This window comes from Sciurus carolinensis, chromosome 2, assembly GCF_902686445.1.
Source record: "Sciurus carolinensis chromosome 2, mSciCar1.2, whole genome shotgun sequence".
Classification (NCBI taxonomy): domain Eukaryota; kingdom Metazoa; phylum Chordata; class Mammalia; order Rodentia; family Sciuridae; genus Sciurus; species Sciurus carolinensis.
The window spans coordinates 77,308,894-77,597,251 of NC_062214.1; the positions used below are offsets into that span (position 1 = coordinate 77,308,894).

The 288,358-nt window shown below is 39.7% G+C and overlaps 2 protein-coding genes and 1 non-coding gene across 7 annotated transcripts; 2 read left to right on the forward strand and 1 right to left on the reverse strand.

The window, feature by feature from the left end:
- Window positions 1–8,158: 8,158 nt before the first annotated feature.
- Window positions 8,159–125,228, forward strand: Mthfs (methenyltetrahydrofolate synthetase). Of its 5 annotated transcripts, none has more exons than XM_047540123.1 (3): window positions 8,159–8,376; window positions 13,926–14,187; window positions 124,632–125,228. In XM_047540123.1, exons 1-3 carry the CDS (start codon window positions 8,260–8,262, stop codon window positions 124,787–124,789), a joined length of 537 nt encoding a protein of 178 aa, XP_047396079.1. In that variant the 5' UTR covers window positions 8,159–8,259; the 3' UTR covers window positions 124,790–125,228. The 5 variants fall into 5 exon arrangements, with proteins under 5 accessions (XP_047396079.1, XP_047396077.1, XP_047396081.1 ...); XM_047540121.1 differs by lacking the exon at window positions 124,632–125,228 and adding an exon at window positions 62,254–62,706 and having other exon boundaries at window positions 8,167–8,376; XM_047540125.1 differs by lacking the exons at window positions 8,159–8,376; window positions 124,632–125,228 and adding exons at window positions 8,435–8,558; window positions 62,254–62,706.
- Window positions 27,296–28,111, reverse strand: LOC124973190 (histone H2A.Z-like). The gene is made up of 2 exons (XM_047537284.1): window positions 28,011–28,111; window positions 27,296–27,605 (listed from the first exon to the last, which is right to left on the reverse strand). Exons 1-2 carry the CDS (start codon window positions 28,109–28,111, stop codon window positions 27,296–27,298), a joined length of 411 nt encoding a protein of 136 aa, XP_047393240.1.
- Window positions 41,176–41,282, forward strand: LOC124978575 (U6 spliceosomal RNA). The gene has a single exon (XR_007107543.1). It is a non-coding gene; the product is annotated as a U6 spliceosomal RNA (small nuclear RNA).
- Window positions 125,229–288,358: the final 163,130 nt, after the last annotated feature.

The window sequence follows — 288,358 nt, forward strand, 5'->3', positions numbered from 1 at the left end:
TTCTCGGAGCAGGCCCTCCAGTGAGAGCCTTTCCGCACAGAGCCAGCTCCAAGCCCTGGAACCAGTAGCGGGCTAGTGGCAGCTTTCTTCGGAAGCACTGCATTATAAAGTTCCTCCAAGACTTCAGACTACTGTAGGCTGGGAGGTGATACACTGGAAATCTACAGGGACACTATAAGCCAATAGAGGAAATCTGCAATATCTCAGAGTCCCACTGACATCTGACCAATATAAGAAAACAAGGGAAGAAAATGTCCCAAACAAACCTAGATACTATATCAATAAAACCCAATGACAGCACAGCAGAAGAAATGTCAGAAAGGGAGTTCAGAATGTACATAATTAAAACAATCAGGGAAGCAAACGAGGAGATGAAAGAGCAAATGCAGGCATTGAAGGAGGAGAAGAAAGAGCAAATGCAGGCATTAAATGATTGCACCAATCAAGAGTTAAAAGAGCAAATACAGGAAGCAAGAGATCATCTCAACAAAGAGTTAGAGATACTGAAAAAAAAAAACCAGAAATCCTTGAAATGAAGGAAACAATAAACCAAGTTAAAAACTCCATAGAAAGCATAACCAATAGGATAGAACACCTGGAAGACAGAACCTCAGACATTGAAGACAAAATATTTAATCTTGAAAACAAAGTTGAACAAACAGAGAAGATGGTAAGAAATTATGAACAGAATCTACAAGAATTATGGGATATCATGATAAGGCCAAATTTCAGAATTATTGGGATTGAGGAAGGCTTAGAGAAATAAACCAAAGGAATGAACAATCTATTCAATGAAATAATATCAGAATATTTCCCAAATCTGAAGAATGAAATGGAAAACCAAGTACAAGAGGCTTATAGGACTCCAAATATACAAAATTACAACAGACCCACACCAAGTCACATTATTATGAAAATACCTAACATACAAAATAAAGACAGAATTTTAAAGACCGCGAGAGAAAAGAATCAAATTACATTCAGGGGGAAACCAATACGGATATCAGCAGATTTTTCAATCCAGACCCTAAAAGCTAGAAGAGCCTGGAACAACATTTTTCAAGCTCTGAAAAAAAATGGATGCCAACCAAGAATTTTATACCCAGCAAAACTCACTTTCAGATTTGATGATGAAATAAGATCCTTCCATGATAAACAAAAGCTAAAGGAATTTATGAAAAGAAAGCCGGCATTACAGAACATTCTCAGCAAAATATTCCATGAGGAAGAGATGAAAAACAATGATGCAAATCAGCAACGGGAGGAACTAGCCTAAAGGAATAGCCAAATAAAGGAGAAACCAAATCAAGTCAAAAAACAAAAATGAGTCAAATGACTGGGAATACAAATCATATCACAATAATAACCCTGAATGTTAATGGCCTGAACTCATCAATCAAAAGACACAGACTGGCAGATTGGATTAAAAAGAAAAATCCAACAATATGCTGCCTGCAAGAGACTCATCTCATAGAAAGAGATACCCATAGACTAAAAGTGAAAGGATGGGATAAAACATACCATGTACATGGACACAGCAAAAAAGCTGGAGTATCCATCCTCATTTCAGATAATGTGGACTTCAAGCCAAAACTAGTCAGAAGGGATAAAGAAGGACATTACATACTGCTTAAGGGAAGCATAAATCAGCAAGACATAACAATCATAAATATCTATGCCCTGAACATTGGCTCATCCATGTACGTCAAACAAATCCTTCTCAATTCCAGAAATCAAATAGACCACAACACAATAATACTAGGCGATTTTAACACACCTCTCTCACCACTGGATAGATCGTCCAAACAAAAATTGAATAAAGAAACCATAGATCTCAATAACACAATCAACAATTTAGACTTAACCAACATATATAGAATATACCATCCAACAAAGAACACTTTCTTCTCAGCAGCACATGAATCCTTCTCTAAAATAGACCATATTTTATGCCACAAAGCTACTGTTAGCAAATACAAGAAGACAGAGATACTACCTTGTACTCTATCAGATCATAATGGATTGAAATTAGAAATAAATTACAGAATAAAAAACAGAAACTTCTCCAATACCTGGAGATTAAATAATACACTATTATATGATAAATGGATAACAGAAGACACCAGGAGGGAAATAAAAAAATTCTTAGAAGTAAATGAGAACAAAGACACATCATATCAAAATCTCTGGGACACTATGAAAGCAGTACTTAGAGGAAGATTTACTTCATGGGGCGCATTCAAAAAAAGAAGTAGAAATCGACAAATAAACGACTTAACACTACAGCTCAAAGCCCTAGAAAAAGAAGAACAGACCAACACAAAAAGTAGTAAAAGACAGAAAATAGTTAAAATCAGAGCTGAAATCAACGAAATTGAAACAAAAGAAATAATCGGAAAAATTAACAAAATAAAGAGTTGGTTCTTTGAAAAAATAAACAAAATTGATAAACCCTTAGCCACACTAACAAAGAGAAAGAGGGAGAAAACTCAAATTACTAAAATTTGGAATGAACAAGGAAATATCACAACAGACATGAGTGAAATACAAAACATAATTAGAAACTATTTTGAAAATTTATACTCCAACAAAACAGAAAACCTCAGAGACATCAACAAATTTCTAGAGACATATGAACTACCTAAACTGAACGAGGAGGACATACACAACTTAAACAGTTCAATTTCAAGCAAAGAAATAAAAGAGGTCATCAAAAACCTACCAACAAAGAAAAGTCCAGGACCAGATGGGTTCTCAGCCAAGTTCTACAAAACCTTTAAAAAAGAGCTCATTCCAATACTCCTCAAAGTATTCCATGAAATAGAAGAGGAGGAAACCCTCCCAAACTCGTTCTATGAAGCCAATATCACCCTGATACCTAAACCAGACAGAGACACATCGAGGAAAGAAAATTTCAGACCAATATCCTTAATGAACATCGATGCAAAAATTCTCAACAAAATTTTAGCAAATCGCATACAAAAATATATTAAAAAGATAGTGCACCATGATCAAGTGGGTTTTATCCCAGGGATGCAAGGTTGGTTCAACATCCGGAAATCAATAAATGTCATTCACCATATCAACAGACTTAAAGTCAAGAATCACATGATTATTTCAATAGATGCAGAAAAAGCATTTGATAAAATACAGCATCCCTTCATGCTCAAAACACTAGAAAAAATTGGGGTAGTGGGAACATTCCTTAACATTGTGAAGGCCATCTACGCTAAGCCCATGGCTAATATCATTCTAAATGGTGAAAAACTGAAAGCGTTCCCCCTAAAAACTGGAACAAGGCAGGGATGCCCTCTTTCACCACTTCTATTCAACATCGTCCTTGAGACTCTAGCCAGAGCAATTATTAGATAAACCAAAGAAATTAAAGGAATACGAATTGGAAAAGAACTCAAACTATCCCTGTTCACTGATGACATGATTATATATTTAGAGGAACCTGGAAATTCCACCAGAAAACTTTTAGAACTCATAAGTGAATTCAGTAAAGTAGCAGGTTACAAGATCAATGCTCATAAATCCAATGCATTTTTATACATAAGTGATGAATCCTCAGAAAGAGAAATTAGGAAAACTACCCCATTCACAATAGCATTGAAAAAAATAAAATACTTGGGAATCAATCTAACAAAAGAGGTAGACCTCTATAATGAGAACTACAGAACACTAAAGAAAGAAATTAAAGAAAACCTTAGAAGATGGAAAGATCTCCCATGTTCTTGGATAGGCAGAATTAATATTGTCAAAATGGCCATACTACCTAAAGTGCTATACAGATTCAATGCAATTCCAATTAAAATCCCAATGATGTACCTTACAGAAATAGAGCAAGCAATTATGAAATTCATCTGGAAGAATAAAAGACCTAGAATAGCTAAAGCAATCCTCAGTAGAAAAAGCGAAGCACGGGGTATCACAATACCAGATCTTCAACTCTATTACAAAGCAATAGTAACAAAAATGGCATGGTATTGGTACCAAAATAGACAGGTAGATCAATGGTACAGAATAGAGGACATGGACACAAAACCAAATAAATACAATTTTCTCATACTAGACAAAGGGTCCAAAAATATGCAATGGAGAAAAGATAGCCTCTTCAACAAATGGTGCTGGGAAAACTGGAAAACCATATGCAACAGAATGAAATTAAACCCCTATCTCTCACCCTACACAAAACTCAACTCAAAATGGATCAAGGATCTCGGAATCAGACCAGAGACCTTGCATCTTATAGAAGAAAAAGTAGGTCTAAACCTTTAACTTGTTGGCTTAGGATCAGACTTCCTTAACAGGACTCCCATAGCACAAGAAATAAAAGCAAGAATCAACAACTGGGATAGATTCAAACTAAAAAGCTTTCTCTCAGCAAAGGAAACTATCAGTAATGTGAAGAGAGAGCCTACAGAGTGGGAGAATATCTTTGCCAACCATACTTCAGATAGAGCGCTAATTTCCAGAATCTATAAAGAACTCAAAAAACTCTACACGAAGAATACAAATAATCCAATCAACAAATGGGCTATGGAAATGAAGACACTTCACAGAAGAAGATGTACAAGCAATCAACAGATACATGAAAAAATGTTCAACATCTCTAGTAATAAGAGAAATGCAAATCAAAACTACCCTAAGATTTCATCTCGCTCCAATTAGAATGGCGATTATCAAGAACACAAGCAACAATAGGTGTTGGCGAGGATGTGGGGAAAAAGGTACACTCATACATTGCTGGTGGAGTTGCAAATTAGTGCAGCCACTCTGGAAAGTAGTATGGAGATTCCTCAGAAAATTTGGAATGGAACCACCATTTGACCCAGCTATCCCACTCCTTGGCCTATACCCAAAGGACTTAAAATCAGCATACTACAGAGATACAGCCACATCAGTGTTCATAGCTGCTCAATTCACCATATTGTGGAACCAACCTAGATGCCCTTCAGAAGATGAATGGATAAAGAAACTGTGGCATATATATACAATGGAATATTACTCTGCCATGAAGAATGATAAAATTATGGCATTTGCAGGCAAATGGATGAAATTTGAGAATATCATGCTACGTGAGATAAGCCAATCTCAAAAAACTAAAGGACGAATGATCTTGCTGATAAGCGGATGAGGACATATAATGGCGGGTGGGAGGGGTTAGCGTTAGGGTTAGGGTTAGGTTTAGGGTTAGGGATAAGGAGGGTGGTAAGAATGGAGGAAGGAAGGACTGTATAGAGGGAAAAGAGGGGTGGGAGGGGTGGGGGAAGGGAAAAAATAGCAGAATGAATCAAACAACATTGCCCTATGTAAATTTATGATTACACAAATGGTATGCCTTGACTCCATGTACAAATAGAGAAACGACATGTATCCCATTTGTTTACAATAAAAAAAAAAAAAGAGTCTCAGCATACCACCAGACATTTGGATTGCTTCCAGTTGTGGCTATTAAGAATAATTCTTTTATAAACATCAATGCCCGAGGGGGGGGGGGAGACAGGGTCGTGCTAAGTTGTTGAGACTGGCCTTGACATTGCAATCCTCCTCCCCTCAGACTATGGATAAGCTGGAATTAGAAGTGTGTTCCACTACACTCAGCTCCTTGCTATTTTTTTTGATACCAGGGAAGCTTTACCAGTGAGCTACACCCCCAGCCCTGTTTTATATTTTATTTAGAGACAGGGTCTTGGTAAGTTGCTCAGGGCCTCGTTGAGTTGCTAAGGCTGACTTGGAACTTGTGATTCTCTTGTTTCTGCCTCTCCAGGCCCTGGTATTACAGGCATACACCAACACACCTGGCTCCTAGCTATTCTTTTTTTTTGCGGTACTGGGGATCGAACTCAGGGCCTTGTGTTTGCGAGGCAAGCGCTCTACCAGCTGAGCTATCTCCCCAGCCCTCCTAGCTATTCTTGAATGCTTTTTTTTTTTTTTTTTAATATTTTTAGTTGTAAATGGACACAATACCTTTATTTATTTATTTTTATGTGGTCCTGAGGATTGAATCTAGTGCCTCATACATGCCAGGCAAATGCTCTACCACTGAGCTACAACCCCAGCCCTTGAATGCTTGTTTTTCCATATAAACTTTTTTAAAGTTCATCATTAATATAAAACTCACTAAAATTTCACATCGCTTTCAAAACTGGAAGTTATAGCCTAAAAGCATTTAAAAGGTTAATACTTTTTTTCAATGAAAAGTTGATCCTTCTAAAAATTAGTCATTGGATTACTAGATGTCAACATGCGATGGGGGTATAAATCTGACACAAGGGCTCTTGTCTATGTCCATTTATTCCATGGTTACCATATTATCTCCTCCTAACCCAGGTCAAATACCCAATTGGTGCCTCTATGTTCTCATAATCTGATTCTGAAGAACTCTTATAGTAGGAGCAAGTTCCTTTTTCTACAGTGCCAGTATTGTTGAAGTCTAAGACGACAGTAACAGGGCAATTTATTGTTTTCCAGAGGTGATGAGACATCCTGGTCTAAGAAGGGCAAGTCACTTACTGCATCAGTGACCTATCCAGTCCATAGCAACAAATCCACTGACTGAAAAAGAGAGGAAGACACTGCAAAGTGCCTTTAACCTCTTTTAACCAGTTGAAGTTAAGTTTCCGATAGGTACCATATATATTTCTCAATCTGGCCTGCTGTGAAAGCAGGCTGTGCTTTGCTCTGAGTTCCTCCATGGTGTATATAACAATAGTTTTCAGGTTGTGTCTAGCCCTTAGTTACTTCATTTTATAAAGCAGCAGATTGTCATGAGTTACTCCACGTTGAATACAAATGGTAAAGTAGAACGATTCTAAAACTTGTTTGTACAAGTAAACAACCACCATCTGCAAGCACAATCATAAAGCACAAAATGATAAGTAAATTGGGCTAATAAAAAAATGACCACCTGTGAATTTACTGACTACCTCAGAAGCACATGGACACATGGGCATATCAAACTTGTACCAGAGAAACCAGGTCTGTGAGCTTATCAGTCTCACCAGATGTAATTCCCTAACATAAAAGGAGAGGCACCTAAGACAGATCATCCACTGAACACATTAGGAGGTTGACAGGCACTGAAAACCCAACTCCACCCCCAGGACTTTGGCTTTGCTTGATCACTGTGCTTCATGTGGCCCACTTTGAAACTGCCTGCTGTCTGGCCCTGGGTGAAGAAAAAGTTCCACGCCCTGAAAGCTCTGCACCCAGAACAAGTTTTTTTTTGGGTGGTGGTAGTGGTGGGGGAATCCGGGATTGGACTCAGGGGCACTCAACCAGGAGCCACATCCCCAGCCCCATTTTGTATTTTATTTAGAGACATGGTCTCACCGAGTGTCTCAGCACCTTGCTTTTGCTTAGGCTGGCTTTGAACTTGGGATCCTCCTGCCTCAGCCTCCTGAGCTGCTGGGATTAGAGGATTACAGGCGGGATTATAGGATTAGAGACGTGCGCCAGGATGCTGGGCCAGAACAAGGTCTTAGGCTGGTTCATAAGCCTATCTAACCACCTGCAGTCATTCTTTTGCATTGGTATATGTTCTGCCTCTGCTCTTCAAAGGCCTCTTGAAACCCTGTGGCCACTTTCTTTCATAGCCTTTTAGTAATACACACACACACACACACACACAATTTGGTAAAATATGATGTGACTAAGATCGGAATGGAATAAGAGAATATGTGATTGTTTCACTCATAACATTAAGAGAATCAGGAGTATTTTTGGTGAATTAAAACCCATGAAAATGATGTGACTTTCGAATTTATTGTTATTCAAAAAACTCTGACGTTGTGGAAAGACACAAACGTGTCTGGTCTGTTTACCGCATAGCCTGATTTAGCCTTGTTTTTAAGCCCCTACAGTCCAGTACTGCACCACAAGACAACAGGCAAGTACCAAGTGGGGGTGTATTCTGAGCTGCCTGTGGAGCACCCCTCGCAGTTGTGTTACCAGCTCTGTAGCCTTGGTGAAGGGGTTAAAGGTGCTGGGCCGCGTTGGGGCTACAGACCACCAGCTCGGCAAGGCCACCCCAGCACACCGACATTCGATACCACGTGCCAGGAGAGGGGCGGGGTCTGCCCATCAGGCAGCCCCAAGGCGGGGAGCGCGCGGGGGGCGTGGTGCCGGCCCGCGATCAGCAGGCAGGGGGCGCGCCTCACAGAATCCAGCTCTCCCACAGGTCGGCGGATCCAGCTGGGCGAGGCCAGGGGCGGGAGTCGAACCCGAGGGCGCCAGCGGGCCGGCTTCGGCGGAATGGCGGCTGCAGCCGTGAGCGGTGCCAAACGGAGCCTACGGGCCGAGCTGAAGCAGCGTCTGCGGGCCATCAGCGCCGAAGAACGGCTGCGCCAGTCCCGCCTACTGACGCAGAAGGTGCGACGCCAAGGGTACCCCACGCCACGGCGGACTCACTCGCCGAATCGCGCGCGGCCCGGCTCGCGGATCCGCGCAGGCGCCGCCCCTTGAGCGCGCGCACGTTCCTCGGGTGCACGCACGCTCCCCCGCCACGCTCGCGCGTCTGGTGTTGTGGAGGCGCTGTGGGCACGATGGTTGCGGTGCGAGAGGAGGTTGTGGTGGTGCCGAGTCATGGAGCTCATGAGAAAAAGGGAGGGAGTGGAGTTCTTAGGATGGGTGGTTCCTGCGGTGTATGGGAACTTCTTAATGGGGATATTGGAGATAAGAGGTGAAGGAGATGGGTGGGAGAGCCCAGCGCTCAGGTTCTCTCAGTGAGTCTTAAGGATAATGAGCTGCGGCGTAAGAGGCCAGGTGTATCAGTAACGTGACCAGGGAGAGATGCGTTTAATCCAGTCAAAGGAACACCACAAGAGGGTGCAGAGGTGCGAAAGGACGGAGGACACGCTGACTGGCCTCTCAGGGCATGTGGACGGCTGGGGCTGTCTAGAGCCTCCGGGCCTACTGTTTTCCTGTTGCAGAAAGGGTGAACAGTAAATCCTTTTTTGAATTAATGAAGGAATGATTACCTTACACAGGCTTCCCAAGAAGGTAGGAAGCAGAAGAGAGGCATAGGAAAATGAGTTTCCCTGTTTGTTTAGAAGATCTCGGTTTTGTGACTTTGTCTAACTGACTTGCTGTACATTTTCAGTCTGCTATGTAAAGTCATTTTCTTAATAAAGTGGCATTCATTGTCGTGAAAGCATGTTCTAAAGATGTTGGGAGGCTAGTTTTTGTTGTACACGGGGCGGGGGACATTGATGCCCCATGGATAAGTATATATTAGTGATTCCAAGTTAAACTAATGATTTTGTTTTTCTCCAATACCCTGTCTTATCATCCGTTAATTTTTCAAATTCAAATTTCCTGTGGGGTAAAGCAGTAAAGCAAGTACACTCATTTCATCTCCTTAATTAATGTAGGTGAGCATGAGGGGGTCTGCAAATGTTAGCTTATTCATTCAAATGGAATAATTTTAGCTAATATTATGAAGGTATATATCTGGGTGCTTTGATAGAGGATACAGAATCTTGTCCTTACGTTAGTTGTTTAAAATTTAGCCAATTTGTTCACATATTGAGTACCTGCACACACTTGCTGCGTACTGGATTGTAGGAAAGAAAAAATTGTTGCTATAAAGCAGTAAAGAACGTAAGAGGAAACATGAATAAAAAAGTTGCAGTGCAGTTAGAATAAGTGAAAGGTAAACACCAGTGTTGTAGAAATAAGACTGGCCTGGGATTTGGAAACGAGATGAATTTTGCAGTATAAGATGAATTTTGTCAAGTGAAGGGAAAGATGGGTTGGGAAAACATTTGCAGGGATATGTAGGCAAGAGAGGGCGGGGATGTTTAACATAAGCTTTGGAACTTTACAGATCTGGATTTAATCTGGCTCCACTATAATTTTTTTTAACTGTTTATGTATTAGACAAGTCTCCTCTCTGAACTTCCTAAACAATGAGATGAAATCCTGTTGTGAAATTCAAGTGGTGTGTAAGGAATATATTCAATGCTTTACATAGTTTTGATAGACCCTTTAGGAGAAAATATTGGTAGTATTTGGATAATGGGTCGGGGAGAGAAGAAAGAAAAAAAATATGGAGACCAGTAAGGGGCTGTTGTGACAATTTAGGTGAGGGATAATAAAGATAAAATCCAGAGATGGGCGATGAAAATGGGGGGAAGGAGATAAGTGGGAGATTGTGTAGTGAGAATCAGCAGGATTTGGCAACTGGAAAGAGGTTAGAGAGTACTGGAAGGAGAGGGTCACTTAGGATTCCAAAGTTTATGGTTTGAGGTAATGGTATTTAACATTACTAAGTATAAGGAATGTAGGAGTTAGAGTAGGTTTTGGAGGGGCATAGAGAAAATAAATTCAGTTGACTATTTTTGTCCACAGAATTTTTTAAAAATAGGGTTTCTTTTTAAAAATATTTTTTTAGTTGTCAATGGACCTTTATTTTACTTATTTATATGTGGTGCTGAGAATCGAACCCAGTGCATTGCCCATGCCAGGCAAGTGCTCTCCCACTGAGCTACAACCCTAGCCCTTAAATAGGATTTTGCCGTGCTGCCTAGACTGGCCTCGAATTTCTGGGCATAGGCAATCTTCCCGCCTCAGCTTCCTGAGTAGTGTCTGTAGATTATAATTCATAAACTCCAGGTGGAAATAGTAGTTTTATAAAGGCAGAACCACTGTCAGTAAGTGACAACTAAGAATTGGCATCAAAGGAGGAGAGAGAAAAATTTAAAAACTTATGACCCTCAGTAATAATACATTTTGTCCCAAATAAGCATAGATACACATACTAGGACTTTGTTTCATGACTTACTATATGCAGTGAACTTTATTATTTTCCTTTAAATTTCATTTAAAAAACACTAATTGTAACTTACTGCTCACTTCATGACCAAACAATGGATCATGTCCTGAAACATTGGTGTGCTGTGACTAGAACAGTGTTTTACCTTAGGGAATCCTCAGTAAAGGTATTAAGTGATGTGTTTCTCCGAATCAAAACAACATTTTATGAGGAAAGTGATGTGTGTAAAGAAATTCAACTTTATCTTGACGTCCTAAGATGAGAAAACTAGTATTCCTTTATTCACTGTTTTTTATACCATTTGTCAATATCTGATACCTATTTGATATTGTCAAGTTTTATATGTAAACTATGTTCTGTAACTGTAATGAGTCTACCGAGTGGTAATTGTGGCTTGTTTTCAAACTTGGAATTTTGACAAACAGTACTTAGAGTATTTTTGTTTTATAGATTATATCACAGTAAAACCAGGTTATATAATTGAATATATAAAAAAAGGATATATAGTTTTAACTCACTGGATATGTGTGACTGAGAGGATTGTTTCAAATGTTAATACCAAGTATATTCTCTTTTCCTTTACCCTGTATCTACTCAAAATTGTCTCATTTTGCTTTGTTCCTATTTGGAACATCTATCTAATTTAGCTCTCCCCCCCCCCCAAGGATTTAAAAATTGCCTTTATTTTTACTTTTTTGACAAGAGTATGCCTTTATCTTATCCATAGATTCATTTTCATTTTGCCTGTTAGAATATATATCCACTTTCTTTTTCAAGGCATCCCACCTCCTGTTTCTGCTTACTTTGCTTCTGAGTTAGAGCTATTTAACAAGTTCAGATTTTTTTTCTTCCTTCCTATTACAGTAGATCCTAAACAAACAAACAAACAAACAAACAAACAAAAATCAATGGGAGTGGATAAATAATTTTTATTGTGTTTTACATTACAGTGTTTTACCTCATATTTGATAATCTGAATTTAAAATTTAAAATTATTTTCCTTGTGTTCAGTACCTATGACCTTCATTCAGTCTATAGATTGGTATCTTTATTCATCTATTATATCTTTGATTATTTCTTTTCTTTTTCACCTTTGTGGAATTCTTGTTAATCAGATAATAACCCTAGTTGTTTTTCTGTGTCTCTACACATTTTTCTCATTTTTCCTACTTTTGTCTTATATCCCCTTCTCCAGCACTTTCTCCTAAATTTTCATTTTGCTAATCAATTTTAATTTCCAGTGATTATTTCATAAATCTGATAGTTTTCTTCCCATTGCAGTCTCTTGATATTTTGTAAATGCAGTTATCTTTTTTAGTTTGTCTGAGTTAACTAATTAGAATTTAAAAGAACAACTCTCTTCTCTAACTTGTCTCAGTTTTCCATTGGGTTATCCTTGCTATTTATTCTTCTACTATGTATTTTGGCTTCCAAAAGATTTGTTGATCCTTTGTAGTGTGTACTTATTTATAAATGAAGTTGTGTTAGCTTATGGAGATTTCCTACGCCTTTAGTAGTCACTTTGGTGGGGATCTTAAGGGAGGAATATCTGACCTGTATCCATTTTCTCAGAGTGTTGTGTTCTGCTATTTTGTCTGTAAATACTGTCCACCCACTCTCTGTCTTACAGGAGTTAGTCAATTCTCTATTCTTATTCTCAGTTCTATAATGGATTTTTTTCATGCTTCTTTACAAGTATCATGTAAAGGGATTTGAGGAAGAAGATAAATATATATGCAAATTCTCACACTGCATTTTAACTGATCTTTTTTACTGCTTATTCAGCTCTTGCTTTTCTACATTCTGCATTTTAGAGAACAAGAAAGACAACTTCTGTTCATTCTTTCATTTGTTCTGTTCTTTTTTCTTTTTTTTTTTTCTGTGGTGGTATTTGGGAATGAACCCAGGACCTGCGTTATGCATGCTAGGAAAGAGGTCTACCACTATTTTTTTTCTTTTAAAAAATTAAATTGCCCAGGCTGGCCTTGAATCTGTGATCCTTCTGCCTCAGCCTCCTGCGTAGCTGAGACACTTAACTTTCTCATATAGCTCCTGGATTCCAAAAGCCCCAGGCTTGCCTATAGTCTGGGTTTCACATTTTCATTTTCTTTTCCTGTGTCAGGACTCATAACAACTGTGCAACTTTTCAGAAAGCATGAGTTAACTTACTTCCTCAGCAGTAGTTTGCTGTTCTGTATCTACTTAATTTATCTTTTTCTCTTTTTATTTGCAATAACTTGACTTTCTACGCTTGTATCTTTTTGCTAGTCATATTTATAAGAGGCTTCTGCAGTGTTTTTCTTCTTGGCTTGGAGGACAGGGGAAAACAGAAAAGGAAAGGAGAAAAAAAGAGAGGTAAGGGCCAATTTCTGAGTCCAAGTTCCTTAGATTGTTGACTTTTCTTTGATTAGCAAAGCTCAGTCCCCTTTTCCTGCTTAATGAATGATTCAGCTGAATATGGATTCTTTCACCATGATCCCCACCCCCATCTTAGCTGACAGTTTACCATTCTGTAGAATGGAATGGAGTGGGGGTTGAGGGGCTAAGGGAATTATAAGGCATGACCTTAGGGAGCCTATGAACTGATTCAAGCTACTACATTTGGGGCTAATAGATAATTAGTGATCAACTCATGACAATACAGAATTAAGTGTTAGGTTACCTGTCAACAGTAAATGCAGTAAGACTGCAGAAGTTAAGAAAAGTTTGGGCTTGAGCTATGCTTTAAATGGGTAGAATTTAGGAGAGAAGTTGACAGTACATGGAGTGAAGTTTATGGGAGCCAAGACTTAGAAATAGAATAAAGCGAAGACTCTAGGGGAAGCATGTGAAATGACTGGAGATCACTAAATGGGTAGGTGGGATCAAAACGAATTCTCAAGAAGTGGTGACTTTTTAATGAGTTTTCATTCTTACCAGAGTGGTGTGCCAGAAAGGGTAAAGGAATGAGAGAAGTCTTAGGTCTTGAACTAAAAGTCAGATTTCAGGGCTTACCATTGTCCAGCCTATGAGAACATTCTGCTTTCTTTTGGAAAGTTAAAAGAAGTTGGAAAAAGCTGAGAGAGAAGGGAGAAACTGTTGAAAGAGTCTCTAGTTTATAAAAGAATAATCTTAGAAATTATAGTTGCTGTCATTTCCCATTTAGGTGATGGCCCACAATCAGTATCGGAATTCCAAAAGAATTTCCATCTTTCTGAGCATGCAAGATGAAATTGAGACCGAAGAGATCATCAAGGACATTTTCCAACAAGGCAAAATCTGTTTTATCCCTCGGTACCAATTCCAGAGCAACCACATGGATATGGTAAAATTAGCCTCACCTGAAGAAATTTCTTTATTTCCCAAAACATCCTGGAATATTCATCAACCTAGTGAGGGTGATGATCGTGAGGAGGCTTTGTCAACAGGTGAGTGTTCTGGTGTTAGAATGGATGTCTTAGGATGTTGTCAGATGTGATGAGATTTTAGACCTCTGATCCACCTGCTATGTTTGGGTCAGGGGAAGTTGTTTTTCCTCTAGGGATGAGTTTGTATTTCACTTATAATTCAAAACACCCACATTACCTGACTTAGAGTATGGTATCTTTTCTAAGTTATGAAGTGTCAACTATACTAGTAAGGTATCAAGGTATTGTTTTCTCATAGGTGCTTGCCCTAGCCTTATGGGTTGAATTATACATTTTCTCTGAGTAATTTCACCTTTTCTAATGGTCCTTTTGTAGTCTGTGGGCTAGTAAATGTATTGTTATTAATGCTAGTGTGTTTATTTATCCAGGTTAGAACTATCTACTATCCTCTGGGCATTTCTACTTGTATATCACATGGGCATCTCAAATGCAGCCTGTTCCAAACTGAATCATGTTCCCTTCAACCTGACTACCACATACCTATCTTATTTCATGGCACCATCAGCCATCCAGTTGGCCATGCCAGATATCTCAGGGTCACCCTTGATTCTTCTTTCTTTCATGCCCCACATGCATTCTGTTGCTAAGTCTAAGCTGCCACATTCTCTTGCCTGGGATACTGTAAAACCCTCTAACTGTTCATGTCTGCTTCTTGCATCCTGTCCTCCCTCTCAATCCATTATCTACATAGTAATTTGTTGTTATTGTTGGTACTGGGGATTGAGCCTAGGGCTTTACACATGCTAGGCAAGCACCCTACCATTGAGCTACATCCCCAGCCCTCTACATAGTAATTGAAACAAGATTTCTAAAATACCGGTGTGACCACTTTTCTCACCGGTTCAAAGTCTTTTGGTGGCTTCCTGCGACCTTTAGGTTGAAATAAACCCTCCTTAACAAGGCTCTTCCTGATCTTGGCCCTCCTTTTCTTCCGTGTTCACATTTTCCTACTCTCCAACTTCATAGTGTTAATTCCACTCACTCTGAGTATATCTCAGTTTTTCAATCTAACTGTTTTCTCTACTGCTGTTTCTTTATTCATGCTGTTCTCTGGCCAGTGGCTGCTTAGGAGATTTTATCATTATTAAGCAGTCAAAGAGCTAAAAGCAAAATAAGCTAATGGTACCCTTTTGTAATATAAAACATCAAACTCATCATAGAAGTATATATTTTGACTAAGACTTAAATGGTTACAAAGAAATTCCAGCACAATTTTATGCAGTCTTATACTACTATCCGCCCCTTTCAGTATAGCATCATGCCTTATAAAATCAAAATGGTAGAGCTGGAGGGGACAGGGTCAAGGGCTTACTGATTTTGCTACATTAACTTTTCCTATATTTTCCAGTATTGGGGTTTGCTAGATGTTTAGGTATGAAAATCATATTCAGATCTACATCTTTCATGTCATATCAGTAGGCCAGATGAATTTCAGCATTATAAAACTTTTTCATATCTTCAAGGGGAAAGATTGTAAGCATTTTGATACAATGAGACAATAAGGGAATACAGCCTATCTTGGGGGGTGTAGCCCAAGTTTATAAGATAAGGAAATGGAGGAAGTTTTAGACCTTGACATTGCTCAAACTTAATGCAGTTACTTCTCTAGGCTCCCAGCCTCTAGGACAGAGGTCAGAGTATGTTCCCATCTGGTTGACTGTGTGAACTGCTCCTCTGGTGATTGCATTATTTCTGTAATGTATTTGCTAAGTGAAATTCTACTTGGTTTTCTCCAACAACCAGTTCCTCCAGAGGCAGCTCATTCCTTTTAGAATAGCTCTGCCCTTTCTAGACTGTCTTCATTGGGTTAAGCTAAAATATGTTCCTTTGAACCTTCATACATTTGTTCTATTTCTTTTAAGTCCAGCAGTGGGAAGAGCAGGAAGAGCATGATCTTTCCTCTTAATTGTTAAAAGGTTGGAATAAATTCAGTTCAAGTCAGTGAGCTAAATCATCCACGTGTGTATGGTTTTTAGCACATCACTTGGCATATAGGAGCTGTTCAGTAAATAGTACTATTTTTTAAGGAAAGCAGAATTGTTCATTATATGGTATAATCTTTGCTAGCCAAATATTTCATGTTTTAATAAATTTCCACCAGATATTTTCTGAGCCTTTGTTTTGTGTCAGATGCTATTTTAGATCTAAGGTTCTGGATCTCAGGGGTCTCACAGTCCAGCTGGGGAGACCTGGGGAGACAGGAATTGTATAGTAGAATAAGTATCTCAACCTGTAGTATATATCAAATATAAATGTCAAATGAAAACTCACTGAATATTAAAAACACAGAAGTTTGGAGATTGATCTTGAATTTAAAAAAGGCTATATCCAGAACTGGTTGTTCATTTTTTTTTCCTCCACAGTGTTTATCCATGCTGTATTTATGATATCCATGCTATATTTGTGAAATCAATGACTTTCTCTCCAGGTGCTTTTCATTATAGATACTTGCAATCTGGATTGCAGAGGGTGGGGATTATACCATAGTTTCTTGCCACTGCAGTCTGGGGGCCCAAGGTCTCTGATGTTGTTTATAGAAATGTTTGAGTAGGCAGTTCTTAGCTGTTTGTTATCTCCTAGCATCACACTCTGCACTGTAGATTTTTACTAGCATCAGCAGCTTAGAATGTGGCAACTTCAGTGCTAAAGCATAAATCTAGCTTCACAGTGTTTGGGACAAGCTGATCAGAGCTGATTGTCCTTAGTGTAGCCTTTGTAGTCTGTTTATCTTTTTCATTTGCTCACATTATCTCAGCTTAGAGAAGAGTAAGCTTGTGTTCTCAGTTGCAATTTTAAGTTCCTAAACAAAAATTTTATATAAGCTATTGTATATAGCAAAATAAGCTAATTAGTAAATTAAGTAGAGGAACTGTACTGATTTATCTTCAAAATGAGGACTGCTTGAGCAATTAGATTAGCCAGGTGTCTTTCCATTTAGAGTATATAATCTGATTCAACCTGGCCTAAGCAAAAATGGGATTTTATTGGTCTTGAAACTGGAGAATCCACAGAAGTACTAACTTTAGCTGTGGCTAATTGGTATCCTTAGAAGTCAGTCGTTCTCTTTTGACTCTGCTTTCAAGAATATTGACTTCATGTTCAAGGACCACATGGTGGTCCATGGCAACTCAGGTTTCTATAGCATCTTTATTGCTAGCAGTCCTAGCAGAAAAAAAGCAAGTCTGTTTTCTAATAGTTCTAATAAAATCCTCATTCTAATTCTGATTGATCCAAGTGACCATCCCCAAATTAATCACTTTTGGCCAAGGACATGGAATAGACTGGTGGGCTTAGTCCTGGGTCTTACATGCCCATTCCTGACCTATTCTCTGAGAATAGGGAGGAAGGGTGTGTTGATGGACTTGTACTGGGTTGTATGCCTCCACCTTCTGCCTACTCAAACCAGGGAGCTGAGGGTGGAGTGGGAGTGTTCCACCACTTGAAAAACACATATTGTTTCCAGATGGATACTGGAGAGTTAAAAATTAAGTTCACCTATGCTGTCATTCATTTCTGAAAGTCTATAGACTATAACAGATCCTTTATAGTCATAGCTTTGTCAGTACCGATTTTAAGTTTCTCATCTTTCTGGATTTTTTTCGAATTCATCTAAGTGTGGATATCTGAGATACAACTTAAATAGGTGATCATTATGTGAACTTTCTAGTCCTCCACCATAGCAGTTTAAAGTAATTAAATGGGACAGCATCAAGAGTAGGTTTTGAATATTCCCTTCTAGGTGATTAGGATCAGTACTTTCGGGAAGGTTAGGATTGGTTGGCTTCATTTCTTTCTTTACTAGGGCTCTGTGACATCTGCAAGAATATAATAAAGTTAGTGTGTATAGATTTCATGAAGCCCTTTGACAAGTCCTGATCTCCTTAAGGACAGGCAGAAGACATTTGGAGTGGGTCATAGTACTTTATTCAGAAAATATTTCCTGAGTATCTCATTTGTGAGAGGTATGATGGGGACCAGTAGGAAATGATGTGGACGTGTCTCCACTGTTGTGGAATTAACTAACTTGTCATCTTCATGGAGGCAGGGTTATACTGGTGACATAGGTCTCTCTCTTCATGCTGTCCTGTTCAGCTTCTGAGATGTTCCACTGTCTCTTAATTTCAATATGTCTGGATTCATTCTTACTATTCTCTTCATGTTTTTCACTTTTCTGTTACTGGTCAGTGTGTGAACATAGGATTATCTTCATCCCTTTTCTACCCATCCAGTTATCAAGTATTGCCAGATTTTTCTTTGTAGTGTTTTTATCACTGGTGTCCCTCTAATTCCAGCCATCCTTTTTCAATAGTTTTGATTCTTCATATCTGTTCCATTGGAATAAACTTCAGATTGGTTTCTGGGCTAAATTATTTTCACACAAATACCTTTCTGTGCAGGTTACCTACACTGTTCTGAAAATTGGGAATAATGACAGGCCCCCTCACTGTGTTGATGAGAGGATGAAGTATAAAGGTCTGTGTAAAGTGCCCAGTACAGTCTGACTTGTTGGGGATCAGTAAGTGGAATTGTTATTAATACTAAACTGTAAGTATCTTCCCTGGCTGCCACCAAGACACTAGGCCCATGCTTCTCTAATCCTTATGTACTTGGCACTTAACATATATCCTCATGCTTTATTAATTCTCCTTGGGAACATTTCCTTTTCTTTGTAGATAGACTTAATATCTTTAGGAGCAGAAACCTTCTTATAAGTCATTGTATCATAGGGGTCTAGCATTATGTGGTTTGCACTGTATACTTTTGGTAAAGTTTCTTGAGGTGAAGCTAACATTTATTATGAATTCCATGAATGCTTATACAAATGAAAAGATGATCAATACTTCATAGTTGTGAAAAAAACCAGGATTTAAAAAGTTTTAAGTACCTATATAGGGACACTTCAAAAAGTATATCAGAATTAGTGGATGCTGTGACATTTTTATTTAGTATCTGTGAGTAAAGCATTAACATCAGTCCTGGACTGAGCCAGGTTTGCCAGGGGAAATAGCCTTGGTATTTATCTTCCCCTAGTGTGGTTTTGGGGAAGCCTTAGAGTTAAGATGAATGTGGAGTGTTGTTGTACTTGGCTGTCTGCTGGTGTTGCCACACCTGTGTTGGGAGTTGGCATGTGTTGACTAGAGCTATATAAAAGATCAGTGTGAAACAGAGGCTGCAGCTTGTGTCAAGGTGACTTTGCCTTGGCTCTTGCTGCACAGTATGTGAGTGGATGGGGAACAAAAGATGCTTTGTACTCAGGTGGTTGCTGGACCCTGGGTGGGATGAAAATGGTGTACCTGCTGTACCTCCTACTTTGTGTTCTTCCATGAGTGCCTGTGGCACCGCCCAAGTCTGAGTGTCAAGTCAGACTGTTAGAACATTGGGTCAGTGCAGCATTCTCAGTCTGGTCTGTGGAGATTCAAACACTACTGCTACACAAAGGACTTGCTTGTCACATGTCCATGGAAAATTTTTTGTTCGTTTAATTTTTACTAAACCGAGAAGTCAGTAGGTATAGCTCTTACATGGTTTGATGTTTTGATATGATTACAGCTGCAGCTCATGTTCTTACTAGAACTGGTGTTTCTAAACCTTTAACTTGTATCTCTTTTGCTCATCAGAAATCCCCCTTATTGATTTTATTTGAACCTTTGGAATAAACTATCCTAGCTAAAAATAAAGCAGTTTAGAATGTGTTTTTGCATATTATATCTGCCATGGCAGTTTTGGGTGACTTCCCTCTCTGGACAACTGAGAAGAGTGCCTCCAGATTTAGGCACGGTGGGAGGCAGAACCTTACTGTCTGTGAAACATCTTCACTGTTCAGATGGGATAACTGCAGTACAGGGAGGTCAAGTGACTTCCCCAAGTTAATGAGAGTGTGAGGTCACTCATTTTTCCTGTTTTCCATTCCAGTGCCCTCTGAAGTGCTATCTCTTTTCTTAATACCTCATTCAGTAAGGTTGCTTTTCTACCTGAATTTTCCTTCTCTTTCCTGATAGCATACTGCATTAGAATCATCATTCATTAAATGGGTACCCTTGGTAGTTGTATGCATGGGAACATTGTTATATTTTCTCAAGGAAGAACATGTACTGAGTCAGATGTGTCTAAAAATACACTGATCATGAAGTTAAGTTTTTTTTTTTTCATTTTGTACTCAACTAAATACACAGGAAAAACAGTTATGTCTTTCATTTATAACAGGGCCTTTCATTTGAATGCTAAATGTACCCATGATAGGCTTCCTTGGACCTAATCCAAAATTGTGTATTTTATCTTTTGCAGTAGCAACTTAAGAATATATTCTCATTTCAGAGAGTGGTAATTTACTTCTTGTTAACTCCCAGCCCATTAAGATTAAAAGATACTTCCTTAGGGATTATGGCCTGTTATTCTTGGCAAGATGGGTTAGCCTGCTAAATGTTCTATTCAAGCATAATGATTCATTGACTGTGCTATTGAACCCTTAAATATCTTTAAAAGGACTAACCCAGGTGACTTTAACTCCCTTCATATAGAACTTCAGTCATTTAAGCTGCTTTTCCAATTCAGTTTTTATTTTATTACCTTTAATTGAAACATTAAGATATCTATTAGGTTTATGTATGTTTTTGTACACATTCAGTTCAGAGAAGTGGCAGAATTTTTAAGAGAAGTTTGAATTAGAAAAAAGAAAAGAATAAAATGAGTTATAATATTCTTTTTTTTTTCCAGAAAAGTGGGCTAGGGAATTTTCTCCATTGAAATGTCAATACAAGACATGATTTCAAGGATGCTGTCTCAGTAAATGAAATTTTACCTTTGCCTGCACTGACTTTTACAAACATTGGGGTTAAGTTCTTTGTCGTAGGTTATTGCAGTGACCTCCTAACTGGCCCCATTATTTCAAACATTCCTGCCAAAGTGACCTTAACTCAACTAGGTTGCATTACTTTACCATTTGAAAACTGCCTTCATTGCCTAGAAAATAAGCCAAGTTTTGTAGAAAGAGTCAAGGATGAGGAAAAGAGGTGTTTTTAAATTTTCCCTTCTGTGTTTGGGAAGGTCACTTTGCTTTTGCTCACCCATCTTTTTTCTCTGCCTGTTGTACTCTTCTTCATCCTCAAGGCTCACTGTGAGTGTTGCCTCTTTCAGAGGACTTCTTAGGTTCCTCTGTCATATTTAGGTACCTCTTCCATTGAGTTTTTCTCTGTGTTGTTCCCCAGAGTCCCACATGTTGGGGGCTTGGTCCTCAGCCCTTGGCACTGTTGGGAGGTGGTGGAGCCTTAAGGAGTTGGGACCGGGCTGGGGAGATAGCGCAGTTGGTAAAGTGCTTGCCCTACAAGCAAAGGACCCTGAGTTCGATCCCCAGCACTGCAAAAAAAAACAAAAACAAAAACACCATATAGGTATTGATTATTTATAAGTAAATGAGTAGAACAAGTAGAACAAGTACAGTAGTCCCCTCTTATCATTGGTTTTACTTACTCTTGTTTTATTTGCCCTTGGTCAGTTGTGGTCCAAAAGTATTAAATGGACAATTTCTAGAAGTAAACATTTCATGAATTTTAAAGTGTATATCATTTTGAGCAGCATAATGAAATATTGTGAAATACTTCTATGCTATTGTGAAGCAGCATAATGAAATATAGTCTCTGTCCCGCCTAGAATGTGAATCATCCCTTTGTATAGAATATCCATGTTGTATACACTGCTTGCCCATTAGTCACTTAGTAACCGATCAGATTGACTATTCAGTACTTATGTTCAAGTGACCTTTATTTTACTTAATAATGACCTAAATGAACAGGAGTGGTAATGCTTTAGCAATTCAGCTATGACAAAGATAAGCCATAAAGTGCTTTAAGAATGAAGGCAAAAGTTCTCAAGAAAAAGGAAAACAAAACAAAACAAAAAACCAACTTATTTTGAGGTTACAGAGATCTATAGTTCAATAAGATTTTGATAGCACATTTATATAACTTATATTATTAAATTATTATATCTTATTATTATTAATTTCTTGCTTTGTCTAAATTAATAGTTAAACTTTATTATAGGGTTTTATGTATAAGAAAAACCATAGTATATGTTTGGTTTGGTACTGAGATTTCAGATATCCACTAGGGTTCTTTCAATGTATCCCTCACTGATAAGGGGGACTGTTGTATTACTATTGGAGGATGTAAGCAGCAAACTGTGATATGGGAATTGAACAGAAACAAAAAGTATCTTTCTGACTGCCCATCTCTTTCCTTTGGGTTAAAGCAGTGAAATACCCTATAAAATTTTAAGTGTTTTTTGAGTATAGTGATACAGGAAGCCAGAATCATTCAGAAGTTCTTGGATGAAATAGTTTATCAGATTGTCTGAATGAATGTTTTCGGACTTTAAGCCATGACTCATTAATAGCTTTTAAAATTCAATTTAGTACCATTAAAACAAACAAACAAATAAAACATAAGATGAGAAAGAAATAGGAAGGAAACTTTTAGTTAGGGGAGAAGGTAGGGGGAGAGAAAGAATGAATGTATGTGTGTATGTATAAAACAGATTGTGGTGTTTTTCTTGTAGTAGGTTCCAAAATGTTTTAAAGCCATTGGTTTAGGCCACCTTGTCCAAAGAGCATGAATCTCTTAGGGACCCTGTCATTGGGCACATGAAGCAGTGATGGTACAATGATGGTACATTTTCAAGTATAGTTTTGGTGAAAACAAACCCAGAAAAACAAACACACAAACCAAGTTCCACATTATTTTTAAAGCAACATAATCACAAATGTAATATGTAGTAGAAGATAAATAAAATTCATGAATTTTTAAGGACTAAACATTTGAAGGTAAAGCACAAAATATTAAAACAAAACCAACTTGGGCTCTGTGGGTAGGGCTGCACAGACGCTCCAGAGATTTCAGCCTTCTCTGCAGTTATGTGAGCAGAAAAGTTTGGGAAGTATTGCTCATTTCAAGCAATATGCACTTGAGAGAGGAAATTTTTTGTGTTAAAAATTTTTAATACACTATTTTAATTCCCTTGTTGATTTTTAAGTTCTATTTATTTTTAGTGGTTTTTTATTTAGCACAGTCTGCTTCAGATTACACCTATTTTCAGTGAAATAGAGCAATTTTGCTCTTATATAATTCCATTCCCCTGCCTCTATTTGTGTTACTCTTTTGTAATGTGAATCACATGTACATACAGTATAAATTCAACTAGATAGTATTATAATTATTGCTTTGAAAAGATCATATGTGGTGTTGGGGCTGTGGCCCAGTGGTAGAGCACTTGTCTTGAATGCATGAGGCACGGGTTTCGATCCTCAGCACCACATAAATAAATAAAATTAAAGGTATGTGTCCGTCTACAACCAAAAACAAAAAATTAAAAAAAAAAAGACCTTATGTTTTGAAAAGAGAAAAAAATATGTATATATATATATTTTTTTTCTTACAGTGCTAGGGATCAAACCTAGGACATTACACATGCTAGGCAAGTGCTCTACTACTGAGCTAATATCTGGCTAAAACAATATTCGTTTTATCTTTATTTTTCCAGCTGGGAATGTAGCTCAGTAGTAGAACACTTGCCTAGCATGTGCGAGGCCCTGGGTTCCATCTCCAGCAAAACACACACACACACACACACACACACACACACACACACAGAGAAATCAACTGATCATTGTTTTTTTTGTTGTTGTTGTTTGTTATCCTGAGTGATTTTTCTCTTTATCTTTTAGCAGTTTGACTATGATGTATATAACTGTAGATTTCTTTCTTTTTTTTAATCCTACATGGGATTTATTGAGCATTTTAGTTCTATAAGTTTAATGTTTTTCATCAAATACGAGATGTTCTAGGCCTTCATTTCTTCCAAAAGTTTTGTTTTTGTCATGTTATAGAAAAAGATTTTTTTTCCTGGTCATTCTCTCTTTTCCTTCTAGAACACTTTTTTTCTATGTGTATTTGTATGCTTGATATTGGTCCATAAGTCTGTGAGGCTCTGTTCAGTTTTCTTCATTCTTGTTTGAGTCAGGGTCTTGCGGCATTTGTTGCCCAGGCTGGCCTTGCATTCCTGTTCTTGAGTAATCCTCCTGCCTCAGCCTACTGAGTATCTGGGACTACAAATATGTACTACTGCACACAGCTGTATCATTTTTTCTTTATATTTCTCAGAATGGGTTATCTTAACTTATCTATCTTCAAGTTTACTGATTCTTTACCTCCAGTGAACTCTTTATTATACTTTTCAATTCTAGAGCATCTATTTGGTGATTTTTCTTTCTCTTCTTCTATCTTCTCCCCCTTCATATCACCATAAAGAAATGTTCAAGAGAGGAACTTTTTGGTATTGCAAATGTGTGGTGTGTGGAAAATATGGATAATATAATAATAGTAATAGTGCAGTTGTTTCATTGCTTACTGCTTCCAGGAACAGTGCTAAGCAAGTTTTCTGCTTTGCTTTATTTAATTTTTCCTCAATCTGCAGAGGCATTGATGCTGTTAATTTGTACCTTCTCCATTTTGTAGATCAGAAAAAAGGTTCAGATAAAGTATTATCCTTGGCAGTCAACTCCTGAGTGGCAGAAAAGAAATTAAGACCCAGGTAATTTTGATGTAAGGCTGAGTTCTCAACCACCATATCATATACCTATAGCTGTACCAGAAGGTGCCACAAGAAGACTGAGAAAGGATGATGGGGACTGAAATTTGGAGAGTCCTAAAGCCTGGTCTTGTCTCTTTTGCTGTTTTTTTTTTTTTTTTTTTCTTTTTCCCCTTTTTGTTTCCTGGAGGGGGTACTGCATACCCTTCAATATTGACTGCAGGCTATTGCTCAACCAGCTCCGAGTTCACTGAGAAAATAAATGGGCTGGGTCTCTAAGGCTGGTTCTTCAGCAGTGCTCATTCCCCTGGTGAAAAGGCATCCTTCCCCACAGGAGATTTCCCTATTTAAATAAGCATGGTTCCTGAGCCCTACAATCCCAGAGGGCATAGCATTTTCTAGTTAAGGAATTAGATCAGAGAAAATGGAATTTCTTCCTTATAGAATTCTTAATGATCTCTGCAGAGAGTAAAGCATAAAAAAACTGTGTTTAATTCAGAAAATGATTTTTATTAAACTGCAGAATTTTCTGTTTAGAATACCTAGTTGTAATTTAAATATTTTTAAATTTTAAATTTAAAACATTTTAAATTTTATTTTATTTCATTTTATTTTTTGTGGTATTGAGGATTGAACCTGGGGTGCTCTACCACTGAGCTGCATCCCCAACCCTTTGTATTTTTTATTTTGAGACAGGGTCTTGCTAAATTACTAGGCTGACTTGAAATTGTGATCCTTCTGCCTCAGCCTCTCAAGTAGCTGGGATTGCAGGCATGCACCACCTTGCCTGGCTTAAATTTTAATTTTCAATAACATTTGAAGTCAAGATTTAATTTTCTGTGTGTGTGTATGTGTGTGTTTTGTGTGTTTGAACCAAGAATTTTAAACTGCACTTCAAACAATGTACAGAGTTTCCTGGAGCTTACTATTTTTGACCTTTTTTGTTTTTTTGGTCATCTTTAAGTGTGGCATTAATATTTGAGAATATCCATGTTAATTGTTATTCAGAAAGACTACAAATGAATGATTAATTACAAAAGAGGTAAAGAAAGAGAGGATAATATGGGAATTGCATAGAGTGATTTAATATTTATACTTTTTTGACTTTGAGAAGTGATTTTTTTGTGTGTGTATGTGCGTGAGGTATTGAACCAGTGTTTAACCCTTGAGCCACATCCCAGCCCTTTTTATTTTTATTTTTTATTATTATTTTTTAAAATATTTTTTAGTTGTAGATGATCTTTTATTTATTTAATTTTATGTGGTGCTGAGGATTGAACCCAGTGCCTCCCACATGCTAGGCAAGCGCTCTACCACTGAGCCATATCCCCAACCCCCCTTTTTATTTTTTATTATTTATTATTTTTTATTTTTTAACCATACTGTTCTCTTTATTTTTGTATATTTGTGAGAATTTCCATAATAAAATATTTTAAAAATTGAGTTTGTTTTGATAGTGTTATACTATAAAACATCAAAAAATTTCCTTTTTTAATGAAGATTTCCAGACAGAAAAATAGAATTTTCTGATGGACCATTAATTAGTACATTAACTTAAATCTTCTAACAGTTACTTAGAAACTGACAACAAAAAATAAATTTTAAAAGATTGTACAAACTAATGTGTGTTACTATATCAATAAAAGACCACCAAAAGTTGGAATTTTAAGCCAAAAGCAGAAAGGTTTGATAAATCTAACATTAATTCTAGGTAAGGGTGTAGGCTCTTGAGTCAGTAAGATCTAGGTATATATCCTAGCTCTGCTCCATTCTATTAGTTCTCAATGTTTTTTTGGCAGATCATTTAATTTTGGTGAACCTCAGGCTCCATGTCTATAAAGTGAGGATAATAAGAGTTCTTGATTAGTGAAGCACTGACCACAGGGCCTGGCACGTGGTGAAGTGCTCAGTAAAGGATTCCAGTAAATCTACTACCTCATTTCAGTCTTAAATGCACATTTTTCCATAATCTAACATCTCTGAAATTGAGATGTATCCTGTAATTGATGGCATTAATTCAAGGAGTTTTCCTTCCTTAGTGGTATATAATAAAATAATGGAGCATTACTACAAATTGATAGCATCTAACATTTAATATAACATGGCATATCAATCATGATAAAGCTATATTCCCAATCTCCATTTTAAGATTATTCGGAATAATGAATTTGAATTAAAATAATTTCAAAAGCTGAGCAAAATATTTCCAATGCATCATGAACAGAACAGTTTTGAGACAATTAATTTTATAAAAAATGGTTTATCAAAAAAATGGTTTTATCCATTTTTGTATAAAACATATGGGAGAAACCTAGCCAATCAACACACAACTGTCACCACATGAAAAGGTACTTTATCAAACTTCGAGTCTAAGAACATACAAATGTTTCTTTTTTTAGTATGTCTACAGTAATTGTCTATGCCTTTCCATTTAACTGTTTTTAAAAAATTCCACATATCCCCATTGTTATCTTCTGTCTCAGTTACAGTACAATGACGGGAAAAAGAGGGTTAGTTAAAACAACCTCTAAGCAGTTTTCTGCTGTCCCTTCTTTCCAATCAGAGATTTGTGGATATGAGGGATCACACCACCCCCAGCTATGGTAGCCTTGATAAGAGAGTCCAACTCTTCATCACCACGAATTGCAAGCTGCAGGGGTGTGGAGTGATACGCTTTAAGATCCTTGTAAGCATTACCTGCCAGCTCCAGCACCTGTAGTCCAGCTCTTTGTGAGCGAGACACTACCTTGTCCTTGGTCTTCCCACTATCCTTTCCAGCCTCCGCTCCCTGCACGACCACCCGCTGCCGCCCTGCGCCACCGCAGCCGCTCTCCCCCCTTTTTATTTTTCGAGACAAGGTCTTGCTAAGTTGTGTAGGGCTTCACTAAGTTGCTGGGGCTGGCCTCAAACTTGGGATCCTTCTGCCTCAGCCTCCTGAGTCACCATACCTGGCTAAGAAGTTTTTGTTTTCTAAAGCAAGTTGTTGTTATCATAAAGTACTAGACGAGTGTGATGTTTTTTGAGTCAGGAACTCGCTATGTTGCCCAGGCTGACCTCAAATTCTTAGGCTCATGCTGTTATTAAGTGGGGTCTGAGAAAGTTCCCCAGAATGGAGAAGGGGACCTCATCTCAGCCCTGGCAGGTTCTTGATTTATTCCACAGAAAGGAATTTCAGGATGCATCAAAAGAGACACAAGCAGAGATTTATTCGGGAAGGCAAAGCAACAGAGCAAGACACCCACTCAAAGGAGAGGGAGTGGGAGTGCTTGAGGGTGGGGGTGTACGTTTGGGCAAGCTTTGTAAATGGTGTGCATGAGGGGTACTTGGGGTCAATCAGCTTCATGAGCTCATTTCTCAATTCTTCTGATCATGGAGCACAGAGCCAGTCAGTGGTTTGGTTCTTTTTAGAATCTTTAGGTTGATGTTATCTAGTTAATAGATAGCACTTGGACTATACTCATATCATGGTCTAATAATATTTCTCTCTAGCCTTTGTTATACTGGTCTAAAAAATACATGTGTAAGCTAACAAGATGTGTAGGTGTTAATTAACTTAGTTCATGATTTGTTTATTTTTGGTCTATTTGAATTCAGGCCTAGAGGAAATCAGGCTTGGGGACCTAGAGTTGAAGGTGAGAGTGCTCATTGAGTCTTCAGATTAAAAACTACAGTCCTCTTTCCTTTCTGCTTATCTCCTTTCTGCCTATCCTTATTTATTCTGTCCTTTCTCAAAGGCATCCTCCCACCTAAGTCTCCTGAGTGCCTGGCTCCCTGTTTGCTGTTTCAGTGTTCTCCTCTTCCAGAATAGTTACAGTTGTATTATATTCCTAATGTTTTATGATTGGCAAGTAATCCAGCCTGGTGACTCCTAGCTTTAGAGTTCATTGAAACATTTGCAGATTTTTCAACTGACTTGTTTTCCTCCTAACTTCCAACTGAGGTTAGCTATACTAAGGGACTGGGAATTTTAAGGACTGTGAGTTCAGCCAAGTACAGCCAAGAACAGTTGGTGACAGAAGTTGCAGTGGGCTGTTGGTGTTGATAGAGTGATGGTGATGGAAGCAAGGACAGGTCAAGGCTGTGGGAGACATGTAGACCTTGAACATTTAGAGTAAGGGCCAGGAAGACAAGAAAGTGTGTGGAGAGGAATCTGGAAGGATGCAGAGATCAAGTCTTCCTCCTCTCCCTGATGACCTTGCTTTCCTTTCCCATTTTTCCTAACTGTCCCACTCTTTTTTTTTTTTTTTTTTTGTGCTAGGGATTGAACCCAGGCACTTAACTAGTAAGACACAGCCTCAGCCCTTTTTTTTTTTTTTTTGTATTTTCTTTAGAGACAGGCTCTCCATGAGTTGCCTAGGACCTCACTAAATTGTTGAGGCTGACTTTGAACTCACGATCCTCCTGCCTCAGCCTCCCAAGCTGCTGGGATTACAGGCATGTGCCACCTTGCCCAGCCCCACCACTCCATTCTTTGTCTTCCCTTCATCTCCTCTTTCTTTCCTTCCCTTTCTATCATCCCTTACCTAATATTTTATAACATTTAAGCAATTAATGTTTTTATCTTTGTTGGTTATTGCCTTCCTGCTGTGCTGTGATTTGTTATTTTTTCCCTGACTCCTACTCATTTATTTTCATTCTATTCTGTTTATTAATAGAAGCGTCATTATTTATTTTATATGTATATATTCATATACGTGTGTGTGTGTGTGTGTGTGTGTGTGTGTGTATCTCTTTTTTTTCCCCCCTCTTGTACTACTGGGGATTGAAGGGGATCAGTCCCAGGATGCTCTATCACGGCTATATCCCCACCACTTTGTATTTTTTATTTTGAGTCAGGGTCTTGCTTAGTTGTTGAGGCTGGAACTTTAGATTTTCCTGCCTCAGCCTCTGGGGTCACTGGGATTACAGGTGTGAGGCACTGTGTCCAATTCTTCTATTTTATATTAATAGTATTGGATGCTTTGTTGCCTCAAGAGATACTTACATAATTTAAAATTTTTGTTTTTACTGTCCTGGAATAAGAGATTATTGATACCTACAACTTATCACTTTTGGAAATGATTAAAATTTTCTTAATAGTTTTGGTTATTGCCATTCATTAGGAATTACATTGGACTGTAAGAAGCAGAAATCCTATGAAATAGAGGCTTATTGAACAAAGAAGGAGATTATTTATAATTTCTTTTCATGCAACAAGAATTTCAATGGCAGGTATTGGCATTGGTCTCTTTTTTTTTTTTTTTAATTTATTTTTTTACGTTTACATAGGGTAATGATGTTTCTTTTTTTTCCCTTCCCCCCCACCCCTCCCACCCTTTTCCCTTTATACAGTCCTTCTTTCCTTCATTCTTACCGCTCTCCTTAGCCTAACTCTAAACCTAACCCTAAACCTAATGCTAACCCCTCCCACCCCCATTATATGTCCTCATCCGCTTATCAGCGAGATCATTCGTCCTTTAGTTTTTTGAGATTGGCTTATCTCGCTTAGCATGATATTCTCCAATTTCGACCATTTGCCTACAAATGCCATAATTTTATCATTCTTCATTGCGGAGTAATATTCCATTGTATAAATATGCCACAGTTTCTTTATCCATTCATCAACTGAAGGGCATCTAGGTTGGTTCCACAATCTGGCTATGGTGAATTGAGCAGCAATGAACATTGATGTGGCTGTATCTCTGTAGTATGCTGATTTTAAGTCCTTTGGGTATAGGCCAAGGAGTGGGATAGCTGGGTCAAATGGTGTTTCCATTCCAAGCTTTCTGAGGAATCTCCACACTGCTTTCCAGAGTGGCTGCACTAATTTGCAACCCCACCAGCAATGTATGAGTGTTCCTTTTTCACCACATCCTCGCCAACACCTATTGTTGCTTGTGTTCTTGATAATCGCCATTCTAATTGGGGTGAGATGAAATCTTAGGGTAGTTTTGATTTGCATTTCCCTTATTACTAGGGATGTTGAACATTTTTTCATATATCTGTTGATTACTTGTACATCTTTTTCTGTGAAGTGTCTGTTCATTTCCTTAGCCCATTTGTTGATTGGATTATTTGTATTCTTCGTGTAGAGTTTTTTGAGTTCTTTATAGATTCTGGAAATTAGCGCTCTATCTGAGGTATGGTTGGCAAAAATATTCTCCCACTCTGTAGGCTCTCTCTTCACATTTCTGATAGTTTCCTTTGCTGAGAGAAAGCTTTTTAGTTTGAATCTATCCCAGTTGTTGATTCTTGCTTTTATTTCTTGTGCTATGGGAGTCCTGTTAAGGAAGTCTGATCCTAAGCCAACAAGTTGAAGGTTTAGACCTACTTTTTCTTCTATAAGATGCAGGGTCTCTGGTCTGATTCCAAGGTCCTTGATCCATTTTGAGTTGAGTTTTGTGTAGGGTGAGAGATAGGGGTTTAATTTCATTCTATTGCATATGGTTTTCCAGTTTTCCCAGCACCATTTGTTGAAGAGGCTATCTTTTCTCCATTGCATATTGTTGGAACCTTTGTCTAGTATGAGAAAATTGTATTTATTTGGGTTTGTGTCCATGTCCTCTATTCTGTACCATTGATCTACCTGTCTATTTTGGTACCAATACCATGCCGTTTTTGTTACTATTGCTTTGTAGTAGAGTTGAAGATCTGGTATTGCAATACCCCCTGCTTCGCTCTTGCTACTGAGGATTGCTTTAGCTATTCTAGGTTTTTTATTCTTCCAGATGAATTTCATAATTGCTTGCTCTATTTCTGCAAGGTACATCATTGGGATTTTAATTGGAATTGCATTGAATCTGTATAGCACTTTAGGTAGTATAGCCATTTTGACGATATTAATTCTGCCTATCCAGGAACATGGGAGATCTTTCCATCTTCTAAGGTTTTCTTGAATTTCTTTCTTTAGTGTTCTGTAGTTCTCATTGTAGAGGTCTTTCACCTCTTTTGTGAGATTGATTCCCAAGTATTTTATTTTTTTCGATGCTATTGTGAATGGGGAAGTTTTCCTAATTTCTCTTTCTGAAGATTCATCACTTATGTATAAAAAATGCATTGGATTTATGAGCATTGATCTTGTAACCTGCTACTTTACTGAATTCACTTATGAGTTCTGAAAGTTTTCTGGTGGAATTTCCAGGTTCCTCTAAATATATAATCATGTCATCAGCGAACAGGGATAGTTTGAGTTCTTCTTTTCCTATTCGTATCCCTTTAATTTCTTTGGTTTGTCTGATTGCTCTGGCTAGAGTCTCAAGGATGATGTTGAATAGAAGTGGTGAAAGAGGGCATCCCTGCCTTGTTCCAGTTTTTAGGGGGAACGCTTTCAGTTTTTCACCATTTAGAATGATATTAGCCATGGGCTTAGCGTAGATTGCCTTTATAATGTTTAGGAATGTTCCCACTACCCCAATTTTTTCTAGTGTTTTGAGCATGAAGGGATGCTGTATTTTATCGAATGCTTTTTCTGCATCTATTGAAATAATCATGTGATTCTTAACTTTAAGTCTGTTGATATGGTGAATGACATTTATTGATTTCCGAATGTTGAACCAACCTTGCATCCCTGGGATAAAACCCACTTGATCGTGGTGCACTATCTTTTTAATATATATTTGTATGCGATTTGCTAAAATTTTGTTGAGAATTTTTGCATCGATGTTCATTAAGGATATTGGTCTGAAATTTTCCTTCCTCGATGTGTCTCTGTCTGGTTTAGGTATCAGGGTGATATTGGCTTCATAGAACGAGTTTGGGAGGGTTCCCTCCTCTTCTATTTCATGGAATAGTTTGAGGTCTCTTAGCTCAAGTATGAGACCAGTTTTAGCTTTTCTTTCACAGTTGTTAAATGGCTGCTGCCTATCCAGTCATTACACCGGTAGTGGGCAAGGAGAAGGAAGAATGGAGCTGATGGCAGTGGTTGAATGTCTTGGCCCCACTTCAGGGAGCTTTCCTATAAACTCTTATATCTTATTAACTTGCACTGTGATAGAGCCTATCCATAAGGGAGGTTAGGAAGTTAGTTGTTTTTAAACAATCATAATTTTGTTAATAAGGAAGGGCAGATAGAGTGTGGGTATTGGATTAGTAATTAACAATTCCTGCCAGTCAGTGTTCTATAGACTTTGAAAGAATCTGTGTTTGTCTAGAGGACAAAGTAAGATCTGTAGCTATATTTTCAGGTCCATTTCATTTCCAGGCTTATAAATTTTGTAGTCTAAACTGACTCCTGAATAGCTTTAATTGTATTTATAGATACATGTAAAAATTTGGGGAGGCGTTACAATGTACTGTCTTTAAAATTTTGTTAACTTTATTAATTTCTCTAATTTCAAACATATAATGTTTTCTATTAAATGTTTCAGTACTATGTTTCTCAGTACAGAAGACTTCTTAATTATTATATTTAATTGTGGATTGATTGATTGATTATAGTACTGGGATCAAACCCAGGGCCTCATGCATGCTAGGCAAGTGCTCTACCACTCAGCTCCAGCCCCAACCTTAGTTGTGGATTTTGTATTGGTTAAAAGCCAACCTTCTTTTTCCAGTTAAAGCCCCTGTCTTGAATTCTGCCTTATCCTTTTGGACACATCTCTGTTTTTGTTTTGATATATCCTTGGCCCTATGCTTCTTATTAAACTTTGAATGTGATTTTCTGTGAGCTATGCTTCTTATAAATATCTTATAATTAGATTTTTGGTGTTTTGCACCCACATGAATCTTTTTTTTTTTTTTTTTAATTAGGGGAGTTTTGTGGTAACTGGTATGTTTGTCCTTCTGTTAATTTTACTATCTTACTTCGGGGAAATAATTTTTTTTTGTCATTTCTGTTTATATCCTTTTTTCCCCTGTAATACTAGATAGTTATACATTTATTTCTCCTGTTGGTTACATTACAATATTTTTTGAATCTCAAATTCTCACTAGCATTATCAATATAGTGTCTGTTGACATTATACCTCCTATGAAAGATAAGAAGTTGTGCTTTTTCTTTCAACTTTTTATCTACATGAACTGAGATTTTAAATTAGTAATAATAAAGATGTGTATCTATTCTTTAAGGAATGATTTTACTATATTAATAAAGAACAATTATTTTAACAGTTCAGATTTTCCTGGTTCATGATTGACTGCTTCTTTTATTATACTATGCCTTCCTCTTTCTTGATTTATGTTTTTTGATTAACTTCTTGGTCAGAGTTCCTTTAACTAATTTTTTCAGTATGGTCTATGTGTGGTATATTTTTAGAATATTTTTATTTTTGATGTCTTTATATACTTTACTGGATTCTTGAATGGGATAAATTCTTGCATCAGCCTTTTTTGTCTTTTCACTTAAATTATAGTTCTGGAATTGACAGATATTTTCTGTCAAGTGCCTGTGTAAGAGGTGAAGTGAGATGTTCCAGCTGAAGTAGTGAGGTAGCAGAGAAGGGACAAATTCCTCCTTCCTCCATGTTTTGTTCTGTGTAGGTCCTTGTATGGATTGGATGATGACCACCCATGTTGGGAGGGCTTTCGCTCAGTCCACCACTTCAAATGTTAATTTTATTCTAGAGATATCCAGAAATAATATTTAGTCTCGACACTCCATGGTGCAGTCAAGTTGTCACATAAAATTAACCATCACATCAAAAAAATTCCTCTCCTTTTCCAGAACTCTTTAAAATGCAAGTTATCATATTTCACTTTGACCCTGAGATTACCTTCTGTGAAGAAAATCATCTGTTCCACACAGAAACTTAAGAGTTCCTTCAATGATGACTCATTTTCAGTAGCATAAAATTTATGTGACGTTGCAAAAAATTGACTATTGTATGAATACTATATTGAAGTAGGAGCAGAAAGGTTGATATAAAACAAAAACAATTACGTTTTGCCCTTTTTTCTAATCTTCTTTAGTAGAAATTCTTATTTATACTTAGTCTGCTTAAAACAAGCTAGATACTTGATTCTTAGGTACAATGCCTTAGTTATTGCTTTTCCTGTCTCCTAGGTCTGCTACAAACTATAGAGCTTTTAGAAAACATCCAGGCCTCACTTGAATCATAAATCAAAAATACCAGAGTGGGCTATAGCAACCTTGGATTGTTACGTTCTCTCACTCCATCCTTCTCTCACCCACCCCGAAGCTTCAGTGTGTATTCCAAGTTACATATTTAAAAAAAATTATGTGGACTTTGAACTTTAGATCTTTAGTACTGATTCTTCATCTTCATATTTAGAAAGTTATACTTTTTAGATTGGAAAAATTACAGATTTATTTGTTCTGATAGCAACTTTCACTGGAAAAATTTCTTAGAACTTTAGAGATTTATGTCCCACATACACCAGCTCTAAGAATTCATTAGTGACTAAGGCATTGTTTTTGTCAGCTTTTCATTGCTGTGACTAAAATATTGTAGATGAGGAAAAGCTTATTTGGGGGCTCCCGGTTTCAGAAGTCTTAGTCCATAGATGGCCAACTCCATTCCTTGGGGCTTGAATGAGGCTGAACATCATGGCAGAAGAGTGTGGCAGAGGGAAGCAGCTCACACATTGATCAGGAAGCAGAGAGAGAAAGACTCCACTCTCCAGATACAAAATATAAACCCCAATTCCCACCTCTCCAGCCACACCCTACCACTTTAGTTACCACTGAGTTAATCCCATAGGGATTAACTCACTGATTGGTTTAAGACTCTCACAACCCAATCATTTTTCTTCTGAACCTTCTTGCATTGTCTCACGCTTGAGCTTTTGGGGGGAACCTCTCACATCCAAACCATAACAGGCATCTTTAATAAATGAAGTTGGGGGCTGGGGAGATAGCTCAGCTGGTAGAGTGCTTGCCTCACAAGCACAAAGCCCTGAGTTCGATCCCCAGTACCACAAAAAAAAAAAAAATAAATGAAGTTGGGAAACTTTTGTTGTTTTTTATGACCATCCTGGCATTTCCCCCTCTTTGTTTCACTTTTCATTTATTTACATTTAAAAAATATTTGGAAATGTTTCTGAATTTGATGGGTACAAGAAGTTATAAGATAAAAACAATCTAGTTAGATTATAAGAAAAATAGCTCCAAAAGGGTCACGATTTGGTTTTTGACTGCTTGCTACACCTAGACTCATCTTTATGTACCCCTTCTGGCTAGGAACTTGACTGAAAGTCTGAGGTAGTTTTCTGCCATTTGTTCCCAAGGCAGGCAGCCTTTTCTTCAACCTGAGATTCATTATTATTTTCCCTTTTCCTAAATTATATTTTGCATAAATACCTCAAAGTGTCTGATATAGTTGTAGTACCCTTCCCTGGTTTCTAACAGTATAATAGATACATTTTCCACATTCATTTTTTCACTGGTAAAATAGAAAGTCAAATATGTGTGCTGAGTTCCTTATATTGAATTTTAATGCATTTAAAATTTTTTTTATTTATTGTGGTACTGGGGATTGAACCGAGGGGTTCTCTTCCACTGAGCTATATCCTCAGTCCTTAATTTATTTTTTTATTTTTTAATTTTGAGACAGGATCTTGCTAAGTGGCAGAAACTGACCTTGAACTTGTGATCCTCCTGCATCAGCCCCCAGAGTCACTAGGATTGCAGATGTGTGCAATATTTGTTTATTAACAATGACAATTTTATACCTGAGGTATCTTTCTACTTTGTCTCCTCAGAATGAAAATTATGTCTCTTTTACAAATCAAGGTCTTCTTTGTGAACAATGGAAGTTATATGATTGATAACACTTTGGATTTATCTACATAAGATTACTGAATATTTCTTTCATTATGAAACCCCTTCCCCTGAAACAGAAAGCACATTACAATATTTGGAAATTTGCCTGGAGTTGTCAACCTTTTTGGATGATTTTTTTTTTTAACTTTAAGAAACTTAAATGCCAGCATAAAACCACCCTTGATTTCATTGGACTTAAGGCCAAAAAAAAAAAATTGGAATTAGGTAAATGAAAATTAGGAACTGAGCCCTATAATCAGTATGTACACGGTGTCTCTTTCTGTTTCTCCCTAAATTATTTTCTCTGTTCACTCATTGTGAGCCTTCCCATGTGTAACACTGTGCCAAACATGGAGGTAGTAAGTTAGCATAGACCCTGGGCCCAGCTTAGAAGAGTTGTTTCTTATCCTCTGTTGATGGAAGTACCATGAAGTGTGTAAAGGTCTGTGAGAACTGAGTTTCTGTTAATTTAATCTACTAGTGGGCAGAGAAAGTGAGGCAGTTGTCTCCTAAGGAACATTTTTTTTTTTAATTTTTTTTTTTTTTTTTTTTTGTGATGCTAGGGATTGAACCCAGGGCCTTGTGTATGCTAGGCAAGCACTCTTACCATCTGAACTATATTCCCAGCCCCTCTCTCTTAAGAACTTTTGTATAGAGGCAGTCATATGGATAAATTATTAGTACCTACCTTTTGAGTGTCAGGTTCTAAGGATTATGCTAAATGGTTCTACATACATAGTGGTGTAATAGCGTTGTTTATCACACTGTTACCCCAGTTTTGCAGATAAAGTAAGTCTTAGTGCAGTATTTATGAGTGTGCTGCAGCTCAAAGGCAGAGCCAGGGTTTTCTGACAGACCTGCTTTATCCAAAGACATGCTCTTTGGGGGATGGTACTCTGTGCCTTTTGATGCTGCCATTGTGTGCCCTGGATTTGGGTAAAGGGAGGACATGCCCAGTCTATCAGTTAGACTTAGACTTGGCTACATCTGTCATAAAATCCCATAAGTAACAGTGGGATACTTGGAAAGGAAGTATGGGAGTAGTAGTAATAGTCTATGGCTGTCTTGGAGATCTTGAAGTTATATGGGACAGATCTTGCCACATATACTGTATGTCCAGCATAGCATCTCAAGCTTTAGTTGTTGATTTTGATTCCCTGTAAAAGGAAGAAACAGAGGGTGACAGGGACAAAAAAGAGCATCCCTTATCTTGTAAATTCTGTTTCCCAGACCTTTGGTACAAGGCCATCTATATCTGTCAAGGAAGCTGAGAAATGTAGTTTTGCAGTCGGATTCATGGCCTTCTGACTGAAGTCCTGATTTACTACTGAGGAAAAAGGGAGAGTGCCACCAGCAGCTCTTATCACAATCAGCTCTGGGCAGTTTGTGATTCAGGGGATGATCCTGGGCTGAGACTGGAGACCCACATCATGAAAGGTTTTGTATGCCATACATGAGGGTTTGACTTTTATTATGAAAGTGCTTGAGAGTTATTGAAAGACTTAATCAGGGGAATGATGTGATCATTTCTGTGTTTGGGGAAACTTGTTTTGCTAGCACTGAGGAGGTCAGACTGGGTGAGTTGAAGGCTAAAGAGACTAGGAAATCTGATAGAATGGAATGGATTTTGATACATGCAGAATATAGTGTGTTTAGGCCATGGGGACTGACTATTTGAGACTATTGAGAGACATTCTGGCTTTGCCATCTGGGTGTGATGCTCTTCAATGAGGTTGAGAATGCTGAAGGGAGAGCGAGTTTGGTGGGTGTTGGGGAGCAGATCATGAATACTATTTCAGGTGGCTTGGGCCTCTGGAGATGCTGGTATGTAACTTGTTGGGTGTATAGATCTGGAGGTCAGGAAATAGTAAATACTGACTCAGGATTTTCTGAGAATGGTCAAGGGGTGAGCCCTGAAATTAAATAGGGAACCTGGGTAGCTAATATGACAAATACAGGGCAGACCAACTTTAATCTCATTTTCTAGATGAGGTTTTCTAGAGCATGAAATGTCTTTGAAATTATTTTCTAGACTAGTATAATTTATAAAAGTAGAGAAACTGTAAATATAAATATGGAAAAGGCAGTTAGCTAAAAGGAGAACGCAGCACAATCTTTAAGTATATGGAAATGAGTATAAGCAATGTGCAAGAATTAAGAGCCTACAAAGGTTTTTTTGTTTTGTTTTGTTTTTCTATTGCTGTAGAAAGTGAGAAGACACCATTTATTAGGGCTGATGTGATTGAGAGAGTGGGAAATGAGAAATAAGAACTGCCCTGACATTCACCCATCAGCTTTTCCACTGTTGTCTTCTGAGAGGAGTTACTAGCTTTGTACTTTTAGCTGCAGTTCAGTTTGTGACAAACAACAAGCAAAGCAGATTTTACCAATTGCTTCCAGATAAGATTTGCTTGTTTTGTATCCTCTGTAGATTTATCAGGTAAAATGAAAAAAATGGTGAGTGAAAGGATGATTTTATTTATATTGTATTTTATTTTTTGGTGGTGGTGTAAAGAACCTGCCAAATCTTTAAAATGAGAATATAGTCTTTGAATATCAAAACTGGATTTAAGGGTATTGATATACAGTTAGCCATTTTGGACAATCTTAAGTTAACTGAACTTCATTTCATTCTGTGTTGATGTTTAAAAAACAAACAATACCCAAACAAACAAAAAAGAAAAGTTCTTAACAGTAGGGTAGTCATTCATTCATTCATTCACTCATTCTTTCATTCATAAAAGAAATTATATACCCATGGTAAAGAGTTTAAATGACTTAGAAGGGTATGAAATGAGAAAGTCTCACCTTCCCTCTCTCTAGCCTATTCTTCAGAGTCATCCATTGTTAACATACTTGTGTATCCCTCTAGATCTATATGTATTGTTTAGATAAAACTTACACAGGTTAAGTCATGTCTATATTCTGTTCTGCATCTTGCTTTTACACTTGTTAATAAACCTTAGAATCTTCACAGCAGCACATATAGGTCTAGCATAGTGAGTTTTTCTTTTTTTTGTGTGGTGCTGGGGAATGAACCCAGGATCTTGCACATGCCGGTTGAGTGCTCTACCACTGAACTATACCCTCAACTCTAGCTTAGGGCTTTAAATGTTTGCATAGTATTGATGTGCTCAAAATTATTTAAGTAATCTTCTGTTGATAGACATTAAGATTGCCTCTGTTTTTAAAATGTTACAAATAATAGTAAATTAATTATATAATAACAATAATAACATCCAGATAGTTTTTTTGGCATACATATGCAAGTAAGACCATAGGACTGATTGCCATCACTGGAATGACTCTGGATTCTTAATTTTTTTTTTTTCTAGATATTTCCATTTTGTTTTTCAAAAAGGTTACTCTAGTTGACATACCTGTCACCAACACATGACTGTGCAGATTTTTTCTTGAATGAATGCACATTGAAATAACAAATAAAGGGCCACTAATGACTATTTACTGTGTGCCAGGCCCCTGTGATGACCAGGAAACAAAATGATGAATAAGAGACAGTGATCTCTGATCATACAGAGCTTAGTTTATTGGGCAAGAACAGCTGTATGGAGAGAGGATGAAGAGCAGGTAAGGTGCAGGTTTTGTTTTGGACAAAACTTGAGTTTACTTACTGATGCTGTTGCATGCTAGCTCAGTGGACACGAGTAAGTGCCTGACTCTAAGACTCTGGTCCTTCATTTGAAAATCAGGACAATATCTGCTTCACTGGATTGTTTTGGAAATTAAAAAAGAAATTTGTGTAAAGCTTTTAGTACAGTGTCTGTTTTACAATAAGTGCTTGATGGTGCTGCTGCTGCTAATGTTGGTGACTTAATACATTCACTAGTGATTTCAGTCCTGGTGCTTAGGAGTGAAATGCTGATGTGCCCAGAGTGCTCTGGGGACTCAGGATGGAGAATTCTTTTTGCCTAGAAGTACTTGGGAAGGCTTCAGAAGGGCAGTTATTTCTAAGCCAAGTCTAACTGTGGGTATATTTGGAATATCCCTTGTCTCAAGTTCTTGGGACCAGAAATGTTTTGAAAATTTTGAATTTTGGAATATTTGCATATTCATAATGAGATGTCTTGAGGGCAGGACCCAAGTCAAAACACAAAATTCATTGTGAATTCATATGTATCTTTTACACATAGAGTGAAAGTAATTTTATATAATATTTTAGTGTGTCTGTGATCCATATTTGAGGTCAAATGTGGAATATTTTCACATGCAGCAACCAAAAAGTTGCAGATTTTGGAGGATTTCAGATTTTAGGTTTTTGAGTTAGGGATATTCTACCTGTAGTAGTTTATCACGAGGTCTTATCAGGAAGAAGCATGCTTCTTTTAATAAAAATTTTTAAAAAAAGTATATCATAGCAGCAGGAAACTTCACTAATATATTGAAAAAGTTTGTTAACATTCTCAGAAGAAATTTATTTAGGGTGTTTTATGATCTCTGCTACTTGGATTTTCAACCCTAGAAGTAGCTTGGTTTTGTTGTGTTATTATTTCTGATTTTGTCTTGGAGAATTGATCAAAAGGATGATTATTAGGTTTTGTTTTAATTTCCTTTTCACTTCTTTTTAAAATTACAATGGTCATAATGTGATAATTATGGAAAAAGACAAAATATGAATAAGGGACAGTAACTTTTGTAGACTTTTGTTTGTTTTATAACCTTTCAATTTGTCTTTTTAAGAATGTTTAGTGGTGCTCGCTTTGGCAGCACATATACTAAAATTGGAACGATACAGAGAAGATTAGCATGGCCCCTGCGCAAGGATGACACGCAAATTCGAGAAGCGTTCCATATTTTTAGAATGAATCAAACAACATTACCCTATGTAAATTTATGATTACACAAATGGTATGCCTTTACGCCATGTACAAACAGAGAAACGACATGTATCCCATTTGTTTACAATAAAAAAAAATCATAAAAAAAGAATGTTTAGTGAATTATTGTTATACATAATAGTGGGTATTCATTTTGACATATTCATAGATGCATATAGCATAGTTTGCTCCATTTCAATCCCCAGTGTGTCTCCTTTCCCTCCCCTCCTCTTTCCCCCAACTCTCTTCCCTGCTCCATTGGTCTTCTTTCTATTTATTTATTTCTTAAATTGGTGCATTTTATAATTTTATATAAAATTAGAATACACTGTGATATATTCATAAATTTATAGGTCATAATTTGGTCAGCTTCATTCCTCAGTTCTTCCATTTCCCTTCCCTCCTCCTTCCCCTTTTCCTGTCTCTACTGCTTTTTCTCCCTTTGTTTTTGTGAGATTCCTTTTTTAAAATTCCCCTTTTCTCTCTTGCTTTCATATATGAGAGAAAATATTTAATCCTTGACTTTCTGAGTTTGGCTTATTTCTCTTAGCATGATGTTCTTCAGTTTCTTCCACTTATCTCCATTTCTTCTTCACTTCTTCAAATGACATAATTTAGTAAATGACATAATTCCATTTTTTTTTATGTGTTTGACTGAATAGAAATCCATTGTGTATATATGCCACATTTTTGTTATCCATTCATCTATTGATGGGCACTAGGCTGGTTCCACAAATTAGCTGTTGTGAATTGTGCTACTATAAACACTGATATATAGGTATCATTATAGTATGCTGATTTTAGTCCTTTTGGATAAATACCAAGGAATGGGATAGCTGGACCATATGGTGGTTCCGTTCCCGGTCTTTTAGGGAGTCTCCATATGGCTTCCCAAAGTGGTTGTCCTAATTCGTAGTCCACCAACAAGGTGTAAGTGTACCTTTTCCCCTGCATCCTCACCAGCAATTATTGTTATTTGTGTTCTTGATGATTGCCATTCCAACTGGGGTGGGTGAGATGAAATTCGAGTGTACTTTTGATTACATCTCCCTGATTGCTAATATTTTTTTTGCCATTTTAATTTTTTCTTTTGAGAAATATCTCTTTAGATCTTTCTCCCATTTATTGAGTAGGTTATTATTATTGTTATTTTTTGGTGTTAAATATTTTTTGTGTTTCTGGTTATTAATTCCATCATAAGAGAAGTTGGTAAAGATTTTCTCCCATTCTGTAGTCTCTCTTTTCATGTTTTTATTTTTCTTTGCTGTGCAGAAGCTTTTTAATTTAATGCCATCCCACTTATTGATTCTTGATTTTGTTTCTTGAGCTTTAGGATTCTTATTAAGGAAACTAGTACCTGTGCCAGTATGTTAGAATGTTGCCCCTATGTTTTCTTCTAGCAGTTTCACTATTTCTGGTCTAATTCCTAGAACTTTGATCCACTTTCAGTTGATTTTTGTGCAGGGTTAGAAGTAGGGATCTAGTTTAATTTTTCTCATATGGATATTCAGTTTCCCCAGCACCATTTGTTAAGAAAGTGCTGAGCAGGGAAGAAAGACTAAGAAAACTACTTACCCAGACATTACCAACAACCATGTCTCAAGAAGGTGGATAATTTTAAATTTTAATTTAATTTAATTAATTTTTAATTTTTAATTTTATGAGTAGTTTTCAGTTTTTCTCTATTTTTCAGATTTCCTTTAGTGCACATTTGTTATTTTACAAAGAAACCAATCCTGCAACACAGTAAAGGAAGTCGAGACAAAAAAAAAAAAAAGTGCTGCTGAGGCTATGGCTCAGTGGTAGAACACTTGTTTGGCATGCATGAGGTCCTGCCTTTGGTCCCGAGCATGGAGAGAAGGGGAAGGGAAGACTGTATCTTTTTTTCCAACATATGTTTTTGGCACCTTTGTCAAGAATCAGATGACTGTATCTTTTGGGTTTCTCTCTGTCTTCTAGTCTGTTCCATTGGTCTTCCCATCTGTTTTTATCTCAATACATGCTGTTTTTATTACTATAGCTCCATAGTATAATTTAATTTGAGATCAGGTATTGTGATGCCTCCAGTGCTGTTCTTGCTGTTCAGGATTGCTTTGGCTATTCTAGGCCTTTTATTATTCCATATAAATTTCAGAACTTTTTTTTTTCTAGTTCTGTGAAGAATGTCTTTGGTATTTTGCTGGAAGATTGAATGGATTATATAGGTTGCTTTTGGCAGTACAGCCATTTTGATAATATTAATTCTGTCTATCTATGAACATGGTAGGTCTTTCCATCATCTAAGGTCTCCTTCAGTTTCCTCATCGCTTTATAATTTTCACTGTAGGACCTTTCACCACCTTAGTTAGATTTATTCCTAATATTTTATTTTTAGGAGGCTATTGTGAATTAAGTAATTTCTTGATGTCTTTCTTGGCATTTTCATTATTAGAATATAAGAAAGCTATTGATTTTTTTTTTTTTACAGAATCTTTTTCTCTCTATTCCAGTTACCTAAAAGGTAAAGAAACAATGCTCATCATTTCCAACAAAAAGATCAATGCTCCAAGAAATCCCTGCCATTCCACAGGGTATCAAAATTTGATTTCCCACAAGTACACTTAGCTATTGATTTTTGTATGCTGATCTTTTTTAAAATTTATTTTTATTGTAAACAAGTGGGATACATCTTGTTTCTCTGTACATGAAGTAGAGGCATACCATTTGGAATAGTTTTACATAGGGGAATAGTTTTTGATTCATTCTGTTATTTTTTTTTCCTACCCCTACCCCTCCCACCCCTCTTTTCCCTCTATACGGTCCCTCCTTCCTCCATTCTTGCCCCCCCCATTATGTGTCATCATCTGCTTATCAGTGAGATCATTCATCCTTTGGTTTTTTGAGATTGGCTTATCTCACTTAGCATGATATTCTCCAATTTCATCCATTTGCCTGCAAATGCCCTGATTTCATTATTCTTTATGGCTGAGTAATATTCCATTGTATACATATACCACAGTTTCTTTATCAATTCATCCATTGAAGGGCATCTAGGTTAGTTCCACAATCTGGCTATTGTGAATTGAGCAGTTATGAACATGAATGTGGCTGTATCTCTATAGTATGCTGATTTTAATTCCTTTGGATATAGAGCATGGAGTGGGATAGCTGAGTCAAATGGTGGTTCCATTCCAAGTTTTCTAAGGAATCTCCACACTGCTTTCCAGAGTGGCTGTACTAATTTGCAACCCCACAAGCAATGTATGAGTGTACCTTTCTCCCCATATCCTCGCCAACACCTATTGTTGCTTGTATCCTTGATAATCACCATTCTAATTGGGGTAAGATGGAATCTTAGTGTAGTTTTGATTTGCATTTCTCTTATTACTAGAAATGCTGAACATTTTTTCATATATCTGTTGATTGCTTGTAGATCTTCTTCTGTGAAGTGTCTGTTCATTTCCTTAGCCCATTTGTTGATTGGATTATTTGTATTCTTGGTGTAGAGTTTTTTGAGTTCTTTATATATTCTGGAAATTAGTGCTCTATCTGAAGTATGAGTGGCAAAGATATTCTCCCACTCTGTAGGCTCTCTCTTCGCTTTGCTGATAGTTTCCTTTGCTGAGAGAAAGATTTTTAGTTTGAATCTATCTTAGTTATTGATTCTTGCTTTTATTTCTTGTGCTATGGGAGTCCTGTTAAGGAAGTCTGATCCTAAGCAGACATGTTGAAGATTTGGAAGATGCAGGATTCCAAGGTCCTTGATCCATTTTGAATTGAGTTTTGTACAGGGTGAGAGATAGGGGTTTAGTTTCATTCTGCTGCATGTGGATTTCCAGTTTTCCCAGCACCATTTGTTGAAGAGGCTATCTTTTCTCCATTGCATATTTTTGGCCCCTTTGTCTAATATGAGAAAATTGTATTTATTTGGGTTTGTGTCCGTGTCCTCTGTTCTGTACCATTGATCTACCTGTCTATTTTGGTACCAATACCATGCCGTTTTTGTTACTATTGCTTTGTAGTAGAGTTGAAGGTCTGGTATTGTGATACCCCTGCTTCACTCTTCCTGCTAAGGATTGCTTTAGCTATTCTGGGTTTCTTACTCTTCCAGATGAATTTCGTGATTGCTTGCTCTATTTCTGTAAGGTCCGTCATTGGGATTTTAATTGGAATTGCATTGAATCTGTATAGCACTTTTGGTAGTATGGCCATTTTGACAATATTAATTCTTCCTATCCAAGAACATGGGAGATCTTTCCATCTTCTAAGGTTTTCTTTAATTTCTTTCTTTAGTGTTCTGTAGTTCTCATTGTAGAGGTCTTTCACCTCTTTTGTGAGATTGATTCCCAAGTATTTTATTGTTTTTGAGGCTATTGTGAATGGGGTAGTTTTCCTAACTTCTCTTTCTGAAGATTCATCACTTATGTACAAAGATGCATTAGATTTATGAGCATTGATCTTGTAACCTGCTACTTTACTGAATTCACTTATGAGATCTAAAAGTTTTCTGGTGGAATTTCCAGGTTCCTCTAAATATATAATCATGTCATCAGCAAATAGGGTTAGTTTGAGTTCTTTTTTTCCTATTTGTATCCCTTTAATTTCCTTGGTCTGTCTAATTGCTTTGGCTAGAGTTTCAAGGACAATGTTGAATAGAAGTGGTGAAAGAGGACACCTCTGTCTTGTTCCAGTTTTTAGGGGGAATGCTTTCAGTTTTTCACCATTTAGAATGATATTGTCCTTGACTTAGCATAGATGCCTTTTACAATGTTAAGGAATGTTCCCACTATCCCTATTTTTTCTAGTGTTTTGAGTATGAAAGGATGCTGTATTTTATCGAATGCTTTTTCTGCATCTATTGAAATAATCACGTGATTCTTGACTTTTTTAAGTCTGTTGATGTGGTGAATGACATTTATTGATTTCCGGATGTTGAACCAACCTTGCGTCCCTGGGATAAAACCCACTTGATCGTGGTGCACTATCTGTTTAATATATTTTTGTATGCAATTTGCTAAAATTTTGTTGAAAATTTTTGTGTCGATGTTCATTAAGGATATTGGTCTGAAATTTTCTTTCCTCGATGTGTCTCTGTCTGGTTTAGGTATCGGGTGATATTGGCTTCATAAAATGAGTTTGGGAGGGTTTCCTCCTCTTCTATTTCATGGAATACTTTGAGGAGTATTGGAATGAGCTCTTCTTTAAATGTTTTGTAGAACTCGGCTGAGAACCCATCTGGTCCCGGACTTTTCCTTATTGGTAGGCTTTTGATGACTTCTTCTATTTCATTACTTGAAATTGAACTGTTTAAGTTGTGTATGTCCTCTTGGTTCAGTTTAGGTAATTCATATGTCTCTAGAAACCTGTTGATGTCTTCGAGGTTTTCTGTTTTGTTGGAGTATAGATTTTCAAAATAACTTCTAATTATGTTTTGTATTTCACTATGTCTGTAGTGTTATTTCCTTGTTCATTGTGAATTTTAGTAATTTTTCTCTCTCCTTCTCTTTGTTAGTGTGGGTAAGGGTTTATCAATTTTGTTTATTTTTTTCAAAGAACCAATTATTTATTTTGTCAATTTTTTCGATTATTTCTTTTGTTTGAATTTCATTGATTTCAGCTCTGAGTTTAACTATTTCCTGTCTTCTACTACTTTTTGTGTTGGTCTGCTCTTCTTTTTCTAGGACTTTGAGCTGTGGTGTTAGGTCGTTTATTTGTTGATTTTTTTTGTATGTTGATCTTGTCTCCTACTTTGCTGAGATTGTTTATCAGATCTAGATGTTGTCTGGTAGAGGTTTTTGGGTCCTCTACTTATAGAATTCTGCTATCAGCAAATAGACATAGTTTGATTTTTTTCTTTTCTCATATGTACCCCTTTAATTTCCTTCTCTTACCTGATTACTCTGGCTAGAGTTGAACTATATTGGATGGGAATGGTGAGAGTATTCCTGATTTTAGAGGAAATGTTTTCAGTTTTTTCACCCCTCAGTAAGATGTTAGCTTTGGGTTTGTCATATGTAGACTTTACAATATGGAGGTACGTTCCTTATGTCCCTAGTTTCTTCAGTGTTTTTAACATGGGTGCTGAATTTTTTTGAAGGCCTTTTCTGCATCTATTGAGATAATCATGTGATTTTTACCTTTCATTCTATTTATGTGATGAATTACATTTATTGGATTTACATATATTGAATCAACCTTGAATCCCTGGGATGCATCCAACTTGATCATTATGTACAGTTTTCTAGTTTGTCTTTTACAAAGCATTGTTTTTTCCTCCCATTTCTCTTGGGAATTTATTCTCTCTTTTTTGTATTCATCATTTTCTGATGAATGGTAACAATTTCTTAAGTATTAAAATATTAACTATTAGTCTGTCATGTAGTCAGTCATGCTGTGAACAGTTTCTATCCATTTAAAATATTTCTTCTTAATTTTATGTATGGTTTGTTTTGGAGGGATAGAAATGTTTACAATTTCATTAATAAAGTCCATTAATCTTTTTCTATAGGGTTTTTTGCCTTTTGTTTCATTTTAGGAGATCTTTCTTTCTTTACTTTTGAAATTAGGAAAGTCTCCACTATGTAGTATTTTATTTCTTTATTATTGAAATCTTAATTGTTTTTGAATTTAGGTTGATGTGTTCAGGGAGGGAATGTAACTTTAAAAAATTATAGCCAGGTGTTCCAGCACCATTTATTGAATTATCTGTCTTTTCTCTTTGGTTTGAAATGTTACCATTTTCATTTCATGTTCTAAATTCTTGTATATGTTGGGGTCTGGTTTGAAAAATCTAGCTAACTGTTCTTTTGTCTTGATGCTGGGTATTGACTCCAGGGCCTCCTGTATGTTAAGGAAGTACCCTACCACTGAGCTTCATCTCCAGCCCCATACCATTCTTACATACTCATTTAACAAATGAGCTTGAAAGTAATTTTGTTATTTCTCCCCCAAGATCTCCTGGAGATCTTGACTGGAGTAGTGTTAAATTTGTAGATTAATATGGGGAAAATGGATTTCTTTATAATATTCCCTCTTCTTTAGGAATATGATACATTTCTTCATTTTTTTCAAGACCTTTTCTGCATTTCTTTTTAAGTGTTTTTGCTTTTAGTCCTGTTGTTTCTGCTCATTTTCTTTAAGTGTATTGTTATTATTAAGTGTATTCTTATTCTTAATTTATATTTGTTATTATAAATGGAATTTTTCCATTATATTTTAAAGCTGGTTATTTGTGTTGTAAAGGAAAACAGGAACATAGACTCAAATTTCCAAATGGAACCTGAAGACTTTGAAGTAATTTGAAAGTTATTTTCCTCAAAATTTTCTTAAGCTTGATAAAATCAAATATTAAAAATTTGATTTCATAAGAAACATACATCCTTTATAACATGTTTTCAAAATGAGAGAAATGAGGTTTTTAAAGGCTGTTTCTTAGATGGGTTAAGTTGTGCTCAATTTCCAGCAGATGTCAGTGTTTCACAAATTTATTAGTCTGAGGTAGTGGTTTGCCTGCAGTCTCTAGCATTTATATATCCTTCAGGCATTTAATCAGCATTCTGGGGATCATTTGAACTGGAAGGCATTTTTGATCATTTAAGTCCATCTTTCATTCATAGGTAGGAGAACAGGTCTAGATGGGAAATGACTTGTCCAAAGTCACACAGTCAACAGTGAGGCTAAAACTTACCAGGTGTTTTTATTTCAAAGACTTTCTCTCTCTAAAACACTGGTTAAATATAGTCACCAAAATCATGGAGAACAAAAATGTATAGTCCGATGCAGAAATTATATTTTGGAGGAAGGGAAGAAGATGCTCTTCAATTTTTTGGGTAGGCATACTCTTTAGGAATAAGAGGCTAGATTCTTGGATTATAGTAATGATTGGGTGAAACTAACTGAAAACCGATGACTGAAAATAGTTACTTGAATGTAGAATTACTGAATATGAAAATGACCTTTGTTTTAATGTCCTGACCTTCATAATGACCATGGACTTGTGATGTGTGTGTGTGTGTGTGTCTACACATACATGTGTAACCTCAATAGGATAATTCCCACCCTCTCTCTCCTTATAGCCTCATTAGTTGTATTGGAGAAAAATAATATAAATCATTCAGTTCTATCTGTATTGAAAAATACTATCAAGGAATCTATAATCTTTTTCAATATATATATCAAGTAATGGGAAAAATTTATTTTAATGGTTATTAGACAAATCAGGACAAAGAAGCCAGGAGAGCACTTAGGGGAAACATTAAACAAAGTTATAAAGTAGACAGTATATCCATTTCAAACAAACATCCTTCTGATAGTTCAGGTAAATCATCTGACTCCACCCTATCAAAATCTGCTTGTGGAAAAGGATATAGAACATTTAATCGTTAGTGAGGAGAGGGAACCTGCCAGAGTGCATATAAGAAGTACCTACCACACAGCTCTGATGCCATTGCTTAGTGGAATTTAGAATAGCCAGAGCCTGTGGGGAGTGGTGGAAAGGTGAAGGAAATAACTGTGAGTGAGTGTGAAGGAAGGGCGGGATTACAAAAGCAGAGACTCCAAAGGTGGAACACATGTGGAAGGCTGGAAAGCACATTTATGGAGGCAAGCAGCAAATAGGTTATTATAATTAGAGTTTAAGGTCAAGATTATGGGGTTGGTTTGGTTTTAGACTTTTTCAGTTGGAGGTCAGAGTATGTTTTCCAATAGACTTTTAAAAGATTTTATTTTGAAATGATAAGTTACAAAAATAGTGCAGAGTGCCTTCTTCACCCAGTGTCCTTCAGTAATAACATCTTAAAAAAGTTTTGAACACTATTAAAACTAGGCAGTTGACCTGGGTACAGTCTCCAGACCTTATTCAGATTTGACCAGTTTTACATGTGTTCATTCATGCGTATGTTTTTATGTTCACATTTCTATGCAGTCTTATCACATGTGTAGATTCTTGTTATCACTACAACAATAAGATACAGAGCAATCCCATTTCTAGAAAGGGAACTCCTTTGTGCTATTCTTTCTAAAGACTTTAGAAGTCCTTAAGGGAAATCCAGTTGTCTTGTTGGATAAGTTGGGGTATAACCTCCTGGTATCTGGAGTCCAGGGGGCTTGTTTGCAGCCCTGAGACCTGGCTGTAAGGGCCTTCTCAGGAGACAAACTTACAAGTTTTTGGTAGAGTGTGGGAATGGTGGGCAGTTTTGTAACACATTTTATAATGACTGAAACTGTTTGGGAGTAGTCTATGTACAATTTTAAAATGGCAGAAAAGACCTAGTCCCTGTTCTTTCTAGCATCTCTAAGAAGCTGTTTACTCATCTTACGCCTCTCCCACAGGCCAGTGGATTTCTCTTTTCCTGGAGACCCAGCTTGGCTCCCTGTAGCCACTGGTGTCTACTTCATTTTCCTCTCAAGGACTCATCAAGAGATACATTGGTTCCACCTGCAGAATTGGATTTCTTACTCTGCCACTGGAAGCATTTCTCAGTACGGTTTAATGCATCCTTCTAGCCATCTTGCTTTTGTTTCAGTAAGTCCTTCCAAAGGGAACCAGTCACTGACTCTGAACACGTGCCATGCTTCCCCAGATCTATACTTTTGCTCATTCTGATTTTATGCCTGATGTACCATCCCTGCCTCTCATTCTGACTCTTCAAGGTCCTTCTCATCTTTTCATCATTCACATCACACAATAGCCACCTCCTTAGTGGCTATTACCCCTTCTTGGAAGAAATACAACTTTCTTCATTTTTACTTATTTCTTGATACTTAAATTATTCTACTCCTTATTACAGTTACTTAATTATATCTTTATATCAACTTATTAGGCAAATTTTTAGCCGAGCAAGTTGTTAGGTCTTTATTGGTAGTTACTTGTCTGCCTTCTCTGACTTTCTATGGCAGGGCCTTCCATGTATCAAGTTATTGGTCATGGCTATTAATTGACTTGATTCCATTGATTATTCCTCTTTTTAATTTAATTATACATAATAGTGGGATTTGTTGTTACATATTAATACATGCATATAACATAATTTGGTTAATTTCATTCCCTAGTACTCCCTTTTTTCTCCCATCCTCTCTCTTCCTTCCTGTACTCTATACTATACTCTTCCTGTACTCTGTACTGTATATCCTTCTATTTTCATGATCTATTTAATAAAAAAAGTATTTTTTAGTTGTAGGTGGACACAACACTGTTACTTTTATTTTTATGTGGTGTTGAGGATCAAATCCAGGGCCTCTCACATTCTAGGTGAACACTCTACCACTGAGCCACAATGCCAGGCCGATCTATGGAATATTGATTGAGGGACAAACCTTCAGAATTCTTTTTCTGCTTCCTCTTTGCTGTCATGCTGCTCTAGCAGGTTTTAGGGAGCATTAAGGGTTTCAAGAGCAAGTTTCTTAACTACCAAAAAAAGACTTATTGAAGCAGATAATAAGTCTAGCTAGAATGGAAAAAGCACTTGGAATTCATTGGAAAAGGACATTATATAAAATCCAGGTGCTATTATTTCAAAGCAATAGGTTATTTTATCTTAGACTTGCAGTAATAGAATTTGTTGTAGATGGCACAAGGCTCATATTAGCCGAGCTATGAGTCCTAGATGTGGAGGAAGAGAGCAAGCAGAAGAAATATAATGGACTATGTAATTTTGTTTTAGTTAAATGTTTGGAACCAGAGAGGTCGCAGGATTTTCAAGTGCCCGTTTAACATCTTGGTAAAACAAATGGTGGAAACCAGGGAGAAGTTTCCATTTTGCTAAGCTCCTAAGACAGAGAGAGTATATAGTGCTATAATTATTTATAATAATGACTTTGAGAACTCGTCTTCTAAAAAGTGAGAAAAATAGCAAGAGCTCCAAAAGCACCATTATATTTCTGTACCTGAAGAAATTGTTCTTCACTGCTCTAAAGAGTAAACCAGGCCTTTCTTTTCTTTCTTGGGTACAACCTCATGTACACCTTGCCACAGGATAGGCTGCCCTCCAGTCTTCCCCCAGTGCCTCATTCTTTTCCTTTCTTTATTTCTTTGTTTTATTATTGCAGTAAAGAAACACATAGCATAAAACTCACCGTCTTAATCATTTTTAAGTGCACAGTTCAGCAGTGGTAAGTACATTCATATTATTGTGCAACAGATCTAGACATTTTCATCTTGCAGACCTGAAACTCAACCCATTACCCGTTAGACAGCAGTTCCCGTTCCCCATCCCTCTAGTCCCTGGCAACAACCTTCACTTTCTGTTTCTGTGAATTTGACTACTTTAGATACCTCATGTAAATGAAACCTTTGTGACTGACTTATTTCTTGATTGTGTCACACATACAAGAGAGAAGTTATTCTTAAAATTTTTAGAATCATTAAGCTTTGAATTAAAGAGATCTGAGAAACTGAAGAGTTCTACCTGCCCATTTTTCCGTTGAAGAAAATCAGGCAGCATAGGTTAGCTAAGGTTAGTGAAAGATTATAGGAAGCGCTTTGATTTCTTCTCAGTTTTACTGTTCATTTTAGGTCTATTTTATTATTAATAATGGTGAAGGTATCCTAAACTCAGAGCCAAAAGAAATATAACATTTAGATACTGTTATTGCGATTAGACTGGTGCTGCCGAGGAACCTACTTGCTGCGTTTTTGCCCATTTACAGCACAGATAATTTAATTATTTTCTTTCAATAAGATTTATTTTGGTCAATATCCGTTAAGACAGGATAAACTGAAGTATTGATCCTTGCTCCGCACCCAAAACCTTATGGTAGATGCCCTAAAGCAGGGGTTGGCAAAGCCTTCTCTTTAAAGGGCCAGACAGTAAGTATTTGGGGCTTTGTGGCCCACACTGTGTCAGTTGCAATGATTCAACCCTGCTGTCATAGTGTGAAAGCACTATGCAGCAGTGTTCCAGGGAACCTTTATTTAGAGCCAGATTGCCTACCACGCTATAGTTTGCAATCCCTGTAGTTGAAGTATTATGACACCCTGTCCCACTTCTTTGGTCCTTAGCACCTATCTTGGTTTCTTTCCTATACAGTCGTAGTTGTTGTTTATGGTGATGATGATATGATGGTGATTAAGGTATCAGAAAGTACCAGTAGAGACCAGAGTGTGCCAGAGAGTGAGGTAGGTGTTAATCTTTCCCACCCCAGTGCATCATCCATACTGCTCTCTGGCAGCCCTTCTAATTGCAGCAGTTTTGGGTCCATAGCCATGTTCCCCAGCCCAATCCCTTGAACTTTCAGACCTAGGGAAGGTCAAGGCTTCCTAGACTCTTCCTAGACTCTTAAAGTCCTGCCCACCATTTAATAAAGTCATCCTTTTATTAAACTCCTCCCATATCCCCAGTTTGTGTGCCATCTGTCCCTCTTCTTGGCCCTGACCTGACTGGTATAGCTACTGTGATCAGTCTGAATGAGCATATCTCTAAGGCAGGTAAGTAGAGCTTTCCCTGTCTGTGTTACTCTCCAGGCAGGGAACAAGTTCCTATACTTCTGTAGCGCTGGAGTATCTGAGCTCCAATTCCAACTCTGACATTACCATCCTATGACTTGAGCACATTGCATCACCTCTTTGAGCCTTGATTTTCCTACTTGGAAAAAGTGGATCCTAATGTCTGCTTTAGGGGACTGCTGGACAGTTGAAATGAGGATGTGTCTGTGAAGTGCTTAGAGTAGTGTGTGGCACTTGGTTAAAGTGCTGAAAGGCAGTGTAAAAGAGCAATTCCATTGTTCTTGGTTTGTAAAAAGATACCCCTCAGAGGATCCTCTGTAAAGGAAAAGGCCATTTGTAACAGATGAGTGCTTTCCCATTTCACCTGTGTCAGAGTCTACATTTCAGGGAGCCATTATGGCTCCTGCTCTCAGGGCTTGAGTAGTCTCTTGTGGATGGCTCTAACTACAGAAGGTGGCAGTAGAGAGCCAGGCCTGCTGATGGAGGCGGTTTGGGCAGATAGAAAATCTACATAACTATTGAAAGGGTGTTATTATTCAAGAAGAAATAATTTTCAGAGTCAGCCAAAAGAGAATAGACATTACTCATGTACCTAAGTATAATATGTTAGCATTTATTGAACATTTACTAGAGTTTTTGCATACCTTATTTACTTAGTCACTCTGTAAAGCAGGTGATATTATCATTCCCATCTTAAGGAGAAGAAATCAGGTTTTAAGGAGAGATTCAGTACCTTGACTAAGATTTCTTAGCTAATAGTGGTACTTGAAAGATTTGGACCCAGGCAGACTCTCTGGAAGCCCACACACCCAATTTCTGTGCTAGACTGCTTCCAAGCCTCTTTTCTGTGACAGGCTAGAAGGTTGATATTTAAAAGGGTATTTAAAAGTGTTTTGTTCTATATTCACATGGTAAAAAGAAGTAGTGTGCAAGTGTAAAGTGCCCTTTTCATCCAGGTTTTTGCTCCATAGATGGCCATTCTTCTGTCGTGTCCTTCCTGAGATATCCTTATAGAAGTATACTGGCCATTATAGGGAGAAGGGTGATTGGTCCTCACGGTTCATCTCAGCTTAACTTCTGTGTTGACCTTGGTGTTTTTCTAGACTCTGTGCACTAGGGTGGAGGAGGATGCTGTTGGTATAGATACTCAGGAGTTAAATTACCACATGTCATTCAGACTTCACCCAGACTTTGCTTTCAGCTTTACCCAGAAGAGTCTAAATTCTAGTCACCTCCTACTTCCTTCATTTAAACACATAGTCAGTGTCCGTAGGGTCAAGTAAAAATCTCAGATTCATAATACTCTTTGTTTTAAATGTAAGGCGTACAAAGTTTGTCTTATATTCTGAATGCCTCATTAATAGATGAACAAAAGGACCTGTCATACTAGGAATATTAGGAGAAGGGTACCTAGTACATAGTGTTTGGTACTTGTCCCCAGTGCTCTTGTGACAGATGCAGTCCCTGTATTTTGAAGCAAACCTGGGTGCCTGTGCTAAAAGAAAGGATTTTTTAAAAAATATCTTTTTAGTTGTCATTGGATCTTTATTTAATTGATTTATTTATATAAGGTGCTGAGGATCAAACCCAGGGCCTCACCCCTCAGCCACAACCCCAACCCCTAGGATTTTTTTAGTAACAATAAGACATAATCAGTTGTGAAAAATCATATCTTTAATAGATGATTCTTGCTACAGCATTTTTGATTCTACATGGAGATTCCTAAATGATAAAAATATATTGTGACCAAAAATGGCAGAAAAAGTGAAGGTACATTTACAATGGAATTCAAAAAATTTGCCAGACAACATTAGGTGGTTTAATTGACTCTTCTTTAAGTGTATTATGGATTTACAGGGAAATATATTTTTTCAAAATCCAATTTTTTATACATAATTAGAGGTTAAATATGTTTTATTATTGTAGTCACCTAATGGTTTTGTTTATTGCCTTATATGCTGTGTACTGTTTTACTATGAAGAGTGAGTGATTCAAGGGGGTTGTGCTTCAGTCTGTTCTTTCTGAGCAACTAATGAGTTCAAAGCATATTGTATTGATTTTTGAGAGTTCTGCCACAAGAGCTATCATGAATTATTGGTCCTCTATTTTATTTTAGGATTTCAGCTTCCTCATGTTTTAGAAGCATGTTTGATGGAAGTGCCTGTGTCTAGCAGTCAGATGCATGGTCTAAGGAATAGGTATGCAGCAATTGATTAAGTTGACATGTGGTGTTAATAGTTCAGGGACTGTATCATAATATGCCTGTTGATTCTAGGTTTCGGTGAAGGCAGTTTTGACTGTTGTTTCATAGCGCTGAGAGTGAGACCCACCCCCTAACTTGAAGCCTGAAGACTCTACCCCTCCACTCTTCTGGCTCTTAAGGTGTTTGGACTTATTATGCTCCCTCCATCCCTTTGCTTAATCCCACCTGTATCTTTTGGCAGTAAGAACAGTGTGTATTGTTAAGTCATCACTCACCTGGGACAGCTTCATCTCTTAGGAGCTGAATAACCATCAGGAGAAATTTGACCTCTCTGAGCATCAGTTTCTACATCTGTGAAACGGAGATGATAATCTCTGCCTGCTGCCTTACTGGTAGATGTCCTGACCAGCTGGTTTTCATCCTTTGAAACCTACGGTTGCCTGTCACCTTGTAGGCTCTTCCAAAATGCTGATTTCTATGTTATTCTGTTCTAGAAGCAGCACTTTGGTTCAGAGTTAGATGTCTTGTGGGATAGTCTGAATAGGTTACTACTTGGGTACAGTCAGGACACTAAGATAAATATAGTGAAGTGACCAGTATTCCTTACTCTTATTCTTTCTTTCAACATTTCTTTGAGGGAAAGACAAAACCTTTGTTCCTGGCGTAAAGGGAAAAGGATTCCTACTTCTTTGTGGATCACAGGCATTCTGCAGTGTGGGATAAGAGCTGGTTACACAAGTGAGTTGAAAGGAAGACGTTGAGCGTTGAACTGAGATTAACATGATGATTGTTATGATAAGAAGAGTGGGAGGATCTCAGGAATGGAGAACAGCTTAGCAGGAGCAAAGGTACGTAGACAGGAAACCGTGAAGTGAGTTTGTGGGACAATGAGTCAGTCCATTTAATGGACATTACCAGAGTGCAATGAGAGATGGTATGGAAAGTTAATGGGAATGAGATTGCAGTGGGTTCTGCGTACCTGGTAAGAGGGATTTGGATGTTATCTTTAAGAGGTTTCTATTGGTTAAATTCCTTTTGAGCAAGGAAGAACCAGGATGAAGTCTGCATTTTAGGATGAACTTAGACCTCGAGTGACTAGAGGTGGGATAAGCAGATGAACTTTCAGGAGAACTGGCACGTTCAGTATTAAAAGAGGAGAGGAGAGAACTCTGGCTGTATTAGAGAGGGATAATTTTGGAGAAAGTACTGAATAATGAAGTTCCTAAGAGTTTGGGAGACATGGCCATGAAATGTAAGTTAAAAAAATCAGGAAGGAGAAAAAGCAGTATAAAAATAGTACCTGTTGTACCTATTGAAAGAAGAGTAGAAAGCTGTGCGCACATCCTGGGCTATAACACTTGTTATTTTCAGCTTTCTCTTAACTATTAGGGCAAAGATAGTCCACTGGCCAAACTGATTCCATTCTGAAGAGCTCAGGACAGGGAATCTGAGTTGAGGGCATCCTGGGAGGCATCAGTGGCCCAGCTGCTGCCTCACTGCCAGAGTTAACAGGAATGTTTTGTGAAAGTGAACTGCTTCATCAGAGCCTAGTGCTTTAGAACTAGGAATAAGTAAACACATTTATTAAACTCTTTTTCATTTCTTTAAATACCTATTTCCTATGAATTTTTTTTTTTTCAATGAAGACTCTGCAGCTTGGCATCTGTTCCCATCTTCCTAGATAAAGTATCCTTACCCCAGTGGTTTGCCAAATATGATACTTTTATGTCCTTAACTGACTTACCCATTCTGCTTGTGACACTATCTCAGCTTCTCTGTTTCTGAAACTCTCTTCCTTGAAATTCTATGATGGGGTTTAGCAAACTGCAGCCCCATAGGTCAGATCTGGCCCTCTACCTGTTTTTGTAAGTAAAATTTTATTGGAACACAGCTGCAGTTATTCCTTTATGTATTATCTATGACTGCTTTCATAGCACACAGCGGAGTTAAGAGGTTGTGACATAGACCTATGGCCTGCAAAGCCTACAAATTATTATTCTTGGACCTTTACATGAAAAAATTTGCTGATTCCTATTCTATAACCTCCCCTCTGGTTTTCTTGCTCCTCTAGGATTTGACTATGCTGAATCCTAGAGCTGGGAGCCAGTTCTTAGGTAAGATTATGAAAGCTCAGGTTAAAAATCGACTTGAAGTTCTGAAGGAGCACGGCTCTTTTCCTTGCCAGCTGTTTCAGGAAATAGTGCCTGGTATTTCTTCATATAAAAAAGAACTAGGTCTGGGGTTGTTGCTCAGCAGTGGGGCACTTGCCTAGCACATGTGAGGCACTTGTTTCCATCCTAGCACTGCATAAAAATAAATAAAATAAAGGTATTGTGTCCCAACTACAATTAAAAAAAATTTAAAAAAAAAAGAAAGAAAATTTATCATAATAAATATAAATATCATTAAAAGGCACCTTGCTGGGGAGATTCTTAGCATTATCTAATTTAATTTGTAGGACCAACTCTGTTTTGCAGATGAAAATATTAAAAGCGAAATTGGGCAGTGCTCTAAGATAGCCTTGCAGCCCTTGTTCCTAATCACCACACCAGACTGTCCAGAGGGCACCACTGTCTTAGAGCAAATACAGAGTGTGGGGCTGGGTCAGTTTTCCAAAGGTTAGTTTGCGGTTTTGGAGTAAAGTCACATTAGAAAACTAGAAATATCAGTAGAAAAAGAGTTTTTCTCCTTTCCTTTCCTGCGTTTAAACTTAGTGATAATTTATAGTGGGTCTAGAATCTTCCTTTATTAGTGGTTGTGACCCAGGGCAGACCTGCATGTGCACAGGAAGCTTGTTGAGCCAGGATGTTGGACCTGTACATCATCTTCATGCCACACTGAGTCTTCACCTTTGGGGGTGGGTGGCAGAAGCATTCCACATAGTGTTATTAATATGTGAAGAGCCCCAGGTGTGTATGGTGAGAGTGTGTGTGTGTGTGTGTGTGTGTGTGATGATGGTGCTGAGGCACAGGAAGAACTTCAAGGGTGACAACAAATGGATGAAATCAAGCAAAAAATGCTTTAGGTGCTTTAGGAAAATGCTTGAATTCACCAAATAGCAGAAGCAGGAGCAGCCCGGGAAGGGCATTCCAAGTAACTGAAGCCAGGGGCAACAACAGGTGGCCCCATGGTTGAGTGGAGAAATTAGCAATACTGTGGGCAGAGGGTCCAACAGTCAACATCCCAAATAGGATGTCAGGACCCCCATCCACCTATGAAGGGCCATTTCAGAGTCTTTGAGTTACAACCCAAGAATCCAAAGGCCATTCTTTTTCTTGCTTAACAGTTGTAGAGCTCACTTTGAACCAGCAGCCATGCAAGGATGTACTTTTATCATTTTTGTTGTCCCATAATGTTGCCTCCTTGATCTGAATCTGTATGCCTTGAAGTTATTAAAGTATGGGATGTCATGCCAGGATTGATCCATTTGCAGATAATATACTCATCTTTCAGGATTCCTTTGGCCTAGAATTCTATTAAAATTCAAGTATGAAGGATGAGTTGGAAAAAATTATGACCTGCAAGGAAATTTGCTGTCCAGTGGCATAGACAGAGACATACGTAGTCAGTTGTAGGACAAGGTAGACTTCAGTGAGAGCTGTAATCAAAGTACAGGGAGTAACAAGAATAGGGGGAACAAGATTAATTCTAACCTGAAGGAACTAGAATTTTGTTTTCTTACCTTTCTGTTTCTTTTCTTTATTCTCTCTCTCTCTCTCTTTATTTTTTTCCCCAGTAGCTTAAATGTGGATGCTCCAAAAATTTGCCTTTTTTTTCCCTTGCATTTTGAGTTGGCTGGAAATCCTGACCATTCTGTTGGCTTCCCTTTTGTTCTGCCCTTTTATTTTTTTACTGTGTTAAATAGCATATGAGATCTACCCTCCTAAAATTTTTAAGTGTATAATAAAGTTGTATTAGTTATAATGTTATAGAGCAGATTTCTAGAATGTTTTCTTTTTGTATGACTAAAACTCTGTACCCGTTGAACAATAACTCCCTCTTTCCATCTTCCTCCAGCCTCTGGCAACTGACATTCTACTTTCTGTTCCTAAAAGTTTGATTACTCTAAATACCTTATAGAAGTAGAATAATACTATATTTGCCATTTATTTATTTATTTATTTATTTATTTATTTATTTCAGTACTGGGGATCCAGACTGGGGCCTCATGTATGGTAGGCAAGCACTCTACCACTGAGCTACATCCCTAGCCCCAGTGTATGTCTTTTTGTGTCTTACTTCTCTCACTTATCATAATATCCTCAAAGTTCATTCATGTTGTCCCATATTGCAGAATTTCTGTCTTTACTGAATATATTTCACTGTATGTATGTACCACAGTTTGTTTATCCATTCATGTCGCAATGGATAAGTAGGCTATTTCTACTTACTAAATATTGTGAATAATGTTGCAGTGAGAATGGAAATACAGAAATCTCACTGAGACCCTGATTTCAGTTATTTGGACGAATACCCAGAAGTGGAATAAATGGATAATGTGGTAGTTCTGTTTTTAATTTTTTAAGGAACCTGCATACTGTTTTCCATAGCAGTTCTTCCATTTTATACTTCTTCTAACAGTGTACACTCATGTCTTCTGCTGCTCTTCAGCCTGGTCCTTCTGTCCTAGCAAATAAACTGCTCTCTACTCCCTTCTCGTCACTCTGCACCTGCCACCCTTCTTTTGATTTCTGAAACATATCAAGTCACAACTTTGACCTGTCCTTAAAAATCCAAGTCAGGTCAAAGTTCTCCATGAATCCTTCCCTGACTACCCAGCTAGAATTACTTTCTCACTGCTGGAGACCCATTGTCTGTTGCTTTTTGGGCAACTGGTAGATATTATTGCTGGAACGGATATTACATGTGTATGTTTTATGTTTACTGAACTATCATCTCCCGAAGAGCAGGGATTGTGTGTCCACCCTGCCCCCTACCCTGAGGATTTTGCAAAACACCTTTCCATACTGTAAAGAGGAAGTAATCTTAGAAAGGTGTGTAAATGTGCGTTCTAGGTTTAGAAGACAGCTGAACTTTAAGCCTGAGGATGCTCTGCCAACAGAAAAAGCATTGGTGGGAGTAAAGTCCAAGTGCACAGGTCAGTGTCAGTCCTAAGAGAAAATGAGCTGGACAGGAACACAGATCAGTGACCAGGACCCTTTAGTAAGCGGGGATTAGATTGGATAGTCAGGTTTACACAGGAAGGTCATGACTGTAACCTGAGATCTACTCTGCTGGATTTTGGCAGGCATATTTGACAGGTGTTTGCTGGGAGCCAGAGAGAAACTGAGTTAACCTCACAGTTCTGCAGGAAGTCAGAACAGCTGCTGGAAGCAGGGGCTGACCTAGCTGGCAGTCTGAACATTAATATTCTTGTTTTCTAACCCAGTGGAAGGCAACAATGCTGTCTGAGTGGTTAGTCCATGACTAATATGTAGTTCATCCAGAAGCTCCCAGGATAGCCTTTAGGAGGTCAAGGTCCAATACAGGAAGGCCTCTGGAAAGCACTGGGCTGGACACCTATCTTGGCTCTTGCCCTGGTCCTTGCCCTTGTCCTCCCTGCCAGAGGCTCATAATATCCACGGAGGTCTTCCACCTAGTGACCATTATTACCTTTTTCATAGAATCCCACTCTAGGACCATGCCTTTCACCCTGAGCTCTAGCAGCCTGCTCTGTCCTCATGATGCCATGCTAATTTCTGGTCCCTGTGTTACCTGGGAGGATTACAACTAGGTGACTGGTTATGGGATCCTATTTTGAACTTAAGGAATGGCTCAGAGTAGGTGAAACCCTGCCTCATGTGCATCTGGGGAAGCTTGACAACCTGGCCTCACCTCTCCAGGGGGAGAAGTGAAGAGGGATAGGTTGTCTGAACTACATGCTACCTCTCCTGCTCGCTGACTTTGAAAACAGCTCTGTCCTTTTCTGCTTCTCCCTCGCCCTCTCCCACTCCTCCAGTTGTCATTATCGTGGGGCAATGGTTCCTAAACCTGACAGATATGTAGAATCATCTGAATGCTGGAAAAAAGGAAGAAGCTCTTAGACTGTATCCTCAGAGTCTCTTTAGAATAGGGAATGGGAATGGCATTTTTACATAGATACACATGAAAGATCTGCTGAAGGATGGATGAAGAATTTACTGAGTTGCTGAGTAATTATTTCTTTCTTTGTCCAGCTCTTTTTTTTGGTAGACTTTCTACAGTGATCATATATTTCTTTAGAAATCAGAGAAAGAATAGATGTCTTTAAAAGTGAAAACCACATTTCATTCCAAAGTGATCTTGCAGAAACCATTAATCCTCTTACATTTATTCCTCTTTTCCACAGGGGGACTTGATCTCATCTTCATGCCAGGTCTTGGGTTTGACAAACATGGCAACCGGCTGGGGAGGGGCAAGGGCTACTATGACACCTACCTGAAGCGCTGTCTGCAGTGTCAGGAAGTGAAACCCTACACCTTGGCCTTGGCTTTCAAAGAACAGATTTGCCTGCAGGTCCCAGTGGATGAACATGACATGAAGGTAGATGAAGTTCTTTATGAAGATTCTTCACTGTCTTAAGACCAGATGACTACAGCCAAATAATCAGTGTTTTGTAACCAGCATAAAGAATATATGTATATTTTTTCTCTTGTCAAAAATTAATTGAAATTGCACATTAAGTTGAATATGGACTTGGATGATTTTTAGTGTAAGTATGAAATACCTAATAATAAATTGTCTTTTGAAGTCAATAAAAATGTGAATACTAGAATATTGATTAAAATGGAGGCTATCACCATATGATTTTCAACTAATTTCCTGGTGTTGTGTGATAAGTTGATCTCTCTACTTTTCTGTTTAAGTTAAATATTTATGAGGAACTGTGTTCTAATTTAGAGTGTGAGAGGAAGGTAAACACATTGGGGGTGGACACTGTATTTCATTTTGTCCTGTCTTGGGCCTGTCCAGACATACGGAGACTTGGAGCTTATTGATTGATTTGTCAGTGTTTGTTTTGGGTACCGAGTTTCCTGAGAATATTTTACCACTTCATCTTGACTTCATTTACTCACCCTGAGATCTGATGTTTGGCACTCTGTAGTTTTTGGTGGTTAATGAATGTATGGAAACCTTTTTGATTTAAAAATTTTTATTTAACTGGTTGGTTTCCCTCGCTGTTTTATGTGTCAGCCCCTTACGAGTTTAAGATCTGATATGAGTTAGGAATTGTTTCTGTTTGCTCGTGGGTTCTGTTTTGGAAAATGAAAGTTGCTGTGAACTGAAGTCTGGCAGATGGCCTCACAGCTAGAGAGTGGTGATTTTGTTGCGGGGAAGATTTGGTTATCACCAGAAACCCAGGAGTCTTCCTGGACTCCACTCGCTCTTGTCTCATCCCTACTCCAGCCTGTCACCAGCTCCTGTTGATCTTGCCTCCGAAGTGCATTTTACATCTGCTCTCCTCTCCATTGTCCTGCTACTGCTTTTGTCCAGCCCTTCAGCATTTCTAAGTGGAATTAGGCAAGTGTGTCATACCTGACCTCTTTTTGCCTCCAGTTTATTTCAGAGTGGTCTTATGAAACACATATCTGATCATGAAGCATTTCTGACTGGAGTGTTTTGGGTACTCCTCAGAGCCCCCTGGGTAACGGCCTGATGTGTCCTGTTGTGTACAATCTCCCTTATGAGAGGACACCACCTTTTTCCTAGCCTCTTGTCTCTACCCTCTCATGTTCTCCTTCTGTGCCACATGTTGAGCTTGCAGTCTGCTTCTGCCCTTTGCACTGTGTGAACACTTCTGTCTAAAATATTTATTTTGTTCATCTGGACAACTGCTGTGCATCCTCAGGACTGTGCTCCTGCTTTGCCTATTCTGTGAAGTCTTCCTCTGCTTTCCCAGGCAGGTTTATGATCCATTCCTTGTTTAAACAACCCAGGCTGTTCACCTCCTTGTCTTGCATATCAGTTATTAGTTTACTTGTCTGTCTGCTTCCGCAGTCTGTGAGCGCAAAAACTTCATACTTAGTAGACAGTGAGACATAGAGTGGGTGTTTGAAAATATTTTTAATGAGTTAATTGAATATATTTAGGAGCATTTCACTTAAAACATAGATCTACCTTTCTTTGGATTCATGATTCGTGATTTGGATTTGTATGTGATTCATTATTTCATGCATAAAAGTAGAAAACCCCCACAACTTTAAAATATCATTGGGCTAAAGGTGGATCTGTACAGTTCAAGATGTACAATGCAAAATGGGAGAGAAATGGAATTCCTACAAACTATTAAGTCACATTATTATACTGGTTAAAAATCTTAAGTGTTACTTCAACTCTAAGGTTAAGGTGAATGTTAATATAGCTGACATGACTGTTGGTCTGAAATTCCCAAGGTGTTGCAGGTCTGTTAAGAGTTTTGCCTAATCAATTCAATCTATGTTATTTTTCCACCAAAGGACAGCATTTAAAATCACTCAGCCAGCTTCTTAAGTGCAGGTAGAATGGGTAGTGAGCTGGCCAGAAGAAGCAGGGTGCTAAAATTCAGGAAAGCCAGGAGACTTCAGAGTTTCCCATCTGTGAAGAGAGCCATGTCCTAGTGATTAGTAATGCACAGTGGTCTTTGTGCAGAGATAAGGAAGGGAGAATCCCTTCCTCCCATCATGCAGGTAATGATGACACTGTCCCCTGATTAGGACATAAACAGGATGAGAACAAAACCTTTGACACTAGGAGGTGCAGGTCAACAAGAAGCAAGAATGATGAGGCTCTCAGGAAGGGATGATCCAGGTAGAAGGGAGAGAAACAGCAACTAGGACTGAACTAAGTAATTCTTAGTCTTTGGAGTTGGAAAACTCACAGCCCCAACATGAGTCTGTGGTGTATATTCTACAGAACTGTGCTTACCGAGAGTGAACTATATGAAATGTGGATAACAATACATGTTTAACCACGATTTCCTTCTAAGATATTGATAAATATGTCGTGGCATGGGTGACTTGTTGCAGAAGCTTAGTCCCTGGACTCACTTGTTTGTTTTGTTTTTCTTTTAGAGATCATTGAATTCAGTTACTCTCCTTTTTAATCTTTTTTTTTTTGGTACCAGGGATTGAAACCAGGGCACTTAACTGTTGAGCCACATTCCTAGCCCTTTCTTATGTTTTATTTAGAGATGGAGTCTTACTGAGTTGCTTAAGGCCTCACCAAGTTGCTGAGGCTGGCTTGGAACTTGTAATCCTCCTGCCTCAACCTCCCCTAGTGCTGGGATTACAGGTATGGGCCACTGCACCTGGCTTATCATATGTTTATATGCTTACTTCCTCCACTATTCTACAGCTTCTTAAAGACACCTTTCCTGGGCTGGGGAGATAGCTCAGCTGGTAGAGTGCTTGCCTTGCAAGCACAAGGCCCTGAGTTCGATCCCCAGTACCACACACACCCACACAAAAAAGACACCTTCCCTGCTAAATTTGTGTTTTTCTTCAGAACTTACCACAGACCTCAGCACAATGTAAATACCCAATAAGTTCTTCTTTTCTTTTGTTGTATTGAGCATTGAACCCCATAGCAGGGTGCATTACTACTTAGCTACATCTCAGACTTTGATTTTTTATTTTGATACAGGGACTTACTAAGTTCTAGAGGCTGACCTTGAACTTGTGATCCTCCTGTCTCAGCCTCTCATGTTGCTGAGCTTATAGGTGTGTGCCACCATACCTGGCCCCAGAAAATTCAGTGAAGGAATGAACCAGTTTGAATGTTACCCTCCATAAAAACCCAGACCCCCCGTACCCTGCCAATCTCTGTGGGCATCTGTTCCAAATATATTTTATTCTATGCTTAAAAATAAATAACAGATTTTTCTAAATAATAATATGCATGTTATAAAACACATAAGAAGGATGAGATAAAGTTGAAATAGAATATATTAGATATAATTTATATTCACTTTTAAAAGCAACATAATGATTTAAAAAATTCATTATTTTTTCCTTCCCTCCCTCCCCTCCCTCTTTCCCTTCCTTCCTACCTTCCTTCCCTCCATCCCCAGGACCTTGTGCATGCTAGGCAAGTGATCTACCACTGAGCCACGCATTCATTTCCCAGCCCTTTTTTATATTTTATTTAGAGACAGGGTCTCACTGAGTTGCTTATGGCTTCACTGAGTTGCTTAGGCTGGCTTTGAATTTGGGATTCTTGCTTTGAATTTGGGATTCTTCTGTCTTAGCCTCCTAAGCTGCTGGGATTACAGGTGTGTACCACCACACCCAACTCATTATTTTTTGAAAAACTTATTTTAACACATTTTTAATGATTCAAAAGTCTGATTCAAAACTAATTTCAGTTTATTTCAGTAATGGGTCTTAAAGTATTTTTTAAAGCTGAAAATATACCTTCCAGAGATAAGCAGATCTAGATGGATATACTGCTGCAGTTACTAACATTTTTAATTTTATCTACCAATTTCATAATGATATTTTAAATAGAAATATGACTAGTCAATATACATTTTTTCATTTTCTTTTTTTTTTTTCTTTTTGGTACCAGGGATTGAACTTGGGGGCAGTCGACCATTGAGTCACATCCCCAGCCCTATTTTATATTTTATTTAGAGATAGGGTTTCACTGAGTATGGCTTAGTACCTCACTTTTGCCGAGGCTGGCTGGCTTTGAACTCCGGATCTTCCTGTGTCAGCCTCCTGAGCCACTGGGATTACAGGCCTGCGCCACTGTGCCCAGCAATATATATTTTCTTTTCTTTTCTTTTCTTTTTAAAAAAAAATTTTTTTTAGTTGTCAATGGACCTTTATTTAATTTATTTATTTATATGTGGTGCTGAGAATCAAATCCAGTGCCTCACATATGCCAAGCAAGTGCTCTACCACTGAACCACAACCCCAGCCCAATGTACATTTTCTTGATATGCTTCTGTCATTCTTACATATTAAACAGACGATGCCACCCATTTGCTTTGTTGACAAATGGGTTCAAAACTTATGGAAATTCTTAGAAAGATTTTAAGCCAAGTTAGAAAAATTCTGCTTCCAGTTGTTTAGTTGTGTAGATATGAAAGTGTTTATAGGTGTCAAACAGTTTTTGGCAACATAATCATATAATGATGAAAACATTTTCAAATAACCCTATTTTTAGTATGGTCCTTCTATGTCACAAGTCCTTTTTTTTTTTTTTTTTTTCTTTTTATATTGAGCCCAGGTTCTCATGCATACCAGGCAAGTGCTCTCCGAAGGTAGTTAGTTCACTGCTGTCTTGTTGATGGAACATGCCTTTTACCCTGAAGATTCAAATTAGATGTATTTATTTTTAAAAAATATCTGCTTAATTAGCAATTTACTAGTGACCATTTTGAGAAATATATCTTCTCCATTTCATCTCTTCTTTAACATCTTTCTTCTTGTAGTGGAACTGTAAGAGGAGATATGTTGGAAGCATCTGTCCTTTGACTCAGCCTCCCACCACGAAGGATTTATTCCTGTCCTCATGTCTTCAGATTGTGAGCAGTGTTTTCTATGTGCCATCCAATAGTGCTTCTTGATATAAAGATGCCTCAGGTTTATCTACATTTTCTTACCAGTGTTTCGTCCATATTTCCACAGTGTGAAAAACCAGTTTTTTAAATGGCATTTTAATGGCAATGCACATTTTTCACTGTGCATGTGAAGAATGTGATTTGTCATTAACCATATGGGACACAGATCCCTACTTCAAAAAGTCTTTGTGATAATTTCAAATTTTTTGGTTGATTTCTTGGCAAATATTAGTGTTTTTTTTTTTTTTTTCCCCCTTGTGTGCCTCATGAATAGCTTATGCCAAGAACAGACGTATCAGCTCTTGTTGCTCATTTGGGCTAGCATTATTAGAATTATCTTTCATCTGCTATTTCTTTTTAAGAATCTTTTAAAACCACTTGTCTATTTTAAGAGGGTTGGTTTAGTAGAACCACATAATGAAATAGGTAAATTCCTATGCCTCAGAAACTGCACTATGTCTCAATATGCTGAAAGTAACCAAACTCCCCTTCCCACATTGTCCAACTGTTCTTTCTCTCCAAACAGCTTGCTTATTCTGACGTGGGACCTTTGGATATACTGAAGCAGTGAGGGACTGATGTCAATCTGAATGTAACTTTTAGCAAAACTGAATTTCTTGTCTTTGAAAGATGAGTAAATAGAGATTCTAATATCTTCTTCCCAAACCTTAGTAGATCACCTTGCTTTGTGGGGCAGTCATTCTGTTTGGTGACCATTGCTCTAAAGATAGGTACAAGGACAGGTTTACTGGTCAAGAGAGAGTGTAGTTGAGCCACAGAGCCGTTGACTCCTGGGTCCTGCTTCTCTCTGGGCTGTGTGACTGTGTGTGGTGTTTAGCCTCTTGCTTGGTCTGGCCTGCCTGTGATCCTTTTGTCTTTCTTTTTGTCACCATGTCTCAATACCAGCCCCCTTGCCTTCTGTCCATGTTCTTTGGTTGGAGCTATTACCTTGGTTGTTGGGCTTTTTGTCTGTGTTTGAATAACTTCTTTTAAGTTATTCCTGTAAGAACATAGCACCTTAAAGACAAGGTACCTTTAAAAACCCTGTCACTGGAAAACGACAGATCCCTTTCTTTTGGGTCTTTTCCTTTCAGACTTTCCATGACTAGATAAAAAGCTAGAAACACTTTTAAAGTCTGCCACTTTTCTCCTTTCCATCATCTCCCTCTTCCCACCACCAATTGAAACTCCTTTTCATTTTTATATTTGTGGCTTATTATGACAACAGACCACATCAATACCAGTGAATGAGGTATCTGCACAAAAATCCATTTGGTTTAATTGTTTTGGTTATTATGTGTCCCTTAAATGTCTTACATATACTTTTTTAAATATATTTTTTAAGTTGTTGATGGATCTTTATTTATTTATATGCAGTGCTGAGAGTTGAACCCAGTGCCTCCACAGGCACATGCTTGGCAAGTGCTCTACCACTAAACCACAACCTCAGCCCACATATACTTTAAATCTTAAAATGATTCATTTAAAAATACACTTTCAAAAGCAAACAGTAGTTACAGTGTTGAGTCATATCCCAAAGTTTACTACTATAAATGACAAACATTTGGTTTATCATTGAGAAATAATCTCTTTAGAATTGAAATGCAAAAAGTGTTCGTTATTTCTTCCCAATCTTAGAGATAAAGAATAGTGTATTATTCTGAAGATCTGGGTTGGGATACTGTGGATCTTGACCATGTAGAATTGATACATTGCTATAAGTCTAAAATATTTGCTGTTCCTCCAATTGGGGATGAGATAAATCCCATTCCCTGTAGGTATGCTTAATATAAGAGCCAGTGGACAGTGAAGATCACTTAATCTGTGTGTCCATCTCCTTTAGGCCATCCTCCATCCTTCTGTGCATTATCTCCATAAAACACAACTCTCTTCATGCCACCTACCTGCTTAATAGCTTTTGATGGTTATCTCTTGCCCAAAGAATAAGTTCTTCAGCTTGTATATTGGACCCTTTCCAACCTGGCACTACCTCCCTTCATTTCTCCTCTGTTTCTCTTCTCTTGCTTACACACACACACACACACACACACACACATACACACACATACACATACACACACCCATACCTCCTTTGCCCTTCAGACCAAAAATGCTAGTTATATCAGAATCCAATATGCTGAGTAAGAAACACATTTATACAATTGAATATGACATTAGTCTATAATAAGAGAAGTGTTAACAGGTAGTGAATGGTTCAGGAGTGGGAGATTTCAGTGAGGCACCAAAATATTCTAGAAAGTGAACATTAACCTTTATTGGCATATGGGTCACTTGGGGATCTTCTTAAAAATGTGGATGCTGATTTGGTAGGTCTGAGGTAGAACCTGAAATTTTTCATTTCTAGCAGTCTCCTAGATCATGCTGCTGGTTTCTTGCCCCTTTGAGTAGCAATGTTCTAAGCTGCACTGTCCAGTATGGTAACTTTAGTGATTAGTGGCTGTTTAAATTTAAGTTGATGAAAATTAAATAAAATTTAAAAGACACTTCCATAGCTACACTAGACACACTTTAACAGCTCTGTAGCCTATGTGGCTCGTGCTTATTCTGTTAAATAGCACAAAGATAGGTCATTTCCAGCATTGCAGAATGGTCTCTTGCACAGCACTATTTTCTAGAGCTTAATTTTCAAACTGTTTTCTACAGACAACCTATTAAATCAGAACCTGTAGGAATAGAGGACTGGAAATTTGCATTTTGAACAAATGCCTCAGGGTATTCTTATACATGCTGAAGTTAGAGGAAGAAGTCTACAAGGATCCAAAATCTGATGTCCAGAGGTAAATCTAATGTGGGAATAAGCAAATGTCAGAGACAGATAGGGGCCAATCAGCTTAGCTACCTTGCTTGCTAGTCATGGAAATCTTACCTTGTTGTCCTCAGGTGCAGCAGGTTTTGCTTGTGGAGCTGACCTCTGACATCAGAGCTTCATAGGGTGGAGGAAGTACAGGCAGGCCCTCAAGCCAATGGCATTCTGTAGGTGTGTGACTGGTCCCAGGTATATTCTCTGGTCCCATGTGCCTTCTGGTCCTCCAGGGCCTGCATCCAGTTTCAAGGATGAATCGCAATCCCAGAAGGAGCAATCAAGAAATAACTCTCTTCTTCTTCAGACAATTTGGATCTTCCTTTCCTTCCCAGGAGCATATTTTGGCAAGATCCTATTCCTTTTTGGTAACTTTTCAGATATAAAAAATGAATTCTTTTGGGGGGCATTAAAAATTCAGCTCAATCTTAAATCAAAATTTCACTTTCTTCCAGCTTTTTGTTTGTTTCTCCTGTGTCCCTTAACCTCCCAACTCAGCAGCGGGGAGGGGTCTCCATGTAGTAGTTCATTTTCCTCCATCTACCTCCTTTCTTCTGGTTCTGAGGATTCTGACAGTTGAGGAAAGAAGCACAGGTGATTTGAATCAGTCACCCGGTCATCAGCACCTCTTGCTTGCCATATATCCTGCTGATTTTCAGAGCTGCTTTGTGGGTTTTTGGGAGAACATCTGCTCGGACTGCATGTACTGCACTATGCTTGAGTTGACCTTTGGCTCCCACTCAGTGCCTGCCCTCTAGAAGCATACCCCTAAAATCCCCTGGCCCCAGCTGGCAGCCCCCTTGACCAGGGAAAGCTTGAGTCTAATTTCCATTTGAGAAAGCCACTTTATTAAATAGGTAACTGGCTACATGAATGGTCCATCAAACTACAAGTGTCATCAGCTCCCAGACTACCCATTCTTTCTCTGCTCATGAGGGTTTTTTCAGACAACTCACAAATTTTCAGAGTTCTGCTGTCTCCCTGAATCATGCCAGAAGTCATGTGTGGGAGTTCTCCCAGGAACTCTTGCTGCCATCCTCTCAGATGCTGTGGTAACACCAGGAACCTTTACTTGACCTGAAGTGGTGGCACAGAATCTTGGGGAGGGGAAGGGAAATGACTCAGCACCTCTGTATACTTACAAATCCCCTTTCTTCAAAGAATCTGCTTAATTTCCTGTCTTTTCTAATACAACTTGGACTGGATGATGATGGTCGCTAGATCAAGAACCATTCTGACTACTAGTCAATCTGTAGGTGTCTGTATTGGGCATTTCTTGTACTACACCTACAATTCTCTTAGAGTACTTTTTCCCTCCAGCAAGTGTTCTAGGAAACTGGCTATAAAGGCGAAGTCAGATAGCATCTCTCCTTACCTGTATGAAATTCTATCCTGGTGTGCCACAGCTGTGTGTGACTCTTGGAAGAATCTTCTTAATCATTCTGGTGCATGTGCAAATATGAAAGTGCGAGGGAGTTAGCACCTCAAGGAACAGTGCTTGACCAGTGCAGGTTAGGAACCACTGAATAGATTCTACTTCTAACTCTGAGGGGATCACCAGGTTAGTAGCAGTAAGCCTCAATGCCTGTGGTGGTTATCAGCAGGATAACTCATCCATCCTTAGGTTGGCCTTGCCCCCCGTTTCCCTCTTCTCAGGCCCCCTTTCCTATTTCCTGGGATTGCAAGTAATTCCTTGTCCTGGGTGCTTTTTTTTTCCCCCCTGGGGACCAGGCTAAAACGTGTTCATTATTTCTCTTTAGAATGTATGGATACTTGTCCATCCATTGTCCCTGCTTTGGGGATTCTGCAAAATCTCTAGACAAAAAGAGAAGTTCCATCTCACATCCTTCCACATATCATTATTGGAAATGGAAAACTAATAGGGATAGGCTGATTGCCAAGCAGACCCCTATGCTAGTTAACAGCCTGCATGATATTCTCATTGATTTGGGTCTGTGTTCTTGTTCTGATTTTTGAATGGAGGATGACGTGAGGCAGACAGATAAACCTTGATTTAGATGTTGTTAAGGAAGACTCTTCATGAGCAGGAGGTAAATTGGAACCTGTAGTATGAGATTACTTTGTGTCTGTACATCAGTTAATGTTTTTTGCTTCATGCAGAGACTGAACTTAAATTAACAAAAAGAAGTACTGGATGGAATAGTAGTTGCTGTGGCAAGCCTCCTGCTTCATCTTTTTCTCCAGCAGCAAGGATGTTGGCTGCTTAGCAGCTCAGAGCTGAGGCCCTTCCCTGCATTTACCCTCGCTTAAAGAGAACCATGTTGCTCAAGGTGCAGCCCTTTGTTGGTGGTAGCCCGCACCCAATACCTGGTCAGTGTAGAGGTACATAGGCCTGGTCCCATTGCATCAAGTCAGGAAGGGCCACAATCTGTAGGGACACGCCAGCCCCAGCTTCCCAGGAGATTAACTGAGGCCTGTGTTCAGTCACCAAACTGCATTTTAATCCTAAGTTTCTCTCTGCCCAGTCCTGTTTCCTTCCTTCCTCACAGCTCCTGAGAGCTTCAGTTAGCTTTCTGTGTACAAGTCTCCAACTCAGTCTGTTTCCTGGGAACCTGAGCTTATGGCAGTGGTTTTGAGAAGTTTGCAGGACTGAATTAAAAAAAGTCCTCAAGGACAAAAATAGGGAAGACCTGAGATCTTAGTGATAGAAACTTATAAAACTTTTTGGATGCTACCAGGGCATCTCTGCTCAACATGCAAATTCTTGGGAGGAAACATCTGACTGGCCTCATTTGGGTTGTGAATCAGGACCCAATGAGAAGAATTACCTGGAATATTGGATGGAAAAGAGAAGCAACACATGTCCCCTGGACCATGGAGCAGTGATCCTCTCTATTATGCTTCCATTTTCCATGGTTTCAGTTACCTGTGGCCATAGTCCAAAAATATTAAATGGAAAGTTATACAAGTGACCAATTCACAAGTTTTAAATTGTCACAGTGTTCTGAAAAATATGATGAAAATTTGTGTCATCCAATCCATCCCCCTGAATATGAATTGTTCCTTAGTCCAGTATATTCACAGTATAGCAGTTGTCTTTATTACCAGATCAACTGTCACAGTATTGCAGTGTTTCAGGTACCCCTTACATGTAACTAACACTACATCACAATGCCTATGTAATTCATCTCACTTTATCTCATCACATAGATGGTATCATCTCATGCCTTTACAAGGAGAAAGGCAAATAAGATATTTTGGGAGAGGCTACATTCACATAACTTTCATGATAGTACATTGTTATGATTGTTCTATTTTTACTATTGTTAATTTCTTATTGTGCCTAATTTATAAATTAGCCTTTATTATAGGTACGTATATATAGGAAAAAGCATAATATATGTAGGATTCAGTACTACCTGTGGTTTCAGGGATCCACTTGGGGGTCTTGAAATATACCCCCTGCAAAAGAGGAACTACTGTATGTGAAGTTTTCGGGGAGGAAGAAGTCAAACATACTGGTCGAAGATGGGAGCTGTAAGCACAGGATGCAGTGGATCATTTAAGATCACACATTGACAAAGAACAGGATGAAATAGAGTCAAGTTGAAAACAAAGCCGAAAACATTTTCCCCAACATCCATCTGGGTGCATAACTGAAGTTGAAGACTACAGCTTGCTGACTTATTCTCACTGGCTTTGAATTGCTTTATCTAGGAGGATAAGCGCCCCTCAAGAGGAAGGTCTGCCAGAGTTGGTGTCTCTGAGAGTTGCATATGTAGCAGGTTTAATGAATGCTTTCTATGTAACAGGAGCCTGTAAATATCACTCTCCTCTAAGTTCAGAACCATCTGAGAGACAGTCACAGAGTCAGATATGGTAGGTCGGAAGATCAACTTGGTTAATCTTTGGTTTCCCATTCAGGACCCTTGTCTTCTTGTCCTACCAAGCTGTCCTCACAAGGTCAAAGAGGCTGCCTAGGAGATCTCAACAAGCCTCACATCAGGCTGATTGGCAGCTGCTTTAGCTCAGTCCCTGGTCAGGTCTGCAGAAATCAGCTCCTTCCAGTAAAATACTGGGCCAGCCTGGGCTTCTCTCTTAGCTTAGGAATGCCCTTTAATTATAATTCTCTCTGGTTACAAAACCCCAAGACTCAACTAGTTTCCAGCTGGTTAGTCTATTGTGTTGAGCTCTGATGCCTTCCCTAATCCTGGGTTTCCTCTTGGTCTCCTTAGAAGCCTTTCTGTCACTCCCCACGTGGTTTTCAATCTCTGCTGATGGTTCACCTACTGTATATCCCCATTTTCCTCCTTCTTTTTACTCTGTCTCTCCTTTCTTCTCTCTCCTTACTCCCTCGTCTTTCCTTTCTACCTTTTTTCCCTCCCTTTCTTTCTCTACCTCTTTGCCCCCCATTAGCCTTGAACTTCAGGGAATAGGAGTATCTGCAAAGAAAGAATCTTTGCCACGTGATTATTAGATTCCCAAATCTTATCTAGTAGAAGGCAGCACTGTGGGAACATTCTGCAAGGGGCTAAGGGACTGTAAAGCATTCCTTAAAATCACAGAAATCTGAGGATGCTGGGCAAAGGACAACTGCTAAAGAAGTGAAGGTGGGCTTCAGCCCCCCTCCTCCAGCAAGAAAGAAGGTAACAAAGGGAGAGGAGAAGGGTTCCATGCCTCATTTTATTCTCTTGACAGTTTGCCCAGTCAGTCCTGCCTGTATTATTATCATCTGTAAGAACATTTTTTTTCTACCATTTAATCCATCAGTCTTTTATTAAACTTAGATAAAAAGTTTTAAAAATCCCATCAATACCCAGCCACCAGAAGGGAAATTTCAGAGAATGAGATGATCAGATTTCCAAGTTTATTGAAAAACCTATAGATCACTGCATGACTGCTCATGTGTTTTATAAAACAAGTGCAACTAGGTGAGCCATTTAATAATGTGGGAACTGTCAGCTGTGTGGGTAGTGGAGAGGAGAACACCCCTCTGGCAGGTGCTGGCTCTTGTGGAAATGAACACTGTAGCACACTGCACTGCTGCACAGGGTCACCCTGCAGGCTTCTTAGGAGCCACATGGCTTCTTAGGAGCCATCCACAGCACAGCTAGTAACCTGGCAGACAAAGTGCCCAGGTCTTTCCAAGCACAGTGGAACCTGAACATATCCCCTGTATGTGAACCACACTCGGGCTTTCAAAGGTGTTCAATCCTCATCACAATCCTAAGGTAGGCATCATAGCCTCTGTTTGCCAGATGAAAAAATCGGAGGCTGCAGAAGGGAAGGAACCTAAGTAAAATCATAGAATGGAGTGGTAGAGCCAGGGCTATAACCCAGGTTTTCTCATTCCTGTGTCCTTTTTGTTCTACAGTTCCCCCATCACCAAAAATGATCTAGAGCAGGGAATGTTAAAGAAACCATCTTTTGGCCTGTAGGGTGGGTATGAGAGATCTGGTGCGTGGTTAGGGATAGAGGAGTTATGCAGAGGTAGTAGAACCCTGGAGTTATGGATAGACTGAAATCAGGATTTATGCTTTCAGATCCTGACTCCACTATTCTCTGTGTGACCTTGTGTATATTACTTTCTCTGTGCCTTTTTATAAAATGAGGAATGGTAGTAGTATCTGTGTCACAGGTTTGTGGTAGAGGTTAAAAGAGATAATAAAGTAATACAGTGTCTAGCATATGGTAGGTTGGATAAATGGTGTAGCTTTAGGCCCAATTTTAGACTCAAAGGAAATCTGAAAAAGGGCCTCATGCAGGGTCTGTCTTGTAGAGGTCATCAGGTATTTTCAATTCCTTTCTGCCATCTTACAAGCATATTTTTTTTGCCTGCCCCATCTACTGTGGTTTGGGATACCTGCAGGTACCTCATCAGAAGAACTGGTGCTCAGAATTGACCCCCTAATGGCACAATGTGCCCTTTGTGGTCCTGCCACAACTCATAGTATCACCCTGAGTGACTTCAGACTTGCTTGACTGGGCCTCAGTTTCCTTTGTTGTTAGGGAATATAGACAGAGGTAGGTTTTAGGAAGAAGGGTTTGTGAATTTCTACATCAGAATCACCTGGATGGATTGTTGAAAATACTGATTCACGGGCCTTGCTGCGAGTTGACCAAAATCAATCTCTAGCAGTGCTTGCTTATGGTTTGAATACAGTTTGTTCTCTCTGAAACTCATATTGAGATTTAATCCTCATTGTGAGACATCAGAAGGTTGGAAACGTAATCAGACTATGGTATGTAGAGGTGGGACCTGTGGGAGATAATCAGAACTAAATAAAATCATCAGGGGGAGCCCCTGTGACTGAATAGAAGAAGAGGGAGAGAGTCTAAAAGACACACACTCACACACCCACCCCACATTTGCACTGTGTCTCTTACAATGTAATGTCCTGAAGCATTAGAAGGCTGTCACCAGATGTGGTCCCTCAATCTTGAACCAGAACTGGGAGCCAAAATAAACCTTTCCTTTATAACTTACTCAATTTATGGTATTGTGTTATTAGCAACAGAAAATAGACTAATACAGTGCTCTAGGATGTTCATTTATAAAAAGTACCCTCCCCCTGCCTCATGCCCTGGCCCAACTCTCAGAGACTCTGGTATAATTGGCCATTAATAAACAATGAAAGCAAATTCAATTATCAATTAATAAAAATTAATTTAGTTCTTAACTTTGTTTTTAAGATTTTCCTATTTATTTTTTAGCAGTTTTGCTACATGTGCTTAAATGTGGTTTTCTTTGTATATATTCTGTTTAGGGTTCATAACACTTCTGGAATCTGTGTTTTTTAGTCTTTTATCAGGTTTAGAAAATTCTCATTCATTATCTCTATAAAAGTTATTTCTGCTCCATTTGCTTTTTCCTCTTCAGGACCCCCCATTTACATGTGTGTTGGACATATTCACCATGTCCCACTAGGTCTTGTACATTGTCCTCTCATTCCCTCTCATTCCATTTTTTCCCTCCATTCTTTCAGTCTAGATATTCTTTATTACCTATCTCTGAATTCCCTAATCTTTTCTTCACCTTTGCCTACTTTGTTATTAAACCCACCTATTGAGTTCCTAGCTTTAATTATTATATATTTCAGAGTGTAACTTTCATTTGATTTTTAAAAATGGATTTTAATTCTGTGCTAAAATTCATTTCTTAGATATATCCATTACACTTATCTTGTGTGGTAATTTCAGCATCAGAATCTCTTTGTATTTCTGTTTATTATTTACTTCTTTTCCTAGTATGCTTTATAATTTTTTCACTTAAAAATTTTTGTTGGATATAAGACATGGTATATGAAAAATTGGAGAGAAAATTTGAGGCTCTGGATGGTGCATTTTTGTCCTGAGAAGATTGCTTTCGCTTTTGGAAGTTAGGGTCAGGGCAGATTGTCATAATCTCATCTGGGATGGAGCAGATAGGAAGCCAGGCTTTAGTTTTCATAAATGCTGATCTGTTTCTGGTTTGTCCTCCTTCCTAGGATTCAGTAGTTCCTTCTGAAAGTTTGGGGTGTATACCAAGTACATCCTTCTTGGTGAACCCTCAACTCTCATTTTTGCTTCCTCAGGGTAATGGGTGGGATTACTAAAACTCTGCTTAGCTTCATAACTGCTTGACTGGTGGTTTCCACTTCATTTCTTCTCTTGACTCCTTCACTTATCAAAAACACAACTTCTCAACTTTTAGGTTTCTCTTGAGCATCAACAAATGCTTCAAGGCAAAAAGCTGTGCCAAATATTGGGTTCATTTCTGCTCTTTCTTTCTCTTTGAGATCTTGGCGCCTTAAGACCAAACCGTACGTGATAGTTCTCTGATGCTTTCAAATGGAATTTTTTAAAAAATTATTTTGTTTAGCATTTCTGTTTGTTCTTGGTAGAAGAATTGATCTGAATTAATTAGTCTGTCACAGGCAGAAATGGAATTCCCTAATATACATATATTTTTTAATCTCTTCAAGTAATTTTGAAATGAGATATACTGGACAAAATCAACTTCTGGCCACATCATATGAAGGTCTCATCATCTGAGATCCTTGTTTAATAATGTTGTTAAATAAAGTAGTCCTACTTTAGACACACTGAACTACAATTTCATAAAAAAAGACTTGTAATTTATAGTTCTAGCAAGAGCTTCTAACAAAGGCACACTTGGGAAGCACTGAGCAAGTGGTTCACTAGGGTCCTCCTTGCTCTAGTTACCTGTGGATATTCCAGTACCCCAGTGAGCCCCCATACCCAAGGAACCTGGCAGGAAAGATCCTGATTGTTCTATGTGCAAGGAAGGCAGCATGCTATTTTTACCACCATCTCTAGATTTATTTTGTATTCTGCAACTCCATCAGAGGTAGCTCCTTTGCTGAATTATTTTTAATTTCGTCTATAGACTTTTTAATCAGAGATGAAAAATGGTTGGTCTTTTGCCAAGAGTTCAGTCTAAGAGGAAGTTATTTGCCTCTTAGAGATACATTAATTTGCACTGACTTTTGTGTAGAAGGCAGAGGCTTGTAATAGCCAAGGATCTGGAATTTAGGGATCAAGGATGAGTCCAGGGTCCTTGGGTAGCCCAGGAGTTGGAGGAATTACATGCCACTCTCTTTTCCCCTTCCACTAATAAAAGTTTCCTTTTTGAGCTTAAGTATATCTGCTTGTCATCCTCCAACTTAGGCTCCATCCCAACTCCCAGTGGGGACTAGAGTTCACTTCAGGATGTCACCTCACCCAAATCCCTTCCTACTTCCTATTCCAGAGGCAGTAATCCCTCTTATGTACACTTCCTCTCTGCTGCTCCCTCCCATAGCTATCCCCAGGACCACCTCTCAGTAGAGGTGCTCAGACAGGAGGGCAAATTGAGCCATCTAGCAAGATGGCTTCCCTTAGTTCTCTCTGACTCCTGAGGATGCATCCTACTTTGGAGTTCTCTGCTTGTCCAGATCCATGGGTTTCCCAGTAAGTGCTACTCAAGTCAATAAGAAAACATTGAAATATGCCCAATTAAAAAAGGTGAAGGACATGAACAGGTAATCCCACAAGTAACCATAAATATATGAGAAATTTCAAGTGTCATCAAAGAAATACAAATTCAAGCCAGGTGAGTGGTAAAAAATAATCATAAAAATAATGTTGAGTTTTGGCTATGCAACAGGAAAATAGACACTCAAATTCTGCTGTACGAGTATAAATTCTGGGCTTTCTGGAGAACAAATTACCAAAAGGCAACAAAAATATTATAACTTTCCATGACTTTTGTTCCTGCAATTCTACTTTCAGGAATTTATCCCAATGAAATAATGTAAGCTATTTGCAGAGTTATATACAAAGATGTTCAGCATAGGCCTGTTTCAATAGTGATAACTGCTATTATCTAATGAAAAGCAGCCATATAACAATATGAGACTGGTCCACAGACCAGCTGTATACTGTGTTGCCATCAAAAATATCATTGACAAATATTTCAAAAGGAGGAACATTCACACTCTAAGGTTTTGTTTTTTTAATATGCTACAAAGCAGTATATTACAAATAATTGCATTATGTGGGGAAAAATAACATGCAGAAAAAATCAATGGAAGAATATATGCCAAAATGTTAACATTGTATCTTTGTCTTATCATGCATAAAAATGTAAGAACTGTGATTATTAAAAAAGATCAAAAGAAAACAAGAATACTTCTCACTAGCATGTAGGAAGACTGGCCTGCTTTCTAGTTCTAAATTTTCCTCTTGTTCTCTGTGAGTCCTTGGACTGATTGCCCTGGCTCTTTGAGGGATGGTTTCCTCATCTGTAAAACAGATGTTGCTCTTGTCTCATGTAATAATATTCATATCTGTCCAGTGTTTTACTGATCACTTTTCTAACTATTGTTTTATTTTGTCTTCAGAACTGTGTCTTCTAGATTAGCACTTTGTGGGTTGTTGGCTATTTTATCACATTATTTTTGTTTATAGTGATGTAAAGGAAAACTTCCTAAGGGATATTGGAGAGCAAGGAATTAAAGGAACAGTATGGTGTGGCTAATGACCTGGCATATGGCTGAGTTAAAGCTGGGCAGGTGGTCCACAAGGTTGGGTCCGAAGTCAGTAATTGAGGATGTGGATGTTGGTAGCAGGCCAAAGCCAGCACTGAAACAGTGCTAAGAGAAATATTGTAGAAGCTGAAAGCATTGATTGAAAGAATTATTGGTGGGGGATATCCTAGGTATGATGACTTCCAGTTCGGAGTCCTGATCATCAGATTCCAGGTCTTGGGGCTCCAACAAAACAGTGAGAGTCATTACAGTTGGCAAAGGAGAGACTTTTTTTTTTTTTTTTTAATCTCGAGACTGGAAGCAGATATGACAGGCATTATAAAGAGCCCAGAAACAAAGATTGGGCACATGTGGACTTGTGTGCAAGTTGCAAGTCTGCATTTATGCAAAACAGGCAGTGATGAAGAATGTGTGACAGATGAACCAATCTAGAGATAACCTGGAAAAACGAGCTCATTAAATAAAAACTCAAGCATTTTACTTCCTGTTCACTAACAAGTCGAAGCCTAATCTCCCTTATCTCAAAGCTCCCCCGGTGATAATATTAGCCCTCACTGACATGGTATATCTTCTCCATAAAAAACAGTTTTCCTGCCACAGGGCTGTGTTGTGTGCGTGTGTGTGTGTGTGTATGTGTGTGTGTGTTACTCTTGGTGTGCCCTGAACTGAACTCAGTTTACGATAGAACCTCAATACGAAACTGTAGATTGACTCTTTTATCATAATCCTTTTAATTACTGCACGTACCCAATTTTATTATCCAATTATGGGTAAGATTAAAGTTCATCAAACTACTTGTTTTATGTGAAATTCCTTCATTTCCCAAAGATCAGTGGAACATTAAAGAACAAATGAAACAGTCAGTTGCAGATTATACAGGTTGATTTATCATTGATCTTCCATAAACAGCAAAACTGGCTCTGATATTTTCCCTGGCATAATAGGTCTATGTATACAGTGTACTGTATATCTTTTCATTTCAGCCTTGAAAAAAATACAATATATCCCCAGTGGGAGTCATAATTTCTCTGAACATATAGTGCTTAAGGCTCCAGAGCGCCCAGCCAGTTTGTTACAGCAGATGGATGAGAGGCCACTGTTTCATGAAATTGCTTTTGAATATTTGCAGAATGACCTTTTCCCACTCTATCCCACCAAAATGCATTAACTCCTTCTACACAAGACATAAAAAATGCTATGCTGACCTGTGCTCCTGCAAAACCCAGTTGAAATGTTCTCTAATATGGAGACTTTCCTGACATGTTCCCCACCATCAAAACCAGTCTCTTTCCCCTGAAGTTTCCTTCCAGAGAAGAAAGTAGGAGAAGCTAAGTCAACTCTGGGTGACGTTACCAAGGCCACACAGATGGTAGGTCCTGGAACCGGATTATAATTCAGGTCTGGTTGTCTGCAAAGCCTTTGCTACTTAACATGCCCCAGAGTACATTGTTTATGCCTCTGTTGTGCCCTCTGTCCTCTTCTTCCCTCTATTTGAGCCCTTTTCCGTAATGTAAGCTCCAGACAGAGTTTTATGTCATTCCACTACTATACTACTTCAAGCATACCTTGCATTTAGTAAGTATTTAGTATGAGTCAGGGTCCAGTCAGAAAAGCAGAACCACAAGGAGATCTTGCACACATATATCTGGTTTTGTTACAGAATTTTTTAGAGGAATTTGACCTCTTGGTGCTACAGGTTGAAGCCCACAGACCAGGTGGTTGGGAAGGGAAGATGGGTGTAAAGGAGAGGAAAGCAAGAACATGTGAGAACCCACAAGAACAACCTAGGAACCACATGGATGGCCTGGACTTATGACCTTGATGATGTGGGTCTTCTGCAGGATCCAGGGTCCCTCAACCTGGAACTAACCACACATACCTGGCCCAAGAATTGGAGAAGTTGAAACAGAACTCAGGGAGATGGAGCAGTTGCAGACCTTGCTGCAGGTCAAATCACTGGCAAAGTGCAGTGCCAATGGCTGCTGCTCTCCTCTGCTCTCCAGATCTGCCAGGATGCTCTCCTATGTGCCCTGCCCTGACCAGTAACCTTTAGGATTGGGAATTATGGGACATGCCATTTAGCTTAATCAAGTTATCACAAGTCACTGTGGTCCACTTCTGCAGCCTGGCACCCACATGTGTTACCTTAAACCATACTTATTTTCCACATGAAGACAGTAACAGTCACACTTTACCTAACATGATATAAGCAAGCCACAAATAACCAACACTTAACTGTTGTGGTTTGGATATGAGTTTCCCTCTCCCTGCCAAAGCTCTTGTGTTAATGTAGGTAGTGAAATGATTATATTATAAGAGCTATACCTAGTGGGTTAATACATTGGATAGATTAATAATTTGAATGGACTATTTGGGTAGTAACTGTATGCAGTTGGGGAATCACAGGAGTTAGGTCATTGGGGAAGTGATCTTGGGATTTATATTTTATCCCTACCTCCTTTTCCTCTCTCTCTCTGCTTCCTGGCTGCCCTAAGCTGAGCTGCTTTCCTCTGCCAGCCCTTTCCTCCGTGATGTTCTGCCTCACCTTGGGCCCAGAGTGATGGAGTTGGCCTACTATGGATGGAACCTGAAACCATGATCCCCAAAGAACTTTTCCTTCTCTAACTTGTTCTTGTCAGGTATTTTGGTCACAGTGACAAAAAAACAACACACAGAAGAGAGTATATTGTCCCTTTTTTTCTTTGGGGTAATGTTCACTTTTCTCTTAGTTTATTCTCATTCCCCATTTGATATACATAATTTAAACACTGAGATATAAAGTTAATTTCTACACATCTTATATAGATCATGAAGGGATGACAGAGGGAGAAAACAAATATGTATTGCTTAAATATACAAACATAACAAAATAAGAAAGATATACTCACATATTTTATAATCATCATTTATGCCATTGGTCACCTGACTAGCTAATTATTACAACACCTTCATCCATGACTTTACTATTTTCTTTGCTTTCAGTAGGTATACCAGGTGGCACATCTAGGTTAGGTGAAGGGTCAGATAGTACAATTTAGGCTTAGAGGATTATGTAGTCTCTGTCTCAGCTACTCAACTTGATGTCGATATGTTACAATAAACTTTATTTGCACAAATAGGTGGAGGGCCAGATTTGGCCTGTGGGTGGCCTGTAGTTTGCTGCTCATGAACTTAGGCCATTAGCAGTCCTGCCTGTATCGGTTGTTATAAATTTCCATCAGCTTTAATCACTGATGTTAGGAATGCACCCCAGAGGATCTCCCTCATTCTCCGCATGCTCTCTTTTATCCTATTGTGTTGTACCCATTCATTTTTCCCTTGCTCATCAGAAGTGATCATTCCAATCAGTACAGGAACCTCCAATGCTCAATGGCAAGAGGAGGCTCGAGGACTGGGTAGTAGCCCCAACTTCCAGGTCAGTGGAATCACTGCTGTATCCCCTGATGGAAACATTCTTCCTTTTGGAACTAATCTCTAGATCTCAGGCCTAAAATTATTAGGATAAGAAGCACAAATTTTCCTAGTGGCTAAGGGCAACAGAGAGAGGAGTCCTTTTTACTGCTAATTGCTGACTGAAATAAGAGAATCTGGCAGTACTCATATTTTTATTCAGCCAGTAAACACTGAGTACCTGCTGTGTGCCAGGCATGGGGTGGGTAACAGTGGTGACCAAGATGAAGATCTTGCTTCCTTTTTGGATTTCACAGTCTAGTGAGAGAAACACACATTGAACAAGTGAGCAGACACACAGTCACAGACAGATGCTGTGTTAGAGAATACCCATGGGGACTATTTTAGTTAGGGTGTTGCAGAAAGTCTCTCTAGGGGAATTTCAAGGTGAGACGTGAAGGATAAGAAAGCTGCATTCATGCTAAGATCAGTGGAAGAAGAGCATCTGTGGGAGAGGATGATTGCTTGTTCCAGTCCACTGGTGAGCCATGGGGAAATGCAGTGTATGGCTGGACAGAGTCAGAGGAGGGACTATGCAAGGCGCGAACCAAACAGTTTGGACTTTAGGTGGGTTCTCAGAAGGAAGCTTCACAGTCATCCCAGTAAGTCATGAGAGCAGCTTGGAGCTGGTGGTGGTAGTGAAAAGATGTGTGTGGATGTGGACACGAGGTTTGAAGGCAGCATCAACAGGGTTTGCTGATGAAAGATGGAAAGGAAGGAATCAGGATTACCTCCAGGTTGCAGGATGCTTCAGCTATGTGTGTACTTAGAGAAAACTGGCAGAATTAAGGGAAGATTAAATGAACATTTTAAAAAATCGTACAATTAGCCATCTCAGCCTTTTTTTGGGGAAAGAGAGGTGCTGGGGATTGAAACCAGGGATGCTTGGCCATTGAACTACATGCTATATCCTTAGCCTTTTTTGTTTACTTTTTTTGAGACAGGGTCTTATTTAGTTGCCTGGGGTGGCCTTGAACTTGGAATCTTGTTGCCTCAACATCCCGAGTTGCTGCGATTGTAGGCCTGTGCCACGGGACCTGGCCATCTTAACCAGTTTTAAGTGTACAGTTCAGTGACATTGAGTACATTCGCATTATTATGCAACCATGACCACTGCCATTCATCTCCAGAACTGTTTCTTATTGTCACACTGAAACTCTGTATCCATTAATCTCTAACTCTTCGAAGCCTTCCCCCCCACCCCCAACTTCAGCCCCTGGCAACCACCACACCACCTTCTGTCTCTGAATTTGACCACTCTGGGTAACTTTATGTGTGGGTTTTATCTTCATGGTTGCAGGATGGTTGCTCTCCAACCATCTCTTCCACGTTCCAGGCAGGAAAAAATTGAAAAGGCAAAGAAAGTCACAGAGACATCTGTCACCTGAGGCAGCAGTTACGTTTCCCATAATTTCCCACCTAGTACACTTTATTTTCTCCTCATCAGTCAGGGAGATGGTTTCCTGGTCTCGTTTTGCTGCAGTGAAATTGGGGAGGTTTTTCTTTTTTGGTACCAGGGATTGAGCCCAGGGGTGTTCGACCACTGACTTACATCCCCAGCCCTTTTTATTCTATATTTTGAGACAGGGTCTCACGAAGTTACTTAGGGCCTTACTAAATTGCTGGCCTTGGATTTGCAATCTGCCTTAGCCTTCTGAGTGGTTGGGATTATAGGTGTGCCTGGCTTGGGGAGGTATTTTTGGTTGGGCATATTGCTATACTGAGTGAAACTGGGGTTCTATTGTTAGCTTAGAATATCGAGAGGAGGAGAGAATGGATATTAGCTAAGCCACCAGCAATGTCTCCTGCAGGACCATTGTGGGAAGGTGGGGGGAAGAGCATGGGAGAGAGCAAGGTCACCAATACCTCAGTAGTGCACATTACAAAGCTGGAATGTCACGTCAGGCATTTCTAAATAGTACTCAGAATATTTTCACCTCTTTCTAAATGGGGCTTTCTTGACTCAGCAAATACCCAAAATGTTTCCTGCTCCTCTCATTTGTACCCTCACTTGAATCTCCTTTACAGATGCCCAACTCATGAGACCATACCATTTTCCTTTATTTATGCACAATTCTTTCTGGCTGTTTAGAGGGGAAAAAAAGGGATAATTAAAAAATACATAATTACCCCAAACTACATTCATTCTACTTTGGTGTCCCAGTGGGGAATTCTATCCTGGATAACTCATGAATGTCTGACCTAGAGAATAGTAATGAAAAAAATGTCGCAGGAGACCAGTAGTTTGAATTATTGATCAGAAGGGGGTTTTCCAGGCTCCTCTGGCTTAATTACACACTCTGAGAGAGGCGAAGCAGATGGAGGGAGAGACAGACAATTCTGTGGATTTACAGTGGCTGAGAGATTGGGGACCGCTGTATTGCATCCTCTTTTTCATGAAGCTGGAGCTGTGCAGTTCAGGGACAGTGGTTTCCCAAAAAAGGGAGCTTGGAGGAGGAATTTAGTGAATGGATAATCAGAATCCCTGCTGGTCCTTTGACAAGGAGATTTCTAGGAATAAATACCATCCTCCCTCCATCCTCTTGAGTAAGCAGGGCAAGTGGGTGCTGGGCATGGGGTGGGGGGGTGAGGTACCTCCCGTGACTGCACCCTCTCTTTGAGAACCCCAGCTTCCTGGCACAGACTCCATGGAAACCTGTTGTCCTATGGGTGGGCTGGGTTTCTCAGGAGAAATAGTAGAGAGGACTCTTGGGATTAGTGCCCCATTTGGGGGCAACAAAGGGGTCAAGATTTTGGAACTAAGAGGATAGATAAAGACTGCTTTATGCTTTTGGGGGAATGTCTGAATAATCTAGGAACCATCCTGGCGGAGAGGCAGTTGCTGGGGCTGGCTTCTGGCTGGGGTGCTCTTTTGCATGCAATGCTGGGGCTGCCATTCTGATGACTGCTACTCCAGCCCTGGATGCTCCTTACAACTTCCCGTCAGACTGAAAGTGCCTTCTGGGATCCTTCTTCCGCTTGCTGCTTTCTGCCTTGCTCTCTGCACTCTGTTCCTTCTCATTCTCTGCACCAGCACAGCCACACGTGTCCTTGCTCTTCTGGAATGCTCTCCTCTCCTCCTCAGACTTAACCAGGTATGGTGGATACCCTTCTTCATCCATCAGAAACCTGCTTATTGTTGTCTCCTGAGGAAGATCCCTGGTACTCTTCTTTCTACACTAGTTTGAGGTCTCCCTTGCCCGACCTCCAATTTCTGATGCTTATCATTTCTAGAATTTATTTTAGCATGTGATAAAAAATTAGTCACTTAATGTCCACCTCTCCCACTAGAGCATAAGGCCCACAATGGCAAGAGTCATGCCTGGCTTTCCTCAAGATTGTATCACCAGAGCCTTACCTACTGCTTGGCATAAAGGAGGTTCTCAACTCTGTGAGGCATAGTTTACAATCCCCACTTTACAGTTGTGGAGGCTCAGAGAAGTTCAGTGACTTAATTGAGGTCAAACAGCTGGTAAGGGTTGAGCTATAATTCACATCCCACCTCCCCAGTTATGAGCCTTACTTTTTCCATGGATGTTCTCAGCAGCAGCAGCTGCATTCTGGGGAGAAGCCCACACTGAGCCTGGCCTAGTGCAAATGGCAGCACATGGTCCCAGCGCCAAGGGACTTGTGCAGTTGAACAGTATTGTGGCTTCCCACACCCTGCATTTGTGTTGGCCTTGTTCCTTGTCTGGGTGATGTTGCCTGTGTCCCCTTGTGCTAACTCAGACTTGTGGTCCTCACCCTGGTTGGTACTTGAGGACATGTATTAGGCCCTTTTCTTCAGATGGTTTATATCTGGAATGTTCCCCCAAAGGCTCATGTGCTAAAGGCTTGGTTCTCAGTGTAGCAGTGTTCAGAGGTGAGGATTTTGGGAAATGAGTGGATCATGAGGGCTCTGGTCTCATTAGTGGTTTAATTCATTTGGTGGATTCATAGCTGAATGGACTTTTTGGGAGGTGGTGGAAGCTACAGGAGGTAAGACCTAATTGGGGCCCTGGGATCCCCTTTCTCTCTCTCCTTGGCTGCCATGAAGTAAGCAGCTTTGTTCCACCACACTCTCCCTACAACGATGTTCTGCCTTACCACAGGCCCAGAACTGACAGATCCAAGTCACCATGAACTGAAACTGTGAGCCAAAATAAAAATTTCCTCTTCCAAGTTGTTTTTCTCAGGTTTTTTGTTACAGCAATGGAAAGCTGACTATGAGAGCAACCAAGCTGGGCCTTAGGATGCTGACCCAGACTTCTCACTTTGCTTGACTGGATTCTGTCCTCAATTTTATCTCCTAGATTCAGGACATCCATGGTGCCAATAGCACATCATCCCTCATTGCCATGGGACAGTTTTCACCTTAGGGCAAATTCATCCAGAGCTAGCCCTCTTTCCGAAACATCATGACTTCCATGGAGACTCTCATCTTTTCTCCTCTGTCTTCCATGGGACTAAGCAGACCTAGATCATTGTGTCTGGCTTCTGTCCACCTACCCACTATAGGTGCTGGTTCCATGGTGGCACAGGAACTCCTGTGCCAGTTGGACCCCTCTAGCCAGCAGGGAGTCTGGCATGCTGTGCACAAGCAGATGGCGCTGGAATGTGGAGAGGATCCCTCTGTGGCAGGGAGAGAAGGGTTGGACACATGGACAGGGTATTATTTGGAGTCACTTTGTCACTGGAGACATACCAGGTGCATCCTTAAAGCCTTGGCAGAGTGACTGTGCCCCAGCCAGATGGGCTCTGAAGTTCTCAGCATGGGTCTGCATCTCCTGGCTGGGGAGGAGGTGGGATGGGGCTGGGGGTGCCTATAGCATGGATGAAGGAGAGCCAACGTGAGCATCTGGTCTCATTCTCTCTTTGCTGTCATCCTTTTTCTAGGGCCTTCCCTCTTGCATTGTTACTTCAAACCCCTTTAAAAAAAATTATGTGACGAATATTACTGAGTACCTGTTAGTCTCCATTGCAGGTGCTCAGCTCTGGGACTCTGGGGAGGCTGAAATTCTAGTCTAAGAGGGGATTTGCTCTAGAGAGGGGACAAATCATCCACCAGGCAGGCGTGAACTTTCCTTGCTGACAAGTGCTCTGGAGGAGCAGGACAGGGAGTGATGGATTTCCCCGTTAGGGAGCTGGGACTAAGTCAGGGAGCCGGAGCAGTCTTCCTGGGGAGAAGGCGACAGTGCAGGCACCTGAAGATGTGCAGTGAGTGACTGGGAGGAGGACAGGGAACGAGTGTGCTAGGCCCCAGCTTGGGAGGGAGAATGACAAATGTGAGGAAGTTGGGAAGCCAAAGTGGCATGAGTGGAGGGATCCCAGGGACAGAGATGAGACTGTGGATCTACAAGATGATACACAGGGTCCATGGGAGCACCTCCTACTGTGGGCACAAAAGGGAGGGGTGCTGATGGTGGTGATTGTGATGGCGATGGTGACCATGTGGCCATCCCATGGATGCTGACGCTTTATGGTGCTTCCTAGGCACCAGGTGCTGCTCCCAGGGCTCCAGGAATGAACACCCCTTCAGAAAGAAGGGCGAAGGGTAAGGGGTGAGGAACACGTGCCCAAACTTTCTGAGTTAGTTTGAAGTCAGCACAAAGGAAATGCCAGCAGCTTCACACACAGACGCGCGCACACACACGCGCACATACACACGCACACATGCGCGCACACGCGCACATACATACACACACACAGGATTTTATATGTCAGTTTGGATAATTAAAAGCTGGACATGAAGCTAAAATGATTTAAGTGACTGGAAAGCCAAGATGATTTGAATGCTTTGTCTTTTACCTACATTTTTTTTTAATAGGCTGGAAATCCCAAAATGATATTCTTTATGAGCAAATTAAATTTTACTTGTTTGTTTTTTAAAGAGTTATTAAGTCAGACAGTGGATTTGGAACAGATGTCTGCTGAGATCAGATTCATCACTTGCTTTATTAGAGAGCAGAGGGATCATCGAATGCTATACTGTGCTGGGGTATTTTCCTTTTTCCTAATATTATGGCAGACACAGACACATAAAAAAGTTGGGTTTCTATCTTGGAGCCAATTTTCATTGAGTTTTTGGAAGGATTTTACAGGACAGAAATAGGCTCTTGTCTCTGCCATGTGACCTTGAGGGAAGGTGACAATCTCTCTGGAGTCCTTGTGTGATTTAGGGACAAACAAGCATTCTGCACACAGCAGTGCTTGTAACTTATACCCCACTGAGGAAGCTACTCCAACATACAGTTTCCTTGTCTGTAAAGTGAGGTGACAATGTTTCGGGGCTCCTGTGGGGATTAAATATGGTGATTTAGAACCTAGAGCACAAAGCCAGCATCCATGAATGTGAGCTCTGCATTCACATGCATGTGGTCATGGGAGCCCATTCATGGATTGTTCTAGGTGCATGTTTACATCAGCAAGCTTGTGTGTATGTCTGTGCATGTGCATGAGCACATATATGCACACGCTGGTTTACTGAAATTCCCAAATGAAAACACTAATTTTAGGTGGGTTTTTGTTTGTTTGCAGGGTACGTTGGACTAGAAGGTAAGTGACTCCACCCCACCCACCTGACCAGTGCGCACCTTTGCCCCTGGTGGCTTCCTGTGGACCCCAGTGTCTGATCACCAGCTCAACCTGGGTGACCCTGCTGCCCCATAGCACTTAGGATGAAATCCATTGTTTCTCTTAGTACTCTAGACACCTGGTCTGACCCCTCCTACTTCTCCAGCCTTATTTCCCCACATGATTCTTCCCACTGAACTCTAGCCCCATTCACATGGGCATAGAGAGTGCCAAGTTCTTTCCTACCTCAGGGCCCTTGCACATGTTAAACCATCTGCTTGTAGTTCCCTTCCCCTTCACCTGGCTGTCCCTTCTCAGACTTCAGGTCCGAGCCTGAATGTCACTCAGAGAAGTCTTCCCTGCTGTCCTCTCACCTTTGTTCACTTTCAACTTAAATTCAGATTATTTATCCCAGTGATGGTTTAAGTTGGGCATCCCTGCTAGAGCTCCAGGCAGGCAGGGCCCAGTCTGTCTTGTTCACCACCACACCTGCAGCATTAAGTACCAGGTCTGCAAAGAACAGGTGCTCAAATCATCATTATTTTTGTAACTAAATGGAAGAGAGACAGACACGAATGCAGCTAGTCCTGAGAGAACTCCCCTTTTGGTTCACTTTCCTCCTGAAATTGCCCTTTGTGTACGTCCCATTTTGGAATCCAAGCCTGCCCAGAATGTAGATCTTTCTTTGTGAAACACAACTTTGCAGTGTTGCCAATCTTACCTGGAAGCAGGTGCTACCAGGACCCGCTCCTGGTCCCCAGGTCTTGGGTCTGGTGGGAAGTAGGCACATTTTAAACAGCAGGGTCTACAATCCTTGGCCCTTGTCCACAGCACGCTGAGAATCTGATTGCCCACCCCAGATGCTCAGTGACCAGCAGAGTTGGAGTGTGACTCCATCAGTTCCCTCAGGCCTGGGTGGGGCAATCAGGGTTCAGCTCCTGTTACCTGTAGTGGTAGCTGGTTGATAATGCACTCTTTAGTAGCTGACCTCTCTTCCTTGTTTCCTTTCCCACTCTTCTTCATACCCCAAATAAACTACTTGATCTTAAAGTTTTTTTTGTCTCAGAGTGTACTGTTGGGGGAATGCAAAGGAACACAAGCACTGCTGTTACATAACACAGTCATGTGCTGAGTGGTGGACCATATGTAGTATGATGGTTCCATAAGATTGCAGTGGAACTGAGAAATTCCTGCCACCTAGTGATGTAGTATGGATCATTACTCACCTGCTTGTGAAAATGCTGGTGTAAATAAACTTACTTTGCTACCAGTCATGTAAAAGTATAGCACAGGCTGGGTATGGTGATTACGCAGGTAATCACAGCTACTTGGGGGGCTGAGGCAGGAGGATTGCAAGTTGAAGACCGGCCTTGGCAACTTGGTGAGATCCTGTCTCAAAATAAAAAGTAAAAAGGACTGGAGATATAGCTCAGTGGTAGAGTGCCCCTGGGTTCAAGCCCCAGTAAAAAACAAAAGCAAAACCAAAGAGGTATAGCACAAGTGATTATGTACTGCACATAATACTTGATAATGGCATAAATGACTATGTTATTGGTTTATGTATTTGCTATACTATACTATTCATTATTACTTTATCATCATGCTACTTATTTAAAAAGTTTACTGTACAACGGTATGCCATGAAATGCCAACAGCAGCCTCACACATCTTGTGTTTACCACATCTCCTGATTGCATAATTTTCCCCTGTGCTTGAATTAATCTCATATTTTACTCAGCATGGCCCTATATGGCAATAGGTAATGCCATATAGATCCACCATATAGTCTAGGTGTGTAGTAGGCTCTACCATCAAGGTCTGTGCAAGTACACTGTAGTTAAGTTCATGCAGTGGTGAAATTGACATATTTCTCAGAACTAATGCCCCTCTTTACATGTCACATGACTCTACTATAACATTCTATGAACATTATTGTTATATAATGAACTCTCACAAAAGGCCTCTGCACATGTTTGCTTATCAAATCCTTCTATGAGCCCTATGAATTAGATGTTCCTAGCTTCATTTTTACAGAGAAGAAAGTGGAGATAGTGAGGTAAAACAATTTGCCTAAAACAGAACAGCTAATCAGTTGGTGCCGTTTTTGGTCCAGGACCCAAAAGAGTGTTTAAACTCTATACCGAACAGATGTCCCTGTACAGCAAGGGTGGACTGGGAAGTATGAGCTCGAACCTCAAGATCGTCTACATTTACAGAAAAGCGTCCGGACGGTGGAGCACATACATGTGCATATCTCCAGAGACTTGTGCAGACCCACAAATGCCAGTGTGTGCACACTCGGACCCACATATACAGAAACATGTACACCTTTTAGTGTACACCTTGCAATTTCCTACTTAAAAACAAATGAAAAGTAAGGCATGCTCTATCCAGCATCATACTCCCAAACTTCGAGAACCCGGGACTTCAGGTTGTCTGGCTCAACTTTCTGCATCTGGACCATTCCAGACACCTGAACCAGTGCAGAAGGAAACCTTGCCAGCTAGGAATGGTCATTTAACTAGCAAGCTGTCATGGATTTTGGAATAATGACAGTCTTCTCAAAATGAAAAGAAGTTTTAATTTTTTTTTTATAGTTCGAAGTTTAAAATTACATGGTAAAACTAATAGGCTCTTTCTGTCTCCTAATTATGTTTGTCATGATACAAGCACTTAAACTTTTGGCTGCTGGTCTTCTTGGAAGAGACTCCCAGAGTCAAATGGAATTGTAAAGCCAGGACAAGCCATTATTCTGTGGCCAGTGAGAGCCCCTCTGCAATGCTTGCTGCCCAGCTGTGCCATTCTGCTCAGCACATACAACATGGACTGGAAACTGGGGAGGGTGGTGTTCTCCATGGAGCTGTCCCATGGGCCCAACTGCTAGAAGGTAGGAGCCATAGGCTCGGGAGTCCTTGGCTGGAAATACACAGACCTGTCAGGATGCTACAGTCCAAGCAAGGGCAGCTCAGGGATGACTTGCTCTTTCTGTGGAGTAATTACAGAAAATTGAACTTTAAATTGTGCGATCTGTAAAAAGAATGAACACTGAGACCATTCTGCCAGGAACATCTTAATTTGGGGGATCATTACAAAATGATGAGTTCGGTGCTCGAATGGACTTGGTGGAAGTTAGGTGGTGATTTGTGCTCATTATGCATGCAGTGATATTAGGAGGCTGGCAAGATGAAAGTTAGCATTCTAGAGGGATAAGGCCATCTGAATACAGTATTAGATTTTTTGACGTGATGATTCTAGGTAGTTTGGGCTTCCTAAGTTACTTGAGAAACTTGATTTTTCTTAAATCAGAAATATCTTCATCAGAGCTCTTTTGGTTGCAGGTGTGAGAAATCAAGGTGAACCTACTAAGGAAAGGGAGATGTTTTATAACTGAGGCAGGATGAGCTGGTAGAGAAATTAGTTGCTTTCTTTCAAAGAGTTAGCAAAAGGCTATCTCTATTTTATTTTTTCCATATTTCTATTGGTGCCTTATAGCTACATATCTCCTCTATTTTGGAGGCCTGATATATCCTTTACGCTAGCAGAAAAGAGGATTAAAAAAATAATAATTTTATAGAGGTATTTACATTTGGTAAATTTTATCAAAATAAAACATACAATTTAGCCTGAGGCATGCCTGTAAACCCAGCTACGTAGGAGACCGAGGCAGGGGGATTGTAAATCCAAGCCTGGGCAATTTAGGGAGACCCTGTCTCCAAATAGAATAAAAGAACTGGGAATGTAGCTCAGTGGAAGAGCACCCCTGGGCTCAATCCCCCAGAGCACAAAAACAAACCAAAACGAGACAAAACGTACAACCTGATGAGCTTTCACAAAAATATTCATTCCTGTAATCATCATCACAACCATGATACAGAACACTTCTCTCACCCTCCAACACCCTTATGTCCCTTTACCACCAGCCTCCTTCCCTCACATGCTTTGGGTGTCACTGATCTGCCTTCTGTCATTGTTTTGCTTGTGTAGATTTCATGTCAATGGATTCTACTGTCCATTTGTTGGTGTCTGGTTTCCTTCGCATAGCATGATGCTTTCGGGAACTATCCATGTTCTTCCATACATCAGTAGTTCTCCTTTTTATTGCTGAGTAGTATTCTATTGTATAGATATGCCACAATTTGTTTATCTGTTTACCACTTGATAGATATCGGGGCTCCATTTCTGAAAAAAGTACAAGCCTTGTGTGAAATTATGTTTCAGTATCTCATGAATAAATACCTAGGAGCAGGATTGCTGGATCAGAGAGTGAGTGCATGTTTAATTCTATAAGGAACTTTTGAACTTTCCCAAAAAGGACATACCATTTTGCCTTAGCAATGTTTGAGAGTTTCAGTTGTTTCTTATCCTTGTCAACACTTGGTATTATCAGTCTTTAATTTTAGTCATTCTAGTGAACTTTCAGGGACATTTCAATGTGGTTTTAATTTACATTTCCTGAATCACTAAAGGTATCAAGAATCTTCATGTACTTACATGTTTGTCTTCTTTGGTGAGGTGACTATTCAAATTATTTTTCCATTTAAAAAAGTTAGGGTTAACTTATTATTTAGACAAAAGAGTTATTTGAATACTTTGGAATATAAGTCTTTTACCAGATAAATGTTTCAAAAATATTTTCTTCTAGTCTAGTTAGAGAGGTATTTAAAAAAAGTTTTATTTGTGTGTTATAATTGTACATAGTAGTGGGATTCATTATGCTATATTCATACATGCACATACTATGATTCAGTCAATTCATTCCCCAGAACTTCCCTTTCCCTCTCATTCTTCCTCCCCTTCTCCCTCCCCTGCTTTGCCCACTCTATTCTACTGATCTTCCTTCTACTATTATTATTTTAATTAGTACATTTTAATTATAGCTATTAAGTTATATCTTTCATGTTATGCTACATCTCTGATTCATTGTGGTACATTCATATAAGAACACAGCACAACTTGATGGATTTCATTCCCCAGTACTTTCCCATGGCCCCCCTCACCTTCTCTCTCAATCCCCCTCCTCTACTCTATTGGTCTCCCTTCTATTTTCATGAGATTCCTTTTTTATTCTCTCTCTCTCTCCCACATATTAAAGACTGGTTTATTTCACTCAGCATGGTGTTCTCCAGTTCCATTCATTTACCAGCAAATGCCACAATTTCATTCTCCTTTGTGGGTGAGTAAAACTCCCTTATATATACATTATATATCTATATCTATATCATCTATATCTATATCTATATCTATATATCTATATCTATAGCATCTATATCTATCTATATTTATATCTACATATATCACATTTCCTTTATCCATTTGTCTATTGATGGGTACTTAGACTGGTTCCAGGACTTGTGGATTGTGCTTATACTGCTAGAGACATTGGTATACATGTATCGCTCTAGCATGATGCTTTTAGTTCTTTTGGATAAATATCAAGCAGTGGGATAACTGGGTCATTTTGTGGTTCCATTCCTAGTCTTTTGAAGAGTCTCCATACTGCCTTCCAAAGTTATTGTAATAATATGCAGTTCTACCAACAATGTATTAAGTATACCTTTTCCTCACATACTTGCTAGCAATTATTGTTATTTGTATTTTTGATGATTGTCATTCTAACTGGCGTGAGATGAAATCTCAGTGTAGTTTTGACTTTGCATTTTCCTGATTTCTAAGAATGTTGAATATTTCTTCATATATTTTTTGGCCATTTGTACTTCTTTTGAGAAATGTCTGTTTATCTCTTTTGTTGATTTATTGATTGGGTTATTTGACTTTTTTTTGGTGTTAAGGTTTTTTTTTTCTAATTTATTTATTTTGATTCATTGTAAACTAACTGGGTACAGCTGTAGTTTCTCTACTCATACATGAAGTAGAGTCACATCATTTGTGTAATCATACATGTACATAGGGTAATGACTTTTGTCTCATTCCATTATTTTTCCTTCCTCCCACCCCTCCCACCCTTCTTTTTCCTCTATACAATCCATCTTTCTTCCATTCTTGCCTCCCTCCCACCCCCATTATGTATCATCATCCACTTATCAGAGAGATCATTTGGCCTTTGGTTCTTTGGAATTTGCTTATCTCACTTAGCATGATATTCTCCAGCTGGATCCTTTTACTTGCAAATGCCATAATTTTATTCTTCTTTATGACTAATATTCCATTGTGTTTATATACCACAGTTTTTTATCCATTCATCAATTGAAGGGCATCTAGGTCAGTTCCACAATCTAGCTATTGTGAATTGAGCAGCTATGTATGTTCTGGATATTAATCCCCTGTTACAAGAGTACTGGCAAAGATTTTTCTCCCATTCTGTAGGCTCTTTCTTCATGTTTTTGTTTCCTTTGCTGTGAAGAAGTCAATTTATTCATACTTTCCCCATACTTTTATTGGTCCCTTATAATTATATATGATGTTGCAATTTATTGTTACATATTTGTATATGCACACAATATAAACAGTATAATTTGGTTGATATTATTCCCCAATATTTCCTCTTTTCCTCTCCTCCTCTCTCCCCCTGGTCACCTTCTTCCACTCTACTGGTTTCCATTATATGTTCAAGAGAGCTAACACTTCTCCCCTAAAACTTCCACATATGAAAGGAAACATGTGGCCTTTGACCTTCTGAGTTTGGCTTATTTCACTTAAAGTAATGCTCTCAAGTTCCATCATTTTTCTGTAATTTCGTTCTTCTTTATGACTGAATAAAATTCCATTGTGTGTCTATACTACATTTTCTTTATCAATTTATCTACTGGCAGACACCTAGGCTAATTCCATAATTTGGCTATTATACTTTGGGCTGCTATAGATATAGGTATGCATGTATCACAGCAGTATGCTGACTTTAATTCTTTAGGATAAATACCACAGAGTGGTACAGCTGAATTGTGTGGTGGTTCAATTCCCAGGCTTTTGAGGAACCTCCACATTGATTTCCATAGTGGTTGGACTAATTTACAATCACATTAACAGTGTTAAAGTCTTCCTTTCCCCTCATATCCTCTCCAGCATTTATTATGGTTTGTGTTCTTGATTGCAGGGATTCTAACTGGAGTGAGATGAAATCTCTGTGTAGTTTTGATTTGCATTTCCCTAATTTGTGTAAAAGCTTTTAAATTTGATGCCATTCCGCTTATTGATTCCTGGCTTTAGTTCTTGAGCTTTAGGAAACTTATTAAGGAGGTTGGTGCTTGTACTAATCTGTCGAGTGTTGCCCCTATGTTTTCTTCTAGCAGTTCACTATTTCTGTTCTGATTCCTAGATCTTCGACCCACCTTGAGTTGATTTTTGTGCAGGGTGAGAAGCAGGGATCTAGTTTCATTCTTATATGTGTAGATATCCAGTTTTCCCAGCACCATTTGTTTAAAAGACTGTCTTTTCTCCAACATATATTTTTGGCTCCTTTGTCAAGGATCAGATGAATGTATCTATGTGGATTTATCTCTGTGTCTTCTATTCCATGGTCTTTCTGTCTGTTTTGATGCCAATACCAGGCTGTTTGTTACTATAACTCTGTAGTATAATTTGAGATCAGGTATTGTGATAGCTCCTGTCTTGCTCTTCTTGCTCAGGATGACTTTGGCTATTCTGGGTATTTTACTTTTCCATATGAATTTTAAGACTATTTTTCTGTGAAGAAAATCATTGGCATTTAGATGGGGATTGGAGGGTTCATATTGTTTACACTCTCTTTTTTCTAAATTCGATAGAGATTCTCTGATTTGCCTTACTTGAGCCATATATCCACTTTTGGGGCCAAATACACTGATAGGAGGATATGGTAGCAAGAATGGCCACCTTGAACTCAGGAGTTGGAAGAGGGGCACATGGTAGAGAAGGGGAGAATACGTTCCTTTGCAGAGAAAGATGACTAGACTGCAAGAAGACAGATGTGTCCACTCTCTTCCTGAGCCTTCCCTTTGCCTTAGCTCTGACAGTTCTACTTCCATGGCTTCCGACTTACCACCTGCCTGGGTGACCAGTCTTATTCTGACCTCTTGGCCTCAGAAATCTCTTGCATGAGCTCTCAGACAGGTCCTGTGTTCTCTGAATTTGGCTTCTTCCACGGTTCTTCTGTTGGAGGACTGGAGATGATGCTGATATCCAGCCCGTAAGCCCTACATCTGGGCAGATGGGGTTGTATCCTGAAGTGAACGCTAGCCTGGGAGCCAAAAGAGGGAAACATAGTCATGGAATGTGAAAGGTCAGAGGCATGAAAAAGTTGTACAGAAAAGAAAATTCAGGTCAAGAGGGAGGGGAAAGCATTTAGCTGAGGGTCTAGAATCCAGAAGAGCTTCCTTTCCCTCAGGATTCATGCCATATTGGCTCCTGGATTAGGGGCTTTTGGTGTCTTGCTCAGATCTCTTTATAGCTGGGGCACCAGCACTACAGTAGTTGGGAGTGTTAGCTGCTGAGGGGACCTAGCTGCCCTGTCTTTGGAGAACTGACTTTTGTCAATGGCAAGTACTTTGCTTGGCAGGTTATGTGTTCCCCAGTTTCTGCACGAAGCCCACAGCAAATGACTGGCATAGGTAGGAGCCAGTACAAAAGGCCAATGTTCCTACTACAAGGGGCACCAACTCTGGTGTGATTGCCATCCAGAGCTGGCCCTGGGGTCAGGTGGAAGCTAGGCTCCAGCTGAATCCATGAGCTGGTTTAGCTTTTCTCTAACCCCCTTCTCCTGAGAGCATTCTCTCAATAAATCACAGGTACTGGGATCCCTGTCTTGGGCTGTGTGTCTGGGGAGAAACCTGAGACACCTTTGCTATTCCTTCTGCCCGAAATCACACTGCTGTTCCTCACACTGGCCACCCGGTTAATACGCCCCAATCACACCAGTGTCTGCTTCCCCAGCCGACTTCCTTGATTTCCTTAACTATATCAAATTCCTTCAGACAGACTTCTTGGCTGTGCCATATCCCTCTCCATTGAATCAGGAATTGACAGTCAGGAGTTGATGGCTATTTGGAGAACGTGTGACCTTCCCCATCGAGTGCAGCTGCCATCAGGACGGGAAACGCACCTGCTCGGCTCAGCCCTGTATTCCCAGTGCCTCGGTCAGTGCCTGCCAGGGACAGGGTAGGTGGTTGAAGAAAGGGTGCAAAAGAGTTAAAAACAAAAGAAAACTTGAGAGAAAGCAAAGAAGGAGAGAGGACGGAGTGGCCAGCACTGCCAGATGCTGCCAAGAGGGCAAGGGTGACATGCCAGTTCCACAGACATTGGAAAAGTGTCCCCTGGATTTGGCAGCCAGGAGGCCATAGTTGAGCTGGATGAGATCAAGGTCATGGAGCGATGGAGGCCGGGCTGAACCACAGTGGGCAAGGGCAGTATTGTGGGACACTGAAGAGAAGGTCGATGACTTCCTAGAAAGGCCAGGAGCAAGTCCCTGAGGACACGGGGATGGGTTTTCCCTCTGAGCGTGGATCGCCTCCTTTCCTGCCTGCTATTCCCCTCAGTGTCAAACTAGTGGCTCTTCTGAATTCCCAGGGGACACGGGGTGCCAGCCTTTGTGGTCTCCCCAATGTTCTGTGTATCCTGAACCTCCACGCTGCCCCGTGTCCCCCTTCCTAGCACTGTGACCACCTGCTGCTGGTGCTGGCGACAGTAGCCTTAGCCTGGATCACAGGAGCACTTGTGGAACATGGGCAGCCGAGGGCTCTGAAGGCAGCTCAGTGCCCCTGCACCTCAAAAAGATGGCTGGTGTCCAACCCACACCCAAGTGCCCCTGGGAAGGGCAGGACTGGGTCTAGCTGGTCACCTAGAGCATCTTTCAAGGTTTAGAATAGGAGGAATCCAAGTAACAGCTGAGATACTCTTGCCATTTTCATAGAATTAAAATAGACATTTGAGAGGCAGGACTAAGGATCATTCTAACTCTAAGATATTGGAAGCATCCAGGCCCTGTGTTTGTGTTGAACTGGGTTATAAAGTTCAGTACCCCCTGCATATCATGTGACGAAAATCTCTGAGAAGAAGCCTAATCCCCTGAATCAACGCTCCCATGACAGGGACCTCCCTGCTCCTATGACAGTCAGCGTCATCTGTAGACAGTTCTTCAGCTGATGTTTCTGTCAAGCTGTATTTAAAAAAAAATAGATATCCTCCACATTAAACATGTCCCCTTCCTATTCATTCTTCCCTGTCACTTTTTTTTTTTTTTTTTTTTTTTGGCTCATCCCACCTTTGGCTCAACTTTTCTGATGGTAGCAGGTGGTATGTGGAGTGTGGTAGGGGTGGGAGGGAAAGGGGTTGAAGAGATGGAGAGTCTGAATTCCAAAGGTTAGTCCCAAGTTCAAAGGCCTGCTTTATTTAACTCAGAAGAGAGCCTTTTTCATTTCTCTCTTGTGGGATATAGATCCTGCTCTGCCTGTTGGGTACCACAAAGCAAAAAGTTGGTTTCGGTCACATCTGGCCAAAGACCCACAGAGTATCAAGAAACTAACAAAAACAGCATGGCCAGAAAATAGAATAAAGGCCTCCCAATTCCAACTATGATGATGATGATAATAATAATAATAATAATAATAATAATAATAATAACAACAATAATAACAATCACTATCACAGTAATAACTAGCATTTTTTTCCTACGACAGCTTACAAAGCATCATTTATGTAAATTACCTTATTTCATTTGCTTTCTTTCCTACTTGCAGCACCACAAACAAACCTGTAGAGATAAGAGTCTGCAAACTCAGCACTGTGTTCTTAATTTTACTTGATTACTGTGTTTGGAATATGCAGAGCGTAGGTCTGGTCCCTGAAGGATGAATCCACAAAGATTACATTTAGTTTCATGGTTGAACCTGGATTTTGACTATTCATAGCGTCCACCTGAAGTTCATTAGAAAGGAAAAATAAATTTATTTAAGACAAAGTTAATCCATTATTAGGACATAGATGGGAGAATAGTTTTCTATCTGATGCATTTGGATCCTGGCAATTAATTCACCAAGAGACAGCTGAGGTTTATGTGTTTAAATTTAATCAGACTAAGGCATCCCCTATCATGTATTTACTGGGGAGAGAGAAGTTTAGGGATGCTAGTCTAATTTGCATGTGCAGATCTTGCCTATATAATATGCATTCCTAATTCATAATAGTTTCTGTACAATCAGAAGCCAATCTTTGCTTTTAAAAGCCCACAGCTGAGCATTCATTTTTACCAGGCCTCTCGTGAAAACTATTATCAAACGAAGGAAAAGGCACTTTTTTTTTTTAACACATGATTGAGCTTATCAAGAAGTTTAAATTCTTTGCAGGGCAAATTGGAAGCTGCCTGCGTGTGGAATAGGGGCGGAGAGAGAGAGAGAGAGAGAGAGAGAGAGAGAGAGAGAGAGAGAGAGAGAGAGAGAGAGAGAAAGAGAGGGAGAGAGAAAGGATATGAACAGATTCAAAGTCTATAGCTTAGTGACAGGGCTGATTTATGTCTGTGTCTGGTTCCAGAGTGTTGATTGCAATGCTCAGATAGGGTTTCTCATTTCTAGGAGTATTTGGAGTGGGAGTCAGGAGAGGATTTTTGTCACCATTTCCAGGCCTTCTGCTCCTTAGCAGTGGTAGCCTGTGAGCTCATGGAGTGACACAGAGAGTCAGACTGGCTTGGCTCCGTGGCAGTCGGGCACTTTATGGACTTCAGGGCATCTGTTGGCTTCACAGGAGAAAACAACACAATGCCTTCAGCTAAACAGAGTACATTTGGACCAGGGTGTCCATAAATCCAAATCCCATCACTGAAACTAATAAGGATGCACATAGGGAAAAACAGAAGCACTTTGGATTAGACAAAGGGGAAGGAAGGGAAGGGGGGGGAGTGGGAGTAGGAAAGTTAGTAGGATGCATCAGACGTTACTTTCCTATGTTCATATATATTCATATGTGAATGCATGACCAGTGTAACTCCACATCATATACAACCAGAGGAATGGGAAGTTGTACTCCATATATGTATGATATGTCAGAATACATTTTACTGGCATGTACTGAAAAAAGAACAAATAAATAAGTGGGTGAAGAAAGAAAGAAAGAAAGAAAAAAAAAAAAAAGACCAAATGAAGCAAAACAAAGACATGCGAAAAGTTAAAAAAGGAGATTCTTATTACAATTCCAACCATCATTTTTGTGGAACTTGATAAACTGATTCTAAAGTTTGTATAGAAATGTGAACCACACAGAGTAATCAAAGAGGGAGGGAGGAAGGGAGAGAGAGAGAGAGAGAGAGAGAGAGAGAGAGAGAAAAAGAGATATGTTGGAAAATTTGTATTTTCTAATCAATTGGAAAAATTGTACTAAGTTCAAAATATACTATAAACTTCAGAAATGAAGCCTTGTATTTATGGTCAATTGATTTTTGACAAGGTGTGAAGACAAATGTAGAAAGAATTGTCTTTTAGCACTGAACTGGGACAATTGTGTATCCATATGCAAAAGAGTGAAGTTGAACTCCTACCTCATAGCACATGCAAAAATTAACTTTAAAAAATAAAATTGCCAAAAAGGCTAAAATGACAAAACTCTTAGAGGAAAGCAGGATTAGATCTTTGTGACCTTCTGTTAGGAAATGATTTCTTAGATATGAAATCAAAAGCAAATGTGACAAAAGAAATAAAGTCCAATATGCATATTGAACTTTAGCAACATTAAAAATTTTTATGTTTCAGAGGATATCACCAAGAAGGTGAAAAGATAAACTATGGGATGAAGAAAAATATTTGTGGGTTATATATCTGATAGGGGACTGGAGTTCAGAACTTTAGCAACTCAATAATACAGATAAATAGCCCAATTAAAATGGGCAAAGGATCTGAATAAACATTTCTCCAAATAACATATTACAAATGGTCAATAAGCATAAGAAAAGATGCTCTACCCATTAATTGTCAGAGAAATGCAAATCAATGACAATGAGATGCCGCTTCATAATCACAGCATGGCTAAATTAAAAAAGATATATTAAATGTTGAAGAGGTACAGAGGTTGTAACCCTCTTATACTGGTAGAGGTGGTGTAAAATGTAGCAATTTTGCAAAAATAGTTGACAGTTCCTCAAAATGTTAAATTATCCTTTGACCTAGCAAACAAAAGATATGAAAATACACATTCACATGAAAACTTGCCTATGAATATACATAGCCAAATATGTAAATTAAAATAGCCCACATTCAGAAATAATCCTCATATCCATCAACATTTGCGGGTAAACAAATGGATAAACAAAATGTTGCATAGCCAGACAATGGACTATTAGTTAGCCTTGAAAAGGAAATAAGTATTGGTACGTGCTACAACATGGGTGAGCCTAAGTGAAAGAAGTCAGACACAAAAGGCCATAATGCATTGCACGATTTTCATTAATAGGAAAGGCTCAGAACAGATACATCTACAGAGGCTGTTTAGGGTTGGCTGACTGAAAGGAAAGAGGGATGACTGAAGGGGGGTTGTGATACTTCTTTTTAGAGTGGTAAACACGTTCTAAAATTGCTGTGGTGCTCGTTGCACAGATCTGTGAATAAACTAGTAATTGTATGTTTTAAATTAAATAATTAATTATGTGGTGTGTGTTACGGTTTAGATGAGGTATCCTCCAAAAGCTCATGTGTGAGACAATGCAAGAATGTTCAGAGGTGAACTAATTAGATCATGAGATCTTTAATCAATGAATTAATCCACTGATATGGATTAGCTAGGTGGTAACTGTGGGCAGGTGGGGTGTGGCTGGATGGTGTAGGTCACTAGGCGTATATTGTTGAGGTTTCCGTTTTGTTGCTGGTGAGCAAAGCTCCCTCTGCTTCCTGTTGCCATGTCCTGATCTCCTTTCCTCTGGACATGTCCTTCTGCCATGACGTTCTGCCTCATCTTGGACCCAGGGTTATGGAGTTGGCCAACTATGGACCGAACCTCTGAAACTGTGAGCCAAAATAAGCTTTCCTTTCACCACATTGTTCTTGTTAGGTCTTTTGGTCACAGTGATGAAAAATCTGACTAAGTATGTGAATCATTATCTTAATAAAGCTGTTGACCAACGTTGAAAAAAGTAGAAGACAAAGGCTCCTTGCCTTTCCCTCCCATGTCATCTGTTCTGTCAGAAATAACACTATGAATGGTATTAAGTCTGGTTTATTTCACTTATGTCAATATAATCCTTAGGCTGTGATCAAAATCTTCTCTGACTCCTTTGGACTGGAACGACATTTTTATTCATAGGACACTTGGGGGAAACATGCACTGGCTGCTCTTGAGGGGAAAAGATGGAGAACTACTGAAGACCGGGTGTAAATTTGCAGATGTGTCTTCTGGCTGGTCAGTCAGAGTTGACATTTCAGGAATGGACTTGAGATGGTCCTAGTTCTTCCATCTGGGCAGTTTGGTTTCCCAGACTGAGTTCTGTCAGGGGCAGTCAGGATGGATTCAGTGATTCTGGAAGATGGCGCTCATCTGGGAGCAGATGACTCTGGAAAAGGGAAATGGGTGAATGCTGGCAGAACCACTTCACATAGGGACTCCCCACTCATCTATAGTGTGCCTGTTCCCCAAGACATTCCTTGAGTGACCAAGACATCTGAAGGATGAGAGGAAGCTCCCTGCTGGAAGGAGGAGAAGCCATTTCAAGTGGAATGTACCACTCATCTAAACAGTGCAAGGGCCTTAATCTATTTGATTAGTAACATGCAATAACATAGTGTGTGAGGGTTTTTAGCCTTCTTAGGAAGACTAAGGATGATTTCATGATAAGAAACATTAAGAACACAGGTGTCTGATAATGTGACTTGATGGTCGCACACCAGCCAATAAGGATTTAGAACGTCTTGCTTTCTTTAAATGGACTCATCAACTTGATAATCATTTTTTAAAGCCAATTTTTGCTGTGCTTTCCCTAATTCCTCAGAGTGCTAGCTTAGGGGAGGGAGGAGAGGCAGAAGAGCAGAGTAGCTGTAAAGGAAGAATATATTACGGATGTGCCTCCCGATTGACTGAAGGAGGTTCTAAGCACAGAGAAGGAAGGCCAGGAATCTGGCAGCAACCATGCCTGACCTGATGGCCTGTCCTGGTAGAATACCAAGGCGTCATCCCTGGATGCTGTTCTGTACTGACCCAACTGGTCTGGTTGCTGTTTTGAGAGACACCAAGTCAAGGGAGATTACTTTCAGATTGTGCATTCACCTGGGGGCCCAGGGAATTATCCTGGACTCAGAAGCTTCTTTGAAGTTGGACCACCATTCAGCCTCATCCATGGGACCCTCAGTGTCTGTTCTCATTACTCCAAATAGAAGTCAAGCTCCATTCCCTGCTGCCCTCTCTGAAGAGTGATTTGGCAGATGGTTGGAAGGAAGCCTTAGCACCAGGCCCCTCTGTATGGCCCAGAGGATCTGATGGGAGCTGCCTGGCTGGCCTCATCTGCTGGCCAGCTCAGCCTAGAATTTTGAATAAAAATGAAAGGAAGTGCTTCAAAGACCCTAGGACAAAGAAAATGATAAATAGACTCATTTAATTTATCCAATTTCTTTTTACTTTTTCAGACTCATTTAATTTATCCAATTTCTTTTTACTTTTTCATCTAATTTCAAATTATTTCATGGAGGATGCACATTTTATTAATAAATCACTGTTTTGAAAATGACAGAAAATGCAATTTGGCAAAGGGATCTTGCCTTCATACACACTCCACCTTGGAACCTGATAGCGGCTACCCAGAGCTCCTTCTTATATGTGAGCACTGGGAGGCAGCACCTAGGTCTCACTCATCTTTGACATCTCCTCTCCTTCTAGTCCTCCCCAGGAACCCAATGTGATGCTTTGAACAATGTTAAAAGGTGGAAGGCTAAGAGCACGGGAATTCCTGTGCAGTCAACCACTCGCTGGCTGACTTTGGGTAGTTCACCTGTCTATCTAAAGCTGTGCATGGCGACATACTCTCAGGATATGGTAGACCTTCATTTCTATCAATTGTTCCCAGGGCTGGGACTAGGGTGAGACAAGTGACCTGTGATTGCAAGACTGAGAGTGAGTGCTGGGTTTAATTTTGCACCCTAGGCCCCTCACTTGCCTCACCCCATCCTGATTCTGGGTATTCATAAACACAGTGAGCGAGTGAATTTCCTCAAGGAGATCATGGAGGAGTGGGGCAGATAACTCCATATATCAGCAGCTCAAGCCAAAGCAGGCATCAACAAAGTCCACACGAGTGAATCACGTCCTGTGTTGCTGGGGTTCAGAGAAAAGGGGCTCTGTTTCCTACTAAGGGAATCCTGGAAGGCTTCATTAGTAGGTGACATCTGTTTGGGCCCTGTGGTATGGATTAGATGAAACAGATGAATGATTTAAATAGTGGCAAAACCATGGGAACAAAAGCATGTTCAAGATTTAATTTGCCATTAACAGACCTTTAACGAGTCACTTGGCAAGTAAAGAGACCCAATTTCCTAGTGTTTTTTAAGGTACCTTAGTGATTGCTCCTGTAAATCGTGGCACAGGACCATCAGAAAAATCCAGTGCTTCTGCAAATTATGCAAAGATAGTGAGTACCTCTCCTAGAGTCTCCTGTGGACCAGAGGCCACCCAAAGAAGAGGCTAATCAGATCGGTGGAAATTGATTTCAGTGGGGTGGGTGGCAAATGTTTGGGGACTGATCGTAGAAGTAGTTATTTCATTGATAATATTTTTTTAATAAAAAGGATTTCTGACTTCTTCATAACTATGCAACTGAAATGTTCATGTCTTAGATAATGATGAATTCCTACATGTATATACAATTTTAGAAAGAGATGGGATTCTATTGATATGTTTCTAAGACCTTTTCCCCCATCACTTCATAATATATCCTGGGAAGTTTTCAAAACCAATGTATAGATCTATAGTCCGGCACAGTGGCACACACTTATAACCTGAGCTACTTGGGAGGCTGAGGCAGGAGAATTTCAAGTTCAAGGCCAACCGTGGCAACTTAGCAAAAAAAACAAAACAAAACAAAAAAAAGAACTGGGGGATGTAGCTCAGTGGTACAGCATCCTTATATAGATCTACCAAATTTCCTTTGAAAAAAAGACACAACACCTTTTTTTTTGTTACAAAAACAAAATAAATTAAGCAGATAATGAAATAGAAATAAAATGAACATATTTTAAAAGTATCTGCTACTGGATTCTCTGCCCTAGATTTGGCATACAGTTTAAGGTTGGGCACTTCAGCACCTCTCCTGATGCTATGACGTCTTCATGTGATAACTGTACTTCTCAAGTCCCTCTTGTGACAGATCAGCAAAGTCATCCTTCACATTGTCGTCTTTCCAGTGATCTTCTCAGACAGGTGCATCTTCATTTTCATCAAAACCAGCCAGTCTCAGGCAGGGAAGGGCTTGAACTTGCCCTTCTGTAAGAGGCCCAAGCCTATTGGCAGCTTTTTCTCTGACATCGGGACCCTCACCCCAGGCTCAACACCTCCCAATTCAGTCTGCATTTCCCTTTTAAGGGCTGCATTGTTTCCCATTGTATCGGGTAGCACAGTTTCCTTCAGTCCTTGTCGGAGGTCATCGGCGTAGCTGATTTCTATACAGATAATTCTGCAATGAGCGTGCATGTCTATATACCATTAAATGTGTGGGGCAATATATTTGTAGGATAAATTCTTGAAAGAGGAATTGAGGCGATGACATCTATATCATCTTGAAGGACGAGTTTATCTTATTGTCTTGGTCGGTTTACACTGGATGTCTGATGTGAAAGATGAATGGGAGGAAGTTGACACTGGAAGCAGCAAGGGAAGTTGGGGCTGCCTAAGAGAAGGGCATTGAAGGGACAGACTATGTAGTTCCACCCCAGACTGTCATTTTGGGGAGCTGAAGACTCATGTCCTGTAGGTGACAGAACAGAAATGATGCTTCGAATTGGATAAAAGGAAATTGATCTGGCTAGCCTGAAGTTAGAACCACAGTAACCTTTCCCACAGGAATATTGCGGAAATCATCTATGATGACACCGTCTTATTCAATTTGATTAAGATAAGCTGTTTCCTAGATGACAACTTTACATTTGATAGTCTCCCTTGTTTTCCAGTTCTCACTCTCAGAGGATATGCTTAATTCAGTTTCACCGAGAAATGAAGGACAGTCAGAAGAGAAATTCCAGAGGTCCCCACTACTCTGTTAACTTAGCATCGATGAAGATGGTTATGTGATTTTTCCTAACCCTGTCATCATGGGGACTTATAGTAATAGGATGTCTTAATATGGAATCATCCCTGCATTCCCAAATGAGTCACACTTAGTCCTGATGTATCTGTTAGTGATGTTGAGTTCTATTTGCTTATATTTTTAAAAATAGATTTTACCATGAGTATTTAAGGTATAAAACATGATGGTAAATGATGGTAAAAAAGGTTACTATGGTTAGTTCAAAGATATATATACATACATATATATGTATATATTATTATTATTTTTTTTTTTGGTGGAAAGAGCAACTAAGATTTTCCCATTGAGCATGAATCCCATTTTAGTATGCTTTTATTACCTGTAGTTCTTGTGTTGGACCTTAGATCTCTGGACTCATTCAATTTTGCATTGCTGTCGTTAAGTGAGATTGGGTTGTCTTTTTCTCTTTTTGTGAAATCTTTGTCAGTTGTTGGTATGGTTTCATGTTTTTATCTTTTATCTATGCTTTTGAATACTATCATTTGCAAATAGTCTGATTAACTTCGGATGGAACTTCCCTGTGAAACCATTTGCAGTTTGTGATTGTTTTAAGGGTCAGGAGAGTGCACATAGGTAAGTAACTTTTTTCCTTCAGGAATGTGCCCTCTTTGGTCCAGTATCTTTTTTTTTTCTTTTCTTTTGCAGTGCTGGAGACGGAACCCAGGGCTCGTGTGTGCTAGGCAAGTGCTCCACCACTGATCTACACACCTAGCACCTGGATTTAATATCTTCACTGTAGTTAGTTTTAGTATAATATTTCTATTATATTTTTCCACAAAGTTATTAATTTTAGCTTTTAAAAATTATTTGTACAGGTTTGTACGAAGTAATATCTGATGAATTTAGAATTTCCACTGTCATCATGAATATGTCCTGTTTGACATCTTATTTTGTGTATTCACATTTTCCTTTCCTCTTTCAACTACTAAATAAAAAAGATTAGGCATTAGTTCTACAGTTTTTCCTTTAATTAATATTTTCTACTGTTATCCTTTTTTTTTCTTTTTCAAACTGGTTGAGTTGGATATTAGATAATTTATTTTCATTTTTGATAAGGTTATTTAAGGATATATTTTTTCATATGTGCACTACTTTTATTTTTTTCCAGATGTGCTTTCGTTATGGATGCTTTCTAGAAATTTTATGATTTTGACCTAAGAGTTATTTAACAAAGAATTTAAAACATTTTCCAGCTGAAATGGCATATGTTAAAAATTTTGGTAGGAATTTCTATGGTTTGGATGATTTGCATGAGTTTCTCCCAAAGGCCTAGGTGTTAGAGGATTGGTTCTCATGGTGGTACCAGTAGGAGTACTGTGGACCTTTAGTGAGTGGGACCTTGTGGAAGGTCCTTAGGTCATGTGGGCATGCCTCAGATGGAGATGTGGGACTCTTGCTTTTGAGCTCACAAGGTGAGTGGTTTGCTTTGCCACATACTCCTGCCATGATATACTGCCTTATCATGACCCCAAAGCAATGGGACACTCAATCATGGACTGGAAACTCCATAACCCTTTTTTATTCATGAGTAAATTCCCTCAGGTATTTTGTTATAGTGACAGAAATTTATGGTTTTACTGTATTCTGATCAGGATGTTTTCAATGCTATTTCTATTTTTGAAATTAATTTAGATTTTTCTTGTGACTTAAAATGTGGTCTGTTTTCATAATTGATCTATATTTCATTTTTAAAGAAGAACTGTTCTATATTATCAGAGTATAGGCTTGGATATATAGCTTTAATATTCACTCTTTGAGTATTTACATTTCCTTGCTAATTCTATATCCTTTTTTTTTTTTTTTCACGTAAGGGAATTTATTAAGCAAACAGTGTCTCCCTGCAGGGTAAGAGAGAAAATGAGAGGAAAATAGAAAGGAAAAGAAAGGGTGCGTGCTAGAGAAAGTGGAAAGCCAGGAGGATAGAGAAAAGTGAGGAGGAAAGACAGAAGAATGGAAAAAAGATGGCGGGGAAGCTACAGTAAAACAGTTGAATTCTGCTGGGCTAATAGGGGACCAATATCAGAGAAGGATACTTGGGAACTTTAACATTGTCTAGGTTATCAGGAATGTAAACACAACATTTAGTAGAGATACTAGCAAACATAGATTAAGCCTACCTGTGTCTGTAGGCCTTAAACTGACTAAAAACTTCTGACTCTGGCAGTTTCTCTTGATAGTTATCAGGAACATTTGCCTAAGAATCTCTCTTTTGTAGCTTTTAGTCTTTATTCTAGTGGGCTAACACAAGTGTACCTCTTAAGTTACATTTAAGTATTACTTCTTTTAAATACCCAAGAATGGCTATATTTTGGTTTTAACTGTTTTGCTAGGTGTTTAAGATCAAGCTGGTCAAAGTGACCTGTTCCTGTCTGTTAAAGAGTCAGCTGAGTTCCCACAGGGGTCACTCATAGAGAACTTAAGAGCAGCTTCTTAGCTCCACCAGTGCCATTAGTTAGGAAGGGTCTCCTCCATGAGGTGGCTTTCCTTGAAAGCACCAGGGATGTTTCCCTTTTTCCATGACCCTCCTCTGCAGCAGATGCACTGAGTGATTTTTCATCATCTAGTGGTCTCATCAATCTCCTTGGTCAGGAGGTTGTGTGATCCAGAGTTGCAAAGCTCCTTGGAGAAGTCCTCTTGTTCCCTGGGTTCAGCCTGACTTTGAGGGAAAGACCCAAATATGGACTTTTCTTGACCTCTGTATTTAATCGCAATCTCTAAGTTTGATCTTAACCATTAAGGAAGTCAGTCTCACCAGTCATAAAGTAAGAGTACTGGGCTTTAGCTTCAATGTCTATAACTTTATGGTTATTTACCCCCTTTTATCTAATTGGGGTTTACATTATCTGTCCTATAGGTGATGGCTTACTATTCCAAGTTAATTTATGATGTTCGCTCTTGAAGCAATACTTCTGCAAAATATTGATCAGGCAACAATTAGAGTTTACAAGGAAAATACAAAATGGAATCACCAACAGTAAAATAGTTTGTGCAATAGCTATCTTGAATTTTGGCTGAGTTCCCGTTTGAGATCACAGTAATCTTTACAACAAACATCAAACTTTTGAACACAACTTTAAATGAGTTAAAGTCAGGCTTACTTTGGGACCATTGTAATGTGTAGCAGGGTTGTGAGGCAGAGCCTTATCTCAGGTAATGTGGGGCTTTTCAGTGAGGGGCAAAGGAGTATTAGAAAATAAAGGGTTATAAACACAGATTTTGAAGATTAAGCTGAGATCAGATGGAGCTCTGTTCTCTGATGGAAATGCGGATCTAAAGAGTTATGTCAGCAATCTTTATATATGTGCAATGTTAGGTTCCAAAGTTACTGTAGGTTGGCAGGAACCAGAGAAGGGAGCTGATGAAACACTGGTTATCTAGCAAAAGAATTCCTTCCTGCCCAAGAGCTGTGTGCCTGAGATGTACTGCCACAGCAGTTAGGCATCTTGTGCCCCTGCACAGGAGCACTCCCAGGCACCAGGCATGCCACAGCCATGAGGTCATCAGATACCCCAATCTCAGTCACTGTTGTCCCATTTTTGCTACTGCGCATTACACTCTTTCTTAAATGTCATTTTACATATACCCTATTGATGACAGGTCCTATAATAGAACATTAAATGATAGGTTTACCATTACAGACAAGTTTAATTTGGAGAACAGCAGCTTGATAAATTTTCTGCTTTAAAGGCTTGTATACCTGGAAAATATGAACACATTTAATATACAAAGAATAATGTTTTTAAGTATGTTACTCCATGGAATAACTTTATAAATTAATTAGATGTCTCTAACAAACACATTTGAGTAATCCCATACATGTCGACTTTAATTCATTCATCTTATTGTAGAAAAACCAAGCTATCAGACAAGTGTACCAACAGTATTTGCTGTCTCCTTCATGTTGAAGAAAAGTCCTAGAAAAATTGATGTTAGACATTTTATAAACCTCAACATTTTATTAGTTTGACCACTTAGAGACTTGGGAGTTAATTTTAAGGACATTTTACTTCTATTAGTTTACCCAATTTAAATTGAACCTCTTTAAATTACGTGAATTAAAAATATTTGGATCCATTTTTAAAATTTTAATTTTTATGCATGCTTATATTTAACACAAAAGCAAAGGCCTTGTAATATTTATCTCCATTGCAATGTAATGGATGTTCAAAAATAACTCTAGAGTTGGATAAAAAGAACTGATTAAAAATCATTAACCTAGGTATGTAGGATCAAAATCGTGAGCTCAAAAATATAGCATTTAAGAAAAACAAAAGTCCTAGAAGAAAAATGATAATGGTTATTAATTAAAGCACGAGAAAATGAGAAGGAAAGAAAAGGTGAAAGGGAGAAAAGTATTCTGAGTTGTAGCCCAGGAGAAATTTAAAATGGACACTTTTTTCCTTGGGCTTCAGACTGGTTTCCCACAGCGCCTTCCCCATTTACATTTCCTTTTAATTTAGGTTTGGAGGCGCTTGAGCCTACAGGAAGAGTCAAGAAGCGAGAAAGAAAAGACTTGAAAATAAGGAATCCCTTTCCATCTGCCCACTTGCTCACGGAAGCTGTGTGCCATGACACGAACGGATTTTGATGACTTTAAGTACCAGGGGTCGGGCGAAGGGTTCCGGTGATAAATGCAGAGCAGAGCGACCGGGCAGAATGGAAGGTGGAGACCCATCCCGAGTCCACAGCACCAATGTAAGAAATCCCATGAAAACCACGCCGGACACGGGAAATCACATAAGGGAATTTATTAAGCAAACAGTGTCTCCCTGCAGGGTAAGAGAGAAAATGAGAGGAAAATAGAAAGGAAAAGAAAGGGCGCGCGCTAGAGAGAGTGGAAAGCCAAGAGGATAGAGAAAAGTGAGGAGGACAGACAGAAGAATGGAAAAAGATCTAATCTATATCCTTGCTAATTATTTTCCCCTTAATTTGTCTGGGTCTGAGGAGGTGTTTTAAATTAGTGTGATTTTGTCTATTTTTCCCTTTGTCTTGATAGTTCTGTTTTGTGAAAGTTGCTGCTATATTATTTTAGTCACAGTGATTAAAAGTAGTAATAACATCACCATGCATCAGGGCTTTTATCATTATAAAGTCTCCTTCTATGTCTTGTTTATTGTTTTTAGCACTCAATTGTAAAATATTTGGCACCAGAATCACAACACTTGTTTTCATTCTATATTTGTCTTTTACAAATTTTTTCCTTTTAACTTTTCTGATTAGTTGTTTTTGTATGTTTCTTGAGAAAACATTAGAGTTGTATTTATTTTGTTGAAAATCTAAAGTATGTTTTTTGAATGGATGCATTTAGCCTATTTTATTTATTGATACTAATGATGACTTTGATTTCGTTGTCATGGTGTTTTATGTTACATTTACTATAAACACATGTAGTCCTTTACTCTTTGACTTCCAAGTGTCAAAACCAAACACAAACCAGCTTAAGCAAAAATGAAGGCCACTGGGAGAGCTCACGGAATATAAGGTGGAACTGGAAACCAGGGTAATAGATTGAAAAAGTAGATTACAGAGACTTGGGGTGGGCAGAGGAGAAGAGATGGTGGAGGTGTGGCAGAAAGAGTAGTGCAGACTCACTGTGGGTGTGTGGGGACTTGAGGAAAACTACCACGAGAGCCTTAACACTATTAAGATACAAATTAGCAATACTTATTAATGCCTAGTAAGTTTTAAGAAGGCTGTTTCTTGTGCAATTTAAGTGTTTTAAGTAATCTTCTAATTAACAGAGAAAAATCAATTAATCTATCCTTGCACTTTTTTAAAATAGATTTTTATTGTGACAAAATATACATGACATAAAATTTATCACGTTAGCCATTTTTAGAGCATGGTTTAGTGGCATTTAGCAATTCACATTGTTGTTCAGCCTTTGCCACCATCCATTCAGGATTCCTTTATCACTTCATCACCCCAAACTGAAACTCTGTACTTGCTAAGCAATAATAATTCCTCATCCCCACCCCCTGCCTCAGGTAATTGTGATTTTACTTTTCATCTCTATGAATAGGACTATTCTAGGTACCTAGATATAAGTGCAATCATCCAATATTTGTCTTTTCGCATCTGGCTTATTTCACTTAGCATGATGTTCTCGAGTTTCATTCCTATTGTAGCATGGGTCAGGATTTTCTTCCTTCTTTTTTTAAGGCTGAATAATATTCCATTGCATGTACATGCCACATGTTCTTTATCCATTCATCTATCATCTGTTCATGAACATTTGATTGTTTCCAACTTGTGGTTATATGGAATAATGCTGTTAGGAACATTGGTGTACAAATATTTGTTCAAGCCCTTGCTTTCAGTACTTGCAGGGATGTATCCAGAAGGTAAGCTGCTGAATGATGTAGTAATTCTATGCTTAATATTTTGAAGAATAACCATACTTAGATGCAACTTTTAAGTTGTTGGTTCTTGCACTTTCCAAGGCTTGAAACATTCAAACACTCTAAAGCCTATGTCATCCTTGATATCTCTGTCTTTCTCTCTCTTAACCTCCACATCCAATCCTTCACTGTTAAGTATCTCTTAAAAGTAGCTCCTTCTATGCAGGATAAAGGGAACACTCATACATTGTTGGTGGGACTGCAAACTGGTGCAATCACTCTGGAAAGCAGTATGGAGATTCTTTAAAACAGTAGGAATGGAACCACTGGTTGACCCAGTTATCACACTTCTGGGTATATATCCAAAGGATTTAAAACCAGCATACTACAGGGACACAGCCACATCAATATTTATAGCAGCGTAATTCACAATAGCTAAGCTATGGAGCCTACCTAGGTGCCCTTCAACAGATGACTGGATAAAGAAAATGTGGTATATATGCATACTGGAATATTCCTCAGTCATAAAGAAGAATGACATTATAATATTTTCTGGTAAATGGATGAATCTGGAGATTATCATTCTGGCAAAATAAGCCAATCCCAAAGAAGTTGAATGTTTTCTCTGATATGTGGAAGCTAACCCACAAAAAGTGGTGAGGAAGAATAGAAGTTCACTGGATTAGATAGAGGGGAACGAAGGGAAGGGAGGGAGGATAGGAAAAGGAAAGATGGTAAAATGAATCTGACATAACTTTCTTATGTACATATTTAAATATACTATAGTGAATCTCATCATCATGTACATCCACAAGAAATTAATTTAAAAAATAGCTATGGGTAAATGGCAGAAATATCAATAAAGGGAAGGGAGCAAGGGTGGGAAAAAGGAAAGGGAAGGAGAGGTATTGGTCTGAATTTGAATAAGATGTATTCCATACTTGTATAATTATATCAATGTGGATTCTACTGCCATGTATAACTAAAAGGACCAATAACATTTAAGAAAAAGAAATGATGACAATAATTAAGGCAAAGATATACTACCAAAAGTGTTATACAGATCTGATGCAATTCCTATTATAATCCCAATGACATTCTTCACAGAACTAGAAAAAGCAATTGTGAAATTCACTTGAAAAAATAAGAGACCCAGAATAGACAAAGCAATCCTTAGCAAGAAGAGTGAAGCAGGTGACATCACAATCCCAGACCTCAAACTATACTACAGAGCAATAGTAACCAAAACAGCATGGAATTGGCACCAAAATAGACTTGTAGACCAATGGTACAGAATAGAAGACACAGAGACAAACCCACATAATACAATTATCTCATATGAGACAAAGGCACCAAAAAACATTGGAGAAAAGATAGCCTCTTAAACCAATGGTGCTGGGAAAACTGGAAATGCCTATGTAAGAAAATGAAACTAAACCTCTATCTATCACCCTGCACAAAAATCAACTTAAAGTAGATTAAAGACTTAGGCACCAGAACGGAGACCTTGCACCTAATAGAAGAAAAAGTAGGTCCAAATCTTCATCATGTCAGCTTAGGAACTGACTTCCCTAACAAGACTCCTAAAATGCAAGAAGTAAAATCAAGAATCAATAAATAGGATGGATTCAAACTAAAAAGCTTCTTTTCAGCAAAGGAAACAATCAATAACATGAAGAGAGAGCCTACAGAATGGGAAAATATCTTTACCATATGCACCTCAGAGCACTAATCTCCAGGATATATAAAGAACTCAAAAAACTTAATACCAAGAAACAAATAGCACAGTCAGTAAATGGGCTAAGGAAATGAACAGACACTTCACAGAAGAAGATATGCAATCAATCAACAAACGTGAAAAAATGTTCATCATCTCTAGCAATTAGAGAAGTGCAAAACTACTCTAAGATTTCATCTCACTCCAATCAGAATGACAATTTTCAAGAATACAAGCAATAATGAGTGTTGGCAAAGATGTGGGGAAAAATGTACACTCACATATTGCTGGTGAGACTGCAAATTGGCACAACCACTATGGAAAGCAGTATGAAGATTCCTCAGAAAACTTGGAATGGAGCCACCATTTGACCCAGCTATCCCACTCCTTGGTTTATACCCAAAGGACTTAAAATCAGCATACTACAATACATCAATGTTTATAGCAGCTCAATTCACAATAGGTAAACTATGGAACCAACCTAGGTGTCCTTCAATAGATGAATGGGTAAAGAAACTGTGGTATATATACATAATGGATTATTACTCAGCCTCAAAGAAGAATGAAATTATAGTATTTGCATGTAAATGGATAAAGCTGGAGAATATCATGCTAAGTGAAATAAGCCAAACCCAAAAACCCAAAGGCTGAATGTTTTCTCTGATAAGCTGATGCTAATCCATAGTGGGGCAGGGAAGAATGAAGGAACTTTGTGCAGAGGAGAGCAAGGGGAGGGGTGGAGTGGTGTGGATGGGAAGGACGGTGGAATGAGACAGACATCATTACCCTATATACATGTATGATTTTACTACTGATGTGACTCAGCACCATGTACAGCCAGAGTAATGAGAAGTTATGCTCCATTTGTGTACAATGTGTCAACTGCATTCTACTGTATTGTGTAACCAATTAGAATAAATAAAAAATAAAAAAAAAGTTTTAAAAAAAGAAGTTCAAATCTGACCATGCCTTTTAGCACTCCCCAATACCACACCAGGCTCTCCTTTCCACTAGTGCTGTCTTTCTTCTATCAGGTTAGGGACCCCATCCTGCATGTCCTGGCCCATCTACATCTCCATTACACTTGCCCTATCTTTCTGTATAATGTTCATATGGCATCCTTTTGCTTCCTTGGCCCCTCCTGCCACAGGGCCTTAGAATCTGCTATCCCCTCTGCTTGGTATTCCCTTCTTCCTTTTCCTTTGAGTTAATTTCTCTCCATCCATCAGAAGCAGGGGTCATTGATCCAGTAAGTCTTCTCTGACTCTCCAGGCTGTGAGATGTTCTCAAGCTTCATAGACTATTCATATTTGTTATTCTTATGATTCTATATTAAGTCAAATCATTATTTGGTTCATGTCCACTTTCCCTACTTCAAGCTCAGTGACAGAATATCTGATTTCACTCACTGGTTTATCCCTAGTACATAGTACAAATGCCTAGAGCATGATAAATGGCCAACAAATATACAAAACAGATAATTGAAAAGAAGGAATGAAGAAAGCGATGAAGAAAGGAATAGGAAGAAAGAGAAGTTAATTCATTTTTGGAAAGTCAAAAAAAGAGAGCATGTTCCATATTTGAGGGAAAAGCACATGGAATGAGATGTAAGACAGAGACGCAGGAGCAGGACATTTCAGTAAAGGTGGCCCCTGAGACGTCAAGGCTAAAGGAATCCACAGAAATCCTAAAGAGGGGTTGGAGTCCCTTCAGGGCCCCAAAGAGGGAGTGGGCCAATTTTCTCTACCTCCAAGCTCTAGGTGACCTTGGCTTGACCTGGTTTTCCCCTTACCTAGGCTCCTCCAAGATAGGATGTTCCTCAACACGTTAGCCCTGTGGGCCTCATGAGCCTGAGCTCCACAGTGCAGAATGGGCTGCTTTTTTGGGGTCTCTAGCTATGGCACAAGAGTCCTGTGAAGAGGATGACCCGGTCAGCTTTCCTGAGCCTTGGTGGGACTGGCTCAAAATGACTTGTAGGCTCCTGCTGTCCCTTGCTGCCTCTCTGTAAGTCATAAATCCACTTAAAGCAACTCATTGCTCTTGAGTGTCTCTGTCTCATGAGACTCAAACAAATTGAGGAACAGTGCACCGCGTGCCTGCCTTACAACCCGGAATGGGGTTACCCATGCAGGTGGAATTCTCAGCACAGAGCAGCCACAAAGCAAGCGTACCTTCTGTTTTGCCCCTTCTTTCTCCTGGGAGGTCTTGAAGTGCTATGTGGTACCTCACTCTTCACCCATCTTTCACTTCCCCAGCAGAAAACAGAGGAAGAAGAGAACGGAGAGGAAGAACTCAATTGCCCTCCTCCTGGACAGTCTTGCCATGGTTTATCCCCAGTCAGGAAATGTCTCAAAAGAACCACATTAGTGGTCTCAAAAACTTTTGAGAACCAGACAGGGATGTACATACAATCGACCAATCCACCAGCCTTCAGTAGCCACTAATTAGTTTAAATTCTCATTTTAAAAAATCAATGACTGCTCTATGTTGAGGAATTACTTGCTTTCTTTAGCTGTTTTAAATCTGGCTTTCTGTTGGACACCTTGTACTGGGACCAGACTTTCTCTGAATGGCTCAGTCATAATGGAACAAAGCAAGGTAGCTTTGAAACCAGCTCAGCAATTTCCTTGTGTCAGTTGCTTAGGCTATAAGCTGCCACCCAGAGTGGTGGTGGTCGGGGAAATGTCTGTAAGGACTTCACTTGGGTTAGTACCTGTATCCCATGTTTACCTGGAAAAAGAGAAAGGGCTTCCATGCAGACTTCAGTTGTCTAGGGTTCAACCAGGGGGTATATTGACTCACAGGGGTCATTTGGTAAGGTCTGCAATGGCCTTGTTACCACAGGGGAAGGCTGCTATTGACATCTGGTGTGTAGAAGCCAGAGATGCTACTAACTATCCCACAATTCACAGGACAGCTCTCCCAACAAAGACTTATCTATTTTATAATGTAAATAATGCTACTATTGAGAAACCTTGCTCTAGCCCTTAGAGTACGTTTGCTCTGTGTGTGTATGTGTGTGTGTGTTTTGTGAATGATCAAGGCCAGGAGTTCTAGCTATCTGGGTTCTTAGGGTGTCCACAAGAGTCTTCAGGTGATACCAATAAACATTGACTTTGCAATAAGATGGATGAGAATATTAAAGAGGGACTATGGATCTCTCTGGTCAACAGATAAACTTTCTATTCTTAGTTGAAAACAAAACACAACTCTGAAAACCAACACCATGGGGCTTCAAAGCAAATCTGTATAGGAAAACAAAACCAATATAACATCTTCTCCAATTCCATCATCCATCCCCCTTAAGACTGGGAATTCATTGGTTTTAGGGAATGTCTGGACTATTAGGTATAAGGTTATTTTTCCCATTGTGTGGGATTATAATGCTGTTCAATTATTCTCAAGGTACCATGCTAATCTCTAAATGAGGGGTACTCAGAGTGCAGCTGCTCACACTTAACAAACATGATTTGCAAGAATTTTCAGTGATGCTATCTCAGACAGGTCTCAGGAAGTTCTGGATGAACAAAAGAACCACCATCAGTTCAGCCACCTTTCCAAAACTTCATACGCAAGTACTTGGTTTAGTGAAAAATATGTCCATTTCAGTCTCAAATGTCCATATTTGACTTTCTCTTCACAAGTCTGACCAAGTCCAGCGATATACATATTATCTGTGGCAAGGGTGGCTAATATATTAACATTTGACCCTGAGTGCCCACCCAGCCAAGAGATGGGTCTCCAGATTCACTCATGCCATTTGCACAGATGTGTAGATATGTGCATGAGGAGGATATGGGGTGGAGAATAAATAGGGTCACACATTTATTCTCCCATAAGATCCTCCAGAGATTTCCTACTTTGTTGGATTTGCCACTGACTTCTTGGGCAGTTGGTTGTCTGCTTTGTATCTAGTTTCCTTTGCCTGCAAAGAGAGACCAAAACAGGACCCCTGCTGTTGTTGATGTAATCTCTATTCTTCACCACTGCTGCTGCATCTTCCACTCCATAGCAGAACCAGGAAAGGATGCCTCTAAATGGAAAGAAATACAGCCCTCTAAGTCAAATGACTTGCCATCAGCCAGTACATTGGTTATAGGGTCAGCACATTAGTTACTGGGTTTCAAGTTCTTGCTTGCTCAGGACTGTGAAGGGTCCTTAACTGAGGGAGTAGCATGGAAACGCATGCCAATTAGGGGCTCTTCTCTTTCAGAGATGATCCCAGGTCCGCAAAGCACTTCAGCTACACACTATCTGGTTCTGGGCTTTTTTTTTTTTTTTTAATATTTTGTTTTAGTTGTAGGTGCACACAATACCTGCATTTTATTTTTATGTGGTGCTGAAGATCGAGCCCAGGGCCTCACACATGCTAGGTGAGTGCTCTACCACTGAACAAGCCACAACCCCAGCACCCGTTCAGGGTTCTCAATGCAGACTTCGCTGGGACCATCCGCTTTCTAGCACCTCAGTCCTTGTAGCTGTTGCCTGGGCTGATCAACCGACCTTCCTGCATTTCTCCTCGGTTAGGATTTCCTTTTCTTCCTTTCCTTCCTGGTCCAGCTCTCATTTGTTGGATTGACCTAGGACTCTCTCCGCCTCTCTCTCTCCCTCTTCTCTCTCTCTCTCTGGATTTCCCTAGTAGGCATCTTATGAATTGTAAGAGCACTTTCAGTCTGGCTCTGAACTACATTTTCAGCAAGTTCCATTCTCCACATCTTCTGCCTCCACCAAGCTTCCTATGAGTACGTGATTTTGTGAACCTCTATAAACACGTAACCCAGGTAAGAGCCGGAGCTCCAAGCAGCCCAGTATAAAGTCAGTGTTGCATGTAGCAAAATACATCCAGCAACCAAGAGCAACTAAAAGATTGCCGGTGTGCTTTTCTTAGTGGGTATTAACAGGAATTCTGTTAGTAACCCACATAAGTAGTTCTTAAAATCCATTCAGGAAGTTACTAGAATCTGGAATCTGGAAAGGAGAGATATATGTGGAGGACTGCCTCACAGACCTGAGTGGCAATGGCTTCTGACTGTTGCAAATTCCAGCTTTTGCACCTAATCTCTGCTTTCTCCTTTGGGATAGTTCCTTTAAGAGTGTCTCTTCAAATGACGCAGCTGAGTGTTTGTACATATCTCCCCAGGACTCTGCCTGATACGGGAATTCACCACAGTCTCATCTATTCCCACATAACATCTTGTACACATCGCTGCATCCCTGCCTCAGCACATATCACATTTTTTTGTGTGTGTGGTGATTTATTTACTTGTCAGTTCTCCTGAGAAGACTGTGGATCCCATAGATCAGGACAATGTCTTGCTCTAAACCAAGGAACTGTCTGGCAGTGTCTTTATAAATGTAGAAGTTGACAAGGATGTCAGTCTCCTCCTGGGCAGGTGGGAAAGAGTTCCATGTATACAATCCTGCCAGGCCTATTTCATCCCCAAATGGGGATCTCCCATAAGCCAAGAATGGAGAGAAGAGCAGTAATTGAGTCAAGGGGCCTAGACTCCGGGAGTAGATGGTCACCTAATTATAGGCTGCACAGTTAGGAGCCAGACTCTCTGAGTTTGAAACCCACTTCTATTTATTTTACTAGCTGTATGACTTTGGATAAGTTCTTTAACCTTTCTGTGCCTAAATTTCTTCATCAATAATATGGGACTAACGGTAGCCCTCTCTTCTTAAAATACTTAAATGTGATACTGCTTGCTTTGTTATGACAAGTGCTCACTAATTGTTAACTTAAATGAATAAATACACACATGTGGTCTTAGGAGGGAACATGTGCTGGGGCGCTGAGAGGGCTGGGATTTCAGATGGGCATTGTTGTATTTCCTTGAACAAGTCAGCTTCTCTGAGTCTTCTGATCTTTTCTAGAATTAACTTTCCACTAGCTGTTGAATAATTGTTATCAGAGCTGATTCTTCATATATTTTTGCAGGGGGAACAATCCTTTTCCTTTCCACACATCATTGGCAGCCAGAAAAATGAGAGCTTGTACCCTGAGGGCACTGGGGGATGGTTTCTGCTTTCCCCTCCACCTTTTCTTTGCTCCTCTCATGGGGCTGTGATGACCTCTTTCATGGGTGAGGATTGGAAGAGGGCAGTCACACAGGTGTTATGGTCTGTTCTCCATCGCTCTGTTTTGAAATCTTGCTGCTACTGCCTTCTCTCCTCTTCTTTGCCTTCTGCACATGAGGACAACCTGGGACAAGCTCTGTGCTCACAGGAGCATGGGGGAGGTAGGCGTGGGGAGAGTCCCAGGGGGAAGCCTATAACTGTCCAGATCCTCCTCTACTTTCAACTGGGTGAGGAAAAAACACTTTGCCCTTGGGTTCAAGTTCTATTTTCTAATATTGTTCTAGCTTAACAGTATTAAAATAGATATTTTAATCACCATGAGATTCCTGTGTCTTGCAATATGAAATGGAGAGGGGGACAACTAACTATCACTTTGAATCTTCAACATATGTTGTGCCAACTGGGAAACCCTAATGAGAAACAGTCAATGGTGTGATGGCCCAAATTCTACATAGCAAGACTTGACTGGCAGAAGGTTGGGAAAGTTTAATTAGACCAGTTGGTGCTCTTGGTCTGCAACAGTTTGTATCAAGATTGATGTTTGTTGTAAGTGGGTTCTTGGCTTAAATAGGTGCTGACTGAACAGACTTCTTTAATATGAGTGGACCTTGTGGGTTGGTTGGTTGGTTACCCCAGTGAGGCTATCCTTGTGCTCATGTTAGATGGTGATGGACTGATTTGGGACTTCACCTTAGCACACAGAGGTCTGAGGTAGAGATTTCCCCTCTGGGTCTCAGGGAGATCTTTTACAGGGAACTGATGCTGAGGATGTGTTTTGCTCTTCAGGGACTTCAGAGTCCCATGTGGAAAGGGCAAACCTTCACTTCCTCTTAGACTGTAGGGGGTTTGTCAAGATGCTTCTTGGTGTTTTCCAGTTTCTGAGCCACAAGGTTCAAGTGCACACTTGCTGATTTTTAACATTTACAGTTTGTGCACTGCTGAGCACTAGGGTTAAAAGGTAAATAATTAACATTTAAAAAAAAAAAAACTTTTGTCCTGCATTCTTCCCCCTTTTCAGCTCTGGAAAGTTAAATCCTGCTGAAGCAGGAAAAGAGTGGGTGGAAAGGGATTTTTATATTCCCAATTGAAGCAGAGAAGGTTAACTAAAGCATGGGAAAATTAAAAGCTGAAAAGGCAAGATTCCAGGGAAAAGCACAAGGCAGAGGACCTTGCCTGTATTCAGGCATCTGAAGGAAGCCCAGGGCTGAGAGAGCGCTGGCCTTCTGCCTGGACTGGGTGGAGGAGGACTCAGGAGCACAATTGCACCCTTGATGTAGGGTTTCTTCCACTTGAGTGGAAGCTCATTGGCCATGAACTGAAGACAACCCACAGAGACAGCCAACATCCTGCAAGACAAAGAAGCGCTTCTCCTCTCCTTTGAGATTTTTCTATTTACTCAAGAGGCTGCTAACTCTCTACTAGACTTTGCCAACAAGAGAAATGTAGGTCTGGGTGATTCTGGGCACTGCATCCTGCAAACTGAATGTTCCCAGGATAACTGCTCTAGGATCTAAGGATGACAGTAGTTGAGGCTGATGCTGTGGTGACTTTGTGTGTGTTGTGGACACAAGGAGCCAGAAAGAACTTCAGCCACTCCAGAAAAAGCCATTCCAGACTGTGTGCTGCCAAAAGTAGCTTCTCTCCACCCACACTCCAGATGGAACTTCTATGGCTTGGAGTGATCGACTGGGGAATCAGAGAGAGAAAAAAAAGCACAGGATTCTGCATGAACTTTAAGCTATAAGGGAAGGGAACTTATATTTTGGGACCTCTGTTTTTTCTTGGGAAACTAGGATTAGGAGGAGATTCAGAATATTTAGGTTCCAAACCAGAGCATTGATTATTTGTGTGACTGGTGTTACAATTCTTGGAGATATTCTGTGTTATCATCTGCACTTGTTTCTTATTCTGTGAGTGCACTGTTCTAGAATGTGGAGCTGTGCACAATTCAAAATTAGGAAAAGGGTAGTGAGTGCCTCTTTGTCCTAAAGTTTAGTGTGTCCTTTAGCTAATATGTTGCTTGTATCCATTCCAGGGTCCTTTTGGGAGCAGGAGCCGAACAGCCCACCACTGGTCCTGAAGGAGAGCTGGCTGTCTGCAGAGTGTCTGCATAGGAGGAGGAAGAGGGCAGTGCTGATGAAAGCCTGCCCCTCTCCCAAGCTCCTTCACAGGGGATGCTGGTGCCCCAGTTGACCATGTGCTTCAGTGGAAAAGCCAGAGCACAGAAGGTCCTACCTGTGAGAGGAACTGACATGCCCTGACCAGTCTGTCCTTTGGAACCTCCAAGGTAGGATGGACCCATGTGATGGTGAGACAGGCAGGGTGTGGTTCTGCAGGACCCAGTTTCTCCCCTCGTTGGATCTCTTTTTTCAGGCAGGCTGCAGCCTGCTTGCATGGGGCAAGATAGACCCCTTGGAGAAAGAAGAAGGTATCCAGTTGTTGTCTTTATAATGAGGGGGACTTTTTATTTTCAGGGAAGAAGAAAGTCACCTGTTCTATCCTTGCTCTAAATAGCAGCCATCAAACTGACACACTGACCCCCATCTGAATTCTGTGGCATCTTTCAATTGATTAAAACCCTGAGAAGAAGAAGAATGCCCTAGTTGCACTGTGTTCACTTCATTTTGTTCTCTTCGTGTGGTCACAGGCTTCCCACACATGGCTGCAGGTGTGGTGCTCACCCCTCCCCAGCTCCTGGCAGCCTTCTTTGTACAGATGACCACTCTGCAGAGGGCCAGGAGCATTGAGGGTGGGAGATCCAACTTGTTGATGGGGCATCTGCAGCATCTCACACAGTGCCTGGCTCACAGTTGGCATTCAAAGAGTATTTGTAGGGTTGCATTTTTCTTTAAAATTGCCAGACAGGAAAATGTACTTCATCTTTCCTGGAAATGCCTTACAAGGCATTGAAATTCTTCCAAATGCCTAACTTGAAAATTCTAATGATCTGATTTTCTTTTTCACATTCTGCCAACTCTTCAAGATTTTTTTGAGAACTGATTGGCTGATTAGAGAAGGAACTTCCCAGATGCCAAAATAAAATGAACTCCTGTACTGTCTAGTGTGGTGGCCTCTAGCTGCATGTAGCTGCTTCCAATGGAGATACATTGTAAATACAACAGGCACACTGGGAGTTTGAAGACTTAGTATAAAGAATGTAAAACATCTCATTAATGATTTTTTTCTATTGATTATATGTTGAAGTGATATGATGTTGGATATACTGAGCAAAATAAAATACATATTGTTCATGCTTATTTCACCTGTTTCTTTTTTACTTCTTGAATATGTGACTACTGGAAAATTCAGAGTGACGTATGGGGCTTTCACTGTGACTTGCATGGTGTTCCATTGGCCAGAACTGATCTAGGTTCTGCTTATGTTATCTCTGTATCTCTTCCCATTATGGACTAGAAAGGGAGCAAAGAAAGCATGGGCTGACTGTGGGTCTTGGAAGAAATTCTTGCCTTTATTTGGTCTCTATTTTCACTGGGAAATGGAGGCGAATCCCAAGCTCTGTAAGGTCACTTACAAACTTCTCTTTCACGACTTACATAAAAGACCCACCAGTTGCCCCCCAGGCTCCACTGGAGAGGTGTTAAAATATTTAATGTCTGGTATGGCATGGCTACCTACTAATCTTGTTAGCGCTTGGCCATAACAATGCGCACTATGAACATCAGCTAGAAATCCACCAACCAATATGAAAACCTTGTAAACAATAAAACCAAAATGGGTTTGAGTAGATTAACTAAAAGGGAAGGAGTGCCAGTGTTCATTTCTCTGCTGATTTAGACATTTTGCTTTTTTAACCTTCATGACTGAGCTACATCTTGACAACAATTAGAGGATGAATCAAGGCCCCCAATTCAGGCAAACAGCCAGAAGAGCAGTTTAATACAACACAGGACAAAGATGCTGCATTTGATATGATGACCCCCTGTGCCCTAATCACCATTCCTACAAATTTAAATTTGATACTCAACACTGGTTATGGAAACAGCAATTTAAATGCCTCAATTTTTCTTCATCAGACTTTGTTTAACACAGACTCATTGGAGTGAAAATCTAGTTTGTAGAGAATTATTTACACTTTGTTGGCTTTTTAAAAAAAGGACCTGTTTATAAGAAGACACATAATGGGCTCAACTGAGCGGGTCTCTGAAACCAGAATCCTTTATGTTGGTCTCATCTCATAAACCCTCCGCTAATGTGCTCTGATATCTTTACCTCATTCCTTTCATCTGCCCTGCCTGCTGGCCTAATTTCTGGGGTTATGTCCAAACCATGGGCATTCTTTTATTTTTTCCACCTGGCTTCTTATGTGGGAGAGGGAGCCTGTTTCCTATGACAAATGCCAAAATAGTCAGACTTGCTGTCCCAGGTCCTTGGAGCTGGGATGCAGTCACGTGACCTAGGCTGGTTCATTCATGCAACTGGAGCTAGGAACAAAGACTTTGTTTTTCTAACAATGACACCTTGACCATCACGGGGGAGCAGTGGTCCTAATGGTCTCTAGTGGTCTCTAGTGGGCAGGGACATAGGGCCTGGAGGAGGGATCTGTATATGGCAGTGATGTTTAAGTTGACTCTTTGTCTAATGAGACAGCACTCTTACACCCCTTACCTTCCTCAGTTTTTAAAAAAGGTTGCATTTGCCTTCTTCATTTTATGTTTATTCCTTATGTTTTTCCCTGCTAGAATATAAGCTCCATGGAGATGGGGACTTTGTTTGCTGATGTGTCCCAAGTACTAACGCATAGAAGGCACTCAAGCTATACTTGTTAACTTAAATATTTGCTGGAAGAATGAATGAAATCTTTTCGTGGAATGCTTTTGGTAGCCTGTCCTGTGCTGTTCTATAATATCCTCATAGACTTATATGAATCATCTAATACCATTCCAATACAATCTTTTTATTCCCTTTAATCAATTTCAGTTGTTCGCAAGCACAATCTGAGAACACAATGGTATCCTTTAACTTGCAATAACTGGGGGATGATTTTGTCCCCAGGAATTATTTGGTAATTTCTAGAGACAGTTTTGTTTGTTAAAACTTGAAAGTGCTGCTGATAACTAATGGCTAGAGGCCACAGATGCCATTGCCCTCCTATAACAGAATTATTTGACACCAAATGTCAATAGTACTGAGGTTGAGAACCTGCTTCAGCTCCTGGGAAGTGTCCCCAGTGAGGTCAGGCAGCACTGAGTGGGGAAGCTCCGGAGTCAGATGCCTGGCATTGGATTCCATCTCTGACTCTGATGAGCTGATGGGGCATGTTCCTTATTCCCTCTTTGTTTTCCTTATCTGTAAAATAATGTCTATTTTAAAGAGTAGTTTGGAGGCTTCAGAGAGCAGGTATATATGAGAGCAGCTCACAGGCTCTGAAGGGATGTACTAAACGTCAGCCTTTCCCCCCACTCCTGAGAGAAGTTATGCACAGTTTTAAATCTGAGTGTTTCTGGAATTTTGAGCTCCAGGCTAAATCCATAATCATATATTCCTTGGAATGAAGGAAAAGGACAACCGAAATTATCCTGCCCTGCAGACAGAGCTCAGGGAACAGGACAGCAGGTAAGCAGGGAGGGCCCAGCTGGGAGCCGGGCCTGACCAGGGAAGCAGAACACCAGCTGCTGCCTAATCTGTCACTTTAAGGGGCTGAGTTTGCAAGGCCAGCTTTCTCCCAAGGCTACTTTATCCTTCTTTGTATGTTCAGACTAAAATCTGGATGGTGGTCACCTGCTAAGTGAAGCCTCAACCTATGTGGTTTCAAGGTCATACTGATAATAGGTGGAAATAGCAGAATTAGAGACTGAGTAGAGCCTTCCTTGCCAAATTGGGATTTTTATTCCTACGAGAGTAAAATTCATTAATTTAACAAATATTTTGAGGGCCTGATATCAGTCATGGATGATCTTATGAGACAGAGATATAGAAGGGACTGCTTATCTGTGTCTTCAAAGAGCTCAGATTCTAAAAGGGAATAATTATTTGTCAGTAGCAATTAATGTAACTCCAGATAAATGGCAACAGTAGATTTACATACATTGTGCCTAGTGGGAGAAGGAGCAACAAATTGCACCCAGGGGTCTGGGAAAAGATTCCCAGAGAAGGTGACACTGAGGCTAAATCTCATAAGATGGGCAGACAGAGAAATCATGCGGGGGAATTAATGCTCAGGGAGAAGAGTAAGTACAAAGACCCAGAGCTGAGAGCAAAGGTGCGCCTGTGGGAGAGTCCCCAAGCACTTCCACAAGGTTAGCACAGAAGGTGTGGGGAGAAGAGGGCGTGAGCTCTAGGGCAGGGGTTCTCAGCCTTGGCTGCATATTGAAATCCCTGGGTCTTAAAAAAGACCCCTTCTCTATACCCAGCTCTCCATTAATATTTGCAAACAACCTCCCAGACAATTCCAATGTGCAGTCAGGCTTAGGACCCTCCCCTCCCCCAACTCGATGACGGAGGAGGAGTCACATCCTGAAGGAAGATAACATAGGGTAGAAGTGGGATGCACTGGGCCTTGGAAATTGAGGATTGGGTTTAGATTTTAGATTTAGAGTTAGGTTCAAATCCCAGGTCTATGCTGATAGTTATGTCCTCTGGGTGATTTTCTTAATATTTCTGTGTTTGAGTTCCCTCATTGAAAAATTGGAATAATAATACTTACTTTCAAGAGGGTTATAAGATTTAAATAAAGCTAAGAGCCAATCACTTTATGGTAGACTTAGCAAATGTCAGCTCTTTGCCCTTCTTCCCTTATGTGTGTTCCTTAATTAAGGGGTTTAACATTGCCCTCATAGCGATGGGGAGCTACGGACAGATAACCACTCAACAATATTGGATGTGGATTCTCTCTTTAGGTGTTGAAGCTGTATCAGAGAGGAGGAAGATTGCTCAAAATAGAATATTAGCCATGGCTTTTTCTGTTATTCTAGAATTGCTGCTAAAGACCCAAGTTGAGGAAAATAAGTAGTAAATATTCCACAAGAGAGCTGCCACTGGCTGGGGTTGTGGTTCAGTGCTAGAACGCTTGCCTAGCATGTGTGAGGCACTGGGTTCAATCCTCAGCACCACATAAAAATAAATAAATAAAATCAAAAGGTATTGTGTCTATCTACAATTTAAAAAAATATTTAAAAAAAGAGAGCTGCCAGAGTCATCTCCCTGTGTCTTCACATAAGGCAGCAGAACTGATTGTGTGTCTCTCACCAGTCCCACTTCTGAGACCAATCTACATGAGCCACAGACATGGTATGTATACCTCCAACCCCAAATGGTCTGTTTTATATTATCACCAATCACTGTCAGTTTTAACCAGAATGAGAGAATCATGAAAATATTTAAAAATAAAATTCTATTTATAATAATTTTCCAAAAGAATAAATTTAGAAATAAATTAATAATTTAGGAACATATACTTTACATAATTATTTTATGTAGTAACACCTATCACATAAAATGTAACCTTTAAAATTAAATATAATGTAATTTTGTAATATATTTAACAAAGAAGTGCAAGTCTTATACACTGAAAATAACAAAGCTTTGCTGAGCAGACTGAAGATCTAAGAAAGGGAGAGACATTCCAATGTTCATGGATTGGAAGATTCAATATTGTTAAGGTGGCAATTTTGATCATAGATCCAGTGTAATCCTCATCAAAATAATAGCAGGCTTTTTTTTTTTGAGAAATTGACAAACAGATTCTAAAATTTATATGGAAAGGCAAAATACATAGTCAAAACAATTTTGAAAAAGAACAAAGTTGTAAAACTTTTATTTCCTGATTACTATAAAGTCACAGTTATCAGGTACTGGTGTAGAGATAGATATGGAACAGATCTAAGCATTCAGGAATAAATCTTTATAGAAAAAGTAAATTTATTTTGACAAAGGTACCCAGGCAGTTCTTTAGTGGAAGGAAGTTTATTCAAGAAACGGAGCAGGGACAATTGAATATTCACATGCTAAAAGATGAAATTCGACTGTAATCTCATGCCATATGCAAAAACTGAATCAAAATAAATTGGAGACTTAAATGTAAGAACCAAAACAGTAAACTTCTATAATAGAGCTAGGAGAAAAATCTTTGACTTAGGCAAAGATATATTAAAGATAAAATGAAAATTATGGTCCAAGAAGGACAAAGACAGATAAATCAATCTGCTTCAAAATTCAAAACTTTTGCACATGAAGAGAAACTTGCCTACACTTTTCTAATGCTTTAAATTAAAATGTTCATCTTTTTCTATTTTCTTTTGAGTTTGAGAGAATTTCTTTTTCTAATTACTGGATTCAGTATTTTACAAAGTCCTGTTGGTTGTTACTTCTTCTGTTACAGATGGGTGACCATGGCATATTATTTAACTCTTAGTGTCATTATCTTTAAAGTGGGTAAATTGATAGCACCTATCCTATAGTGTGTTGTGAGAAATGAATGAGTTTATATGTACATACCTAACTTAGAATAGTTCTGGGCACAGAGTAAGTGCTCAATAATAGAAACTTCTGTTATTATTAGTTATTAGTATTCTTGTTGTAATACTTTAATAAGTGATAATAATGTTTTCCATTAGAATGAAACATTTTTCAATTATGGAGTTTTATCTTTGCATAAAGCAATGTCATTTTCATATGCATTTGGATTACGTGTACTTCATTTCTCAGATTTCTGAAATGATTCATTTTTTTCTTAATGCCTTTATCTTTTCATATGTTCAAGGATTTGTTTGTTTTCTCATTTGGGCAGGGAGGGATACAGACTTCCATTATGAGTCTTCTGTTAAAAATTGTTTGGATCCCTTTCACGTCTTTTTAGCTCCAGAAAAGGAGGAAAGGAAGTAGCTTTTCATCGGTAGTTTTGTTCATCAGGTTAGAGATCTGTGAGGGGGCGATGGGAAGCAACTATTGCCATGTAGCAGGATCCACCCTGGCATGCTGAAGGTTGGCTTTCCCCACCTGTGGTCAGACCTCAAAGCTAACTGGCGCACTGACACCATAGCTAACCAGCACTGCCACTGTTAGATGTCAGTTGTGGTAATGTCTTCTTTACATTACTAAGCACTGCTCACTGACCAAGGCTGTGAGAGGCAGCAGAGACCATTCATTCTGTATCTTGAGAACCTGCACTTCCTGAGTGACTAGTAGCATCCAGATTTCTTCCTTATAACTGTCTCATGGCCAGTCCTTGACTCAGCCCTTGCTGCTTCGATTTAGGAGATGATTTTGTTGAGCTAGAGTTCCAGCTGCTGGTGGATACTAGGGAGGGTGAGATGCCAGTTGACTATGCCATAGGGGAGACCTGGACGAAATGATTTCTCTGTTGGTTGGGGCAGTGTGCATGTGTACATGTGCATTTAGCTGTGCAGTACTTGTTTCCCCAGTGCTGACAATGGCAGCCCCTGCAGCTATACCTTCACTTTCTTTAATATACAATTAATTCCATGTAACAGCTGGAGATGAGAAATGTAGCCACCCACAAGGTGTCCAACACAGGAGCGTGTTCTTAAGTAATTTCTAGAAACAAGCTTTGCCTCTCTTCACTCCCACTTGTCTTGAATGCTACCATTGGCAGTTAGGTGTGGTTTGTGGTTCCATTATGGGTATTGCCTACTTATTTTCTGGATGAATTTTCTTGGTTGCTGTCAGTTTTAGGAGATAGTTGGAAATTTCCCCAACCAATTCCATTCTACAAAGTTTTTACAAAATTTCTAGACTTCTATGGTACTCTCCATTGCACTGGTACAGATTTTCCTATTTTTAGATGATATTAGAAGAAAGCGGGAAGATGAATGATTGTGTTCCACTTTCCATCTGGAAACAGGCCAAATTCTTGTAGAGGAGAGTGACAGCATGTAGATAGGATGTGTGGAGCTGCCATTTTCCACCCTCCTTCCATACCAGACAGGGTTTCTACTCGCCATCATAGCAAATCTTAGCTAACTACACTCGCCGTGGTTTGTGCCCAGATAGCGCAGTGACAAAGCACCATTTCCTTGTGGTTCGTGCTCAGACCATTGTTTAAACTCTCCACTTTTTTTTGTCCAGATCCTTTCTTATGTCTCCTTTAGCTACAAAATTTCTCCTTTCTTGGGTCTTTCATGGTGTGAAAGAACATTCATACTTGGTGGTTTTTTAACTTCTTTCTCCCTGCTTTGACTGTATTCTGGATGTTTCAGTAAAAAATTCTGATTGACTTTTATTTCAATGAATTTTCAGCTGTACACATTACAGAGTGATATGCCAGAAATTTTTTTTCCTACCTACTGACTACTTTCCCCTTTTCCTTTTTAACAAAACCCCGATTTTGTTAAGGATGACATTGTTCTCGGATAGGAAACTATTATTCTACACTATCCTTAAAGTTAGTAATTGTAAGCAAAAACCTTCTGGGTATTACTTAGAATGTTTTGTTTCCTATATAGACACCATGCAGTCCTCCCTCTGGACCTGTCTTATTCTTGGAACTCAGATCTGATGACTGAAACCGAAGCATCCACCTTACAAATATTAGGGGAAAGTCAGGAGAATTTCAAAGGTCTTGACCCTGACTTTTTGTGTGTGTGTATGTGTGTGCTGGGATCAAACTTAAGGCCTTGAATATGCTAGGCAACTGCTCTGCTGCTGAGCTACACCCCCAGTCCCAACCAACAAAACCAATGTCAGCAATTACCTACCTCTAGTCTTACTATTATGGGACAGAAATAATATCCTAACTTATTTAAGCTTCTCTTAAACGAATTTTCTGTTATATTAAGCCAGATTCAATTACTAACTTAAACTGGTACTTTATGGTCAGGTACATTCAAAGGTAAGTAAACTCCAAGTGGCTTAATGGACCAGGGAATTTCTCACTTCATACAACAAGAAGCCTGTTGTTAGGACAGACTGGAAGTGTGTTACTTCAGGGTTCCTGCTATCCTTCCTGGGTGTCATCTCACCCTTCTCAGAGTTCAGCTTTCATCTTTGAGTCAGCTGCATCAATTCCAGACATCATATTCAAACCTGGTCACATGCACTTGAAAAAGAAGAATCACTTTTTCCCATGTCTTTTTATCTCTCACAGAAGGTCCCGGGCAGATTCCTCATTGACCATCCCATGCCTATCCCTAACACAAGATTCCATGACTTTGTGGGGAGGTTGCGTTCCCTGAACAAAATGAGGTTTTCTTAGCCATGAAGAAGAGGTGAATGCTCACTGAGGGCGAAGATCCAGTGCATGGTTGCAGGCCTTGGGCATCTATTATTGCTATTTCAATTTTTCTGGACTAAAACCCATTGCTGATTCCAGAGTAAGGCAAACTGCACTAAACTCAGCAGGCATGGAGTTAGGTGCTAGCTCACTGGATATTCCCTCTATAATTGACACAGTAATTGTGTATGTCTTATGGCAAACCAGATTTCTGTGATGGTGTTTGCCCACACTGTACTGAGGCAGGTCATAGGATGAGAGAATCAACATTCCTCATGTATCCTACCAGGCAGAGAAATCTCTTCATAATTCTTCAAAGAATGAAGAGTAGAAAACATTACAATATTAGGAGACAATTTATTAACTAGGACACCCTGAATACATATCTAAGTGAGAATCAGTTGACATATTATCATTACTGGCCACCATTCTATGTGGCACATAGTACCCATCACACACTCAGCATGCCACCTTGACAATTGGAACTCTGAGAGTCTCACAGTTTCCTTTGGTAACACTGGGATGATAAGAACTTATCACCATGGTCTCCCCACTCAGAGGGCATAACAATTTTAGTCAAATATATCCTGAATGAGTGAGGATCAAAACTGAAATAAAAAAAATATGTATTAAGTGTGTATTTCAAGAACTGCCCTGACACTTGTGATTCAATTGTTTTCTATTTGCACATATTTGGCCACAAAGAGCCAGTTCTCTACTGGGCTAGTATAAAGAATGTTGTGAACTGGTAAGCTTTTCAGAGTTTTATTTAGTTTTTCAAAAATTGATTCAGCACACAGTAATAACTAACCACTGTGTTCCAGTACCTGGAAATGTAGAATTAGAGAACACCCAGAACGTTCTTTCTGTCAGACACAAGCTGGTAGGGAAAATGGACACATGAGTTAACTGTGGCATATTATAATGCAACAAAAGCAGCCATGGAATCTTCTAGTACAACTGTTTGATGAATTTAGTACAGAATTTGAAAAAAGGAATGTTAAAGTATATTGGAGGGATGTGAAGGGTATATCAGCTAATGTTAACTATAGCAACAAAAAAATCCAAGATGTCAATCCCTGGGTGTTATCTAATAGTGGATTGCAGGTGTTACCGTTTGGTGGGGATCAGGGTTGGGGTGAGGGCGCAGGAGATGGAGAAGTTTTGCTCCGTGTGCTTATAGATACAACCTGATGGAGACTACGTGTCCAACATGCTGTCGTTTCTTGGGTGTCTTTGAGTACTGAACTCTGGCTAGGTGATGGGAGAATATTGAGTAGGGAAGACACATCTAGTTTGTAATCATGTTGGTCTGAAATTGATATTATATCCCTTTCCCTCACATTTCATTAAGTAGAACAAGTCACATGGCCCCATCTGGGCTTTAAAACTGTTGGAATGCAGTCCTGGTTGGGCATATTTTCTCCCAAACCAGCTCTAATCTATGAGAAAGGAACATGGGTCTTTGGTGGTTTGCAGGCCAGCTCTGCACCCAGAGGGCTTCCTGGAGGAGGAGGTAGATTTAATGTGGGGTTTTGAAGGATGAGTTGCAGTTGACTAGATACTTCAGATACTGACACACATTCTAGCCAGGGGAAAAATATTTGCAAGAGTCATTTATTATGAGAAGTTTTGTGAAAGATTTAGAATCATCTTTGTCCATTAAAAAGCTTTCAGAAGTTTCATATTTAATAGTGTTCAACAGAGCAGTTTATGATCCATCTGTGTGGGACAAAGATCTGTAAACCAATTTCTGGGTTAAGAGTGATGACTTCAATTTTCTTGCTAAGAGAGCTGTCTGGGTGTGGGATTTGATCGAGAGTTCATCTGAGGTTTAGATAGAGTAGGACGGATACCAAGCATGCCCATAATTCTTGGGCCAGAAGCAGAAAGAGCTAAGTATGGGCATGGGCAAGGAGGAAGCCAGCCAAAGTGTGGGGCAGAATCAGCTGTGAGTTATGGGGGCAGCAGATAGGGAGGGTATTATGAGAGGGTCAATTTAACAGTTGGTCTTTTGAGATCTTGGTTTCTTCATCAGTAGGATTGCTACTTGTTACTGCTCAATGCCATCCTGCTTAACTCTTGGTTGTTGAGAAACGATAAATAGCAAATGAAGGAAGATCCAAATGAATAAATAATGTAGATGGAGACATTTATTAATGATTAAGTGTTATGCAAATTAATGAATTACTTATTCCCATATACATTTGATGGCATTTGATGAATAGTTAGTGGGACAGATCTAGGGCTGGAAGCAAGGAAGGGCTATAAATGTCAGGTGGAAGATTTTAGGATGCAGTCTACAAGCAGTGGGAAACCACTGAGGGTTCCAGGTCATCCACATGGCCTAATAAAAAATGTCCTTTTAGGAAGATAAGCTCGTGGCCATGTGAGGACCGTGACCCTATCTGTTTGGTTTTCTGAACTCCTGTTGAATTTGTTCCCTCCTTTCCAATTGTATAGAGGCTGCCATAATTCATACTTTCAATAGCTCTCATGCAGTAATCTCCTAAATTATCTTGTCTCTGGTCTTGCCTACTTTGACTCATTCTCCATATGCACCTAGGGAATTTTATCCAATCCTGTCTTGGTTCATCCATTCACTCTTGGCATTCATCCCATGTTTATTGAGCTCTGTCATGCATGAGGCCTTGGGAACATGGCAGCAATGTTTGATGAAGTGCAGGTCTTTAGCACATTGCTGCTCTCTACCTTAATACAGAATAGTCAGGGCCCCTTTGCATGGCACACAATGCCATCCACAGCCTGGACTTAGTTCTTCTTATCAGTCTCACAGCTCAGCACTCTGTTCTCTGCCTCCCAGTTTCTTACATTCTGTCCTGAACTATGTGCTCTAACAGTGGTAGAAAGGATAAGGATTGGGTGGAACTCTGCTTCAGAGCCTTGATATGGGGTGTCCTTGGGTCAGTCACTTAGGCTCTCTGTCATTTGTAAAGTGGGTATGATGACATATTCTTTAAACAACTACTGTAAAAATTCAATGAGATAAGGAATACAAATGGATGAGTATGGCATCGTATACCAGTTGTGGTGTTTAGTTATAAATAATAGAAAATCTGACTATAGAGACCTAAATAAGTAAGTGTATAACAAGAGACTAAAAGTAGTGTTTGATGTAGATTCAGTGACTCAAAAATGACAGGGCTGAATTTCTTGGATTTCCTTCATGCTGGTCACCTTGTGATCACAAGATGGCTACTGTAGTCCCCTACTTCACATCTACATGCAAGATGGAAAGAAAGGGAAAGGGATGGTACTGGTCACAGGACTCTTTTTATTTTTTTTTTAATCAGGAAAGCAGAGCTTTCCTAGATGTTGAAAGGAGGCTAGGAAACTTCTCATTAGATCATTCTGTACAGAAGTTTATTTCATGGTCTTCTCCAACTGTCAGGAGGTTGGCCTTTGTGGAAAAGGATTTTCCAGATTGACTGAGAAAAATCATTATGTGGTTACTTGGGGATGAGTCCATTGCTACCATGAACAAGTTTGGAGTTGTGCTAACAAGAAAGAAGAGCAGAGAGCAGCAATTATTAGTGTTTTTCACTCTTTCCTCCCAAGTGCTATGTATGTTCATGTCAAGCATTTGCACATAGTATTTTGTGTTGTCCATAGCACCCTCCTTCCACATACAGTTTTGGATTGTGCTTTTAAAGATATCATAAGCAATTTTCCATTTTGCCACTTATTGTCAATTATTTTCTAAGAGACAAGTCTGCTATGTTGCTCAGGCTGGCCTGGAACTCCTGGGCTCAAGCCATCTTTGGTCCTCAGCGTCCTGAGTAGCTTGTACTATAAGGCATATGCCATCATGTCCAGCAACCTTCACTCTTAAAGGAGACACAGGAGTTTGTTAATTGGTTGCATAATGGTTTATTTACCATTCCTCCCTTGTTTCAATTTATTGTTATTATTTGAGAGGAGAATTTAGCTTTGTTAATCTCATGTTCTGGGTCACATATTCTACATAGATGATCACATACACACATTCTGTGGGGTAGGCATTATTCTCAAATTAACAAATGTGGAAATCTAGGTGCAGAAAAATTAGTTCGGCCTATGTCCTACAGTTAGTAAGTGGCAGAGTCAGGATTCATACAGAAGATGATTTAGCTGTCTAACTTGGGCTTTTTATTGGAAGCAACACTGAGATGGACATCTCTGTGCATGTGTAAAGCCTCTTTAGAGCCTCTCAGCTTCCCCATCTTTAGAGCCACTCAGTGTTCCTCAACTGCCACCCTGACAACCAACTTGGGATGGAGTCTGTCAACTTCCTGTAGGCACATCCTGCCCACTGGACCTCACATGCCAGGTTTCCCTGTTGAGAGTGAGGTGTAAGACACCACAGGGTCCTCTTAGTATCCACACATGCAACCTGGAAGTATGAAGGAAGTAATGCCTCATGGGGCAAAACTTTGACCCATGGGAGAGGGAAGCCAAAGAATAAATTTTTGCCCTTCTTCCTGGCTCCCTGCTAACTCCCTGATTCACAGCCATTGCAGTCATGGCCTTGAAGAGATCAAGCAATCAGACTTGCTAAATATCAAGCAAGGGTGAGCTCAGGAATACACCCCTTATGTTGGTTCTTCCTCCTTTTCTGCTTCATTCCCCTTTTTTCTCCTTAATCCCATTTCCCTGATATTAAATACTCTACTCAAATTGTAGCACGTGTTTGTAATTTCAACTCAGATTTCTGGGCAAACCAGGCTAAAACAGTGCATTTTTTTTCATTACATAGGATGATTTACTTGTCTAAAATGGTTCCTGCTGTGAGATTACTGAGGTAAAAAGTACAATAGTTCTATGGCTTTGAGAACATTAGAACAAATTTCAAATCTATGCACCCCTCCCCCTGAGCTTGTCTCACAGGAGGTTATCTGTATGACTTTGAGGCAGACCAGCCCCCTTATTACCCAGCTGAGGGTGAAGCTAAGGTCTTATTGGCAGTGACTCATTGAAAAGGCTGTAAATAGGAACATTTATGACCACATTTATACAAGCAAAGTTGATTCAATGATAATGTATGGAAAAAATATCATCTTTGCAGAAAAGGAATTTTAACCATTTGTCTATATGTTTCCTAGAGACAGAAAACTTAGGTACACAGCCTCAAAGAGTATGCTGGCCCCTGGTAATTGCTCTAATTACTTGTGAGCTAATTAGGGACCATTATATATTCAGAAGTGAGATTTTCATCCTTCAGAATTTGCATTTCTAGCAAGCAGTTCATTCCCTATGCTATGCATCATGAGGTGAGTGTTCCCTGCTGATTTTCTTTCCTGGTGGATAAGTTGGGCTCACTCTGAGACAGTGATGATCAGAAGTCCATGAGGCAGAGTCCAAAGAAACCAGGAAGAGGCAGCAGGCTCCCAGAGCAGACAGATGGGTCTAGAATCAATGTTCAGAAATATGTACTTGGAGAGAGATTGAGAATTTGAACAGCTCTTTGCAACTCTTTGGGCTGCTGTTGAATTTGCTCAGGTATACTCACAGAATGTCCAGAAGAAACCAAATATCAGACAACTGACTGGGTAAGAAATAGTCTGTGCCTAACCCCAGATAGAGCCTAGAAGCTTTCATTTGCTCAGGTGGGGCCTGCTAAGGTACGTGGAACAACAAACATGGCGGCATGGGGAGTTGATGCAGTCTGCAAGTTAGTTGATCACTTCCTTTACACTTCCCTATTGACTTCCACCTTATAACTCTAATTTTTTTTGGTGGCCTGATGTATGGAAGTCTCCCACTTCTTAGCCTTCTAACTGTATCCCTGGGGGTGTGGATTGCTTCCATCTTCTTGGGGGAAGAGAAAGAGAGGAGAAGGAAGGAATGGCCTCCTTCTACTGGCTGGCTTTGAGCAAAGAGGGTAGGTCATAAGATGGAGGCTCCTCAGGGTGGTCCTGTCCATCTCTCCTCAGACAGACTTCAGTGCTCGTGATGTGAGCCATGTGATTCTGCCAGGGACTGGGGAGTCTTGAACTGTGTTAGAATGGGATCAATATTTTAACTCAACTAGTAAACTAGTTGAGGCTAGTAAACTCTGCCCAGGGTAAATAAAACTAGATTTGGGTGCTAGGAGACTTGGATAACTAATCTGATCTGTATTAACTATGTTGTCTTATCCTCCCCTCACTTTCACCACAAATAGCCCTCTGTATTAGTTTCCTTTACTGCATAATAAATTATTCAAAATTTATCAGCTTAAAACAATATTTCCTCTCCCACCAATGTTCCTGTCCACTATTCTGTAGTTTTGTAGGTTGGAAGAAAAGGCAGTTTGGGCTGGGCATTTAGTCTTATAAGGCTGAAAACAAGGTGTCTGTTGACCTGGGCTCTGGGACCAAATTTGATTTCAAACTCATTCAGTGTTGGCAGAATTCAGTTCTGTGTGGCTGCAAGTCTCAAGTCCCGGTTTCCTTGCAAATTGTTGACCAAGGGTTTTCTCAGCCATTAGAGGATTCCTGAATTCCCTGGCTCATGGCTTCCTCTATCTTCAAAGCCTGCAATGGTGTATCAAATGTTTCTCATACTTCAAATCTCTCTGACTTTGCTTTCTGCCTTCCACTTCTGCACTCAGTCAGAGAAAGTTCTCTGCTGTTAAGTGTTCGTGTACCATTACATTATGGCCATCTCATTAACTCTATATTCTGAAGTCTATTGTGCCATATAACATAACATCATCATAGGAGTGGTATCTCATTATGTTTATGGATTCCAGAGGACTAGGGTGAAACATGTTTGGGAGGTTATTTTAGAACTTCTTCCTACTATAACCTCATTCATAAATATTACAGGTTCTATATAACAAAGTTGAAAGTAATCAATTAGACATAATGTATTTCTACTGAATCAAAGATATTGGTTCATTTGTTTAATAGTCAAGCACCTACAGTATCAGACACTGAATATAGTGTCCCTGCCTTCAAGAAGTAGACTGTCTAGTGGGACCAGTAATTATGCAATGTTATGGGGGATGTTTATAATAGAGGTGGGTACAAAATTTATTGGTGGCAGTGAAGAAGGAATAAACGATTCTGCTTTGGGCAGTGTTGGGGGAGGTTATTCTTGGGGAAAAATTTGCTAAGAAGTTGATATTTTAGCTGGTTATTAAATTCTGTCTCTTTGACAGAAGTGCATTTGGGAAGTACACTTTCCTCCAAGGATCTCAGTTTCCTCATGAGATGAGAAATTTAAAGATGATCTCTTTTAGAAGAATTTCTAGAATAACCTCTCAAACATGTTCCATTTTGCTGCTATTGTCATTTGAATGTACAATTTCAGGCAAATGTACGTGAGTGGGTAGGAAATGGTAGCAAAGATGGATGGGGATCAAGAGGGTAAGATAATTCTGGAAATTGTATCTGCTTCACCTTTTAGTGTCATATGGATTTCTCCATCTTGATTGATAGGGATGTCAGAGATGTGGTCTAGCATCAATTGGGATGTAATAGGAGATAAAACTGAATTTGCAAAAATAATAAAGGCCTTATGCCTAGAAATCAGAAGTAGGGTGAGCTTGAGGTCAACTTAATCCAGTGGCACACTTTGTATTTTCCAGCAATCCTCTTGGCTCAGTTTTTCTCAGGGTAACAACAGGTGCCAAAAATTTGGACCCAAAATGTGGATATAGCAACATCCTATCAAAGAACCCTCTGAGTCTCATTAGCCCCAGCTGGGTCAATCCCAAGGGCATAGAAAACCCTTATTTTATCAATGTCATCCTGGAGTCTTACCTATTCTTTGGTAAGGAGAATGAGAGCACCATAACTGGTTGTAACCAATCAGGATGAACCCTCAAACTGCTATGTTGGGGGAGAGGTGGAGATGCCTAGAAAGTCTGCTCAGGCTTTAAGTCTTATTCTCTCATCACAGGAAATTTAGAGCTTTGCTCATGGACTAATAACTGATCCTACTTTGCTAGGACACAGCAGTTAATATTGTGTGACTCCTTCAGTTATCAGAGCAGTGTATGCAAAAGGGCCTTGTAGAGAGGCATGGCTTGCCCCAGGGTAGTGACTAATGCTGAAACAGGGGTCATGGTGGCAGTAGACCAGTGTCTCCAGTGAATCCCCGTGGCAGTGAATACAAGGGATGACTCTCCGAGATGATTTGAACAATCTTTATGAAGAGGCTATGCTTTTAGAGTAAAACAGGTAAATGACACTCAGATAAAAGTACCTTTTCTCTTTAAGTGAAGACTTCCTTCTATTCAGGCAAAAAAAAAACCAAAAAAAACAAAAAAGAGTGCAGAAGCTTTGCTTCTCCATGCTGTGGCTCTGCACCATTGGTTCAGTCTCATTTTAGAGATGCAGGAATTTATAATTGGTTTTCCAATTGTCACCGAGGCACCTTAATGGCTTTTTACAAATTATTTGTTGTACGAACATTAATGGAAACTAAACTGAAAGAAATTAACCCATGCTCTGACCAGTGCCACAAATCAAGCTGTTCATATTTATTCATGCTTTGTTCAAGCTCTTACCTTTGCGCATACAAAAATTTAATCATAGGACAGTCATCATTTGTATTGGCACATTCTGTGTTTATTGTGTAATAGTTATAATTTTACTTTTTAATGGCTGTGGGGTCATAATGGATTTCTGAAAATGAAAATCAGTGACTGTCTTTGATACAGCTACTCCCTTGCTCACCCCTATAACACATCCAGATTTAGAATTAGTCTGGGGTTAATTTTTCCTCCCTTCTGTTTCATTTTTGCAGAAAGAGTACTGATCCCAGGTGAAGGGAGATTTTCTCTCCCAATGGTGGCAGGATTGCTTGTCTCCAGGGGAACACCTCATACTGCTGCAGGATTTTTCTCCTTAATAATCTTGCTATTTTAATTGCACACATATATTTTTTGATCCTATTATTTAAGAATTACATCCTGTGAACTTCCCAAAGGAGTTGTGTGGGTTAGAGATAGAGATCGTGTAAACTCTAATTAGGAATTTGTCTTAAAATAGGACTGAGTCCAGACTCAGGCTAAAGATGTGAAGGAATAGCAGATTCTGGGTATGAAGCTTAGGCACAACCTCAGACTTTTCTTAACACTGTCTTCAGGTGCCTACTAGAAATCAATCATAACTAATATGTGGCACTGCTATAGTTTGAATATCACCCGAAGTTCTGTGTATTAAAGGCGTGGTCCCCAGCTTGGCCTATTGGAAGGTGGTGGAAACCTGTAAGAGGTGGGTGTCAGTGGGAGGTTTGGGGTCATGCACTGGAAGGGAATTGTGGTACCCCCTGTCTCTTCCTTTCTCTCTTTTTTGCTTTCCAGTCATCATGAGATGCACAGTGTTGCTCCACCTTGTGCTCCCTGCCATGATGTGTTGCTTGCCACAGGCCCAAAAGCAATGGACCAACCAACTGTGGACTAAAACTACTAAAACTATATGACCCAAATAATCCTTTTCTCTTTATAAGCTGATTATCTCAGGTGTTTGTTATGGTAACAGAAAGCTGACTAACACAGACATGAAATCTCTTTATCCTCTCTAGCATTGTAAAGAAGTACATGGAGCTAGCAATGAAGTGCATTCCAGCTTTGCCATCCATTAGCTATGTGACCAGAGCCATTCAGAGACTCTGACTGTGAGGACACTGAAAGGGGCACCTGTTAGGTTTATCTGGCTCGTCCATGGACTGGAGGCCTACTGAGTTCTGGAGGGTGTTTAGATAACTCGTTTTACAAAAAGGTCCAGTAAACATCTTACAGTAGCACCACATCAATCAAGTTCTATGGACAACTCATCTCCTTGACTCATTCTGGGAATAAAGAGGGGGAATAATCCTTATGATTGAGAACTTCAGAGAATGTCCTACATAGTTACCACTTCCTTTTTAATTCCTTTTGTTAATTGCACTTCCTTGTCTTCTTGTTTCTCCTGCAGCCCTCATTACAAGCACTTTCTCATCTGGTGGCTGCATTTTCCTCCAGAGTACATTGCTCTTCTCAACCAGGGCCATTTGCCTTCTTGTGTCCATCACCTCTGCCACCTCATATTTACCTTGATCTAAGCTTTCCTTGGCTCTGAAGTGAGTGTGATGTGCTCTGACCTTGTGGGTTGGCAGGGTCAGGTGTGAGTGTGAATGTTTTAACTGGAGTTTCTTAGTGACTGCAAGATCCAGGACATTCTCATTATTTGAGGATCATTTTTTTCTCATAAAAAATAAAAATGAAGTTACATTACAACATTTTAAAGTCTATGTTTTGTAAACAAATACTTACAACACAAAAGTATCCCATCACAAATCTATTTTGACGAATCGATTCACATTGTCCATGGGTTCAGTGATGGGCTGTATGTCTAACATTCCACCAGGAAGACATCTTCTCTCATGCTTACCTCATCTGGAGATGACATTCCTTTGAAAATGAGGCTAGGTCTAGTGTTCCATCTAACTGCTCTGTGATAGGTCCTCACTTGGACTTACGTTCTGGTCTCACCTCTCTAGTGATAATGACACCTTAACACTTTATCATTTTAATAATTTTTTTTCCAAAGACTTGTTTAGTCTCTTGTAAGGAATTTGAATTCCTTATTAGCATTACTTCAACTCTACTTAATTAATATGAATCCAGATCTTCTTTCTGGATCTGCTGACAGGTTTTCTGAAAATACTCTGAGTTTGGGAGTTATGTCAGTCAGGTGGGTAAGATTATGCTGCAGTAATAAATAACATGTAAATCTCACCTGCTTAAAAAATTGAAGGTTTGTTTCTTGCTTGTGCTACATTTTCATTCCAGTTTTGTTGGGGAAACGTTTTCATGTCTCCTTCAGGAATGGAGGTTGTTAGGGACCTTACCATCTGTCACTGGTCATCATATCAGGAGGAAGGAAGGGAACATGAGGAATTGAACACTGAAGTTGTTTGCTTTATTTTGTCTTGTTTTTATTTATCTTCATTTGGTTATAATTGAAGTATCATAAGCTGCATATGTTTAAATGTACAATTTGATGCATTTTGACATGTGCATACAATTCTGACACCATCACCATAATTAAGAAGATGAACATTTCCATCACCCCAAAAGAGTTTCCCTGATACCCTTGACCTTCCATGCCTTCCTCCAGCCCTGTCCTTAAGATACCATCAGTTTGTTTTCTATTACTTGAGGTCATTTTGCATGTTCTAGAATTTTTAATACATGAAAGCATATAGCATTTACTCTTTTTTTCTACTGGCTTCTTTCATTTAGCATAATGATTTAGAGAGTCACCTTGTTGTGTGCATATTGATGATCCCTTCCTTTTTACTGCAGTGTAGTATTCCACTGTACAGCTATTCCACATTTATGTATTGATTCACTTGCAGATGGAAATTCAGTTTGTTTCTAGTTTTTGTTTATCACAAAGCTGATAAGAACTTTCAGGTACAAGTTTTTGTGTAGACATATGCTTTTATTAACCTTGGATAAATACCTAGGAAATAAGGTTTTCCAAAGTGGTTGTACCATCTTACAGTCTCAGTGGTTTATGAGAGTTCCAGTTGCTTCACATCCTCATCACCACTTGGTATTGTTGGTTCAAAAAATTTAAACCATTCTGACAGGTGGGTAGTAGAATCTCATTCTAGTTTTACTTTGCATTTTCCTAATGACTAATGGTTTTCAGCAGTTTTTATGTGCCTATTGGCTGTGTGTTGCTAAGTACTCTCTGAGTTATGACCTGGATATTTCTCTGATATGTCAAACTGGTAGAATGATTTGAATTCAATATTTTTTTGTAATATGATTTAGTTCGGACAGGATTTATGTCCTGTTGTATCATTATCATCTCTGTGTTTGATTTATTTTTTCTGAACCAGTTTTGTCCTTCCTTCCCCCCACCTATAGTAAATTTATGGGCTCCCTATAAAAGATCCTCTCTCTCTCTCCCAGACCTTGTACCCCAGAGTCTCTCTAGACTCTGACTCCTGCTCTCGTCCTATCTGGTTGATATGAGTAGTAGATCTTTACTTTGGACTTGACTTTTCCTTCTTTACCTGCCCTGCTTCTCCATCAGACATTTTGGGGATGGGGTTCTGGGGCCACCTTGACCCTGGTATTCTTTTAACCCAAATTTACACAATACCCTGGATCTTGGTGAACCCCTTCCTATTCTGACTCTCTCCCTGTCCTAGGGATGCTATCCCTGGCTAGAATCCTGGAAAGTCTACTGTCTTGGGCACCCAGACAGCATTGCAAAGAAAGTAATATTAAGCAGGACAGTTTGTAGTGTGTAAGGAATTCATGTGAAAACTATAGTGACATAAAATCCATTCTGTTCATCTAAAGAAAAATTAACTAGCCATGTCCACTTGAAGTTCCTTCCAGATCCCTGGCTAAGAATGTCCTCTCTTCTAGCATCCATCAGTGTGAGACTGAAAATCAGTTCAGGTTTTCAAGGTTATGGCAGATTCTGGATGATCCTGGTAAACAACTGACAAGATGAATCAGTGCATGTTCTGGCAGGAGGATAAAGCTGGACATTGAGCATCCAGCAGACCCAGGCGCTGTAGCAAAATGAGCCCATTAAGCAAAAGGTAGGGTTTCAGAGGAGGCTAGGATGTGGGCAGGTGACAAAACTAAAACTCAGGAACAAAGCCTCAAGCCACAAGGACAAGTCAAGGCATGTAGATGGGGTTTAGAATCTAAGCAGAGGCCACCTGTGAGGGGTAGCATTGTGCTGAGGTCAGGCACTCAGGGCTGGTGATGCCACAGAGTCCTCAGGCGATAGTTGAAGCATACACGGTTGACATTGACCCTGCAAGTTGGGGAGGATGGGGGCAGGGTTGAGCTGCTCCAGCTGTGTGGGTACTGATGAATGAGTGGAGGGCAGGCGCCAGGCAGTGTGTGACAAAGGACGTCATGTGTCGACTTATTTATAGAGGACTAAAAATGAAAATCCTTTCCAGATGCAAATGTTTGCACTCCTCCTAAAGATCCCAAGAAAGGAAGTGGAACAATCCAGTTTATGGAGGAAATTCTTCCTAAAGGGCTTAAAATATGTTATCTCATTCATGGGAGTCATGGACGAAATATGTGGTATTTCTGGACTTTTTCAGGCATGGCCACCCTGCCGTGTGGACAGAACCACTATAGGCACATGGACCTGGGAGGGGAACTGCCTGCATTAGTTGATGGGACAGGGAAGGTGGAGCATCCGCTCAGTCACAGGCAATGGAGAAAGCATGTTAGCGGGTGAAATACAGCAGCCCTCCCCTTCATCAGAGAGTGCACCTGGGGATCTTGTTAAAACATGGTTTTTGATTCTGTAGATCTAGGGCAAGGCTCAAAATTCTCTATTTCTGACAAGTTCCTACATGATGTCTGGTGCTACTGGTGGATGGACTGTATTCTGGATAGTGAGGAAATACAATGTTCAAAGGGCAGCTGTAGATATGGAAGCATTCAGGCAAAAAACAGTTGTCAGAGAGTAAAAGGGGTGATAGAGATGTTTGCATAGATGGTGGAGAATAGCAACAGGAATAAGAAACAGATGACATTTAGCTACGGATACCCAGTGTGGTATGCCTGAATGGGATTCCGTTAGCGGGGCTGATGTGGGTTGGAAAGAACCCAGACACTAGAGTCAGATGGACTTGCGTTTGATTTCTTGGACAGTTCATTAGTAGCTATTTGACCTAGACTGATTTAGTTAATATCTCTAGGCACGAGTTTCACACTAGTTCAACCATTACTGGATTTTGTATTCAATTAATTCTCACATGCTAAAGACAGTTCTGCCCCGTAGGTTGCCATTGTGGTATGAGGGGCCTAGCTGTAGGGAAGGAGTATAGGAAATATAGGGACCACTAAGAATGGGGCATGCCTTTTGATACCAGCTGGAGAGGAGACAGGTGAACTTACTAAAAACATAAAGAGCAAGGCCAAGCCCTCATGGCCAGACTGGCATATGAGAGGGACCACTGTCCTTGAGAATGAAGAGAGAGTTCCATAGCAAAAAGAAACAGCCTAGCTCAGTGGCAAAGCATCTACCTCACATTTGCAAAACCCTGGGTTCGACCCCCCAGTTCCTAAATAAGACAGAAAGAAAAAAAGAAAGGAAGAAAGGAACAAGCCACAGGGCAGTGTCAATTCATCAGCTGAGGGTTTTGGATTTTAGTGTCATGTGGGAGGCATGTTTTGCTGGGATCCTTCTTGCACAAGGTCAGACTCAGAGCAGCAGCCATGGCAGAGCTTGGCCGAAGGACTGGGATCTACATACCTTTCTAAGGGAGGAGAGAGACTAAGTTAGGGAGCAGGCCAGTCTGTTGCCAGAGAAGGCTCCAGCAGAAAGTCCACTAGACAGGCTACTGGATGACCCAGGGATGGGTCTTTCTGCTCTTTCCTATCACAATGGCTTGTAAACTATGGAATTAATCTGAAGTCTTCTAAGGTCATTAAAAGTCTGTGTTTTTTTTCTCTTCTCATTCATTCTTTCACCCACGGTAATTCCTCTTTCAGTTCTAATGAATCAGCACTGGAAAAACTTTCTAATTATTAAATCAAATAGACACTTTTCAATATTTACATAATTTGGTCTCTTCGAGCCCACTGGAATTTGTCACTTCTGTTCTGGCTTCCTCGATACCATCTTCTCATGGCTTGTCGCCTGTGTTGCTGGGGAGCTTTGTGTTTGTCATATTCCTGGATCGCTCTTTCTTTCAGCTTCTTCAGTGTTGGGGTTCTCCAGGCTGTCTTCATCACACACACACACACACACACACACACACACACACACACTCACACGCACTACATTTTGTTTATCTGTTCATCTGTCATTGGAAACTTGCTTCCATCTTTTGGCTCCTGTGAATGACACCCTATAAACATGAGTATACACACACCTAACATTTTGAGACCCTGCTTTCAATTCTTTCCTTTTATAACCAGAACTGAAATTGCTGGAGCACTGGATTTTTAAACCAAAAAAGAAGAGGAAGAGAAGCAGGAAGAATGACAAAGGAGTGCAGTGGGCACAGTAACTGGGACATGTGGAGGTGGAGGCCAGGTCTATTGGACCCAGGATCTCCAATGATGTTGTCATGGTATGTTTCTCTTTTGAGCCTTAACTCTTTCTTCTGCATACTGACTTCATTCTGCAGAAATACTCTTTCCATATGATGGGGGTTTGGGCTTCCGGAGGCCTCAGATTCTCAGCTTCCCAGTATGAAAATCCCCACAGATGGAGACTAGCTCTCTTAAAACTGTATTCAGTCCTACATAATTATAAGCAAGAAGCTAACCTACTGAGAATGATCGAGAAGACAGGTGGAAAGAACTTTTGTTCTTGGTGATATGCTTGAACTACTTGCCCAAACTGGGCAACTTCTTCCAGATGTCTTGCAATATACTATAATTAAATGTCTTTGCTACTTAAGCCTCTGTTATGCATCGCTACCTGCAGGAAATACATAATAACTGTTATGCTGGATTACCACATGAAACCTCCCCTACAAAAAAGAGAGGGAGAAACAAAATGCTGTGGTCACTGGTCCTGCTGTGTGGGGAGAGCAGCAATCGCCCCCTCTGCCAGTGGAGCAATTCATCAGTCTTTTTCCTTTTTGCCCAGAATTCAGGTGTAATGACTGGAATAGCAGCAAAAATTTTTTTTCTTTTTCTTTTTTTTTGGGGGGGGGATGGTGGGGAACCATAAAGGAAAGGCCAAGTAAATCTCAAGAGACTTCAGTCCTAATATCTTAAATCCACTGGATCAATGTCAGGAAGCACCTATCTCCCACCTTCTTATCACACCAGAAAAATGTTAAATCTAGGCTTCACTTTTTTGATTGCTATGTCCTAACACCAGATTTTGATTTTTTTGCTTTGTTTGTTTGTTTGTTTTTTCCCGAGACATGGCTTTCTCTGACAAAGCAACAGACCTGGATGTAAGCCTTCACCCTGGCAGCACACCCTGGATGGACTCACCCACCTGCATGTGCCAGCAGGAGGCGCTGGCGAGGATTCCCATTTCTATGGCTCCACCTGCATCTCTGTCTCATTCCCAACCAGATTTCTGGCTTCCCTCCTGTGAGGCCCTGCTACATTTATCTTGAAGTGGGAAATTTGGCCTTTGCACTTCCAAAGACAAGTTATCATCTGATAGATGATGGTGTCTCATTAATGACCCCAGGCAAAAATGATCTTTCTTGAAAAAAGATGCGAGTCCTTCTTCCACTTTCAGACAAGGCAGCCAGAATTGAAACGACCTTTTCTTGAAGAGGCAACAGAGCCAGCACATGACACTAAACCATCCTTAGCAGTGTATGTGTGTGTGTGTGTGTGTGTGTGTGTGTGTGTATTCATTTTCTTAAATTAACTTATTTTAAGTTTTTAAATTAATAGAAGGTTGCAAGAATAGAAGGACGAATACTCATAAAATCCCTTTACCCTGATTCTCCCATTATTAATCTCTTACCACATTTGTCTTATTCTCTCTCTGAGTGGCCTGCCCCATATATAACTGTCTGTGTACATATGTAGATATCTTTTTTTTTCTGAATGATTTGTCTTCACAACCCTGATAATTCAGAAGGGTATAGCCTCATAACTTAGAATGGCATTCTCAGTTTGATTTGTTTGAGGTTTTCTCACAATTAGATTTGGATTGTATGTTCTTCTTCTTCTTTTTTTTTTAATTGCAGGAACAGCATGTAGGATCCTGTGTTCTTCTCTGTTCTTTATACAAGGAGGCACATGTCAATTTATCTCATGACTTAAGTGCTAACCTTTATCTCTTGGTTAAGATGGCATCTACTAGGTTGTTCATTGTAATGCTAATGAATAAGCACTTTGTGCTTGTTAATTAAAATAGGGAGACTCTGAGAATTTGTAATTATATTCTTCCTCATCAAATCTTCATTCACTAGCTTTTACATCTACTGAGTATTCTTGCCTGAATTTGTTATTACTGTAGTGTTGACCTATTGATTTTTCTAATTCCATCATTAATTCCACATTTATTAGTATTAGCATTTTACTATACAGTAGAATGCATTTATTTATTGAATTGCATACATGTATCCATTTATTTATGTCAATATAGATTCACAGATTTGTATTTTTAAAAAATATTTTTTAGTTGTCAAAGGACCTTTATTGTACTTATTTATATGTGGTGCTGAGAATCAAACCCAGTGCCTCACACATTCTAGGCAAGTGCTCTACCCCAGCCCTATATTCTTATTTTACTCAGTGGATTACAACTCAATGTTTTGATGCCCAAATATCTCTATTTTTGGCCAGTAGGAGGCCTTTCCTGCTGGCTCCTATGTCCTTTTGACTTTTTGGCATATCAAAGTATTCCAGATTCATCTTGTACTTTCTCTATATTGACCATTTCTTCATGGAGTCCTGCTCTTTTTAGTGAAGAATGGTATTGAAAAGCCTAGATCTGGAAGACCTTGTGTGTTTCTGGGAGGTCAGTTTCTAGACCTATGTAGCGAAAGTACAAGACTAAGTCCTGGGATGATGGGTTGGAATTAGAGTGTGAGTTTATGGTTTTTAAATAGAGAGTCAAAGAAATAGATATAAATACATATGAATGTCTGCACATACATAATATGCATTACTCGGATCTTATCCACAAAACTCTCTGTAAGGAAACTTCTGGAAGCTCTCCATTCTGACCTAAGAAGATCCAAAGTATTTACTGGGGGTACACTGTCCTCAGATTTTGCTCTTGCCAAATGACAGTTGGGCTGACAGTGAGGACCTAACCCTATCCCTATCCCACCATCAAGATCCTTTGGGTTCTGTCAACTCTTATAGCCTAGAGTTCCTCTTATTTGGAAAGTAACATTTATATAATGTTTTAGGATGTCTCAAGAACTGACATGCATTCTTTTATTTAAAATTTTTGAATGTCATAAATCAGTGTGAGGTTGGTTTTCAGTTCCATTTTAGAGATCAAGTAATCAAGACTGATTTTTGAACTGTGTTGGCAAGTTCATAACTTGAAGTTAGACAAGGATTACAATGCATGCCCCACATTATTCTGTGCCCAGATATGATGTGAGCATATATTCCACAGCATTCCAGATACTTAGAAAAGATATCATAGAACCCTGGGGACACTGAATAGGGGGTGCACTTTTTAGGTTGTTTGGTCCATTCATACATTTTCATGTCTCCTGTCATGTGTGAAATGAATTTTCTGGAACTATCTTTTCCCATTTGCTAAGCACATGTATTTGTGATTTGTGCAGAATGGGCCATGAGTGTTGAGTTTCCCCCTTACAATGAGATGTAGATTTTCCATTTAAAGTCAAGTCCTTTATTTCTAAATGCTGAATAGGATGGCACTTTAAAAAGAATTCCAGATGGTTATATTAGGCAACTGAGAATAAAAAAGAGACCAGCCCAAGATTACTCACAGAGCTTGAAGATTTTTAATTTGGTTATGAATGAAATGCATTTTCATCTATTTTAAATGTGTCACTTCTCATACTTTGTTCTGAAGTCATTACCAAGCCTATGAGAGTAAGCCCTTGGCATCTTATGCAACCCCAGCTGTGCCTGACTTTCCCCTACACATCTATTTTTTTTGACAATCCAAAAGGAAAGCACTGTACTTAGAATAAGATGAGGCATAATGAGATGCTTCTTATATGGTTTGTCTTGAAGGGAAGTGGGTCCATCTGAGTTAGAGAAAAGATGTGGGAGCTGTTAAGATGGAGGTTCTTGTGCTTTGAGGGCAAGGATCCTCCACGAGGACTTTCCCCAGGTCTCTCCTTGGGGAGCAGGTAGACTCTTCCAGAGTCTGGTGGGTGGGGGCCAATGGGCTGAGATTGAAGGTGATGCCTGGTAATTTCTCTCAGGGAAGGTGAAGAGCTCCCAGTAGGTCATCAGAAATCATCCTCTTATTTGAGGTTCTTGGAGAGCAGCCTTCTTCTCCCTGAGTGTTCTGCCTCTTGACCTCTCTGAGCATGTGGGGAAGGAGAACTTTGGAGGGGGGGGGAGCGAAGAAGAGTAGAAAGGAGACATCCTCCCTGTGGTTTCTGTTCACAGTGACTCCCTACAAAAGTTCTCTGATAATCCAGAGGGTGCTGCTCAGATTCTCCAGGGCTCTGGGAAGATGAGGCTCATGTCGCATGGGGACATGGCCTCAGAACCTTGAGGTTGCTTCTGAAACTGAGACACCTGAGCTCTTTCTTGTGATGTGGACTTTGAGTCACAGATGGTTGACCTAGGAACCAGAGACACCTGGACTCATAGAAATCTCTACAGCTTTAGCAGTAGTTAGACTTTTATTAGAATCCAAACCCTGATACTAAGGCTAGTTGGAACCTTCCTGGGCCAGGAATCCCCACTGGAAAAGCCAAGTGGCTCCCATTTGGCAGTGAATTCCTCGAAAGCCTTCCCCGAAAGCCTTCCCATAACATGGAGGGTTCCTTGTCCTCCATGTTTGCCACATGCAGCTGTCTTCTTCAAAGTTGCAGCCAAGAGCTGGCTCCTCAATTTCTTTGTAGAACAGCATGAACTATTTCAGCCAACCCTGTCCACAATGTCTGAATGGCACAGTCATCTGCCTTCAGGGTCCCCTGGCATGCATTGCTCCTCGGTCTGTCTCCTGTGCTACACGGTTTTCTATCTTGGATAGAAGTTTTGGCTGTTGTGCTAACTGTTGTGACCTCCACTCCCTGCCTCAGGGGATGCCCTCCGTAAATATTTGTCAAATGAATAAGTGATTAAATAAATGAAAATACCTTTTGGAAGAAAAGGAATCTTCATTTACAAGATCAAGATGTGGGGTACCTTAGGGAAGGGAAGTATATAAGGTATATTGAGACCAGGATAGATGTATGAGGCTAAAGTTAGGTTTTGGGGTGATCCTTATAAGCTTGCAATATGTCTTATCCTAACAGGAGGGATGGATCTGGGGCCAGGATCAAAGATGTCAGTAATTCAACAATAGATGGCCAAAATCTCAGCAAGGCAAGAATGATGTTCAAATCTATGGGAACATTTTGGGGCTTAATGCTGAAAGGAATGAACAGAGACTGACTCAAGAGGAAGATAATAATAAAATATAGCATTTAGTTTTTGTTCATAATTATTTGTGTGCCAGGCAATATTTTAAGTGCATTATTTGCGTTATTTCATTTATTCCTTATGAAGGGCCTGAGGGTCTTTGTTTATTATTACCTTCATTTTGCTGATAAGGAAAATGAGACACAGAAGGGGAAATTTCTTGTTGGAGTGTTTGTGATTAGTAAGGGGTTGAATTTGCTTTAGCACTGCGTATTCTGGTTCCCAAGTGGTGCACTTGCTCTTTTTTTAGGTTCCAAGTTGAAGTTCTTGACCTTCTCCACCTAGCAGGCACATTCTTTGGAATAGGTCACTGGGTTTGACACAGTTAATCACTTGAAATAATCAAAACTGGTGATGATATTGATATTTTGGAGCAGCTCAATGACATGCATGGAACTGAGTGGTTGGGACACTGAACTGCCTTTGTGAGACTTTGTAAAATTCCTGTGCTGAGGTAGCTGTAGAAGCAAAAGTCAGGCATGGATCCCTAAGTGTCTCTAGTGATCAGAATGCTCCTGCTGACCTGTGAAGGATGGACCATGAGAGAAAAATAAAACTTATTTTAAGCCAGGGGCTTGCAAGCTGTGACCTGCAGGCCAAGCTGGCCCACCTCCTGTTTTTCACACAAAATCTCCATTCCTTTGTAATTTATCTATGGTTGCCTTCTTGCTACAGTGGCAGAGTTCAGTAGTTTCACCAGAGATCCTATGGCTTACAAAGACTAAAATATTTATTATTTGTCCCTTTACAAAAAGTTTTTCCACCTGTTTTCAACCACGGGATCTTTGTGGTTGATTGTTACCCTTGCATAACCAGCCTCTCCTGATTGCTTAACCGAGGACAATGCTTAAAGCTCACTAATTTATCAGATACAAACAGCAACAACAACAAAATCCAAACAAGTTAACATTGTTTTCAGTTTATGTTTCTTTATTACTGGAGTCACGATCGCACATTTTTTGTTTGTTGACGAGTTATATTTCTTATATTTCTCTTTTGTCTGTTTGTTCCTTTGCCATTTTATCATTAGTGGTTTTAGTGAATTTTGCATTGATTTGATTCTGTTTTGTTTTTTTGGTGGTGGTGTTGGGGACAGAAACCAGGGTCTTGCACATTCCAGGTAAACAATCTGTCATGGAGCTACTGAATTACATTCCCAGTCCTGATTCAGTTCTTAAAGAAGAAAGGATGTTAGTCCTTTTGTAGTTTATATTTGATTTATTTTACCATGTCTTAGCTTAGAAAGGAGACAGTCCTTTCCCTCCAGAAATTTAATAAATATTTAATTACATCCTCTTTTGCTTTTGTGTTTTTTTTTTTAAGAAATATTTTAACCCATCAGGAATTTGTTTTCGTGCAAAGGAAAAGATAAATACCTAAATGAATACTGTCTTTTCAAATTGCTCGCCAATTTGAACCAACACCACTTACTTTTTGTTTTGTTTTGTTTTTAGATGCATACATGTTTTATTTGCTACTTGCATTCCATAATCATACATAATCATACATTTTTCTCTCCTTTGTTGGAAATAAGCAAGAAATGATTTCTGAGATTCACAAGGGAGAAATGCTCGAGGCCACATATAATTAGCACCCTCTTATATAACATTAGTTTTTAAAATGCTTTTATTAGTGCATTATAGTTATACATAATAGCTGGGTTCATTGTGACATAATCATACATGCATGGAATCTAATTTACTTCATTTTCAGTGCCTCCTCTTTCCCTCACCTCCTCCTTCTCCCATGTCCCTTTCTCTACTCTACCAGTTTTCTATTTGTTGCTTTTTTAAAATTGGTGCTTTATAGATATACATAAAGGTGGAACTCATGTTTATACATGTACATAGTTTAATTTTTGTCAAATTCATTCCACACTCTCTCTCCTAATCTCCTTGTCTACTCCATTGATCATTCCTCTGTTTTTTTGTGAGATCTGTCCTCCTCCCCTTTTTTCTCCTGTACTTTGCTCTAGCTTCCACTTATGAGAGAAAACATTTGGCCCTTGACTTTCTGAGTCTGGCTTATTTCACTTAGCATGATGTTCTCTGGTTCCATCCATTTATTGGCAAATGCCATAATTTCAGTCTTCTTTATGGTTGAGAAAAAACTACATTGTATGTATGCACCACATTTAAAAAATTCATTCCTCTGTTAACAGGCACCTGCGCTGGTTCCATAACTTGGCTATTGTGAATTGTGCTGCTGTAAACATTGATGCCAACACTCCTTATTTGTAAATCTCCCTTTCTTGTTGTTTTTAAAATACTTCTTTTGTAATTTGATAATTTGTACTATATGAGATGGTCCAGTTTTTCTGTAGAATGGGTTATTTTGTATATTTTTGCAAAAATTCTTTTGTTAAAATATTAAGTGGAAAATAAAGCACAAATCATATAGACACACAGAGTAAACGTAGACTAGAATAAAAGTCTAAAATACTAATAACTCTAGTGTTTCTATGAAATCATGCTTTATAATTTTTTCTGTCTTCCCATTTTTCATTCATTTTCAAAATTTCATGTAAGCAATAATGGAAAACTAATTTATTTTACAGGCCTAAAAAAACTTTCATCCTAAAATGGAATCTCGGTTTTCTGATTTTTTTTGACTGTCTATTATACATACTGCTATCTTGAGAAGTCCTGCTGTGGTTCTAAAATACTTCCCTGCTTTTTAATTTCTGCAAGATTCCATTTGCTGCTGCATAAAGCTGTTATCTTTCCAGCAGCTGCTGTTTGTCACCTCCTTATTTGCTCTGTCAAAACTCTTCTACCCAGTTAGATCGATGTTGGTGGAGCTGTGGCTTCTAGAGGAGGCATCACAGGTGGCTGTTTGTAGGTTGGATGCCACCCCCCCCATCCTCATGATGATTCCTGTGCTCTAGACACCTTCCCAACTTCCTGCCATCTTCAATGTCCAGAACATTCCTGGCCTGACCCACCTCATCCTTCCTGAGTTTCCAACAGTCTCAGTCTGGAATTCCTCCTTCGCCTCACCTCCCTCCTTGTTAACATCACCACCATCTCCACTCCTGCTTCAAGCCTTCATCATCATTCAGTTGGGTTTGGTGGGTCTCCTTTTTTCGGGCTAGTCTACTCTTATAACTTGCTACAAAGCTGAGTCAGGTTCTTCACTGAAAATCTACTGTAGATTTCACTATTCTGACACCCATTATTCTCTTGCTGTTTAGCTTCAGGATTCATATTTCATCTTCTTGGTGTCCAGACTTCAGGATTTCCTGAGAGCAGCTAATAATGCTGAGAATTTATTGCACATTTGATTTTGGTGCCAACCTTTACATATGTGAGCATATGTATTTCTCCTAATGCTGGGAGGATATTATTACTATCTCTATTTGCAGATGAGGAAATGGAGGCATGGTTAGATTAAGTAAAAAGTCTAAGGTCCATGACTAATATTGGGTGAGTCTGGGATCACTTCCGAGTGTATCTGATTCTAGAGTTCACACCCTTAGCCATGGCCATGTGGTTCTTGTTCTTAATCTGACTTGCCCTTCCTGGATGTCCCTGACCCTTGCCTACCCAGGTGGAAATCTCTACCCTAGGTGGAGCTTCTTTGGAACACCCAAGCCATGAGGCCAATACTCTGTCCAGGTTGCCCTCTGCTGGTAGGGAGGAGAAAGGCTTACTTAGAGAAGGAAGTCAGACTAGAGACTCACTGAGGTTCCTCCTGGAAGAGGCAATTTGTGTGATGCCTCCTTGAAAGGTGGGCTGCCATGATAGCAGCTAGTGAATAACCAGGACATCATAGGAAGGTGGAAACATCTTTTGGGACATCTGATATCAGTCCAGTCTTCTGGTTTGTGCTGAAGTTCTTTATCAGTGCACTTGCCCCAAGATGGTGGGCAGCAATCTGTGCTGTCAGCCAAATCTCTGGACCTCTTGTGTCATAGGCCACATGTGCTTCATGGACCAGATGCAAGTGTGGTAGGACTTTTATAGGATTTTTTTGCAATGTACCCTGTATCCTCTGTTCTTAGAAGGGATGGTGTCCCCAGGACCTCTTTTTTGTGGTAGAGAGTATGTTTTGCCTCAACAGTTGTGAATCAGTCCTGCCTCTTTGAACCAGAGCTTCCAAGCAGAGCAATGCGAGGTTAAGCATGGCCTGTGGATCCTCATGAGTGTTCAGAAGAGTGGCAGGGAGTACGAAAACATGCCAGATAGCACAAATGCGTGGAAGAATGGTTCCTTATTAGGGCAGTCTGATATGCAAGGGTATAATGTCTTTCACCATAATACTATTATGGTTTGGATCTGGAATGTCTCCCAAATTCTCATGTGTTCAGAAGGGGAATTTTTTGGAAGTGATTGGTTGGTGGGATCTCATCAGTGGATCAATCCATTAATCTATTGATGGTTGAATAAACTATTGGGACCTTGTTGGAGGAAGTAGATTACTAGGGATGTGCCCTGAAAGGGTTATTTTCTGTCCCACTCCTTCCCCTCTTTCTCCCTGCTGCCTAACTACAATGATTAGAGAGCTCTCCTCAGTCACATTGTTCTGCCATTATGTTCTGCCTCGTCTCAGGCCCAGAGCAAACAGGATAGACTAGAAGGAGGTTAAAGTCTCATGGTTCCTATACTCTAAGCTCTTCTATGTGGGGACATTTGTCTCTGTATTCTCAGGGCTTAGCTCAGGACCTAGCTCAGAGTAAAATAGAACCAGTGGTGTGCCAGGGTCATGTCTACAGTATCACGAAGGTCAACTGTGTGCATATTTTCCCAACTCTACCTTTAGTGATGTTGTCACTGAATGGGGTCCAAGGAGGTTTCCTCCTGGAGGAAAACAGTCCTGGGGGTTAAGGTGAGGTCGTTCTTGGAGTTTTTAGATTTAAAGTTACAGTCCCCCTTTCCTTCCCTGTTTGTCTCCTTTCTAACTCTCCTTATTTTTTCTATTCTACCTCAAATTCACTTTGTTAACTTGATATTGAAGAGTACCATGGAAATCAGCAAGGTCTACAAATCATGGCTTTTTTTCCCCTTCGAGAGGCATTTGTATTCCTCTTACTAGAACAACACTGAATAAAATCTTCTAGTTAAGTGCACAGGTTTTATTATCAGACAGGCCTGGGTTTTCATCTCAGCTTCATCACATAATAGCTATATTATTCTCTGAGCCTCCGTTTTCTCACTGGCAAAATGAAGATAGTTATAGCATTTGCTTGAGGATTAAATGAGATAATGCACATTAAGTGCTGACTCACAGTGAGCCTGACCCACAGTGAGTATTCAGCAATTTATAGTGGCCATTACAGTTAATGAATGAAAATAAGTGAATAACAAAATATAATAGCAACCAATAGCAACCAATAAAATGCCTTTAAAGTTCAAGTTAAACAATGTCCTTAACTATGTATAAAATGCCATGGATACACAAACTAGAACACAAGGCATACATATATACTTCCAACAGGAAAGAGATGCATGCATGAATCCTAAATCGGCTGGGAAGTGGGAGATGTGAAGGAAGAGGTTTCTTTGAATGAACAGTTTCTATGAAGCTAACAGAGGAATGATTCTCAGTGGACATTACTCAGATTTCAAAGAGATGGAGCCAATAGATCATGTATAAATGAGGTTTGAAATCAGACCAGGATGCAAATACTGGTTTTACCACTTGGAAGTTGTGTGACCTTGAACAAGATACTTAATTTTATGAAACTTTATTTTCTAATTTACAAATAAATAAAGACAACCTACTTTGTTTTGCAAGAATTACATGAGTTGATGATTTATACATGGGAGAGCTTTTTTTCTGTTATGATCCACCCCCAATCTTTCATTATTACTTATTATTTTGTGGTTGGGTGATCTGCTCAGTTCTTTAGTTGTTGTCTGGGATCCCTCATGTGATTGTATCATCTGATGCTGCATCATTCACTATCTCAGATGGTGCCAGAGAATCCCAGATGGCTTTGCTCACATGTCAATCATAAGGGATGATCGGGATGTGTTGGTGTTCCACGTGGTCTCTCATCCTCCAGCAGGCTGAACTAGGTTTCTTTGCAGCATGATGACCTCAGGGTTCCAAGAGAAAAAACAGATGCTTCAAAGTTTCCTCAAGGCAAGGTTCCAGAACACAATTGTATAACTTTGCCTCTGCTGCAATCTTTGTTCCAAATAGATCACAAGGACCAGCTCAGACTCAAGGTCAGGCATGTCCTATTGCAAAAAAGGATGGAAACAGGGAAGGGGGCTTCTTGGGGCCATTGTTACAATCATCTCTCATGCCTGTTAACAACATATGGATGTTCTCAGTCTTTCTCCTTCCTGCTACTTTCCCTTGTTCCAAATCTGTAAAGATAATATTGCTTTTGTCTTTCCTAATTTTCCCATTCCCCATTAACAGATGACTTCTGACTTCCTTTTCTCACTCTCTGGCTGTTTATGATTTAGGGTTAGAAGAATAGATAGAGAAAAAGAGAGAACCAGAAAAATGGGAAAAAATGGGGAAGAGGAAGAAGAGATCAGGGTCCTTCTCAATGGTGGTGGCTTGTTTTCAGTGTGTTCTGGGTGGAAATAGAGGGTAGGGAGCAGGTGAGATGTTCTAGAACTGCCAAAGTTATGTGAGAATAGAAAGGAGAAGAAAGAGAATCTTAAGGACTTTATTTATAAATGCAAGTTAAAAAAAAGGATTATTTTAAAAATTTATTTTTTACTTCTGGATTGTATTTCTTTGACTATAACTTTGCCTGGAGATCAGGTCACAAGGGGTCTAAGAATTTATTTGGGTAAAATATGCAAAATGCCTCTTTAGTATATAAGCCATAGTGGTACTCAATAAATGATATGTGCTATAATGATCATAATTACTGTGGCTTTTGTTTCCCTTTTTTTTTTTTTGACTAAAACGAGGGTCTTTTTTCAGTTACTTAGGCACTTCTTGCCTCCATTCTTGTCCATCCCTGATGGTGAGATATTGCTTTTGCAAGACCCAGAGTAAGAATCTGGGGCATTGCTGCTAGACATTAAATTCAGGTATGGCACAAAAAAGTAATTCCATTTTCCCTTTCTCCATGCATCATTTAAGGCCATAGATTCTGAGGAAACTGTCAAAAATACAAGCAGCAGTGGCAGGGAGAAAATTCTCTGGCACAGATTCCTGGGACTGCAGAACCGCACAGATCCTACTCCCACCATCATGGATACATGGATTTCCAGTCCCTGGTCTCAGATTTCTCTGTATTCTTTTGAGTGGGACCTTCCCTGCCATTTCTCTACATTGACAATGATGCTTTTAGTCATTTTGGGGCCACATAAGATATGGTTTTAATATCTCCCTGAGGTGATAATTTTCTCTTATTTGGAACTGAACATTTTAGTAGGTGTTTTTAATGTTACTTCTTTTCTCTTTGTAGCTATGTGAACTTATTTGATATAGGTATTTTTTTCCTCATTTACTTCCTGTCTTTCAACTGGAATGTAAGCCCCATAGAGACTGGAACTTTGTTTTGTTTACCTTGGAATTGCCAGCATTGGGAACAGTATCTGGCACAATCAATATTTGTTGAATGAATGGAAATAATGAATGAATTTTCCTTATAATTTTTTTTAAATGTGGGAGACTATTGCCACCACAAAGTGTTGTACATATTGGGCTACGTACATCTCCAGAAGTTCGTAAACTTAGAAAACAGAGAAAAAGAGTTAACTAGAGCAAGAAGGACAAAATCATCTTTAAAAGAAAGACTTTTTTTGTCTTCTAGAATTATTTTTTAATGTTCTTATTAGTGCATTATAGTTACACATAATAGTGAAGTTTATTTTGATGTTATCATAAATACATATAACATAGTTTGCTCATTCTTATTCCCCCGAATTTCCTCTTTCCTTCCTTTCTCCATCTCCTCCCCTATCCCTTGATGCTATTCTATGGGTCTTAGTGCTATTTATTTATTTATTTATTTTTAAATAGGCACATTATAAATATACATAAAAGTGGAATTCATTGGGTGATATTCATACATGCACATGGCATGATTTTATCAATTTCATTCTGCAGTTGGTCCCCTTACCCACTTCTTTCTTCCCCTTGATCCCCTTCCTCTGTTCCACTGTTCTCTAGAAAGATTGGTTTGGAGGCTTGAAAGACTATATAACATGATAACAAACACACACTTCCATATATTCGAATTCTCCTTCCTTGGTGAAGACAGGTAGAACTTCAGCATTCACATTCTTTAAATCAATCTCATTAACATAGATAAGGAAAGAATACATCAATGGGAAAAGAAGTTGGTCAGTTATGGGCACAACAATTAAAACACAGGCAGGCAGGTCATTTCTACCCCAAAACAGGGGCGGAGCCATCCCGTGCATTGGACTTGAGTGTTGTGCTCCCACTGAAGGGCTAGCCTATTGTGAGAAGTAGTCTTCGAACTCTCCCAATGGGATGCCACTGGGGCTTTAATTTAGTCACCTGATCTTGAGTTTCTATCCACCAACAAGCCTCTGGCCTCTACAGCTATTCTACTTGTCTTTGCAACATAACGAATTGGAATTCCTGTGTTGTCCATCATCCTGAGTCCAATGGGAGTCCAGCTTTGAAAGTCAGACCCATTCTCTGCATGCTGGCAATTATGGATTTGACATTTACCATGGGTCGGACCTACATTTTGGGTCATGTACAGTAATGGATGTCCACTAATGACATTTCCAGACACAGCCACCATCTTCTTTTGGAGCCATGATGGCTTTTTCATGGGTCACTTCCTTTTTTGATCCAGATATCTTTAGGAAGTACTAAAATGGTCTTTGTCACAAATATACTGTGAGAACACTGCACACCTGGGAAAGTCTGCCCTTACTTCAGTTAGGTCATCATTGCTCCAAACATTTCTCATCTCTTCTTTGGGAATGACTCTCAAGGCCAAGGATGGTAAGGTGTCCTATTATCTCATTTAAGTTCAATCACTGAGTGTGTGCTTTTCTTCATGCCAGGAAAAGTGCTAGTTCCTGAGGGCTACAGTATTAAACAGGACCCCCTCAGAGACCTTGGGCCTGAATGTACATGAGATCACCCAGCTTGGTTAACTGTCAACTCACACAGTTTAGCTCTAGGTGATATTTTATTAATTCCAGAGGTTAAATCCATAACCAAGGATCAACATTTTCCACAATTCAAGACATTTTAATGAATCTACCTCAGCCTCAAAAGGCAATTTCTCTCTAATAAATTTGTTTTTCCACAATGGCAGCATCATTAAAATAAGTTTATAGCTTCTTTTCATGTAGTAACAACTTTTAAGGGACATAATAATTCAGAAATATAACTCCTGGGATCTTTGTTGAAGAAAAGGTTTTCCTCAAAATCTTTTTTGTGTATGCATTCTTAAGTCAATCATCGGACAGTTTTACTATGAATGTTAACATTTTCATTCCTAAGCATATATTCCAGTTTTGCTTACGCATGTGAAAAATGTTGTTTTATATTCTTAAATCCCCTTTTAATATTCAAAGTCTTTGAAGGGTGAACACAGAGACAATACTTCTGAGAACTTACACAGTGGTTCTCAACCCTTGTTATGCATTAAAATCACCGAGAGATATTTTAAAAATCTCCGAGTCCCACCCCAGAACAATTAAGTCAAAATCTCTGGAGGTCGTTCCCCAGGTGATTCCAATGGCAACCAAGGATGTGAACCACTGAACTACAAAACCTTTGTAAAAACTGAGGTTATCTCTTCTAGGCCCCAGAGGGGATAATTCAAAAGCCCTGAAAACCTGGGTGTCTCATTGCTTTTTTAAAATTTTTAAGTAAATAGTCAATTTTCAAAAATTGGAAAATAAAAAATGCATATATTTATTGTGTAAACCATGATTTTCTTTTCTTCCTCCCTTCTTTCTTCTTTTCTTTCTGTTTCTCTCCTCCTCCTTCTCCTTCCTTTCTCTTTCTTTTATTGTTTTCTCTTTCTTTTTCTTTTGTTTTCCCTTCTTTCTATCTTTTCTTCCCTCCCTCCCTCTTTCTTTTCTTTGCTGGAGATTGAACCCAGGTCCTTGTACATACTAAGAATATACTCTGTCATGAAGCTACACCCCCAGGCTTTACCATGATGTTTTGAAATGTGTATACATTGTGGAATAGGTAAACCAAGCTAATTAACATATGCTTTACTTAACATACCCACCATTTATTTGGATTGAGAACACTTAAATCTACTCCCTTAGTAATGTTCAAGAACACAGTATCTTGTTATTAACTAATTATGCTGTTTGACCAAACTCTTGAATTTGTTTCTTCTGTCTGAGTGAAATTTTATATTCTGTGACCAACCTCTTCCTAATACCTCCCACACCTGCCCAGTGGCTGTAACCACCATTCCACTCTGCTTCTAAGAGTTCAACCTTCCTAGATTGTATATACAAGTGTGATCACACAGCATTTGTCTTTCTGTGTATGGCTTATTTTACTTAATAAAATGTTCTTTAGTTTGTTTATCTTGTCACAAATGACAGGATTTTCTTCTTTTTTTTAAGGTGGAATAATATTCCATTGTGTGTATATGCCACATTGAAAGAACCTCTTCATTTGTTGTTGGATACTTAAATTGATCTGTGTTTTGGCTACTGTGAACAGTGTAACAATGAACATGGGAGTACAGATGTCTCATCAACATATGGATTTCACCTCCTTTGGGTATATACCCAGAAGTGGAATTGTTGGATCATATGATACTTTGATTTTTAATTTTTTTGAGGAAGTTTGATATTGTTATCTTTTATGGTTTGGGTGTGAGGTGTCCTCCAAAAGCTCAAGTGTGAGACAATCAGAGGGGAAATGATTGGGTCATACCCTTAACCTAATCAGTGAATTAATCCCTAATGGGATTAATGAGTGGTGACTGGAGGCAGGTGGGGTGTGACTGGAGGAGTGGGGGATGGGAAGGTGGCTACGGGTATATGTTTGTATTTGGGAAGTGCGTCTCTCTCTCTCTCTCTCTCTCTCTCTGCTTCCTGATCTTGGGACTGCTTCCCTCTGCCACCCTCTTCCGCCATGATGTTCAGCCCTGAGGAATGGTGTCTGCCTTCTATGGACTAAGACCTCTGAAACATTTCCTCTTCAATTGTTCTGGGCGGGTCTTTCAGTTAGAGCGGAAAAAGTTGACTAAAACATTACCCATAACAGTTGCACTCATTTATACTCCCACAACAGTGTGCAAAGTTCCCTCTTTCTCACATCCTCACCATTGCTTTCCTACTAAATAGAAACCGCCCTTGGATGTTCACCAATCCAGCATTTCATTGTGTTGTGTAGTAGGGTGACTATCTTTGTTTTTCCAGGACTGAGGGGTTTCCTGGGACATAGGATTTTTAGTACTAAAACCAGGAGAGTCCCAGTGAACTAGGAGGAGTTGTTTACCCTGCTTTTGGATGATCATAGCCTGTTTTGGATCTTCTAGGTCAGAATGATACTGCCATGACTAGCTTTTGAAATCCAGCTTTTGGTTTATGCCCATTTGGAATTCTGAGTGTATCCAAGGCTCCTCTGTTGTCCAATTGCTGTAAAAAGGAAGTTTCTCACAGTTGTTGTAAAGGCCTTGAGCCTTTATAATCAGGAGGCATCTCCTTCTAATTTGCACTTGAGTACCTCTTTTGGAAATGGACCTTAGTGAAATTTGAGTATATGACGGAAAAGAAGGCTGGTGCTGATATTTATGGAGGACTAGGTGCTTACACATGTGATCTCATTTAATACTCATATGAAGTTGGTATACTGTTCCTAAATTTTTCAGATAAGAAAACCGAATCCCAGAAAGGCTAAGTAAATTGTCAAAATCAAAGTGAGGGCTCTACATCCACAAGTCCTTGTTCTCTACATGATGACACCTCTTTTGGCTCTTGATACAGACAAGTTGGATGTGGAAATTGTATATTCCCAGAGATTTTTGAGGGGACAGTAGAAAGATAAATTATTCATCACCTCACTGTAACTATTTAGGCTGCTTCCAGGTAGGAGGAGCATTGAAAGCTACTGTGATGAAAGATGGGTTTTCCCTGATGGGTACAGAGAGAGTCTGCCATGTGAATGCTCGTTAGCTAAGCTTTAGTCAGCCAGGTAAATCCCATTAGGAAAATGATTTTACTCTTTAGTATGTCAAAGAAAACTGCTGGGATATAAATAAATGGGATGTCCAGTGTTGTAGTTGGAAAAACAGGGGATTTGAGGCCTGAAGAGGCCCCTTTTCTACTTGGCCCTGATGCCTTTGGCCTAGTCACAGAAGCAGAATGGCCTGGGTCCCATAAGGACATGAACAGGCTCCTGGGCTCTGTGAGTGAGGACAATAGGTATGGCAAGAGTCCTGGGTGGAATTAGACTGGAAATGCTCATCTGTGATGTCCTAGGAGTTGAAATGCTTTTCTAAGTGCTAGAGATTTTTTTTTAAAGGAAACATTGCTACAAATTATATTTCATCTATTTTTAATTTTAAACAATTTATTTTGGTAAATGCCAGTAATTTTTTTTCCAAATTAAACTATTTTAGTTATATGTTTCTCTTCACTTTGATTAAACCGGTTGGGATTCCAAGGTTGTAAGCATAATGTGTCTTGATAAATTAGCAGGTACCACAATAGGTCTTATTGATTCATTCAGGAGTGCCCTGAGTGTCTCTTCTGTTCCAGCTCTGTGCTAGGTGGTGAACATAACAGCACAAAGAGCAAGTCCTTGTACTCCGCACCAGTCATGAGGGAACTTACTAAAATGGAGTTAGTCTGATAAAGGGTGGCCTTCGTTGCTACAGGAGAATGTAAGAGAATTCAGAGGGGACTTCCCAGCAGAAGTGAGTTATGCTCTGAAATCTGAAGTATGAGTTGGGTAGAAGGTGATTGGAGTCATGGTGGGGATGGGTAGCGAATATTCCAGGGAGAGAGAACAGCAGTGTACAGGTCAAAAGTGCATTTGGGGGAAGTAAAACATATTCATATAAGGTATGTGTGCAGATAGGAATATGGATAGTAGGCGATAATGTTGAAGAGAGATGAGAGGGCAAGATGTATGGGACTGTAAGCCATAGAAAAAACTCTGAAGTTTATAAGAGAAAGAAGAAACTGGATGGGGCAAGAAGTAAAAAGACCAGATTTGAAATTTTAAAATGATCCCAATTGCAGTGTCACACTGGACAGGATGGAGGAAGATGGACCGGGAAATCCAGTTGAGAGGTGACGGTGACTGAACCTGGATGGTGACAGTGGAGTTGGAGAGAAGTAGCTTGTTTCAGGAGCTGTTCAGGGGCAGGATGGACAGCACGTGGCATGAGGGAGAAGGAGGAAAGAGGTGACTTGGGACCCTGGTCCTCTTTACAGATGACAAAGGTGGGAACGGAGGTGATAAGATTTTAGCTGGGTTATGTTGTACTTAAGGAGCTTACAAATGGGCAGTCAAATGGTGCTCTCTATTAGGAAGTTGAGTTGTGGGTCTGCTGGCCAATGTGGATTTGTGATTTAGGAAGCCAAGAACATGTGACTGTTAATGGGAGCACGTAGGGAATATATGTAAAGAAAAACAGAAGAGGGTCTAGACCAGAATTCTGAAGATGCCAGCATGTAAGACATGAGCAGAAAATGAGAGGGTCAGGAGGAAGACTAGCAGGAATTGAAGTGGTCGGAGAAAAATGAAAAATTATAGTATCATGAAATCCAAGACAAGAGGATATTTTAAGAAGGAAGAAGTAGTCAAAAGAGCCAGGCTGCTAAGAGGGCACTCTGGGTAGAGATTGAGGAGTGGCCACTGAAATTAGCATAAGGAGGTTCTTATTGATCTTAGGCAGATTGGACGTGGGGGGCAACAACCAGATTATAGTAGGATGAGAGGGAGGAGAGGAAGTTAACATGGCAGGTGCATACCTCCTTTTAAAAGAAGTGGGAAGAGGGCAATAGCTGGGGGTTGTGTGGGGTTGAGGGAGGATTTTGTAGTAGTGGTGGCTGTTAGGATACTGAATGCTACTGATTTGATAAAAGGAAGGCAATGTGGAGAGGGAGAGGCTGGTGGGAAGGACAATGAATGAACAGAGCTGTGGGCACCAGTGAGTTTGGCAGCAGGAATTTGAGGGGTGAGGGGCTTTATGATGTAGGATGTGAGGTGAGATTAGTTGTCAAAGGAGGTGACCAAGTAGAAGGACCAAGAAAGAATAAGGTTTGGAATAGCTGTTGTGAAAGAAGGTAAGACAAAAGGGAGACATCATTTGCCTTTCAACAATTTCTCTATTTTTTATTTTTTTTACCCCTGGTGTTTTTGAGCCTATAAAAACATATCAAAAAAGTTGAATTCTTTTTAATTTTTTCCAAGAAATCATCAATAACTTTACATCTACTTCTGGAAATCTGTTCTTGGAAGCCAAGGTTCAATTGAGAACATTTCACAATGTTCTCCAAAAGCAAATGTTCTCAGTAGTAAGCACCATTGTGTTACCTAGAGACTTGTGGGTGTAAGAACTGAGCTGCCTTTGGAGATTTAATTCTCCAGGAAAAAAATGGGAAGTCGGACCTTCTATGCTGAGTGATGCATCTACTGGGTGCCAGGTGCTCCAAGCCTTACAATTACTTCCTAAGACCACCGTTACTTCTACAGGTGAGGAAACAGAGAAACTAAAGTTAGGGGAGTCATGCAAGATAAATTGTGGTTAAGGAGACAGGATCTGAATGAAGTCCAATATACTCTCATTAAAAATATTCGGTCAGTGTATTTGTAATGGGGAAAAACCCCTGATTTCTCTTCGTATTTTCCCTATTCTGCACACTGGATTTTTCTTGTATGTTTAACAAACCACTTTGTGTTTATATTTCTCAACAGTTGATTAAGCATGGGTAGATTTTAATGTGTTGATGTAAGCTGTTTTTAAGTCTTAAAAGATTTTCTTGGGAAATATTTCTGCGACAAAGAAAAAAGACAAGACTATTCAGAAATGACATTGGGACAATTGGCTATCCATATGGAAGACAATCCAATTAGACATCTAAATAATGCCATACATCAAAGTAAATTCCAGAGGGACGCAAGTGCTAAATGAATAAAATCAAACCATAAAAGTTATAGAAGAAAATGAAGAAAGATTATTTATAACTTAAGGGTAGAGAGGCATTCCCACACAAGATTGAAACGCACAAGCTGTAAAGGAAAAGATTGATAGATTTGATTACAGGCAGAAGGACGCTAATTACAGCCTGTTTATAATGGTGAAAAATTGGAAACTAAAGCTTCTTCGATAGGGAACCGTTCAGATACATTACTAGGCCTGTACATCACCAAGGAGTAATGAAGCCTAGGAGTTAAAAAGCTTAAAGCTTGCCTGCTGCTGCTGAGACTACCTGGAGTTTGGTTTCTTCCCTACCAGTTTAGAAAAATCACCTAACTTCCTCATTTTCTTCATCTCTAGAATAGATGTAATGATTTTATTTCTCTGATAGGGTTATGGTGAGGTTAAGTGAATTAAGAGTCTGAAGTGCTCTGAATAGATCCTTAACATAGTTGCCTCTTCATAAGTATTAGATATTGCAATAATGTAGCACTTAGGACAGAATGAGGTAGGTTAATGTGCAGTGATTCAGTACAGTCTCAGGCATGTTATTAAGAAAACAGGTTTCAGGACAATGGATAGAGCATGATTGCATTTTAATAAAACATGTTCATGTTTAATATGCACGTATGAACACAGGAAAAGATTGGGCAATGGGACAACCTACCCAACTCCGAATGCTTGTTATCTCTGAGGGCAGTAGGAGTGTTTGGAAAGGAATATTTATATTTTACGCTCTGTAATTTTGCATTGCTTTAATTTCTCATAAAGGGAATGAGGTTACACACTGTTGAGCAGAAAAAAATAGCAAGGGAGGGAATGAAGAAAAATGTTTAACATTCTCAGTTATCAGGATAGGATGGGATTCATAGCATAAAAGGAAAATAGTTGCTTTGTGGGCACTGGCCCTTTTCCTTCTGACACACAAATTGGAAAGACTCTTCTTTCTCTAATGAATGCTCCTGGAAACCTGGTCAAGTGTTAGTTGACAATGGAATGTGTGACAATTCTATTCTTCTATTCTGTATGTCTATCCATGTCCCAGAACTGCATTCTCTTGATCGTTGTTCTTTGTATTAAGTGTTGAAGTTGGGAAGCATGAGCTTTCCTACATTGTTCTTCCTTTTCAAAATTGATATGGCTATTTCTGGGCGACTTCTGATTCCATAAGAAATGAGCTTGTAATCTCTACAAAGAAGACAGCAGGGATTCTGATAGGGATTGCTTCAAATCTGCAGATCAGTTTAACAGTGTTATATGGGACATTTTCCCATTTCTTTAGATCTTCTTTAACTTCCTTAAATGATGAATTGAAGTTTTAGAGTATTAATATTTTACTTTTGTTAAATTTATTCTTAAGTATTTTATTCTTTTTGATGCTATAGGGTTGTTTTCTTAGCTCTGCTTTTGTATTCTTCACTGCAAAATCATTTCATTTTCATTGGTTTTTGCAAGTGTATAGAAAGACAATTTTTGTATATTGATCTTGCATTCTGCAGCTTCACTGAACTCATTTATTAGCTCTAGTAGGTGTGTGTATGTGCATTCTTTAAGATTTTATGATATTATGTCATATGCAAATAGAAGTCATTTTCCTTTTTTGTTTTCAATCTAGATGGCTTTTATTTCTTTTTATTGCTTATTTTCCCTTGCTAGAAACTCTAGTACAATGTTGAATTGAAGTGGTGTGAGCAGATATCCTTGTCTTTTTCCTGATCTTAGTGGGGAAAGCGTCCAGTCTATTACTATTAAGTATGAAGTTAGCTCTGGGATTTTTGTGAATGCCCTTTATACCTAGGTTTGTGTATGTGTGTGTGTGCCTTAATGTGAGTGGTATTGTGTTTTTAATTTCAGATTCCAATAGTTTGTTACCAGTATACTAGAAAGCAAGTGAATCTTTTTTTTTTTTTTTTTAATATACTTTATATTATGTAAACCTGCTATCATTGCTTACTAGTTTCGGGAGGGTATTTTCTTCTTTTATATATTTGACATTTTCTACACAGTCATGCCATATGTGAATTTTCAAATCTGTATATATTTTGTGGCCTTTTTTTTGTATTATTTCATCAGGTGGGCCTTCCAATGTGCTCTTGAATGGGAGCAGCAAGAGAAGACATGCTTGTCTTGTTCTTGAACTTAGGATGGAAACATCTAGTGTCTCATCATTAAGTATGTTAGCTACAGGTTTTCTGTAGATGTTCTTATCAAGTTCCTGGTGTTCTGAGAGGTTTTTCATTTTTAATCATAATGGGAGTTGGATTTTGTCAGACACTGTCTGCATCTATTGATTTGATCATGTAATTTTCTTTCTTTAGCCTGTTGATGTGATGGATTGTATTGACTTTGCAATGTTGAAACTGCTCTGCATACCTTAAATAAATCCTATTTGGTTATGGTGAATGATTCCTTCTACACATCACAAATTCAACTTGCTGATATTTGGTTGAGTTTTGCATCTATGTTGGTAAGGGGGATCAGATTGCAGTTTTTCTTTCTTGTAATATTTTCATTTGCTTTTGATATTATAGTAAAGTGGTCTCATAAAAAATTTTAGGAAGTGTTCCTTCTATTTTCTGGAAGTGATTATAAAGATATGGTACTGTTCTTCTTTAAATATGTAGTAGGTTTTACCAGAAAGCATCTGGGCCTGGAACTTCCTATTTGGGAAGGTAATTATTAATTGTATTTTAAAAATATATGTCAGCCTATTAGAATCACCTATTATTCCTTATGTGTGAATTTTGGTAGTTTTTGTACTTTAAGGAATTGTTCAATTTCTTCCAGGTTATTAAATTTATGGGCACAGAGTTGTTCATAATGTCCCTTTATTATGCTGTTAATATCCATGGTATCACGAGTGATGACCTCTCTTTCAGTTCTGATATTAAAATTTTTATGGTCTCTCTTTTTATGTCAGTTAGCTTAGCTGGAAGTTTATCAATTTTACTAATCTTCTGAAAAACCAGATCTTATTTTCATTAATTTTTAATTGATTTCCAGTTGTTAATTTCATTGATTCCTGCTCTGTTACTATTTGTTTTTCTTCTGCTTGCTGTAGTCTCATATTGCTCTTCTTTCCCTAGTCCTAACGTAACTGGGCAAAGGTCAGATTCTGCTGCTGCTCAATGAGGCCAATGACTCAAGAGACAGAGTGACAGAAGAAGAACGAGATGCATCAGTGGTCAAAGAAGGGAGAAGCAGGAGCACTGCTCGCAAATCAGCCTCTCGCTCCAGGGAGTTGAGGGGTTGCAGATACAGAACAGGAATACTGAGGGAGAGACAGAGGCTAGTAAACAGAAGAATATTCATGTTCTTTCTGGGAATAGGTAGAAATCTTCCAGGAACTCAGGGGCCACCTCGTTTCCCTCCTGTTGTAGTCTGGTGTTTCCAGTTATGGTGGTTGGTAGGGGTCTTTAGGCTTGAAGGTGGAGAGAGCAGCTAGGCAAGTCTAGTTCAGGTCAATCCTGTGCTATAGTTCTGGACCACACTTTTCTCAAATTAATCAACATGTCTACACAGAGCTGAGTAGACTCTGATCCAGAGATTAAGGCAGCAAAGGGAGCAGATACAGTATGATGGCAAATATGCCAAGACTTTTTCCTCCTGTTCCAATCACCCATGGCACATCTGCAGGCCCAAGTGAAGAGTCAGTTTTCAAAAAAAGAGGACTTCAGGTCCTGGAAAATACCCTAGGCAACCATTATCAGCATGACCCACACTTCAGAGTGTTTTCTAAGCAAAGCTAGTGGGAGACTAACAAGATATTGCCCAGTTGTGTGACCTCCAAGATGAGTGATTTTTAACTCAACCAAGATAAAATGAAACTACATGGTTTATTTAAGTTTTCCCCCAGTAACACTGAGGCAGACATTCATATTACTGGTTTTAGATCTTTCTTTTCTAGTATATGCATTAAGGGCTCTCAATGTCCCTCAAGCACTGCTTTCGCTATATCTGGCAAGTTTTGCTAAGTTGCAATTTCATTTTAATTTAGCTCAAAATATTAAAAAACTTCTCTTGAGACTTCTTCTTTGACCCATGTTTTATTTAGAAGTGTGTTTAATCCCCAAAGCCATGATTGCAGGCTGTTGATTCTCAAGGGTTCCATGGACTTAGATGGGAGAAGAGGTTGGATATAGGGGTTAAAGGCCACCATGCTCACTGTTCTTACTGAGACCTGCTCTCTCTCTCTCTTTTTTTTTTTTTTTTTTAATAAATGCTCCTCAGATTGTTGAAAGCCTTTAATTAATAAGCAGAATCCTAAAAAGATGTTGACAATTTCTGCCAGTGCCCTGTGGCTTTTACGGAAAGGAGACTTGTCAGAGGTCCTTACTCTGCCATTGTTACTGATCTCCTTCACATCTTTCCATGTGCATGCCATCCATGCACATTTCATCCCTCTTTGGTGAAATATTGATTCACATCTTTGGTCTATTTTTGAATATGGTTGTTTATTTTCTTTTCGTCCAGTTTTCCTTAATGAACCTTATAGTAGAACATTTTTATTTTTCTTTTTTCTTTTTTTTTTTTTTGCGGTGCTGGGGGAATTGAACCCAGGGCCTTGCACTTGCAAGGCAGGCACTCTACCAACTGAGCTATATCCCCAGCCCAGAACATTTTTATTTTTTTGGATAAGGTATTAAATCCAGGGGTACTTAACCAGTGAGCCACATTGCTAACCCTTTAAAAAATGTTTAAAAAAATTTAGAAACAGTGTTTCATTAAGTAGCTTAGGGCTTTGCGAAGTTGCTGAGGCTGGTTTTGAACTTATGATCCTCTTGCCTCAGCCTCCTTAGTCACTAGGATTACGGTGGCACATGCTCTGCTTTGAACAGTTTTAAATTCACAGAAAAGTTTGTAGAAATGGTAGTGTTTCTGGGTAACTCTTACCCAGCTTCTCCTAGAGTTGACATATTTTATCACAAAATATATTAGTCAAAACTTAGGAAATCCACTTTATCACATTATGATTAATAACATTCCAGACTTTATATAGATTTCTTAGTGTTGAGTTTTGAGAGTTTTTTATGTATTCTAGGTGGAAGTCTCTTAACAGATGTATCATTCTCATATCTCTTCTAGTTTCTACCTTGTCTTTTCATTCTTTATCTATATCACTTTTATTTTTTAAATGCCAGCAAAAATTTACTTGGATAGTGCCATTTTTGCTTCCTTCTTTGTATTTGTCTTTGATGAATGTAAGTGTTTTAAATAAAATAATAGCAAGATAATATTTCAAAATATCACGCTCCATTTAACTTGAGTAAAAAAAAAAAAGTTTTGAATGGAAAACTTTGTTGTTTTTGACTTAAAAAATTCCAAGTGAATTAATCTCCTTTTCAACTTAAGACTTAAGCCTTCAAATTCAGGGTAAGATTGTAGCATGTTATTAGCATCTGAGGGCAGTATATCTTTCGTGGTCATAAGCCAGCTTAGTTTTTTACCTGGGTTTCCAAAACCAAGTTTAGCAATGACTGAACCACACAAACCTGGCTATCCATGCGCGCCATTTGTGCCCCTTTGCAAGTTTGAAAGTCTTCATCTTTAGTTCTTCAGACTTGGAAATCTTCTGCCTGCCCCACTGTATTTGCAGACCTAAGTGTCACGGTACTCTAACAGTTGGTTCCCTGCCTATTCTTGAGCCCAAATAACTGGAGGCAAGTGTGACAGAGACTGAATACTGAGAAGAGGCCAGGAGCCTCCTCTTGGCTGTGCTGCTTCAGCGCTGGCTGTGACAGGCCTGGGGCTAGTGCAGTCGGTGTCTTCCACTCTGTCCCTGCGTGGTTGCCTTTTCACTTGGTGCCCCTCCCATGGAGGCTTGCTTTCCTCCCTGTCAGTCCCCGTTGTCTTTCTAGGCTCCCGGCTGCCATTTCTGTCACAGCGCCTCCCATGATTTTGATGTTAGCAACAGCAGAAAGTTGTCAAATCACTGTGAACAGTTGGACGGGGAGGTGCACAAAAGGCTGAGGAAATTAAGAAGAGGGCGGGGTACTGAAGCTTGGCAAGTGTGACATTTACTTGGTGTAAACACACTGACCACTGGCACAAGAGTTTCCATCACCATTAAGCCTGGGGTCGGAACCACATTGGAGGGGAGGTCGGCATGCCTGGACTTTCCAGTTGGCGCTGAATCTGACTTTGTACCTAGGGTGAGAGCCAAAGGTTTAGGGAGCAGGAGGCTCACTGTTTCTCTCTGGGCTCAGTTTTCTCTTCTGTAAAATGGTGCAGGAGCTAGTATGGAGGGGCTGGACTACTTGATCCCTAAGGTCTTTCAAGCTCTGATGGTCTAGAACAGTGTTCTGAGAGTTTTGCTCATGTGCCTCCAGACAGCTTTTGGTGAAAAATCTATGCACATAACAGAGCTGGCATATAAAATATCTCATCTTCTATGTAAATAATTGGAAAGCATATGATTTCCAATATGCTGTGAAAATTGAAAGTTTTGAAAAGAAAATTTAAATATTTAGAGATGTGGCCAATAGAATCTAAATGCCACATGATGATATGAGACCCCCTTCCTTCACTTAAATGAATGTATGAACAAACTTTAACACTTTGAACGTTTGTATTTCCTTTTCATCCATTTCTTCCCGAGAATTTTAAAAAAAATTTGTTTTTATTTTTTAATTTGTCAATTAGTTACACATGACAGTAGAATCCATTTTGACACATTGTACACAAATGGAACACAATTTCTCCTTCCTCTGGCTAAACATGGTGCAGAGTCACACCAGTAGTGTAATCATGTTATACAGGGTAATAATGTCCATTTCATCCCACCATCCTTCCCATCCCACACCCCTGCCCCTCTCCTCACTCTCCTTTCCACAGTCCAAAGTTCCTTCAATCTCCCCCCACCAACACACACATTATGGATTAGCTTCTGGTTATCAGAGAAAACATTCAGCCTTTGGTTTTTTGGGTTTGGCTTATTTCACTTAGCATGATGTTCTCTAGCTTCATCCATTTACCTGCAAATACCACAATTTCATTCTTCTTTAAGACTGAGTAATATTCCATTGTGTATATGTACCACAACTTCTTTATTCATTCATCTGTTGAAGGACATGTAGGTTGGTTCCACAGTTTAGCTATTGGAAATTGAGTTTTTGTAAACATCGATGTGGCTGCATCACTGTAGTATGTTGATTTTAAGACCTCTGGATATATACCAAGGAGTAGGATAACTGGGTCAAATGATGGTTCCATTCCAAGTTTTCTGAGGAATCTCCACACTGCTTTTCAGAGTGGTTGCACCAATTTGCAGTCCCACCAGCAATGTGAGTTTACCTTTTTTCCCACATCATTGCCAACACTTAACTGTTGCTTGTATTCTTGAAAATTGCTATTTTGACTGGAGTGAGATGGAATCTTAGAGTAGTTTTGCATTTCTCTAATTGCTAGAGATGTTGAACATTTTTTCACACATTTGTTGATTGATAGTATTTCCTCTGTGAAGTGTCAGTTCAGTTCCTTAGCCCATTTATTGATTGGGTTATTTGGTTTTTTTGTTTTTGTTTTTTGATTTTTGTTAAGTTTTTTTTGAGTTCTTTATGTATCCTGGAGATTAGTGCTCTGAGTTGCGTGTGGTAAAGATTTTCTTCTATTCTGTAGGCTCTCTCTTCACCTTACTGATGGTTTCCTTTGCTGAGAAAAAGCTTTTTAGTTTGAATCCATCCCATTTATTTATTCTTGATTTTACTTCTTGGGCTTTAGGAGTCTTGTTAAGGAAGTCAATTCCTAGGCCAACATGGTAAAGATTTGTCCTACTTTTTCTATTATGTACATTTTTGGCACCTTTGTCTAGTATGAGATAACTCTATTTGTTTGGGTTTGTCTCTCTTTTTTTCTATACCATTGGTCTACATTCTATTTTAGTGTCAATACCATGCCATTTTTGTTAGTATCGCTCTGTAGTAGAGTTTAAGGTCTGGTATTGTTACCTCCTGCTTCACTCTTCTTGATAAAGATTGCTTTGACTATTCTGGGCCTCTTATTTTTCCAAATGAATTTAATGATTGCTTTTTCTAGTTCTATGAAGAATGTCTTTGCGATTTTAATAGGAATTGCATTAAATCTGTATAATGCTTTTGGTAGTATGGTCATTTTGACAATATTAATTCTTCTTATCCAGGAACACGGAAGGTCTTTCCATCTTCTAAGGTCTTCAATTTCTTATTAGTGTTCTGTGGTCTTCATTGTAGAGGTCTTTCACCTCTTTCATTACAAGTTTTTTTTTTTTTTTTTTTGAGGCTAGTGTGAATGGGGTAGTTTTCTTAATTTCTCTTTCAGTGGATTCATCACTGATGTATAGGAACACATTTGTTTTATGGGTGTTAATTTTATATCCTATTACTTTGCTGAATTCATTCAATTAGTTCTAGAAGTTTTCTGGTGGAGTGTTTTGGATCTTCTAAATATAGAATCATGTTGTCAGCACATAGTGACAATTTGAGTTCTTCTTTTCATATTCACATCCCTTTAATTTCTTTCTCTTGTCTTCTTGCTCTGGCTAGAGTTTCAAGGATGATGTTGAATAGAGGTGGTGAAAGAGGGCATCCCTGTCTTGTTCCAGGTGTTAAAGGGAATGCTTTCAATTTTTCTCCATTTAGAATGATGTTGGCCTTGTGCTTAGTATATATAACTTTTGCAATATTGAAGTATGTTCCTACTATCCCTATAGAGTTTTGAGCATGAAGGGGTTCTGTATTTTGTCAAATGCTTTTTCTGTATTTATTGAGATGATCATATGATTCTTATCTTTAGGTCTATTGATGTGATGAATTACATTATGTCCATATGTTGAACCAACCTTGCATCCCTGGGATGAACCCCACTTGATCGTGGTGCACTATATTTTTAATGTGTTTTGGTATGCGATTTGCCTAGAATTTTAAATTAATGTATACTTATTTTGGAATTTTCAAAGATAGCAAACTAAAAGGAGTCTTCATTCCTAGTCATTCTGTGACTCGGAACTACAGCAGAGGAAATACCATTTCCCTGTGAGACAGCCCTTGCTGTCCACTGATCCCCTGCTCTTTGCCCCTATTTGTGCCCCGTGATCACCAGCGCTTTGCTAGTATATTACCCACCTTTCACATACAGATGGTTTGCTGACTGCTGCTGACCACCTGCTGGTTGCCCATTTGTCTGCCTTTTGCCTGCCCATCATCTGCCTTTAGCTTGCATATTGCTCACCACCAGACATCTGGCTACCTTTTGCCTGCAGACCACCTGCAGACTGCCTGTGGAGCACCTGCTGCCCATTGCTGCCTGGAAGTCCATTGCCAGGGTACCTGCAGGTTTGGTTACATGAGGCTGCCGCCATCTTGGGACACTGGTCAGGGTCTGGGAGTCTAAGGTCAAGGAGCCTGCAGGTTTGCCGCTGCCACCCTTGCCATTTCAGGGCGTGACTGCCTCAGTTTGGGAACACCAGCCAGGCCCTGCAAATATCTTGTCAGTGTACCTGATAGTCTGGTTGCACCTGACGGCTTCCTGCTGGGTGTGCTAGTGGCTGTCATCTGACTGCCTGTTTGTAGGGCCGCTCCTTTGTGTGAGTGCATCCCTGGGTGGTCTCTCTGCAAGTTGGAATGGCATTGAGATCTTGGGACTGCAGCAAGGTAGAGCCTGGGGAATCTGAAGCCCAGGTCCGTCAGATTGCAGCTGGATCTGTGTGGGCCAGTCTGGGCCTGATAAGTCTGTGGAAAGCCAGAGACTGGAGCAGTTTCCTGTGGGGAGCACAGGTTGGAGAAACTGGAGAAAACTCAGCTCTCTCTAGCTCAGTGAGTCCTGAAGTACATGGGGACATAAGCGACCAGCTACCATGGGTGGGAAAACTGGAAGAGGGGTGATGGCATCTTGCTTTCAGCTCACCCACCCAACTGGTCCAGAATCCACTGGACTGGAGCTATCATTAAACTTCAGACAACCCCACCTATCAGTGGGGAAGGGAAGATGAGAAAAATTTTGAAAGCCAATGGAAGCAATTGCTCAATTTTCCATAGAGACTTTCCTCCCCTGCCTCACATCTCTACTATCTTTGAATCCAAATATTTTTATGCATCAATTTATTGAAGAGTGGGATGTCTGAATAGATATTACAGTGTGGTTGTGTATTCTTATATTTTTACTTTAAAAAAAAATCTGTGTATATTTTTTTCTCTCACTTATCTGTCTCCCTGGATTCTCTCACTTCTCTCATGCTTACAGCCAACCTCTATTAATTCCTCCTTCACTCTTACTATAAAGTTTTACCTCTATCTACTCTCCTTCTCCCCCATAAACATCACATCCTACCTACTTCTGTTCCCTCTTTGTCCATCATTTGAAATAGTGAACCCTTTTAGCAAACTTAATGTTTATATTGTAGACAATAATTGATCACATCATTTCTGTTTATTACAACAAAACTGTAGAAGCCTTAATAGAAGCTATTTGGTTTAAGGTTGTACATTGTTTGCATTGGGTGCCATTAATATTGGTCTCCCCCTTAAAGGTGACCTTCAGGGACAGGAAACTGTACTGCCTCAGACCCATACCACTAGATGGGAAGGCACACAAACAACATGAAAAAACAAGGGAACAAAGCACCTCAAACAAACCAAGATGTTCCAACAATAGAATCCATAGACAACACAGTAGGAGAAATGTCAGAGAAGGAGATTAGAATGTACATAGTTAAAGCTGATCTGTGAAGTAAAGGATAGAATAAGGAGTGAAAAAAAGATAAAAACAGGAAGTGAAAAATCATGTCATAAAGAGTTAGAGATTATGGAAAAAACAAAGCAGAAATCCTTGAAATGAAGGAACCAATAAACCAAATTATAAATTCAAAAGAAAGCATTGCCAACAGATTAGACCACTTAGAAGACAGAACCTTAGGCAATGAAAACAAAATATATACTCTTGAAAATAAAGTCAGCCATGTAGAGAAGATAGTAAGAAATCATGAACAGAAGTTTCAAGAAATATGGGATGACATGAAAAGATTTAAGATTTATTGGAATAGACAAAGGCATAGACATACAAACCAAAGGAATGCACAATCTTTTCAATGACATAAATATCAGAAAACTTCCCGAATCTAAAGAACGAAATGGAAAATCAAATACAAGAGGCTTACAGGACCCCAAATGTTCAAAATTACAGCAGACCTACACCAAGGCACAATATAAGAATTACTAACATACAGAATAAGGATAGAATTTTAAAGACTGTGAGAGAAAAAAATCAAATTACATATAGGGAGAACCAATTCAGATTTCAGATGATTTTTCAACCCAGACCCTCAATGCCAGAATGTCCTGAACAACATATATCAAACTCTGAAAGAAAATGGATGCCAGTTGAGAATTTTATATCCAGAAAAACTAACCTTCAGATTTGAAGATGAAATAAAAGCCTTCCATTATAAAGGCTAAAAGAATTTACAACTAGAAAGCCTGCACTACAGAATATTCTCAGCAAAATATTCCATGAGAAGGAAATGAAAAAAAGAACCAGCAAAGGGAGGAACTACACTAAAGGAAAAAGTCAATCAAAGGAGAAACTAAGTCAAGTTTAAAACCAAAAATAAACCAAAATGACTGGGAATACAAATCATATCTCAATAATAACCCTGAATGTTAATGGCCTAAACTCATCAATCAAAAGACATAGACTGGCAGATTGGATTTAAATAAAAAGACCCAACAATATGCTGTTGTCAAGAGATTCACCTCCTAGGAAAAGACATCCACAGACTGAAAGTGAAAGGTTGGGGAAAAACACATCACTCACATGGACTTTGTAAACAAGCAGGGGTTTCCATCCTCATATCCTATAAAGTGGACTTCAAGTCAAAGTCGTAAGGTATAAGGAAGGACATTTCAGGGGCTGGGGTTTTTTGTGGCTCAGTAGTAGAGCACTTGCCTAGCGTGTGTGAAGCACTGACTTTGATTCTCAGCATCACACATTAAAAAAATGAATAAAATAAATGTCTATCAACATCTAAAAATATTTTAAAAAAATTTAACAAAGGACATTTCATATTGCTTAAGGGAATCATACATCAATAAGAAATAACAATCATAAATATATATGGTCCAAACAATGGAGCATCTACACACATCAAATAAACCCCTTTCAATTTCAAGAAGCAAAGAGATCACAACACAATAATACTGGGTGACTTTAACCCACCTCTCTCACCACTGGATAGATCTTCCAAAGAAAAACTAAACAAACTATAGAACTGAATAATACAATCAATAATTTATACTTATAGGACATATATAGAATATTTCATCCATCATCAAGTGAATACACTTTCTTAGCAGCACATGGATCCTTCTCTAAAGTAGAACATACGTCATGCCACAAAGCACCTCTTATTTAATACAAAAAATAAAAATATACAATACATTCTATCATATCATAATGGAACAAAACTAGAAATCAACGATAAAATAAAAAATAGAAGTTACTCCAACACCTGGAGACTAAATAGCATGCTATTGAATGATGAATGAATAGCAGTAGATATAAGGGAAGAGAGAAAAAAAAAGTTTTACAGATAAATGAGAACACTAATACAACATCAAAATCTCTGGGACACTATGAAGGCAGTGTTAAGAGGAAAATTCACTGCATTGAGTTCATATGTTAAAAGAATAAAAAGTCAACAAATAAATGACCTAGCATTACATCTCAAAGCCCTAGAAAAAGAACAAATCAACACCAAAAGCAGCAGAATAAAGGAAATAATCAAAATCAGAGCTGAAATCAATGAAATTGAAACAAAAGAAACAATTCAAAAAATCGACAAGATAAAAAGTTGGTTCTTTGAAAAAATAAATAAAATTGATAAACCCTTAGCTACACTAATGAAGAGAAACTCAAATTAAAATTTGTGATGTAAAGGATATATTATGACAGACACTACTGAAATACAGAAGATAATTAGAAACTATTTTGAAAATTTATATTCCAATAAAATAGAAAATCTTGAAGACATCAACAGATTTCTGAGACATATAACTACCCAAACTGAATCAAGAGGACATAGACAATTTAAACAGATCAATTTCAAGCAATGAAATAGACACCATCAAAAACCTACCAAGTAAAAAAATCCCAGGACCAGACGGATTCTTAGCTGAGTTCTACAAGAACTTCAAAGAAGAATTAATACCAATATTCCTCAAATTCTTTCATGAAATAGAAAAGAAGGGAAACTTTCCAAACTCATTCTATGAGGCTAGTATCACCCTGATACCAAAAGCAGAAAAAGACACATCAAGGAAAGAAAAGTTCAGACCAATATCCCTGATGAACATAGATTCAAAAATTCTCAATAAAATTCTGGCAAATCAAATACAAAAACATATTAAAAAGATAGTGCATCACGATCAAGTGGGGTTCATCTTAGGAATGCAAGTTTGGTCCAACATATGGAAATAAATAAATGTAATTCATTATATCAATAGACCTAAAGACAAGAATCATATGATCATCCCAATAGATGCAGAAAAAGCACTTGACAAAATATAGCACCTTTTCATGTTCAAAACACTAGAAAAACTAGAGATGGTAGGAACATACCTCAACATTGTAAAAGCTGTCTATTGTAAGCCCAAGGCCAACATCATTCTAAATGGAGAAAAATTGAAAGCATTCCCTCTAAAAACTGGAACAAACAGGCCCTCTTTTTCCTATGTTGTCCTATTCAGCATCATCCTTGAAACTAGCAGAGCAATTAGGAGAAAGAAATTAAAGGGAAATGAATAGGAAAAGAAGAACTCAAACTGTCACTATTTGCTAACAACATGATTCTATATTTAGAAGATCCAAAACACTCCACCTTCTAGAACTAATGAATGAATTCAGCAAAGTAATAGGATATAAAATTAAAATACCCTTAAATCAAATGTTTCCCTATACATCAGTGATAAATTCACTGAAAGAGAAATTAGGAAAACTACCCCATTCACAATAGTCTCAAAAAAAAAAAAAAAAAAAAACCTTGGGAATCAATGTAACAAAAGAGGTGAAAGAAAACTACAAAACACTAAAGAAAGAAATTGAAGAAAACCTTAGAAGATGGAAAGACCTTCCATGTTCCTGGATAGGCAGAATTAATATTGTCAAAATGGCCATACTACCAAAAGCATTATACAGATTTAATGCAATTTCTATTAAAATCCCAACGACATTCTTCATAGAACTAGAAAAAGCAATCATTAAATTCATTTGGAAAAATAAGGGACCCAGAATAGTCAAACAATCTTTAGCAAGAAGAGTGAAGCAGGAGGCGTTACACTACCAGACCTTAAACTCTACTACAGAGCAATAGTGACAAAAATGGCATGGTGGTGGCACCAAAATAGACTCATAGACCAATGGAACAAAAGAGAAGACACAGAGACAAACCCACATAAATACAGTTATATCATATTAGACAAAGGCGCCAAAAACATACATTGGAAAAAAGATAGCCTCACCTACAAATGGTGCTGGGAAAACTGGAAATCCATATACAGCAAAATGAAATTAAACTTTTATCTCTTACTCTGCACAAAAATCAACTCAAAGTGGATCAAGGCTTAGGCCCTAGAACAGAGACTCTGCGCCTAATTGAAGAAAAAGTAGGATCAAATCTCCATCATGTTGGCCTAGGAATTGACTTTCTTAACAAGAATCTTAAAACACAAGAAGTAAAATCAAGAATCAATAAATGGGATGGATTCAAACTAAAAAGCTTCTCAGTAAAGGAAACAATCAACAACATGAAGAGAGAGCCTACAGAATGGGAGAAAACCTTTACCACATGCACTCAGATAGAACACTAATCTCCAGGATATATAAAGAACTCAAAAAACTTAACACAAAAATAACAAATAACCCAATTGATAAATGGGTTATGGAACTAACAGGCACTTCACAGAAGAAATACAATCAATCAACAAACGTGTGAAAAAATGTTCAACATCTCTAACAATTAGAGAAATGCAAAACTACTCTGATTTCATCTCACTCCAGTCAGAGTGGCAATTTCAAGAATATGAGCAACAATAAGTGTTGGTGATGATGTGGTAGGACATTGCTGGTAGGACTGCAAATTGGTGCAACCACTCTGGAAATCAGTATAGAGAGTCCTCAGAAAACTTGGAATGGAACCATCATTTGACCCAGTTTTCCCTTGGTTTATACCCAAAGGACTTAAAACCAGCATACTACAGTGATGCTTCCACATCAATGTTTATAGCAGCTCAATTCACAATAGCCAAGCTATGGAATCAGCTTAGGTGTCCTTCAATAGATAAATGGATAAAGAAAATATGGTATATATGCACAATGGAATATTACTCAGCCTTAAATAAGAATGAAATTATGGTATTTGCAGATAAATGGATGAAGCTGGAGAACATCATGCTAAGTGAAATAAGCTGTACCCATAAAACCAAAGGTTGAATGTTTTCTCTGATAACTGGATGCTAATCCATAATGTGGAGTTGGGGGGGAGAATGAAGGAAATTTGGATTGTGCAGGGGAGAGTAGGGGGGTGTGGGGATGGGAAGGATGGTGAAATGAGATGGACACTATTACCCTATAAACATGATTACACTACTGGTGTAACTCTGCACCATGTTCAGCCAGAAGAAGGAGAAATTGTGTTCCATTTGTGTACAATGTGTCAAAATGCATTTTAATGCCATGTATAACTAGTTAGAATGAATTAAAAAATAAAACATACTTATTTCATGCTTAAAAGTTTTTTATTGATCACTCTATCATATTTATCTCATTGATTATGTCTTCTAAACTTAAATTTTGAAATTTACTTTCTTTTCTGTGACCAAAAGACTTTAAGTGTTTAAATAATTCTTCTGTACTGTTATAATTAAAATTATTAGTATATAAGATTTTAAAATAGCAATGTATATTAAGTTTTTAGTTATATTAAATGTAAGTATTTTCACTGGAAATACACTGAGTGAGGTTTTTTTCTAATTAATTTGTCTCTGTGTGATATGACTGCTTATGCAATGAAACAGATCAATCATCTTTTTTATACTATTATTTTATAGATATATAAGCAATGAAAAAATGTGTTCATATAAAAAAGTGCAAGAAATGAAACTTTGCTATGTCACTGTCACTTGTGTCTTTGGCTGCCTTTTGAGTTATTTGCCAAAACTCACACAATGACTTATCATTAAAATAATTTTTAATTTTGTTAAAAGCAAAGAATTGAAAAATATGTGACTCGGAAAAGGATGTGTTATCCACTTGTTGGAGAGTCATTCAACTTTCCAATTACTAGGAAGTTTATAAAAGAGGCTTTTGCACTATTATCAACTACCTATTGGTAATTTCAGGTATTCTTTCACTTAGAGGCACCTTGGTTAGCCAGATATATTTTTTAAAAATTTGGGAAAATTGCATAATGGTATTTCCTACAACATTTGCTGACTTTTTGTTGTTGTTGTTGTTGTTTTTTGGTATCGGGGATTGAACCCATGGGTGCTTAACCATTGAGCAACATACCCAGTCCTTTTTAATATTTTATTTAGAAATAGGGTCTCACTGAATTGTTTATGGCCTTGCTAAGTTGCTGCTGCTGGCTTTGAACTCATGATCCTCCTGCCTCAGCCTCCCTTACAGGCATGTGCCATGACACCCAGCTTGCTGAGACATTTTCAATGTGATGCTTTTTAAAAATCATGTGCTTTGAATACATTTTCATCAAAACCTTGGAATATGAGCTTGTAAAACACCAACTATAAAATCTAATTGGCAAAGTTAGTCCTCCCTTTAAAATCAATAGGCCAAATCATTCTTACTTCTTGTTAAAATAAAAAAACTGACCTTTTTTTTTTTTTTTTTTTTCCAATTCAACCAAACATGCTAATAAGCATTTCTAGCACTCTTATAAATGCCACTGGAAAAAAAATTATGGGGCCCATTTGGTTGGATAGATAATAAAATCAGTCTAGTTAGGATTAAACTGATGTATCACTAATATAATTTATCCATTTTATAATGTTATAAAAATAAGGTCATAAATCAATATGCAGTCTCTCTTTACTGAATTTGTAATTAGGCAAGGTTGTATGTATGTCAAAGGACATTTATAAAACAAATCTGGTAAATGTGGATGTGTGCATGCATCAAACATTGGCTTTCTGTTTTGGAGAATAATTAAATGAGTCAAATATAAAGACGAGGAACAACTCCATTAATTTTATGGCATAGCATGATCAAACTTTCCTTATGTGATCAATGAAAAAGAAAGGTATCCAACCAGTAAAGACTCCTGTGTCTGGAAGGGATGGAAAATTTTTCTTTTTGTTAATAAGAGGTGGGAAATACTAGACATTTGAATATCTGCAGTCCCCCAGTTGCTAATGTGGTACCTTCCGTGGGTGGGGATGATGGAGACTGGAAACCAGGCCTGGTGCCCCAGGGTCTGAATGGACTCAGCTAGGTAGAGGACTCTCCACTGCAGAGCTTCCCAGTTGAAGGCCTGGGAGATGACATCTCTAATGAAAGGGGCTCCTTCCCAACCCCAAACTCATTCAATTCTCTGCCTTTTCCCTTCCTTCTTGATTATCTTCTGAATAATTTCTGTTCTTAACAATTGTGCTAATTTCATGCCCTCATTTAACCCTGCTCACCTCCCACTGGGCTTTGAGTCCAGTCTGGGTTTTTCTATGCATCCTGCAGCCTCAGAGGCTGGCCAACTTCCTGTGAACTTGGCCCAGAGCCTGGAGCCCATTCTTCTCCTTTCCAGTCCACATTCCAGGAGGAACTGTCTCACCCAGCAGGCTGCCCTTCAGAGGGGTTAGTCTTAGAAGCCTCTCTGCCTCTGGGCACTCATCTCTAGAAGGCACGAATGTTCCCCTCCTCTCCTGGGATCAGTCCAGCTACGTGCTCTGCAGCAGGGTCCTGAGCTAACCCTCCCTTCTGCCTGCCTGCTGGGGATTTTCTCAGCTTAACTGATGTAAACACATGTCTGGGTCCAGCAATTCCTCCTGGTGTGGTAGTGTGGTGAAGGGACAAGAAACCCTATTCTTTAAGGAGTTGTCAAGTCCCCAGCTACATCAGACCTCACCCAATCCCTGGGTGGTGTGCATGGTGTTGGGCTGCTTCAACCCAGTTAGCAATCTCAAAGGACATTCCTAGCGACCAGAGAACCTCAGTGGAGTGGGAAGTGTTAGTGCCTTCCGACAGATCACACAGCCTCTCTGGGACTGTGCTGACTTTCAATCACTAAGCCACTTGATCAATCTTCTCCCAGTGACTTGCTTTGCTTGGGTGGCCCCACCAAGCCTAGCTGCTGGCTGTCCAGGTATCTTAACTCTTCCCCAGGGTAGTCCATTTGACCTTTCTGTCCCCGCAAGGCTACAAACTCATCATGTGAAAGCTTTCTCTGTATTATTTACCTGCAAGGATTGTTGGGTGCTTCAGAGTCACCATCTCTTAGGCACAGGAATTTAAACAAATTCCACAATGCCCCTTACTGTGGGTGTAGGAATTTGTTAGAGAAGGGGAGATCTAACAAAACCGGGATGCACCAAGAAAGAGCAGAGGCTCCCCTGGTCCTCAACCCTGGGAGAGGTGTGGGGACCAGTACCTGCCTTCTGCTAACAGCATGGCCACAAAGCCTATTCCTCATCCCTGTCACATGATGCGGTGGAGTTCAGGCAGAATGTGGTGCCTGGCAGCGGGAGTCGTAGCTGCCAAGCCTCCACCTTGCCAGCAGTTGCCTGTGTTAAATCGTGGAAGAGGCAGATTCCAGCCTGCATACTGCTGTCTGCTTCGCTCTCACGTGACTCTCCCTCAAGAGCAATGCGTTCTTTTGTATTAGCCCAGGGATGGAGGCGGTGAAGTTGTTAAACAAAAATTGCTACTACTCCTCCGACTCCTCTCAGTCCATATCTAATTCAGAGCATTCGACACAGGCCCCCAGCAGGAGAAGCTCCCCGGGATCTGGGTGCTCAGTGACTCACAGAGGGGACTTCCCCTTGTGGATGCGGTGAGATTTTCACCCCCGCCCTACAATGCCACACAGAGAAAATGGGATGGAGTGGGGGACTTCTGCTTTTCTTCTGTCAAGTGGTTGCAGATTGGGTGAGCGGAGGGGTAGTTGGCGGCAGATCAGCTTCAGAATGGAGTACACAGAGCTTGAGCCCCTGGATCACAATTTCCTGAGTCCATCCATGTCCAGGTGCCCCTTAGGCAGTCTCCACCTAGCCCGAGTCATGTGCCTTCCCTGGATGGAAGCCACTGGAAATCTAAGATGCTGAGGTGTCAGACTCAGATTGAGTCCCCAGGGCTCAGCCTGGAAGCTGATACTCTGCTTAGAATAGTTACCAAAGATAGCTACTTGCACATGGAATTTTCTGGGGCTGGAGGATCTTTCTCTATACTGATCTGAGCATAGAGTCATGAGAACTGATTAATTTGATCCTTTTGACCTTCAATTCTCACTGCTGCTAATACAATTCCCCTACCCTGGTCACCCTGCTGTGACCACAGGTCCTCCTTGCCCTGCCTTCCACACTAGGCACACTCAGGCCTCAGGGCCTTTGCACTGACTGCCCCTCTGGTGGAATGCCCCTCAGATACCTCTCTGTTCCTTCAAGTCTCTTTTCCAGAGGCCTGGCTTCAGTATTCTATTTTAAAATGCAAATTATTCCTTTTTCAGCTCCTGTCCAGGCCTCAATTCTGGCTTGTTTTTCCTTGTAGAATTTATCTCCTGATAAATTCAATTTACATATTTTTACATTTAAAGTTTTTGACTTTCTTCAACACCTCTTACTCCTCAGAATATAAAATATTTGGGGGCAAGGATCACTACCTGTGATATTCACCAACACCAAATGCTTAGAAGGGAGCCTGGCACATAGTAGGTATTTAAATATTTGTCCAATGAATGAGTGAGCAGGATCATTAGACGGAGAAAACAAATTTGGTTTTCAAGGATGGAGCTTACTCACATGATCTCTCCCTTAAAAAAAAAAAAAAAGGCACAGTGCTTCATAGCAACAAATTATAACGGGGCTCCGAGGGGCCAGGTTTCCTTTTTCCTTCTTTTTTTGTGTCTTTATTCTTTCATTTTCTGCCCCACATTTTGTTTTTAATCAACCAGTGTACATGGCCTTGACTAACTTCTTCAGTTTCAATTCTGTCCCTTTATGATGCATCCCAGAGTCTACAAACCCCAGACCAGGGTGCCGAAGTTGTCCTGTAGACAACCACAGAACTTCACTAGACTCACAAAATTTTTACCCTCACTGTCTATAAACTTATTAAAAAATACACCACCAGTCTTTGAAACTATAGAGATCAAAACTTCTGTCTTTTTAGTATGAAGATTCCTTAGAAAACTTGGATGGAACCATCATTTGACCCAGCTATCCCACTCCTCAGCATATACGTAAAGGACTTAAAATCAACACACTAGAGTGACACAGCCACATCAATGCTCATAGCAGCTCAATTCACAATAGCCAAGCTATGGAACCAGCCTAGGTGCCCTTCAACAGATGAATGGACAAAGAAAATGTGGTATAAATACACAATTGAATATTATTTGGCCATAAAGAAGAACGAAACTATGGCATTTGCTGGTAAATGAATGGAACTGGAGACTATCACGCTAAGAAATAAACCATCCTCAAAAAAATCCAAAGGCAGATTGCTCTCTCCAAAAAGAAGATGCTAAGTGGGGGTGGGATAGCAGTGCACTGGATTAGACAAAGGAGAATGAAGAGAAGGGAGGAGGGATGGGAATGGGAAAGACAGTAGAATGAACTGGACATAACTTTCCTGTATTTATATACAAATACAGGCCCAGTGTAACTCCACATCATGTTCCATCACAAGAATGGGAAGGTACATTCCGTGTTTGTTTGATATGTTAAAATACACTCTACTGTCATGTATAACTAAAAAGAACAAAAGATTTTTTTTTAAACTCTTTTGAAAAAAATCGTATTAGCTTACTTCAGGTCCCATCCCCTGTCAGCAAGAGCTGGGTACCAGCTGCCGGGTGCACCAGGACTGCTGCCCCGACCCCCCGAGGCTGAGGCCGAGAAGTGCAGTCTCGGCTCCTCCCACGGCCCGCTCCGCTCTGAGTTCCACGCCAACCTCTCTGCCCACAACTGCAGCCCCTGATTCTAGGGTTAACGGAGACTTGCAGACTTTGTCTGCACATGTTCAGGCCCTTTTCAGTGCTGTCCTACGGGAGGGTTCAGTACTCGGCGCCTCCCCACTCCCCCTGCCTCTGCCCAGATGCCGCTTCCTAGAAAGCAGGGCTGGGCTTTCCTGTCCCGAGCCAAGGGCCCTTCCTGAGTCCCCTCTACTGCTGGGAAGTCCTCCTGCCACCCTGGACTGTGATTTCCTCCACCAGACTTGGAGTATTTCTGAGGCAGGAATGGGTCTCCGGGGGGTGGACACACTGCAGCCCACAGGTGCAGTCTAACCTGGGTCTGCTTGTGGCTGCCCTCATGTTGAAGGCATCCTTAAAGAGTGGTACAAAGCAGAGCAGAATAGCATGTGAGAGAGACTGTGGCCTGTAAGCCACATATCCCCTAAATCCACTGAAATGTACAGAAAACCCTCTCCATCCCCACTCTAGCCTGCTGTCCAGCACAAAGGAAGTTCTGAATGAATGTCAAATGCCCGGACATCTACTGTCTTATACTTGGCATCCTGAGCAACACATATGTATCGAAGGTTCCAAAGGGTGGCAAGATAAAGATGTTGGACAGCTTATCAGTGTATGATTCCTTGCCCTCTCCAGTGTGAATACTCACGCTGCACTCCTCACTCCCATAATGCTGCACTACTGTTATATGAATAAACTGAGTATATATAAATATTTTATAATATGTAGAATAATATATAATGTAATACACACACATATACATGTATATATTTTTAAAAAATATTTAATTTTCTTGTTTCTCAAACACTCAGACCTTCCAAGCTTGCTCTGGCCACAGGATCTTTGCACTTTCTGCTCCCTCTGCAAAGAGTATTTTTTCTCAATTCATGAATATCTGGTTCCTCTTCAACATTCAGGTTACAGCTTGAAAACATCTCTTCCCTCTCTCTATCCCTTCATCTGGTTGTATCTTCATTGCAGAGTTTGCTGTCTGCAGTTATTTCTGTTGACTTGTGTGTGGTCTCTCTGCAGAGAATGCAAGCTGTGTGAAGGCAGCCTGTGGTATGCCTCACTGACTGGCTACATCCCACAGTTAGAACTGTGTCTGGCGTGGGACAGTTCCTCAAAAACATTTTGAATAAATGCAATTTGATAGCAACTTAGTGCATCATATGCACATCGGCTTCTTTTCTGCAAAGCTATTCAGTGCCAGCACCAGCCTTCAGAGTCAAGCCTCTGACTCAAGAGACGTGCAAGCTCTGAGTGGTCAAGTTTCATCGTGCTGAAGTCAGGCTGGCTGTTTGAGGGGTGAGACTCATCACTGGGGAAAACAGGCACCTAGGAGAATAGGTGGTACCAGCAGATAGGAGGAGGAGGCTGTCCCACTTGGCAGGAAATCCTGACAGCCCAGGTTACAGAGCAGTAGGAAGGAGGCTCTGGGGGAAAGCTCTGAGTTAATGAGCAGTGTGGGCTGGCAGACTGTCCATTTGCTATCAGCACAAATATCAAACACCAGCAAATAAACAGCTTTCAATTAAAGAAGAAGGGGTGCTGCTCTTTGCCCATGGGTTAGTGCATAAAATGCTCCCAGGGTCCTTAAAAGCATCAGGGGCTACTTTGATTATTGACTTAGCTATCTCTAGGGCCGATTCCAATTTAAAAGCTGGATCTGCTTTGTTGAAATAGGAAGGTGATAATGCATAACTGAAAGCTCTATTATTCTCATTGTTCTCTAGAAACAAATTCCTGAGAAAAACATTTTTTTTCCAAGAGAAAATATATAAAGATGGGTAAGAGGAGACAAAATCTGCTTTCAAAGAATAAATGACTGTAGACAATTGATTCTAATTTACCTCTTGAATATTTAGTGCTGAGGAGTATATCTTAGACAACATGCTATCATTTGACTACACTTTTAGCTCATTTTTGTCATTGTTTCTGTGTCATTCCACTCTTAATAAATCAACAATTATTCTCTTGGGCACTTAGCTAAAGGTTGCCTACTCAGCATGGAATCCAACAGCAGAAAGAATCATTAACCTTTCTGGGTGCAGTCATGGGATTTGATATAATGGCATGTCACCCTCAGATACAGAGATGCCAAGCAGCATCTTGTGAGTGTAAAGGGAACAAGAATCCATTGGTAGCTATAGGCAGATCTCTCATGCAGGGCAATACCCTCCTGGCCTCCTGCACTATCAGAGCTGGGAGAGGTAATATGCAGTGGACAGCTAAGGTCAAAGGTACCAAGACCAGGCCTGGGCGGTGTGGTCAAAACAAAGCAATTGGAGAGGCCTCAGTCAGAACAGGTCTGTCTCCTCTCGGTTTATAAGAGTTATTAATTCATTCCATTAATTTCCAGGTACTAGACCAGGGCCTAACATAGAGAGATCAATCAGACAGCCAAGTCTGGAAGTAAAGGAGTTGCATTGTGGGAAATTCTCTGCTGAGCAAAGGTGTCAGGGATGAGGACTGAGGTTGCTGGTCTCTCTTTGACTTTCTTCTTCCTTCAAAGAAGACCTGAATCTCCAGGCCTTCTTACTGCCTTATAGACCTCCTGTGTTCCTGTGTCCACTGTGGAAGAAGGCTAGACCCAAGGACACACAGGTGATTCTTGTCCTCCTGGCGATGCCAGCCTAGGGCAAAGGCTGGCAACTTTGGCAAGTAATTCCAATTCAGACTCAGTCTTGAATACGAGTTCTAATTGGCTCTGTCTGTAACTCCGAGGGTGCATCAAAAAATTCAGATTGTAGGTCTCACTCCCAGGCCCTATTCCATAGGGTGGAAAGAAGTTGAGAAATGTATATTTTTAATGATCTGCCCTGATACTCCAATGTGCCGTCAGATCTGGAAAGGGACCCTGATGAAGAGTGCTGCCTGTGGGGCAGAGTAAGGCCTGCGAGTGTTCTGAGGTTTCACAGAGGAACTGGGCTTTGAACCAGAGGTGGTTTGATGAAGGAAGGTCATCCCAGCAATTCAGGATCACGTCGTGCAATGCATGAAGAGGTGTATGTCTGGGATGCATGTCTGAGGGATTCGGGAGGGACAGGGGTGGAGAAGGAAGGAACAAGAGCTAGAGTTGGGCAGGTGAGTAGGGAGCTGACAGAGAAGGTTACTTGGCAAGAGACCAAGGGGTTTGGTGTTGATTCTCAGGAGCTCTGGTCCTTCCAGAGCTCAGAACACAGCACGGGTGGCAAGATGGCAAAGGTCTATGATGGTAGACTTGACGCAGAGGGAGTGCCTTACTTTTCTATTGCTGTGTAGCAAATTATCCCAAGATGGAGTGGCTTAACAGAGGAGTGTTTCTTTTATTCCTCACTTCTTGTGGACCAGGAATCCAGCAGTGTAGGGCTGGGCTGCCCTGCTGCATGTGGCATTGGCTGGGGTCCTGATGGGTGGACAGGCTGGAAGGCCTGAGAAGGCTTTGTTCTGTGGCCTGGCATCCTCATGCTCCTCCACATGGCCTCTCTCTCATGGGGTGGGGGCCTTGCTTGGGATTCTTTATGGGATAATGGTTTCAGGGTAGTTGACCTTCTGACATGGATGTAGGCTTCCAGGAAAGAACATTCCAATTGGCAAAGGCTCAAGCTGTAGATTTCTTAAGTCCCAGTGTTGGAAATTACTTCCAAGTTACAGCCATGTTGCATTCATGGGTTGAAACAGGTCACAGGGAAGCTCAGATTCAAGAAGGGACACAGACTCCATTCCCTGATGGAGGAGGGGTGAGGTCACATTGTATAAGATGCAGTTTACATTGTTGAACTCCATCTACCAGAGGGACGTGTTGGGATATTATGGTCTATTAGAGATAAGGTCTGAAACCTGGTGGTGGCAAAAGTGATAGATAAGCATGTTCCAGGAGGTATTTCTGATGACCCTGTCCTATCTGGACATGAGTCAGCAAAGAGGAAGGAGGGTTAGGGAAGACTTCCAATGGCCACTCAGCATAAGCAGACCCATCCATGAGAAAAGGAGAGGTTTGGGCAGTTTCATGGGTGTGGACTTGGCAAAAGTGGAGGTTGCTTTGTGACCTGATGAGATAGAGACCCCTCTCCATGGGGAAGTCAGGTAGGCACTGGAATTCAGAAGTGCACTATAGCTTAACAGCACAAGTCACTGGAGTTGACACCTTAGGAGTGGATGAGTCAGACATATCCAGATGCTATGGTTTGAATATGCCCCCTTTAAAATCCAGGTGTTGCCAATGTGCTCCTATTAAGAGGTGGAGTGTTTAAGAGGTTTTCAGGTTGTGAGGGCTCTACCCTCATGGGTGGGATTAGGAGCTTGATGCTCTCTTGTTCTTCTGCCTTCTGCCACTTGACCGTGCAGTCAGAAGGCAATGCTGGTGCCATGATCTTGGACTTCCCACCTCCAGAACTGTGAGAGGGTAAATTTCTGTTCTTTATAAATTAGTCTTTGGTATTTTGTTATAGCAGCACAGAACAGACTAAGACACTAGCTTTCCTTTTTTGTCTTTATTAATGTGAGGGGCAGATTAAATCTTTTGATGGTTTGCATTTTTTCTTAACTCAAAGTGAATATGAAAGACATCCCAGCTGGGGCCATATGACACAAGCCTGAAACAAGCCAAATAAGGAAGATGAGCAAATCTCCCCTTCGAGTGAATCAGAAGGCATCTGTGCCTTCCCTCCCACTGTGGTGGCTTTGCGGAAGAGGTTCTTTTGTAATTAGCCATCATTTCTGTTCCCCCTTCTCTAATCCCAAAGAGCAAAATCAGAAGCATGAATCAGGTCTCAACTTAGTAATAGGGAGAAACATTAAAAAGTATTCTTAAGTACATTTTAAAATTTCTCCATAGAATAGGCTTCCAAAGGAAAAAACTCATCTAAAACATGAATAAGTAATGGAAGCATTTCTTCTTGAGTTTTTGTTGTTGTTACTTATTTATTTTGTGCTCCTGACAAAGTTATTTTCCTCAGTCTGATTTTATTATTTTTATTGATTTAATTTTTAAGTTCAATTTTAAAGCACCATGTTCTAGTCTCAGATTGTAAACAGGCTATGTCCAGAACCTACTTTATGACCATGTGTGTGTGTGTGTGTGTGTGTATACATATATATATATATATATTTTTTTTTTTTGCCAAAAATTGGCCATATGAATAGACTATCTACAAGGAAAGGAGGAACATTTTAGAAGTCTGCAGGTCTGAAACAGTGCTTGTGAAGATTGTACTTTTTTTCAGGTGGTATTCAGTCGGTGGAATAGATATATTAAAAACAAAACAAAACACAAGACCTCTCTTGTAATTGAATCTCAGTATTTTGATACTATGCTTTATATGACTTTCATGACAAAGTGGAAATGTTCTATTCTAGGGGAAAAAACAAACACTGTTTACAAGATGTAGTAATTTAAAATCATAAAATAACAGGCTTTGAGAGAAGATGGCAGAATGAAGCCAGGTCATAGAAAGTTACCTTCCTAATATCTGATTATATAAGTAGCAAAGTAAAATAACAAAAAAGGAAAGTACACAGCGATACCATTTCAAGCGGCATCAGGTCATGTCCTAACTTTAAAGATGTGATCATAACAAAGAATGAAAGCTATTGGCAAGGTCCTGGATGGGTCTTACTACCACTTGTACCCTACCCCCCACATCTCAAAGTTGATTTTGGGAAAGAGCAGTTGGTTAAAAAATCTTGAGGGGGCTGGGGATATAGCTCAGTTGGTAGAGTGCCTGCCCCAAGGCCCTGGGTTCAATCCTCAGCACCGCAAAAAAAAAAAAAAAAAAAAATCTTGAAAATTTTCCCTCTGACCCCCAAATTCGGAAGAAATACACTATGGAGGTGAGCGAGCTACTTGGAGGAATCATAAGGAAAATCTTTAAGAGAATGAGCCCCTGTGTGTAGTCTTGCAGCATCCCGGGATAGCATTTAATGCAGACAAAAATTCAGGAGCATCCATTTTTTAGGGATTTCTGCTGAATTTGGGAATCTAACAGAGCCTAGACATTTAAAAAAATTCTTTGAAAGGATAGTCCCCTCTTTATCCCTCTCTTCTCAAACCCCCTGGTTATGGAAAGAGTGACAGGGCATTGTCCTTCAGCCCCTAAACCATAACTGGATAAACAGATGTCGTATCAAGGCAAATGTGGTGCCAAAGAGAAGGTGTCCATACTAAACTGCAGCAAGGAAAAGGAGTGGAGGGAACTTCCCAGAGCATGAGCAAGATGGAAAGACAGTATTCAGACATGCAGTGCTCGCCAGCAGATTTAAAAAGAAAAGCAGAATAAGAAGAAAAAGAGGAATGCAGAGAACCAAAACAATTGCATTGTATAATTAGTAATTAAGTTGGAGTGATCAAGGGTTAGATTAGACATGGCTGAAAATGAATTGCCAACATAGAAGAGAGAATGGAGGGAATGCAGACAAGAATCAAAAGATAAAAGCAGCCAGGCTTGGCTGTGCGCACATGTAACACCAGTGACGCGGAGGTTGAAGCAGGAGGATCACAAGTTCAAAGACAGCCTCAGAAGTTTAGTTGGAGCCTGTCACACACACACACACACACACACACACACACACACACATACACACAAGGGACCTGGGGATGTGGCTCAGTGGTTCAACTCTGGGTTCAGTACCCTGTACCTTCCCTCCCAAAAAGAAAAGCAGCTCAAGAAAGACTGATATAAACGATCCATAATGATATCCAACATAAATTATAATCAGAAAAGTACAGATGCTTCTTGACCTAAATAAAAAAATACTACCAATACCCCAGTTTAGCAGGATAGTAGTATAAAGTATTGGTTGCTAACCGTCATGGTTGTGTGGCTAAGTGGGAGATATGGTTTGCTGCTGCTGGCCAACAATGGGAGAGAATATCATATTGTTTATTTCCAACCTCAGAAAACACCGAAATTCAAAGTACAATTTCTCCTGAATATGTAGTGCTTTTGCACTATCACTAACTTGAAAAGCACACACACACACACACCCACACACACACACACACAAATTGCTAGTTGGGAACCATCTGTATAGAATAAATAACATGGAAACAGATGACAAAATGTAGACGAAATTATAATTTTTTTTCCTGAAGTAAGTCTAAACCTAACCCAGATTGTATTTCAGGAAAACTGACATACAATGATATAGAATGTTTGAATTTGGGCTAATTTATAAAGTTTACAAAAAGAAAAAGGTAGAAAGATTTTTTTAGGCATCCAGGTAGAAAAAGGGTATCTAACAAAAAAATTCTGTCTTGCCTTAGACTTTCCCATTGCAGCATTCAATACCAGAACCCAAAAGAACAATGTCTAAAGTTCAAGGGAGAAGATGGTTTGGCCTATAATTCATAGCAGTCAAATAATTCTTTAAGTATGAAGACCACATGTGGAAAATTCTCAAGCACACATGAACTTTTCTTGAAAAATAAAGCATCAACCAAACAATTTAGCTGCTAATCAAGGCAACCAATTTATAAAAGGAGAGACCATAAGGAAAGGACTACAGCATCATTTAGGGTTGGTAGCCAATAGAGCCATAGATATGATGTTGAGCAAAAGAAAATGTGGCATGAATGTTAAAGGTAGTCAAGCGGTCTTTCCAGAATCTGAGCAAAGATCTTAGGTATGCATGGATAAAGTGTATGTCAACAGGAAACCCAAATGACAATGAAAGCTACCCAAAGGAGATATTTTAAAAATCTGAGGAATGAAAAAACTGAAATAAAAATAGGTTTTGATTGTGGAAATCATAATTACAGACTAAATATAAGATTTATAAACCTTGGAAAAATAAAAATAAATTTAATGAAACCTGAAGTTTGAGTTGAAAAAGAATAAAGAAGGCTGAGAATATTCATTACTGGTGTAGCAGAACATTTAAAATGGGACTGGTTCTGTCTTGGTGCCTGGAGAGGTCCCTAAGGCTAAAAATAAAATAATAGGTGCCATGTCTCAAAGTTTGGTGCTGGACTTCTGCAGAGTTTTTGTAGGGAGTGGCCCAAGTTAGGATTTTTTTTTTCTTTTTTCTTTATTTTTGTCTCTTAGCCCATCACTCTCCTGAGTATAAAAGAGTGAATGTTTAAAAGAACAAATTTAAAAAAAAATTTTTTTAAAGAGTGAACATTGATGGAGCCAGAGAAAATGTCTCTGGAGAAAGTAGTTGCAATGCTGCAGATTTTCCCCTGTCACCTAAGAAGGGTTGCCGAGGGGGACCATGCTCAGAGATCACCCTTTAGAGTTTGTTGTGTGTTCAAGGCCTGAGGGGACACAGTGGGCTGGGAGTGGGTCTCTAACTTCTAAAGGCAGGAGATTGCAGTGGGCTCTCAGCCCAAGGAAGAAGGACAAGGAGAAGGAGCCCTGTACTGGGGAAGGTGACCATTCCACCCATGGCAGGGCAAACCCATTTTCCAGAGCAGATGTGGACCATGTGGGACAGCCAAACTGGAATGTAGACTCTACTCAACAGGCTTCATCCAAGGAGGCCACCAACAGGGCTCCAGTAAGAATACTTATGAGGCCCCTTTTTGTATTCCAGGTTTCAGTGGTTGGAGTTCATTTAAGGTCAGACCAGAGCAATGGCTTCACATGCATCGTGAAAATGTTAATTGGAGTTTCCCAATTCCCCGAACTCCAAGGACCCATAAAAGGGTCTCCAGGTATTGAAAGGAACCATTCAAGCAAAAATTTTCCTTAAATTATCTTTCCTCCAGTGCCCAACTGTGGACAGGCCATCTAGGAAGAAGGGTAGAAGAGCGGTGCTAGCAAGGAAAGAAAACCCATTAACTTGGTGCCCTGAGTAGCGTGGTCCTAAGGAGTGGGTGTCCTTGCTTTTTCATGACTGCTACCTGATCATTTTCATTGTTCTTTCCTTGTCCTTTGAAGAAAATGTTACACTACCCATTAATTCTCCTTGTAGCATTCATATACCATCTTTGGGGCCATTCCTTCTAATCACTCATTCATTGTAATGTTAGCGATTGATTTAGAGTCCATCTCTCTCTTTCTAGTCATCATGCTTGGTGAGTTCAGCATCCATGTTGGAGAATCCTCCAACATCCAGTTAGTTGACTCATGCACAAGTCCAAGCTCTCAGTTTCTCGATCTCTTCTTGCAAGATCCTTTCCTCTGTCACATTTCAGTCACGCATTACTGGTAACCACAACACCTTTAACATCTTGACTCAAGTTTCACCTTCTACCATCATCTTTTATCTTTCAGGTTTAAATTTCAACAGCTCTTGGGCCCTGTAAGGACATCTAGCCACCAAGTCGAGTCTACATCTTTTCTTTACTTCCATTTTCATCTCTTCTGAATTCCATGGTTCCTCATTATAGCCCCTTAACTACTTGACTCTCACCTCTGTCCTATCACACTCACCAATCTGGTTAAATACAGTTCTCTTCTTACTATTCACCTATAACTTCATGGTTAAATGTGACTGGAGAACAATACAACCATGCTCAATGGTCTTGCTCTAACTTTAGGACCACCCAACTCAGCAAGTCTTGTCCATTTTTTACAGTTTCTCTACTCATTTTCCTGAGTATCTACTTCAATCTACTTCTCAATCTCCCACCCACCCCAGCACTTTTTTCAGTCTAAAATAATGATTTGGCCCTTTAAAAAAATAAGAAAATGGAAATAATCAGTATAGAATATCCTTATTTTCCTCTACAAGGCCTGCATGACTAGTAGCATCTATACTTACATACTTTGTCTTCTTTTCTGAAGAAGAACTCATCTTTTTTATAAAAGGATAAATTCTTGCTGCTTCTGCCTAAGGCCAATTTTCTTTTTTATGCCCTCGATCCCAGTTCCTCTGTCCTCATATTCTCCGCTGCTATAATTATCTTCTCTTCTTCAACCATAGTTTTCCCCTTTACTGAGCCATTCTCACCACCATTTAAACATACCACAATATCTCCTCTATAAAAATGAACTTTTTCTTGAGCCCCAGATTCCCTTCCAATTATCACCTTATTTATCTGCTCCTCAAAAGACAAAAGCATCTATAATGTCTTTTCTAACTTAAATTTTTCACTTCTCATGTTCTCTGAAACAGATCTAAACACAACCACTCAACTGAAACCACTTTTGCCAAGGTCAGAGGTGATGTCTGTGTACAAGATCCCTCAGTGCATTCCATATATTGGTTTACTCTGTCCTTCTTGAAACACTTTCTTAATTGGTTTCTAAGATTCTTCTGGATTCTGGTTTTCCTCCAACCTCACTGCCAGCTCTGTTGTGGTCTTGGGTTGATCTTTTTTTCTTTACCAGCTCTAAATGTTGGAGTGTCCCAAAATGCAGTTCCTGCATTTACATCCTAGTTAATGTCATTTACTTCTCTGGCTTGAAATACTCCCCGTACCCTGATGATTTCCAAATTACCTCTCTACCCCATTCTTCTGTTCAGATGTTCACATTTGAGAAAATAGTAGTTTTTTTCTATACCCGCAATTCCACTTTGAGCCATCTCAAACACAGCATTTTAAAAGCAATTCTTTATTTACTCTCACGAATCTGATCACACACTTCCCCATCCATTCTCTCATTTCCAAAAATGGCACCACCATTCATTTCATTGCTTAGGTCAAAAACCAAGATATCTTTCTCAGTCCTTTCTTTCACATCCTGATATGGATGTAATTGTGTTCTTGTCACCCCACAACCACAAAAAAGACACATGAATGTCCTAGCTACCAGAATACTTTGGAATGTGACCTTATTTTGATATGGGATTGCAAATGTCATTGGTTCTGGTGAAGGCATATTAGAGTAGGGAGGGCTCCTGATCCAATATGACGGTTGTCCTTAAGGGAAGGCAGCATGTGATGACAGGACATAGAGAACACCATGTGACAATGAAGCAGAGATTAAAGTCATGCAGTTGCAAGCCACAGGATGCCCATGACTGCCAACAAAGCACCAGAAGTTAGGAGGAGGTAAGGAAGGATTCCTCCCCAGGTTTCAGAGGGAACATGGCCCTGGTGACACCATAATTCCAGACATCAAGCTCCAGTACTGTGAGACAAGACAATTCTATTGTTTTAAGCCACCTGGCTTGTAGCACTTGGTTACACCCCTAGGAATCTAACATATGCCTCATCTTCCACTCACCAGGTCTTCTTGGTTTCTTCCAAAAGGTAGTGCGACTGACTAAGGTCTCTGCTTCTTCTCTTGCCCAAGCCCACCAGAAGTGATTTCCTACACATCAGTCAAAGCAATTGTTCCCAGATGTGAACCCAGTCATGCCATTCCCTTTCTCCATTTCCCAAAGGCTTCTCATTACATGTGGAATAAAACAAATGCCTTACCCAGGCTTATGAGGCTCCGCGCAGCCTGGGTTCTAGCTCCCCTGGCTTCCTGCCCCCTTTTCTGTTGCTCACGCAGGTCACATTGACCTTCTTGCTGTTGCTCTAACACTCCAAATAGTCCAGCCTTGAGGCATCTGTATTTGAAATTCTCTCTGCTTGAAATGCTCTCTCCCCACATCTATTCACGTCTCACTTCTTCATCTCGTCCAGATCCTTTCTCATCCCCGGAGGAACCCTTTGTGACTATTTGATCATAATCGGCCCCTCTGACATTGTATTCTGATTTCTCTTCCTAGTTCACATCTCATCTGATATTATATTTATTGATTTGCTAGTTCCATACAGAGTCTTCTTGCATATGGTAGTTACTCATGAATGAATAAATAAATTCCAGCATTATGCCAAAATTAAAATGTAAAGCTAAAAAAAACCTAGTCCAACATCTTCCATTTTTAATTGAAGTTTTTCTAATTTTAGAGGGAAATTTTAGGCATGAATATCTCTGGCAAAGAAACATTTATCAGAAGTTTAACAATTTCTTCGGTTTCTTGTCAACTGCTCTTTCTTCTGTTACACACAAGTTACATTAAATTAAGTACTTTTATTAAAATAATGAGAGTAGCACAATCCGAGTTTCTGTACAAATGCAAAGAAGTCTGTAGTGATGGCATTCATGAATGATGATTTACATGGGGAGCTGAATTGGGGTGAGATTATTTTTTGCTTTTAAAAAATAAGTTTAAGCCAGACCAGGTGGCACATGCCTGTAATCCCTGGGGAGGGTTGAGGCTGAGGCAGGAGGATTTCAAGTTCAAAGCCATTATCAGCAAAAGCGAGGCACTGAGCAATTCAGTGAGACCCTGTTTCTAAATAAAATACAAAATAGAGCTAGGGATGTGGCTCAGTGGTCGAGTGCCTCTGAATTCAATTCCTCGCACCCCCCCAACAAATAATAATTTTAAATATTATTTGAATGTTTATAATTACCCTATATTATTAGAAAAATAATACAGTCATCAAGAATAATGATGACAAAAAATCATCATTATTCTTTTAAAAACCCCTCTCAAACATGGTTTTAATGACAGATATTGCAAAGTGAAAATATTAAAAAAGCAAGATTTATGCTTGACACAAGCTAATCTAAACACCTGCAGTCTTAAGAAGAAAAGTTAAGTGATGGTTTAATTTCACAGAACACAGGAGAATCAGAAATTACTTCTCTCACTCAGACCAATATTTTACAGTAATGCAAATTGTGACTATTTTTTTGAGCTATTCAGTGTGCAGAGTATAGCAAATGCCATAATTTCATACATCTTTATGACTGAGTAATATTTCATCATGTATATACCATATTTTCTTAATCCATTCATCTGTTGAAGGGCATCTAGGTTGGTTCCATATTTTAGCTATGTGAATTGAGCTGCTATAAACATTGATGTGGCTGTGTCACTGTAGTATGTTGATTTTAAGTCCTTTGTGTATAAACTGAGGAGTGGGATAACTGGGTCAAATGGTGGTTCTATTCCAAGTTTTCTGAGGAATCTCCATACTACTTTCTAGAATGGTTGCAGCAATGTGCAGTCCCACCAGCAATGAAACTTTCCCCCTACATGCTTGCCAACATTTATTGTATTCTTGATAATTGCCATTCTGACTAGAGTGAGATGGAATCTCAGTGTAGCTTTAATTTGCATTTCTCTAATTGCTAGAGATGTTCAACATTTTTTCATATATTTGTTGGCCATTTCCAGCCCTTTTTTATCCTTTATTTTGAGACAGAATCTCACTAAGTTGCTTTAAGCCTTGCTAAGTTGTTGAGGCTGGCTTTAAATTTGTGGTCCTCCTGTCTCAGCCTCCTGAGCTGCTGGGATTATAGGTATGTACCACTGTGCAGGGCAAAATTTCACTCTTTTTTTTTTTTTTTAAGTTTCACTATTTTGAGACTTGCTACTTTGAACATGCAGATGGGAAGTCAGGCTAGGAGTATGTACTAGATAACTGGTCCCAGGCAAAGTGGTCTTATACCATATGCTCCCCAACAGGTCCAATGAAGAGAGATGGAAAACATCCATAGGACATCAGGGACAGGTCTCACAACCCTCTCAGACAGTCAAAGAAACTTGCAAGTTGCAGGTTTATTTGGCAGACTTTTCCAGCAATACCATTGAGATTTGGCTAAACCATGCAGTGCCCATACATTTTTAAAGCCAAGTTGTGAAATGTGAGCTACCAGTCTGTATTCCCTAGGAACAAACAGTTGTCAGTAAAAACAGATGTGGTGATTACAACATTTAGATGAAATATTGGTGACTTCTGAAAGGCCAGCTGTTTATCCCTATTCCTTTTGATTCTGGAATCAGTGATTTTGTGATTGAAATTCTGCTCTAATTTCCCAAGAAGTTAGGCATAGTGCAGTGTGTGTTCCGTGGTGAAACTTTAGGAAGAACCTCCCAGTTCCCAGAGTCCCTAAGTTCTCAGAGCATCCTTGCAAGGTGAGAAATCAACTGAGGCTTTGCACCAAAATCTCCCACATTTCTGTCTCCTCTGGCCAGTTCTTTTCTGATTTTTTTCTCTAGAAGTGCCAAAGACTTATCAATAAAGTACATGTGTTAAGTTTATCCAGAGAGCTATTGGTTGTCCTGACTAATGTGATTTCCTAGTATTCCACAGTGCTTTCAAGGGTCAGTTCTGACTGTCTTGACTTTGCTCCTCTGATTCCCAGCATGATGGGATGTTGCTCTTCCTCTGTCTGTTTAGATTACTGCCATGCTCAAAACCCAGCTCATAAGCTCCATTTTTTTTAAAAAAATGAACTTCCCCAAGTGGAATTTACTTATTTCTTCTTTATACCTATTAGAATTTTGTGTATATGCCCAAGATAGCATCTACTAATTTGCCCTGCTGTGAAGAATTATCCTTTATCAAACTTGAAACATTTTGAGGGAGGGACTGTGAATTCACCTCTGGCAATGTATTTCTGTTCCCTTCACAGCCCCCCTCCTCCCTTCAGTGCTCAGGACATTGCCTTCAAAAACAGCAACTATTTATTGAGCCTTTTAGTGTGATTTTAACATGCAAAAGCTCATATAATCTTCAAAACGACTCAGGAAATAGGTGCTATTTTTATCTCTACTTTACATACTCTTTGACCCAGTAATTCATCTATAAGAATTCATCCTATAAATAGACTTGTGCATGTGGAACTGGCCCATGTATAAGATTGTTCATTCCAACACTGATTGGAATAAAGTGTGGAATCTTAACTAGGGGACCGGCTAAATAAACTGTGGAAAATTTATATAATGGAACACTCCTGTGGCCATTGGAAACAATTAAATAACTCTGTGTGTTCTAGTATGGAAGGGTTTCTAAGATATATTTTTAAGTGGAAAAAAAAAGCACCTAAGTTGTACAGTGTGCATAATATGTGTGACAAGTAATATATCAGGGCAGATATTTGCTTATATATGCATAGATGTGTGGAGGCACATATGAGGAGCTGACAGCACTTTTTACCTTTGGGGAGAGGAACTTGGGTTCAAATTGCCTTGGGTTAAACCACTTGGGTCTGATGCAGCCCCTACCTCCAGATTGAGGGGGGTCAGCCATCTTGCCTGTGTTCTTCAGCTCCTTAAACTGGAACCGTAACACCACTGGTGCTGGCTTTAATAACGTTATTTTTAAATCTAATAGAAGCTAAGCTAGAGAAATAGGTGTGAGAGAATCACTCTGTAATTTAGCAAGATGCTAGAATTCTTTCCTTTTAATTAAAAACCCAAACACCAAGACTCTGCAGCAGCCTATTAGACCACAAATGCCGTGGTATGTTGTGTATGAATAGAAATTTCTGAAGGCAGTTGAGTCAAAATGTTTAATTATGACCTACAAAGACCACAGACCTCTTGGACTCTGTGGAGAGTGAAAGGAGACCCTCTGCACACCCGCTGCTGTGTCTCCTCATTTCTTGCTGGGGTGGGTGTCTGTGAAATTTTCCTCTGAAGGCCCTCCAGCTGAGCTGTCAACCTCCCAGGCTTTCATGTGCAGTGATTGCTGCTATTTTTGTTATTTTCCATCTCTTTGATGCTATTCCATTGTCCCTCCTGTGGTTGCCCTTTTCTGATCTTCAGTATTTTAATTAATGTTGTTTAATTATACTTGGCCCCCTGAGGCTTTTTAAGGGTGAATTCAATGGAGGGGACTCAATGAATGAATTCTGCACACTTGTTATGAAGAGCTTCACACCCAGGGGCACACCCAGTCATTTCCAAGACATCAATAATGCCAAAGGAAGGGATGATGGAGCATTTAATAAGAAAAAAAGGCCTAACAAATGACTAGTTTGTATTCCATGGTCGCAGCCCACAGGATGAGGTCACTATCTAGGTGGTATTTATTGGTTTTACCTATACCCTCTGAAGGTTTTCTGGCTGGGCTGGAGAATGAACATAAGACAGATCAACAGGAAAAAAACACAAGTTTTATGTGACAGAGGAGCCTTCATAGGGAAATGAAGGCCCCAAAACACAGAGTTGAATACTTATATGCTGAACTAGATAAAGAGTAGAAAATGGTATAGCTGTGATGAGGCAAAGGAGCTTTGTCCAGGGTGGCTTTGTGAGTGGAGAAGTGACGAGGAAGACAAGGGTGAGTTGGACAAGGTTTGTTCGTGCACATTTCCCTTGGCCTGAGCTTCCATCCCTGATGATAAGAATGGCACTCTAAGGTCATTCTTCTAAGGAGGAAGGTTTCACAGAGGAATTTCATCTCTTGCTTTGAAAAAGAAGAAGGAAGGTCAAGTGTTCTTTTTGTACTGACTGTTTTTAAAGTGCCTTTACCTCAAAATAGTCAATATGCCAAATTGACATGTTTTGGGATGTGTGTCCTGGACTCCCTCAGTATTAAAACTCATTCAGTTATCTCTCTGGTGATGTTTATGAGGCCCTGGGAATCCAATACGACCTAGAAGCCAACGATGCCTCCCAGGGAGGGTCATGTTCAGCAGTGGCAGATTTTACCTGTGTCCGCTCAAAGGGGATGTGTGTGGTATAGTGTCAGATGCTGCACCCTTTGTTTACCTCCAGTTCTTCCTCTTGGTGAGGAGAAGTTTCCTTCAGCGTCTGTGGTTAGCCCTTCTCTCCAGAACCTGCTCCCTGTTCTAACATCTCATGGTTACGGCTCAGTCTCAGGATACCTGTGCTGACCCAGCTTGACATCTTGGGTTCCCTAGGTATCCTCAGCCTGACTGACCTCTCTATCTGCTTTGATGCCACCTCAGCTTTGCTATTTTTTTCTTTAGACTGTGCCTACCTCCACCCTTCCTTTACCTGTCCTCACCTGTTGCCTCAGTGGAGGCCTGAGTGGTCTTGCTGCTGAGCTATCATAGTCAGCAGTTTTCTTCTCAGGCCCCTCCTTTAAAACATTCCCCAACCCAATATTCTGTGTTGTTCCCAGAAGGCAGTTTCTTGCCAAATAAATGAATACTGCCACATGGTTAATACTATCATGCTGTGTTGGTTAGATTTATATTGCTGTGACTAAAATGCCTGATAAGAACACCTTATTTTGGGCTCATGATTTTAGAGGCCTCAGTCCATGGTTGGCAGGCTCCACTGCTCTGGGCCTGAGAAGAGGCAGAACATCATGGCAGAAGGGTGTAGCGGAGGAGAACTGCTCACCTCCTGGCAGTCAAGAGACAGAGAAGGCAGAGGAAGGGGTTGGGAAGGAAACAAACCCTTCGGGGACACCTCAGTGACCTACTTTCTCTAATGAGGTCCAACCTCCCAGTTTATTCAGGTATCAATAGATTAATCCATCAAATAGATTAATCCACTGATGAGATCACATTCCTCATGGTCCAATCATTGCCTAAAAATTGTACTTCTGAGCTTTTCTGCACTGGGGACTATGCTTTCAATACATGAGCTTTTCAGGAAGATTCCAAATCCAAACTCTAACATATGGAGACTACTACCATATTGAATCTCTGGTTCTTTGGAGATATGCAAAGGTGACCCAGTAAGAACAAGCAAAAGCTGCTTATCCTGAGCAGGGTTCAGGTTTGGTATGTGGACCAAATCCAGCCTGCTACCTGTTTCTATAAACAAAATTTTATTGGAACACAGACATATTTGTTTACATATTGCCTATATCTGCTTTGGTTCTACAATGGCAGAGTTGGGTCATTCTAATAGAGACCCTACAGACTTAAAAGCCTAAAATATTTACTGTGTGACTTTTACAGATGAAGTTTTCTGATCTATGTAGTAGAGCAATGCTGGGTTGGAGCCAGTACATCTGACATCAATTCTGGCTCTGGCACTCACTAGCTGGAGTATTGGGGGACCCACTCTGTACTTTAGTTTCCTCATCTATGGAACAGGGATAATAACCCCTCTGCATATGGCTTATGAAGATTCAGTGAATAATGTACACAAAAGCCCTTTATACACTGTAGACTGCTGTGTAAATCTTTGAATTTCCATTTCTTCCTTTCCTTTGAGCCTTTTGGATTGCATTAGTTCCTTAATTTGATTTTCTTTGGTTATTTCTGTGACTGTGTCTAGAGTTATTAAAACCTGCAATTTGCAGGCAATGCTAATGCTAATTTTCTAGTCAGCCTACCTTTCTGTAGCCTGTCAAGTGACAAGGATATTTTAAAATAAGCATGGATTATGTAAAATAATTGGTTCATGAATGAAGCCCACAATAATATATTTTACTCCAAGATAAAAATAATTCAGTTTATATATTCTCTGCTCAGTAAAGAAATTGCACCTGACTGGTAACTATATTTAGATTCTCCATGCCATCTTCTTTGGCCAACTATTCCATTTGGTTCTAGGAGCAATTTTGTGCATGCGTTTAGGAAGATAGGCTGTAAGGACTCACAGGAGGGTGTGCTGACCTGGGTCATTACTCACGCCAGGCGTGCTGGCTGCTCAGAAGCTTAACTGGTGAGTATAAGAAACAGGGAATCTGATATGGCAGTGGGCAGCTCCAAGCTTCCCCAGGGGATGGAGGAATAAATAGTCCAGATTATGGGGTACAAAGGAATGTCATATATGTAGGCTTAGTTTATGGTATAGCCTTTCCCCACAGGACTGAGTAATTTGTAAAGGCAGCAGGAATTGCTAGAGGTTGCAAACTGGTGGCCCTTGGGGCTGAATAAAGCCTGCAGACTTGCTTTGTTTGGCTCACTTCATGGTGTGTATGTACTTTATATATTATTTGAATGTCTTTAAGTGAAGATGCTTGTTCTGCTTAAGGTCCTATCTTTATAATAACTTTCTAATATGTTATGTATAGCTGGTTGGCCCCCTGAAAATTTGGATTTGCTGTGTTCACAAAATAATGGTGATCTTCATTGCCAGGTCAAATACAGCATCATGGCTCCTTCAGTTCCAGTGAGTTGCTGCAAGCCAGGGCAGATAATGCAGCTCCCTCTCCTCCCGTTCTTTCAAGGAAAGAGTTTGTTAAAGCCAGAGAAGGAATCAGGGATCCAAATAAATCAGGTATCCAGGCAGGACTGTAATATTTACAGAGGGACCAGAGTAAGCCCAGGAAGTCAAGAAAGCCCAAACAGCTGGAAGGAGCCACGAGACGAGAGTAAGTGTTGGTGCTTTTTTTTTGGACCCGCAGCAGCCCTCAGGACGCACTGGGCATGGGCTTAGGCAATACTCTTCTTGCAAGTCCCTCCTGCTGCTAGAGTTGACCAGCTGTCCCTTGCTAGGCCTGGTTGGGATTATCTTGGGAACCAGAAAACTGTAACCTCTGTTGAGAGACTTGGAAGTTTGCAAATGTTGGAAACGGATGGGCTGCATTGTGCTGTGGATTAATTTTTTTTCCTTTCCTACTTTTTATCTTCCTCCCCTTATCTCTTCATTTAGTAAGGAACCAAAATTGTGTGTATGTGCACATAAGGAGGAAATATTGGGTGTAGCAGGGTAGCCATAGACTTGGCTATCATTTTTAGACTTGCTCAGCTTTTGGCCTGAGAATGCGTAACACAATTGGAGAAAGTAGAAATCTCTGTTCCTGATTTTATTGGAAAAGTGATGAATACAAGAGTCCATAATCTCTTTTTGTGCCCTAGATCCCTCTGTCAGTCAGCTAAAGATTATAGACTGCTTCTCTGAATTGAGATTTTAAATGCATAAAATAAAATACATGGAATTACAAAGGAAACCAAGTAGTGAAATAGTTATTGAAATATTTTTATTCATCAAATACTAAGACATAGTATCAGGTCTATTAAATACCTTGATTTAAAAATAATGAGTGGTATAAATAATATTCTGAAATACCTGTAACAACTGTACTGTGATATGAAATTATCTGTGATTTCTATTAGTGACAGAGCCTTATATAATTCTACTACTACTGTGATTCATTCATAATTGATGGAAAATGCTAAATTTCTGTTGGAGATTAGTGAAAATAAAAATGTGGCTTTTTAGCCATATAATATATAGATTAATAAGATGATTAAGCATTTTTGTTAATGATTTATCTTTAAGAAAGATGCCAGTTTGGGCCTGTGGTATGTGTGTTCTGTCATGTTCAGAAAAATAGCCCTCAGTTTTTTTCTTTTGCTGATTTTTTAAGTTGAATATTGAATTTTCTCTTCATTATCTATGGAGATGACACAAGTTTTCTCATTAGCTCTGCTAATATGATAAGTTGTATTAATGGGTTCCCTAATACTGAATTCCTCTCCCTGAGATCTATCTTCTCTGATCCTCTGAACCAGGCAATATCTGAACCTTCTTCCCTTTAACCCCAAGCATTTCTGTCCTGATCAATTCATGTTCCATTCCTGTCAGTTTCTCCTCACTGCAGGGTCTATCCTTTCCCTGAGATTTTGAATCACCCTCATCCTTTCAGACCTTCCATCATGACTCCTGGGCCACTCACCTACAAATCAGAACCTGACAGACTGCATCCAGTTTTGACAGTTGTTTGCATAGTGGCTAGTTGAAGATCCTCAGGTCTGAGTGAATCCTTTCCTTTTGGGGATGATTTCTGTATTTCTTAGCTTGTAGGGTCACCAGATATCCTTTGTTTGCCCTGGGTTGCTTCCACAGGACACACACTCATGTTGATGCTGTTGATTTGGACCTAACTGCGTATATTCTGAGGTTATTAGGAATATTTTATTAGATAGTCAGATTTCTATTACTGTAAAAATTACCTGAGATAATTTATTTAAAAAAGGAGGAAAGGTTGATTTTGGCTCATAGCTTCAGTGTTGTTCATGGTTGCTTGATCCCTTTGCCTTTGGGCCTATGGAGAGTCAGAAAATCATGGTGGGGAGCTTGTGTGTTTTTTCCCCCAATTTTTTCATTTCATCTTGCTTTTCAAATATATTTCATTATTATTCATTATTTCATTATTATTCAATATATGCATTAAATATCTCTGTGTGTGCAATTATTTCCTCTTCTTGTTTTGTTTGCTTCATCCTTTCTCTTTCTGTCTCATGTCACAAGATATCTTTTTTCAACTCAGTAGCTTTATTGACGAGTTAATAATCTCTACTGTTTTCTTGTTTTCTATTTAATCATCTGCATTTAATCTTTGTCATGTGTCTAATGATATTTATTATACTATTTTATAGTCATAGTAAGGCTAAAAACAACCTAAATACCCATTAACAGAAATTTAATAACTTATGGTATAGCAACTAATTATGTTATATTGATTTAATAGAATAATCTTTCTAATCACAGGGACTATAAATTTGGTAAATTTAGAATGATTTGACCCTTATACTCTTTTTTTTTTTTTTTTTTTTTTTAAGATTCACAGACAATTGTAATTTACCTACAGGATTGAGTACCATGGGTATGAGGGTTTCAAATATTCTGGAAAGTGGGTTAATTTTAACTCCAGGCTCATACTTCATAAAAGGACATTCTAAATTAGCGATCTTCAAACTCTACCTCACATTCCTACATGCCAAGTTAGTCTTCTGTTTGTGTTGACATATGAGCTAGGAAGATATTTTGTTTTCAAATGGTTTCAATAAAGCAAAAATGAATAATACTTCATGACATATTAAAATTACATGAAATTCCCTGTTATCTCAACTACTAAGGAGGGTAAAGCAGGAGGACTGCCAATAAGACCCTGTCTCAAAATAAAAAAAATAAAAAGAACTGTGAATGTGGTTCAGGGGTAGATCACTCCTGGGTTCAATCCCTGGTACCACAAAAAATTATATGAAATTGAATTTTTGAGTTTATAAATAAGATTATATGAGAACATAACCACATCCATATATTTATGTACTACAACTGCTTTTGTGCTACAACAGAATTGAGTAGCTTTGACAAGGACTGAGTGGTCCATAAGCTTAAAATATTTGCTCTCTAACTCTTTACATAAAAGTTTACTGACCCCATTTCAAATAATGTCTTATTCCTATCCTTGATTTGACAATAGCTATTTGTGTCAGTGTGTGTGTGTGTGTGTGTGTGTGTGTGTGTGTATGTGTGTGTGTATAGGAAGATGGGCATAATTCCTTAGTTTGTGTTTGAAAATAAAAATAGATCATCCTGCTGTGAGCTGAAAGTCCAAATATGTTTCCCCTTATCCACTACATAAACCCAAAGAAATTTCACAAAATAGTCACCAGGACACCCATGGACACCCACTTTTGTTATTTTGAGCAAACCACCAGAAAAGGAATTTGACAAAAAAAAAAAAAAAAAAATGAGTTTCAAACTGAAGACAAGGTTGCCTAATCAGTAGGTCATTCGGCCTTCAGTACTGGAAGAAAGAGCTTTTAAGGCCACATGTGACCAGATCTGCAGGTTCCTTTATGTCATCAAATCCATCTAGAGAAATTTCATGAAACATTACATGAAAGGATAATTCTTGAATGTCTTGCCTCTTATTCAGGATTCTACAATTTCTGATTGTAAGCTCTTTGTTTCACTTATGTTGTAACTTTGATCTTTGGATTGGATGTCGGGTATTCTCTTTCTATGGTAAACTGGGTTCCCTCATTCACCAGAGTTCAAACTCTTATTGGCTTTTTCCCCCCTTCAGCTCTATTGTTTGTTCATTCTGCCTGTTATCCTCTATCCTGATCTTGCCTCAACATCACTGCTCTCCCAATACAGTGCCCACAATGCTTAACAGGTGTCCTTCAGTGAGAAACTGAACACTGATAGAGTGAAAGATATAGGATGTTATAGTTGAAAGTTTAATATCAATCACCCAGAATGGGGGCTGCAAGATAAAAGAGCTGAAGTGAAGTCCAGGATCAATGCTATTAAAAGGCAGGAAACAATCAAGAGCATAAATGCAGATTTAAGTGCATTTTCTATCACACACTAATGGGATGTTAGCAGGACCTGTGGACATCACAGTGATGAGAGCTCTAGTAAAAGCCTGAAATATAGAGTATGGTGCAGCTGAAGATTGGGGGAAGGAAGGGGAGAGAAGGAGATGGAAAAGGTGGCACAGAAAAATGAAGTCTCTTGGGAGGTGTCAGTTGTGCCTTGAATGGGAAGTAATCAGAAGTGGCATGAGAAGGAAGATTTGGATTCTGATTACATCACCATTAGAGGCATCTCTCACCTCTGTTTTGGTATTTGTCAAGAGATGTGAGGCCACTTTGAGGATCAAAGAAAATCATTCTGGAAAGGTGTCTCACAGAGCTCTTGGCATTCAGTGGGCCCTCTCTGTAGTAGTGCCTCACCTTCTCCCAACTCCTACATTAGACCCTGTGCTTTATCACCTCCACAGTTCCCTCAGAGTCTATGGAATTCAGGCTTGGATACTTTATTGGAAAATAACAGAAATGAGATAGTTTGGTGTTGGTGATCTCTTTCATGGAGCAGGCAAGAAGAGAGGCATTTTTACTTAATTAGATTCTTCTATAGGCAAAGCATATATCCCTATAGCCTATTATGGTTGGATATAGAACTACCCAAGGAGTTTGGGAAAATTGTTATTAAATAAAATTTGAATGCATTGTAATTTTATATAATAAGGATCACAAAATTATTGCTAAACAAAAACTTTATTTTCTATTGCTATCCTTCCATGCTTCCCAGATTTTGAGGCACAAAATCCTCTCCTTGTATAAGACATGTTAAAGCCAGGTATAGTTAAAGAGCACTGAGAGTGATAGAGCCTTGGACATGGAAAATGTGCCCAGGCATGCATATTCTCACAGCAAGAGCTTGTCTTCTGTGTGAATTGTCTCCTGCACCTTCTAGGAGGGGGCCTCCTACCCACTGGGGTTAGCACAAGACTACTTCTTGCCAAGAAACTTCTTGACTTCCCAGGAGTCAGCATGCCCCACTTCTGGACTCCCAGGACTCTCTGAGCTTTATTCCATTATAGCAGCAAATACAGCATATTGTGATTACTTAGTTTGTGTTCCTCTCTCTGATTCCCATGCTCCTAGAGAAAAAGGGTCATATCTTACTTGTCACCTATTATACTTTTTACTTCTCAAACTATAATGTGCAAAGCAATCATCAGAAGATCGGGTTTAAATGCAGAGTCTGATTTGGCAGGTGATGCTCCCAGGGAATGTTGAAGCTGCTGGTCCAGGAACCATACACAGGGTAATCAAGTCTTAATGCTTAACGTTGCTTAGGATAAAGTAGATGTCAAAAAATAAATGTTCTAGGATCAAGTAGAGTATCAAATATCAAAATAACATATTTATTAAAATATTAGCATATGTAGCAACTATTTTTTTAATAGATATACTACTATACTTTTGGCTACTAGAATAGCTAATTGAAAAGTAAGACATAGACTGGTTATCTATGTGGATTTAAAAACAAGAACAACAACAACAACAAAATACAAGTAACCAACCAAACAAATATAAGACCAAAAAAAAAATCACAACAAAAATAGAAAACAAAAACAGCTTGGCTGGCTTTTTAAATTTTCCATTAACTTATTAAATTGGCTTTATACTTTGATGCTACTGGTGTTTATTGGATATATTGGTAGATGTTTGGATACTAGCCTTTCATCTCTGTCCAATTTTTAAAATGAATTTCCCTTTAAAATCGATTCTAAGTTAGTCCTTAAGCCAGAAGTGAACTCCTTACAGTGATTGGCACCAACTTAGTTATCATCTGCGTTCCCTACTCTCACTCATCCACATTAAAGGTGAGTCTCAATTTGCAGGTGGGATTACTGACTTAAAAGGAGAACCTGGACAGAAAAGATCCCCAACTGATCCTCCTCTGGTGTGTGAGGATTGGACATACTTAAACTCTCTGACACTAATATGAAACCCTACCTCAGGTTCCCAAGCTTGCCAATATTTTTCCAATGAGAAACTGGCACATTCTCCTTTGGTTGATGCTTTGGAGTGGGTGACTACCTCTTAGATTTGTGGAGCTCGGCAGATCATCCTGGATGGTTAAAACCTATTGTCCACATTCTGCCCCTGCCTTTCTTGTAGAATTTCAGTAGTGGTCTTCAACAGGCAGAAACTCTTTGGGCTCAGTGGTTAATAGGGTAAGTGACAGAGTCAGATCCCCTGGATTCAAACTCTGGCTTTGCCACTTGTTTTGGAGAACTTGTTTTAAAGCCTCCTTTCCTTGGTTTCCTTATCTATAAATGAAGGGACCCTCTAAGTTCCCACCTGATAGGATGACTGTGGAGAATAATTGAAATAATCAATACAAACCACTTAGTGTAGTGCCTGGCATAGCAAACACTCTGTAAGTGATAACTGTTTTGATTACTCTTTGGATTTTGGCTGCTTAAGTGGACATCTAGATGTGCTACAGCTGCTGCTGCCAGGAGCAGAATTAATCACACGCTTTTAGTAAGTAACAGAAAACTTGACTCACAGTGACTTACACAGTAAAGGCATTTATTATTTTACATAATGAGAAGTTTAATTTAGGACAAGCTCCAGGGTTGGATCATTTGGGATCCCAGTGTTGTTATCTAGGACACAGGCTCTCTTTGTTTCTCCTGTGTACCAACTTGAGGGGTCGGTTTGGTCTTCAGGCTGGTTACCTTCATGGTTGTAAGATGGAGGCCAATAGCATTCAGGAAGCATATATTCTTTGCTCACATTCAGTCGGAGAGTTTGAGTGAAGATGTCTCCCTGGACCTGGGAATGTTATGATTTCCCTTCAGTGTAATGAGATCAGCCAAGGTTGGGTGTTGCCCTGAACCACTAACAACTTCTCAGGGGATGATAAATCACGTAGTGCAAGAATCCCAAAGTTGCCCCAAAATAAGAACCATTTGTAGAACTTATAAAATTCAGTTTCTCCAACTTGTCCCAAGTTGAGGTTCCTGTTATGGTTTATATATGAAATGTCCCTCAAAGGCTCATGTTTAAGACAATACAGCAATGTTCAGAGGTGAGATGATTAGATCATGAGAGTTGTAACCTAATCAGTGAATTAATCCACTGATGTGAATCAACTTGGTGGTGACCATAGATAGGTTGGGTGTGGCTGGAGAAAGTGGATCAAAGGGGTATGACTTTGGGGTTTGTATTTTGTCCCTGGTGAGCAGGACTCTCTTTTTCCTTCCTGGTTGCTGTGTCCTGAGCTGCTTTCCTCTGCGGTATCTTTTCATCACAATGTTCTCCCTCACCTTGGACCCAGAGACATGGAGTTGACTAACCATGGACAGAACCTCTGAAACCATGAGCCAAAATAAACTTTTCCTCCTCTAAGTTATCATTGTCAGGTATTTTGACTACTGCAATGAAAAACTGACTAGAACAGTCCCCATCTCCAGAAACTCCTGGACCTCTTCTGGTGACAGAGCCATGAGCAGAGAGCATAGTTCACAGGTAGATACCAGTGAACCTGGTTTGCTAAGGATGGGACCTAGGCTTATCCATTTCAATAAGCTCTAGATAATTTTGATGAATGGGAAATATTAAACCTAAGTTTAATCTGAGGTAGGATAGAAGAAATAAAAAGAAGGTAGAAAGGAGATGAAAAGGAAGGACAGGATCTTTAATTTTAAACTGAAGTTCTTCAGACCTTTCCAGACCTGTCATTCCCAAAGTCAGTCCCTCTCCCAGGCCTATGGCTACAAACTTTCTAGAAGATCTCTAAATCTAAGATTTTCCGTAGAGTTACCATAAATTCATCCACTTACAAAAATCATCCCACCAATAAATAGATTAAGCAAAGAGAGATTCACTATTTTAAGGAACCTATAATTTAGGGGACTTTCCAGCTTTGTCTATTGATCAGACACATCAACCTAAGGATCCTGAGAATGGCTAGACCACCACAAACCATCTTGTGATCACAAGGTTGATGTCATCCCCACAGCTTTCCCTATCTATCCTTCCACAAGTTTCCTTTAAAAGAGCAGCTAGGAGCCCCCAAAACATGCCTCTCATGTTGAAGATGGCCTGTGTTCATCTTTGGGTGCATATTTTTTGCTTTACCACCAACTGTCTCTCTCTTGAGATGCCCACATTCTCCCTTCAGTGTGTATTTCTTGCTTTACCCCCAAAGGTGTCACTTTCTTGAGATAGTCCTCATTTTCCCTTAAATGCATACCTGCTTTCCTAAATCAATCTCTCTCTGTCTCCAACTGTCACATCCTGGCAAGGACCCTGCTTATCCTGAGTTGAGGTCCCCTTTTGAGAAATTTCTCATACCTCTTCTGGTGACCGACACACAAGCACAGAGCATTGTGGATAGGGCAACATCAGAGTAACATCAGAAAAGATTTCCCTTTACTAGGAAGGAAGAAGGTGGAATGACCAAAAGAGTCCTCTGTAGAAGTATTTAAAAGGTCAATGACCCACCTACTGGAATCTACTGACCAGTAGAACAGCTTGTCAATGCCAAAGTTCCTTCAATCACTTCCTTCTTCCCTAAGTATCTTTTATTGAATACTTATTAAGGCCAGGGACTGTGATACCTGCAGTAAAGGGGCTCCCTGGGGCAGACACACAAATTTTTAAAAATGGGGAGGAGGATGGCTTTGTTGTCTTCAAGATGCAAAATGATCATGCATATGATATGTGGGAAGACTGAAGAAGCTACCCACTCACACACTCTTCTCTGATTGCTGAACAGCCCTCCAGGAGCACAAAGAGTCTGAAATTGACCACTCCCAACTGCCTTGTCTTCTGCTTTCAAAAGATGGATCATCTCAGAGCAACAGAGGGAGTAGAGTTCTCGTGTTGGAGCAGCAGAAGTAGAAAGGCCAACAATTCTGTCATTGCCCTTGGAGAGAGTACTCTCAGGGTGGTACTTGCTTGGCTGCCCCTGGTGCTGATCGATCTCAACTCCAACTCCTTGGGTGATGTGAAAGTATGGGGGTGAACATGTTTTGCAAACCATGAATCACTGTGCACACCTGATGGATAGTTGTTATTAAAATAGAGCATTGTGCATTATTAATGTAGAGAATCAGTCTTGCTCGGTCTCACAGTCTGACTCATGGGCTGGGGATGACAAATATAGAGAAAAGAGGTCAACTGTGTATTAAAGACATTTCTCATTCACCTCTGGTCTGAAAGTGCCCTCCCAAAACAGACACTGAGCACTACCGATTAAGTAACTAGAGTAGTAATAATTATAAGACCTTATGGCTCCTGAATGCTTTATATCTTCAAAAGGCTTATAGACAAATGATCTCACTTGATGTGAAATCTGGTGATGTCTGATGGTCTGAAGCTCCGAATCCTGGTGTGGACTGTCTGACACCTCTGTGTGATGCATTTGCGCCCTGCTGCTAGGAAATGTCGCATCTCCTCCCCATCTCCCCCTTCCTCACACACAGCTGCCCATCTCCTCTTTATTGCTGCTGTTTTGTTTTAAAATAACTTCTTCAAGCTATCAGCTCAGACAATCTGCTTCTAACATTGTCTCTTCCATTGATTTCCCTTGACAATTTCAATACCATGTCAAATTCATCCTAGACTAGAAATATATGAACCAGGAATATATTTAATATGAAATGAGACTTTGGGTATAAAATACCTGCCTTTGCTAAAAATCACAGTTTAGCAAATGATGTTTGACAAGAGGGAAAGAGAGAAATGGATGCGTGTGCCCTTTAAACATCTTCCTTTCCTAGAAGGCGCTTGGATCTGCTTCTTTTATGGTTTCAAGTCTCTGGGGAGACAGTCTAACAACTGCTTCTTCTGAGGCTCCCTGTGTGTTGACTTTCAGGACGTATCATTTCCCATCTTCAACCCATATGGATTTGTTTCACTGAAGGAACCAGGGCACAGAATCTAGAGACTTCCTGGATGAGATTTCCTTCCATACCTCCAAAGTGTCAAATGGACCTACTTGTCACGTGATGGGGCAGGAATGGTACATGGAGGTCCAGAGGATTCAGGAAACCAAGGGATGTGGAGGAGTGGAGGTCAGGTGTTGTGGGAAAATTCCAGGCCTCTCCTAATGAGCTGTACAATGTTAGATAAGTTACATAACCTCTGTGAGCTTCTGTGAACTAGTCTGATAATTATTGACCCTCTGTTCTGGACCATAGATCTCAAATACCTGGATGCATTTGAGGGTCACGGGAGCAATCCAAGAGAAGCTGTATAGAGCGCCCTTACACCAGAGGCTTCAAAGGAAGCCTCAACTCCCAGCTCCTAGTTGTTTCTTGCCTCAACTTTTTTTCTTCATGGAGACTCTGCTAACAATTGTTCTGAAAACAATGCCAGATATTTACAAGCTGTTGGCCCTTGAATGAGCCAGCTAATCTGAGTGTGTATGTGTGTGTGTGTGTGTGTGTGTGTGTACACATATGGGCATGTATCTGTGCTTTCTGATTTATGATTTTGCATAATCCTATTTCCTCAATTTAGACCACACATTTCTAAAATATGAGTTGACCTTGAAAATACTAATAGCTTTTATTATTCATTTTATTCCTCCTAAATAGTAATAGTAATGGTTCTTCAGTCCTAAGTTTAGAATATGTGAGCTTCAATGAGATAATGTATGTAAATCCCCTCACAGAGATATACAGGGCTTCTATCAGGGGGAAGGATATCAACAATATCAAAAATCATCAGAGACATCAGGGTGTTGACTTTGGATTCCCTCAGGGGGAGTTTTAGCTTTTTGCAACAATGCAAATACATTTTCTAGGTACATATTTCCAATTGCTGACCAGATGATTTCACCAGTTTGTTTCTAATTAAAAGTGTCCAAAGTTAAGTTAATATTATTTTACCTAAAACTTAATGGTCCTAGCCTAGAATTCTTCAGAGAGTTTCAATCTCAAATGTTAAGAGAGTTTGCAAAAGTGTGAGTTTCATCTGGATCACAGAAGTGACCCACACAGAGTTCTTGAAAAAGTAGAATATTATCATCTGTTATAAGTAAAAAGCATTTACATTAAAGAACCTGCATTTCTGGAGCAGATCAGGCAATACCAGGGCCCTGTTGCAGGTATTGGTCAGTCTGATTTGCACTTCAGATGGCGAGGTTCCCTCCAGCTGACCACAGTGTCTGCCACTCCCTATTGTATCCTTTCTGTCAAAGACGAAGCAGTAGATGCCATTTAATTGCTGCATGAGTCTATGAAACAAGAGGGAAGCTGAGACAACAGACAGTGTGAAAATAGCTGGTAAAGTTAAGAAAAGAATGAAAGATAAAAGCCTGGCTGTAAAGACGAAATTAGAGGGACTAATAAGCGGAAGATAGAGAACTAAATTCATGATGTGGAGGAAAAGCTTGGGAAACATTTCCTGAAGGCAACAGAAAGAAAAAAGGAACCAGTGAGAAAATGACAACAATAAAGAAGCTGGATAACAGATATCAGTATAGAGACACTTGGTGGTTCTGAGAGCAGGCAGGTGAAATCCAACAGAAAATGTCAAGACATCACAAAAGAAAATTTGCCTGAATCTACATACTGAAAGAGCCCTTTATATTCTAGATGATATTAATAAAACCAGTATATAGACATACATCCTGGGGAAATCCTGAATTTCAATTATGGCAAAAGAATGTTATGTGTCTCTAGAAAGGAAAAAAAAAGACTGAGGCTTACTGCAGAAATTTCCTCTCCAGTCCTGAGTACCACATGTTGTAGTTGTGCTAGTGCTATAACAAAGTACCATAGACTGGGTGGCTTAGACAACAGAAATTTACTTCTCACAGATCTAGAAGTCCAAGATAAAGGTCCAGCCAACTCAGTTCCTGGTGAGGGCCCTCTTCCTGGTTTGCAGTTAGATACCTTTCTATGTCCTTATGTGGTAGAAGGAGACAACGTCTCTCTTGTGTCTCTTTTTATAGGATACTAATTCCATTCATGAGTGTGTCACCCTCACGACCTAATTTTCTCCCAAGAGCCCCTCTTCCAAATACTATTACATTGGGGATTAGGACTTTAGCATATGAATTTGGGTTTGGGGGGACATATAGCATAAAATGATAGTACAGTGGGTATGGTTTGGTGGAAAATTATCCCATTTTGTGCCAAGTTATCATTTATGTATTCAGGACATGATAAGCATTATGGCAAAGGCATGCTCTGAGATGGCTTACTAATCCATGCTTAGGTAACTTTGGGAAACTGTGGGTTAACGAAGTTAAATATATTTATTTACTTGATCATTACTCAGAAACTTCATCTTGGTCACATAACTGTGAGTTTTAAAAGTGGTCATAGACTGCCTTTCCCAAACTTACTTGATAATGCAATCCTTTTGTGAAGCCCATACTTACTAATGTCTACCAGAAGAGTATTCAATGTAATGTGGTTTAGGATATGATTATTTAGACAGTCACCAAAAAGACTGTTAATGAAATTCAATATTAATGCCTAATAAAATATTTTAATGATTATAAAACAAAATAATACTTTATCAACATGAGAAGATAATATTTCTAATATAGAACCAGCTTTACAAATAATAATGAAATACCATGAAAACCATGGATAAGAATGACTTAGTATTATTCATTAATACTTTTCTATAAATTTTAGCCAAAACAATAAGTATAGAATAAATAAGAGAAGTGCATGCTGGAAAGCAAGAGATGAAATTATTCCCCTTTACAGATGTTCTGTTCATTCACAAAGGAGGCCCAATGTAAGCAACTAGAGCACTATCAGAATTTAGTGAGGCTGCTATAAAATAAATGTGTAAAATTGTTTTTCCCTAAGATAGTACTAATTAAAAAAATAGAACACAAAACAATTCAATTTGCCTTAGTAATTAAACAAAGTTTTGTGAATTCCAGCAGAAGACATGAACTCCTGGGTTGGAGACAGAGAGGTTTATCAGCAAGTGACCTGAACATCATGCTTGTGTTGGTCCCCCCTGCCTCCCAAGTCCCTAGGGGCAATGCAGAGGGTCCAAACAGATGCTGGGTACTTAGCTGGTTTTCATCACATCTGTGGAGCCCTGAGGTTATAGTACCTGAAGTTTTCAAAATGGGCAATAAGCTAACCTGCATGAGTTTTGCTCCAGAGGGAGAGTTAATCTTTATTATGTTGCCGTGTAACTAAACCTGCCCTTTGCTCTGTAGGGAAGGTTCTTCACTACATAAACATCCTTGAAGAGATAGCCAATGCCTCTGCTCAGACATGAAGAAACATGAGAGACCCACAGAGAATTATTTCCAACAAAATCCACCCCTCATTTCTACACTGTCTCAGACTCTGAAAAATTTCCCCATGCCTGGGTGCTATTCCTTCTGCCACTCTGATTTATATGACCAACTGAGGCTGGTACCAAATCTATTCAATTTGTCTCAAACAGCATTTAATTAAGGCTATGGTCAATAGGACTCCAAGCATCAGGATGAGGCCAACCTGCAGGACTGACATTAACATATCCCTCAGGGTCCTGGATTCAACCAACTGAACAAATCCCATAAACCATCAGCATATACCTTACAAAACCAATTTGCCCTCTCCTTAAGTTTCTGTATTGATTTTTCCATTTGGCCTAAGACATTAATCCAGCTATGGGCAGATGCATTACTGATTGCTTACACTCTGTCTTGGCACACAAGAAAATCTAGGGAAATTCTATTGTCTATAACAATCCTAGCATGAGTTGAACTGAATCCAACTCACCATGTCAATCCAAGAAGAGAATCCAAAGGAATGAACCATAAATTCCCTTGAAACCCCCTCCCCCTCATGGTTTTTTTTTTTTTTTTTTTTTTTTTTTTTTTTTTTTTGCTCCTTCAAGGCTGACCTGGGATTGTTTTTAGAGGAAAGACAGATACATCACACCCATGGTAGAATCCTCGATTTCCCTAAATAAGTCTCTAAAACCACTCTTTTTTAATCCTGATCAGGAAATGGCTCAGAGAAGAAGATCCCTTTCAGAAGATAATTGCATTTGGTGACCAAGTTGATTTATTAAGATAAATAGGTCAGGAGTAGATAAGAGAAGTAGAGTCAGAAATCTTTTTGAGTTGATTTTTAAGGAGGTGAGTCTGCTGCTGGGTAACTTCAGATGCTTCTGGATGATGGGGAGCTTGGAAGGTCATTGGATGCCTTAAGTATCAGTTCTTTTTTTAGTAGATTTTGCGGAAAAGGGGCACTGTTTTCAGACTGAAAGTGGCCTGACATAATAAGGATTAGACTCCAAGGCCACAGAGATGTGGTTGGAGTCAGTTGATTGGACTGAAACAGCAAAGGTGAAACAGCAAAGAGTGTCGACAGTGATGAGGCTGGTACCTCCGGGAGGAAGCCAGAGGTCCACTGCAGTCCCTCTACCAGGGACAGGTGGGGGCCATGCCCTGTGTAATGTGGCCTCCCTCCTGCCAGACAAACAGGTCAGCTGTAGGAGTCACAGCCTGACAGGCAGTCCCACGTGTGCATCAGGTCCATCCAGTCCTTGACTGGGCATGGTGGGGGTGTTGCCATCTCCTGTACTATGGAGTGATAGCAGCACAGACTCCATCAGCAGTTTTGTTCCAACAGTCTCATCAGAGAAGGGGCCTTTACTGTGGGATCTACACCGGTGACCCCAAGAGTTCATTCAGCAGAGTGACTTGCTTCCACAGTTTGTAAGAGTTGTTTTAAGCTCCCTGTTTGTAGTTTTCCACGTGGTGGAACCTACAGCTAAGCAGTTGGCAACAGTGAAAATACAGCAAAGTTCACCAAGGAAAATGTTTCCAGAGTTCTGAGGACAACCTGGAATTATGCCTACCTGGCAGAGTGATTGCATTTTCAGTTCTATCTAGTTGATGCTGAGATTCAACAGCTGCAGCAGCCTGGTAGATGATACCAGCGGGTTTCAATTTAACTGAACCATCAGTGAACAAGACTCAAGAGTTTAGGATCCATGGTCTCTTTATACCACCAGCTTTGCTTCCGGCACTGAAGTGGGAGGGAAAGTGATACCCAAAGAGATGGGGTTTCACTTTTTAATGTAAAGATGAGATACCCTTGAGGCCAGGTGGCTACATTCTGGAACGTTGTATTTCCCTGGGTAAAACACTGAGTCTGAGTTGACCTATCCTAAAATGAACTATTAAGTCAGAGCTTCACAAAACCTCCATGGGTCAGTCATTTAGTTTGTTCAAAATCCCAATAGCATAGTAACAGCTGCTTTGAAAGCGGGGATTATGATATAGTTACCATATTAGAATTTTGCAAGATATTACCATTGAGAAAAGTAGGTAAGAGGTACATGGGATTTCTCTGTATTTTCTTATAACTGTGTGTGAATCTGCAATTATATCAGAACAAGAAGTTGAAATTTAAACAAACAAAAAAAAGGAAGAAAAGAAAAGGAGTCTAGTTGTAGCCAAGAGAGGCAGGCTTGATTCCTAATCTCAAGGAACTTCTCCAAGTGGAGGTTACTGCCCTGTGTGAGGATCCAGTTGATCAAATTATCAAACACAGAGTATTCTATCTCAAAGGCTATATTGTGGGACCCCCAAAATACTTGCACTTTTCTATATCTGGCTCTTTCCAGTCCAGATAATACCCTCTGGTACTTATAAGTACGCCTAGTACAGGTGTGGGGATATCAATGGAGTTTTGCATTCAGCAGTGGAAACCACAGGAGCAATACATTGAATCATCCTGAAGGACCCTACCTACAGGCTGCAAATCCCTATCACTTGAATTTCAGAGTCCCCTTGTATACCAGGATAGGGTGAGATGATGACTAGTCCTCCTGTCTCCAAAGTTTTCTCAGCGTACTCAGATGGGTGCATATGACTCTTGGTCCTCCTTAGGGATGGGGAGACCTTGGCCTTCCCCTAATCATTTTCCTTGAAGTAGCTGAGGCCAGGGTAGAGGGCAAGGAGGAGTCAGGGGTGACAGGGGCAGTCTTCTGTTAGTCAACAAGGGACATTTGCTTTGATTTTTCAGTGACTCAGTTCACATACCTCAAATGCTTTCAGTCCACCCAAAGTCCCCTATCCTTATTAATCACATCATCAACTTCAACTTCAGAGTATCCTCGACTCAGTTCCCTGGCTGTTCACTGGGTTAAGAGGTTTGTTGCCCCAGTGTCATGAAAACATCTCTTCTTTCTTTTTCCCAAGGGAGAGTAAGAAACAACTAAGCATCATTGGATGGCTTGTTTCCATTTCACCTCTTGTCTCTCGGCCTGTGTCATTCATTAATAGATAAGACAATTGAAGACCCTTGCCCTTTCTTCCCTTTCTACCACTTGGGTGGGAGCAAGGACAACTGTATCTGTACCTTTCCATATCCCCTAAACTGGCCCATGAGGATCTTGTCCCTTCTCTTCTCGAAAGCCATGTCTTTGTCTGCATCTCATCCTCATTGCCAAATGCTGTCAAGGGCATGTGATTTTAACCTACTTGCAAGATATTAAGTAAGTCTGCACAGTTTCAGAGGTCCTGGCAGAAGACATGAGACTTCTGGGTCAGAGACAAAGCCTGTTTTTATTCAGGGGCACAACAAAGCAGCATGAACTTCATGTTTACATTACTTTTCCTTGCCCCCAAGTCCCTCAGAGGTGACATGGAGGGTCCCAGGTAACTACTGTGCTTATAGTGGGTCTGTATCACAGTTGAGGAATCATGAACTTAGGAAACCCAGCTCTTCTTAATAGATGGTACCTGAACCTACCAGAACTTTGCCTTAGAGAGGGAGAGAGAGAGACATCATCTGTATCCTATTGAACAGTAATGGAACTTGCCTTTTCTTCTGGAAAGAAACTTTCTTTCTATTCTCCAGGGTTGTTTACCATACAAACATCCTTGAAAAGACTGTGTTGAAACAAAGTGGTTCTGTGCTTCTGTGCGTCTACTTGTATGACATTTAGAAATGTGAGAGAAGATGGGGCATTGCCTTCCAAGTGGACTTAAAGGGATTAAAGTTAATGAATCCAGAACAAATCATGTTGCGTTTGGATTTTTAGACACAAACTGTCAGGTATCATTTTATTAAGAAGTTTAAAGCAGTAGGATGATGAGCAAGTGAATTATTCACCTTAATATCTAAAGACAATGTAAGTTTGAATAGTCTCTCTTTCCCTCTGTCTCTGAGTATGATGTAACTTTATAAAATTCCCCATGAAGTTATTGATGAATGTTTTACCCTAATTGATAATAAGGAAGGGGAGAAGACATAAGGATAGATTGAAAGGAGAACCAAGGGCTTGGTGCAGTGGGGCATTCCTGAAATCCCAGCAGCTCAGGAGGCTGAGGTAGGAAGTCCACAAGTTCAAAGTCAGCTTTAGCAACTGAGTGAGAACCTGTCTCTAAATAAAATATTACAAGGGGCTAGAATGTGGCTCAGTGGTTAAGCACCCCTGGGTTCAATCTATAGTACAGAAAAAAAAGAAAGAAAGAAACAAAGAAACAAAGAATAACACAAGATTCAGTCATGTGTAAAACAACCATGATTTACTATCCAGATTTAAAGTCCACTTTCATATGGATTAGAAGTTCAGATTTAAAGGTCATATTCACATGTCCTGATCACAAACAGCACTGTTAGATCAATTATTAGGCCTTACAATGTAGTACTGCTTAAATTCACAAAGCAGAATGCATCAAAACCAGGGAAGAAAAGAAAATGATCCTGGTAATGACCAACATGTCAGACCACCTTTCTGATAATGGTATATTAATCAATGCCCTCCACTCTGGTAATGGCCAACATGTTCAATCACTCAACACAAAGGATAACTGAAAACACCTTCTTAGATCATGTTTCTGCACTATAGATTTTGCGTGTATAAATATGCCCCCCTAAGATGGCACTAGCTTGTTCCTCTACAGTGCTTATACTCTACCCTGTCTCTCAGAGTGTTTCTTTCTTTCAATAAAATCAATCTGTGCTTCACTTGGACCCATCCTCACTTTCCTTTATGTGACATCAAGGACCCTCCTGGCCTGAGTTGAGATCCAGTTCCCTTTTGGAGGACCTTCTCAGGACTCCCAACCTAGTGAAAATGCAATTAAAAATGTATTAATAATTTTCATATTAAACTTATATCTTATGCAGTTATCTAAATAATATTTCAAAACCATTCAAACCAATTAAATAGCAAAGGAGATTTAAATCTATCATGAAAAAACAAAATATTGAATGTATTGGCACTAGAAGTATTTCTATTTTTTTGAGAAAATACTGTCACTAAGTCAGTAAAAACTGGCTCCTGTTGAGGTTGAAGATGCCATGGAAATTTGTTTATGTTAAATGCATTTTTCTTTAACCCTGAAGCTTATTGGCAAGCACTATACAACTTAGAATCTGATCACTGAACTTAAAAGAGAAATTCAGATTTCTTATTTACCCAGGGTCAAGAGAGGATCCTATTTCCATCTTAGTCATAACTTTTAAGACCACAATAATTAAAATAGGATAATGATAGAGAATAAAGTATAGACATAGACTGATTATCTGAAATTTCACACATGATAGCGATAGAATTTCAAAATAGTAGGATAAAAATTGAAATTTAATAAATTTTAAAGTATACATGGTTAATTATTTTAGGAGAAAATTCAGTTAGAATCATAATGAATGCTATGATGAATCCAGTGTGAAAATAAGTGGATTAACATTTTAAGATAAAATAAGTGTTAGTTTGCCCTTTTTATTATTCTTTGAACCAACTACAGGATATGCCATGAAATCTGTTTTATAAAACATTTCATGGATAGCAGATGCTCTTGCTCTGTAACAAATTTTCCTGTGGAGCTAAGTGCTCTATCAAAGATTCTTGCTCTGGTCACCTAAGTGGCCTGCTTGGAAACACTCTCTTCAGTTCTGTGTGGGGTCAATGGATCCAAATGGAAAGTACAGTTGCAATTCGTTTTCTCCACCTCTGTGTTCATGTTTCCTCCAGCATGCAATAAAATTTAAGATGTGCTCTTGGTTCGAAGGCAAAATCTAAATTTGATTTTGTACTTGGAGGAGTCTGCAAAGTTTCAATTTTGAGTTGTTTTTACCTATAAATGGATTTGCCATTGGTTCCCTCACACATCAGTACTTGCCAGGCTTCCTGCCTCTTCCTGCTGTGTTCTGCTCTTTCTTCCCATCTCGAATTTCCATCTTTGTAGACTCATCAACTCTGTTGGTCCCTGCACTCTACCCTCACTGTCTCCTCTGCTTTGTCAATCTGCATTGAGATTCCTTAGCTACTGCCACCAACCTCCTTCCTGACTTGTGCTCCCAGTTTCTCTAATTTCTCCTCTACATCATTATCATCAGTATAATTTTCATTCATCATAAGTCCAATCATTTTACTTTCCTGTTTGAAGCATCCTGATGGTTCTTCAGGAGCAGAATAAAGTTGGAACTCCTTCTCATGGCATTCCAAGTTTTCCCTTTCCTGTAATTCTTTGGACCATCCCTGTGCCTACTTGAGAATTAGTTAGCTTTGTAACAGGGTTGAGTGGTAGAGGGTTGATGGCAAAAGTTTTTTGGTTTTTTTTTTTTCATTTTTCAAGTAGTAGAAATGCTACAATACCATGATTATTTTGAAATGTGTCAGTGCCAGGTAAATATTTAGTTTTAACTGTTGCTTCTTCTGAACCTAATTCCACATGGAAAAAATAATTTAATGAATAATTTAATGAATGCCTAGTCAGCATCAGGCATTTACTCAGTTACATTTCACATGCAAACCTTTCTTTGGAGTGTCTACAGTGGATTAGGTAAACCCTAGCTATCATATAAAAAGATGTGTGGATACGTGTGTGAATACTCATAAACCCAAGATATGAGTTAAGTCTTTTCACTTCACTTACAGATTTTCTTTTTCTTTTCTTTCTTGTCTCTCCCACCACACCCACCCCTGCCCTGATTTGGCTCAGGGGATTGACTGCAACTATATACAAGGTCTTCAAGGGAAAGAATGTCATCAATTTGCTCTCAAATGCCTTGACAGAATACAGGTAGCAAGTAGCGAGAGCCAAGGATAAGTGAAAATAGCTTAGGCTTGAGTAATTTGGATTCCTTGTTTGCTGACAGTAAATGCATTTTTCATAGCCTACATCCAATTTCCTAAGTCATATTTTCTATGAGATCTTTTAAAAAAATCCTCTGAGCTGAGGTAACTTATTTTCCGATTAAAAATAAATGATGGTAAGTAAATGGACAGGGGGAAGCCAAGATGGATGGGCTGGTGAGAGAGGGATTTATGAATTCCCAATTGCTCACGGTCAGCAAGCCCTCCAGCTTGTGTCAACTGCTTTACAAATGCTTGTTTGTTACTTTTTCTTCACAGCGTTTAAGGGAGGCTGAGAGATAGTCTTGTTTTCATTTGAAAATGGAGAAATAAATGTAAAGTTGGCAAACATCACTGGCCAGGCTGAGGTAGAAAGTGATGAATTTCCTCTGAGACTTTTGGGGGTCTACAAGGCCCATCTATAAACTACGGATTGCCTATTAGAACATCTAATAGTTGCCATGGGACATTATCAGGGATTTTTTTTTTTTAACTTAGGATGGGCACATTTGGAGAATGATCTTTATTGAACAAAACTGGCTTTGGGTGCCTGACCATTAACCATCTGATAAAGTCAATTAACTGAAGCAAGTGTTTATTTACCAGTCGTTTAGTGGTGGGTGTCTAGTGTGATTAACATAGAAGCAGCACAATGCATAGACTTTATGATCAAATTCATGGAATCTGATTCAGAGCTGGCAGCTTCGTGGTACATAGGCTACCCTTTCCTACTCTCATACCCCAGACCTCACTAATGAATCAAATATCTCTTCCCAATTTGTCAGGTTGCAGCTCCAGAAATCTTCATCCTGGCTCTGCAAGCAGGCTCTATCAATAAAATAGAGTTGGAATGCTTGATGAAATGCATTCGCTTCACTGGATGTAATTATTAAGCTACTGGACAGACACATGTGTGTGTTCACTCTGTGCCTGGCACTGAGTCAGGCCTGGGTGTACAGTGGAGAGTGAGATGTGACTCCAGCCCTCGCAGAGCTAACCCTCTAGCAAGGAAGATGAATGGTGAGCAGATAATCAGTTATGCATTTAATAATGATCCTGAGCAGGGCTGCAAAGGAGCAGTAGAGGGTGCCAGAGAGTCTTAGTGTCCTCATCTGTTAGGTGGGCATAATATTGCCCCTATGTCAAAGGTGGCAAATAAGACAATGTGTGCCTAGTTTGTAGCTCAATGCCTGGTGCACACCGAGCACACTGCAATGTGTTACATATTACCAGTGACAAATAATTATGTGTACATTAGCTCTCCTTGATCCCTGAAACCAATTTGATGATAGTTAGAACTTTAAAATTTTATTGCAATAAGCATGTTAAATATTATGTTAAGTATTTGATACATCTGTTCCCCCCATCCCTCCCTGGTAGTCCGTGGGTTCTCTGAAAGCATACACATTTTCTTATTTGGAATCTCTAGTGCCTAACCAACAGCCATGCTACATTTTTGAGATGATAATTTTGAGTGAAAAGGACCTTTCTCTTGGCATCAGATAAAGCATTTCACCTCCAGTGAATTTGTAACACACAATATAGTGTATCTCTACAAATGCATTACAATTTTACTTTGAAAGAATTTTTTGATGATAGGAATGTGATTGAAAGCAAATGTAGCTGGTAGGTTTGAAAAGGATTAATACAAGTGGTTGGAAACCTGGAGACCAGATGTTTCATGATCTTGAATCTTTTTCTTTGACTCAGTTGCACACAGGATAAAAGGAAGTGGTAGGATAACAATGCCAAATGACCAATGAATATTTCCCAATAAAACAAAGTTTTGGAGGGCTGGGGTTGTAGCTCAGTGGTAGAGTTCTTGCCTAGCATGTGTGAAGCACTGGGTTCGATTCTCAGTACCACTTATAAATAAATAAACAAAATAAAGGTCCATAGATAATTAAAAAATAGTTTTTAAAAAGTTTAAAAAAATTAAAAAATAAAAAAGTTTGGCAGGTTGATGGATATTTCCAACCCTTCTTGTGGCATAGATGTCTGCCTGCCCAGATGAAACCCTAAACTTCTTGGCCTTTAAGTGACATTTCTAAGCCAATGAGATATAAAAGGAAGTGATTGTGTGGAACTGCTGGGAAAACTTTTTCAATAAGGGACAAACTCACATGACATCTTGTGACCTTTCCCCTGTGTCTATCATGGATAGATAAAGCAGCAGCCACCTTCTCTGGTAGTGTAAATCAAAGTCCATGGAACTGACAGAGGCTTAATCCCTGCTCTCCTGGAGCTGAGGAACCACGGTCAGCAACTCAGCACTGATCTCTGTATGAGAAAAATAAATTCTTATTTGCTTATGTCACTATTATGTAGGTTTTCTGTTACATGTAGCTGAACACATCCAAAATGACTTACCTATTAAAATTTTGCAAATTACAACCTTCTAAATATCTTCTACTAACTAAAATTGTATTTGTGTTTTTTGATTCTATGTATTCCTTCCACATTCTGGAACTTTCTGAAATCTCCCAAAACTCACTAGGTAAGAAATTATTATTAAATTCCATGGGTGTATTGTGACAGAAAGCAACATCATATTCTATTAAATAATTTCAACTTAAACAGTAATGTTGTCCTGTAGAAATAAAAAAGAAGACACCTATGTAAATTTAAATTTACTAGTAGGCACATTTAGAATGTAAAAATAAACAGGTCCAATTAGTTGTACTGTTTTATTTTAACTCATATATCCAAACTATCTTCCCTTAAAGTGTAATCAATATGAAACATATTAATGAGATAGTTTCCATTCTTTCATCCTTTAAGTTTTCAAATCTGAGTATATTTTATACTCACAGTCCATTGCAAGCAATCTTTTTTTAGGTGCTTAGAAACCCCCGTCACCAGTAGCTTATTGGATAGTGAAATCATGTAGTAACTACTCAGGATTCTTGGAGGAATTTAAGAGAGACTTTTTGGTTAAGAAGATAATGCAATGATAAATGTCTTAATTTCTTCTCTTATATTAGGTTGTATAAGATTTCAGTTATATTGACTTTACATTAAAAATCAAGGCAAAATTTTCCTCTATAACTCCATATAATACTCTAAATTGAAAAGATTTTAAAATAACATATCTCCCCAAAAGACTCCACAGAAATGAGGGGTATTTCTTAGTCTATTCTTTTTCTTCTGCTTCTATTACTACTTCTATCATCACCATCACTGTACCCTCAATCTTAATTCATTATTTTCCCAAGTCTGTTCTTCCAACATTTTCTCCATCCTATTGAATGGTTCTGTTCCATCTGCCCAATTGATTAGCCCAGAAAACTTGATCCCATCTTCTCCATCAGTCACATCAATCCTGCAGCCAGACCTAGTGGTTCTCTCATATCCTACTTCTTTTGGTCTCCACTGTGGGCCCCAGTCCAAGCTCTGGCACCTATAGTGCTTACTTACTGGTACTTGGCCCTGCCACTCCATTCATTGCATAGCAGCAATAGTGAAATTTTAAACAGATATATTAGATTATAAAAACTTTGTATAAGTCACAGTTTGCTAGAGGAACAGAATTAACAGGGTACATATCTAGGTATGATTATAAAACGTGATTTCTTAGATTGGCTTACACAACCAGAAGCTGGATAGTCCACAATGGTCATCTCCAGGCTGGAGAGCTGAAGGAACCTGTAGTTGTGTAGTCTAAGATGCTGAAGCCTTGGAACAAGGAGAATCAACATGCTACCTCAGTCTGAGACTGAAGGCGTAAAAACTCCCTGGAGAATCCCTGGGTAGTGTCTGCTTTGGAAGAGTGAAGTTGCTGGAGTCTTATGACCTCAGGCGATGTCAGCAGCAATCAAGAATCTGTTCAAGAAGAATCCAGCTTGCATGTGCTGCTGCTTCCTTGTTCTTCCAACTTTTATTCCAACAAAGCCTTCAACCTATTGGACAGTGCTGCCCACACTGAGAGTGGGTCTCCACTTCAGTTCACTGTCTCACATGCCAATCATTCCTAGAAACATCCTCATTGATACACCCAGAAGCCTCTTAATCTTAAGCTTTCTTAATCCAATCAATGCAGATTAGCCATTAAAAACCCTGTGCTTGAAATCTACCATTAATGCATAACTAACCTGTGAATTCCTGCAAGGCTGGAAATGTGCTGCCCACCTGGGGCCTCTGCTTTCTTCTCTGGCTTCTTCACTCCTCTCCATGTTCCCACAGGGCTTGGCTGCTCTGACCTGCTTCTTTCTGTCTCTGGAGTCCACTAAGATTGGTCTAGACTTCAAGCTTTGACTTAGGCTGTTCCTAAGTCTTTCCCATATCCTTCCAAAGTTAACCCATCATCATGCAGATGATTCATTCAGTCAACCACTTTATTTAAGCTTTTCAACTTCATTCTCTCAGTTTCTATCCCATTAACCTATTTCTATTTCCTTTAAAATCCTTAACTCCATCTAGAATTTTATCCCTTTTAAATGTGTGTGCTTGTTAATTCTTCATTCCTCTTCCTCTGAATGGAGGACATCTAATAGGCATTTGACCGTAATGGACTGTGGTTGAGAGAGGTTTTCTGTGGAGTTTGGTATTCATATGAGCCCATAGGTAGTAGTTGAGATCACAGAAAGAAAATGTGTGTCAGGAGGAGAGGGAAGGACTAAAAACATCATCTTGGAGAATGGATATTCATGGTATGGGAAGAGGAGAAGGTAGAGCAGTCACTGAGGTGGGAGTGGCAGGGAAGAAAGGACTGCCCTAATTAAGGAGGGAGGTCATTTTCTGAAAGTGGTTGGTAGGACTGTGCTGCCTCAGAAGTATATCTCTTCACCCTGCCAGATGACTTTTCCTGAAGGTCATTGGTAACCTTCCAATTTCGTTTTTTTCTACCTCCTACTCCATCCTATTCAGCAGTATCTGTGCTGACAACCTTCTTGGTTGGGCCGGGTCTTCTTCCTTTCTCTCTAGCTGCTTCTTCCCAGTTCCCTTGATGGACATCTCTTTCCCTGGGATCTCTTGCATGTTGGTTGCTCCTCAGGTTCCATCCTTAGCGGCCTTCTCACTGACTTCACATGATGTATCTGGATGTTCTGACTACCATCCTGTTTCCTGACTCCTTCACTTAGAAACTTACCTGTATACAGCTCCTTCCTTCCCTTTCCCCAACCTGTGCACAAGGTACACCTCCCGTTAGCCAAAGATCTCCCTCATCTATGCCCTGGATCACATTCCCTTCCTGCAGTCTACACACAGGATCCACACTCCATCAACTACACACTCAACTCTTCTATCATCAACCTCTCACCTTCGATTGACACTCACATCTGTGTTTAGACATAATCAGCTTCCTTCTTTTAAAAACAATATCAAATTTTAATTTGAACTCCAAGTTCTTTTTGCTTCCTATTGTTTTATGTATTTATTTTTAATTAGCTTCAAAAAAAAAAAAAAGTGACTTTGCCTCTCTATCTGTTCCTCCTCATCTCCTATCCAGTGCCTTGCTGCTGTCATCTGAGTTCTTCCTCATCACATCATGAGCTTTGCTTACAACAAGTTCCATAAGAGACACTTATTTGATGACTTGTTTGCAACAAGTTCTGCAAGGATCTGTGGACTTTTATCATCCTTCTCTTAACTTATTTAATATCTCTTTGACTATGATAGAGTTCACTGTGCTTGTTCTCTTTCTTGAAGTTCTCACCTCCCTTAGCTTCTGGAAAATTTGTCTCCTGACTTTCCTCTTATTTCTCTGGCCACTTATTTTTTCCTGTGTTTTTATTCCTCAATTTAATTCTTGCTGTTGCTGGGTCTCAGGAATTCCCTTCTTGTCTCTCTTTTATTCCTGTATTACCTGAGCAAAAATGGTGTTAAAATGTTGCTAACACTTGTTTTAGCTTGAGTTGCGGGTAGTTTATTTGGAAAATGATCCCAGGAATCAGGAATGGGGGGCAAATTAAACTAAGATATGTTAATGAGATGAATCTAACATAAAGATGCATTGTCATGTTGGTCACTATAGTAGGAATTAGAGCTTGATCCTTCTGGGAATTTGTGTGGAGCACAGAATACATCTCACATTGTCTATTGCTAAATCAGGAAAGCCAAGAATTTATTTGTTGCTTGAGTGTTGTACCTGGTGGGGGGTTACCTTCCTCATATATCCAGGCTGCACATATGCAGACCTGGCTCCCTTGACGGAGGTGTCAAGTACAAAAGCAAAAGGCCCACAACATAGTGTAGCATTGAGGCCAAGGGAATGTGAAGTGGTACCAAGGAATACATGATATGGCTATCCCTGTACCACTCATATCTGCTTGTGTCCTCCATTAAGCTCAATCTGTTGCTGACTCTTTAGTGACCAGCCGTGTTTCTTTCAAAGACTGAATGGAGGAGAGTTAGTGGAATTAATGCTAATATCCACTGCTATGCCTCATTTCTGAGCTGTATTTGGTATTCATCACCTCTTCCTTCATTCATCTTGCTTTGACCAGTACTTCAGCTTGTCTAGGTAATTGCCTGGTGGAGTGACCCAGACCTTCATCTCTGAGGAGTCTGAACCCTTAGTTGCCTTTCCCTCTTTAGGCTGTTGTTTAACTTTCTAATTCATTGATGGATAATAAAAGGAGATGCTATAGTGAATCTCTGAATTCCAGACATACTCTTCCTAGCTTCACTGATAATAGCAAATATTGTTCCTTATGCTAATCAGGGTTAAACACTCCTGCCAGTATAGTACCTTCTCCCTCTGACTGTTAATCCACCAGTATGGGGAGCCCAAGGTAGCCAGGTGATGGTTGTATCTTCAAATATAGGGTTACTCTTACTGTACCCTCTACTTGAAGCATGCTCAACCATATCCTTGAGAGCCAGGACTTCTAATCTGGCAGAGTCTGAGATTGTGAGGATAGAAAGCACAAATTCCATAGATGGATCACTGAGAATGATGGTTAGAGAAATCAATTCTACTTGAATCTCTTGGTTCCCAGGTCTATTTATTCTGACTATTGACAAGACAGCATAATATATTAATTGTTGATGCATCACAAATATTACATCTTAGAGGGGAATGCCCAACCCAACAGGGGGTGGTCCCCAAATTGTGTCTCAGTAGAACCCTTCATAGTCCATCCCATCATTCCCTTAGGCTGTCTTCTTTGGACCCTTCCAATAAGACTAGTGGATCCTATGCCTATAAGTCTATGGTCTCATAAACTTTACCAAAATGGGGGTTTTAAGATCTAAGATATACCCAGAGCCATAAAAACATAATTTGGCAAACCCTTGAATAGTGATGCTGGCAAAGCCATATCTAGCACAGTATGAATAGCTGCCCTCTTCTAAGATGGAAGAAATTAAATGCAGTACACCTCCCTCCAAGTGGCTAGTCTCCTTGAGAGTTAGAGCTGTATATATGAAGCTTTCTGTGGTGGGGAGACCAGACATTCATTGATGGATGAGACAAACACCATGCCTTTGGGTCCATCAGTAACCTGCTTTCCTTATCATTATCCCCTCTGCCCCCATTTATACCCCTTTTGCATGAGCCTTTCAAGGCCAAAGAGAAAATCTGGATAACCTTCATTGAATGAGTCATCCTGTCTACTTGGTCATTCAATGTCTCCTCTATGGCAATGCTTTCTAATGAATTAACAAGCAACACAAAATCTGTTTGTGTGGTCTTTTTGTTGTTGTTGTTCCCACTAATAAAAAAAATTTGGGGCTTGATATATGGTGACTGAGTGGGGAAGAATTTACTGACATGGAAGCCTTCTCCCATGACTCAGGATTTAATGTCCTAGAAAGTACAACTGGAATGGTCCAAATTGCTGCTGGGATGGCTCCTTGAAACTTGACACAACAATGACCTGTAGTAAATTAGGTGGATATGTAGGAAATTGCCTGGTTATAGAGTATTGAGGCAGGGATCAGAAGGTCCAAAAAGGTGAGAGTATTAAAACAGAATTATTATATAAGATGAAGAGTCCACCTCCTGACAATGTTCCCTGAGAGTCCCAGAGGACATTCCCTTCATTAAGCTAATAAAGATACACTTGTGAAGCTGTCTCAAATAACAGAGGTTATTTGTGACACTCAGTGATAGCTCCCCTTGGCCAGCTGGCTAAATAGTAGAAGATGCTGCCAGGGAACTGACTTTCTCATGTCAATAGGGATGGCAAGGGTCATTTGGTGGCACTTAAATTTTGAAGGTAAGGAGGGTATAATTTCTCTGAAAGACCTCAAGACAGAGGAGACCTTGACCAGATGAGATAACTATGTCCTGAAGGGTAAGATATTGGGGCAGCTGAAGGAGTGACTTGATTTGATCAACAAAAACAACTAAACAAATGTAGCAGCAGAAAGTCAATATCATTTATCATGATGAAAAGTCAAAGTCTGTTACCTCGTTTCCAGATCCAAGACTCATTACCAACCCAGGACTTGTTGATTAAAGGGAAGATCAGGTCCCCTTGAAAATGCTACTGTAAGAATTTCCAATAAATATTCCTTCTAATTCTTTCCTAAATGGATCCATAAGCACTTATCAGAATAAATGCTATGGAAGTCAGGTAATGAATGTAGTTCTGGCTGAGTGTGCTCAGATTGGATCCAAAAGATCGTTATATCCTTGGTCTTTGAGTGTATAATTAGGGTGGATATACTTAGCAACTGGTGGAGACCTCACATGGTTCCCTGACCTTGGAAGAAGAACCATCATGATAGAAAAGGCCAAATAAAATCTGAGCCTCTCCTCAACATGCTGGTCAAGTTAGTAAATCAGAACTAATATCATATGTCCCAAGAAATTGAAGAGAGCATTGTCTTTAACAAAGACTGAAAGCAGTGATTTTCAAAGTGTGGTCCTTGGACCAGTAGCAATAGCATCACATAACTGGGAACTTTCTAAAAGAGCACATTCACAGGTCCTACTCCTGGCTTACTGTATTAAAATATGGGGGTAGTTCCCAGAAATATATAGTTTAATGTGTTCTCCAGATGACTCAGATGAACTTTAAAGTTTGAAAACCACTTCCCTAATGAATGTTGCTGGGCTTTTTTTGACCATGAATACTGAAAATTTCCATTCAATTCACTTTCTTAGTTTTTTCAAAAACTAAAAGGTTGATAATATATGATGGTAGACTCTCATAAACTTAACCAGGGATAGCTCCAGTCACAACTTTGGGGCTTGATATGGTTTCTTCAATGGAAAAAACTCAGCTTCTTACATGGTGAATGTATTTCTCTCAATTCCACATCAGTAAGGAGGATGAATAGCAGTTTGCATTGACATGAGAGGGACAGAAGTACAATTCACTCTCTTGCTTCTGGGTTTGCTTAACTCTTCTATTCTCTGTGACAACATAGTTTGGGGATCTTGGTCATCTTGACATTCCTAGAACATTAGGCTATTTCACAATATTGATGGCATCATGCCAATTGAGCCTGGACAAGAGAATAATCGGTGGTAACTCTAATGCCTCAGTAAATCACATCTACCAGAATATAGGAGATAAACTCCATGAAGACTCTAGGACCTGATGTATTGGTAAGATTCCTAGGAGTCAAAAGTCATGGTGCATGTCAGAATATCCCTTCTATGGGTAACAAGAAGGTTTTGTATTTTACTACTCTTACCCTAAAGAGACACAGAGTTGGATCTTTTCAATTTTGGAGGCAGAATATACCACAGTTGAAAATATGTGGGTGACTCATAACAGGTGACTCTGAGACCTACCAGTTTCTAGTAGATCACAGAATAAGAAAGAACTCTGTAGTTCACGCAAGTGGTAGGGAAACAGCTCTTCTGCCTGAATCACATGTCCCAGAAGATCCAGTGGTACCAGAGGTATCTGTGGTGGCTCCAGTGACTGTGTGGAGTTTCTGACAAACTTCAGTAGGGACTAGGACTAGTGAAAATTGGTAAAATGAGCTAGTTCTGATCCCCTCTGAAAGTCTTATCTGTAATTTGTACAATTTTATTCCCTACTTACTTTTAGAATCTTGTCTTATGAACTATTGGTTAGGACAGACAAATTGATGTAACAGAGAACCTCAGAATTTTAGTGACTTAACCCAATACAAGCTTATCACTCAATTAAGAGTTCAATATTGGTACTTTCTTTTTGGAGCCTCTCCTCCAAGCAGTGACTCAGGGACCCAGGGTCCTTCTTCAATTTTGTAGCTCTGTCTCACATCAAACCCTCAACTCTGCTCCATTCCACCTAGGGAAAGGGAAAGAGGATGGAGTATTAAGCAGGGAAACTCCTCATTTCTGCCCAGCCAGCTAGAACTCAGCCACATGCTCCCTCCAAATTCTAAAGGAGACTGGGAAATTTGGTTGACTCAATGGCCAGGAGGAAAAGGGATTGAGATTTGCTGTGGTATTGTCTATTGCATGTCTTTACTGAAAGGGCATCTTGAGAGATGAGGTTATATTGATTGAGATGTAGGAAGGTTCTGATGCCTTCTAACTGATGGCTGTGAAAATCAGGTAAGTTCTCAGAACCTCAGATCTCTCTCCTGAGTGTCCCCATGGGTCTCTGGAATCTCTATCATGACTGCATTCTTTGCACCCTATGGCAATGCATGAGGGTTTCTAAACTCCTTTTGGTAAAAAACAAAAAAATCATTGTGTGTTATGAGTGGGAATTTAATTTTAGAGAAACAAAGACAAGATATAATTATTCTGCCTATGAACCACTGCTCATGCCTACACAGGAAGAGCAGGTCAGCAGGTCAGGTTCCATCATCTCATGCCTCCAAGTCATTAACTTGGGGAAAACAAACATGAATCCATGCTCTGGTCAGACAGGTGATATGAAATAGGGAAAGCAAGTCAGGTGTGAGATGTAGGAGGTAGTGCTTGAGTAAGCAATTTGTAAATGATGACAGTTCATTAAAAAAAAAAATGCTCTGGCCAAATCAAAATTTGTAAACCACCCACCTACCAGTCAGTGTCCTCTGCTTTTCCAAACCATTGTTTCTCTTTGTTCTGTTCTGCCCTGTTCAGGCCCTCTGTTTAAGGTTCAATGAGAGACAAACATTTTTTAAGATAGAATGTAGTTTCTCAGCAGGCAGTCTCCTGTGAATGCCACTTCAGACTAGTTCATCTTGAGCCAAAAAAGACCATCAGCTGAACATCTGGCTCTGGCAGACCCAACAGCTGCACACACTTTCTGCATAAGTGCCGTCCATATGGGTGTCATTAGCCTCCAAACTGACCCTCAGGGTCTGGATGTGACATAGGGCTGTCAAGGGGTATGGGAGGAGTTCATAGGGGTAGGCTCAGGGGAAATGGCCATCTGCCTGTGGGCCACAGCCTACTGTGGACACAGCTCCCTGCAAGTGGCTCTAGGAATAATGCAGGCAGATTACCTGGACTGCCTGGGCTCTATGAGGGCTCTGCAGAAGGGGTGAACTCAGTTCATGATTACCAGCATGACAATGAGAGACCAAAGATGTGGATACCACGACTGGGGGATGGAAGAAATGGCAGAGGTTATGGTGGGTGCTCTCTTAGACAAGAAAAAACAAAACAAAACACCAATAACTATAGAATCCCTTACACACTTGAAATATAATAAAACATCTTCCATCTGACTTTCTCATTGATTCTATTTTATTGTGGTCAAATACATGTAGCATTAACTTTACCATTTTCCAGGGGTTAGGGAGAAGAGGGAATGAGGGACGACTGCTTAATGGTTCAGAGTTTCTGTGTGGGCAATGAAAAAGATCTAGAAACAGAGGTGATGATTGTAAATATTGTGAATATAATTAACACTTCTGAACTGCACTTTTAAAAGTACACTGGAAACTGCTAATTTGTTTTCTGTTTTAACAGACTTGCCAATTCTGGGTATTTCATATAGATGGAATCACACAGTGAATGTCCTTTTTGGATTTTTGGGATGCTCACTTTTGTACAATTTACATATCTATTTCTTATTTGAGAGTGGACCCCAGCCATTTCAGGTGAACTGGAGGAAAGCTGATGTAGATGTCTTAGGTTGGATTCTTCCAGAAGCAGGCCTTCAGATAAGAATGGGAGTACAAGTCATTTATTTGGGAGGTCACTCCAGAAACAACAGTAGGAGACATACTTTCTAAGTGTGGCCCTGAACAGGTCTCCACTGTGGGCAGCACAGGCTCAGTCCTGTGGGGGCCTCTGGTAGATGGCAAAGAACATATCTCAGAATGGTCTCTACCTAGGGCGAGAGCATTGTCTCCACCAACTCCCATAACAATGGGCAAAGGCTATACCTGCAGGCTGTATCTCCCCTGTATTTCAGGTCAGTCTCAGAAAAAAGACCATGAGTCATGGGTTATAGAGCCATGCCTCCATAACAGTTTTACAAAACAGGTCTTCTATTATATGGGTGCATGATGAAAAACTGAAGTTAGGTAATTAAACAAAAGCTCACTCAGAGCCATAATGACAGAGCCCAGCCTAGACTGTTGAATTGACTTTAGACAAGATCCAACTTAATAGTAGCACATTCCTCCACTCTCCTTCCCCATCAGGAACACACAGACAGTCTTGATTTGGAGTTCTGGACTCTCTTGAAAGGCAGTATAAAATGGAGGTGCCATCTTTGAGAGATACACTTGCCAAAGGCCACTAACAAATGGTTTCCATTTAAAATTTCAAGTCATTTAACATTAACTTCATCTTCTCCCAAACATTTCGATTCCTTGGAGTAAATAAAAATGTCCTGCCTTCCCACAAGATAAGACAGACATCCAATTTGGACATCCAATTTGTCCAGATCCTCTCTCTCTTGCTGTCCTAGTGCAGCCCAGGGACAGCACTCACCTCAACTCTGCCCTCCAAGTTCCTTTCTATCCCCTCTCAGTCTGGCTGTCCAGTTTTGGATTAACTCTGAACTTCTTAATATCTTCTTAATAAGTACATTAAGTGAGCCATAGCTGTGACCAGGAACACTGTCTGACACATTAGGTAAAGCATTGGATGCCATCGAGAACAAGAACCAAAAAACTCACATTCCTACCTCCTAACTTCAAGGAATAGAACAAAACTCTGGGCTGCTTAGTGACAGTGCCAAAATAATCTCTTAATTCTTATAATTCTAGAACTTGAAGAGCTGAAGACCAATCTCAGTTTGACCCATGGATTGTTAATGACAATGTCTGTTAAATATACAGCTGTGGCAGGGCTTGCATGACAGTTGAAGCATTTATCAGGAAAGAGTGGAGGCCTGACAAAGGAAATAAGGATTTCTGGGTGAATTTAAAAGATGTGAAGCACTTAGTACCTCCAGGTTGCTCTGAAATAACACTCAGCTGTCTAGTCCTGTCATTATGGGAGCTAACAGGGATATGGAGGTTAATTATGCCAGAAACTTTGTCTCAGCTGGGGCTGAGCATGTGACCTCAGGCTAATTGCACTTTGTCTTAGAACTTTGACTCTCAAATAGAAGGGACACAAGAAAGTGAAGGGAGTTAGAAGTTCATAATTCCAGGCCTCAACATCTTGGGAGTTTTGTCAATCTTCTGGACAATTTTGTGGGCATGCAAGTATCCTTCCAATAAAATCTCTCTTTTGCTGACACCAGCTAGAATTGGTTTCTGCTGCTTGTGACCAGAAAACCAGACACCTAAGCTCCTCCATACTTCTCTTTCCAGTACTGTCTTTATGTTGCTTCAGGGGAGGTTCATGGTCTGTCCAGTGTCTGCACTGGCTTGAGTAAAACTTTCCTAGGTTGGGGTTCGTTTATGATATTTTGTTTTCTTCCTTTAAATCAAGAGCAGTGTCTTTAATTTTAAAATATCTGTTTGGCTAACACTGATTGAGTTCTTACCACATGTCAGACACTGTGTGTGTGTCTGGGAACAAGCTGGGGAACAAGTATTAAATACTGAACCAGCCCTCAAAATGCCTCACCATTGGAGCAAAGGAGATTTCTGCCCAGATCTAGCTATAGGAAAATTAGAAAATCATAATGTCATGGGAGACAAGGTAAACATATGCATGTCAGAAGAGACATACTAATCATACTAGTTCAGACTATATGGGGTCAGGAATATGTACATTGAAGAAACAGACTACGCAGGTTGTAAAGTTCTTGGGAATCAGACAGGGAAACCAATGTAAGATTCTGAGCATCAGAATAGAGGAATTTGTTATATGAATTTCATTAGGTGTAAATTGAGTGAAATCACTGATCCATAAACCAATTGGGTGCTTTTTCTGGAACCTAAGCTCTCTTCCAGGAAGATTGAAGTTAGTGATGAATGGAATTTCTGAGCACTATGTATGAGATAATATATGTAAATGCATAGTGCCTAGCACATAGTAGGTACTTACTGGCAATTCATTTTCCCATGTTCCTTTCTAGTTATCACAAGGGAACTTTTTATGTGATATATATATATCTATATATCTATCTATATATATATATACATACATACACATATATATAAAACACATAAATATATATATCTATATATTTAATATATATATATAAAGCCAGTATAGCACTTGGGAATACCACTTTGATTTCCAGCAGATTCCTGGGTTTAAATACTGCTATACAGCTTACTGCTTATGTGAGCACGTTGTTTAACTCTGATTTACTCTGATTCTGCATCCTCATCTATGAAATAAGAATAGTACCTTCCTTATTGGATTATTTGGGCATTGAAGGCACTAATGTGTGCAAAGTGCTTAGCATGGTGTCTGTCACACCCTAGGCGTTCAATACATATAATCTGCTTTGAAAAATACACATTTTTCTTGCCAGTGGAATTCTTTTCTGGTTTTGGTTAGTAGATCAACCTAAAAGAAGGGAAACTGTAGTTAGGGACTTTGGCTCCCTTAGAGCTTTGTGCAAATTTTCATTGTTCAGAAACAAAAGAACAACTAATGCTGTCACCATTAACAGAAGTTACAGGAAATATTCAGAAATTAGAAGATTTGAACTTTTGCCCAGGCTCTTCCATGAACGAATGTTCACCCCTCCATGGACCTTAAAATCCCTATTAGAAACACGAAGAGCTTGGCCTTGACCAGTGACTTCTAGCCTTCATTATTATAGATACTATTCATAGCAGTAGCCATTTCTTCCATCTTAATCACATGTGGCAGCTCAGTCTGCAAATCAGATAAAGTTGGAGAAGTTCTGGTTGAGGGGTTCCAGAGCCTGGAGATGGAGTTGGCCCTGGGAGGAGGTGCAAGTCCCTCCTTGTTGCCTCTCTCAATTCCCCTCCAACTCCCTCTTCCCCTCCAGCCTGCCTCTATTAATCATGTCTAAGGAGTGAACATTGGTTCTTCAACTAAGCAATCATCTATCCTTCCCATTCTTTTTTTTTTTTTATGTCATAAACTTTAGTGATTCTGTTGGACTCAATCTCTTTCTCACCAATATTGCCTCTGCTGGGAATTTCAGAAGTCTGATTTGAAAGTCCAAAGCTGAGAATTGCTTCTTTTTGTCTCCTGTCATTCAGCTTCTGTCTGCCTTGCTGGGTAGAGCAAGGGCAGACTGCTCAAGCTATGCCTGGAATCGAGGGAGGGTCATATGGAAAAAGGGAATTATGAAGAATGACAGACATGTAGGTCACTATTGGAGTATGACTTCAGCATATGCACACTGCCCAGGGACTGGGAAGAAAGGGACAAAATATTAGCCTTTGCCCTTGGAATGAGATCACCTCTTTATCACCCCAGCCCTCCACCATGGCAGTTGTTGATTTCCCTGAAAAGTAGAGTTAGCATCTGTTATGGGCTGAATTTTGCCCCCTCCCTCCAAAAAAGAGATGTTGATATTCTAAGTTTCAATACTTCAGAATGTGACTTTATTTGGAAATAGGATTATTGCAGATGTACTAGTTAAATTAAAATGAAGTCATACTAGAGTAGGGCAGACCCTTAATCCAATATGACTCATTTCCTTATGAAAAAGGTAAATCTGAACACCGATGCATGAAAGGAGAATGTCAAATGTCAGGAGATGATGGAGACAGAGACTGGAGATATGCAATTACAAACCATGGAATACCAGAAGCTAAGAGCATGGCGTGGAAATCTCCTCTCCACCTCTGGACAACATGACTCTGCAAACTCCTTGATTTCAGGTGAGATAATAATTTTTTATTGTTTTAAGTCACTCAGTTTGTGGCATTTTGTTATAGCAACTGTAGGAATGAGCACACCAGCCTCTCCTCTTTCCTTCCAGCCCCGGATACCCTTCCTCTTGTTCAGATCTTGCCTGAGCCCACCCCACCTCCACCTTCTCAGAGACTCACTCCTTAATCCATTCTGTATTTTCTCCACTTTCCCTCTTTCCTGGCCCTTCCTTCTTAGCATCAACATGATCCAAACTCCCTCCTCTGGAAAATTATCTTTGATCCTCTTCCCTTACTGAAGGCCTTCTTTTACACTTATTTTAGGATACTTCCAGAAAAAAAAAAAAAAAGATTACACTTGGGTCCTTTTCCTCACCCCACTCACTTTTTGAACCACTTGAATTCAGTTTTTGTGTCCATCACTTCTCCAAAATTGTTCTTGTGAAAGTCCCTGATGTCAGTAATTCCTAACTCATTTGATCAGAGCATCCCTTTTAGGGCATAAGAAATAATAACTTGTGCACAACTATAAATCCTCAAGTTTATTTTAGAAAGCAGATTTTCCCCTCAATTTCTGATGCCAACCCAGACTTTACTCTTGTGATTTGTTCCACTTCTGGAACAAATCTCTCCTCCTTCCCTTCTGCATCTAGTTTAATCACTGACTTCATAAATTTAATCTGATAAATTTCAATTTTCTCCTCACCCCTTTTTGGATCTCACCTGAACCAATATGGTGGCTTGCTGAGTGATTTTCCTGACTCCAGACTCACCCTTCGCAAATCTATTTGCCACACCTATGTCATAATGATCTTTATAAAATGCAGAGCGAGTGCCAATTCCACCTCAGGCTCTTCCACGAGATCTCACTGCCTCTGGGCTATAGTGATGCACCTTCTCCTTACATGGTATCTGAGGCTCCCACATCACAGGCCGGGACTCCTCTGGCTTCTCCTTTCTTCCTATATCTGCCATAACTACTCTGAACTACATGTGGTTCCCTCTTACACGAGAGCTTATTGGCTCTGTATCCACACTTTGATTCTTTATTTGTCCACTAAATTCCTTTCGACCTCTCAAAATTTAGCTCGAGGCCCTAGGAAGACTTTACTGATGGCAGTCCAACTCCAGTCAAGTCTTTGCCACAAACTATCTAGCAACGACCGCACAGCATTACTCATTTTTGTGTCTAGGTAGACTTTGAGTCCCTGGAGACCAGAGACCATGTCTTGGTTACCTTTGTAGCTTGTGTGTTGACAGTTATTGGGAGCTCAGCCAATGACACTTGTTAACAGCTCTACTATTGCGTGGTGTGATCATGTCAATGACTTCCTTATAGGCTGCCATGTTTTCCAGATATCTGACTTTTGCTTTTTTAAAATCTGGTGTTTTGTGTTGTACTCAGGGGAAAGGATGGTGGTTTTACTGAGCCTAGAGGTATATATATATTTGCCACAATTTGACCCAAATTGAAACTCCTTTAAATTCCTCCCCTTTAAACAAAAGAATCTCTATTTGTTTACTTAGACCAGACATATGCCTACCATTCATGAGCATTGCTAACAAATAGGAGGCTTCTCTTTTCCTTAAAAAGCTCCCAAACTCATGCACAATTTATAGTTGTACTTTAGTTCTGTTGAAGAGGTTCATTATGGAAGATTTAGGCTGGAAAAATTGCTAACTTGTGATAATTTCAAGGAAATCTTCTGCTTGTATTTAAATCCAGGAATAGACTCTTCAGGAATCTGTATTGTGATTTATGCCACTCAATTCAATTTGACAAACTTATATTAAGCCCTACTCTGTGCCATGTGGGTAAGATATTCCTGCAAGCTTGCCATACAATAGAAAGGCAGAAATGACCAATCAGGATAGGCAGTGCAAATAAGGGGAGCGAGGAGAGAGTGAAGAACTATGAACAGCAATAACCCAACTGAGGGTTCTTGCTATGGTTTCAATGTGTCCCCTTCTCCCAAATTCATGTATTGAAGTTTGTTGCCATCATGGCAGTATTAGGAGAGTGGAAAATCTGACTAAAATTCATATTTTGATGGAATTTAGAAGTGAGGATTTGGGGGGTTAATTAGAGTTAGATAAGGCTGTGGGAATGAGTGTCTCATGATAGGCTTTGTGGTTTTACAAAAAGAGGAAGAAAGCCTGGAGCTTGTATCTTGCTGTCTTTCCATGTGATGCCCTCTGTCAAGTTAAGATGAAGCAAGAAAGGTTACACCAGGTGCCTAGCATATGTGAGCACAATATTCTTGGACTTCCCAGCTTCCAGAACCATGAATTAAATAAACTTTTATTCCTCACAAATTACTTGGTTTTAAGCATTTTGTTGTAGAACAGACTAAGACAGTTTTGTATGGTACAGGGTAAGATACAGGGAAGACAGGGGTACAGGAATTCTTTTTAAAACTATCTCAAGAACATAGCTGGTACAAGAGTGCATTTCAGAGAGAGGGACCATTTTAACATCTCATTTCAGGAGCATGGTGCCCGTCAGAATCTTAGGGTGTAATGCAGATCTAAAGATGCATTCAAAGATGGTCATTATAGGAAGTGTTATTTATTTGTCTGTGATCTCAAGCTTCTTTTTCCACAGTAGCAATTCAGGTTGCACATGCATTACCTAGGTCTTCAGTTTCTGCTGATGTATTATGATTGTGGTACTTGGATTGAGGCTGAGGCCACTGGGTTCTCTGGAAGATATAGAGCCAGCCACTGGCAGCAGCAAATGGCTCCTCTCCAGCGTAGTGTGAATGCAGTAACTTATTTGATGAGCTAATATATTACTCATTGTCCTTAACTGCACCCAGAGACCTGCAAACTTATCCCAACTGGTTTATTTATTTAATTTTCTGTTTGACAAAACAGAAATGAAATATAGTATAAAGCAGAAGAGGAAACTCCTTCCTTCCTCTAAGTGTCTCCAGAAAGTGGTTGTCAGGGAAGCTTTTCCTGAGTCCTTCTATAAGATAACTCCAATCTTCAGAGACCTAGCAAGAATAGCTCTGTTGACACCCTGCACCCATATGAATTTCAAGTTAAAATGCAACCAAAACATAAAATCTGTGTAAGTCAAAAATAGTCTGATTTTCACATATGATAATTCAGTGCACCTTTGGAATATATCCATATTCTTTCAAATATTTTCCTCAATAGTCTTTAATATCTCTACCTTACCTGTTTTCTTCTTCTGCCTCTTGGGAAACCCAGTCCTGCCAGGTGCTATGGTTCCCTAGGACCTTGTGCTCACTTCTAACAGAAGTAGCAAACACTTCTCTTCATAGTAAATATCCACTGTGTGTCTCCTGTACTCGACTGAACTTGTGGAGGCCAAGATCTGTATTCCTTTTAGGCACTGGGTACTCAGCTTAGGTCCTGGCTCATGGCAGGGTTTAGGCGACTATCCGTTGAATGAATGCCTCTGGTCATCTTGCGTGAGGCAGGTGGGGACATCAAAATGCATTCTGTATTAAAAAAAAAAAAAAAAAAAAAAAAAAAAAAAGGCCAGGACGAATAGAGACAATGAGTTGGAATCGGGCAGGAGTATGCCTGGAACCATGCATGGTCCCTGCTATAAGAGATTCTTGGGGGGAGAGCAGAGCTTATAAGATAGTGTTTTTGGGGTTGATTTAGACTTATCTCTAGCTAGCACTGACAGATGAGGAGGGCTACTTCAATAAATGGGACATGAGGACAGAGGTGCTGTGTGTTCATGGACATTCTATTTCTAAGTGAGAAGACCATTTGAAGCATTACCTAGCAGCTGCTAGTATTGGAGTCAGGGTCCTCATCCTTCCCCCTACCCAGAATAACAGGTATGAAATGGAGTTGAAGCATCAATTTAGTTGAATGCAGAAAAGAAGGTGAAGATCACGGAGAGACTGTGACCTGGGACATAGAAGCATCCAACGTTCTCCTCCGGTATTTCATCTTTGGCCACAAGTGTAGGTCTAGATCTTACCTCCAGGTGGCGCTGTGATTCCCTATAATATCATACTCTGCCCTCTAGGACGCACTCAAGAACCCCAAAAAGGTGGACTATGGGGAAGGAAAGCTGCTAACTGGAAGAGGAGTTCACTGTGATTGGATCACATTCTTAGGAGGAAGAGTTCAGAAAAACAGAGTTGGAACTCTTACTTCTTGGCTTTTTTTTTTTTTTTTTAAGATTGTTTCACTCTCATTGTTCAGAATTCTTGCTCACTCTTTCATTTGCCATCAGAGACAAAAAGGAAGCAAATGTCATGTCCCTTGCCCTAGAAGATATGTCTGTAGTAGGAGGCTCAGCATCTCCAGCTGAGCAGGGAAGATATATGGTGATAATGGCAAAAACTCTGATAACAGAGTCTTGCCCCATGTAGCAAGTCTAAAGCCTAAGCAATATTAAAGATAGCTATTTTCAACAGTGGCCTGTAAATGCACATTTTAAATAACAGATCTTGCACATGACCCAACACTGAATCCATTAAAATGAGAACTGTGGTTTATTTCTAAAAGCTTCACTAATGCCACTTTGACTTAAAAAAAGATAAAGGGGGGAAAAAAGCAGAAGAAGAAGCCTAGTGTGCTGTCCACAGTACAGAATTCCAGTCCCATTGAGTCCCATATCAGTAACAGCTGCTGATTCTGCCCTTTGAACAAAGTAATCAATCCTCCCTTGGAGGTTGCCATGGAAAAAAAAAAGTATGTGGGCTCCGAGACCTTCTCTACTGCCCCTTAACCTGGCTGATATCACCTCAGATATTGCAGAATGCATTTCATCTCCGGAAGTGCGGAGGGGCCTTCAAGGAGAACCACCTCCTCAGCACTGCCACTTTGCAGCCTGGCTGCACTGCTTCTGTTTTTGCACTGCTCAGTATATCTGCAGGAGCCAGAGCAGCTGAGGCAAGGCACCCACCAACCCTGACACCATTCCTGACTGTGGGGACAGTCAGAGGTGGCCCATCCAGGTGTTTGGAAGATGATTTATAATATGTATTTGAGCAGCCTGATGAAATTTTATTAATCAAAATGTCAGATAATCTAACGATAATGTGTTCACAACAGAGCTCAACATTTTCAATACTTTACATAAACATGTAAGATGCTGACTTAGGATTTTTATTTGAAATTATTATTTAAAATCATTATTTCCTAATACTATTAGGAAATACAATTAGGGTTAACATTATTGATCATATCAATATTAGGGGATAGTGTTAGGGAATTTGTTCTCCTTTGTTGTTGTTTTTAAACCAAGATTACAGTTTTAATCTATGCACATATAAAAAATTCCAAGCAGATTCCATTCTGCAGAGACAGGGACTATTATTCTTGTTTTGGACCTGGGAAAAATGAATATTTCAAATGGCATATTTGCAGGTAATCAATGAGTAAGATTTTTGATTGTTTGTTTTTCTCATTTTTTAAAATGTCTCCTGCATGCCTTGACTTGCAAAGTCCTTTCACAAATGCTGTCTCCTTTGACTTCATCTTCAAAACATTTCTGGGTAATAGATATTATTATCTCCATTTTTTACCGACAAGGAAGTCAAGATTCTGTAATTCATCTACATCCAGCAGCTAGGAAGTTTCAGAAACAGTTTTCAAACTCAACTGTCTCTGGAAACTCCATCTTTCCCTCTCTTAGACTGGTGTGCTCTTTCACTCATTTCTTTATTCATTCTTTGGGTGAGTAAACTACCTCTGAGTGTCTGTCTCTTATGCTTCCTGCCTTGAGATAAACATCAGGGATATAGAGGACAAAAAGCATAGTGTTTGCCCTTGAGAAGTTCCCAGTTTGCCAGAGAAGTCACATGGGCAACTGAGAATGTCATCAAATCAATATGCTAAGACATGAGAGTATCTTTAAAATTGTTATTCAATACATATTCATTGAGCACTTATATGTGCCTGATACTATGAGAAACACCAGAGATAAAGGAGAATAAGAAATAGAACCTTCTGTTAGATGTTTCAGTCTAGCTGGTAAGAGGCATAGAGAGGTGATAAATCTTATACTACAAAATCAGGTGTGCAAAAAATAGGCCTGTGTGTCCATGACTCAACTTAGTTCTGCTCTTGCTCATGTTGTGCTAGAACTGAGGAAATAACCTTAGTCACAGATGGCATCACCTAGGGGCTGGAGGTGGAGAAAGTCCTCGGAGATGAGTGCACTTGGGTCAGAGCAGAGGGTCTTTTATCCTGTCTTCCTTTTTGTACTGCCTTCCTGTCATATGTGGAGAACAAGAATAATTTATACTCCTTCTGGGTCACAGGAGGAGGGAAGGATGGGTACCAAGGACAAAGTGTCTTTGGGAGGCTAGCTAAGGTTCCGTATATTGATAGGTACCAGCTTTGCATTATTTTTATGGGGAGAAGTTGCCTCTATTTCTTCTGTTTTGGAAGAGGAGGAACTCAATTCTCCTCTTCTTCTTCTTTTTATTTTTCTCATTTCCCATTTCTTGATGCTTCTCTTAGAGGAATCTAGCACAATCTCTTTAATTAACTTATGTTCTGGGAGCAAAAGTTGAGAAGATTGGAAAGCCATTTATAATTTTGTCTTCCTCCCCTTGACAATTCATCCCCCAGTCAGCCATCAGAATAAGTAGAGGGAGCTCTCATAAGGGAAGGAAAAGAAGGGAAAGACCAGGATAAGTAAGGAAACAAAGATTAACATCTAAAACATTCTCCTGCAGTGCACAAATAAAAATGGATGGTAATAGATGTAGACAGTGTACAGAGTGCTAGGTCAGAGGAACAGTCAAGACAGATTGCACAGAAGAGGAAGTTCTTGACTCTGGAAGCACCAGGGAAGGGTTAAGAATGACAAGAAGTTTCCCAGACAGGCAGGGAGAAAAGGAGTGATTCAGAAAGGAGAAATCATGGAAAATCTCAAAGGAGTAGGACCATGGTTCCACGTTCCTGTGGAATGTCCAGAGGTGGAGTGGGGGTGAAGGTAGAAACAGATGGGAGGAATGAGTCAACAGTGTCAGAAACACAGATAATCCAAGAACTGGAGCTGAAATTTACCCAATATTTGTCAGCGACAGGTCACTGATGGCTTCTGGTCTACGATATCTGCCTAGCAAACTCCCTTGCAACCCCTCCCAAGGCCACTGTGTAGCTCTAAAGCCACAAAAGGAGACAGGGGTTTGTTCTACCTAAATATGAGACTAACAAAGACATCTATCTCTGCATCTGGGTGGAAACCCTACCAACTGCAAAACAAATGGACCTGGGTTATGGGTGAGCCCAACAGGAGTCTCCTTATGGAAATCCCAGGATGTGGGGTATGACATCAAGGTCACCTGAATACTGACAGAAAGTTGATTCATGGCTGCTTCCTTTGCTTGTCACTTGATTTAGGGACCAAGGATGTGCCACCAAGAAAACTGTTATAAACCTGATAGATGAAGTGACTTGACTCTTAGACTCTTGTTTCTTCATGGGCCATCAACTATTTCTACCTTCTTGAGAGTAAACTCCCAGAAACAGCTCCAAGGTCAATAGGAAAGGAAGTGACACATTGCATCTCAGGAGGTGAAATTCCTGAAAATCCTGGAAACATCTGAGAGAAGTGCATGCTGGGAAGAGTAATTTCAAGGTACCCACAGTCTATGCTGTTAGAGAAATGACATTCAGGACAGAAGTTTCATTAGAAATTCAGTAAATAGAAGTCATCTGACATATGGAAACTACACCTGGATCTGTGCATGCCAATTTATTTTCTGCTGTAATCAGAGAAGGGCATTAGGCTATTTCATAAGGAGACAGAAAGTCAGATCAAGGCTGCCCACCTTGTTTGCTAACAATCCCCCTTTTTAAACATATCTTGCCTGGTTGACAAATGCTGAAGAAGAGCAGGGGTGGGAAACGGGTTCTGCAAAAACCAAAAAACAACAACGACCGCGACAAAAACTTGCAAAATAGAAGATGGAGAATAATAGCACCTGGCAGTCACAGAGGAGGATCATTTTCATGTGCCTCTGAAAATCATCTGCTGTTGGATCTAGAAAAGAAATTGCAAGATAGTCTTGGCAAATTCAACCCGAGGAAGAATGGCAACGCAGTCATGGTGCTGAAGTCGGAGCCCAGCCTGGGGACCCAGCACACACAGTGGGCCAGGGGAGTTGCAGCTGAACTTCTGTGTTTCAGGCACTGCACCCTGCTCTGACCCTTTTCTTGATCCTATTGAACTCCTTGTAATTCCTCATAAAGGCCTTACTTCATTCTCACCTCTTAGATTACCAATGTACCTCCTGCCACCCCACCTGCCTATTCCATCTATTAAATTACAGGTCAGATATCACCAACTGTATCTGGGTTACCATGGTTCCTGGAGTCCTTCCCCCCCCCCACCATCTATTCTATTGTATCACTGGCTTTATGATGACTATTTTGTTTTTTAATTTGTCTTCCCTGTTAGACTCTGTACAAAGATAACTTTTATTTGTTATAACAAGTATTTAGCAGGCATTCCCTGTGGGCATGCTAAATCCCTCACATGAGGTGTCTCACTTATACTCAATCCATTCCTGTGTCTACTCCCACCCTACACACATAGAAGCTGAAGCACAGAGAAAGGGAGAAATTTGATCCAGGTCAGAGAGCTGTCAAGGGATGGGACCAGTTTTCAAACCCATGTTATTTGGACAGCAAAACCTGTTTTCTTTTCTCTTTTATTAACATGTAATAATTGTTCATATGTATTAAAAGATTCAGTGTGATATTTCAATCCAAGAATATAATAGTGTGCTCTGAGAAAATCCAGTCTCCCTTTTCTGACCTCTGCCAACCCCCAATGCCTCCAAACCTCTACTAATCACTATGCAATATTTGGGTGAACTTTCAAAAAGATTTTAGCTTCCACATGTGAGAGAGTACATACATTGCATTTCTTTCTGTGTCTGAATAAAGCCTGTTTTCTTTGCCATGAAACTACACATATTCTATGGGGAATCAGAAGCTGCAGGGGGTATATTTAGGAGCTAAAGGGCAAGAGACCAGCTAGATCTGGAAAACTTGTGGGGTTGGTGGTGTAGTCAGAAGTGGAGAGTCTAGCGGGTAGATCTGACATGTGAAAGAAGTGCCTGTTCTTCCTCTGGGTTGGGCCACAGAAGGAAAATCCCTCCTACTTTCAAAGCTGCAGCCTTTGTGTGGTCAAGAGATTGTTAATCCAGGATCTGGACACATCTGGATCTGAATGACTGGTCCCAGGGCTCAGGGGTCTTGCTAAGTGTTATGGTTTGGATGTGAGGTGTCCCCCAAAACTCACATGTGAGACAGTGCAAGAAGGTTCAGAGGAGAAATGATTGAATTGTGAGATTTGAACTGTAATTCAATCAGTGATTTAATCCCTTGTTAGGGATTAACTGAGTGGTAACTGAAGAGGTAGGGTGTGGCTGGAGGAGGCGAGAATTGGGGTGTGGATTTGGGTATATATTTGTATCTGTTGAGTGGAGCCTCTCTCTGCTCCCTGATGATGCCAGCTGCTTCCCTCTGCCATGCTCTTCTGCCATGATGTTCTGCCTCATGTGGAGCCCCAAGGAATGGAGGAATGGAGCCAGCCTTCTATGGACTAAGACCTCTGAAACCATGAGCCCTTAAATAAACCTTTCTGCCTCTATAATTGTGCTGGTCAGATCATTTAGTCACAGCAGTGAAAAGGCTGACCAAAACGCCAAGGTTGATAGTATGGCATTTGATATTGTTGGGGTCCTGAGGAGGAGTTTAGGAGTGCTCAGGCCTGAATTTGAGTAGTGCAGAGTTCAGGGTCTTGGAAAGCCACTATAGCACTGTTATTGAGCTTCAAGTCATCATTTCTTAACTTCTCTCTCTATATAGTCATTGCCTCTCTCACTCATTCAACAGTTACCAAGTACCTCTTCATCTCAGAACTTGTGTCTAATCCTAGAATACAGAGATGAGCATGATACAGCTCTTGCTCTTGAGGAACCCACAACACAGTGAGAGAATTAGCAAAGAAAGAACTTAATACAATATGGTACCATGTGTTTGTAAGCCTAGGAATCTAAGGGAAGATGTATATCCCACTTTGGAAGGAGGCAAGGAGGTGAATATAAGGAGATCAGGGAAAGCTGCCCAAAGTAGCTAGCTGAACTATCTTGGAAAAGAAGTCAAAGAAGCAGATATAGAAGCAATAGGGTGCAGTAGTCCACTGCTGCTGAAATTTGGGATGTGTTCTGAATACTGGTGAGCACACAAATCTATATGTTTTATCAAGTTCCACTTCCTAACAGAGGACATGAATTTTTCCAAGTTCCTTCATCTTAGCATTTTGTGGGTAATATGAAAAGATGCAACTTTCACAGGGCAGAGAACCAGATGGGGAAAGCAGCTATAGTGTGTGGCAGGACTCTGTTCTAAAGGAGGCATAATAGATTTCTGCTCTTGCCAACAGGCCAGACCATTCATCCACCTTGCTGCAGTCTGAAAGGAACAAACAGAAGCCTCCCTGAGCGTCCTCATGAATCAACTCCTGCTTGGAACCCTCATACTTCTCTCTTTCTTCTAGCTGTCATTTCTTTCAGGAGTTTGGCCTTCAAAATGAAAGAAACAAGAGTTTATGGTTATATATGTGAGGGCTTCTGAGTTTAAGCATGGAGTCACTCTCCCTGATTCCTTCTGAGCTGGTCTACTATGTAAGGATGCAGTCTCCTCCAAGGTCTTTTGGAGAGGGCAGGGCAGACCCAGGAGCACCTTCGTGGTTTGATAGTGAGAGCAACGGGCAGTTAAGAAGTCTGTGTCTGCTTAGTGTAGGGAAATCAAGAGACCTGAAAGGACATTTCTGCCTTGGGAAGAAATCATTTGAGGCATATTTTTCAGTTTTGAATAGAACTGTTTTTGTCTTGTTAAATGTTTCTCTTTGTGCCCCTTTAATACTTAATCAAGTGTCTCCAGGGGAACACAGCCAAACTTGAAAAAAAGGGAGAGAAATCTATTCCTTTCTAAATCTTAGGAATGAAGAAGACAGTCAATTGAGCAGATGGAATGGGCACCCAAAGGGGTATGTAAACCTGATAGAAGAAATCACAAGGAAAATTAGAAAATATCTTGAAACAAATGAAAAAAAAAAAAACACACCAAGACTTAGAGAATATAGCATCATGATAAAAAAGGAAATTTATAGCTGTAAACATATTAAAAAAGAAGAAGAAATCAACAATTTAACTTTATACCTTAAAGAATTAGTAAAAGAAGAGTAAACTGAATCTAAAGCTATTCTCCCACGTCCATGGAAAAATGTTTCAAGAATCCCCACAGGATGCATGAAATCACGGACAATACCAAACTCTATATGTGCTATGGTTTTTCTTATAAATGCACAACTATGATGGATTTCATAAAGTAGGCATAATTCTATAAGCTAACAATGATCAATCCTAAAAAGAGATTAAGAAAATAGCCCTGTTTAATGTAGCATCAGAAAGGATAACCCTTTCAGGAATAAACCTAACCAAGGAGATGAAAGGCTCCTATATTGAAAACTACACAACATTTCTAAAGAACATACAGATGGAAAGACATCCTATACTCATGGACTGGAAGACTCAGTGTCAATAAAATGTCCTCACTATACCTAAAATGTCTTTAGATTCAACAGAATCCCCTGTCAGAATTCCCAGGGGTATTTTATTGCAGAAAGAGAGAAAAGTCCTATAATTCATATTGAATTTCTAGGGGCATCAAATAGCCAAACAATCTTCTTGAAAAAAGAAGAATAAAATGGAAGACCTCATATTGCCTGATTTTAAAGCATCCTACAAAGCAATGGTAATCATGACAAATTTATCTTTTAAAAGATATGGATTCTCAGTCTGGTTTGAAAATAAATTTTTAAATGTAGCTATATGCTATTTACAAGAGACACACAGAAAATATAAGGGGAGAGAGAGATTTAGTATAATTTTCTAGACAATATTAGCCAAACAAAAGTCAATATAACCATATTCCTGGATTAGGGCACTTACCTATGAGCAATAGAAACCTTTCAAGGTGCAATAGGAAGAGCTAAATTTAAAAACCTTTAGAAGAAAATATAGGAAAACATCTTCACTGCATCAGAGAATTGAAGGATCACTTAAGCAATACACAAAAACACACACCATAAAAAAACCTGGTGAACTTGACTACATCAAAAATAGAAAACTTTGTATAACAATAGCCACTATAAACAATGTAGAAACACAAATCATAGACTGGGAAATTTTTTTCAATGCATTCCCCTGACAAAAGATCAATATCCAGACTATGTAAGGAAGTAACATACAAATCAACATGAAAAAGATCAATAAACCAATATAAAAATGGGCAGAGTAGTGGATAGGAAATTTATTGAAGACACCCAAATGACCAACACATGAAAAGATGCACAATCTCACCAATAACTAGAGAAATACAAAATCAATTGTGAGATAACCCATTTGCACCACTTGTAGCCATTAAATCATTGAAAAATTTAGATTATTGACAATAGAGAAAGAAGTGTAGAATCTGGGACTTTCCCATACTATTGACATGATTGCAAATTGTTTCGACCCTTCAAAGAGAAAATTAACAATATAGTTTTGGCCCAGATGGTGTCATAGGGACTACATTTAAGTTTTTCTTGAATCAAATGAAAACATAGGGAAGAGGAGACACTGGACATCAGGCAGTGTAGGACAGTGATCCCCAAGAGATGGGAAACTAGGCCAATCCTGCAATGGCCCTAGCTTCCGCCTTCAGAATTTCTGGTTTTTGACTCAGGCAGAACCCTGTGCACTCCTGAGCTGTGCTGGAGAGATAGAGTTGGGAGTCCACAGAGGACAGGGGAGCTACAATTCACAGGAAATAGTACAGGAGAAAACAAAAGCTGCAGAGAACAAGAACAACTGAGAGATTTGTAGATGGTTCCCCTCAGCCTTCAGCTGAATACTGATCGGTGCATTCATTGAAGGAACTACCCAAAGTTGGGGGGAAACAAAGGAAAGAATTAGTAGGAGCAATATCTGCAATTCATGCAAGTTCAGGAATAGTTTGTCACCAGCCAGAACAGAAAATCCTCGTAATTCACAGGATATCAAGGAGAGTGATCAGAAGAAATCAACAATGGGGAAAAATGAGCCCTAAAGACTGCTTTAACAAAGTATAAAAGCAAGTTGCCAAAGGATCAAAATGTCTTCAAGTAACTTAATTGTGTCCTAGGATAGAGCTCAAAGATATTTATAGGAAGTAAAAATATCTACCGGACTTCAAGCTGTGCACACCTAGCAGCTTCCCTTTTAGGCATCTAATTCTTGAACATGCACATGGAGATGTGTGCTGATTTATTGCAGTAATTGAGAAAATATAGAAGGAACTCAAGGGTCCATCAATAGGGCAATGCATAATTAAATTGAAGTATATGCACATAATGGGATATTATAGCTTATTACAATGAACTGAATCTATACCTATCAACATATCCAAATCTCAAAACATACTGTAGATTTTTTTTTAAGTAAGTTAAAAGGACATGTGCAGCATGCTGCTTTTTGTAGATATTACCAGCCAAGATGTAGTGAGAGCCTCATGGGCTAAGCACTGTTTAAGAACTTAGATATATTATCTCACTTAACTCACCAAACTTTATTTTACAGATGATGAAACTGAGGCCCAGGACCAGTAATTAGAGAAACTAATTAACATTTCTTTTTCCTGGTCCCTGAGCCCTGCTATCAAACTCTGTCTCTCGCATATTAGAACAATGCATACTAATTTCAGGATTAAATGAGGTGATCACTTCTGGATACAGGGACAGAGGAAGCTAGCGATGGAGATTGCTTCATTTTTATTGCTTAAAAAAAATCCAAACAAATCTGACAACATGCTAACATTGGTTAATCTAGGTGGTGAACTGAGAGTAACTTAGTTTTCTATACTTTTTAATGTTTGAATAATTTTATACTAAAATTTCTTAATTGAAAAACTCTTTATAGAGGGAAGTGGGCAAAGATGCCTCCCGGGGGAAATAAGGGCTGCAGACCTGAAGCTCTTCTTCTTGTAACTTAAAGATTTCTCTGGTGATTGTGGTTGCTTGTACTGGGGGCAACCTGCAGAAAAGGACACTCCCCAGACCTGAACCCTCTCCCGTATGCCCTCCACCACATCCCTGGAGAATGTGCCAGAAATGGGAAGGAGTGGAGAGAGAGGAAGAGCCAGAACCAATGACACACACTTAGCTGGCAGATCAAGAGAGATGTAGCAGTGGCCATTTTCAGGTAGAACTTTGACCCTCCTAATGGGCAGCCCTGTCACTATGGGGAGGGAGGGGGCTTCAGCAAGGGTGTGCTGTACTTCCTGGCCTAACCCACTGAGGAGAAGGGTTCTTTCTTCCTTCACCCCATGCACCTGGACAAACTGCTTCCAGACCAGGCACCACTGTGACCTCATCATGCTCACTGGCACAGCACGTTCCCAACAGGGCACTGCAAGGTCAGGGTGCTGGTTGGGAAGATAACCAGGCTGAGAGGGTAGTGCAGGTAACCAGGCTGTATCCTCCAGGTCTCTCTGCACTGCTGGCTCTTGGACTAAGTCCACAGGATTTAGGGCTTTTTACAAGAAGAAGGGACCCCAGTAAAAAGAGAGAGGGGCATTTCCTCATTAGCTGAGCCTTTAAATGTTAAAAGAAAAATAAAAGAAGCACTGCATTTTGGACCTCCAGTCAATGAAGTGGTATATCCTTGTAGTATGTATGGTTAGGGAGTTGGTGGAACAGTAATGCTGGTGGTCAAAGATGGCCACCAGCAGTTAAAATGGGATCTGGTCTGAGTAGTTTTGTCCCAGTAGAGGAATGCCCATGAAGATCTTTCTGACAGCTCACACAACAATTTATCAAGCCTTTTCTTTGTGTCCTTTCATATTGGTGCTCTAAATTTCTCATTTTCTGGGAAGCAACAGTGGCTGGAGGTGGGGCAAGCTTGAAGAGAAAAGCAGACGACGGATTACCAAGAGACGTGTTTGACACACTAAGGGGGCTACACCTGGAGGTTATAAAAAAATGGCCTTTCTATTTTCATCTAACATATGGTGACTATGAAGCTGGAGAGGTAGGAGGTGTAGGTAAAGCCCTAACAGATGGAAGGGAAGATAATTGGGATCAGCTCCTTCTTTCTTTGTTTTTAGACCAAACCATGATGGCAGATGACTGTGGCTGCCATCTTATGACATTTAGTCAGGAAGTATCCACAGAAAAACCCTGCAGTGGGAAGGTTGTTGGGCAGATGACTTTCAGGGTATCAGTCAAAATTATTGAACACCCATCAATTATAGGTGCCAGTCTAATATATGAGTAAGCCCTGGATCCTCCAAGGCAAAAATCTCACTAACCAGGGGAGGAGACATACCCACCTCAACAGCTCAGCCCCTTTAGTCCTAAAGATTCTGTATTCCTACGAAACATTCTTGGGTGAGTGTGGAAACTTGCTTAGTAGCTATAAATATTTTACTACGGATGGGAAAGGGTATTGAAGTGGTCTAGTAAGAGTTTGTTCCTTGAGATTCTTACACATGTCTGCCTAGAGGTTGGAGCCTAGAAACTATTTCACTATGTGAGTTGATTTATGAAGCATTTTGCTTTGGCTGAAGGAGAGGAGACATAAGGCTTGGAGTTGTAACAGATAAGGACATGGGAGAAGGGACAGTGCTTGAGTTTTCACCCTGCAACTTTGGAATGGGAGCTCCTAGAAGTGGCTATCAGAGGTGTTCTCAGAACTTGGGGCACAAGATGTGCCACTTGTCATCTTGGAGTTCTCAGTGGTGCAGCATTGAGGGTGGAAAACTGGTGGGAGGTGAGCACCTGGGCAGAAAGAGGCTGATCTTAAATTCAAAGGAGGCCCTCTGTCCCATCTCTCAGGGGCCTGCAGACACTTTGTGGGGCAGGAAGTCTTCCTGGGGCTACAGTCTTGAGGCTAAGTTGAAGACGGCAGTGGAGGGCAGACATTTGTGTTGTCTCCCCATTTGTTTCCACAGGCTGGAGAGCTTTGGTTCACTTCAAGGAGAGTTTTGTGGTCTGGAAGAAAAAAAGTGGAACAAAAATCAAAAAAACAAAACAAAACAAAAAAAAAAACCATGTATCTGGAAAGACTCTTTGGCAAACTGGAATTAAGGAGATCTCCAGAGTCATCTTTTGCCAGGAAATTTCATTCTGTAGCAGAGATCTAGAGATATGAGAGATCCTCGTCTAGACTGTTATCCTCTGCCAAAATTATCCAGGAGCAAAGCAAATGGGCTTCAGAGTCAAAGGAACTGAACTTCAAGTCCCAGCAACATCTTTTCATAGCTCTGCTGCTTGGGGCAAAGCTTTTCCCTTTTCTGAGCCCTGATTTCCTCACCCATAAGGTGGGGTTGTCCAGATCAAACTGCTTAGATAAGAATTTGATTTCCTCACCCATAAGGTGGGGTTGTCCAGATCAAAGTGCTTAGATAAGAATTTCTTTTCATCTTCTTCTCTCTCTCTCTCTCTCTCTCTCTCTCTCTCTCTCTCTCTCTCTCTCTCTCTCTTTTTGTACTGGGGATTGAACTCAAGGGTGCTTATCCACTGAGCCACATCCCCAAAACTATTTATATTTTATTTAGGGACAGGATCTCACTAAGTTGCTTAGAGCCTCACTAAGTTGCTGAGGCTGACTTTGAACTCACAATCCTCCTGCCTCAGCTTCCCAAGCTGCTGGGATTACAGGTGTGTGCCACTGCACCTGGCTTAGATAAGGATTAAGTGAGATGATGTATATAGAATATGTTGATCAGTGACTGACATGCAGTAAGTGCTTAATAAATGTTGATTTCTTTTCTCTTTCACTTAGTTGAAGGAAAGCAGGCATTTAAAGGCAGGATATAAACAGAATTTACTCCCCTATATTCTTGGTTGGACTATGGATTCTATATTCTAGGGTCCCCTGATGTGGGACAATAGCTGGGCCTGACCCTGTGCCCCTAACCCAACCAGCAGCCCCCAATAAATATTCCAGGCCTCTTTTGTAGCCTTGGCATTCTTTGATTTTCCCTGAATTTCAAAATGGCTGTTTCTAACCAGGCCTCCTCTCAACTAACTGCCCCAGGCTGGCAGCATTGAAGCCTATATTTGTCAAGTGACAACGTTAATGAAGTATGAGGCACATACTCACATGCATTAAGAAAGTAACTGAACTTTCTCAGTTACATCACACTACAAAGCCAGTTCTGTGCAGCCAAGCTCAGAGAGAAGGGATTTCTTTCAGCCCTTCATCTTGCCCAAGTATTTTGTCTCCAGAAGTCAATACCTTGGGCGTGGCCATCTAAGCAGTACTCTGCTCTGCCCCCAGTGAACTGCTGGAGCGGAGTCCAGGGGATTTCTGCCATGCCGTTGTTCCCTTGTTAATCAGCAGGCAGCTTATTTGTTACTTTAATGCAGGAAAGATGGCTTGGTGAGCCAGCCAGCCCAAGACGCAGCCGACAACATGATGTATCCAGAACCAAGAGTGAGAGGAACTTTGGGCTCCAAGAGCTGTCTAGTGAGGAAAACTGAAATAATGGTGAAGTCAAATCTTGGGGCTTCACTCTCTGATTGTTAGGTGGTTCTAGAGAGAGGAGCCAGAGAGGCAGGAAGTGATTAGGGGTAACCTAGAGGGTGGTCGTGTGGGGCAAGGTAGACACCTTCCTGAAGGTCATGCAGGTTCAGGTCTATGGCCTGGATTTTTTGGATTCTCTTAACCTTGGCTTTGTTTGGTCACCCAGAGGAGCCAGATCCTGGGAAAACAAGTCGGGTTAACATATGGGAAGCCGTGTCTAAGCCAGCTATGCTTTACTGATTTGCTATTGGAGGGCCAGGACCCATGAGGGGGACAGATGTGCTTAGGAGGGCAATTACAAATCAAAAGGATGCTTGGTGAGTGTGCAGTTAGAGCAAAGACTGTTTGCATAGGCTATAATAAGATTCCAGGATGTTTTCCTTCTCTTTCACCCTCCCTCCTTTCCTTTTTCTCTCTCTCCCTCCCTCTCTCCATTCAGGACTTAATGAGCTTTTACCATGTGCCTTGTCTTTGCCAGGTGCTGGGAATATATAGCTAACCATTTCTTTCCCTGCAAGCTCCTATGCAGCCTAACAGGGAGGGGAGCACACAGACCATACAGAACACAAGCGTGAACAATGCTTTCTTCACCCTTAGGGCGGATGGGCTCAGAAGACTATGAAATCATGTGTATCAGATCAGTGATAACATGGTGCATGGCCATAACCTCTCAAGAAATGTTGTTGGCCATTATTTTTATACCTGGTATCCTGTTTGTTGGTGAGCACATAGCAGAGGCAGGGCGTATTCTCCTAGAAGTCAGGGAAGGCTTTTCATGCAGGAGTGTGGAGGGTGAATGGGCTCCTTGCAGAGGAGAAGGAGTGGAATGCTCTATACCATCTTCAGAGAATGACGAGGGACACTAAGGTAGAGGAGAGAATGGAGCACAGACTAGGACTAAGACACAGATCGGAAAGTGACAGTCTGGTCTCTGAAAGCACCACTGGTTATGTGGCAAGTCAACACTTCTGATGACACACAGCATGGACTAGATCAATTGTGAAAAGACACAGTGGGAGGCACTTTCAGCAGGGCAAGGTGTGAGGTGATGTGGGGGCAGCCCAAGCTCTCATAAATGGAGATGGAATTGAGAGGCTGGATTTATGAGCTATGGAGGAAGTAGCAGCATCAGAAAATAATTACTGGTAGAACTCTGGAGGGAAAGAAAAAGGAATGGTTGAGTACATTTCTTTGGGCACATAGAAAAGATGGTCTCTTTAGCCCAAGTTAGGCAAGGGAGGAGGAGGAGCAAATGGGAGGAGGAGGCAGGAGGGGAAGGTGATCTCAGTAGGATAAGGGTGTGGGTGCTTGAGGGATGGGGTGGAGATGGGTGAAGGTTGGAGATGCCATCTTGGGCTTGTCAGTTGTGGTTACTGGAAGTCCTGGTCATCAAAGAAAATGTATGGTGAGGGTGAGGACAAACGATTGAGGTGTTCAGAGAAGAAGGGGAATGAGGAAAGAGACCAGGAAGGAAGATGAGGGGTGGGTGTGATTCCCTGCACCCAGTAGCACAAAGGAGCAAGTGGAAGGAGGACAGAAGAGGTGACAGTGCTGCTTGGTCCTGTTCCCAGATAGAGATGGACCACTATTGGTGACTCATTCAACTTCGCTGTTCTAAATATCCTTATTGGGTCACAAAAATTTTGTTGGCTGCAATATAATGTCCTGTTGCCCCACCCGGTAGGTATTTAAGTGAAGGTAGAAGAGTGAGATCTTTTTTTTTGGGGGGGGGGTACAATTTGAGGTATATCATTCCCACATGAGATAGACAGTGGCTGGCTTGGTTAAATGGTTAAGGCGCTGGGTAGGGGTCTCTGTGCCTCTTGGCCTTTCCTTCAGGGTCAGTCACAAGATGGCAGCTGCAGGAAGGCATCCTTGCTCTGGGAAGGGCAAAGGCTGGGAAGCCCAGTCACTGAAATCTGCTAAAGTTGTATCTGTAAAACTATATCCCATGGTCACCCTTATGTCTGAGGGAGGCTGGAAAATATAATTTCTTCATCTGGGTACATTAAATTGCATTGGAACAGTGAGATCTTACCATTTTCAGCTTGACAGTGAATCTTCCTTCAGGCCTGTAATTAAGGTTTTAGAAGCTCCTTCATCCATCCAGGAACACATTGACCTCTCTTTAGGTGAATGGTTTCCATGGAAACTAATCTCATTCATTTGTTTATCATTTCTCTCTGTGCCAATGTCGACAGGTTCTGGCCCTGTCTCCTCACTCTAACCCTGATCCATGTGGGGTGGTGGGGACTGTGGGACCTGACCGTCACTGACCATTGCTTCTACACCATGTGTAAAGCTTTGTCTCCATGTAGACATTATTTAAAAGGGCGTGCAGCCCACTTTTAAATTCTGATTATTCTACCTTTGGCATTGGGATATTTGGCAAGTTATTAAAGTGCCCTTTCTTTACGTATAGAATAGAACTGAATCCTAATTCATGAGATTGGGGATTATATGAAATGAGATATTCAAAGTAGAATGGAAACAATTCACAATAGCTAAGTTATAGAACCAACCTAGGTGTCCTTCAACAGATGAATGGATAAAGAAAATGTGGTACATATACACAAAGTAATATTACTTAACCATGAAGAATGAAATTATGGCATTTGCTGGTAAATGGATGGAACTGGAGACTATCATGCTAGGTGAAATAAGTCAATTCCAAAAAATCAAAGGCCAAATGTTCTCTCTAATATGCAGATGCTAACACACAGTAAGTGGGATGGAGGAGAATAGAAGTTCATTGGATTAGACAAAGGAGAATGAAGGGAAGGGAGGAGGAATGGGATGAGGAAAGACAGTAGAATGAATTGGACATAACTTTCCTTTGTACATATATGAATACACAACCAGTGAAACTCCACATCACGTACAAACACAAGGATGGGAAGTTATACTCCATGTATGTATAATATGTCAAAAAACACTCTACTGTCATGTATATCTACAAAGAACAGCAAAAAAGTAGGGCAACAAGCAATGACTTGCCATTGTTGGAATTTTCATATTACTGGTTTAAAATGCACTAAATGTATAAGTTAAATTGGGGAAAATTGATGTTTTTTAAGCATTGTATCTTAACTAGGAAATGGAACCCTGGTCCCATTTATTCCAGTCACCTTTTCTGTCTCAGAAGTAAATTTATTTCACACTCCTGCAATTTACTTGTTATTTTTATGGATAATAATAGCTAACTTTTATGGGAGGCATCTCTTGGGAAGGTCATCATTTCAATCATTCCTCACAACAAGACTCTGAGGAAGGCATTGCTGTAATCCTCATTATGCTGAAGCTCCTGGACTGGTGTAGGACCGGTTTGCTGAGAAATGGGAGAAAGACGTGATCTCAGAGCTGAGATCTCTAGCCCTCCTCTCATGTTTTACCAAGGAGTTGACAGTGCGGGCTTTGCCTCAACTTGGCTCATGGTCTAGTACAGAAAAGAGACTTTTTCTTGTTTGTTGGTTTCTTCGATTTTTATTGTTTCTATTTCTTTTTGGGTCAGTTTTGAGAATTGATGTTTCTATTGACCAACATGTTAAAAAAATTATGGTCTGGGGAGCTCTAGGATTGTATAGACAGGCCACAGGGGTTACTGTGGGTTGGAATAGCAGGCATGAGGGTGGCATAGCAAGGGTTTGGGTGTCCCCAGAGGCACAATCTTGAAGTATTTTAAAATCCAGATTCCCAAATCTGTTAAGAATGTAAATGACTATTTTTTATATTCTTCCTGTCCATAGCTAGTTATCCATCCTTCGTCCTAATTTTGAACAGTTACTTGCTTTTCCTGATTAGAATAGTTTTAGGTAGCATATGGATTTAATAAAAAAGTAGCTTCTGGATGAATTTATTAATTTTATGTTTTTTACTAATTATTAATTTTAGTCTATATCATTATTCTTTTTCCCTCTTTTTCTTGTTTTTTTCCCTAATATATGGAGTTAAATTCTTAATTTATATTTATTCTTTATTCTTTAGTAATTAATAGATCTAATAAAATAACTTTGTTTTTTCATGTTTTTATTAGTGCTTTATAGTTAAACATAATAGTGGGGTTCAATTTTTTTGTTCATGAAGATATAATATTTTTGACAAATATGTATATATTTGAATATAAATTAATAAATGTACACACAATTCTAAACAAGCACAATTTCTATAAAATACCATAGTAATAATATCAATGGAAAATCGATGAAGTTTTTTTTGTTCTTTTTACATAGACAAGACAGTAGAGTGTATTTTGACCTACTATGCATATGTGAAGTATAACTTTTTCTAATTAGGATGTGGGATTCATTTTGACATAATCATGCTTGCATAGAATTTAATATGCTCTATTTCAGTCCCCAGTACTTCCTCTTCCCCCAAAAACTTTGTGTTTGATTACCGCTATTTTTCTAGTTATTTCATAACAGGTGTTTTAATTTTTCTTGGAATTATTTAGGATACAGCTTTTTAAAAATTTTCAAGTGATTGGTTTTTTAAAATAAGTATTTTATTAGGCTTGGACAATGAGTTCATACATTTCTACTTTGAAGAGGGTCTTATCAAATTTTATTCATTATCCAACAGACCATGTTTATAGGTGCCATCAAAATTGTATAATATTTATAGGGACCAGATTATAAATTTGTTAATCTACCTTACTAATTTAGGTCCTTTATATTCTTATTTCTTATATATCTTCCTCATCTGCAGGGATTGGAAGGAAGTGTACTGATCTATCTCACTGCTACCTGTCTTTTATTTGTCTTTTTAAAAAGCATATTTATATATGCTATTTCTTATTGAGGATGCAAATTGTTACAGGTTTTTGCCTTTATGACTTGGACTTCACAACAGCAACAACATTTTGATTCCCTCTGTTTCTATAATGTTTTACCCGTGAACTCTACTTTTTCTCATATTGGTGTTGCAACCCCTATTTTTCCTGGAAGTTTTTATTGTTTTTACTACTGTAACAAACCTCTAATCTTCATTTGCTAATGGAGATGACAGTAACAGAGTCCATCTTCTAGGGTGTTGGAAAAAGTAGATAACATCACACATTTTAATTTCTCTCTCGGTGGTACCGGGGATTGAACCCAGGGGCACTTAACCATGAGCCACATCCCCAGCCCTTTTCATTTTTTATTTAGAGACAGGGTCTCTTTGTTGTACTTTAAATCATAATCTGTCTTGTCAACATGTCAACTGAAAGCTTAAACAAGCAGAAATATGCAACTATTTCTTAAGGTTTGTTTACGGGCATTCTCTCACTGAGTGGGGAGTGGGGCTAGATGCCTCTCAGACCTTAGCGTTCTAAGTCACCAGTTACCTGCAGTGATAAGTCTAGCTGCCACAGGGCTGCCCAGAACAGTGATTGAGAGCCAGCTCTGCAGCCAGTGTCCCTTGTCCTCCTAACCCAGCTCCACCTCCCCACTCCCTGGGAGCTCACAGGGGTGGCTCCATGCACTCTTTTGTGAAATGGGGTCACTAATAGCACCTCCCTCATAGGTCTGTTGTAAGATGGGACGAATGGGTGCAGGGAATGTGCTTAAGTACCTGGCAGGTGGTAGGTGCTAGGTGAAGATGTGCTGGTATTCGCTGTGGCTCACCTTTGCCCTCCTCCCTTCCCAGTCCGCACTTGTCCACGCCCTTGTGGGCGTGTCTATAAATTCATATTGATCTGTTTGACTAAGTACAGGAGACATTTTCAGAGTACCTACTATGTTCCAGACATTGTGCTATTGCTTGTGCAAAGCTCAATATCTACAAGAGGAAATAGATGTATGAAAATCGTAACAATAAGGTGGTATCAACAATAATTTAATATAAATCTAAAATAATAAAACATGAGCCACAAGGCAGTGCATTGTGTGACAGAACAAATGTAAGGGTCAGAGAAGGACAGTTACTGCTCCATAGGGCCAGGGAAGGTTCTGGAAGAGGAGGGATAAGCTGGAATCACAGGTGAAAGAATCGCCCATTGCAAGGCAGGAGTCCTGGAACACCAAGGGGCACCTCCTCACATCCACCTTTTACCCGCCTTGCACTTCCTTTGAATTTTTATTGAGAACCACATCCCCAGCTCTGCCATGCCAACAGTCCTGGGTCTCCTTTGGATAAACGTTTCATACATGAGTGGTCCCCACTTACCAAGTGGGACACATTCCAAGGCTCCCAGAGGATGCCTGAAGCCATAGCTAGTACTGAACCCAATATATACTATGTATTTTTCTATGCCTGCTATAATAAGATTTAATTTATAAATTAGGTGTAGCAAGAGATTAACAAAAATAAAAACATGACAGAATAATTTTTAACAATATACTGTAATAAAATTGCCACCATCACTACGCTTGTACTTTGGGGCCATTGTTAAGTATAAAAAGGATTACCAAACCTAAGAACTGCCACACAGCAAGTCTGATAACTGATGGAGCTACTGAGGGACTGAGTGGACAGTGCAGAGGACATGAAGACACTGGGCAAAGTGATATGCCAGGCGAGGCAGGTGGGTTAGCATGAGATAATCAGAATGGAATGCAAATTAAAATTTAAAAATTATTTCTTTCCCATTTAATATTTTCAGACCCCAGTTGACTCCAGGTAACTGAAGCCACAGAAAGCGAAACTGCAGATCTGGGGGTGCTGCTGTAATTCTTTATGCATTCCCTCTTTCTTTTCCCAGGTGCCTACACAGTGCTCAATGCGGGGTAAGTACATGTGGATGGATAAAATGATTATCAAAATGATTAAATTCATAATGCTTCATCCCACCACCAGAACTGGGAGAGCTTGTTTCCCCACCGAAATCCCTATTTGTGTTTGACGATGAGAAGAAATCAGAGAGATTTGTCTTTTCAGAGTGCACCCTACATCTTCCTCTACACAATTCTCTTCAGGAGTCTGAGAGAACAAAAGGGACCTGGCTCATGATTACAAAATGGCTGAGACAAGAAGGAGAGAGGTGTAGAAACCTGGCAAATACAGCCCTCGTTGCTGAAATGTCAAACCGACGGAAGTCAAGCCCATTAATCTTGTTTTATTGCAAGATTCAAAATCGCCATGCTATGGCAGCCACAAAATTGATGGATGGGTCTCCCTGCGTTCACCCAGCACCTTGGCTGCCTGGGAAACCAGACCCCAGACGAACAGCAAGAGGAAATTAAAACCGCCCTCTGAGGCTTTTCAGTAACTGCTGCTAGAAAAAGATGGGCATTCATGGTCTCCGGCCACCACGTTGTGTACGCCTGGGTTTTACTGCCTTTTTTTTTTCTTTTTTAAATAAGCAAATCAAAGAAGCAGCAATGCCATAGCCATCGCGGTAAATCTTAAGCAACTCCTCGCTTCGGTGAGGGACGGGAGTGGGCACAACTTGGCTGCCCTGTGGCTTGAGGCCATCAGACTCTGATCTTATTTGCTTTTTTTTTTTTGTTTGTTTGTTTGTTAATGAAGTAGGTGAAAAATAGGAACCCTTGGTCGTTTTAATTTGCAATTCTTTGATCACCAGGAAACTGAAACCTTTTTCCATATGCCCGTTTTCCAGTTGGAACCCATCTTTTGTCAATAGCCATTTTCCTTCTGTCCTAATATAATTAATGGTTCAGTTCAGCAGTTTCACTTTTACTGTGGGGCCTGCACATTCAGTGCTAGGCATCTGGAGGTGAGTTATGTATATCCCATTCCCTAATGCAGCACAGGGGCTGGGAGGGAGGGAGGGAGAGAACCTGAGAGAAAAAAGACCCCTTCCACCAGTATTTTTTCTGATTTTATTGTTGCCTTCTAATTTTTGTTATTTTTGGAAAACATAGAGATGTTTCTGTTTTTCTAATTTTGAAAATTACCTACCTTTCCCTTTGCAATTATTTCTATTATTTGTGGAATATTCATTTCTGTCTTATTTTAATTTTCCACAAATGTTTTTTAAAATCTCAAATCCAGCTGCAATTTATTTCTGTGTTAGATGTGTATAAGTTATAGGTCTTTTTAAAAAATAACTTTGATTCCACAAACATTAGATTGGGTAATTTGTCCTTTCTCAGTAGTTCTTGATGGCTTTTTTGTTTACTGTATATGAAATTCACAGATAGATTATATTTGTTTTCTCTTGTGCTGATACCTTACTCTTTTTATTATTGTTGAATTGTAATGCATTTTAATATCTGGCAGAGCCAGCACATTCCAGATTTTTCTTATAGTTGATTCTGTTTATTCTGTCTTTGGAATACTAAGAATTTTTTTTTCTAGTTCCCAGGAAACACCCAAAGAAATATTTTTTTAAAATATTATATTCAACTTGTAGACTTATTTAGGTAAACCAACATATTGATAACATAAACTTTCTAGGACCATCCACAAATGTATTATGTTTTTACTTTTACCAAGATTTCTTTTAATTTGTCCCAAATGGGATGTTTTGTTTTTAAAGGTTACTTCCATGAAATATTGCTGTTTATTATAATAATTTGTGTTTCTGCTATAGTTTAGGTGAGATTTCTTTTTTAATCTATGTTTTATTTGGTCACAGCCAATATGCAAGAAAAGTACCATTTTATTATATCTATATCTGCATCTTTATCTAACTATCTATCCTTTATTTTGTATCTGGTCAACTTACTACCTTTTTAAAAAAGTAATTCTGGAGGTTTTCAGTTAAAACCTCTGTTTCTGTAAGTATGTAGTCATAGTAACAAAGCATAATGATACTTTATCTGTTTCTAATTAGCCTATATCTGTTTCAGTGTACCTTCTTTCTTGTGTTGTTTCAAGATTATATGAAATTTAAATGGTGGTCGAGAGTGTTCTTCGTTCAAGTTGAAAGAGAACATCTTTTTGTATGTTTTCACCTTTGAGTATCCTTCAAGGAGATTGAGCTGAAGATATTGTTTTTATTGTAACAATACCAACAACATAAATGCTTACCTTGGTGCATATTACCTGGTACTATGTGCCAAGCATCATTCCATGTACTTTACATACATGTCACTTCATTTGTTCCTCATGCAAAAGGATTATTTCCATTTTACAGATGAGGCCACAGGACACAGAGAATTGATAAGTGCACACCCAGGTCAACAGCAGAAAGAAGACCTCAGTCAGTCATCTGGCTCCTAAGACCATGCTTATAACCTCTTCTAAAGGGCATACTTTTATTAATATTATGAAGCATATTTTATTAAGACTGCATTAAAGAGCAGGAGCAAATAACATTTTGGCACCTATTCAAATGACCATGAGACTTTTCTTGCTTGATCTACTAAGGAATTGAATAGTTCTCACTGTTGAGGCTTCATCCTCACCATCACAGCATAAGCCTCTTTTACTCTGTATTATTTCATGTATTACAGATTTACTTAGTTTGTTATTTACTTTAATAATTTTTATATGAACAAAAGTGACTGGTTTAATTTGTAGTTTTTCTGGGTTATGTGGTTTCTTTTAAAAGTTTTTCCTCTTTATTATAATTCAAGAAATCTACACAGTCAGTAAAGCTGCAAAAAGCAACACAACTCCTGCAACTGAAAAATCATCACCATCTTGCCATTTTTGCTTTAAGGGTTGTTTTGTTTTCTTAAAAGATATGTAACTTTTGAGGCCAAAAAATGTCTCCCTTAATTCCACTTGTGGGTATATACCTGGAAGAATGAAAAACAGGGACTCCAAGAATATTCAAGCAGTATTTTTCACCGTAGTGAAAAGGTAGAAGCAACTCGTGTGACAACTGGCAGATGAATGAATGAGTAAAATGTGGTATAATGGAATATTATTCAGCCTTAAAAAGTGAAGGGAGTTTTGACACAAGACAACATGAGTAAAACTTGGAGACATTCTGTTAAGTGCAATAAGCCAGAAACAAAAGGACAAAGACTTCATGATTTCACTTACATGAGGTACCTAGAGTGGCCAAACTCATAGAAACAAAGTAGAATGGTGATTGCCAGGGGCTTGGGAGCTGGGGAAAGTGGGGATTTAGTATTCGATGGGTGGAGTTTCAATTTTGTAAGATGGAAGGAGTTCTGCTGATTGATGGGGTGACGTCTGCATGCCAGTGTGAATGTGCTCAATGCCACTGAACTGTACACTTAAAAATGGATCAGATCATAAAATTTAAATTATATACATTTTACCACAGTTATGGAAAAAAAATATCCTGTATGTTAGTCAGCTTCTGTCTCATGACAGACACTTGAGTTAAAAAACTGAAAAGGAGAAACATTGTATTTTGGCTCATTGTTTCAGTCTGTGGTCACTTGGGCCCATTGCTCTTGGGCCTATGAGAAGGCAGCACATCGTGGCAGGAGCTCAGGGCAGAGGAAGCTGTCTACCTCATGGCATCCAGGAAGTAAAGCAGAGGACGGGGGTCCCAGAATTCCCTTCAAGGGCAGGCGCCCAGTGACCTAGCCTCCTTCCATCAAGCCCCACCTCTTAAGGGTTCCATCACCTCCCAGTTACACCCCAGGCTAGCAACCGAGCCTGGAATACATGACCTTTGGGGAACATTCAGGGTCCAAACTGTAGCACCCCATTGTTTCACCTTCTCCCCTCGGGTGTCCAGAGAAAATCATTTAAATGAATTTAGTATCTTCCATTCTATCTTTTGTATTTTAAAAAACACACATATGAATCCATGAAAGATTTATTGTGTTCTTCTGTGTTTTCTAAAAATTCCCATCAAAAGTAATATATTGTATAGAACATTCAGCAACGTGACTTTTATTACTACATTTTATTTATCAATTTCTCTATTGTTATTCAAGGGATTTTCAATTCTTTTTGCTGCTTCAAACAATCCTGCAATAAGTGTTCTCCTTACAGAACAGAGATTCTCTAAAGTCTAGACTTGGAACTGAAATGCTCAGTCACAGGGTGAATGTTTTCAATTATCTTAGATAATGTCAATTTGCTCTGTAAGTTATTAGCTAAATTTACATACCTACCAGTAGAGTGTGAGAGTACCCTTTCCTCAGTGCTTCAGCAAGGCCAATATTGACAATTAAAAATAATTTTTTTGGTAATCTGAGGAGTGTGAAATGGCATATCATTACTAATGATCTTGAATATCTTGCCATACATTTATAAACCATTGATTTTTCTCATCTTGGAATTACATCTTCCCCCACCCCTCAGACTCTGTTTTTGTTTTGCTTTGGGGTTTTTTGTTTGTTTGTTTGTTTTGTTTTTTGTTTCTACTGGCTTTTTCTTGATTTGTAGAAGCTCTAAATATTTTGGAAATTAATTTTTTCACTTTGTACATATCACAAATACATTTTCTAGTTTTTTCTTTAACATTTTTAGTTTGTTTATCATAACAAAGATCTTAATTTTAGTATGGTTAGGTTTAAAAGTATTTTGCTATGATTTGTGCTTTTTTGTCTTTAAGAAATAATTCCCCACCCTCAGCCCATAAAAATATCATCTGATATTTTCTTCTAATTGATTCAATCTTTCTTTGTTTAATTAAAATTTTTATTCAACATGCAATCTGTGTTGGGACCTTATCTCTTCAAGTGTGGCAATTTGAAATGAATGGGATGAATTAAATTTTTCTTTAACGCTTGAGAATTGAAAATTGGATGGAGATTGTGAGTGTCCTAAATGTTTGCACAGCTTTATCAATAAACCCCTGGGGCTCTTTGGTAAATTTTAATGATTTATTCTCCTTTCCTTTTGCCTCTTATCCTGTCTGGGGGATGGATGAGCCCGTGCGTGTTTTTCAATCCTCATGCATATTCACACCCACACAAACATGCACACGTGCACACTCACAAATGTGTGTGTGTGCAAAGAATCTCTGTCTTTAAATTGTGAAGATTTCTCATCATATAACTATATGTAACATTGCCACATACCTTAAACTTGTTCTCTTCTTCTAGCTATTGAATTTCCATTCTCACTTCTAATTGTTTTATTTTCACATATTGTTAAAAGATTGACCAGGAGCTTATTTGTAGTATTGTTTTGCTTTTCTTTCAAAATTCTGGTTGTTAGTGACTCTCTTACAAGCGACTACCTTTATTCTTATTACAACAGCAACTACTACCATGGCCTCTTTAGATTTATTAGCCTTTATCAATTGCTTTTTGGACACTGTACTTGGAGCTTGTCCAGGCATTGCTTAATTTTTTTTAAACAACTCAATAAAGATAGTTCTGTTATTTCCCATATTTCCAGTTGAGAAATATGAGAAAATAGGGTCCAAAGAAATTAAATATTCCAAAGTCTCAGAGTCAGGTGTTGGAGTGGAGAAACAAACCTGGACTCAGATGACTTGAGAATTATGTCTTGTCAGGCGTACATTGCTTCTCTTTTTCTTTCTTTCATTTCCTTCTCATTCCATTGTTGCTCTCTTTTCAATCTTTTTTTCCCTCATTTTTTCATTTCTTCTATTTTCTCTTGATGAGGTTTTCTATTCTCAAAACTTTTAATTAATTCTAACTGCTCATCCTCCTGTCCATTCTTACCCTCCCTGTTCTTTTAGTTTCCTCTTTGTCTTAGCACCATCTGTAGGGTCTTATTTTTAGTTTCCACGTGTGTGAGCTTTTTCTTTTTAGCATGTATTATGAAGGTTTAACTTATTGCATTATGTTCTCAAAATATTATCTATAAACTGCTCATGAATACTTATAGACATTTTCCTTATGGTTGAGTTTATGATCATTTTTTTTGGCTTGTAAACCAAGTACATTTAATACTTCAAAAGAAAATAAACCATATTTCTGGGTTATAAGGTTTGGTAAAAGTATATCAGATGTACGAAGTTTATTGCATTGAGTGTTTTTTTTCTATATTCTCATTTCATTTCTGAGTGTTTAGGTCTGTAATAGTTTCATTCTCCCACATGAGTGTGTTTGTGTTTCATTTCCCACATATTATTACTGTTTTTACTATATGCACTTTCAAGTCTTAGGTAATTTTTTTTAAACTTCCAAATACTATGCTATTCAGAATGAATGCTGCTGTTCTTTAGTTTGAATTTCACTGGCATATTTGGACTCAATAATTTCTTTTTCACCTTTCAGTATGTTTGTGTTACAGAAATGTATCTTATGCTCACCTTAACACTAACTTGGAAAAGAACCCACAATCTTTAGAGAGCCTGAGCAGGGCACTTGCCATTTTTATGATCATCAAGCTCTGTCTATCATCTAGCATCACATTATATTTTCTTGTCCTCTCATGTCAAACATTTACCATTTCTTTGTGATGAAAACATTCAAGATTCTCTCTACTTGTTATTCTGAACTGTACAATACTGTTAATTATAATGTCCTTTTGTGTACCTAAAGCACTAGAACTTTTCTTTTGATCTTTGATGTATAATTTGATAAATGATTATATTATGTTTCATTCTCTGTTTTCAAGTGTTTTAAAAGGCAGTTCTTTGATTTTTTTTGAATTTTATTGACAGATAATAATCATGCATCTCCATGGGGTAAAGTGTGATATTCTGCCATGGTTATAAATTGTGTAGGATCCTTAGATTTTTTTTTATCATCCCATAATGATCAATTTATAAACTCTCCATGTCTCATTTTTACAATCCTCATTTTTAAAGTTTCTAAACAAATACAACTTAACTTCCATTTACAAATGCTGAAAGATAGTACAGGTTTTGCTTCTTGTCTTTCTTTCTTCTTGCTTGTTCCATTCTTCATTGATAAATCTGGATGTGGATGCTACTCTCTCTTCTCATTCATTTTTTAGTTCTGGTTCTTGTAACTTGTTTTTGAGGCCCAGCTTTAGTTAGTAAAGTAAATTCTCAATAGTTAATTCTATTTTCTCCTTTTATATTATTATCTTATGCTTAACATTCGTAATGTTATTTGTGATTTTTTTTAAATGAGCAGATGGGCATGTAAGCTTTCCCAAATAATTTTCCAAACCTGAACTCCCCTTTTCTTCTATATTTTTGAGAGTGTCCACTGTGGAGTGCGTTCTTGCAAGGTATATTATTACTTGACCATTTTAAAGTGAAATACTGTAGACCTTATGAAGAAAAAACCCTGTATCTAAAGCACGTTCTTAGGTAACACCCTAATTCCTAAAGGATTGTGAGAGTGTGACTGTTTTCTTTTATTATTACCTTTGCAAGTAGGAGAAAAAGGGAAAGAAGAAATGGATTTTTAATGAACACTGTTATAAACTGAATCATGTCTCCCCAAGATTCACAGGTTCATACACTGAAGCCCTGAACCCCAATGTCACTGTGTTTGGAGGTAATTAAGGTGCTGTGGGATCATAGGGTGGGCCCTATTCCCATATGGCTGGTGTCCGCCTAAGAGGAAGAGATGCCAAGATTGTATACAGAGAGAAAGTGGCTGTTTTCAAGCCAGAACAAGAGCCACTACAAAACCAGCCCTGCTGGCACCTTGATCTTGGACTTGCAGCCTTCAGAACTGTGAGACAATAACTTTCTTTTGTTCAAGTCAGTCAATCTGTGCTTTTTTGATGGCAACCCTTGTATTAGCAAATGAATACCAGCATTTACTCCATGCCAGGCTAGAATTTAGCTCCCAAATTCATCTGATTCCAAAGCATGTGCTTTTTCTTTCATGTCACTGCCTTGAAAGCAGAAGTTATTCAGATTCTGGTTCCTTCAGATGGAATCTGCATTCACTTCTTTGCAAAGTGTGGGACATTATTTCAGTTGCTTACATTATTTCAATTCCACATGTCAGTTGGCTGACACCCTCAAATCCAACTCGAGCTCTGAAGAAAGCAAAGGACCCCCTTGTGCCTCTGTTTTATGGAGTATGCCCCCCTCCCTATGAGTCTAATTTATTAAGTTTTGCTCCATCTGTGCAGGGGATTTTTGTCCCTGATCCCCACCATTACACTATTGTATTCATATCATTCTTCATTTTCTCCCTCCCTCCTCCTTTCTTCCCCTCCTTTTTCCTTTTGCAAGTGGGATAATTATGTATTTATTTATGTAATTATTTTAAATACCATCTGTCTCCTGTACTGATCTGCAGACTCCATGGAAGCATGAACTCTGTTTTCCTTCTCATTGGGAATGTGACAGGGACTTAGAGAGGCTGCCTTTTTCTAAAAGCAGTGATTCCTTACTTAGGCCTAGAGGTGCCTGATGGGTAACTAAAAGCAGGATAAAGCTCTGCCTTCAACCTGTATCTGTCTCCTTTATTACCTTAAACTTTGGATCAGATTCCTGTTCAGCTCTGCATGTAAGCAGGTTAATCAACTAAGGGCTATTTATCTAAAAACTAGCAATATAAAGCTTATTAGCCTTAAATTTACCTAACCTATCTTGTCCCCCTTCAGTATGGAGACAAAATATGCAGGGACGTTTGACTGTCAGCTTTGACAACACTGGATCCCTTAAGTGGTGGCTAGAAAACTCCAGTCATCTTCTCTTCCAAGAGCACAGGTCTGATTGATAAAAATCCTGAGCGACAAGTGGAAATTGCCCTTCAAGCAATAAGGACTTTTTCAGAGCCCCCTTGTAGAACAAACACTGAAAGTGATCTACCAGACCAGTGACCAAGCTGCTTAATTAGGCATATCACTCTCGCCTGTCCTAATTCTTCCTCTATTTAAGCCAAAAGCTCCTGTCAGCAACCTGAAGACAGGACTGAGAGGCTGGATCTCAATCTGCCCTCCCAGTCCTGATTAAATACTGATTTGATACACATTAAAATTCTTTTCCTGCTGTCCACCATTTCCTGTTCTTTTGGTATTTGGGTTGAGTGACTGGGCCTGTTTTGTTGGGACCCTCAGTGTCAGTCAGGCCTCTGGTCTAGGACGCCAGTACCAGAAACACAGACTCTGTCATCATGGATATCTGCTGAATAAAAGAATGAGGGAATTAGCAACTATAAGGAGCCTCCTTCTCCCATCCAACCTGACTTTGGGAATATGTCCCAATTTCATGGTGCACAGAGTCCTCCTGAATGTCCCAGAGTTAGATTTCTAGATGTTCTCCCTAGTTCCTAAAATCCCCACACTGTGATTTTGTGTCGATGCTGCGTACAACCTCTCCTGTTTCAGACTCACCACAGTGACAGTTGAGAAGGAGCTAGGAAGATTGGAAACTCTAAGAGGACCAACCCCATCCTCAGATGGTGACAGAACACGGACAGTAGGCTGGGTCCCTGAGGTCCTTGGAGTAGGCGAAGCCTCTGGAGCAGCAGCCAGGCTTATGTGAGTCATAATTCCAGGGAAGGAGGAGCTTGCAGCCTGGGCGGTGTCTGTGGGCAAGAGCAGGTGGCACAGTCCAATGTCACTGGGACCCCAGGCCTCCTTTCTCTCACGGTCCCTCCCCTGTCCATTCTGAGTGAGTTTCTGAGCTTCCAAGGCTGGTCTGCTGTGACTCAGCATACCTGCCACCTCAGAGAACTGGCACGAGCATAGACACAGAGATGTGGCTCAAACAAAATGATTTTGCTCAGGAGGGAAAACTTCATGAATTCTCAGATCTCTGCAAATAGGGGGTAATTAGGTAATACAATGGCTAATGAATTTAATGCAGATAATTACAATTTAATGCATATTAACAAAACAATTTAAAGTCCTGATACACATCGATGGCTTCTGATTCCTTGGGACTGCTACCAAGATAAAGAGGTCTACTCTGTGCTTTAATAGCAGAGATATTTTGCAGTTTAGAGCACAGGGTGTCTTTGAGCATCCACTTGTCATGCATCCACATCCTCTCCTTCCTGTTGCTCTTGGCTGACATACAAACTAGGCTGTTGGTTCATATTGAGCAAGAGCCCATTCACTGGAATGAAGGCTCCACAAAATTTTAAAGAAGACATGCTCCAATGCAATATTCACCTAACTCAGGGAACCAGCTTGGAAACGGCTCACTAGTGTGCAAGGCTGCAGCTAGTTTTAAAGGGCATGGAAGTCCAGGTTTTAGAAACTATAGAGCAGTGGTTAGGAACCACTCACTGACCTTGAGAATAAGAAAGAGGGGTGTGAAACTCACAGGATCTCTGCTTCTGAAACCAGAACCAACTCTGTGGGAACGCAGGCAGACACAGGGTGGGCTGCATTTGAGGAAGCAGTCCCAGGCCAAGTCACACTTCACACTAGAATGGGAGTCAGCTGAGGTGCTTATCCTGCCAACCATTTGCCAGTCACTGAGCATCGGTAGGAAGCATCACAGAGCGGAGGAGTAGGTGGGATTTAGGTTGTAGATATGTGTTGTTGACCTGTATGGAGAAATGTAGCATGAGGATCACAATTTCTAGGTTCTCTTGAAAAATTAGATGATCTAGCCACAGTAGGCCAATGTACTTATGTCCCCCAAATCATCAGAGTTGAGGAGTCATTCTCTGTAGATGGGCAGGAGGTCTCTTGTTCTCTACATCCCACCTGTTACAGTTTGGTTGTGAGGTGTCCCCCCAAAGCTCAATGAGTGAGATAATGCAAGAAGGTTCAGAGGAGAAATGATTGGTTTATGAGATTATTGATCCAATCAGTGAATTAATCCTGTGGTGGGATTAACTGAGTGGAAACTGAAGACAGGTAGGATGTGGCTGGAGGAGGTGGGCATTGGGGGCTGCCTTTGGGGTATCTGGCAAGTGGAGTCTCTCTCTGCTTTCTGATCATCATGTGAGCTGTTTCCTTCACCACAATGTTTAGCCACAATGTTGGCTCAGGGGAGCCAACTCTCCCTGGACTGAGACCTCTAAACTGTGAACCCTCAAATAAACTTTTCCTCCTCTAAAATTGTTCTTGTGAGGTCTTTCAGTTACAGCAGCAAAAAATCTGACTGAAATACCATCACTCTCAATTGTGGTTATTCATTTGGCACCATCCTGGTCCCAGTGACATTTGAGTGCGTATCCTCTGGTTTACCTGAGCACAGGCTGGGCTGGGAAGTGAGACCCAAAGATGAGTGATATGCTCCCTCTTTGGTGATGAGTCAGCTGGACCCAGTCTTCCTCATTCACTCCACAAACTTTGAGCATCTGTTCTGTGCAGAGCTCTGTGCTGGTGCTGAGAATACAAACACTGGTGTCTTTAAGCCCCCAATCACTAGGGGAAATGGGCGTTGGAACAGATAACTTGAAATACAAAGTGGTTGCTATGGTAACCCAGAGGTCATGGGTATGAAATGATTAAACCTCAGTGTCCTGACCACACTGGTCTGAAGATTGATTAATGATGTTCCATAAGCAGGTGCTGTGGTTTGAATCTGTCCCCAGAAAGTTAATGTGTTGGAAACTTAAACCCCAAATTCATGTTAATGGTCTTTGAAGGTAGAACCTGTAAGAGGTAATTAGGATTTAATGAGGGGGTTCCATCGATGACACTAGTGGCTTTATAAGAAGAGGAAGAGAGACCCACGCTAGCATGCTTGCTGTGTCTTGCTATTTGATGCCCAGTGTCATGTCCTAATGCACCAAGAGTCCTTGCCAGATTCCAAGCAAATGCCAGTGCCATACTTTTGGACTTCCCTTCCTTCAAAACCATGAGCAAAATAAACTTCTATTCTTTATAAATGATCTTCTCAGGTATTTTGTTATAATAACAGAAAACAGACTAAGACAGCAGACCTTGGGGTGAGCAATTGGGGAATCAATTTTAGTGCTGACCATAAGCAGAAAAGACTTTACTAGAAAGGGGCTGTAAAATCTCATTGGTTTAGCAGGCTATTGAAACAGGGAACACAGCTGCAAAAGGTTGTTCAGGGATAGAGAATGCACCCCATAGCATTGTGTTGCTATTCCAGTGCTTTACAAAGAAAGAGAGCCAGGATACATTTTGCATTTGGAGCAAACAATAAATACAGACTAAGACTTTAATATAAGAGTGTTTGGGTGAGAATTCGAAGTGCTAATGCTGATGAGATAACATGGGAGCACACAGCAGAGATCACGAGGGAATCCCACACTGGCCTGGCCCAGGGACTTCCCTGGCCCAGCTGGCTCTGGGCTCCCTCCAGTTCCAAGAGAGACTGTGCTGTGGATTTTTATTTGTAGACCACAGGAATAGCAATATCACACTACAGCTCTCACTCTCTAACAGTCTATCTTTAGCAGCTATGGTCCTCTGTTTTGATATCTGTACTAAATATGTCTATTTTTGAAGGATGTGCCACATTTTGTTGGCTTCCTCATGAAGTTCTGATTTTAAAGTTTTATTTATTTTTTAATTGACAAACACTAATTTCTCTGATGGACAGATCTTGGCCTTAGTAATGTTTGCCAAGCAGCGGACAGAGTTCAAGGTGAGTTTACAGAGGAGGAACTGGCAACAGTGACCTTTAACTATCTCCTTTCTCTCTGGGGTTCAGCTTCTATAATTTGGGAATATGGGGTCTTTGGTGGCAGTGTTATTGTAAAGATTGTTAGGAACTTATATAAGGCAAATTGTAAGGTGACCAGCATCTGGCCTGTTGTGGCTGTTCAGCAAACAGAACCCCTTCCCCCTCTTATCTTTGGGCTCATGAGGAAACTACTATGCTGTATCCCAGCTGACTTGGCTGCCAGGGTGCTGCAGGACTCCAAGTAAACTGCTTTTTAGGTGCTAGAAAGTAGTGCTGGCTTGAGATGCAAGGTGATTTTTTTTTTTTTTTAAATACTGAAGAGTTCTCACGTGAGAAAGATATTCTCACATTCTAACACGTGCCCACCTTGACAATGTCTTATTTATTTATAGATTTAGCCAATTAACAGCTTTGGAACATCAGCATGCATGTAACTAAAATGCTCCATGATTCTGGTGTCTCTTTTCAGAGAACTCTGTGATGTGACTAACTCTTCATTTGGGTGCAAGGTTAAAAACCAAGCAAACCTGCCAGGCATCGTGGCACAGGCCTGTAATCTCAGAGACTGGAGAGGCAGAGGCAGGAGGATTCCAAGTTTGAGGCCAGACTCAGTGATTTAGTGAGGCTCTGTCTCACAATAAAAAATAAAAAGCGGTGGGATGTAGGTCAGTGGTAGAGAGCCCTGGGTTCAATTCCCAGAAGAGAGAGAGAAAGAGAAAAGGAAGAGGAGGAGGAGGAGGAGGAGGAGGAGGAGGAGAAGGAGGAGGAAAAGGAAGTCAAGGAAGGAAGAAAGGGAGGGAGGGAGGGAGGAAGGAAGGAAGGAAGGAAAGAAAAAAACCTTACAGATTCTTAGGGAGCTAGGCTAGTGACTGGGACCATGACATTCTTCCTTCCTCTTCTCTGGCCATAGTGAAGTTAGCTGTGCTCTGTCTTCTCAGGTTTGTGAGCTTGAGAGAGTTGCTTAAATTCTGTGAGTTTCTAGATCTTTAAAGGAGGACAGTTTTCTCCCATTCTGTGAAGGAAGTGGGGAACTTAAAGAATGCTTGTAACAATTTTGATAGATTATAAACTAGCAAACAGAACTTAAGCAAGTATTATTATTAGTATGTTAATATTAGTAATTTTGGGTAAAGTAGGAAAGCTTATGCATTGATGATATAGTTAACTTTTTCACAAATGATTTCCAGAAGATTATGGCAGTTTTGGGTAAAGACATGGGAAGCTCTTAGATTGCTTGTTGATTGGAAAAAGCCATAGCTATTGAGTGGGTTCTAAGAAACTAAAAAGAGTGAAATTAGTTGATTTCTTAGTTCATTGAATTGATTGATTCACCCTTCAAGGCTGAAATAGACAAGTTTTTGCACAAATGTTTCTGCATCAAAGACAGAGTGGCGTCCAGAGTGGGCAGAAGTGTGTACCATATGCCATGGTTTCAGACCAGCCTGGGGGGAGACAACACAGGTTCAAAGAAAAAAGCCAACTCCAGATGATGGCAGGAGATAAGGGTGCTCTTGTGTTTGACTCTCTTGGTTCATCCAGCTCCGTACAATTCACAGGTACCTCCTCCTTACTCATTGCTTTCTAGGGTCAGATATTTCCAGGACTTTGATGGGAGCAAAGGACGTGACATCATGCCCAGCTGTGGCCTCCTGCTTAATGCTCCAATGTGAACATCACACCCCCCCACCATAAAAAATTTAAGTTTACCCTTTGACATGTCTCAGCCTCTGCATTTATCATTCTTACAAGAGGAGGAAGGAGGGACAAGTCTTTAATTGGCTTTCCTTAGGCCTCTTCCCTGTATATATCTATTCAGTGGCTATTATAGGATGACTATTTGTATTTCCTGCAAAATTCACATATTGAAATCTTAACCCAAAGTCAATTTAGAAGGTAGGACCTTTGGGAGGAGATCATCTCATCAGAATTGAACCCTCATTAACAAGATTAAAGCTCTTGTAAAAGTGGTCCCAGAAAACTCTCTCAGCCCTTCCATCACGTGAACACAGCAAGCAGATGCCATCTATGAACAAGGAGAATGGCCCCTCACCAGACACATTATCTGCTGGACCTGTATCTTGAACTTCACATCTTGCAGAACTGTGAGAAATAAATGTTCAGTTGATGAGTTCTCAGTCTGAATTTTGGCTCATCAACTTACTGGTCATCTATCCTTGATTTTTTTTCTGCTCTTACAATCTGGACAGTACCCTTATCTACTATCCGTATGTCTAATTCTCAGAGACTGCACAGTCTTTTATGGGTGATGATCCTCTAGTTGCCACTGCCTTTGCTGGTTTTTATAGTAATTGCAATTCCTTGCCTTTTGGCAGTTCAGCTTCCTTTCCCCTGTTGTTTCAGGGTCTTCCTATTCCCACTGCAGTCAGCAAACCAAGTTCTGTAACAGCTTCTCCTGTTCCCAGTCCTGGCCTACAGAGGTGTCCTACTGGACTTAATGTAGGAGGAGGCACATTCCTTATGAGTCTGGTCAATGACATGTTTCTTGGGTCTTCCTGTGGAATCTAATCTACTGGGTGTTCCAGTTAAATTGGACAGAAGAGGAGATGAAATTGCAATGCAGGTTCCATAATTTTTTTTTTTTTGCCAATCTTGTGGTGTTCTCTAGAACAAGTGGTAATCACTAGGCTTGTGTCCTTTTGAGCCAGGACTTTAGAGTTCGAAACTTCTCCGCTCTTAGTGACCAGGTGAGATTCCACAGACAAGGGCATCTTGGGAAAAGTGGGTTCTGCAGTGGAGAAAGAGCCTGAAGGAGCTGACTGTGCAGGCTGTGTGCAGACCTCTTCCTACAGGTAGTAGATCCTTCCTGGAGGGAAGAGATGAGTAACACATCTCCTGTAAACCTCTCCTCTAGCCTACTGTAAACCTGTCTACTGTAAACCTCTCCTCTAGCCTTTGTCCCTGAAGGTGTTTTTCAAGTCCTCCTACGATATGAAACTGTCAATAGGCTAGGAGTACACAAAATGTCCAGGGAATCAAAGACTTTGGATTTGAGTCACTGTTGGAGAAATTGCAGATTCAACCCAACTTTACATTCTGGGAAACAAACCTGGGGGACTCCCTTTGGCTGGTAGGTCTAAGCATGAACACTGGGACTTGGGATTGGAGTAGAAACCGTAAAGTAATGGTACAGTGACATGGTCAGGAATTTGGGCACTGACTGTGGGCAGGTGAAGTCACTGGACTTTAGAGTGATATGTCTGGAAATATAAGGAGGGTTTTCTGGCAGCCTAGGTGAAGAATGGAATCTGTTATTAACAGACCAATTAAGGCACAGCTGCCATGGTTCATGTGAGACATACGACCACTTGAACTAAGAGTTATGGGGAGACAGTAGATGTTATGATTTAAATATGAGATGTGTCCCAAAAATCTCATGAATGAGGCAATGTGAGAGAGTTCAGAGTTGAAGTGATTAAATCATGAAGTTTGTAATCTGACCAGTGGATCAATCCACTGATATGGATTAACTGGGTGGTAAGTGTAGGCAAGAAGGATGTGACTGGAGCAAGTAGGTTACTGGGGGTGTGAATTTGGGGTTTATATTTTGTCCATCATGAGTGGAGCTCTCTTTCTGCTTCCTGGCTATCATATCCTGAGCTTTTTTCCTCTGTCACATCTTTCTGTCATGATATTCTGCATCACCTTTGGCTCAGAGCTATGAGTTGCTAACCATAGACTAAACCTCTGAAACCATGAGCCAAAATAAAATTTTTCCTCCTCTAATTGTTTTTGTCAGATATTTTGGTCACAGCAACACAAAAGCTTACTAAAACAGAAATTAGTACTGGGAGTTGGGTCATTTCTGTGACTAACTTGGCCATGTAGTTCAGAAGTCTTTGAAGCTGGATTCTGGGGGAAGGGATTTTAAAAAGTTTGGAGATAGAAACTGGAAAAACATCAGTGTTTCCAAAAACTAGTCCACTTTTTTTGTAAGTGGAGTTTAATGGGCTAATGTAGCAGGGGATCAAGAGAGCAGAATGTGGATAGGACTGCAGACAGTAAAGACTGGGCTCATGAAGTTTCAGAGGAAAAAGAGGACTGTATTGGATATTGGGCTACTGTATTAGATATTGGGCTACAGGCCCAACTCATGTTATATTCTGGCAAAGAAGTTTCATGCATTTTACCCATACCCTGAGGCTTTCTGTGAAGCTGAACATAAAGGTGATGTACTAATTAATCTAGTGGAGAAAAATTTCAAGTCAGAAGAGTATTCAGGAAGTAGCATGGATATTATGGCTAAAAGTCACCTTTACCCTGATAATCAGGACCAGAAAGCAGAGCATAAAGATTTGAAAAACTTTCAGTTTGGCCAGAAAAGTGCAAGAAAACTGGGTCTAAAGAAGGTGTGGTTGTTAAAGAGATTGTAGCCATGAAAGAGATGCTAAGTACTTTGCTCATAAATAATAAGATAGATTGCTGGAGGGTATCTCAGAAATTAGCAAGTCCACATACATCTCAGGTTTAAAAGTAAAAGTTCCTTTGAGAAAAGACCATGGGGCCACCCTGCTTGCACAAGTGGGCCTAGGAAGTTGTTTCATTGTGCTAAGTCACCCAGGTATTCAGAGACTGCAGCAGCTATGGTCCCAGTAGGCTTGGTTACTGCTTGAGATGTGTCAGACCTTGGCATCAACCATGTGGTGCTGATTCTGCAGGGACACAGGATGCTGGAGCTAGGGAATCATGGAGGTTTCTACTGAGACTTCAAAGGAGAGCCTGGGAGGCCAGCCAAAGTGTAGCAGGCTTGGAATTCCTGAAGTCAGCACCTGAGAGGATGATGCATAAAGATGTGAGACTGAAGCTAAAAATGCAGTGAAGACACCTAAGATTAAGAGATGCCAGTACTGTGTAATAACTGCTGAGGAAAACTTCATGAATCGAGCAGAGATAAGTCATGAGAGAGCCATGTGTAAGTCATGAGAGCCATGTGGGCTGCAACCAGCAAGACCATAGGGGTGGAGCTATTCAAGCCCTTTGGAGAGAACATCACAATGCCACAGCTCCAGATGCTGGACATGGAACTATAGAACTTGTTTACCCAACTGGATTTTGATCTTTCTTGGATTCCATCCCTTCTTTTTATGTCCCCATTTCTCCCTGTGGAATGGAAACATTTACTCTTTGCTGTTATATATCGGATATATGTAACGTGCTTTTGACATTTACAGGGGAAAGCATTTAAGAGTTTGCCTTGAGTCTCAGAAGGTATTTTGGACTTGGATTTTTGAGTAATACCAAAACTGTTAAGACTATGGGGATTTTTGCAAATGGACTAAATATATTTTGCATTGTGAGATAAACATGAACTTTTGGGGGCCAGGAGTAGATATGGGTGTCCCCAAAAGGCTGATGTACGAGATAATGTGAGACTATTCAGAGGTGAAATGATTAGATTATGAGAATTGTAATCTAATCTGTGGATTAATTCACTGATAAGGATTAATTGAGTGGCAACTGTAGGCAAGTAAAGTGTGGCTGGAGGAGGTAAGTCACTGAGAATGAGACTTTGGAGTTTATATTTTGTCCATTGTGAGTGGAGCTCTATCTCTGCTTTCTGGCTGTCATGTCCTGGGAGGCTTTCCTCGACCAGATCCTTCTGCCATGATGTTCTGCCTCAACTCAGCCCCAGAGCTATGGAGTTGGCAAACCAAGAACTGAACCTCTGCAACCATGAGCCAAAATAAACTTTTCCCCCTTGAATTATTTTTGCCAGATCTTTTGGGGACAGTGATACAAAGCTCACTAAAACACGTGCTTTGAAGGACTTTCAGGTGTAGAATGCCAAGTCAATATTGAACATCTCATGACAGAGAGGGCTGAGTTGTCAACTCTGCCTTCCACTTGCTGAACCTGGACTCAGTATTTTAACAGGGTCATTTCCGAAAGCATAACTGTGATGTGAAAAATTAGTGATAGGATTTGAACTGTCCATACCTCAGAGTTATAGGAATCAAAACAAAAACAACAACTGGTAAACTTAGACTTTTGCTAGACTGTTTTCCTGCTATTTCTTCTCATACTGCTCTTTTCATCCTGGGTTCTCCCCTCCCAAGCCCCTGCCTTCTTCTGAAGCTTGAGATTCCCTTACATTTTGGGGTCCAAAGAGCTGAGAGAGCGAACCAGGGCTAAATACATATGCAAAGTCTTTAAAAAAAAAAATATATATATATATATATATACATATATATATATATATATATATGTATATATATATATATATTTGTAGTTGTCAATGAATCTTTTGTTTTAATTTTATTTATTTTTATGTGGTGCTGAGTATCAAACCCAGGGCCTCACACATACTAGGCAAACACTCTACCACTGAGACAAAATTCCAACCCCTGCAAAGTCTTTTAATAATCATGTTTGGTTCCTCACTCTGGTCCCCTTATTCTTAACCTCCTCCAGTACCCACTACCAATACTGTGATGTGGCAGACACTCATTTTACATCTGTTTAGATGCTGCTCCAGGATCTAAGATTCTGACCCAAGGGTTCCTGGCCTGGGCCCTAAGCTTTAGAGTAATGACTCCCTTGTGGCAATGCAACTGAGCCTATCTCCTAAATCATGGTCCAAGTGTTCATGGCCTCAGAATCCTTTGCTCAGATGGCTCCCATGACTGCATCTGGGATCTGTGTAGTTCTTCTCTTCCTGATCTCTGTACCCCTGAATTTATGATAGTGTGAATATGAATGTCCACATATCTGTGCAAGGCCTATCTCAGTGCAAGAAGAAGCCTATGGCAGTGGTGGAAGGGATGGGCATGAGCCAAGGACTTCCATTTTATGCCTATTTTGGACTCTGCATATGTTAAG

Excerpts from the sequence above, each read along its gene's own strand:
- Mthfs (XM_047540121.1), top strand. The coding sequence starts at position 8,260 with ATGGCGGCTGCAGCCGTGAGCGGTGCCAAACGGAGCCTACGGGCCGAG. Across the intron at positions 8,377-13,925 it reads CCCGCCTACTGACGCAGAAG|GTGATGGCCCACAATCAGTA; the intron begins GTGCGACGCCAA and ends TTTCCCATTTAG. Across the intron at positions 14,188-62,253 it reads TGAGGAGGCTTTGTCAACAG|GGGGACTTGATCTCATCTTC; the intron begins GTGAGTGTTCTG and ends TCTTTTCCACAG.
- LOC124973190 (XM_047537284.1), bottom strand. The coding sequence starts at position 28,111 with ATGAAGCTGATTGACCCCAAGTACCCCTCATGCACACCATTTACAAAG. Across the intron at positions 27,606-28,010 it reads TCCCACTCCCTCTCCTTTGA|GGGGGAGAGCGGCTGCGGTG; the intron begins GTGGGTGTCTTG and ends AAAAATAAAAAG.